The sequence below is a fragment of the Acipenser ruthenus genome, chromosome 2 (genome assembly GCF_902713425.1).
Source record: "Acipenser ruthenus chromosome 2, fAciRut3.2 maternal haplotype, whole genome shotgun sequence".
Taxonomy (NCBI): domain Eukaryota; kingdom Metazoa; phylum Chordata; class Actinopteri; order Acipenseriformes; family Acipenseridae; genus Acipenser; species Acipenser ruthenus.
In genome coordinates, this window is record NC_081190.1 from 10,242,313 (window position 1) to 10,484,264 (window position 241,952).

A 241,952-nucleotide genomic window follows, 5' to 3' on the forward strand; every position below is an offset into this window, starting at 1 on the left:
GATTCAACACATCTGACCCGCACTGCAGAGAAGTACCAGGATTCAGCACATCTGACCCACACTGCAGAGCAGTACCAGGATTCAGCAGTTTATCAACAGCATTGAATAGATTAAAATATTCTAAGCACAATTAAAGGGGCCCAGTAATAATATGTTCCAAATTGTGCTGTGGTTTTCTAATGGCCAGTCTGTGCAGTTCAGATACATTGTTTTTTTGTTAACTAATATATCAATTAAAAAATGTAATTGCTAACTGTTTTATCTGGACCTACTGCCCAGCAACTATTAATACAGATCTTTAAAAAATACAAAGAACTGGATTGTGTGAAACCACAATTATTGCTAACACAGTTTGATTGAACCATCAACAAAGGGACATTATCTGTGAAAAACATCCCTTCCATCCTACTATGCTGGAAAAGGTGCAAAATTACCTACAAATGGAATGCGCAGTACACAGTACAGTATAGCATCTATCTATGCAACATAAGCACAGATTCCATTTTACACACTTGCTGTAATACATCATTTCCCACGCTTATGCTGTACTGTCTCTTAACACATGCCACTGTGATTTGTGCTCGGCTTACCTTGACCATTCTTAGGCTTCCCTTGGCTTGACTACACTCCGTATTCCATTTTAAATGTGTATAAAGGCTGATTGCAAGTGTTGTTTTGTTGTTTTATAGGATTGTTATTGTTGGTTTGTAAAAGCTCACTCAAAGTTGTGCTTATATCCAATCCCTAACGCTGGTTTACAGTGCTGTGCATGTTTAGTAACGGTGCCCCTGCAGGGACTAGCACTGCACCTGACACTTTAGACCAGTAAGAGGATTTTGCTTGTTATCTTAGCTTTTTATCACCTCTTTTGTTTTTCAGTCTCTGCTACTGTAGTTTCAGTTTCATATCCCCAGGTGTGTGGTATAAACTGGATAATCAGCTTTGGCTCATCACTTATGCAGCTGATGCTACTTGGAGGATTTTGTTTGCAATCTCACCACTCCCAGCTGAGCCACTCATAACAAACAATGCTTTCAGCCAGTATCCTGCCTACGACACACAGCAATACCAGACAGGCATGGCTGAGTTCACCCTGTATTGAAACAGCAATACCAGAGCAGCATGGCTGAGTTCACCCTGTATTGGAACAGCAATACCAGAGCAGCATGGCTGAGTTCACCCTGTATTGAAACAGCAATACCAGAGCAGCATGGCTGAGTTCACCCTGTATTGAAACAGCAATACCAGAGCAGCATGGCTGAGTTCACCCTGTATTGAAACAGCAATACCAGAGCAGCATGGCTGACTTCAGCCTGTATTGGAACACATTGTTTGCTCCTCTGAACATTCACAGGAGTCTCTCTGCAGTCTCTTTATTGTTTCTCAGCTGCTGAGGTCCTGTTTGCTCTCAGCTGTAAAACTGGCACAAAGTATTTCATAAGAACATAAAAAGGTTCGGCCCATCTTGCTTGTTTGGTTGTTAGTAGCTTATTGATCCCAGAATCTCATCAAGCAGCTTCTTGAAGGATCCCAGGGTGTCAGCTTCAACAACATTACTGTGGAGTTGGTTCCAAACCCTCACAATTCTCTGTGTAAAAAAGTGCCTCCTATTTTCTGTTCTGAATGCCCCTTTATCTAATCTCCATTTGTGACCCCTGGTCCTTGATTCTTTTTTCGGGTTGAAAAAGTCCCTTTGGTCGACATTTCAAATGTATATAGATTCACACCCTAGACGTTAACCTACAAGCCCAGGAAACTACCCCCTGTACCACTCAGAGGCCTCCAGCAATAACAAAACAACAACCTGAAAGCTTAAAGGTATGAGTCCGACATCCAGCGTTGTTCAAATGATTTAAACATTTTATAATTTTTTTCTATTTTTGAATTATTTTAATATGTTGACTTCAATCTCTGTGGACCTTTCCAAGAAACTCATTTGTTGAGTTGAAATTCATTTTAAATACATTTCTGCTCTAGTATAAATACATTAGTTAAGGTGCGAGCGCTACTCAAATCTGTTTGATTGTTAATCACATTATTAAATGCCATTGTTGATATTACATTTTTCATACTCATTGCAGAATTAAATTAGACAAAATTGTAAATGAATCTATTCACTGCACGGCACCCAGAAAACACCAAACTTCATTAAAACCAGGTACTCATCTGCCGTGGAAAGTCCTTAATAACATTTCTGCCAGATTGTTTATGTTCCAGGAAGTCATTACAAGAGCTCCTTGTTTTTCTTTTTTTTTTCAATAAACAAATTCTCAGTCAGGACACTAAAACAGAACAAGAGGCTAATCGAGTTGAGAGGAAATTGCTAGTGGAAAACCATTTACATCTGAAAGGCAAGGAACAGAGGCGGCTCATAAATTATTCACAGGAGAGCACAGAATTTAGGGGATAAAGGCTTTTCTATCCCCTGCCAGAGAATGACTCAAAAGAGGTTTGGGGTCTCTCTCTCTCTCTCTCTCTCTCTCTCTCTCTCTCTCTCGCTGCCAGAAAAAGGCAAATGTGACAAGATGATTGTAAAGACTCCCACTGCCCTGTCTCTGTAAGAGGGCGGGGGGGGGGGGGGGGGGGGGGGGGTGTAGTTGAAAGAATAAAGAGCCGAGTGGCCCATCTCTATGTGCCATTTGTTTTGGAGTGAAGTTAAAGGCCACCTGGGGCTTTGAGACACAAAGGAGCAGCAGCGACATGATCTCCAGGCCCTTCACAGTTCAGAACCATAGACTCCATCAATCTATCGGCTAAATAGAATCAGCAGCTTACCACATTATAACACCTTGCATTTTTATTTCAGCGTAAAATGGATTTGGAAATCAGTCATGATTTGTGTTACAGTATGCGTCAGGTGTAAGCAACACTTCACCACCTCCCCTATACACCACCATCCCTAACTTCAAAAACACTCCAATTATAAAATGAACGGTCCAGTAGTATTGTTCATTACAATCATCATTGGACAATGTATGCAATCGTAAAATAATATGAAATCCTGTTGTAACACTGCTAGTTCAGCCACCACGTGGTCTGCCAGGATGGCACTAGTGTTTAATCTATAGGGAAGTGTCTCTGGCAAGGACAGGCTGGAGTGAAGTTTTCTTTCCAATGGCAGCTCTTGGGAAACATGATACAGAATATTAGTTTTAGTGAGCCGAGATTATTTTGGGTTCCTTTGTGTTTATTCCTCAATGCACATACAGTATATGGAGATTTTTTATGCCAAAAGCAAATGGGTAGTTGTATTATGCTATCCCTCCTGCTGTTTATTAAAACAACCAATTAAGCACAGAGCAGTAAAACAACATGTCCTGGTAACAATTAAATGAAATAACGTGTTTTTAAAACACTCCTCTGGGATATTAAGATGTAAATCCCCAATTTGTCTGAGAATATGCCCCAGGATTTCAATTAAGCAGATGGAGCTTTAACAAAACTGTCCTCCACTGGTACAGTATATGCTTTCCAAGAGTTTAATACATTGCATTACTGTGACACTGAAGAAATAAACCAGTCCAGGTTCACGTGGGAATAAAATAAAGCACACATCAAATTTTCCAGACAAATATGCAATATACATCCTTTGCAGTAGTAGGCAAACATTGGGAACAATCTGGCATTAATGCACATCTGATTAGAATTTTCATCCATCACTATAAAACACTGCATAGTATTAACTGTGTGAAACACCTCTACAGGGGGTCGACAAAAAAAAGGAAGCAGATTCAATAAGTTTTCTCTTGCAGTTTTTGTAGATGATGTAATACAGCATATATCAGGGATGCCAACTGCACAGCAGTCATCTGACAACTCATTTGCACAAACAAATGTGTTATGCATGGCAGGTGTTTCTAATTTTATGTCCATCCCATAAATATAATCCATTCTTGAACTAACCTAACCTTTCCTAAAAAGGAATGACATTCTTACATCCTTGTTGAGCCTCTGGGGTCTGCAGATGAGAGACATCCATACACTTCAGAGGAAGCAGCTTTTGTATGTCCACCGCTGTATAAAGAATGTGCCCCCTGGGCAACACACACTTCCTCAATCAATGCAGCAGTCAAAGGTTTGCTGAGCAAATGCAGAATTAAGACAAGTTTAGGTGTTGACCTTCATCTTGGTGATTCTGCTAACATTAAGGAATGCTCTTTGAACAGTTCTAGGAAGTCTTTTAAAAGAGATACAGAATCTTTGTTTATCAAATTAATTTCCTACTGTGAGTATTTGTTGCAGTCTATTTCATCGCTGCAGTTATTATGATCCAGAATAAAACTGCCTTGGTGGATATTTAAGATACAGTTGTACAGTAACAATCAGGGCAGCATTGATTTTTCTAAAAACATTCTTATGGCTGCCTGGGGACTGCCCAGTGTTAGGTTGTAGCCAGCAGCACACTCATGCACAATAGCCTGCATGCATCAATAAGAGAAGAATGTGCTTTGTACCTGATCCAAGGTTATCTCCAAGCAGCCTGGAGAAACCCTCTGCAGAACATCTACCACAGAAACTTTGTATCTGTTTTTAAAAAGAGTTTTGTAGAATTGTGCACTACATATGTAAGTACATAACTGTATCAGAAAAGGGTTAGGTTTAGAGTTAGGGTTAGGTGGGTTAGGGTAAGGTTTTGAGTTAGGGACAGGGTTAGGGTTATATCATGCAAAAATACGTACACATTAAGTACACTATAACTATGCATTATAACTCTGTAATTATATGTACGTACACATGTATTTACTAAGTAACTACTATGTAAAACACAGTAATTAGAGACATCATGTAAAGTGTTACCTAAAATAGTATTGTCTCTGACAGGGAACCTACATGATTTAAAAGAATAAAGTTTATATTTTGATGGCTGAATTCTCTAATGAGTATCTATAGTTTTACTGAGTCCATTTGGCGGTAGTAAAAGATCGTGCCACGGAGTCTTAGGGCTGTGATCTTTAGTTTGGAACACTGTCAACTAACAGTCTTGCTGCTTCTATTCAGGAATCCCTCAATAGACAGTTCAAACTGTGGTATTCCTAAACATATACTAATCACAGTCTTTGTGAGTCTTCATTGTTTATCTGTGTATGCTGCAGGTGACTGTCAAAACATCAGCCAATGTCCCCACACCTGCAAGGTCAAAGGGCAAATTTGTTTCTGTGTAACTTCCATTCATAAAACGACTATGCAATACAATGGATTTCAAAACATTTAATCTGATTGCAATGAATCCTAAAACACCCATCAAATGAAAGGTGTGTTCTCATCACCTCAACACAGTGAGTGTTGACAGGGATCTTTGAAACTATGGAGGCTGTGTGGTCCAGTGGTTAAAAAAATGGGCTTGTAACCAGGAGGTCCCTGGTTCAAATCCCACCTCGGCCACTGATTCATTGTGTGACCCTTAGCAAGTCACTTAACCTCCTTGTGCTCCGTCTTTTGGGTGAGACGTAATTGTAAGTGACTCTGCAGCTGATGCATAGTTCACACACCCTAGTCTCTGTAAGTCACCTTGGATAAAGGCGTCTGCTAAATAAACAAATAATAATAACTATGAAAGGGTGATTGATGCTCACAACGCTTTACAGTAGTTATTTAAAGCTTTGTATGAATTCTATGTATAAAACATTTATGGACTTAGAAACTAACAACATTTTCAGTAATACCCCATCCAGAATTTATTTACAGTAAACAGTGAAGTCAAAGCTTGATATTATAAACACAGGAATGTGTTAATGTGACACATGCCCACAGAACATTTCATATACAATTATCTAAATGTGTACAATCTACACAAAAAATTAATTAAATGAGTTTTCAATAAAGTACTTTATTGTAGAAATATACAGTCATTTGGTTTAGCAATTAAACAATCAGTGCCTGTGCCTTTATGTTTGTATGAGAATCTGAACCTTAAGAGATTTCTTAAAGTAAATGAACGCATGCTACAGACAAACCACACCTTTAAAACATGAAAGCTGCTTGCAGTTCATCTCATGACTCAATTGCTACAAATAATCAACTGCAAAAAGGCTCCTGCGTTTTTTATTTAGCTTTTAAAAATAGATTTTGTTTTTAATATGACAAGTTCCTTTAGTTCTCCTCTACCACCCAAAAAATCGGTGAGCGCACTGCTGCAGCACTAGAAGCTGATATAAATAGATGTGCACTTTGCCTGACACCAGAAAGACACAGTTCCCAAGTGCTTTTCATTTCCTTAGGAAGCAGTACACTCACAGCTTGGATAGTTATTTCAGTTAGCGCTTAACCTGGGAGCTCTCCCTGTTTTACTTCTCTGCTTGTCATTGTTCCACTTAAAGGCAGGTAGTGACTGACTTCTGAGTCATGAGTTCCTGTCTCTCTCCCTCTCTGCCCCTAAGTTTGCCAAGAAGGTCTCACAGGCACCTTTACACTTTTGCTCCTGAGTGGGCTCTTTCCCCTGTTGTGATTGGGTGACCTCTGAGCAGTCTGTAGGTGGTGGGAGGAGCCTTCCTCTAACGTAGGAGCCGTGACATCAACCGATAAAGCTTTCTTGAGAATGTTGTGTTTGGGTTGAAGCAGAGCTGCATGGGTGGCCCCCCTACCAGCAGATGTTGCCAGCAGTGCAGCTTTTTTGTTCTCAGTAGGATTTTTCGTTCTCACTTGGCCTCCTTCCCCTCCCTCAGCGCTCCCGGACTCAGACTTTTGGGAGTGCTGGCTGAAGCCTTTGCCCTTTTCTTTGCGTTCCTTCTCCAGAGAACGCAGGCTCTCCCAAGCTTGCTCATACTCAGCTTTCAACGATTCCAGCTCACGAGATGCCCTGTCCCTCTTCTCTGCACAGTCTATCAGCAGCTGTTCTAGGGAGTGGAAGAACTCCTTCCCAAACCGTGAGAGGGCCTCATCTCCTGCAAGAGGAAAAACAGACAGGACCTCGGGTTAGGGACAGTCTGCAATACACTGAGCTGAGGTTCCACAATGTGAGAGGCTTGAATGGGAAATAAGAGTAACCATGTCACAGTGCTTTCCATCTAAATACATCCAACATGCTGTATTAGAGGTGCTGAGCTGTTATTGTGTGAAAGCTGGGACCTCAGTCATTCCTTACTTTACATTACTTTCTAAATTGCTCACCCAGCAAGAGCCCTTTTGAAAAAGCAGCATCTTATTTCCATCTCCTGTTTCTGCACAATTTGTACAGCTGGGAAAAGTGAATCACATGAAGAAGGTTTAGAGACTGCAGCTAAGTTTAGATTCTAACTCTCCTGGCTCTTAGCTTTTACTCAAACCATCAGAACAAACTGCAAAGGTCACAAGAGATAACACATGGGCCAAAACCTTAATCCCCTCACCAAAAAAGGCCTAATAATATTTCCAACCCAGGAAATGGTAACATTCTTGTGTGCCAACAAGCTCCTCTGTGTGAATAAACTTAAAGTCGTAATTGCAACATACAGTTCACATTGAGATGGGAGAGCAGTGGAGATTTACGAGGAGACATTTTTGTGTTTTAAAGTTTTAAAGGAGGGAAGTGTGAAACAAAAACACATATAAATCAAAGCTGTCTTCTGACGTGGCTTAGAATGTTGGAATGTGCTTGGAATGCCGTAAATCTTCCTCATGTATGGGTTCACCTGGTTCTCATCAGAATACCTTCATCAAACATTGACTGTCTGCCTGCTCAGAGGAGGCTTCCATCTGCAAATCCTGAGGATTACCTGGCCCATGGAAGCCAAGGGGTTCATGCCAGGCTGAAGGAAGCGACAGGTGCTTGCATGTTTGGTGTGTCTTAAGTGTTGTGGAGCAGGTGTGAAATATTCACAGGGACAGATTCTGCCTGCAGATAGACAGGTTGAGAGACAGATATACTGACAGACACACTGATACAGAAAACAAGACAGATCAGCAGTGGAGTTGTTAAAAGATACTTTAGATAGACACCCCTACAGAAAGACAAAGAACAAAGGGATCTATATTCATTGAGTTTGATGTCTTTCTTTTTGGATGGATCTAGATGTTGCTAGGAGAAAAATGGAACATTATACAGTAGATAGGCAGGTATCAAGGAACTTAAATGAGATGATGTTTCTTGGAGATAAAATGTGAAGGTAGATAACTACATTATAAAGGTTGATTGCCAAGGTTAAGAAGAACAGGTCATGTTAGGTTTACCAGAGGACCAGAAACACAGCTCATTGAGGTTTTCAAAAACATCTGCAGCCCAGGTTCTGTAGACTTCATAGTCCAGTACAGATATAACACCCACTGTTAATAATATGGCAGCTTTCTTGGTCCTGATATGTAATGCCAGAGGATACCTCTAAGCCCATTGTATAAATATTTAGGATAATTTTAGTAACAGTGGAAGGTACCAGAACTGGAGACGGACAGCTTATATTAATCTACACAGCATGTGAAATAAGACTCCGCCGCAGTGAAAGCTTCTTACTCACAGGCTTGCCAGCACAGCCACAGCCCTGGTCTGGAGAGACCACACACTGAGCCGGTGGCTCGGGCCAACGCCTGGCCTCTCCATTTATACTGCCAAGAAATATATTCCATAGATTATGGTAATGTGATGTCGGTCATTGCCACTAGAAACTGGGGTTGGACGAGGAGGTTCTTTGTAGTTTCTTTCAAGTGTTCTTGCGTGTGATAAGCAAACACCCTGAAAGTAATTCCTGGCATAAACAAAGGAATTTATAAAACGTTATGGAAATGCATTTATTTAAGAACACTTTAACAGCGATATCCTGTTCACATTCATCCAGTTGTTTTATATTTTTAATGAATACTTATTGTGAAGTCCATTGGGAATTTAGCTACAGCAGAACTACAAGTCATTGAACTTGATGTCATTTTACTTTGTATGGATGTAGATGGATCTATGGATGTAGATGGATCTACTGTATATGTCACTGAATACTAAGTACCTCTCTGCACACAAAAAAAATAGTTGACATCCTTAAGTCTCTGTTTTATCTTTTTTTTTTTACATCTAAATTGGCTCGCCTCAGATTAGTAGTGGTTTCTCTGCATGCTGTGTGAGTTATCAGAGGAGTTAATGTTTTTGTCGTATTTTACAAGGTAGCCAGGACACCCAGCTACTGTGTTCTCTCCAATACTACCATAGGTTATTGAGTGCCCACACAGTACACAGAACCTATAGTTTAACATTTCATCTGAAGAAGTCTGATAGCATCCTAAACCATCCTATTGTCTCTTATTATTAAGATGAAAAGTAACACAGTATCTGTTGCTACACTTTGTGAGAAGATGAAAAGAGCTTTGATCCTGGCGAAAAAGAAACAGGGACCTGGACAAATGCATCAGACTATTGTGAGGTTTGGGATAAAAGCTGAAGAGGATGCAGAGGTTGGGATGTGTAGTGGTTTACAAGGAACGAAGACTCCAGTCTGTACAGATCAAAATTCATCCTACTATTGTACTAATGAAGACAACATGGGGCCTTCTTGCACAATGGTATTTATTTAGCAGTGCATAGATCGTTATGATAATCACAGTGCACAGTTTGATATATAAATTACAGCCAATAATGTGTGAATTAGTGATCATTAATGCATATTTTATTCATCTTTTATCTTCAATTTACTAAAAAATCAAAAATGTATGTCAGGCTTCTTTTTGTGCACCAGATGCCTGCTTGACCAGCCCCCCTTTCCAGTAGGCATCAGTGGTCATAGTGTTCAATCTACTGGTGGGGCATCATGTTAGCCAAAACCTTTTCATCTCAGAGGCTGAGATTCCCCTGGGTCGTCAAGACAGGTTTTTACTCATCATCAAGTGCTGGAGTTCAGCCAAACCTCCCCTTTTCATCTACGAGGGCTCAGATTCAAACCCCTCCAGGCCTGAAGACAGCTGCTTCCAGGGGAGACCGGCCTCGGGCATGTATCCGTTCACCAGCAATAGCGAATCATATTTGGCTCATTAATCTCTACAATATGTGTCTCTGCAAGTGAAGTATCCTGTTTAACATTCTTTAGTGTTCTGTTTTGTTATTGCATTATGCCAGTTATATCTATTACATACAAGTGAAATCAAAATGGTTTTATATCAAAAGAATAAAAGAAAGGTAAGATAAACCCTGAGTGGTTTTAGTTAGTTTGTTCATGATAAGTGTGACAGAAACAGACTGATTCTTGGTGGTAAATCTCCCTCCCGACCTGTGAGGGTGCTAAAAAAGGGAACAGAGTACCCTGGACTGGATGGCCTGACAATTCATTCTCTGGGTTAAAAGGAAGTCGGTCATCTAGAAAGGGGGCGGAGCTCCGGTCACTAAATCATCAACCCGGAAGGGAAACGATGTGGCAGCGGGGATTGGAGGAGCGGTTGCAATCGTTAACCAAGGGGTCATGAGTGATGGTACAAATAGGGGACGGAGCGACGTGATCTGTTCCTTTGTTTATGGTTAAGGAACGACCCAGAAGGACCAGTATTTGTGATCATATCATGAGTGTTTGGTTTGTTTGTCTCTAATTGTTACTTGTTATTATTAGTAGATGGCTAACACGTTCCAGAGCTGTCACCAGAGGCCAGCACTAACCCGGACATCACTGCACCTGTAGTGCTGTAGTGTTTGTATATTGTGGATGTAATAACTGTGTTTATTATTTGGGACTGCAAACCTGTTTTACAGAACAGTGCAATACACATTGCTGTGTATTGCCTGGGATTATTGTTTTAAGGTCACCAGACCTGGATTACAAAATAAATCATTTTCTGATTGGATTATCACTGTCTGTCTTTTCCTTGCGCACCGCATCACTCCTACACCTGTACCCTGCAAACCACTTTGCCACACAGGTTATATAAACCAGTTTTAACTAGTTTTAGTTAGTTTGTTCATGACAGGTTATATAAACCAGAGTGGTTTTAGTTAGTTTGTTCATGACAGGTTACGTACTACATTTTTTGGTACTGAATAATTGTCTAAACAAGGGCAGCACATTTAATGAATCCTAACAACTAAAAAGATCTTAAAGTAACTGCTCTGAAAATATCTTCACACTCGTACTACATATCCTACAAGCAGCTGTGGTCAAACTGTATGCTCTTAAAATCATTAATGACATGGTTAATAAAGGACAAATGAAGTTGTTTCATCTTTATAGAGCTGCCTGTGGGTAGTTTCATATTTGCAAACATGAACACACCTATCGCCTCCCTCTTATTTTTCCATGTGTATAGAATGCTATGTGGGCCCACTTGTGCATCTTCAAACAATATGATGTTTGAATATTGATCACATCTCTAATGCTAAACAACAGACTGAAGACTGGAGTTGTTTAAAGATGGTGCTTTACATTTGAAAATAGGAAAAATGACCTCAAAATGAGCAGAACTACACAGTATTTGATACATATGGAGAACAAAAATATGCATTAGACAAATGTACCCACATCAGTTCTATTAAAGGTGAAACAATTTTATATTTCATTTTTGGATATTACTTTTAGGAATAATTCCTAACACACCTTTGTCCTTTTGCTTGGGTCATTTTTTTTCCAATTACTCTGGGTAAAACATAATAATCAGCTACTGTAAGTTGACTTTTTCTAAAGGGAAGCACTCTATGTGAGAGCTGCATGTTGAATAAGATAAAAGCCTCCCTGTGTTGTCTTTCTTTGCTCACCTTGGTTCTGTGATGGCTTCAGAGCCTCCACTGCCTCCTGGATCTGCTCAGAGCTGTTTTTAAAGACTGTCAGAAAATCCCGCAGAGCACTTTCTGAAGCTGTTGTTTTCAGGCTGCTATAACATGAAAGCACCTCTGCAAGAAAGCGAGGAGGCCAGCGTTTTAGGAGTTGCTTCAAAAACCTGTATGAATGTATTCATTGTGTTTTTCAGAAATGGAAACAGTTTTATTGTTTTTATTTTACTGTTGCCATTTGTGATTTAAACATCACATTTCTGCATATTTTCCAGTACAAAGGGTAACAACTGTGGTGTTAACATGTTGCTTGCTTTATTATTTGACAAGATTAGCGTAATAACCTAGCGTAAAGCGTAAAGGCCAGTTTCAGACGGATTCTCCAAGGTGTGCCAAAGTCAATTGAAATTAAGTACGCGTTAGAGCCACACTTCATTAAATTTGTCTTAAATAAAATCGCATCGGAGACAAATGATGACATATGGTTATTATAAAGAAAAACTCTGTTATTTGAGAACAGTAGGTCTACACAGCGCAGTTTGCTCGTGTCAAACAAATACACAGCTAAACCAGTTTTAATCACATTTAACCATCATTTATGTCACCTTTATTGTAATAATAATAATAATAATAATAATAATAATAAATCTGAATTTAAAAGTTTTTCAATCTTTAGGGACTGTTTTTACCCATAAGAAGACCATGATCTATCCGCCGTACTACAATCTAGTCACCGGGGCTATCTCTGTTTTCAGAAGCCGTAGTGCTAAGGAAAGATCAGCGAGCAGATTCCCAAGGTAGCAGCTTGATTTTCGGTCAGTTAAGAAATAGAGCTCTGTGCTGCTGCTGGGAGTTGGGCTACGACACATTTTCTTACAGCTGCATTTCTATTAAGTTGAGGTACAAGAACACGAATCACAGCATCCCCATTTAGTTAAAAAGCCTGTCACTGACAATTACTGAAATAGTCATTGTATTGTTGTTTTATTTCTGTTTAGATTTGCCCAAATGTATAAGAGGATCAAAAAAAGTTGCTCAGATGAAACTAACAGAAGTCTGCATTCACATTAATATTTATGCAAACAAGGATTGATTTGCATGGTTTATTTATTTTAGTAATACGTATAAATTAATTAATTAATTAAAATGTAACACGTGTTTAGCTAAATCACAATACATGTAGTTCAAATTCAGTTTGTCTTAGGCCTATATTACTCAGGATTTTTTTTTTTTTTAAGACAATATTTAAATTCTTAAGAAGAAATTTAGGCCGATCATAAGAAAAATTGAAGAATTGAACTTAAGAACAATCTTAGGAAGATCTTAACTATTTTCTTACAGACTTTCTTAAGTTTTGTTTTAAGAAGACTTTCAAGAATACGACCCCTAGCTCGCTGCTCCTCCGTGGGCTCTGGCATGATTGATTAGCATTAACTGTTTAGCATGTCATTTAAATATCATTTGTGTACATTAGCATTAAGTGCAGCTTAATTCAGTTCACCGCTGGAGCTCCTTATGAAACCAAGGTGCACCAGATCCACTCGGAGCGGCAGAGGAAGGCGTGCTAGCGTCAAAAGAGCGTTGAGGCGAACTTAATTGTTTCAGGCAGCGCTCTACTAATGTACTTAATTGGGACTTAGTCAAAATGTTGTGCTTGAACTTGCTTGAGTTTGGCACGCCTCTAGAGCATCCGTCTGAAAATGACCGAACTCTACAACCCCAGGGGGAACTGCTTGTCTTGGTGGAAAAAGTGAGTAACTCTTTGTACTCTTTGAATTACATCACACTATCTGTTACTTTACAAAAATTGATCCATGTTCATTGAAATGAGAACAAGACTAATTCGTCTTCCAATAAAATAGATAAATATTACTTATTTGTCTTTATTGTATTTTCCCTTGAAAAAAATAAATGCAGACCTTGAAACACAGCTTGTTTGTGTGTGCAACAATATATCAGTGACATACATCTTTAATTAACAAAGTAAGACAGGGATTGTGCCAGTGGCTGTTTTGCAGTCGCCAATGTTTACTTTTTCGATCCAGTGAATCCAGAACAATGAATTACCAATGGCAGTGATGTATATAATATATGTTCTATATAGCTAAACTCTTGTGAAGCAGCGATCATGCTTCAGCTGACAAATCTTGTTTGTCTTCCTGACGCACGTCTCCACTGACTGACCTTGCAAAGGGGCACACAGAGTCTCTGCTACGTTCTCCTGGAAAACCTGGTAGGCTTGCCTGAACCCCTGGATAAGTGCTTCAGTGTATTGGATCTGGAGGTTGTACAGGGACCTGTGGAACTCCAACTCTGCCTGTAAAGCTTCCACCTGGTTTGCAAATAAAAGACAGCAGAGCTTACTTGTCACATGCATGTTCAGATAACCATTACGTTTCCATTTGACTAGGGCAAAAGTAAATCATTTATTTAACATCTCTACAAGTACAGGTACAAATATGCTGAATATGTTATAGAATATAAATTGAACAAAATATAATTTTTAGTGCCTAAACAGGCCTGAAGAGTTGGTTAGATACAATCTTCTTTGAGAACAGGCACTGACAGGCCAGAAAAGCTGATCAGCATAACATACATCTAAAATAGAACAGAAATAAATTGCGGACTGTTAAACGGGACTTTAGACTTAGACATGTCAAATTTGTAAATATTGTGTTTGGGCATCATGCTAGTATAGTTAAAACAACGAGTTAAATTACTGAACGTTTCCGATTCAGCCCCTAGCTGCGCCGGGTATCAGGCTGATAAGCTTTTCTGCCCTGAGGTGACGTGACAGTGCTGCTAGGCTTCGATGGTAACTTTCACTCAGTACATTCAATAGGGAAGATGAGGTCCAGTAATAATAAATGCAAATCGCTTCAAAACACAAGACAAATAATACATAATAACTAAAAGCAATAATGTGTGTGTGTGTCTGTGTGTGAGCTGCACCTTGAATCCATGTCCTCCTACACAGCATTCTAGCTCTGCAACCACTGCAGCTCCTCACAAATATAAGATGAGACAGGAATACAAATGCATCTCTCAATCCTGAAAGTCTCTCTGGGGCACTTTACTCATACCTTCTCATCCTGCATTCTTATCAGTACAAAACCTAAAAAGCATCCTGATTAACAAACAGACAATGAACCTCACTGTATGAAAGCAAAACAACACCAAAATAAACCTGACTGATGTCAGCATCACTGTGAAAAAATATAATGCTTGGGGCTTTCGTAAACAAAGATAAAAGGGAATAAGTTTCTCGATGAGGCTTTATGCAAATACTTGGAAACCGGCTTGAGTGAAATGATACATTTTGAAGGTCATTTACATAGGCTTGTTTTGAATTTTTAAGTCTTGAATCTGCAGTCCTTAAAAACACATTACTGTAATACCCCATAGCTCATAGGCTGAGAGAGTCAGAGCGACAAAAGTGTTGCTCATTAATCAAGAGCACTTATCTATGGAAGCCTCTGTTTATTATTAATGAGTACTGTCCTCTCAGAATGCTACAGCACAGCTCTTACCTGGAATGGAAGCCTTTGATAACCTCCTGGAGTAAAGCAATAGAAGAACACTCAGCCCCCTTTGTCCATCACAGATAAACTGCATGGTTTTCAGAATGGCTTTTAAAGCACCAATTATCACCTACTTGTTTCAGATATCTGTAAATGTATTTCAATCTGTATTTTATTCTAATGCAATGCATTTAGTCAACATTAGTTGGCTACCAACAGAGCAAACTTACTACAACTTCTGAGATATTTTATACAACAGTGTGTTTTGTTGGTTGTACCATCAACATTTAAATGTTCAGCTGGCACTAGAAAAGTAATAAAACACTATTGCTCTAGTCACGAAAACCGGCTACAATATGAGTCTGAATGTTGTATTTTATTTGAGGGTGAATGTTGTTTTTTATTCTACCTGCCCTATACAATTACCCAGAAAGTGAAAAGTGATTAAAAAATAAATAAATAAATACGTCGGAGAATGAAACACGGCTATGATAATACAAATGCATAATTGAATCTGCAGTGCTGTAACTCGTGCTCAGTTTATGAAAATGTAGAAATGATCGCTTTTAGTGCATTTTCTTCATGAATAGAAGAGTGCATTTTCTTCATTAATAGCACCCTGGGAGCTGGCGCATTAAAATGTGAAGCAAAGGAGAGTAAACACACACACACACGCCCTACTTGTACTAAAGTGAATTTCATCGTTTCCACTCTGATACGTTCCATACAATCTCAGCAGCAGTAGTCTATTAATATTTACCTGGATTAGCTGCCTGTTGGTGGAAAAATCCTTTTACAGTACTTTCAAGCTCCACTTACCCAGAACAAATTACCTCAAGAGAATGTGCATCAAATTCTTAAAGAACAAGCTATTTTTTGTTTCATTTTTATATCTTTCCAAAAAAATGTCTAACAATTATTTGTTTTAAATCTCAGTACAGTACATTATGAAGAATATTATAACATTGTAATTACAAAATAAGATACAAACATTTGCGTTCTGTGTTTGTAAGACTCAGTGCTTTTACCCAGACCTTCTGATTTGTCCCACCTGCTGCAATGCCTTCAGCCGGGAGTAATCTGCGGTTTTAACCAGGGCCTCAGCAGCTCTCCTCGCCCGCTGCTGAGGGGCCCCTTTGGGGAGGGCAGGCAGCACTGAAAGCACATTCTCTGTAGTCAGTTCCTGGCTCACCCGCTGCTCCACTCTCGCCTGCAAAACATCCACACAGTCACGCTGTGAGCATCCAAGAGTGCGTTTTCTTCATTAATAGAAGAGTGCGTTTTCTTCATTAATAGCACCCTGGGAGCTGGTGCATTAAAATGTGAAGCAAAGGAGAGTAAACACACACACACAGAGCACAGGTGGGAAGACATACATCACACACTGAAAGTTATAAATAATGTACCCAACTATAATGGAAGGGAGGTGCTTGACAGCTAAACTCGTTGTTTTATTTGACTGGGCTGCTGCAACACTTGAAGTTATTGTTACTGCTTATATCCCTGTATCCGTCAGGGCAGGAATTTCACAGGCAGCTGCAATGCAAGCTTCCCCGCTGAAGCTCCAATGTGTGTTGACTGTCTTGGAAGGACCACCATGTAAGTGGAGGAGAAAGCTCATTCCAGGCCTTGGCCACAACTCTATGTAGAACAACCAGCTATAATCCCACCAGACACTGGGCTACGGTTACCCAAACCTATTCTATACAGGTCATCAAAATATATCATATTTGCTTCTGACTGACGGTGCAAAATTCATCAGTATTAGCACATCAATACACACAGTTGTGTAAATGTATACTCATACTAACATTTCATGAATGTGACCCATGCTACACTATATTTTGCTCCAGTGGAATATCTGCACCACAGTGAAGGAAATAATGTTTAAAAACTAGTTGTATTTAGAGCTATGGCCAAAAGTTTTGCATGACCCTGGAGCATATCTCATTTTGTTTCATAAAGTCGAATAAAACCTGCTGAATAATGTTACGTTGGCATATTAAATTACATACCGCTTTGTAGTTTTCCATATACTTAACCAAAATTGTGACATTTCGAAATGTAACATGAAATACTGTACTACTATTATGGCTTCCAGTTGACTTTTGCGATACCATTTTGTAGTTTCTTAAATTATGTGATGTTAAATAAAATATCTAAATTATGTTCATTGAAATTTTTGAAAATGAGGCCAGACACAACATAGAATGTATGATACTATTAAGGTAATGAGTGATGTGTTTATTCACGAGATGACATTCTTAAGAGATATAAGTGTATTGTAGTTTTTCTAAAGAGGACTTTTTAGGCTGATACGAAGATTGGTTGTGGGCCAGCAAACATAAATCATAAATAAAGTCAGTTTGTAGGGGAAAGGGCTAAGCACTGGCAGAGTGCACAGTCTTCACATGTTTGGAGGAGGAGAAGAGAAAGCTTAAACAGTTCAAGAGAGTGATCAGTACCTGTGAAATATACAAGGAAGGTTAAAGGTTAAAAGCCTTTTCCCTCATTGTTTACAATTAACAGTGTAATATATTTGTTACAAGCTTGTGAATTATTAGACACAGACGCATAAACACCATCCATTGTCCTGACAAAATGAAATGCTGCACAAGCTCACTTTCCCCTTGAGGTTCCAGAGAGGGGAACATGCAATACAGTCAAACCTTTGATGCAGGATTTTCCTAATGGAACTTTCAAATAGTTCAGTGATGATTTCACTGATTTCACAGGAACCGTGAATGGAGGAGGGGGAGGGGGCGTCTCTTGTTCAATTTGCTAATCAGGTAGGGCATGGGAAAGCATGCCTGTTTTAGATGTATTTGGATTTGCACTCACAGAACTGTAGTGTATGGAACATTTTACATTACACTTTTATACTAATTCTAAAGGCAATGCGATTGTTTGAAGCTCAAAACTAGTTTCCAATGCCACCAAGGTTAAATATAAAGCACCAAACAAGAACACTGTGAAATAGTTACAAATAACACCTGCACATTTTCTTGGGAGCCCTGGGACTGATTTCACTGGACACCAGAGTCGCTGGGCATTGGGAACACACACAGTTTGAGTGGCTTGTTTCTGCAGTCTCATTACATGAGGGTGTGACATGGCCCATCTGCTTCCAACGGTTTTTACACTCGGTACAAACTCCCAGCTGGATCAACTGGAGTTCAGGACTTAATTACGGTATTGTCAGGGTTTGATCCCTCTACCTTCCAAGCAAACACGTGATATTGTGCGCCTGTTCTTTGAGAATACTTTGAGTTTTGCTCATGTGTAAGTCAAGACCAATCTGAGCTCCCCTTGCATGTGAACCTGCACACTGCACTCCATGTCCTTGCACTGCTGTCTCCCCTGGGGTGTCTTTATGGCCACCTGGATTTCGTCTCTGCTTGTTTACACATGCTCAGCCACTCTGTTTAGCTGTGTGCCAATTAGGTGCAAATTAATTGGTGGCAGCTCACGTCAGGGTTCCGTAGTTCCTTTTCTCTGGCAAGACTTTGATCCTTCTTGACAGAATAGGTGTCTATGTTGTGTCTAAACCCCTTCTTGGATGACAGCCAATTCATTAAAACAGAAAGAGTCACAGGCATGTTCTGCTCAGAAACATCAAGCTTGAAGATTTATAGCATTCTTTTTTAACTCTGTGCACTGCTGTGTATTGGGGGGGGGGGGGTGTACTGGTCTGTTTCTGTGCCAAATGTGTGAGTTGTTTGAATCAGATTTTAAATACAGATTCTTCAAACTGAGAAACCCTAGACAGTGGGGGCTTTCTCATGTTGGTAGAGAACAGACATTGATTTTCAGGCCAGTGCAGAAGGGAAAATGTACTAAAGCACCTCCCTCAAATGTGTCAAGGTTAGTAGCACAGCCATGTGTTTCAATTTCTGTAATAACAAGGCGCTTCAGATCAGAAACGAGGCTGTCCTGGGTAAATATCTGAGTATCAGAGTAAAGCTCCATTTACACCACTGCTTACGTAACAAGCAGAGACCTGGGTGCAAACTGGTGAGTGTCTCAAGCACGGTACAAAGGAGCCGTTACAGAGCTTGTAATCTCATCTCACTTGCAGGGAATTCATAACAGCAGTACATCACACAACACTGCCTGTTACACACCTTCTCATCTGAGCTTTCAGCTTTATTGTAATTAAACCCAAGGTAGATTAGAATTTTCCCTGTACAAAATAACGATTATGTTAAAGCCTATAATTCTCAACCTTACACCCTCTGAAAAAGTGACATTTCTCTGGATGTTATTAACATTAATATCATGCATCAGGCAAATGTAACAAAAGACAAGGTTGATCATTTAGCAGGCAATTCTCGCTGACAGTGATGCTTTTCTGAAAATATTTTGGGTGGAATTTTTCTTAAAAAGTTGTTTGTATGGGGGGGGGGGTTGCAGTTCTTAGGTTAGTCTTAGGTTTGAAGGGCATCTACTGTGTAATAGTGACCTCTATACTACAAACATGCATTTCTGAGATGATCTGTGAGGGTTATAATACATAAATAAGGACGGTGTAGAGAGACTGATCTCATCCCTTTCTTAATGCATGTAAATGAAAGACAAGGGTGAGGTTGTGTATCAGTGTATGCACCAGATGTAGCTGGACCCCTCCATTGTCTTCCCCCCACCCTGCCCAGCAGCTCTTTCAGAATAAAAGTGACCTGCTGGGACAGATGGAACTGAATCAGGTTCCACAATCCCAGCATCCCTCCCTGTCAATGTCATCCCAGCCTCCCTCCCTGTCAATGTCATTCCAGCCTCCCACCCTGTCAATGTCATCCCAGCCTCCCTCCCTGTCAATGTCATCCCAGCCTCCCTTCCTGTCAATGTCATCCCAGCCTCCCTCCCTGTCAATGTCATCCCAGCCTCCCTTCCTGTCAATGTCATTCCAGCCTCCCTCCCTGTCAATGTCATCCCAGCCTCCCTTCCTGTCAATGTCATCCCAGCCTCCCTCCCTGTCAATGTCATTCCAGCCTCCCACCCTGTCAATGTCATTCCAGCCTCCCTCCCTGTCAATGTCATCCCAGCCTCCCTTCCTGTCAATGTCATCCCAGCCTCCCTCCCTGTCAATGTCATCCCAGCATCCCTCCCTGTCAATGCCATCCCAGCCTCCCTGCCTATCAATGTCAATACCAGCATGAGGAATGATATAACATTGTACTTCAGGGAAGTAAACAAAGTCGAAGGAAATGCAAGCATCTGAATAGAAAATAGTAAGCTTGTTGTGCTCCAAAGTCTGAAACTGTTTTAAAAACTGACTCAATGTGGACCCCCGGGAGATGTTCTCATGTATATCAGACATCCCACATCACAATCACGATGAGCAAACTGCAGGCAATACAATCACAGTACCTATAGCGGTGGATCCACATTACTGACACATTTCACAAAGCTGTAAACTAAACTCACTGATTGGACACTGTAGAGTGGATTTACTTCAGAATGTAAATTGAACTCACTGATTGGACACTGTAAAATAGATTTACTTCAGAATGTAAATTGAACTCACTGATTGGACACTGTAGAATGGATTTACTTCAGAATGTAAATTGAACTCACTGATTGGACACTGTAGAATGGATTTACTTCCAATTGCACTCTTACACGACTATAGTAGCAGCATCAATGTATATAGCACTGTGGCAATGTGCCCCGCCCCTGTGTGCATTTGTGTGTTATGTGTTGTATGGTGTGTGTTAATGTTGGTGTATAGTCATTGGTACACGGGATATAAACGGGTCTGTGTTTCATGTGTATTTAAAAATGTATAATTGTATTTAGGCACGGGATTGCACATCACTGCACGTGCATTTAAAGTAAGTAATATGCGCGCACGAGGTTGCACATAATTAATTCAAGTGCTGGGATTCAATTGAATAATTAATTAGTAATTGAATCCCAGCACAACAGTATAAATAGCTGCACGTTTCATTCACTCGGGGTTGTGTGTTCAGGGCGAAGGAACGGGAGAGAGTGAGGAGATAAATTAATAGTGAACAATTGCTACGTGGTACGTGTTTGTTTAGTGTTCGTCCCTGTGTGTCAGTGTCTGTTCGTTTTGTTTATATATTTATTTTGGCGTAAGTGCCGTGTCCTGTTTTGTGTTTAAAACGTTTTTATTTTGCAATAAACCTTCTGAACGCTACCATTGCGTCTCAGTTTCACTCACCACTACTGTCTGTCTGTGTTTCTTCCGGGTCTGACGTGTCACCACTCAGCCAGCCTTGTGACAAGCACCTGCCATTGGAACTGTACAGAAAGTACAATAGATATATTGCACAGCAGGACCAGTGTCTTACTGTAATGTGGAAATGGAATTACAATGTTACTGAGGCTTTTACAGGACAAAGAAGATTACAGCCTAATGCTTTAGATCGCCTGTTTGATGCTTTCCTAAGACGCCTGTGAGTGCCAGTATAATTTCCAATAGCAATTTCCTGTTTACACTTCTTTACTATTTTATACTTATTGGCAACAAATAATATAAATACTATAATATAAACACTGTGCATCTCAATGCTGCTTTTATGCTTTTGCCAGCAGGATCAAATGTACAATTCTTAATAAACTCGTTCAAGAAAATGTGCTTCCATAACTATAAAAGCATATAATATAAGGTAGATAATGCATTTTTCATCAACATGTTTGTATTGGTTGTTCAAGTTCCCGTTAAAATGTTTAAAGAAGCTGCTGTCGGTATTTGTGATGGTAGTTTGTATTCTTTGACTGTTCTCACTGTTTTCCAGAGTACTCAAACCTTGCTGCTTGTCACAGATGCCCGCTATGAGAGAGGACACTGAGAAGCTGTGGCTCCCCCATCACCGCTGCCAATGCACACCTGCTCCTGGTTCAGAGCACAAGGGTTCACTCCCCATCGGGGCTATCTCAAGGCTTTGTTAAATCTGTCTCATAGATGTTTTTCTCTGTTCTATAAACATCATATCCTTACTCAAAGTCCTGCATTAAGGAGTCTATTCATTGGGTCTACTGTGCATGTTGTTTAAATCATTAAAACAGGGACCTTCCTGTTGTTTTACACCATTGATACACAAAGAGACACAATGCAAGTGACCACTGTTCAGATTCATGCCATAACCCCTTACCTATTTACTGTACTGCTTCATAAAGACAACATTCACCATCTCTTGTCTGCACCCCTGGTACCCATTTTAAGCACTGTTCCATGTTCTAAAATGTCCTCACATCTGCTACATATCAAATGTAATATACTAGAGCCTAGCATACTAGCAATATGCTACCAAGGCTAATAAATCAAAGGATTCTAGGAAAATATTTTTTTCATACTCACACATGTTTTTTTTCATTCTTAAGCTGACCTTTATCAAATCCATTTCAACAGAAAAAATAAAAATGATATACCATCAGGATGAACCCTGCATACTGTTATGATAGCAACAATTATTGGACTTGCCATGTATGGATGGTGTTACCTGTGAAAGTCAGAAGAAATCGCATTGATAAAAATCTTAATGACACACAGACAAAGGCACACAGGCACAAAACCAGAATGCCACTAAAAGGACACAAAGGGTGATAAGGGACCAAGGGAAATGGGAAACTACACGCCTGAATGAAATAGACAGAAAATTGGAAAGCCTTTTTTTTGTGAAGGTTTTTGTTTTGTTTTTTACAGACCTCCCTTTTTAGCGGCTTAGCTCTGTACCGAAGACATCCTGCTGCCATGTTGTGGTGAGCTAGAGACTGGGAAGACCCTTTCTATACTTGGCCGACTTGTGCAGCCCAAACAGTGCATCAACAATAATGAAGAAAACAGTGGACTGTTTGTATCTGCTTGCTATCCTGCAATATGTGTTCTTAGTCATCATTTATTACTGGTTCAGCATTCGTGGATACTTGGCAAGTTTAATAAAGTCACCAGCATATTGTACCTGGCGAGTATAAAAATTACCACTAGGATGCACTAGTAATCCCCATCACCACCACCACTCTAAAATAACTGAAACCAATTATTTTTTCTGGGATTTCAACACAACACAAACCTTAAGCTCAGCTGTTGTGCAGACAATAAGAGACAGTAAACTATGTAAACTATACTGTATTACCACAGTATCTGCAAATGCACCACTGCACAGTGTCATAGATAGTATTCCAGGCTCATAGTTGACTCCACTAGCATTACAACATGTATTTGTTTAATGAGTAGTATTGCTATGGTTTGATTCTTTTTGTAACATTAACCAATGCCTCATTAAAATAATTGTAGTACAGCACTTGTCTCATAATATGGCTAGCTTACCATGCATTTCATCCAAATGCAGGAGCCATGGTTAATGTCATCTGCCTATTCTGCTCACCAGAGAAATACATATAAAAGGCAAACCTGGTCTCAGTGGCACACAGCTAATAGGAAGGTTAGTGTAAATAAGTAAACAGAACAGATTGCTGAAGTATGCGCTTGTGACATGAACATACAGTGCAGAAGGACCCACAGGGGTTTATATTAATTAAAGTCTAGTGCACATTCAAATAGAACAATGCATATCAACAGAAGCCTGGAAGCATGCAGCTGGGGTGTTTCAATTTTATTGACGCAAGATGTGTGTTAATTCAGCAAAGCCCACTCAAAGGCTCAGTGCACTCCGGTGTGCCGGCAGTCTGAGCCACAGTGCTGCCTGATTGAAACTTGCTGGAGGCTTCAGCTTGTTATAGAAAGTTTTTAGATCTCAAGCATGCTACTGTAGCCTGGTCTTAACCTACATTATGTTACATGTTCCAAACACATTATTAATTTTATAGCTGGAGTAGACTTTTTATGTTTTTGTTTTACAGTCATAAACCAGAAGCATTGGGACAGACAAATACATGGAGAACGACCCATAGTGCATAAAGTACCTTACTTACTAAATATATTGCTGTCTGCTGCTGGGTGCTGTCATAGGGATGGAGTCTGTGGGTGTTGTCATAGGCATGGAGTCTGTGGGTGCTGTCATAGGCGTGGAGTCTGCAGGTGCTGTGGGTGCTGTCATAGGTGTGGAGTCTGTGGGTGCTGTCATAGGCGTGGAGTCTGTAGGTGCTGTGGGTGCTGTCATAGGCCTGGGGTCTGTGGGTGCTGTCATAGGCCTGGGGTCTGTGGGTGCTGTCATAGGCATGGAGTCTGTGGGTGCTGTCATAGACGTGGGGTCTGTGGGTGCTGTCATAGGCCTGGGGTCTGTGGGTGCTGTCATAGGGGTGGAGTCTGTGTGGGTGCTGTCATAGACGTGGAGTCTGTAGGTGCTGTGGGTGCTGTCATATGTGTGGAGTCTGTAGGTGCTGTGGGAACTGTCATAGGCCTGGGGTCTGTGGGTGCTGTCATAGGCATGGAGTCTGTGGGTGCTGTCATAGACGTGGGGTCTGTGGGTGCTGTCATAGGCGTGGAGTCTGTGGGTGCTGTAATAGGCATGGAGTCTGTAGGTGCTGTGGATGCTGTCATAGGCGTGGAGTCTGTGAGTGCTGTCATAGGCCTGGGGTCTGTGAGTGCTGTCATAGGCCTGGGGTCTGTGGGTGCTGTCATAGGCATGGAGTCTGTGAGTGCTGTCATAGGGGTGGAGTCTGTGGGTGCTGTGGGTGCTGTAGTACACTAGTGTTGAGCCCCTTAAAGAAGTGCAAACAAAGAGAGAACGATGCATCTGTAACTTTACATAGCAAAAATCACTGAGGGCTCTATTGTAATTATCTACACAGTGGTGCATCTAAATACTGCCTCCTTCATTCAGTATTTGTCATATTATTATATGTAAATATGTTATGTTAAGCGAGTTAACGATCATTCCCTGCCGCAAGACGGTTATAAGAAACCTTTTCTTGTTCCCCTTGATTGTGAAAACTGAACAATTGTTCCTTCTTTGATGACCACCCAAAAAGATTAATACACAGTTAAACAATCAAAACCACATCTAGATTCAAAACCACAATCAAACTTAACACACAACAAAAAAGTAGACAATACGAGAAAATCCAGCCTATAGAGAACACTGCTTGTACACTTGTGTCAGTATCCTAGCAACCCCTGCCGTACTCAAAATGGACAAAGGGCAGAGTTTTGCAAACAGTGATCGCATCAAGCTATATTTAAACCTCATTAAGCATGCATGCATTCTTTTTGAACAGGTCAGTCTGTTGTACACATATCAGCGTAGTTCCAGATCACAGAAGACATTAACCTGAATAATAACATCATATCAAGACATCATTTTCAAATGATCCTCTTTCAGTAATTATACAAACTTGGTTGCCATAAACACACAAAGAGTTTTGTTCCTATGCATTGAAAAGCATGGTCATGTCTCTCCCCTCCTATGTATAAGTATAGAGTCTAACTCCAGCTCCCGGTTAGTAGTACATTACACATGTATATGCACTTACAGAAAAGAAGCACAGATTGCAGAATCCGCTACCCTTACTCTTGTTTGAATTCAGATCAACACTACCTGACCATCAACTTATTTTCTTCTACTTTTTTTTTTTTTTTATCCTGATCCAGTGGTTAAAGAAAAGGGCTTGTAACCAGGAGGTCCCTGGTTCAAATCCTGGCTCACTCACTGACTCCAGTCACTTCACAGCCTTGTGCTTCGTCTTTCGGGTGAGACATTGTTGTAAGTGACGCTGCAGCTGGTGTATAGTTCACATACCCTAGTCTCTGTAAGTCACCTTGTATAAAGGTGTCTGCTAAATAAACAAATAATAATGACCATTTTGGAGATCTGGAAAGAGCAGGGGGTGAAGGTTATAGATAAATGGATTGAATACTGCTTAGCTGAGCAAAATGAAGAGCTATGGTCTGCCAGCTGACTCAGGGTTTAAAACTCTGCTAGATGAAAAGGGACACATCTAATTTGCTGATACGAGCCCCAAAGTATCCTATTTGAAGTTTTATTTATTGAAGTGAATGCATGTTCTATATAGAGGACTGCCGTAGGGAAGCCACAGCACTGATGAATGCCCTCCGGCTGCAAGGGACACAGCTGCTATTGTGTTCTATCCATTTTAATGGCAGGTACCAGGGACATCCCCAGACCGTTTCTCCTGAGGCTGGCTCTTCAAAGATTTTCATCTCAAACTATGAAATCCTATGACTAAATCAGTTTTTCATTTTCTTTTTTTTTTTTTTTTTTTTCTTAAAGTCTTGTCGATCAAAGGAAGGGAATTTAGACACAGGTGCAGTGTGTATACTGTTCTATTCAGTACAATACCATACAACTTCTGTAAATATGTATCAGAATTTTAAATTGAATTATTGACCTTAATAAAGCTTTACAAAGACTGGAGTTCTGGAAAGAAAACACCTAAAGAAAGACTATGGGAGTTCTCTGGATGAGAACTGGCTACCTTTAAACTGTGTTCAGACGAAAACCGATTTCAGACCAGTTCCCCGGAGATCAGTTCTGACAAAAGATCTACTCTCTCCATTCTTGTTATTTTAATGGCAAGAAAAAAACAAATTCAAAACAAGATATTTTCAGGTATTTGTAAAACAGAAAATAAAACTTTGCAAAATGTAAAAGAAGACAGAAAACGACAAGAACGATAATATAACTGAAAGCAAATAGTCTGATGTAATTTTTTAGTCCAGCATTTCTTTGTGATTGCCAATGAGGAATATAGGCTACTGCTTTAGTCATGTTCTGGAATATCTAAAGCAAACCCTAAAGTTATTCAAGAAATATAAGACGGGAGACTGGATCTATTCCATTCTGGAAGAAGGACAAATATACAGTAAGAGATAAATAGACCAAATGAACAACAAAGACAGACAGATGGTAATAATTCCATCAACGCTCTGCTGCTTTTCTAATTAAATAAGAAATATACTGTCCCAACCACAGCCAGCCACAGTTCAGGAAAAGGTTTGCAGGTCTGGCACTTATCAATTCGCTGACCAGACAGCAGTTAGCAGGAGAACAACTAAGTAACTAACTAACTTAACACACTGTAATGAATTGACATCTTAGTCCATTGAACTGAATGGATCAAAGATGAACATCTTACCGTTCAACTAAAGAGCTAGCTCTGTACTGGAGATGCAAGTACCAGTCTTATGCTGATGTCAGTATTATTAACTCACTGCCGCTAGGAGAGGAGTCAATACAACCTACAAAATACACAAGGGTGTCTAGTTACTGCACCCAATTGAAACACATCATCAGAGGCAACACTAAAATCTGTACTGCACAGAGGCACTGAGCTCATTGTCAACTGTATTGGAATTACTGGGTCTCAGTGTCTCAACTGTACCCAGAGCGTAGCCTGCTCAGACACGAATGCAAAGACACAAAAACACAACAACTCCCGAAAACACAAATTCCAGGACCTCTGTGTAAATAAACCTTATAAACCTGTATCAAAATATAACTAAAACATCAACCCCCAGTGTCCTTTACTCTACTAATCTACATATTCATCTGACTGGGAGAGCCACTACTTTTCTGTATGCTCCCTTACAACGATTTACAAAAACACAGCGCTCCTCAAGCCCCCAAAATGGATACAATATGCTTTATATCCATTCTTCTATACAGTAAGCTGGTTATTCCTCAGTGTAAAAATAGCATTCTAATTACTGGATTGCTTTGAAAAAAAAAATTTGGAATCGCCAATTATTTTTTCTCATTTCCTCCCCAATTTGGAAAGCCCAATTATTTTCATTTCAACCTGGCTCACCTCTGACACCCCCACCGCTGACTTGGGAGAGACGAAGAAGGACACACACATCCTTCGAAACCCTTCTCAAAAATGGCCTGCATCTGAAATTCAAGTACATTATAGTGATGCATGTAACACCGGGCACGCCCCACAGCCAATCAGGACCTCCTGATCAGTTCAGCGTCAGGCAAGCCTTCCTGTTTACCACAGCAGCAGCGCAGCTGAACCAGCGTCAGGGTCCTCCCTGTCACAAAGCATCATTACCTTTCTGAGGAATTCCAAGAGAAGCTTTTACAATTTCAGCATTCTAGTCAGAACCCCGTATTTTTCTACTTGCCAAGCAATACCACACTTCACAAAAAGAGAGAAAAACGTGTGTGAGTAATCACGAATGGAAATGAGAAGCAGCACGTAACTGTAATGCTCTGTGTGACATCAGACAGCTGCAAACTGCCACTATACGTCGTTTTTTTATATGAATAAATACATTTGATTTTTTATTTTTTCCTCAAGTTGAGGGTGTGACATTTGGACTGCATCTTAAATTCGAGGGTGTCTTGAATTGGAAGGAATCCCGTAGATTTCCAGCTACAAGCCACAGATCATTGGGTTGCATCAACATTCAAAAGTTGGCAAGCAAATCTATCCCTTTACGCCTTTTCTTGAAGAGATATTTTACACAGTTTCCTTGATGGCATTATTTTGTTTCGCCATCTCTTGCAAATGGACCAGATGATTTTTGTATAAATAAGTAAATACATGTGACTGCTTATATTAAATCAAATGGGACTCTTTATGTATGCTATGTAACTTGCCCATTTGAAAGTACAGTGACATCTATCTTGTCAACATGAATGTGGCAACCATTCGGGGAGCAATGGTGATCTTGATTCAGTTTCTGTTTTGTTTACGGAGGGCTACAGCAATGATGAATGCCCTGCACTCCTAATGAAGTTCTTGGTATGTGCACCTTCACTCAAGCGGAAAAAAGGACCTATACATGGCTTTGGAGGCCCATCAGAAATGATATCAGTGTGTTTATTCAACGCGGCTCTAAGCAATACATTCAGCAGATGGGACCTATTCCCCAGCCAGCAGCCTGGCCTTGACCTGCAGCCAACAGGCCAAAGAGCTTCCAAAGAGCTGTTCTTTATACACCAGCTATTAGCTGTGTGTGACGAGAGCCAGGGAACGCTTTCTTTACACAGCCTATTAGCTGTGTGTGACGAGAGCCAGGGAACGCTTTCTTTACACAGCATATTAGCTGTGTGTGACGAGAGCCAGGGAACACTTTCTTTACACAGCATATTAGCTGTGTGTGACGAGAGCCAGGGAACACTTTCTTTACACAGCCTATTAGCTGTGTGTGACGAGAGTCAGGGAACGCTTTCTTTACACAGCCTATTAGCTGTGTGTGACGAGAGTCAGGGAACGCTTTCTTTACACAGCCTATTAGCTGTGTGTGACGAGAGTCAGGGAACGCTTTCTTTACACAGCCTATTAGCTGTGTGTGACGAGAGTCAGGGAACGCTTTCTTTACACAGTCTATTAGCTGTGTGTGACGAGAGCCAGGGAACGCTTTCTTTACACAGTCTATTAGCTGTGTGACGAGAGCCAGGGAACGCTTTCTTTACACAGCATATTAGCTGTGTGTGACGAGAGCCAGGGAACGCTTTCTTTACACAGTCTATTAGCTGTGTGACGAGAGCCAGGGAACGCTTTCTTTACACAGTCTATTAGCTGTGTGTGACGAGAGCCAGGGAACGCTTTCTTTACACAGCCTATTAGCTGTGTGTGACGAGAGCCAGGGAACGCTTTCTTTACACAGCATATTAGCTGTGTGTGACGAGAGTCAGGGAACGCTTTCTTTACACAGCCTATTAGCCGTGTGTGACGAGAGTCAGGGAACGCTTTCTTTACACAGCCTATTAGCTGTGTGTGACGAGAGCCTGGGAACGCTTTCTTTACACAGTCTATTAGCTGTGTGTGACGAGAGCCAGGGAACGCTTTCTTTACACAGTATATTAGCTGTGTGTGACGAGAGTCAGGGAACGCTTTCTTTACACAGTCTATTAGCTGTGTGTGACGAGAGCCAGGGAACGCTTTCTTTACACAGCCTATTAGCTGTGTGTGACGAGAGTCAGGGAAAGCTTTCTTTACACAGCCTATTAGCAGTGTGTAACGAGAGTCAGGGAACGCTTTCTTTACACAGTCTATTAGCTGTGTGTGACGAGAGTCAGGGAACGCTTTCTTTACACAGCCTATTAGCTGTGTGTGACGAGAGCCAGGGAACGCTTTCTTTACACAGTCTATTAGCTGTGTGTGACGAGAGTCAGGGAGCGCTTTCTTTACACAGTATATTAGCTGTGTGTGACGAGAGTCAGGGAACGCTTTCTTTACACAGCCTATTAGCTGTGTGTGACGAGAGCCAGGGAACGCTTTCTTTACACAGCCTATTAGCTGTGTGTGACGAGAGCCAGGGAACGCTTTCTTTACACAGCATATTAGCTGTGTGTGACGAGAGCCAGGGAACACTTTCTTTACACAGCATATTAGCTGTGTGTGACGAGAGCCAGGGAACACTTTCTTTACACAGCCTATTAGCTGTGTGTGACGAGAGTCAGGGAACGCTTTCTTTACACAGCCTATTAGCTGTGTGTGACGAGAGTCAGGGAACGCTTTCTTTACACAGCCTATTAGCTGTGTGTGACGAGAGTCAGGGAACGCTTTCTTTACACAGCCTATTAGCTGTGTGTGACGAGAGTCAGGGAACGCTTTCTTTACACAGTCTATTAGCTGTGTGTGACGAGAGCCAGGGAACGCTTTCTTTACACAGTCTATTAGCTGTGTGACGAGAGCCAGGGAACGCTTTCTTTACACAGCATATTAGCTGTGTGTGACGAGAGCCAGGGAACGCTTTCTTTACACAGTCTATTAGCTGTGTGACGAGAGCCAGGGAACGCTTTCTTTACACAGTCTATTAGCTGTGTGTGACGAGAGCCAGGGAACGCTTTCTTTACACAGCCTATTAGCTGTGTGTGACGAGAGCCAGGGAACGCTTTCTTTACACAGCATATTAGCTGTGTGTGACGAGAGTCAGGGAACGCTTTCTTTACACAGCCTATTAGCTGTGTGTGACGAGAGTCAGGGAACGCTTTCTTTACACAGCCTATTAGCTGTGTGTGACGAGAGCCTGGGAACGCTTTCTTTACACAGTCTATTAGCTGTGTGTGACGAGAGCCAGGGAACGCTTTCTTTACACAGTATATTAGCTGTGTGTGACGAGAGTCAGGGAACGCTTTCTTTACACAGTCTATTAGCTGTGTGTGACGAGAGCCAGGGAACGCTTTCTTTACACAGCCTATTAGCTGTGTGTGACGAGAGTCAGGGAAAGCTTTCTTTACACAGCCTATTAGCAGTGTGTAACGAGAGTCAGGGAACGCTTTCTTTACACAGTCTATTAGCTGTGTGTGACGAGAGTCAGGGAACGCTTTCTTTACACAGCCTATTAGCTGTGTGTGACGAGAGCCAGGGAACGCTTTCTTTACACAGTCTATTAGCTGTGTGACGAGAGTCAGGGAACGCTTTCTTTACACAGTCTATTAGCTGTGTGACGAGAGTCAGGGAATGCTTTCTTTACACAGTCTATTAGCTGTGTGTGACGAGAGTCAGGGAAAGCTTTCTTTACACAGCCTATTAGCTGTGTGTGACGAGAGTCAGGGAACGCTTTCTTTACACAGCCTATTAGCTGTGTGTGACGAGAGTCAGGGAACGCTTTCTTTACACAGCCTATTAGCTGTTTGTGACGAGAGTCAGGGAAAGCTTTCTTTACACAGCCTATTAGCAGTGTGTAACGAGAGTCAGGGAACGCTTTCTTTACACAGTCTATTAGCTGTGTGTGACGAGAGTCAGGGAACGCTTTCTTTACACAGCCTATTAGCTGTGTGTGACGAGAGCCAGGGAACGCTTTCTTTACACAGTCTATTAGCTGTGTGACGAGAGTCAGGGAACGCTTTCTTTACACAGTCTATTAGCTGTGTGTGACGAGAGTCAGGGAACGCTTTCTTTACACAGCATATTAGCTGTGTGTGACGAGAGTCAGGGAACGCTTTCTTTACACAGTCTATTAGCTGTGTGACGAGAGTCAGGGAATGCTTTCTTTACACAGTCTATTAGCTGTGTGTGACGAGAGTCAGGGAACGCTTTCTTTACACAGCCTATTAGCTGTGTGTGACGAGAGTCAGGGAACGCTTTCTTTACACAGTCTATTAGCTGTGTGTGACGAGAGTCAGGGAACGCTTTCTTTACACAGTCTATTAGCTGTGTGTGACGAGAGTCAGGGAACGCTTTCTTTACACAGTCTATTAGCTGTGTGTGACGAGAGTCAGGGAACGCTTTCTTTACACAGTCTATTAGCTGTGTGTGACGAGAGTCAGGGAACGCTTTCTTTACACAGCCTATTAGCTGTGTGTGACGAGAGTCAGGGAACGCTTTCTTTACACAGCCTATTAGCTGTGTGTGACGAGAGTCAGGGAACGCTTTCTTTACACAGCCTATTAGCTGTGTGTGACGAGAGTCAGGGAACGCTTTCTTTACACAGTCTATTAGCTGTGTGTGACGAGAGTCAGGGAGCGCTTTCTTTACACAGTATATTAGCTGTGTGTGACGAGAGTCAGGGAACGCTTTCTTTACACAGCATATTAGCTGTGTGTGACGAGAGCCAGGGAACGCTTTCTTTACACAGCCTATTAGCTGTGTGTGACGAGAGTCAGGGAACGCTTTCTTTACACAGCCTATTAGCTGTGTGTGACGAGAGCCAGGGAACGCTTTCTTTACACAGTCTATTAGCTGTGTGTGACGAGAGTCAGGGAGCGCTTTCTTTACACAGTATATTAGCTGTGTGTGACGAGAGTCAGGGAACGCTTTCTTTACACAGCCTATTAGCTGTGTGTGACAAGAGCCAGGGAACGCTTTCTTTACACAGCCTATTAGCTGTGTGTGACGAGAGTCAGGGAGCGCTTTCTTTACACAGTCTATTAGCTGTGTGTGACGAGAGCCAGGGAACGCTTTCTTTACACAGTCTATTAGCTGTGTGTGACGAGAGCCAGGGAACACTTTCTTTTCATATGGAGAGCAATTCTGTTTTTCTGTTTCCATTTTCTCTCTTTTGACACATTTTATTTATTGCCTTTAAATACTTCATTGTTTCAGCAAGCTCCATTTTTTCTCATTTTTTGTCCTTTCTTTTCCCCCAGTATTAGTCCATGTTTAATGATTTCCTTCCCTTTTCTTGTCATCTTAACATTACATTTCATTTTAACAGCTATATTATTTTAACCCGCATTTTTGTGTTGTTTCTGATGTGAACATTGTTTTTTTATTTTCTTTAAAAATAACTCCCATTTCTTCATTCATTATTTAGTTTAAAGAACTGATTTAATTAATTTAATTTCAGCTCATTTAATGTCTACTGTAAAATTCCAGCTTTTATTGTGTTCTGTAATGTTGTATAGTTATATTAATATAATATGACAATGCATATACACCAGTATGCTACGATACATTATTATACATAACTATTAACACTAACTTTTTTACTTTGTCTTTTCATTATTATTATTATTATTATTTGTTTATTTAGCAGACGCCTTTATCCAAGGCAACTTACAGAGACTAGGGTGTGTGAACTATGCATCAGCTGCAGAGTCACTTACAACTACGTCTCACCCGAAAGACGGAGCACAAGGAGGTTAAGTGACTTGCTCAGGGTCACACAATGAGTCAGTGGCTGAGGTGGGATTTGAACCGGGGACCTCCTGGTTATAAGCCCGTTTCTTTAACCACTGGACCACACAGCCTCCTTTTCAATAAAAAAGGGCCATGTCATATATGTCAACTACACTCACCACACATACATATACAATATTTCTTTTTATGAAACCCCTACTGTAACTGCTTTTCCTTTAAAACACGTGTAACATTTAGTTTGTCAAACCTGTTCTGTAATCTAGTGTAGAAGCTGGATTTAGAATCTCGGTTTGTGTTAGAAACATGCATGCAAGCTTCAACTTGGACGTGTGCCAAGCAGCAATCAATTAGCGAAGTTGAATTTGAAAGAAATTCAAGGAGTGGTTTTCTCTTGGATCTGTCAGTGGTGAGTGAAGAGAACAGAAAGGCTGTGCTGAGTTCTCCTGTCACTTGCCAGGTCCAAGAGATATCACTCTTACTCTCCAAGGAGATCTCTTCACGATGGTACGGATCATTATAGATTCTGTGCCAGAGTGAAGCTTCCTGCTCTTTGCCTCTTATCCAACTAACTTGTCGCCACTATATACAAGATGATTCTAACACAACAATCGATTAAAGGATGTATTTTTCTAGTTGTTTTTTAAAGAATTCTGGGACAGATGTCTAATGTAATAAATATTCAGCAATAATGGGCTGCAACTGTGAATCCTTTGTGATTTAAAAATGCTGCTGCAACAAGCACTGTTGGGGAGTAATGCATTACATGCAACACATTACTGTAATCTGATTACATTTTTCAGTAACTTGTAACTGTTCCTTTTTCACACAGATATAGGAATGTGGTAACAGATTACATTTATGTTTTTCATTGCATTTAAAAAAGGTTTCTACAGTGATGTAGGGCGCTAGCATATGTTACATTAATGTAATCAGACCCAGTGATATGTTCAAGTTAGTGTTACTATCTCAGTTGTATTCATGCATTACAATACAAAACCTATTAGTCTGTCAGTGCAGGATCAAGCATTCACATTACTATAGAGAGAGAGAACAGCGTAGAATGGAGAAAGTAAGAGGGTGACCTAGCCTAATGCAGCAACTAACAGAGTGCAAGCGTACAGTACATACAAGTATTATTTATACACGCAAAAACTATAAATAACCACAATGATTAAATAAATAGTGTTTTCATTATTTTAAATAATTTAAATAAATCAAAACAAAGCAATGACTTCAGTCGCTTTGTTAATACTGCATGCATGAAAGCTGAGACTACTGGACCCTGACAGTAAAGAGAATTAATAGAAGCTCTACTGGAGATGTGCTACATGAATGCAGCATCTGAACACGGTACGTGAAAGAATTCACTCAAATGAAACTCGGCATTGCTCTGGATTCTTTCCATTTGGACGAACTCTAGCACCAGCCCAACACTTTTTTTTTTATGCAGTCTTCCCTGAAACACAAAATATTATAACAATAAGCTAATTAGTATGCTTAAAAATAATTATAGTATGGAGTATAGATGCAAAAGCATTACTCAGGAGCGACACAGGACAACAAGCAGAACAAGAAGCAATGAATGAAAGACAAGAGAAGCAGTGAATACCAGTTACTGTTTGTGCTTTGCTGTTGAATTGAAGGCGTGGAGATTCAACAGCACTTTTATTTCTATACACTGGTACCATAAAACACCCTGACACTGAGATTAAACCAGCCAGGTCCTACACTTCCATTTGCAACAGGAATGCATACATCTCATTCAGTATGTCTAATTCATTTCAGATTACAGAGCATTAAAAAAACAACTCTAAAGAAGTAGTGTGTGCAGAACATCATTTTGTATTTCGCTTGAGAGTGGTGATGTCTAAAGGCACTGGCAGCTCTGTGTGATTTTATATCTTGCCTCAGGGCCAGGGGGTCATAGGGTCAATATACATCCCACCACAGCATGTAGATAGGAGCCTGCCCTTCAGCGGAACAGAGGAACCACCTGCTCCATGAACTTAATACAGAATTTTTATTTCTACAAAGTCTGTATTAATTAGTTTTAATGAGTTTACCCTCGTAGTCAATGCTGTTCTCAAATCAGGTTTTATATTTACCTGCATTCCTGTGTAGACTGATGGAGACCAACACTGAAGGAGAATCGCTAAACACGGTCTCTCAATTACATGTTTTCATGCAGGTAGGTATATAAAGGATGCAAATGACACACCTTGAGGTGCTCTAATACATTTCCACACTACTGTATAAAACTGAAACCTCAATTTAAAATAATGATGTTGGTATGGAGGTAGAGTTTTTTGTACAGGGTGGCTGTAAGTCAATAGTAACCACTTTCACAACAATGAAATGTGGTGGGTGGATCTACCAAACGGTGTGGAAACAGATTCAATGACCACCGCCTTTGGTCACAAAAGGCCCTGTAGTTGACACTTATAATTCTAATGCACTGCTTCATATGGTCAGTATTTGTCTCTGTGAATGGATTTTTCTTTTTTATAACTTTAAAAACAGCAGAATGCATAAATTATTTAGACATGTGCACGCAGCACCTCTTGACAAATGGCATCTATAAAATCAATTAGGAATGTTTTTACCCACTGACTGATTTTAAATCCTCCCTGCATTATCTTCATACACAGAAATAACTGAATTGTACTGTTTACATATCGGAATCAGTTAGAAACATCCACAATCTTGTTTTCAATGTTTGATACAGGCCATTTCTCTGTCAGACTGCAGCAGGGCATTTTGAATGCTCAAGCTGGTTCAGGTTTTTAGTACTTCGGTGAACTTAATTCTCATTAATTCAGCTCTTTACCTTGAGAAGCCTCACTGCCCAATACAGTGATCCTACATTTACTGTCTGGATGCCAGTGAAGACTGCCTGACTTTTCCCTGGGCAACACAGCATTTTAAAAAGCACTGTGAACCCTTGAAGGGATGTGAGGGTCGCTTGCACATTTAGCTTACATCAGCCAGCAGCATGGACTCACCCACGGAGCGGAGGGGACTATGAGAGACAGGGTCAGCAGGTCCGGGCAGCACTCCTCCAGAGCCAGGTTGCAGCGGCTTGCATGATTTAATAGTCTAGCGTAGACGGCTGGCGCAAGGATCTTCCTGGCTTGTTCCGGAGGATCTGGTCCTGGGGCGAGGATGAAGCCCAAAGTTTGCCTCATGCCGTGCAGGTGTTTGAGCAGCTGGCTGAGCTTGGATTCCAAAGCGCTCTGATGAGACACGAGAAGAGGAGAAAACAACTGTGAGCATTGTCAAACAGAGCTGACTGCTGCTGGGTGAGAGGTCAGGGGGACCATGTTTCAGCACCTGCCGATGCCAAACATTAAACACTGACCTGTCAAATGCAAGCTTCAGTAGGCATTAGAGGATTTTAAAAATCATTAGTAGTGCAAACTGCTCCTGTGTGTTTCAGAACCCCGTGTGTAGATCTGGGTGGTGTGAAAAACAAAGTGTGCTGGAGGGCTAGCCCACAAACACCACAGCACAGTAATTTATGACTTTAGCCTTTAATATAGATCAAACACAAAGATATGCCCTAAGCAGCACTAATACCACACATGAAAGGTGTGGCAGGTTTCCTAAGCCTATTAACAGTCATTAACTTGTCACTGGAAGAGGCACTTCCAGAGCAAAGATCCACCCATTTCAGTGCCACACCTTGCTACTAACCTGCATCAGGTTCCAGACTGTAAGCAAAGAAAGTCATTTTTGAGAAGTGTTCGTTATTATTTGTATGTATTATTTCTGTTCATTATGGAGGGAACTTGGACTGCAGAACATGACAATCATGGTGCTGATTAAAATGAAGTGACAAAAAATAAAATGCAGCATGAGATTGCAAAGATGCAAATGTTGTGTGTTTATTTACTGTGATCAGTAAATAAAAAAGAGCCCTGACTATATTATAAAGGACCTGAATAGGAATAAGCATAAAAAACTAAAAGGTTGAAAAATCCTGAAGCAATACTTGGGCTTAAAAATCAGATAAAGAATTACTGAATGAAATTGTTTGTTCATGCCTGATGACACATGGAAACAACAATTTGAAGAGTAAAACTTCTAAAATATACACCCTAAATTTAAATAACACTAGCATGAAGAGAACCTTTTGTATAAGCTCTAAACTATGCAGAAAGTCTCTAAACTATGCAGAAAGTCTCCCAACACTAATGAAAGGGTGCGTGCTATAAATGGGAGATTACGGTAAACTTATTATTATTATTTATTTCTTAGCAGACGCCCTTATCCAGGGCGACTTACAATTGTTACAAGATATCACATTATACATTTTTTCACATTATTTTTACATACAATTACCCATTTATACAGTTGGGTTTTTACTGGAGCAATCTAGGTAAAGTACCTTGCTCAAGGGTACAACAGCAGTGTCCCCCACTGGGGATTGAACCCACAACCCTCTGGTCAAGAGTCCAGAGCCCTAACCACTACTCCACACTGCTGTATCTGCTGTGATCAGTAAATAAAAAAGAGCCCTCCTGCTTTACTGCTGTAAACTTATCTTCTGTCAACATGTTGCTGCCTCATTAGGTTTCTTTTTCTCATACTGATATTTCCGCTGCTTGCCTGGTTCATTTTGATGCTGATGTAGATATTGACAATGTGCTAGCTGTGACATTAAAGACTCTATTTCATCCACTTCATCTGAGGAAGGCAAACATACAAAGTGCTGTGCATACACTAAATGAGAGAGTCACAGAATATTAGCATAACGCTAATGTTAATGTTCCTGCACCTATACACACTTTTATTGTTTTAATGGCAGGCTGGGGAAAAGGGCAAAACTTGTGTATTAATTTTAAAACAAAACAAAAAGCCCCAATCGGCAGAGAGACAAATGGCAAACCTCCTCCGCTGCCCTTGTTGACTCTGAGGGGGTATTTTCAATGGAGTGCAATGGTGCTTACCATTGAGGAAGTCTTTCAGTAGTTTTACACTATTTTTCTATTTTCAAAAGAGAGTAAGTTGTAAGGTTACAGGATAGTTTTCTGTGTAAATGTAGATGTAGACGTATTTTTACTTTCAAGTACAGTACATTTAAGTAACTTTAATCTTTCAAGTAACTACACAATTATTTTCAAAACTTGTTAAATTATATATATATCTTAGGAGAATATTTTTTACAGGAACAAAAGGTCTAACATTCTCCACCCATCAGTAGTCTCTGGACAGCAGACAATCCCCATCTACAAAGGAAAATCCTACAAAGAATCAGAAAAAAGACTGCAGACGTGCTATCAATCAGCTATTTAGGTCAGAGGTTACATAGGTCTTGAGCCTCATATGCAACTCATTACTACAGACTTGTGAACAATTTGTAAATGTGGGGCTGACAAATTCAGTATTTTGGTGGGGTTTGGGGGGGTACCGAGAATGCCCCAGAAGTGCTGGAACATGCTGAACTGTGAAATCATTCCAGATGACATACTTCACTTCCATGTGCAGAGCTAACAGGCTTAAAAGTGTTAACAGCTCCTGGAGGATGAATCCCAAACCAGGTGTTAGGGAGAATGGAATCCAGTCCTCCACAAGTGTGATTATTTATTGCAGTGCCCTGCATGGAGAATCACACAGGCTGGGGAGAATCCATCTGGTTCTCTGTGGAATGTGTTGGTGCAAGGAGTGAACACTCCCCCAATTTTATGGTTTGCTAATGTTAATACAGTAAAAAAAAAAAAAAAAAAATGCAATCCATATCTCCAGTGGTTCAACCAGGATGCTAGTTACCGAATTGGTCTTCACTGTAGCAGGTAAACTTTGAATGCTCTATCGTAAAGTCAAGTTAGTCTACAAACTTTCACGACTGCATATCACCTCGATATTAGGGCAACTCCCTACAATACAAACTGAAAGCACAAATACAAAGCATATCATGACATACATCCCCCACCACAGAGGTAGATACAAAATCAGAGCACCTCCACCCAGCACAGTAATTCCCTGTCAGCAGGGGCGGTAATGAACATTTACTAATGTTAATTTACTAAAAGAAATAGAATAATCTGGCCACTATTCAAAACAGGAATACTGAATTGTTTGTTTTCCAGCCCAAGCTCATTAGAGATCTCAGCATGCATGTTGTGACACAGCTACAGCTCCGGTTCATTTTGTATGAAATAATGTATAGCATGTTGCTTTCTGAATAGCTTAGCATAGCTTGACAACTCTTATTTTGATAGACCAGTCCGGCTGTTTTTCCTCCCACCTTGGCCTCAGCAGCTGTATGTCTAAAATCCATGTTCTGGCTCAGTGTTGATTCATGTCAGTCAGCTGGTAGGTACATTACTGTCCTGTCAATCACCTGCATAGTCAAACTAACTACAGACAGGAATTTCAAAGCTGTGGGCTTGCAGAACACATGTGAAATAGTTCAGCGCCTGTCTTTCAAAATAACCATCTGATAAAGAAAAACTTAAATACAGAAATAAATAGAAATATGCTTTTATATTATCCCCTTCAGTCACTATGTGTGTAATTGTACCATGTTAAGTTTCATATCTATGTATCTATTTTATAATGCATATATTATTTTTCTTTTTTTTTGCATATATGTTTTCTTTTATTTATTTCAAAGTTTTGGCAGGGCAACTTCTCGAACGCCACAAATTTCCCATAAACTGTTTTAAAATGTCTAAAAATGAAATTAAAAAATTGTGACCAAAGGTGTTATTTTAGATTAGTACTGTAGACTTCCACAAATCCAAACACCGATGGTCTGATCTGACCTGACCAATATTCTGAACTGGCAAATCATAATAAAATGCATGTGGATAGCAGCTGTAGAATCCACACTTCAATACTATAATTATATGATAAGTATGTAACACATTTACTGCTATTTGTATTTTTGGATGAACTATACAGTAAGTATTAAAAACATAAAACAAAGACTAGACAAGTCATTTTTATTATGGTACAGATTGTAACGAACAAATCATCTAAACAGGGTCCACTCAACGGGTTCATGTTAGCGAGAGTCTACTGTATATACAGTTTCATTTTTCTCCAATGGATATTTCTGTAACACAGCAACAAAAACTACCTCTACTTGGGACATTTCTTAAATATGTGAGACTGTGTATGTAATTTTCCAGAACACCAACACCAAATAAATTAAGAAGAGCCATCACCCATAGATTACTGACAAAACGTTAAATGTAAGTGTCTTACACTTCTATCTAGAAAGTGAAAAACAGAGTGGAAGGCTGCTACTGTATGTATCAAATATAATAGAACCCTGATAAAACAGAGCTCCCGGGCCATGCTATTTCCCATGTTTGCAATGTGCTTCTCTCCAGACTGCACCGAGTTTTGAGTTTGCTTCCTATTTATGAGCAGTCCAGGGTCTATTTTAATGATCTGCACATTGGCAGATCTTAATACAGTCACTCTAGAGTGTAAAAACCTTATTTTTTGCAAAGCTCATGTCAGTGTATTTGTATTGCATGGATAAGGCCCTGGGAGAAGTTCACAGCTGGAGTGATCTAGAGTTAAGGGATGTCAGTCTTCAGATCCCTTCTAAAATCCACAAGATGTTTTGGACTGCACCACCAGATTTAGTTTGTTAAAAGCTTATTTAAACAGACGGGGGGAAGAATAGGAGTGAGAAAGGGGACTTGCTGGAAAGAAGCAAAGTATACATGCTTATAAAAGTGATTGCATTCCATTTATTTTCCTGCTCCTTTACCATAAATTAAGCCAGATTGTGACTGCTAGGCTGGGCCACAGGCTGTCTGTATACAGTGAAATACTATTTAAGCGCATTAAATTGATTTCTGACAAGAGTTTCGGTCATTTTGTCCAGACTTTAGCACAGTGCCTTCTGAAACACCTGCGACTGCAAAGGCAGCCCTTCAGCAGTTCAGTGCTGCAAAAGGCTAATCACTAACTTCAGTCATCCACAAAGCTAATAACACTCACTCTTACTTCTAGTTCAAAGAAGGCTGCTCAGCCAAAATGACAATTGCTAACCTCCCTTAGATTACAAAGAACAGATTATGTGTGCAACTTGAATTATAATAAATAAACCCCAAAAACTACTACTACTACTACTACTACTACTACTACTACTACTACTACTACTACTACTACTAATAATAATAATAATAATAATAATAATAATAATAATAATAATAATAATAATAATAATAAATGAATGCTGCTAAAAGGCTGATGATTGCTGCTGTTACAGCAGCTTGCTGTTGTTATGTCTGGCTCATTTTTTCTTTCTCTAATTACAAAAGCAGTAGGGAAAGGTCTTCAGAGTGAAGCCTTCAATGATTAATGATGAAGAAGGCAGCTCCAGCTCAGGCATCAATCACTGCAGGCTCTCCTCGTCTTCCCTTCACAGGAAGCTTCCTGCTGTCCTGAGCATCAGCCTTCCAGAAGATGGTGCAGCACCATAACAAACCCAACATCTGCTTTACCATCTGGGTAAAGGGTGAGTCTGGAAAGCTGGAAGCTCCTCAAGTACAACTGTCTGCAAACATGTCTGGAGGTGGGAGGCATCATGAGCTTAGCACTGGAAACAAACATGTGTTTTGTATCAGTGTGCTGTACACATTTATCAAATCTCCTTTTTTAATTAGAATAATTCAATTTTTTTCCCCATCAGTTTTCATGTACTGTAACCTTTGATCTTTTTCAAACCAGCAGTTCTGAAAGATAACCACCTAATGCCCACAAGAGAAAGAGATTGATGCACTCTTTTGTAACAGCACATAACACTCGGTATTAATGTAATATATAACCTATAGTATATTGGAGCAAATCCAAGCACCACTTACAATGGATGTTTGTCTCGGAATTCACTACTGAAATACAATACTCTACCTGGATCTATTTTTATTATTGTTGTCACTTGGTCAGCATGTGAGAGCATTGTAAATGTATGAGATTACTATGCACCCAGGGCACTCTGGAAAAGATACATGCTATTACAAACTTCGTTTAAGTGTTTAACAACCAAACAATATGAACACATTGTAAATAGGTTACTGTACACAAATGTGCGTTTCATCTAACTATAGTATGCAATGATTTCAAAACCTTGCAATTAACTGATTGGGAAAACACTAAAATATTAATATATTGCAGAAAAAGTGTTTTCTGCTTCAAAAGGTACAAAAAAAGAAGTGCTAAGAGTCAAAGCAAACCGGTTTTAATTGGTGACAATTTAGAATTCCTTACTCGGAACAGTGTACTCAAAATGGAAAAGGAATCAGGAAGTATCAGATTCCATGGAAACCCAGGTATTCCTCAAGTGCACCGAGTCAAAACACTCCGGTAGCAGTAAAACCGAATGGCTTTTTCTGAGGGACTTCCAAGCTAACCCTAGTAATACATACAGTCCGCATGCATGTGTGTTGTAATATAATCAGTCACATGTAATTCCATGCAGAGTGTAAAACACCTTCTCCATGTGAAGGGCTGCTTTCCTGGAAACACACTGCATCCTGATGATCCCATGTAGTGACTCAAAACATTACAGGACATTTCAAACAAAATGAACAAACACTTTGCAGCTCTAAGCTGTGCAGGTATACGTACACACACTCACTCACTGTCTGATTGCTCTTAATGTATATATAAATCAATGTAAGCAGTAGAAAATACAGGAACCACATGGCATTTTGTACAATATTTGTAGTGAACATAATTTTAACTCCAAAGTATTGTTGCTATTACTATTTGACTGTACAGTTTAAAATAAGAATAACTGTGGGACAATAGCAAAATATATTCTGGCATACTGCACACCAAACGGGTAGCTCTCTCTCTCTCTCTCTCTCTCTCTCTCTCTCTCTCGCTCTCTCGTATGTGTAATTGAAAACATCACACTGATAAGGTTAAACTATAAAGGTCTATTGAATATTTTTAATTTGCAATCTGTGCAATGTCAGAAGGAAGTAGGGAGCTACTTGCAATTCTATTGTAACAGAATCATTTCGCCCAGTGAGATATTATTATATGAATGTCTCTGTGTATATGGTGGGGTGGGGGTTGTACAGTTTTCATATGTAATCAATGAGTAACCACAGACTGTCACAGCCAGTTTGTTACGCTCCACATCCAGCAGGTCACTCCATTGACAGCATCTTGAAAGACTCCTTTATCTCTCCCTTTGCATGTTGCCCTTTTCAGCGTTTCCTCGCATTGGTAGCAATATGTCATTCTCCTGCTCGACTTCCATCAAATGTATTCCTGGGAGGCACGTGGCAGTAAGAGCTTGTGAGCAGCTGTGGAATGTTGGCAGACCCACTGTTAATCAATCGTATTGCCCTCTCGTGAATGAAAGAAATCCACTACAATGATTCTATTTAACATGGGGGATGAACTGAGTTCGGCTTAGAGAAAATGGTAATGAAAGCCACAACAATCTCTGTTGCTCACAATAAAAGTGACCTCATGCAACTACTGTGTAGGTTTGTAATTGGAATCTCCGTCACTTAAAATGGTAAACATTTTACACCCACTTCCTGCAAGATGATGTTATTGATATTAAAAACAGTTTGGTGCAGTGATGAAATATAAATATCATACAATTATATAGCCTTGTAGCAGGGCGAGTGCCCTGCACGTGTGTATTTAGTGTTGGTTATATAATTTGTATGTGGAATGGGTTTATTTTGTGTCATTTTGGGAGCTGATTTGTTTAATTGAATCATTGTTTACAGACGGACGCTCGATTGAGACTTGCTGCCTGCTAGGCTTGGTTGAGGGGAAGGGCAGCAGGTGATTAGCTGGGCTGGACCTCAATCAGCAGGTGGGCGGGTCTTGATCGAGTGTCCGTCAGGTTAAAAACATCCGCGGGAGATGGCTCAGGGCTGCTGCAAGGCCTGCCGTTTTCACGGCACCTTTGATTTATAGTTTGTGGGAGTGTGTTTTATTTTGCACTTTTTGTACAGCTTGATGTACTAGTCCTCTGTGCGTTACCATCGCTGGTAACGTCACATGACCACATTTATTTTACTTTCGTTTTGTGTTTCTTTGTTTGTAAATAAAACCTGCGCGCCTGTGCCGGCGTTTTCAACACCACCACCTCTGTCTCTCTGTATGCTTGAACAGCGGCTACCCACACGCGTGACACGAGGAAGACCCTGTCACAAGCCTATATTCAGTTCTCTCAAAAAAAGAAAACAACGATTGCTCACAGTCTGTAATTGAAGCAGACTAGGTTTACTAAAATAAGGTCTCCCCATACTGTCAGTAATGTGTCAAAACCTTATCTAAAACATTTACAGAGCAGTACAGAATTCATGCAGAGTTCCCAGTCACTTCAATTGTCTATAAAATAAGAATATGTCAGTACAGAACTTTAACAGAGAAGAGGTGTCAGTACAAGTGTTCTAAATACGTGGTTTATATAGATTTCCAGAAAGCTTTTGACAAAGTCCTGCATAAAAGATTAATTCTCAAACTGAGCACAGTAGGGATTCAAGGAAATGCATGCACATGGATTAGGGAGTGGTTAGCAAGTAGAAAACAGAAAGTACTGATTAGAGGAGAAACCTCAAAATGGAGCGAGGTAACCAGTGGAGTACTACAGGGATCAGTATTAGGTCCTCTGCTCTTCCTAACCTACATTAATGAAGACATTATGATTTCCATTACACGAGAGTAGATGTTAAAACTTCATGCTGATTTGAACTCGGCTCTCGCCAAGATAAGCACCAACTAAGACGTAGCTTTACAGTAAACTAATGTGATCCATATGCGTCTCCATCCATTTACGTTTCCTTCCATATGATGATGTAGATATCCTTCTGTCTGGTGTTAATGGCTGAAGTGTAATGCTGGCTCCAGGGATCAGCTTATTTTGCCTCCCTGGCGCATCAGCACACACAACGGCTGCGATGCTGGCTCCGGGGATCAACCAAAGTGCGGCCTCCCCAGCGCATCAGCATGACAACCGTCTGGATTGAGCTAAGTAGGGTACATCTCTGGGGTTTTCAAGTGGGCACCTTCCATCCTCAGTGTTTCGTCGACTAGCCCACGACACCTCAAGAGGGCTCGACGGTGATTCTGGCGTCCCAGCATCACCCCCCTCCGTCCCCCACTCAACTCAGCCCAGCTTACTTACCTGTCCCCAGCCAGAATCTTTCCGTCTCAACCACAGCCAGTTGCTGCTCCTCTCTGCTGCTTCAGATAAGTTCACTGTGCGACACAACTCTTGGCCACTGAATCCGAAGTCTCTGAGAAACCGGGTTGTAGAGTGTGCCACAAATCCTCGACAACCCACTTCCACTGGGTAAACCCGAACTCTCCATCCTCGCTGTTCCGCTTCTGTGGCTAGTTGAGCATACCGCAGTTTCTTCCTCTCATACGCCTCATCTACAGCGTCCTCCCATGGCACTGTTAACTCTACCAGGTGAACAAGGCGTGCTGATCCAGACCACAAGACAATATCTGGTCGAAGGTTAGTGGTGGCAATCTCAGGTGGAAAAATAAGCCGTTGACCAACATCTGCCAGCATATTCCAGTCTCTAGCAGCTTCCAGTTGTCCTGGGCGAGGATTGGTTTTAACACCTTTTCTTGGTGGTTGCTCTCCTGGGCGGAGGAATGTTGTCTTTTGTGTGTAATGTTTTGATGGAACAGGTGGCAACTTATTGGTCATGTTACGCTTGTCTTCCAATGCTAAGGCCAAACATCGCAGCACCTGGTCATGGCGCCAAGTAAACCGTCCTTGGCTAAGAGCCACCTTACATCCTGTCAAAATGTGCCTTAATGTTGCAGGTGATGAACACAAAGGACATGAGGGATCCTCTCCTACCCAGAGGTTTAGGTTCTGTGGTGATGGGAGAACATCATATGTTGACCTGATGAGGAAACTGATCCTGCTCTGTTCCATTGACCATAGGTCTTGCCAGCCAATCTTGCGTTGTTCCACACTCTCCCATCTCATCCATTCTCCCTGTTTGGCCTGGGAAATGGCCTTTATACACCTCATCCTCTCCTCCTGCTTTTGCACCTCGTTGACTACCAGCTTCCTTCTTTGAGCTGGGGCCGCCTTGTGCCATGTAGGAGGAGTTGAACTGAAACCAAGACCCCCTCTTCCATGCTGAACTTGCCCCATGATATCACCAATTCGAAGGGCAGCCTTTGCATCTTCCACAGCTTTCTTTGCCGCCCACTTTCTTCCAGTTTTCAACACAGGTGCTGCCTCCCTTACGCATTTATCGCGTGACTCTACTAATGTCATTTCCAGTCTGACCTTGGCGCACTTAAACTCCTCGGTTAGAGCAGAGACTGGTAGCTGCAGTATTCCTTTACCATAAAGTCCCACTCTGCTGAGGCAGCGTGGAACTCCCAACCATTTCCTGATGTATGAACTGATTAAAGCTTCCAGCTTCTCTACTGTTGTCAAAGAAACCTCGTACACAGTCAGTGGCCACAGCAACCTCGGCAGTAGACCAAACTGAAAGCACCAGAGTTTTAGTTTACCTGGTAGAGCGCAGCTGTCTATGCTCTTCAACCCTTCCACTGCTTGTTGTCTAACTTCTCCCACACGAACTGTGTCCTTTAGATCCCCGTCGTACCATCTCCCAAGACTCTTCACTGGCTTCTCAGACACTGTTGGTATTGCCTCACCATTAATGAAGAATGTTTTATCTACTACTTTGCCTTTAATTATAGAGATGCTCCTTGATTTAGTGGGCTTGAATTGCATTCGTGCCCATTCAATGTTATTGGTTAATTTGCCCAATAATCGATTAGTGCAGGCTACTGTTGTAGTCATGGTTGTCATGTCATCCATGTATGCTCGAATTGGTGGTAGTCGCATTCCAGAAGCCAAGCGCTCTCCTCCTACTACCCATTTTGATGCCCTAATGATTACTTCCATTGCCATGGTAAAAGCCAGTGGAGAAATGGTGCATCCTGCCATTATTCCAACCTCTAGGCATTGCCATGTAGTGCTGAAATGTCTTCATCTAGACAATGTGGGGAAGCTATAAAAAAGGCCCACAAAATGCTTGGATATATAACGAAAAGTGCTGAATTTAAATCAAGGGAAGTAATGTTAAAACTTAACAATGCATTAGTAAGACTTCATCTAGAATATTGTGTTCAGTTCTGGTCACCTTGCTACAAAACGGATATTGCTGCTCTAGAAAGAGTGCAAAGAAGAGCAACCAGAATTATCCCGGGTTTAAATGGCATGTCATATGCAGACAGGCTAAAATAATTAAATCTATTCAGTCTTGAACAAAGAAGACTACGCGGCGATCTGATTCAAGCATTCAAAATTCTAAAAGGTATTGACAATGTCAACCCAAGTGACTTTTTCGACCTGAAAAAAGAAACAAGGAGGTCACAAATGGAGATTAGATAAAGGGGCATTCAGAACAGAAAATAGGAGGCACTTTTTTACACAGAGAATTGTGGATTCAACTCCCCAGTAATGTTGTTGAAGCTGACACCCTGGGATCCTTCAAGAAGCTGCTTGATGAGATTCTGGGATCAATAAGCTACTAACAATCAAACGAGCAAGATGGCCTCCTCTTGTCTGTAAACTTTTTTATGTTCTTATGTATATAAACTATATAAAAAAATACAACTTTTCTACAGAATATATATAGACTGAACCAAATGATTTTATTTTATATACCAGAACCATTTTGCCTCTATAGTTCCAAGTACAATATAAACTTTCTATATGATTCAAATATGCCTGTTTAAAAGAATTTTGAGGGAAATGTGTACATGAATCATTTTCAAGTATAAACATAAGCATTTAAAAAAACTCCTTAATATAAAAAAGTGTCAGACAGCCATCTGAACAATGCTCTCAGTTTTCATAAACTCACTCTCATGACTTCACTTTCATTAATAGCATATGTACCAAATTCATAACATCAGCTATCTGGCATTCAGCCAGCATTACGGAACAGTGTAGAAATGTCAGCACAAAGCTCAATTGGTCTATAGAATATGTTCAATGTAATCAAGTATAAAATACAGTAACACATCATTTGTTTGTTATAAACTTTACAGAAAGCAACAACAGCTTGGTCACTGCACTGATGAGAAGTATCATTTGGATTTCTTGAAGAATTGCTGCATGATTCTTTAATACTGATCTAGTGAAAAAAAGACTTGAAAAAAACTGTACTTGCAGTGGCTTAACAGTGTCGATAAGTAAACACATTTCTTTCCACAAGATAGGGTGACCCAAACTCCAACCAACACTGACAGAGTTCATGTTTAACAGAACAGTACAATTATTTTATTGTATTTATTTTGTTGCTGTTCAAGAGATTTCTTTCTTTCCACAACACTAGAGCTGGTTGTACTCTTTAACCGGGTGTGAAACATCTGCCCAATAGCTTCTTTTCCCTGATGAGCCTAAGCAGATTTTGCCAAGCTACTGGGCCCTGGAGGAGAGATTTCAGCTTGTGACCTGTCTAGTCTTTACAACATTTGTTACAAGCATTATCTTTGTGTCTTCACTTCACCCTGAACTTAAAACAGCTTGGTCTTTTTATTTTTTAAATAGAGCAGTCTCATGACCAAACTGAAAGCATTTGCAGATGGGTCATAACAGGGAACAAGGAATCATCTGTGTAGAAGTGCATATGAATGACTGAGAAGAGGAGGCACAGTACAGCAGTGCTCCTCCACATATGGCTTTCAGTGACGAAACTAAAGCTGAGAACAGTTGTAATTCCTATGGATGACATCTGAGAGCTGCACCTAACTTTGCATTTGTTTGGCATCATCCCACAGAGCTCTGTAGAAGTAAAAGGGTTTTGGAGGAAGATCCATTGGTAAGCCTCTATCTGACCAGAAAAGTCCACAAAGGGTTAATGAAGATCAGGAGATCTCCTTTCTTCAAAACTGTCCGCAGGGTATATCTGTTTATAAATTTAGGTTTATTCATGTTGGTGCCACAATCTACTACATGTATTAGTGCTTTTCTGCATAAAAGGGTTTATATGGAATAATCAAGTAGCAGCGTCTGGTTACCGAGGAAATATTTACACGCAGCCAAGTGTAACTCCAAGTGTAATAATTCTCGAGGTCACCCGGTGATGCTGTCCCATTATTTGATTTATGTTACACTTTTAAAGTTTACAGTCCTTCTGTTTGCACACTTTCAGAATGGACAGGAGGCGGTGCTGTGGCAGCTGTGGGATACCGATACAGTGTAACTGCATGGCTATAATTACTGCACCTCTTTAACTGTCTAACTACATGGTTAAGGGTATATTTACATGGCTTGTGTTGGATTTGTGCTGGTTTTGCATAAAAGATTACAGTAATTGCATTGAATAATATAAAACTAAAAACAGTTTAGGAATGATTTCGTTAGCAAACAAGCCCTAGAAGAATTGACAAATCATGATCCCCCCCTTGTGTACACTGCAAACTAGCCAACCTCACCAAGTTCTACCCACTGCTCTGAATTCATGTTGCGTACTGTCACGTCTCAGTGAGATACCTCTGGGGACCCATTCACACTTCAAATTGAAACTGGTAGACCAGGTTCCCTGTTGTTATGTTTTTAACAGAAATAATGAGGCTCACTATTAGAATTGATTAAAAGAAAATTAAGACCAAATGAAGAGTAAATATCTGTTTTCCATTCCAAAGAACATTATTTAGAAATAGCAGTACTTAAACAAAGCCTAGTAACATAACACATTTAGAGAAACGTTTCTACAAAAAGGGCTTGTAAGAATCTTTTATATGTGTTACGGGATTGCTGAAGACTAAAAAAATGGTCTAAAATTATTACAAAGATTCTCTTTAGTACCACTACTATAATGTATATCATGAGTTTTTAAAGTTATGTATTGGGTTAAACACAAGTGAGAGACATGTGTTAAACTTGTGTGTGTGTGTGATTATGTCAATGGTTTAGTCAATGAAAAGATGTTGCATTAAGGATACAGTAAGTCACTTACAATGCACCGTTTTGTTCAGTCATTGTTAGATTTTAGCGTTAGCTTTATCCAGAACATTGTAAACGTTCAATTGCTTAGTGATCTGAAGCAATTAAAAGAAGCCATACCCCTTGAAAAACAAACAAGGACAATATTTCTCAGCTGGCTTTCACTATACTTTGAGGATCGTCCATCTTTTGACTTTTTTCCGAAGAGATAACCAGCCTGTCTTAAACTCTTTGTGAATCTTTCAGGGAATGGGTTTACTTGCATAGCATTTAAATACATTACTACAAATAAATGTGTAACTAAATATTGTGCCTACTCCTAATTTAAACATATCTATAGTATGAACTATATTGTCATTCTGCACCAGAATCGAGCACAATGTGAATCACAGACTTATGGTCAGCGAGTCACATGTTTCTCTCTCATAATATTTACATTTCTTTAAGATAACTGATTACATCTGCATAGTTAAGTTTTAGTACTGGTACCTACCCTGGAAAATTACACACTCTAATCTGAATCACATATTTAAATTCCCAGAGTTGGATACAAAAAATAGTCTGAGGTCTTTGGGGTAGATTGAATCAATTTATACCCCTCTGGGATAAATCACAGCTGGAATTTTTTAGAGCATCTTATAGTACTAGAGCATTCACCTGGATTGCATTACAGTTAGCACACTGAAACAAGACTTTCACTCTGGCTACTAGAAATATAAATATAAATGGATATGATCACCTGAGCTTAGGAACTTATTTCAGGGAATCAGAGTTATGATAATAACCTAGTGTTTCCTTTAAAGTACGAAATGTAACTATTAACGTATGGGTGAGTGTACCAAAGCCGTCATAAGGGCAACATTGTAGAACGACTGGAATGCTACAAGGCTACAAGAATGCCTACATCTCACTCACCCGCTTTGTGGAGGTGATAGCAAGCAAAAAAGCCACTTTCAGCAATAAATATTTTAGCTCAGCTGAATGCATGGGCTCAAATTGAGGCTTCATGAGTGCATTAAGCACGACGTTTAACCTCCAGCGAGGAACAATGTCCTTCATAGGCAGCCGAAGCCTCCGAGCTCCTTTCAAAAATTGCCCCACCAAGAAGTGAGCTCCTGGGGAGACCAAGTTAATTTTAACAAGGCAAGCTGAAATACACCCACCCCTCGTTATATCACCCCTCGCTATACTGAGGATTCGGATATATCGCAGTCCTGGAGTTGGCTCCCCATTTTTACTGTCTAACTGCACATGCCTTAGCTGCACTATACATACACAATTTCACTTAGAATTATTGTTTGTTTTAGTTTGTACTGCACATCACAAACTAAAATATACAGAACAATTAAAAACAAAGCATTAATATAATACTATTATCATATACACACGCATTGCACAATAACACAAAGCAAATTAAATATCTACTTGCTGAAGCGTTTTTTTAAGCAATGCACTAGCAAAAGTCACAGGGCAGTGACGTCAGCTCCCTAGCAACACGCCTCCTATGTTGGGAATGGATTCTTTCAATGCAGCGGTTTGGGCATTTGAGAAAGGAGACTAAGATTCATGAAATTAATTGGAGACTTAAGTTGATGAGAAGCAATTACCCTCCACAGTAGGAATTAAAACAGTGTGCTGCTTTTTATATGAAAAATTAGAAAAAGCGGGTTGCGTAGAGGATTTATACTGGACCCTGACGCCCCCGGTAAAACAAGGGTCTCTCGCTATATTGCGGCCATCGATATGTAGCGGATTTGTACTGGCCCCCGACACCCGCGATATATCGAGTGTGTGCTGTAGCTGCCAGATAGCCTCGTCAAACAGGTCCTACAAAAAATGCAGTCGTGGGGTCGAACCCTCGAGGCAGACACCATGTCTGAAAGACGGCCCACTTGTACCTGCACTGGGAACATTTGGACCCTGCACTGGCATTTTGTAGGGTGTCACTAAACCTATTGGACAGACCCAGATGGCTCACATGCAGCCATTCAGGTGCTAGACCCAGAGCTGCAGGCTCGATGGGCAGGCATGCATTTTCTCCAGACACAGCGGGAGCAGGGCGAGCAGTGGGAAGACATACAACAGTTGCTTCGGCCGCTGATGTGCCAAGGCATCTACCACCAGCGGGTCCCGTCCTCCTATTATGAAAAACCAGAGGAGACAGTGAGTTGATTCCTGGGAGACCAAGAGATCTACTGAACTGCTCCCAAATGAGGCTCACCACATAAGGGCATCCACTTCGGACTCTCCTTGAGAGGAGGTATGCCGCCCAGTTTGTCACCCCAGGCAGTACATGTACTGCCCGCAGTGAGAGGGAATCTCGTGTGCCCGGAGCAAAAGCTTACGGGCCACGCGATGGAGACTGGTGGTTGATGTAAGCCACCACTGTTGTGTTGTCTTTATGGAAAAGCACATGTCTCCTTCGAACCTCCTGCAAAAACGGCCAGGTAAACAGCCTGTAGTTCCAAAACATTGATGTGGAGACCCTGCCAAGGGGGACTCCACACACCTTGTGCACCCCTGCCATTCCACACAGTGTCCCAGCCCAGGCTGGACGCGTCCCTGGTAACTACCTCCCTTCTGGTGACACTGCCCACCGCTACGCCAAGCTGTAGATAAGATGGCTGTTTCCAACAAATGCATTTACAAAGTGATGAGACTGTCAATAAGCGGTCACAGTTCAATGTGGGCTGAAAAACCCTGCTGTTGAACCAGGTCTGCAGAGGGCGTATGCACAGTAGACCCAAAGGAAAGGCCTGGGAAACTGCTGCCAAAACCACTTAGTCAGTACATACACAAGACTGAGGGAAGCCTGCTTGTTAGAGGTACTAACAATTCCAGGAGGAACTTATCCTGTATTAGACATTGGCTTTTCAATTTCCAGAGAGTGTGCTTTAGCCCCAGGGAGCCCCTGTAGACAGCATTTATTACAGCAGTGATTACGGTTCCCAGTCAGTTTGAAGGGTGCAAAAATTACAAAGATGACCTAATTTATACAGCGGTGAAGACAGAAGTAATTGACTATTCATGTTGCAATTAGTACTGTCCCGATTCAACACAAAGACTCCAACAATTACAGACCCCGGTTTAACATGTCTGCTTTGATAATTACTAGACCAAATCTGTATGAAACTGGACGTGGCAATTAGGCTTACAACCAACTCCCTGATAGTGTCCTTAGTCACAGTGATCAAATCAGATTAGATTTGTTTAACAACAGCATTAGCTCTATTGAGACCCTAAAGCAGGCTGAATGTAACATTCATACACAGAGAGATGAACTCCAAAATATTCTGTCTCACATATTACAAGGATCTGGTGCATCGTCCTATTAGTATAAAGATTTGAAGTGTAAATCTCCCTCTCGACCAGAAAGGGCGCTGTGCAAGGTTGGTGGTAGGCTTCCTCCTAGATGGACCGCTTTGACGGTAGTTGGAAACCGTAAGGTGACCATATTAGGGGAAGTGTGTAGTTGCACGTACCTGAAAGGCAATCAGCTGCAGGGTGGCCCTCTAGTGGAGAAACCATGGTGACGGGTTGATTGTAGGGAGTAGTTTCTGGGTACAAAGGGGAAGCAGCTACACCAGTACTCCGCCTTGCACTGAGTAAACACAGCTGGAGTATATGTATATTTGTTATTGTCTGTCTTGTGTCTTTTGTAGAGGAGGAGTGAGAGTCGGGAGCTGCAGCCACAGAGCCAGCACAAACCCCAGAGCACGTCCCACAGCACCAAGCACTCACCACGATCCCTGGAAGGAAGGAGCACAGTTTCGTGCACGGAGGATTGTGGTTGAGGAGTGTTTTTCTTTTATCATTATCAGGACTGAAACCTGCTGTGTTTCTCCTCGATACCATAGCTGGTAGAAGGGCGGATTGTTATTGTTTGGGATTATTTTAAAATAAAACACTGACATTTTTGAGAGAATCCTGTCTGGACATTGTGTTTGTTGCATTGCAGGGATTTACGTAAGGATTTACACAACGACTGGGGGTAGGGATTTACACAACGACTGAGGGTAGGGATTTACACAACGACTGGGGGTAGGGATTTACAGAACGACTGGGGGTAGGGATTTACAGAACGACTGGGGGTAGGGATTTACAGAGCGACTGGGGGTAGGGATTTACAGAACGACTGGGAGTAGAGATATACACAACGACTGGGGGTAGAGATTTACAGAACGACTGGGGGTAGGGATTTACAGAGCGACTGGAGGTAGGGATTTACAGAACGACTGGGGGTAGGGATTTACAGAGCGACTGGGGGTAGGGATTTACAGAACGACTGGGGGTAGGGATTTACAGAACGACTGGGGGTAGAGATTTACAGAACGACTGGGGGTAGAGATTTACAGAACGACTGGGGGTAGGGATTTACAGAACGACTGGGAGTAGAGATATACACAACGACTGGGGGTAGGGATTTACAGAACGACTGGGGGTAGGGATTTACAGAACGACTGGGGGTAGGGATTTACAGAGCGACTGGGGGTAGGGATTTACAGAACGACTGGGGGTAGGGATTTACAGAACGACTGGGGGTAGGGATTTACAGAACAACTGGGGGTAGAGATTTACAGAACGACTGGGGGTAGGGATTTACAGAACGACTGGGGGTAGGGATTTACAGAACGACTGGGGGTAGGGATTTACAGAGCGACTGGGGGTAGAGATTTACAGAACGACTGGGGGTAGGGATTTACAGAACGACTGGGGGTAGGGATTTACAGAACGACTGGGGGTAGGGATTTACAGAACGACTGGGGGTAGGGATTTACAGAGCGACTGGGGGTAGGGATTTACACAACGACTGGGGGTAGGGATTTACAGAACGACTGGGGGTAGGGATTTACAGAACGACTGGGGGTAGAGATTCACAGAACGACTGGGGGTAGGGATTTACAGAACAACTGGGGGTAGGGATTTACAGAACGACTGGGGGTAGGGATTTACAGAACGACTGGGGGTAGGGATTTACAGAACGACTGGGGGTAGGGATTTACACAACGACTGGGGGTAGGGATTTACAGAATGACTGGGGGTAGTGATTTACAGAGCGACTGGGGGTAGGGATTTACACAACGACTGGGGGTAGGGATTTACAGAACGACTGGGGGTAGGGATTTACAGAACGACTGGGGGTAGTGATTTACAGAGCGACTGGGGGTAGGGATTTACAGAACGACTGGGGGTAGGGATTTACAGAGCGACTGGGGGTAGGGATTTACAGAGCGACTGGGGGTAGTGATTTACACAACGACTGGGGGTAGGGATTTACAGAACGACTGGGGGTAGGGATTTACACAACGACTGGGGGTAGGGATTTACACAACGACTGGGGGTAGGGATTTACAGAATGACTGGGGGTAGAGATTTACAGAATGACTGGGGGTAGGGATTTACAGAACGACTGGGGGTAGGGATTTACAGAGCGACTGGGGGTAGGGATTTACAGAACGACTGGGGGTAGAGATTTACAGAACGACTGGGGGTAGAGATTTACAGAACGACTGGGGGTAGGGATTTACAGAACGACTGGGGGTAGAGATTTACAGAACGACTGGGGGTAGGGATTTACACAACGACTGGGGGTAGGGATTTACACAACGACTGGGGGTAGGGATTTACAGAATGACTGGGGGTAGAGATTCACAGAACGACTGGGGGTAGTGCTTTACAGAACAACTGGGGGTAGAGATTTACAGAGCCAGCCCTGGTGTCCGCACTTGGAAGCTGGCATGGGAGAGCGTAGAAATGCAAAACTAGACTAGCCCAAATAATTGGCATAGGCAAAACTAGATTGGCCTAGAATTGATGTTGAAGCTTTGAACTAAACTAGACTCGCCCAAATTAATGGCATGGGCGAAGCAGATTCGCCCAGCATCGATTTTGAATCGTTGGGCGAAACTAGACTCTAAACTCTTATCCTGGAATTCAGTGAAAACTGTTGAAAAAATGGGTTTCGCCCAGTCATCTTTTTCAAGTTCTGGGCCAATCTAGATTCGCGGGCGAGTGTCGAAAGAAAGTGGTAACATCGGGATTCACTCAGAAGCCCTTGCTGAAACTAGATTGGCCTGGGCAAAACTAGACTAGCCAGACCACCGGGTTTCGCCCTTAACCCTTTGCAGTCCTATGTTGGACCTGATCCGACATTGCAATTTTCACTTTCCGGTCCAATGTCGGACCCTGTCCGACATCATCAAAAAGACGCAAAAAACAAGTCTCTAGTCGTTTTTTCTACGGAAAAAGCAGTGAAAACCATTCAATGGCCGAGTGAGACCGATAGGAGCCGAGAGAAGCCAAAAAAAAAATAAATGGGCGTATCTCATGAATACTGACAGACCCGACACCACATAGATAACACGGACATAAACAAACAAGATAGCTGCTTCCGCATCCAGCACTCAAATAACACCACATTTGCAGAGCTTTTTTTAGATGTTATAGTAATAAAATAATGACTTGGATCGCATTATTGAGGAGTTTGGTGATAAAACGAGTGATCAAGAGATAATTATTAAGAGGCATTTGAAAAATATAGTGAACAAGGGGTGGGGTGGGGTTGGAGATGCAGTACTGAGTGTCCTGTTGATATGCAGTGCCTTTTAAACCTGTTTTACTGTGAAAAAAATACTTCTAAACAGCGCGTCTAAAATAAACTGCGCGTGTGAAAATAAATTGGACCTGACACGCGCTGAATAAATGGTCCGCTAAGGGTTAACATATATAATAACTGGTAAGCAATTTTTTGAATGGGCTCGTCCAGTTGATATTTCCCGTATCACACGGCCGTGTAATACAGGAAACATGTGTACATTAATACTAGCAACAGAGCACTACCCCAGCGCGTGCTTTCAAACTGTAAACAGCAACAAATATCCATAATTCTCCAGTGTGTACCTGATAAAGAAAACCCCCAGAGCCCTTCACATCCAGTGAAAATCAGGTACATCCAAGAGAAACCCACATTTCCAACATCGAAACTACCTCGGCAACAGGCTCTGCATTTAACCTTCGGGTCAAACTGCATTTTCCATGAGGGAGTCACCATAAACATCTATAATTGGCCACCTGAAAAATCTCTGATCCACAGACGAAGATGTTTTGTAATACACTGTGACTCTGACTGAAGGTAAGCCACTTCTCAAAAAAGGTACACAAAAATATTAGCAAACAAACACCCTCAGAACAAACTAGTGAAAATAAAAATGACAAAATAGAATTTTACCACGTTCCCTAACCATTTTATTTCAGCCTCCTCAAAAAAAAAAAAAAGTTGCCACAGAAACCTGAGGCAAAAAAACAACAGAACTGGCACTCAGCACAGAAGAACAAAATGTCAGACAAAACACCTGATTCCCTGAAAACCAACTTGCTGTTTTAAAGTTACAAGTTTAAACTGTTCACTTTAGTTACATTGCGTTATAACTCCTAGTACAGACCATTGCAATTGCAATTTTCTCTCTACTGTCTCATATAATGCAAACCGCATTTTAAGTTTTATTGAAGTTATCAGTTGAAGTTATTATTTTAAATAAAATTCTTTATGCAGTTTGCTCTCTGTCCAATAACTCACTGACATAAACGAAGTAGAGTAAGCCCCTCACAACAAGCAAAAATTGCTTGCCAGAGATTATAAAAAAATACTGCATGGAGTAGTGAGTGATAAATGAGAATTGAATGCCCAACCTCGGGGTGGGATGCTTAGGTAAACCCCTTGGGATTCTCCCTTCGGGGTTTACATAGCATCCCACCCCTCGGTGTGCAATAAATTCTTATATCACACACGACCCCATGCATTATTCTCTATATAGCACACCTTGTAAAATCGGTACATATTTCAACTTGATTGGTCCAAACAGTAGCACTAAGAGAAATGAAAAGCATGCACACTGTAAAAGTGAAGCGCACACACACACAAAGAAATAAAACGAAATTTGTCATTCTTTGTCTCTGCTAAAATACCTGTCATCTTCCTTCAGCAATGATTGATTCCCTGCTAAAATATAGGCGCATGCTGACTGCAAAGAAAGATTGCCCAGGAGGCTCTTACATAAACTGCACTCACCACTTGCTGTAGGTTCAGGTTGCTTGTCTTCCCATAGCAGAGATCCAGCAGGGTCACTGGCTGTTTGGTCAGATTCCTCACAGACAGCAAGCAGGGCATGGAAAGGTTCTCCACATTAGTGACCTGCAGTATAAATACAGGACTGATGAATACAGGCTGTGATCTGAAGCTGAACACACCATAGACTGTCTTGGCCAAACTACCCCAAACACAATTCGGCTTGCATCAATAGAACCTCATCAATACCACAACAACAAGAAGTTTGTACTATTAAAGATCAAGACGATATAAAGCTGGCTTGTAGGTCATTATAATGAAGCTTTTACATCAGCCCTGTAGCTCAACAGGAGAGCAGGTTACTATACAGTATACAGGAGATTCCCAGTATGGGTAATGCACATTATAAGACAAGCATAATCTCTCCCAGTCTCTGAGCTGAATTACTGATTCAACTGAAGTCAAACAAAGAACGGAAGCAGATTTAAATGGTGTTTTAATTTTTTATTTTTTGACGTTTCCCAGCTATTTCAGTATATTCCAGATGGTGTTGCTTGAATAGCATATTGAGTTATTACCTGCTTTTTTCTACCACAGTCGTTACTTGACTCTAAGCTTCGTTTGAGCTTGCCTGGATAATTCAAAATGCCAGGGCCGGACTGACTTCCTTGTGACAATCTGACCTTTAAACTCTGTTGGCCCCATCTACTTAAACATCTCATAGGAGTAAGGGGAATGTAGCAATCTGAATTCCTCTACTCAAAGACAGATCAATGACTTGCTTGGACAGCTGGAGGACTGTTGCATTGTTTTACAGTATTCTGTCGACACAGGAATCTAAAGCAGCTACAGTGCAGTACAACGATGACTGGTAAATGTTTTCAAGTGCCATCATTTCTTTATCCCACTGAAACATTTCTAATTTAAATTGTGTTGATTAGAAAACAATATTCCACCTGTCCATACAAATGCACAATGGTAGTATTAAAATGTCATTTATTTTCAGATGGGGAAACAAGCAATTGACTACTGTGGATTGGGTGACTGGTTTCTTGAAGTTTACAGTTTTCTGATGAATCCACAGGTCTTTGTGTTCTCTTTCACAAATCTAGTCTTCAGTTAAAAGTGTAAAATAAATCAATTAAAATAAAAAATCACGGAATGCCATCATAAAGATTTTTTAATATGGGACAAACAACAAAATGACCAACTCTACATAGGATGGCATTTTAAATTAATTGAATAAGATTACTATGAATGCCTCTATTTACACCTTATGTTTAGGCTCTGGTTGTGAAAGTGTTAGCAAAGATTATTTTTTTAAAAGGAGCCTGGGAATGTCTAGGAGTGGTACTATATACTTGCGTTCCAATTGGTTTAGGATTAGAGATTGGGAGCGGTACTGTATACTTGCTTTTCCATTTGTTTAGGATTAGAGATTGGGAGCGGTACTGTATACTTGCGTTCCCATTGGTTTAGGATTAGAGATTGGGAGTGGTACTGTATACTTGTGTTCCCATTGGTTTAGGATTAGAGATTGGGAGCGGTACTGTATACTTGCGTTCCCATTGGTTTAGGATTAGAGATTGGGAGCAGGACTGTATACTTGCTTTTCCATTTGTTTAGGATTAGAGATTGGGAGCGGTACTGTATACTTGCGTTCCCATTGGTTTAGGATTAGAGATTGGGAGCGGTACTGTATACTTGCGTTCCCATTGGTTTAGGATTAGAGATTGGGAGCAGGACTGTATACTTGCTTTTCCATTTGTTTAGGATTAGAGATTGGGAGCGGTACTGTATACTTGCGTTCCCATTGGTTTAGGATTAGAGATTGGGAGCGGTACTGTATACTTGCGTTCCCATTGGTTTAGGATTAGAGATTGGGAGCAGGACTGTATACTTGCTTTTCCATTTGTTTAGGATTAGAGATTGGGAGCGGTACTGTATACTTGCGTTCCCATTGGTTTAGGATTAGAGATTGGGAGTGGTACTGTATACTTGCGTTCCCATTGGTTTAGGATTAGAGATTGGGAGTGGTACTGTATACTTGCGTTCCCATTGGTTTAGGATTAGAGATTGGGAGCGGTACTGTATACTTGCGTTCCCATTGGTTTATGGTTAGACTGGGAGCGGTACTGTATACTTGCGTTTCCATTGGTTTAGGATTAGAGATTGCAGGGGTTCAGACAGAGCCTTCCCAGGCTGCTCCACTGTCTCCAGGGCTCAGTAACGAGATAACAAAGCATGTTGGTTTGATTCAACAGGTGAAAATAGGGGATTGGCTTGACAAGAAACAGAAGTCATTTGTATATTTTATACCCTTGTCTGCCTCATTTTCTACTGTATTAAAGCCATAGGCTCCAGAAAATACTTTTTCCTGGCTGACAGGGAACAGGCACCACCAGCTATATGAGCCCAAGGGAGCATGCATCATTAAATACAGACACATACAGTGTGAACCCCAAACTACTAAGAATGCATTACGGTCTGTTCTACATATTCAATGCAGACATCCGCATAGCTGAACACACATTCTTTCTCAATTGTGAATTCTGTCTTGAATATGGCTTTCATCATAGTCAGTGAGATATTCTTGTGACTCACCTATCTTGCAAAACCCCAAATCTTCAGCATTTAAACTGAAAGTGCAGGCAAGCACCAGCAATTAAGTGTGGCACACCTGGAAAGCAAGCTGGCAGTGGTTTGAGTTAACGTCATACACTGGCTCTGTAAACAAAGAAGATTTCGTACTAGAGTTTACATCATTGTTTCCCATTTGTCACACTCTGAACAAAGTTTTCTGGTTTTCCTAAAAGATAATTATACGTGCTCACTCCTACAAGGGCAGAAACACCCTCAATTCTGCCAGAACAAGCCTGCTGGGAACATGGTACACAATAAAGCAGGATGCCCAAGACCTGGAACAGAGATTGTAGCTGTGAGGGTAAATGACAACCCATTGAAATAGTATTTATTTTTATTTTGTTTAGATTTATTTTACTAATCTGCTGTTGACACCATTATTAAAGAAAACTTGTTCTGCTCTTTTATTTAAGATTCTCACTCACATCAGCACATCTTCTAGAATCACTGGAAAGTAAGTAAAGCTCACAGTCAGTTTGGTGCTCTTTTATATTCACAGTAAATGCATGGTGTACACTGCACGTGGTTCTTAGAAGAACTGTACTCCTTACTTGGGATTTTACAATTTGCATTTTTTTTTTTTTTTTATGCGCTCTCAGTTGTCATTTTTTGTGCAATTTTTATTCTTAGAAATTTCAGATAAGTAGATAGCTGTTGTGGGTCCAGATGGATATTCTATACAGTACAGCCAAGCACATTATAATACAGAGTTCATTTGAAAAGGTACTGCATTTGCATACTAAGGCATTTTTGTTTTTTCACAAGAAAGGACACAGTCTACAGTGCATCATCTGTCATTAGCTTTTCTGTATACCAGAGGTGGCCAAAGTTGGCCCTTCCATTCCTGGTCTTTGTTCCAACCCTGGTGTAAATTGTTTAATTGAACCAATTAAACCTTCGTCCAGACCCTAAAGTAGTTCATGATCTCCTTATACCTGTTAAACCTGGAGCGGAATGTACCTCCAGGACCGGGATTGGACACCCCTGCTCTGTACCGAGCCTGTACTAATTAAAAACATGAAATTCAAGGTTGCACCTCACTGAGTACAGTACTGTATATCAGTTTTCCACACAGAAACGTGTTTAAATGCTTACTACAAGTCTGTTATATTGTAACAGGGCGGAGGCTTGGTGTGAATCAATGACAGTGTATACAAAAAAACAAACAAAAGCCTTTAGAAAGAGATGCCTTCAAAAATATCAGATTGTTTTCCCCCTTACAGCTCCACTGTCTCAGTCACAGAATAAATACAGCAATGATCAATGACGCTAATTTCTCAACATATGTAATCAGTTATGCAGCTGAAAGATTTTTTTTAAATGTATTTTTAAATGCAGACAGTGACTCAGGCTGGAAATGTGCCTACTTCAAGCATTAACCTTGTAGTGCCAGCCAGGACTCACTTATTTATATTACTGTAACAAATCTAGTGCCGCTGCAAGGTGAGTAATTATAAGCACCGATAAATGAAAGCCAGATACTGTATATAAACAGAGCAGTGATGACATAGGATTTACATGATTATTCTGTAACACACAAGCCTCGGGACTGGACTGTCACACAAGCATCCAAATCCTGCCGTGGTTCACATTTATAAAAACACTGTGCAGTGGTGAAAGTTGGCACGTAAAGTAGCTGATACATTTGTCTTTCTTTAGCAATATCTGTTCTGTACATAAACATGAATACTGCAATTCTAGTATTTTACCAATTTATGGACAGTATATGTATTTTATTCTGGGGGCATATCTTGGTTTCAGACCTCACATCATTGCAACAACCTACAGCTGCCCTGAAAGTGCTGGGACTCCTTTAGCAGAGCTTCTGAGTTATCACTTCACTTCAAGCAGTCACTCTCATTAGCCACTGCAAATAGATATATTGTGTGTGTGTGTGTGTGTGTGTGTGTGTGTGTGTGTGTGTGTGTGTGTGTGTGTGTGTGTGTGTGTGTGTGTGTGTGTGTGTGTGTGTGTGTGTGTGTGTGTAAAAACACCTGGATAAGATGGCTAAACAAGATCACATGTCCGTGAAGTAAGAATTGACTTAACGCACAGCTGTGACATCATAGACTGACTCACAAACTGATATATTTATATCATAATAATTAATGCTGAGATATTAACGAGAAGAAATTGAGGAAAACAAAATCAGAAAAGAACACTAGAAAAACAACTTCATGGGCAATTAATGATTTTAATGACTGCTTGAAACAAAATAAAAAAATAAAATGAAAAAAATTGTCTGGACTTTAAAACTGTTCAACTGAATAAAGTCCAAAAGCATTTTTAATCCACAGTTAGAAACGCTGAAGGAAATTAATACAGGATCTCAAGGGTCTGAGAACTGGCATAAATCACTTTCTGCTCTGAATAGTGTTTCTGTGGGTTGAATTGTCAACATAATAACTGAAACAAAGTTTAAATCATCCAACAATTTCTTAATCTCTGTCGCTAATAATTACAGAAAATCTGGCAAAGAGGCAGCCCACTACCACCCTCCGATATCAGAAACAGATTTAAACAAAATGAAAATCTCTCCCGCTCTCTCTGCCAGCACAGCCGTTGGGCTTTTAAACAAGGCCTGGTTCGATATCGCTTCTGTTGTACTCACTGTGGACAGGAAGGACTGCACAAACTGACAAACTGTCAATACAAATGAAAATGGTTTGGAGTTTGTGACCCGGTCATCTAATGAGCAAATGGAAAGTCATGCAGATATCAATGAGATCCACCGTGAAAGCACCTATGGTTAATGTTTGCCCAGCCTGGTGATCTGTTGTTCCCTGCCAACAGCTTTAAAAGAATATTTACAAAAGTGTCCTCCAGATGCCAAATCATTCTACCTTCACCCCGTTAAAACAATCCTGAATAAAGATCAATTTGGTATTCCCATGAACCTATTGCTGTTAATTACCTCGGAAACACAATGTCTTGCATTTCAGAGCAGGCTGGCCTTCATTCAGTATGTTACACGAACCACACAATCCGCAGCACTGCTGTCCACATGTTGTCTTATGCAGGTTTACAGTCCAAGGAAAGGATGTCAGTTACCGGTCATCGGTGTGAAAACAGCCTCTGAAATTATTGGTCACTGTCTCATGAACTGCAAAGCCTGGAGTAGGATCCTTTCCTTCGCAAAGATGGCTCTTCCATCCACAGCCTCACACTCAGAAGCTCCCTCCTCAACATCGGCTCCAAGTGCCAGTGCAGTGGCTGGCTGTTCCGTGAATCCTCCCTCAGATGCAGGAAATCAATCTGCCTTCAATTACAAAACGTCCTTTCATCTCGAAAATGTAAAACGTCAATGTCAGATTTTACATTCATGGCCAATAAAGTTAAAAAATAAATATCGAAATGAAACAGTTCTCAGGGACTACTTTTTCTGAGTGGAAGAATACATAATAGATTTCTTCTTTCTATCCAAAAAGAAAGTTACTCTGGATAACATTTTTAAATGTTAGACATTTTATAAGTGAATGAACCCACTCCAGGGTGAGCAGTAAGACAATTCTTACTGCACTTCCTGGGTGGTTGAAGGCACTCTGCGTCGCATCAAGCCTCACAACGCAGCCAGGGCGTGCACTAGGAATTGTCTTACTGCACATCCTGTCGGGAGTTATTTCTTACTGAAAGCACCAACATACCATTTCCTCTCATTAAATGGAACAATACGAATGTTAAACAGGCTAATGGATAGCAATGGTCAGTTATGCAGTGTTACTTTATTACAACCATTCACAAGTTATTCTCCCAAGATATTTCAGAGATTCTTTTCCAGAATCTGTTATGAATAAAAGTTTGGTATGCATGAAACTTTTCTAGGCTGTCGTTAAACAGTTTGATGAATTGAAAATACTTTAAAAATGAATGGGTTACAGCTTTCATCATCCATGCCCTCCATCTTTCAAAATACAAACTGGTCTCCTATATAGACGAACCAGACCTGTCATAAAAAACACATCCGTGCTACAGACACAACGTAAACTCAGGGCCACAATCTAACTGACCCATTTCATAGTTCAGGTTGCAAGAAACAAAACAATTGATAGATTTCCATTTTTATCTTCATGAAAAACGAAGAGAAAAAAAATATCACATGAAGTCAAAATGTCGAATTTTCATCAGCAAATGTGGCACAAAACAGCTAACACACCGCCCATCGAGGGAGTTCCTGTCCTATGAAAGCGATGAATTGTACTCAGCAGAGGGCAAAGCCTGTGCTCTTTTAAACTTGAAAAGCCAGGGAACAGTTCCTTCTCCACGCCAGGTATTGTGAGCTGCGATGGATGATGGCTTGACTGGAATGGGATTCTGTTTGTATCGCTGGCTCTCATGCCAAGTTTACCATCTGGTACGTAGCTGTGATCTGCACTGATGCACAGCTCCTCAAGAGACTCCTTTTCCTGACTCTTTTTCTCAGCAGGCGTGGGATCAGCCAGAAAACTGTCAGCTAGCTTTGGGAGGAAAAAAAGAGCTTTCTAGTTGTTGATTCCACATGGCAACCATCACCTGAGCACTTCATTTACATGAAGTAGTAAAAAAAATGTAATCCCAGCTGAAAAACAAATGGCAGCGCAGCGGACAAGTGTTCCATTTATCCAAATGGAAGCGATGTTAACAGCAAGAGTTCTGAACTGGCAAGCTGTTTAGTAATGTGTCTCTCCTAAAGTTACATTTGACTGACCCACACCACTGAATGCCTGACCAAATAATTTATTTAAAAGAATATCAAATCTTTATTATTACCATTATCAACAATGGAACCTGCCCGTCTGTTACAGAACCTGCTCCAACGGCAGGAAACGTTTATTGATTAATGTAAAGTATGTCACAGAAGGTAAGAACATCCAGTTCATGAGATAAATTCATAGTGAGATTTGTGAATACTCCATTAAAATGAATGGTCATTTCCTTTCTTTTAGGAGTGAGACAGACAAAAAGCTTCTGTTAACATTTATAAACTGCTCAAGCTCTGTACTCATGTTAAATGCCACCCACCCCATACAATTCACCATACAGAGTCACAGACACACTTCCCTGTAGGGACCCTCTTTATGAAGATTAAATATTCAATTCAGTTTCATTCCACGAGAGACTGTAAATATATTTTAAATTAATTAGAATAGACTGGTTGCCTTACAGCTGATTCAAAATTAACTATTTTGGTCAATGTGATACAGCGCCCCTGGTGGGCGTATGTAAAAATAAGTGTGTGGATACTGGTGTGTGGAGGCAAGACCAGTCACCTTTGGCGTAGGGGTGTTATTTTCATAAAGGTTGCAAGTTTAAAGTAATTGTAGCTAACGCAATAATTCCATTTTGCACTTGAATTAGCTACACTGGTCTCAAGTGAGCTGCTTTAAAGGAAACCCGTGTCATAGCACACATGTATTTTAATTTTAAAGCATGATATCCAGGACTACTTTAGGTTAAAGGAAGCTATGTTTCTATGCCGCTTTCTTGGGTTGTCTATTTACACTTGTACTCCTTGGTTCATTTCAACTCAGCAATGCCTTCTGGGTCAAAGCATGTTACTGGCTGAAAGCATGGCAGTCGAAAGAGGAAGCAGATGATTGGTTATTGACAGTAAAGAATGTGCCGAAGGGGTGGGGACAGTTTCACTCTCCAGGTGAAATGACCCAGAAAGCACAGGCCATCTACATCATAGCTTGTAAACAGAGTTTTCTTGAAACCAGTGTGGAAAAACACATCTTGCTATAACACGTGTTTCTTTCACAATGGCAGAGCAATTGTATGGAACTATTTTGTTAGCTGCAATTACTTTAAAGGTTGAAACTTTAACATATTGGTAATATTTGTAACTAATCATGAAAGCCATCATGAGATGCCCTCCATCACTTTTCATACTGCAATGCATTACACTTGTGCATTAAACTAAATATGGAAAAGAGTGTATGTGTACAGCATTTTATTGTACCGTATATTTGCAAAGACGGTCAAGAAATATTGAATATGAAACAGACTGACCTACAGTTACGGCCAAAAGTTTAGCATCACCTAGAATTTGACATAATTAAAAAAAAAATATATATCATTTAGATATTTTATTTAACATCATGTAAACAAAGAAACTACAAAATGATATTGCAAAAGTCTACCAGAAACCATAATAGTAGTACAGTACTTCATGTTAGATTTTGAAACGTCACATTTTTTATTTTTGTCAGTTTTTCGTTAAGTATACGGTAAACTACAGAGCGGTATGAATTTAATATGTTAACATTATTCAGCTTTATGAAGCAACATTAGTTAATTCTATAGGGCAGGGGTACTCAATTATTGGTTACAGCAAGGTCAAGGTCCAGAGCACATTTTCACTGCCATCCCCATATCAACAAACAAACACAGAGCTACACAAATATTTGTTTTTACGCATGTTGTTGGTTTGAGAGTTCTTCACTAGGTTTAAAGGAGTTTTGGGGGGAATCAAAACTGTGTCTCCTTTTTACTAATCTGCCTTCTTTACTGACTTGTTACTGCATGTGTTCTTTCCCTGCCATATCCACCGAATGGTATAACTACTGTATTCTTATGTGTCTGTGTTAGCAGAGCCACACATTGTGTTTCACCATTGCAAAAATAAAGCAAATTGAAACAAACAAAACTGAAGCACAAGAAGAAAAATCTCCTTGCCCCCTCCCCATCCCACAAAACACACACAAAAAAGTAGAATATAACTTGTAGGATTGTGGTTTTATTTAACAGTGAATACAATCAATCAATCAGTGATTAACAGGGGCGGATCTAGCCTTGTAGCTTGACTGGTTCACTAAATTCTTCAAGATACACAAAAGGTTCCCTGTGACCCCACCTCACCTCAACAAATGTATAACATACTTTAAGGAAATGTTTCTTTCAGTGAAGTTTGGAACACATTTGCTAGTAAATTTAAGTAACATACTAAGAGTACAACTATAATAAGCAATACTTGGGGTTATTCAAATATAAAGATATATTCTGCCAGTGTTTTTCCATTCGTTCTCTATAAGCGGAATCCAGCTCTTGATGTACAGGTGTTTTAGTTAGTGCATCACAGATACAAAATCATTGCCAGCTGTTACTGCTGCTTTGTGGAATTCAGATTTTTCTTGACGTTCTTTCAGTTCTGTAACTGCTGAACCCCAGATTTTTAAAGGACTTGTGTATAACCTGTCAAGTTTCTCTGCATTTTGTACTGTTTTTCTACAAAAATGCATGCAATATTTGCAGAAGGCTCCATCGATTTGATAGCTATTTTTCCTCATATAACATGGCTAACTGGAACACTGCTGCAGCAGGGTGATCCTGGCTTCATACCCTGATGGCTTTTTTTTTTGGGGGGGGGGGGGGGGGCAACATTCTTTCCCTGCACTACTCTCACAGAAAAAGAAATACATAAATGAATGAATACCTAAACACATGAGATTTACAGTCTGTACTTTATATATAAGCATTTCATTTCTATCATTATAAACATATTTGTCAATCTACATTGTTTAATAGTTTCACAAATTGATGGATTGTGTATGTCCAATAACTAATATCGCTTGTTCAAATCCAGTAAATTATGTTTTTCTTTGTTGTTTTGTTTTGTTTTTTTAATATAGTGTTTAAATCTAAAAAGAATATGTAAATAACAAACTAGGTTAGCAACACTAAAATCGAAAGAAATAAAATTCATTACATTTTTTGCCAGGGAAAGTTTGTCTTGAAATGCTTCTAAACAGTAAACTTCGCGTTTTTTTTTTCTTTTTTAAACATCCCAACAAGTACACGCTTGACAATGAATAAATTACATAACGATGTATTCTAATCCGCTAACACCTTAGCGATTTTATGGTGTTTTTTTGTGTAACTTTACCTGATTACTGCATCTAAATGTCAGGTTTATGTAAAAAGAAATCAGTATCACTTATATGCTAATTTACAAAAAACATAAATAATACTTTAAAAGATAGTCAGCCATTTCTGGGTTTCTTTGTAACCAATAGATCAACAGCTAGCCAATCAGAAGTGATAGGGGTGGGAGGTAAATACTTTTTAAAAATGTTTGTGTGTAGGCGCTACTAGACTTCCACAATTCAGTTTTCAGAAACTTGTGTGGCTCTCTGAAATATACCCAGAGTGTTCTCTTCTAGCAACAGAACTAACATAGGAAAAATAAATAAATAAAAACTACTTGTCCGATGGGCAAAGTAGAACGGCAAACCTTGTTGTCCCAGGCGTCGGGCGATACGAATTGCACACCCGCCTTTGCTAAGCTTTGCACACATAGCACATTTTGGTGGATCGTGGAATGATGCGATATCTGTTGTAGTCGGGGTTCTGTCTGCTGCACTACCATTGTTTACAAAGTATAGTTTGGTACACACAAGTAGTACAGTATAGTGTGCTTCCCCTGAGTCAGGAGTACCAACAGTAACACAAATACACGTTGACTCGTATGTGTTTTTAAAAAGGATTATATTGTATGTTTTACCAGTATTATTTTTTTAATCGGTTTGGAAAAGCTACTTAACAAAAACAGGCTTTGTAGCACCGGTACTTGTCATTGTTTTCTTGGTCTTTGTGAAGTGTGATTTTCTGAACTCGTATCAGGTATGAAAATTGTATCTTAATTGTGTATTTTCAAAAAAATCAGTAATGACGGTTGTTTTATTAGCCATAGAGAAGGGATATGTTGACTTTTACAAAACAGGCCACAGCAGCCAACGGACCGAGTTTCACTTCATTTGAGCTGCTAATACTGTTGACTTGTTGTACATTTTGTTTCATTCATAGGTCGCACTGAGTATCTTCTACTTACTATCACAATGACACACCTACTGTACCCTCGCACACCACACTCCCATAAGAACTATGCTGTCTGAAAAATTCACAGCATTGCCATTGTGCAAGTAAAAAGATAGATTAGCATATGACTTGGCGGTCCTTTCAAAATGTACTTGCGGTCCGGAATCGGACCGGAGTCCGTCTATTGAGTGCCCTTGCTACCGGGTGATGCAAACCCTTTCGCCATAGCTGTATATTATTTTATGTTTAGATGTACACAGAGTCATATTTAAGGAGAAAGTATGCTATGTTTATTTAGAAGGATACATTTCACAATTCTCATTTTTTTCCAGTCTTGGACAAAAATCTCTTTATGACATATTAAAAGCAGTGTATATTTACTATCCCTTTTGAGTTCTGAGGTGCTGAACTCACCATTTCAGGCCTGACATCCAGTTTGGGGTAACTGCTCACTACTTGCCCTGTATCACTAGCATTACATACACAGTTTCTGATCATCTGGAAAAACAAGGTGATAGCTACTCTGTTTCTGGAGTTCTCAATATGGCTCTGTGACAGGGTGAGGAGCCCTGCACATGAAAAGGGGCCAGGGCAAAGCCCTGCCATTAACATATGTGTTTATTTTTAGAACAGGGTACCCCTCCGACCCTGGGCAATTTATTATTTTGTATTTGTTTTGTTGTATTATTATTATTATTATTATTATTATTATTATTATTATTATTATTATTATTATTATTTTGTATTTATGTATTTTTAAATGACAGCATAGCCGTGAGCTTGTTTTGTTATTTTTATTTTGTGTTCTGGCAGAGGCGAGGTCGGCAGCTCATCCTCTGCCAATTGTAATTGAAAACCTTGTGCAGAAGATGGCCATCTCCCAAATTAATTAAGTGATTAATTGTTGCTAGTCGGGAGATGGTCACCTGCATAAAAACCTGCAGCTCTCTGCAATCTGGGTGGGCTGTTCGGAGGAGAGGACAGAACGAGAACTAGAACGAGAACGAGAGTGAGAGGAGTTTAAGAATCAAACTTAATATAGGAACAGTGAAGGCGATTGCCCAGCCTGACCTATTTGTTTTTTGTGTTTTTTATTTAAATCTTGTATTTTGCTCTGTGAGCAGTGTGTTTTTGTTAAACCTTTTATTTTTGTTATTTTTGAAAATTAACGGCGCCGCAGCGTCTTTTGCCCTGCAGTACTGAGTTTGTTTTTAACTAGGGCAGTTTTGTGTTTCAAGAAGATAGCTTTAGTACTTTGTATAGTTTTCATATGTCAGGGGTATCTCATGACTTCAAAAATAATGATTTAATATCTTAAAAAAAAATATTTCCACAAGCAAAATCAAAAGAATGTGAGACAGTGAGTTGGGTGTCCCTTTGGTGTTGAATGACCCCAGGAAGTACACACAGACATAGAGGTAAGGAGCTTGGAGAAAAAAGGTCCTCGGCAAGTTTCATCACAACTGGATAACCGGATCACTTGACACACTTAAAGTGTGACATACGTTACATCCCCAGCACAGGATAAGAATGCTTTCTGTGTGGTAAACCAGTCACCTTTCATAAGGGTGAGCATCACAGAACAGATGAAAACCAAAGTTAAATAAATACATACAAAACTGTTTAAGTCTGGTCTCAGCGTGCAGATAAAAAAGGGTTCTTTATTCTGAAGGAATGCACCAGAACGACTTTCAGTACTCATTGAGATAACATCAACATTTGAATTGTGCCTTTCTGAACAGAGACAGGTCAGCCATGTTCCTCAATCAGTAAGAGTACATTTGAACCTTTTACCTTATCACATGTTTTTGGTGTCAACTGATAAGACAGCAACCATCTAATTACAACTTTTGACAGCCTCTGAATCAGTGCTGATAGCAAAATTAGCAGTGAAAGCTCTTTGGCAGAAATGGCTGTTATTCCCCAGAGAACCCTTTTTGTGTTTCTGTGGTTAAAGTGTGAAGTAGTGATGGGTTATTTATGAGGTTAGTCAAACTAGTTCTTTCTCTCATGAAATTCTTCTCTCAAAAATGCAATATATATTGAAATTGACATGAAACTGTATTGGTATTTGAGAAACTACCCATTGCTCTTTCTTCATTATAGAATGGCCCATTTGGAGGCATCTGCTGGTAAAAAAACAGGACTGTCACCAGAGTTAAGAACCAAGTCATATGTCTCATTGTTTTCAGTGCGGCCCCTATACTCACTGCATTCTAGATGACAAGTGTGTGTATCCTGAGCCCCTGCTAGTTGAGCCCTGCACTTACTGACTGGTATGGGACTTAGTGTATACAGCAGTCTCTATGTGGTTTTGACACAGCTGTTAAAACTGTCCAGCACCAATGAATGCCACTCAGTGTGGACCATTGCTATTCAAATATAAGTGCATACACACTGTATACATAAAGGAGAAAATATAAATAAGAAATTTAATTGGGTGTGAACCTTGACGTAGGGAGACATGTGTAAAGGTAAAGGCATTTTGTGAAATTAATTAAAAAAAAACTAATGCTAATACTACTCCTAATAATAATAATAGAATGATATGTTTATATGTATTAAACAAAGCACTTATTTTACAAATCATTATAAAACTGGTTAAATGTCTTCTAACAGTTTTGATGAATACACTGTTTATATTTATAGATCAGTTGTGATCAAAAGACACAGTAGGTGTACAGCAACCTCACGGTTTAGTATAAATTCACAAGTATGAAATCCAGTTTTCATTTTGAACTAACAACTAACCAAGTCCAGCTCTCCATTCAGCAGACATGGCAGAACCCAGGCTTCTGTTCAGGTTCAAGAGCAGGTCTGTCTTTAATGACTTCCTGTTCAAAGGGCCGCTCCATGCAAGCAATTATTCCAACCAATTCCATTTCAGAGCAGGGTCTTATCAGAAGGAATCATCTCCACTTTGCCAAAACAAACCCTTGTCCATATACACACCTGACCCCCTTGATTAATCTTTCAACTTCTGCTTTCTTACAGATTGACGGCTAAGCACCCTTACATGAACACCATATGTGCTGGTAGGTTTTTTAATGCATACACAATTAGTTTTGAATGAGCAAATTTGAATTAAAGCACATGCTGCCCTTGCGGTTATTGAACAGTGTACACACATATATCACTTTTTCATATAACCATAAACCAGCTTAACAATTAAAGAGAGAACAGGGGACACAGAAGCGGGCTGCCTAATTGAGAGAGACAAGCCTTGAATTCATGACTGAACATCCATCCCCAATTTCTTAAAAAACTGCCCTGCAGGCACAAAAAGGCTGCGTGATATTTTCTGTGTTTGTGAGAAAGAGTTCATTATTAATTTGATTCTGGCTTTTCCCCCTGCAGGGTTTTATATATATATATATATATATATATATATATATATATATATATATATATATATATATATATATATATTAGACAAAATAGGTTTTTATTAGATTTTTAACAAAACAACAAAGAAGAAATTGCTGGCTGTGAATCCTTCAAGAATTCCAAATTAGCTACGTCAGGCATCATATGCAGCTAATAACACTGCCAGTCAAACAGCACATAACCACATCAAATCATTGTTTTATTGTATTTAATCTGGGGCAATATGACTTCTATTCAGTTTTGTGTTCAGCTGTTAAATTACTTTTTTTTACTTTTGACAGTAACTTTTTCTAATTTGATAGGTATGTATAAAAAGTACATTAATTTCTTATAGTTTCTGTTTTCTTTAAACATTATATATATATATATATATATATATATATATATATATATATATATATATATATATATATATATATATATATTGTAAAAGAACCGCTGCCACTTGGGTTCTTTGCCCCTTTAAAAATAGACCCAGAACACACAGACTGGAGTTTTGAAAGCGCGGTTGCGCTATTTTTTTAATTTATAAACACAATAAAGAAAACAAAAACACAAAATAAACACCTAGCTCTATTCGAGCAATAACTAAAACACAAAACAGAAACCTAACCTATACACAGGACGGCTAAGCCGTTTACCTGTAACAAAACAAAAAGTCTACAACAAAACCACACAGGTTTACACAGCAAACTTATCTTCGACTGCTCGGAAGCAGAACACCTCTTCTGCCTCCTTCTACTCAGCAGCCCCCAGCAAACTAACTGCTTCTGTTTTATACCCTGCACCTGGCTCTAATTTAACAATAATCACCAGGTGCAGGGGTAAAAGCAAAACAAACAAATGTGCATTCGCACATGTTTTCTTATGCAGGGAGGATTAACCCCCCTCCCTGCTCTGTTACTATATATATATATATATATATATATATATATATATATATATATATATATTATTATTATTATTATTTATTTCTTAGCAGACGCCCTTATCCAGGGCGACTTACAATTGTTACAAGATATCACATTATTTCACATTATACAGATATCACATTATTTTTACATACAATTACCCATTTATACAGTTGGGTTTTTACTGGAGCAATCTAGGTAAAGTACCTTGCTCAAGGGTACAACAGCAGTGTCCCCCACTGGGGATTGAACCCACAACCCTCCAGTCAAGAGTCCAGAGCCCTAACCGCTACTCCACACTGCTATATATATATAAGAAAGCATATTGTTGTAAGAATTATTTTAGTTTACAATTATTTTACTTTTAGTTAAAAATTCATGTAGTAACTCATGACTTAATTAAATTGGTATGAATCAAACGTAAAACCCTAACAAAATGGCTTAAACAATTTTCAAAATGTATTAACAACTCAGAGAAATACAGTAACAATGTTACGGGTAGCTCTCACTCATTTTGTAAAGAAGTTTTTGTTTGTATACACTGAATGAAGACTTGGAATATTAAGTTTACTATGCTGCAGACTTTGGGATCCGATGATAGGTAAACTGCATATATAAACACATTTCAATGTTGATTTAATATTAAAAAAGATATATATATATATATATATATATATACAGACGTGCTCAAATTTGTTGGTACCCTTACAGCTCATTGAAATAATGCTTCATTCCTCCTGAAAAGTGATGAAATTAAAAGCTATTCTATCATGTATACTTGCATGCCTTTGGTATGTCATAGAATAAAGCAAAGAAGCTGTGAAAAGAGATGAATTATTGCTTATTCTACAAAGATATTCTAAAATGGCCTAGACACATTTGTTGGTACCCCTTAGAAAAGATAATAAATAATTGGATTATAGTGATATTTCAAACTAATTAGTTTCTTTAATTAGTATCACACATGTCTCCAATCTTGTAATCAGTCATTCAGCTTATTTAAATGGAGAAAAGTAGTCACTGTGCTGTTTGGTATCATTGTGTGCCCCACACTGAACATGGACCAGAGAAAGCAAAGGAGAGAGTTGTCTGAGGAGATCAGAAAGAAAATAATAGACAAGCATGGTAAAGGTAAAGGCTACAAGACCATCTCCAAGCAGCTTGATGTTCCTGTGACAACAGTTGCAAATATTATTAAGAAGTTTAAGGTCCATGGAACTGTAGCCAACCTCCCTGGGCGTGGCCGCAAGAGGAAAATCGACCCCAGATTGAACAGAAGGATAGTGCGAATGGTAGAAAAAGAACCAAGGATAACTGCCAAAGAGATACAAGCTGAACTCCAAGGTGAAGGTACGTCAGTTTCTGATCGCACCATCCGTCGCTTTTTGAGCGAAAGTGGGCTCCATGGAAGAAGACCCAGGAGGACTCCACTTTTGAAAGAAAAACATAAAAAAGCCAGACTGGAATTTGCTAAAATGCATATTGACTAGCCACAATCCTTCTGGGAGAATGTCCTTTGGACAGATGAGTCAAAACTGGAGCTTTTTGGCAAGTCACATCAGCTCTATGTTCACAGACGAAAAAATGAAGATTTCAAAGAAAAGAACACCATACCTACAGTGAAACATGGAGGAGGCTCGGTTATGTTTTGGGGCTGCTTTGCTGCGCCTGGCACAGGGTGCCTTGAATCTGTGCAGGGCACAATGAAATCTCAAGACTATCAAGGCATTCTGGAGCGAAACGTACTGCCCAGTGTCAGAAAGCTCTGTCTCAGTCGCAGGTCATGGATCCTCCAACAGGATAATGACCCAAAACACACAGTTAAAAGCACCCAAGAATGGATAAGAACAAAACATTGGATTATTCTGAAGTGGCCTTCTATGAGTCCTGATCTGAATCCTATCGAACATCTATGGAAAGAGCTGAAACTTGCAGTCTGGAGAAGGCACCCATCAAACCTGAGACAGCTGGAGCAGTTTGCTCAGGAAGAGTGGGCCAAACTACCTGTTAACAGGTGCAGAAGTCTCATTGAGAGCTACAGAAAACGTTTGATTGCAGTGATTGCCTCTAAAGGTTGTGCAACAAAATATTAGGTTAGCGGTCCCATCATTTTTGTCCATGCCATTTTCATTTGTTTTCTTATTTACAATATTATGTTGAATAAAAAATCAAAAGCAAAGTCTGATTTCTATTAAATATGGAATGAACAATGGTGGATGCCAATTACTTTTGTCAGTTTCAAGTTATTTCAGAGAAAATTGTGCATTCTTCGTTTTTTGTGGAGGGGTACCAACAAATTTGAGCACGTCTGTATATATATATATATATATATATATATATATATATATATATATATATATATATATATATATATATATATATATATTACTATCCATTACACATAAAACATCTATCTCTTAGTCTTGAAAACAAATCTGTGGTCTCTTTGACTCAGTGTGTGATTTAACAAGCCATAACTATCTGATGAAACCCAGATGGAGACCCACAAGTGCAATACCATTGCTGTACGATTGCAGTGCCATTGTAGTATCATTGATGTACCACTGCAGTACCACTGCTTTACCACTGCAGTACCATTGCTGTACTATTGCAGCAAAACTCTTATGAAAATAAAATAAAGTTTCTGCATCTCCCACAAAATCAGCCTCTTTGAGGAGCTCTAGTAGACACAGCAGCTCAGTATTCTCCTTTTTTTTTAAAAAAACAACTACTCATACTATTTTGGAACTATTTCATTATTTGGCAATGTTCTTCTATCCCCTATCTAGTAGCCCCCCCACCCCCCCTTCAGAAAGTATGCATCATTCTTTAACAGTGGTTCTCAATGCTGTGGCTGTGGGCCAAGGTGTTCCTGCGAGACCAGAGCGCTGTGACATTTTATAAATCTGTATTTTAATTTCTGGAAAAAGTAAAATGTCAAGAGAGAAGAATTATCATGCACGCTCTGGGCATTATGAGAAATACCCATGAGCCCCTGTCCAAATAAACATTGAGGGCCACAGGCCTACAGTGAGGAAAAATGTATTGCCTCAGACATGGATCAGATTGAAATACAGATAAGAACATGTGTGATCATTCATTCAGTAACCCAGGTAACCTAATTTACAGTTTAATTGCTCAAAACATTGGAGGCAGATCAGATAGCTCTAAAATGGAAAATAATTAACCAGAATCATATTTTTTTAATCAATTTTAGAGATAAATAAAAGATTGAAAGACCAGTAGATCAACACTGAATTCGAGAGAAAGTTTGATAGATAGTACAAACAAAGAGCTACCTGCAATGAGAGACATATAGCCAGGCAGACTGTCAGTCCTCTGCTGTAGTTATGTGAGAAGATGTGTTTTAGTATTAGCTTTGCACGGTTTGCAAAATATATATAGCTTCAATGCATGTTGGTAGAAGTGTGAATCACTTGGCCCACTTTTAGATATCCACTTCAATCGGATGGCTGTTTGAGTTTTTAAATAGCAATAAATAAAGGCAGACCAGGTTTAATAAACCATGAAAACAAAGACCATGGGGGACATGTAACAAGATCGACCGACGCAGCGCTAAATTAGCGGAGTGTAAAGTAGCGCTCTGCCGCGGCACACGTTTGACCCCGTCCCGAATGTATTAACTGGCCCAAAATTAATGAGGCACGGTGTAAGCTGGCACATTTCACTGCAAAAATTCCACTGCGCCAGTGTTCTGAAACCCTCAAAATGGGCTATGGCAGCACAGACTGACTAGGCCAAATGTTAAAATGTTTCAGCCTTGGTTTTTGGATGATGTTCTTGATTAGCTAGCTATGATAACACATTTTAGGCAACTTACATCAGTAGAATATAATGTAAATAGAAAATGTGTTTTTTAATAAAATATCGGTTTCCTGACACTGTTGAATTTTTTGTATTGTCATTCGTGAATTTCTTTTTAATATACTGTGAGTTTTCCAGGCCCCTATATGACTGCTGCTATAATGCTCTTTCTTATCAGCTGCTTTCTGACTTTTTCTTTGAGCCCAAATAAGACCAGTTTGAAATCGGTCTTATTTGTGGAGCCTTTTAGGACCGGCGCAGCTGTTCTGCTGCTTCATAAATCTCATTTTAATATCACAGACTTCATTTACAAATGAGCCCCACCTACAATTTGAACATGCAGATAATTAAGGCTTGACATGCCTTAAAATGCATGGCTAATGAGTGGCCGAGCGCATTTTGGGGCTAACACGGCCTTAACTTACCAAAAGTGTCATGATACATACGGGGCAATCTTAAGGCCAGCGTAAACTCGGCGCTATGGACTTAATGCCATCATAAACGCTTGATACATGTCCCCCCAAATATTTTCAAAACACCTTCATAAGGTTAGTCATAATTCTCAGTCACAGTGGCCACCCAGTGGAAGGTGAATGCAAATGCAAGTCTAATCTCACTGCTTTGAAACAGTTAACCCTTAAAGTGGTTTTGGATTCACCTTCTTTAGTGCACTGTATCTGTCATGTGTCATGGTTTCTTTAGTGCACTGTATCTGTCATGTGTCATTGTTTCTTTAGTGTAGTGATGACAACATCTCATTTGATTCCACAGAAAAACAGAATACAGCTAAAGAGGATAGTGCATCCAAAAACTATAGGTGAATAATGCTGATATAAATGAAATAGTTAAATATATATTTTTAAACATTTTGTAGGGAATATAAGTATTATTAAATGTAGAGTAGGCACACACACACACACACACACACACACACACACACACACACACATAATAAGTTTAGAAAGGAATACTAAAAGTAACAGACTTTTCAACTTATGTCAAAATGTGTGTTTCTTTGATAGTATCTACTGGTATTTTACAAAGGGTACATTTACGTGTTCAAAAGTTATAGATGAAGTAATAGTAAGAATAACAATAGTAATACTGTGACAGTCTGGCTGAGTGGTGACTTCAGAACGAGGAAATGAACAACACAGACAGGACGGATGAAATGGTAAATGCGCTTGCTTGCGCCGGTTTATTGTAAATAAAAAGGTTGAACAAAACAGAAAAACAGGTCACTTTGGGCCAAAATAAATAGACAAACAAGACAGACAGTGGACGAACACTAAACAAGTACGGTGCTGGTGCTTCCAGCACTCGTATCAATTATTTATTTATTTTCTTACTTTTTTTATTCTCCTCTCCACACCCGTTCTCCACTCACGAACACGCAACACCGAGTGAGTGCTTTGTGCATCTATATATACTGTTGTGCTGGGATTCAATTACTAATTAATTATTCACTTGAATCCCAGCATGTGAATTAATTCTGTGCAACCCCGTGCTCACATATTATATATTATAAGTGCATTTGAAGTGAAGTGCAATCCCCGTGCCTAAATACAATTATACATTTTAAACACTCGTGCTCATTACCCACATTATATCCCGTGTACCAACAACAATACACCAACATTAACACACGCAACATACAACATAAAACACAAAAATACACACAGGGGCGGGGCACATTGCCACAAATACTAATAATAATAATTTCAGAGGTGGACAAAATAATCTTTCAGGCATGATTCAGCAGTAAAAGATTTTCAGAACCTGATGAAATCAACGGCACTAGATATAGGCACTCAAACCACTCTGTACTCAAATGAATGGTACTAGCATAAACACAAATGTTAATGAAATCAAATCTTTCATTGATTTAAATTGATAATGGGTGTCGTCAGCATGCCTGCAGTTGATGATTCTGGGGCCCTAAGCTCCAGGCATCCAAACGTTGCAGATGCAATGCCTTTCAAGCGTTTCAAACTTTGGTCACTGCATCTGAATCTAGCCAAGATTGCCTTTTCAAAATTCGACCCCTTCTAAACCATATTATAAATGATTTTTCTTTTTTGTGCACAGAAGTTGGTCTTTGATAGGCTCTTTCTCAGAAATGTATTATTTAAAAGCTAAATGTGCTGTGTTAGGGTTCTAAAAGCAGTTGGTAGACTTGGGGGTATACTATGCATCACAACAAGAGTCACTTGCAATAGGGCCTCGTTTGTTTTACATCTCATCCAAAGGACAGACCACAAGGAGGTTAGGTGACTTGCTGAGGGTCATACACAGTGAGTCAGTGGCTGGGATTTAACCTGGAACCTCCTGGTAACATGCCCCTTTCTTTAACCACTGGACCACCAAGCCCCCTTGGTGTGCAACAATTTCATGTGCAAAGACCACGCTTCAAAGCACCCATTTTGCCACCAGACAAATTGGCATTTCCATTTGACAAGATAACCATCTGAAAAATATTGGATATCCATACATTTAATTGCAGTACTTTTGGATTTCAGAATGCATCTACCCGAAGCACAGTGGCGTCAGCAATGTGGCTATCCACAGCCACCCAGTACACCGCACACCCATTGCAGTATGCATGGCACTTCATGGATGAGAGGGGTGGGGGCAGTGTCTCAGGGCAAGATTACTGAAGTGTACAGAGCAAAGGGGGCCCAGGCGTGACAGACCGACCTGCCTGCAGCCCGGAGAGCTTAGGCAAGGGAAGAGGCGAATTGAGTGAAATCAAAGCAGGGAGACAAGCATGCACTTTACGAAATATCCCCATTATTTTGTCATTACAGTGCATCAACAGTGAAATGGTAGGTACATTTTTTAGAATGAAGTGAAGCATTCTGTGGTGATTGGTGCGACTCTGCACTTGGAGGGGTGTTTGAAATCAGCAGAAACAATAGCTCGGCTAGCAAGGGAAATAAAGGAAATTACTGCAACTGACTGAAATTGGTCTCTGCGCACCAAACCAATCTCTATCTTTTTGCTGTTTGACTTGATTAGATTTGGAACATATATATTCAGCAACAATGCAGATTAAGAATATTATAACTGCTCCATTCACCAGTATTTCAACCTTAGCATAAATAAACAAAATCATTGTACTGAGAGACAGGCAAGAGAGTGGGAATACAGCAAAGAACAAGAACGTGTTTCAGAAACAAAAGGAATGGCACTCCTAATTAAGGAGGGTGCATATTCAACATTTAGAATGCACATTCCCCACTGAACAACGCTCAGACACTTTTTTTGAGGAGCTCCTTCCACATTAAGCTTTGTCACTATTTATTTATGTATTATTCTTTCATTCCTCCTTTCATATTTTATCAGGCACAGAAATCAAGCAAGTTCTACAGCTCATTGCATGGGTATCCTGGAGGACAGCAGCAACAGAACAGTCCAATTTAAATAGAATTACAGTAAACACTAGAACTACATCTCTAGTGGACCTCAAGCAGTAAGAAATACAACATACATTTTTTACATCTACAAGGGGGCAGGTTAATGGTTACAAACTGGTCTACAAGACTTGGAGGTCAAACACAATTCTAGTGAGAGCTCTAGTGAGGGGACTGAAAACTTTGAATAATGTTTTAAAAAGTCACCAGGATGTGATAACTAAAAGAGAAAATGCAAAACACAAAGATGAATGTACTAGCTCAGAAAACTCAAATATTTCAGCGCCACAGTGAAAGTTTATATTCACTGATGCACTTGTAATTCACAGCCGGGTCAGACAAAAGGGCACCGTCTTATACTATCTTATGCTTTTGCTTGTCAAAAAGGCTGTACAGTTGCCCTTAAAATCCTCTCAGTACTGGGAAAGGCTATCAGACTTTGTGCCATGGGTCACATGCTGTGTCACTGCCAGTGCAAATCTACTGTGTTTCCTCCAAGTTTTTTAACTGAAACTATAAGAGCAAGCTGTTCTCTTCTCTGAAGCCCGTGCACAACACCTAAAGAAATATCACTGATGAGAACAGGAGCCCCTGGAAAAGAGCATATCTCTTGCATTGATCCCATTAATTTAGCATGACAGGTATACAAGATTGTCTATGGGCAAGCACATGATAAAGCGTGTAATAACACCTTGGCTATTATTTAACTGGACTTTCTATCATAGTGGCATGTTATTAGCTGGCAGATGGAAGTGTTACATCATCCTAGTTTCCCGTGTGCACCTGGTACTGCAGAGAGTCCAGACAGATAGAGAGACAGACAACTTGAGACAAAAGAAGGCAGCGCAAAAAAACAAATATTCCAGCAGCAATGACCCTCATTACAGGGCTCAGCAAATCCACATATGTATTCACAGAAGCAATCAGCCCAGCTCTCTGAGCCTGACAGGGAACACAGCTGAGACCTGAGTGAAAGTCAGCTTTGTCATTAAGGACTCCTCTACATGAAGAAATTGAAGGTAAATTCAATGATCCAGTTTTCTCCTGAAGCATGTACAGTACCAGCGACACACCCCAGTAAGACAAAGTGCAGACAGTCTACCTTAAATCTGTGATCAGTAGTTGACAAGACCAGGACCAGTAACCCGCACCAGTTAATAAAGCGCACCCTGCAATACAGACTCAGAGAGAGGGGAACTTTCGCTTTCCTTCTGTGTGGAACAGACACCTATCCTAATAATTAATAATGAAGAAACTCCAAAAGTGTGTGCACTGAAATACAAGCATAGATCTTCTTAAAGCTGTTGCCATTCCCAAATAATGCACCCCTGTACTTTGAGCAGTCTTAAACATAGTATATAGAAGGCATTGCAGCAGGGGTACGGTGCTCAGATCCTCGCTATAGTACTGAAATGAGAAGACATGAGGCATACAGGATGTGCTGCCTCAAAAACATAATCCATTCTACTGTCTTCTGCCCTGCAGCCCACCATTTAAACCACTTACCTCTCAAACCTGAACCCACCCCCATCTACTCTGAGCATCATTTAAACCACTTACCTCTCACACCTGAACCCACCCCCATCTACTCTGAGCACGTAACTTACCTGTTGGTGTAACCAGGGACCCGTATAAACCTACAGCCAGAACATTTTACAAGAAGCAAGTTTTTAGAATGTTATTAAACAGCTTTTTGAAAGTGCGGTTGCCTTACCTTATTGTTCCGATGTAATCTCTGCCTGACATCTCGACACATTTCAATCAATTGAGTGAGTTCTGCCCGTGCCATGGGTACCTCCGGAGAGTAGTTTTCACAGCTTAGGAGCAATCTGTCCGTAAACAAAAACATGACCTTGTTAATCACAGGGGAAATGAGAACCAGGTATCCTCCAGTGGAACATTCAAATTACTTTTTTTTCTAATAGGAATAGCAAAATATGTATTTATAAAGCTGATAACAAACAAGTCATAATGTAGATTGTAGGTCTCCTGTGATGCAAACTTTGAACTGGAACCATGGAGAGTCTGACCCGGTACGCTTCTTTATGTGAAGACGCTGTCATTTGTGTCTGTTCACATTCTGTGAGCCTCATTGGTAAGACAGCAGTGGACACTAATACAATCTCATGAATTAGCCCTTCCTCTGGGGGTCTAACCAAACAAAGTCAATTGATCTCTCCATGGCAGCAGTGACCAAAGCACTCAAGCGTTCTAAGAGTCAATGGCACCAAAAGGGTATGCAACACATACAGCAGTACAGCAGCTGGCATTCGTAAAAGCTGATTGAGAAGAATATTAGAATGACAAATCATGGTTCTCTAATACACTTCAATCCGGCATGAGCATTCTACTGCGCTATCCAAGTGGAACCAGTGTTCTATTAGAAACATCTGGTTAAAATACCTTAATCGGTCAGTGAGGGTTTCCAGAGCATTCTCCACCTCCAAGTTACGAGAGGCGTGAGAACTCAGTCCCTCCGCAAGAAGCACCACCTGCAACAGCCAGGAAAGAAATACATAAAACAATTACAAATAACATCAATGGTATGTGTGTATATCTGGGACCATTTGTATCAATCCAAATATATGTTTTTTCTTTCTTATGTAATCATGAATATTAAAAAATGACTAAAATAAAAACAAAGCATTATATACAAAGAGTAAGGCTGTTAATAGTGTAAACAAAAAATATTTCAAGAGTTAAATTTTTATAATTGTTCCTAAAATGTAAACCATTGCCCAAAAAATGCATGTCAAATATAGAGGCGATTATTATACAGTGTCATGTGCAGTGTAAGGTTATTTATGTAAAGTGCTTTCCGTTTACTCTACACATGCTGTCTCATCCACATTAATATGTCATATATAATTTAAAAAAATAATTAAAAAAAAAAAACAGGTCTCTAAGGAGGGCTTCTCCTGATGGCTTATTTAATTGGTTTCCAAAATTCCCAATATATGAACATGTTTAATCAATAAGTGTAAACGCCTGTGAAGCTCAACAGAATCTGCATTGCTACTGTATCAAGAGCCCCTTTCACACTGGCATGCTCTACCCAGGTTGGAACCTACCCGGGTCGGGACCCGGTGTCATGCGGGTCGGCTACGAGATTTCACACTGCTTTAGATGAAGCGGGGTTGATCTGGGTGATAGACGCAAGTAAACAATGTGCATATGAATGCCCCGGAAGCAGCTTGTTTCAAGCTTCTCTGGATTGAACCGTCGGCCCAAATGTTGATTAGAGCAAATGTATCTTCCCCTGCTGCCATCTGACTCATGGTGTGTTTCAAGAAACAAAAATATATGGCTGCACAGAATAAACAATAAATGTTCCTTGCGGAAGTGAAACCTTCACGCAGGCGTGGCTGTTTGTTATTTTGTCTCGCTCAACCCGGGTCAAAGCGCATTGACCCACATCCTGAGGTGGGTCGCTGGGACCCGGGTTAACCCAGGTACGACCCAGGTAGGAGTGCCAGTGTGAAAGGGGCTAAGGATGTCAATGTTTAGGAGTTCAGGATGTGTTTATCTGTCTTTCAGTGCTGGTCCTGTCCATTCACGGGTATTAGAGAGTTGGAATAAGGGCTTCTGCTTTAAATGCTTTATATTCACGAAGTGTTTAACAGCAAACTGAAACACCCTGTCAAATTAATATGGTTTAGGTTGTGTCTGTGCATACCTTAAATGAAATAGTTCACTATTTTATCTTCATAGTATACAGCACTGGATGGAAAATTCCAGCCATAAAAGTACAATATGCTTGATTATTAAAATGTGGCATATATAAAATGGCTACTGTAGGGCCCTTTGGCAGCGGATTTTGCTGCACTTGGCTGGTGTTCCTGTGGCGAGTTTGAGTCAATAAGAATCTACATTAAAATCATGTAAACTAACCACATTCTGAGCAGCTTGTTCAAAGGCATGTTTCACTTGGGCAACGAGACAGCGACGAGGCAGCTTCTAATAATACCCTGGGAGCGGTCTGTCTAGCCAGCTAACACTTTTCAATTCCACAAACAGGGCTTACCAATAAACTTCTATTTCATAAAAAAAAAAAAAAAAAAAAAATGCACAAATACTGGTGTTCTTGTCAGCAGAGCGCACCCATCATCTCCATCATACCTGTCTCTCCAGCTGCATCACTTGAGCCTTCAACAGGTTCACACGCCTCTCGTCAAACGTCTCCCCCTTCCCTTCATCAAGCAGCTGCTGATACTGAGTCCTGTAAACAGCATTGCCAATGTAGACTCTTCATTACACAATCACACACAATAAAAACATAAGAACATGCACGATCAAGAGGAGGCCATCTGGACCAACAGTGCTGTTCCAGGTCCTAGTAGCTGGTTGATCTCAGAACTTAGTAAAACTGGATCTTAAAGGATCCCAATGATTCAGTAACATTGCTAGGTAACCCATTCCATACCCTCACCACTCTGTGTCCCAAGTGTCTCCACTTAATTTCCAACTGTGTCATCTCGTTCTGATTCCAATCAAGTCCCCCCTCATTCTTCTTTGTTCCAGCTAAATACATTCAGTATCCCTCACCCTATCTTCACAGCTCATCCATTGAAATCCCTCACCCTATTATTATTATTATTATTATTATTATTATTATTATTATTATTATTATTATTATTATTATTATTATTAGTTTATTTAGCAGACGCCTTTATCCAAAGCATCTTACAGAGACTAGGGTGTGTGAACTATGCATCAGCTGCAGAGTCACTTACAATTAAGTCTCACCCAAAAGACGGAGCACAAGGAGGTTAAGTGACTTGCTCAGGGTCACACAATGAGTCAGTGGCTGAGGTGGGATTTGAACCGGGGACCTCCTGGTTACCACACAGTCTCCTATCTTCACAGCTCGTCCATTGAAATCCCTCACCCTATCTTCACAGCTCATCCATTGAAATCCCTCACCCTATCTTCACAGCTCATCCATTGAAATCCCTCACCCTATCTTCACAGCTCATCCATTGAAATCCCTCACCCTATCTTCACAGCTCATCCATTGAAATCCCTCACCCTATCTTCACAGCTCATCCATTGAAATCCCTCACCCTATCTTCACAGCTCATCCATTGAAATCCCTCACCCTATCTTCACAGCTCATCCATTGAAATCCCTCACCCTATCTTCACAGCTCATCCATTGAAGCCCTGGGATTGTTTTGGTTGATTTCTAAGGCCACAATGACCAGACCAGAATTAAACAACATATTACACTTTTGACGAAGTAGCCAAACATCCTGTTTGCCTTTTTAATTGCTTCCCCACATCCTGTCTTGTTGCTGACAGCAAGGAGTCTATTACAACATGTACCATCTTTGTGCAGACCTATGAAGCGGACATGTGCACATACAGACACTTTAAAACATACCGTTTATGTTGCATAAGTCTAGTGGCAGAACCTTAAAACACACATTTGTTTTTTAAACATGGAGTGATGGTATCATCATATAATTTAATCATAGCTAACAAACTCCTTGTGTTTTCGTCACTTAAAGGATGAAAATAATCACTAATACTGTATATTAAAAAAGTATCAAGACTTCCCTAATGGCTTTGGTCCATTTAAACAGCATGATGTACATAGCGGAATGTTGTATCTAAATACAGGTATTGGATGGGTTTGCGACCATAAATTCACATTTCCTGGATGTATTCACAAACGATTCATAAATATATTGTAAACCATTTCTGTTTCGTGTTCCAATAAAGTGAAACACTTAGTTTTTTCATTCTGTGGATTGGTTTTTTTTCTCCCAAAGTATGTTAGCTATCAAAACGTCATTAGAGAGACATAAAGACTGCAAATGTAGTAAAAGAATCAGATGCTCTCTCTCTGTCTGTCTGTCTGTCTGTCTCTGTCTCTGTCTCTCTCTCTCTCTCTCTCTCTCTCTCTCTCTCTCTCTCTCTTTAATGTGATAAATTCAATACACCCTTTACACCCTTACAATAGGCAGCCCCTCATGTCGAAAGCATCAAATAATTCTACAGTCATTTGCCATGTTTTGTACCACAAATCAAGTTTTATTTTTGTCAAACTATAATAACAAGTATTGGGTCATTCAATAGAAATAACTGATTTTGAGGGCCCTATTGTGAACAATTTAATTTAAAGAAGTCTGTTTTTATGAAGTAATATCCAGAAGCTGTTATAAGGTGGGCTCCTGTAGGCTTCATTTAACAATACTAGAAAAAGTCATGAACAAACGTTCTATATCTTGTGTGTTAAAGCTTTGTGAGTAAAGGCCCACTAGCTTTGAACTAGTTACAGAGGGTTGCAAAAGTGACCACATTTTTTACTCAAGAAAAAGCCATGATTTGCTTTTAAACACCCTTTGCAAGACTGCAAAATTGTCCTTTTTATTCAGTACATTTTAATTGTGTGCAAAAAATGTTTAAAAAGTGTCAGCAAATCTTGAAAACACCACAGATGTCTTACTTTAGGTCTTCAAGTTCCTGTTTCAGCTGTACGTTCTCCTGCTGAAGTTTCTGCAAGTATAAAAAGAAAACAACAAAAGTAAAACAAGAAATCAAACTGCAAACACACACATTGGAAAACAATGTAACAGCTTTGCAAGCAATGGTAAAGTCAGCTCCATTTGTACTGTGGTTTGCATTCTCTATCCGACATCGTTAGCACTGGTCTGCATTAAAAATGAAGGCATCGGCAGCCTAAGAACACAGACCTCTGCGTCCAGGCTGTCCGCTGAGCCTAGATTCCGATTGAGAACACAGACCTCTGCGTCCAGGCTGTCCGCTGAGCCTAGATTCCGATTGAGAACACAGACCTCTGCGTCCAGGCTGTCCGCTGAGCCTAGATTCCGATTGAGAACACAGACCTCTGCGTCCAGGCTGTCCACTGAGCCTAGATTCCGACTGAGAACACAGACCTCTGCGTCCAGGCTGTCCGCTGAGCCTAGATTCCGATTGAGAACACAGACCTCTGCGTCAACATCATCATTGGTATCAGACACAGTATACACTCTGAGGTGCTGTATACACAAGGTGAGGGCCGGTGGATCGTCTGTACACGACATGGGCTGGTGGGTATTTAATTGCACAATTTGGGTACAATACTGTACTATCAGATATTCTTTAATATCTTTTCCCCTTATTTAGTTGCATGTTTTTAATTTGTTTTTGTCCCATAGCTTACATGCTTGGACATATTGTGAAACAAGTGCAAAGGCAAAAGTATATTTTCTGAGAGGAAAGGAAAAATTATAATGGTGTAAATTAAGGAGCAGTTTAATTACTGTTCTGAGTAGCTTCTTGCTAGCTTAATATTGTTAAAATTACTGTACTGTGCTTCTTTTTGAAAACACACAATAAAATCCAAATATGGCCCATCGTATGTAAACTAAACTACAGACATTTCTTAAAACGTCCTTTCATTTCTCCCAGTGCAAAAAAAATATCTTAAATCAAAGTAGAAGTTAAAATAGACTGTCAGAGTTTGGTAGAATTACAGCCGTTGCTCAATATGTAGTTTCATTATTCAGTGTCATTTAATTTAATAGCATCATTTTCAATGATACAGGTTGAGTTGATCTGGGTCATAATGACATCATGTTATGATTACTCCTCATCTGTAGTGCAAGGCTTAATTTTAATTACGGTCTGGCTGCATTTGTGCTTGAGGTCAATTGGTTGTTCCCCATCTGGCAAAATATATGGATGGTTTTAAAAAGTCCATACTACCTAATTATATCTTAATTCACCATGAAATTATTTCTGGTTCTATAGACTTTAGCCCCAGGAGTTTAATTCAGATAGAGACTTTAGACCCCTGCAATATTTCTTTCCTTGTGTGTTTAGTTAAGATTAACGACAGTTAACATTATTCTAACACGTACAGTAGCACTCTTCAACTCAAAGCAGACGAGCCTCCACCAAACTCAAGGATGTTTAAGATTGTTATTACATGAGAGTGGCTGTTGTTTACTTTATGCTAATATTGGACACAGCTTTTACCATGACTGAATGAGACAGTAGTGGTGGGGACCAACCAAGACGTAGCTTCCCTGTAATATATGAGTCTTCAGCGCTTTTCCTCGGCAAGTTAACATGGATTTCCTATTGGCCCTGTGTTAATGGCTGTAGCACCTCAGCATGGCAACCATCTGGAATGGGCAGGTTGGGCCCCCAGGAGTCATCAGGTGGGCACTAGCCCATGACACCTCCATTCCCCATTATAATCAAATGGTTACAAAACTGACTTGTATACTTGTGACAAAGTGGTGATTGATTACAGGCGCATGCAGTGCAGAGTGGATACAAAACGAACAATGATTTTCAGGTGCAAGAGTGTTTACTGATTTATTTAAAAATGTCCAGAGCCTTATGGCAAACACATGTAAATAATAATGATGGAGTGATACAGCGGCGTGTATCACTCAGTAATTGTAATCCCCAGGTTTGACCCGTAACCAAAAATCCCAGTTCTATTATATCTACACGAAACACAAAACACAAACACAGTTAACAGTGAGTGATATTAGTGCTCGTGGTGCAAGACAGTTCTCCAGTAACAAAGGGAAAGTGTTGGTGTCCGGGTTTGATGCTGGCTGAATAGTAACACATCGGGATCTTTTAGAAGCAGTCTAAAATAACAAACAAACAGTTTTTACTTAAACAAACTAAAACACTACACTCACGTTTTGGCAGCACAGGATTCTCCTTCTAGGTTTGATCTAACCATTTACAAAGGAACAGATCACTTACACTATGTCCCCTATTTATACCCTCGCTCATGACCCCTAGGTTAACGAGCGCATCCGCTCCTCCAATCCTCAGATGCCACGCCGTTTACCGTCCGGGTCACTGAGTTTGGGTACTGTAGCTCAGCCCCCTTCCTAAATGACCGACTTCCACCTACCCTAAGGAATAAATTGTCGTGCCAATTAGTTAAGGGTACTCTGTTCCTTTTACACAGCGACCTCACAGGTCGGGAGGGAGATCTAACACCAAGAATCGTTCGATCTCTGTCACAATACTTTAAAACAGCGTCACTGAAACTAAAGTGATGCAATGCTGTCGAGCAATCCCCCCCTCCCAGGTAAAGAGCCATGCACATGAGGACTGCAGAACACCAGTGTAAACTGCTGTAAACGCCATGTGAACCACCTGCCTCTGTGTGTTCACTTCTACCCGTGCCGATAGTCCTCCATACACAGATGTTTGCAGTCCATAGTGCAGCAAGAGTTCATGCCAGCAGTGCATGCACATTCAAATACTGTACTGAGTGGTTGTTTTTTCGGCATATTCTCGGATTGTTTTTTGTTTTGTTTTTTTATTCACACATCACAGGTATGCGTGCAACATCAAACAGACATGTACTTGACCTGAGCACTGAACATCTCATTATCACATAGTAAGGCATGACTTCTCATTTCCAAAAGATATAAAGTTGTTTTGTAAAAACACTGTTCCTCATGCAAAGTCCCTAATTAGTGGAACAGAGTGCCTAGTACTGTACATTCAAGTCCTTCGCCAGCTTGATCATACACAAATCCACTTCCATTTCTGTAACTGTTAATAATCTGCAAAGCTGCTTTTAATTGGTATACTACTAAATCTGAAAACTGTTATCTTTCCTAAACTAAAGGTCGTGGCAATTTAAAGTCAAAGTCATTTAGTATGCAGCTGCTGTTGTCCTGATCTTTTACAATGTAACTGAATGTTTTGGGTGCAGATGATTGTTGCTTGATATGTGACAAATTGATTAATCAGTCGTTCACATGCTCTGAATAACTGCTGAAACAAAACGTCAAGATTGAAAGCGTAATTATGAGACACATTACATATCTATATGTAATATTCTACTGGCTGATATATGCAATAACAAATAAGGTGCCTATGTATATAGTCTGCTGATGAATAACATATTCTTGTAACTTAACTTACTGTATTGGCTGTTAGTAGTAACACTTAATCTCTTAGTATTTTGTTTTTTTGTATTTTTCATGTATATTTTACTCTTACGACAGTGCTAGTGCTCTGGTTGAAACGAGTGGTGTATTGAGGGAACATGACATAAGCATTGCTGCAGGGGTTTGACTGAAATGTTTATAAGAGGAATTCTTCATTTGTGATTAATGAGCCATGGTGTGTGAATAAAATATCAACTCAATGGTGATTATGTTAAAAAGAGATATGCTGTGATACAGACCACACAGAATACAGCAAAGGTACATTGATGCATTTCTTGTAAACACAGCAGGGTGTTCTGTAACACTTGAATACTGAGACGTCATTGTACCATTTGAATGTTAGCCAACTGTTAATGTTAGCCAATTGAAGAGCATATTTGTTTATGTTCTTCAGTGAAAGCTGAAATGGATATCCTGCTGAACACAATTCGTAGAAAAAAAAATCATTTTGAAGGATTGTATTCTTAAATACTAAATTAGCTGGGCTGCAGAGCACATATTGTTCACATCACAGCATTTAATAATAACATATTGCTTGCACATCCTGTGATGACATCAGCTCAAGTAAATTCAGAAGCTCCTAGTTCCTTCACGGCTGAACTTTCTTCACAAAAAAAAAAGGAGAATGAAGGACAAAGTTGAGGATGACCTGTTTCTTACCCCTACTGAAGTCCCACCAGTACAATGAGGCTTGGCAGTGAAAACTGTCTTACTGGAACTCAAGCGTGACCAAAGATTCAGAGACACATCTGGCTTCACAAATGCATGAATTGTGGGAAAGAACTTTTAATGTGCCATCTAATCCATATGGGGAGGCTGCATTGTCAGCTCCACTTTGTGTTGCTTTAAAAAAAAATGTGGCAGAAAAGAGGGTGGAGAATGACTCAGGGAGAAACCAATGAGGAGTGTCACTGGCCACAGTGATGTCTGCTTACCCAAGTGGGGTCTAATCCTGTAATGCAACAGAGAGCTTACAGGGGTAGTATCCCAGTGTTTATCTTTATTATAACTTCATTTAAAATAAAAACACCAGGAATAACTTGTCATGTGAAGATATCAAGAGTACCCAGTTAGAGGAACAGGCATGCACAACATTGCAAAGTTACAAGGCTACTGCACAAGACAAATGAAAAACATTTTAAAGTCAGAAAAAAGGGCAATTTTAAGAAAGCATTTTTCCCATTACTATCGAAACTGAACTACAGTAGCACACAACTGTAAAAAAAGCAGGTGCATGCATGAGCTCTCATATTAACCCACTGAGTTAATATACTGTAAGGGCTCCTGCATGAACCCTCTACTGTGTATTTGCCCATTGCACTGAGAGGGAAGCGCTAACATTCAAGCATTGCACACTTTAAATCCCATGGGAATGGTACCAGACGGCACAGTTCACTCACACAGCACTATTCATCAACTTTCAGTACCAAGGGGGGCTGAGTCAGTCCTCCTTGAAGCTGCTCTTTGATGTAGACGCGGCTCTGCAAAGATCAAACAAAAGCTCTGATACAAATAAATGTATTTCTATAGGTCCAAGCACAGTTATTGTTACAAACTGCCAAATGCAAGAGTGCCACCTAGGCAGCTAAGACAGTACTGCACCTGAAAGTCTGTGGTGAGGGCTGATTAAATCCCAAAGTCGATTTGAAAGCACAAGCACATGCTGTCCCGCTAGGTGTGCAGCTGGGAATTCAATCCCCTGAGCATGTTAAACCCTGAAGTCGTGAACGCCTTTGCTTCAGAATCGTAATGCAATCCACTACTACCATCTTGGTAGGGGTTTGTGAGAATACCAATATACCGGTATATTGCGATATTCATCAGGCAATACAATAATTGGTATTTGAACAACAATACCGATATTTTTGGTTAAACTGGAAAATGTCAGCTATTATTTTGCGAGATAATCACTTCCTGCGAGAACTCATAACGCGAGCAGTGCTAACATAAAAGAAAATATGGCAGAAGCACCCAGAGATTTTGAGCTACTTAAATTCTGCAAAGCAAAGTCACATGTGTGGAATAATTTCCTAATAAAAAAATCTAAAAAGGATGGCTGTATAGCATCAAACATTGGCAGATGTTGCAAGTATGCAAGGCTGTCCCTCCTCTACGCTCCCCTGCCTCCAGAGGCCGCTCCTTCTCCACCCTCGCCCCACAGTGGTGGAATGACCTTCTGTGGCAATGTGGCCACGCCCTTGTGCGTAGTTTGTTTATATGTTATGTGTTGTGTGTAAATGTTGGTGTATTGTAGTTGGTACACGGGATATAAATGGGTGTGTGAAGCACGAGTATTTAAATTGTATATTTGTATTTAGGCACGAGGATGGCACATCACATCACATGCATTTAAAGTATTAGTATGTGAACACGGGAAAGTGCACTTTAATTAATTCACGTGCAGTTGTACCGAGATTCCAATTGAATGATTGACTAGCAATCGAGTCTCGGTACAACTGCATAAAAGCAGCATGTTTTCACTCACTCGGGGTTGGGTGTTCGGTGAGTGGAGAACGGATGGGGAGAGGAGGTAAAAAGAATAGAAGAAGAAGAAGAAGAAGAAGAAGAAGAAGAAAAGAAGTGTCTCACTCACCGTGTTTCGTTTGTCTGTTTACTGTTTAGTCAGTTTTGTTTATATATTTATTTTGGCGTAAGTGCCGTGTCCTGTGTTTTGTGTTCAAACCTTTTATTTTCTGTTCTGTTTAATTATTAAATGCTGAGCGCGATCATCAAAACCCCAAGTCTCTGTGTGTTACTTCCTGTTTCTGGTCTGACGTCACCCACTGCAGTCGTCTTTGTGACACCTTCCTACAGATGTCAGGACTGCCCAGCGCCTCCCCGCACCTCCTCAAGACTCACCTCTTCAGACAGCACCTGCAGAACTCCTCTTTTCCCTCTGGACACTTTATCGCTCTTCCTTAATGCGCTTTACTTGCACTTATCTGCTCCCTATTTTACTGCATTTAATCCTGTACTTTAGAGTACTGTACTGTAATCTGCCACAAGTTTTATTCAATCTGTAGTATTTTGCATTTAATCATATCCTGATGTAACTGACACTGTTATCTGCTCTGATATTGATTCATATTTTGTAATATACTTATAAATTACCAGAACTGAAGTCATTGTATTTTATCTTGCTCTTAATTGTATTAATACTTGTACTGTGATTCTTGAAATGTATTTTTTGTTTACAACTGTAAGTCGCCCTGGATAAGGGTGCCTGCTAAGAAATAAATAATAATAATAATAATAATAATAATAATAATAATAATAATAATAATAATAATAATAATAATAATAATAATAGGGATGATGTTATAGTAACGTCATGTGACAGTGATCCTAACAGTGACAGATCTGAATGCTGCCGCCGTTCAACTCCATGTTCGTTTTACACCAAGGGTGAATTAGTCTCTCTGTTTGTTTCACTTATTAACATCACAAAATCCAACGTAAAAACACGATGGCTTGAGAGATGCAGAAGAGCAGGTGGACAGTAAGTATTTCTGGGTCAGAGGCAATAGATTTTGATTCATGGCCAGATACTGTACTGTGTCCAGATTCAAAGAAGCGCTGCAGTGTGTAGTGCATACTTTACATTTCTGCAGTCTAACCAAGCCTTGGAATCTGTGAAGGCTGCTGGAAACTTTGGTTTCTAAACATTCCAAAAATACAGGGCAGCCCACAGGCACAAGAAAACGTAAAGGGGGTCACTTGTTTTGTTTTTTTCAGAAACGAACCAAAAGCATTCCATGCCATCTCAGCAGAGCCACAGAACCTCTACTACTGGATATTGATTTTCCTATAGCTTGTACTGTAGTACTGTATACTATTGACTATAGATCTACAATCTGCTTGCATTAGGTCACGAAGCTTTTCAAACACACTGGCCTGTTTTAATTCAATTCTGATTTAAAACATCTCTTCCAGTTTGTCTCTCGGTAGTTTCCAGCCTTTGTTAACAAATAATTGACATCAAACGTAAGACCGAATATCCCCCAATATCAAGCGTTGCTTGGATTATTTATGGATTATTACATACAGTTGGCCCTGTTTATTATGGCATATCAATATCTTGTCTTGTGTATATTCAAAAAGTCCAGTTCTTAGACCATTCATAACATTTAGTGCAAACAAATCATGACAGTGTTTATAGTGAAAAGACCCTTCACCAAGCTTGTTAATACCCATTAATAAAACACAATCTCCATAGTGGCAACTGGCTGGATAAAATGCTTCACTTAATGAGAATGTATTTTACAGTTTCCATCACACTATTTGCTTAAACATAAAACACAGGTTTAGCAACCGCTTTATAAATAGCCAAAGGAGTTAAGTGGCAATCAAGTTATATTATGTAATTGCAATAAATACATGACTGCAAAAGTTAAGCACAACAGGATACAGTAGTTATTATTTGACTCATCAGCACAAATTATCGTTGGGACATTGGTAGTATCAGTAAACCCTCTCCACTTTCGGGCACTCTAAATCAGCCTTCTAGTGACGGCACATGGCTGAAATGGTTGGAAAACTACAGTAACTGCTACTGTAGCAGCCATCATGCATTCAAGTAATTGAACATCTGGTTCAAAAAGATAAACATGGTGAAACCATGTTCAACACACAGCATTATTTGTGTGCATTATCTTCAAATTGGATTTGTACCTTGCCACATCTCCTGTTCTGTCTGATGGTATGACCAACAATGCATTGTAAATATATAAACCAAGAGCTGTTAAATGCCTTAATCGGGGCTGTGTTGATTCCCAGGGCATTAAAGTTAACAATAGAGCATTCTTAATTATCTTCGGACAATGATAATCTAGTGTTATCACCAGATCCAGATGAAGACACACTCCTCTGGATCTCTCTGCGCTATATTCAACGGAGGCTGTATTATTGTTGGATAATACATATTTAAGATAGCCCTGCCAACAAACAGGAATGCAAGCATTGTACAGTAAACAGCAGATCTAGTTTATATTCTTCTTGCATTCCTTTACCTCTAGTGTTACAGTAATATGCAATCACATTAACAAAACAAGGATAATGGAAAATGGCATGCATTAGACAATAGAATCCACATATTCCAAAACATTGTCAGCACCTGATATCCCCGGAACAATGGGCTTCAACTTTGTTTGCGTCCAGGGTCTTGCTTCAAATCAGAACAGCCCCAAAAGAACAACTCTGTTTTTCTGACCAACAATGTTGCTGGCATTTCTGGTGTTCTTTTTCATAGATACCTTGAATCATGAAGGTATTCAGTATTGCAGTGGGTAGTCAATATCCAGCCTTTGCTGAATTATATTTATGTATACAGTATGTTCTGGGTGGGGAAGTTTGTACACTGTATCAAATAGTGTAGAGCAATCTGCCTTCTTAAAGAATAGTAAGAGACAGTAGTTGGTATATCTACCTTTAACAACAATTCCACAAAAAGTGAGCTGCAAGACAGATCCTGGAAGTGAAAGCAGGACTTCAGCAGCATGAAGCTGCTGAATGTGCGTGATGGGTGGGATGGGATTTGAACGTGATGCATTTTTAAGTGTGTGTGCGTTGATTTATAGGTGTGTAAAAGGGGGTCGTGGGCATATTTATTATTATTATTATTATTATTATTTATTTATTAGCAGATGCCCTTATCCAGGGCAACTTACAATTGTTACAAGATATCACATTATTTTTACATACAATTACCCATTTATACAGTTGGGTTTTTACTGGAGCAATCTAGGTAAAGTACCTTGCTCAAGGGTACAGCAGTAGTGTCCCTCATCTGGGATTGAACCAACGACCCTCCGGTCAAGAGTCCAGAGCCCTAACCACTACTCCACACTGCTGCCCTAGAAGTGGAGAGACAGGAAGTGATGTTGCAGCGCCACACAGGCGCCCAAGATTTATTCCACAATCTTTAGGATTATATTTACAAGTTGCTGCCACTAAGATAGCCCTGCCAACAAACAGGAATGCAAGCATTGTACAGTAAACAGCAGATCTAGTTTATATTCTTCTTGCATTCCTTTACCTCTAGTTGCTGCCACTAGGGTAGCATCGATGGCATCACCTTGGATGGGGGCGAGCAGAACAAAGCATGTGACTCTCTCAACAATGGTACAGTACAGTACTGGCAGAACAGTACACACAAGTGTAAAACAAAGTAAACATGCTAAATAAAACACAGTAGAAAAAACCCAGCTAATATAATAAAGTTGCCTATAGGCATCCAAGCACTGTTCCCACTAAATAGGGAGGTCCCGCTCCAAGAACCTATGCTAACACACCCTCAAATATACTGTAATATCACTTAAATGAATTGCTATACTAATAAATAAATAGGGAGGTCCCGCGCCAGGAACCTCAAATATTGTATACAGTATGGCCACGATTATCCTACGCATAATCATAGCCATACTTTAGATCTGGTAATTTCTTGTGGTTTAGCTGTTAAGAACATCATAACCCCAGATCTTACCATTTCTGATCATCTTGCCATTCTTTTTGAGGTGAATCTGCCAGTATCTACAAAGACTGTGGACCGTACATTTAAATCCCAGGTAATTAAGTTTTCAACTGTTGTTAAGCTTTCTGATGTCTTGAGCTCATTACCACTCTGAGTCCTCATCAGTAGATGAGTTGGTTAACCCTTTGCGGCCCATTTATTCAGCGCGTCTCAGGCACTGCATATCAACAGGACACTCAGTACTTCATCTCCAGCTCCACCCCAACCCTTGTTGGCTGTATTTTTCACATACCTCTTCATAGTCGTGCATACCAATAAATCACCTCCTGATCACTCGTTTTATCACCAAACTCCTCAATAATGCGATCCAAGTCATTATTTTATTACTATAAACATCTCAAAAAGCTCTGCAAATGTCTGTGATATTCTTTGAGCACTGGATGCAGAAGCAGCTATCTTGTTTGCTTATGTCCGTGTTATCTCTGTGGTGCCGGGGCCATGTGTATTGCTCAGATCCGCCTCTTTTTTTCAGCTTCCCTTGGCTCCTATCGGTCTCACTCGGCCATTGAATGGTTTTCTCGGCTTTTTCCGGAGAAAAAACGACTAGAGACCTGTGTTTTACATCTTTTTGATGATGTCGGACAGGGTCCGACATCGGACCGGAAAGGGAAAATTGTAATATCGGACCTGGTCCGACATAGGACCGCAAAGGGTTAATACCTACAGCACGACCTTGACTGGTATCTTAGATACTGTAGCGCCAATCAAAACTCAGAGAGTGTCTTTTAAAATTAATTAATACTTCCCCTAATAGTCCTACCCTTGACATTGGCTCTTCTCACAGCTGCAATGATTCTTACATTTCTTTAAAAATAAAATACTAGACATCAGAAATGTGATTCCAGACACCTTCTATTAAGGAGGACTCCAGTACAATTTTACCAACTATGCCTACTAAGGCTACTATTGGAGCTTTTTCTTTGATTACCTTACAGAAACTGACAGAGCTAGTTCAACATATGAGAGCTACTACATGCTCTCTTGATCCTATTCTTACAAAACTATTAAAAGATGTTCTTGGTGTTATTAATACCCACATTTTAAAAATTATAAATGGTTCACTTTACTCCGGTATAGTTCCCTCAGCACTTAAGGTAGCTGTGGTAAAGCATTGCTTAAGAAATACAATTTGGACCCTAAAGCCCTGAATAACTATAGGCCAATCTCCAACCTACCATTCTTAGATAAGGTTCTAGAGAGAGTTGTTGGAAACAAACAAACAATTACAAACAGTTCTAACTCCTAATGGTATATTACAGAAGTTTCAGTCTGGACTAAAAACCAGGACAAGTTAACATATTATCCCTTTTTTGGCCACTTTACACTGGCTCCCTGTGCAGTATAGAATTGATTTTAAGATTTTGCTGTTAACTTACAAGGCCCTGAATGGATTAGCACCTAGTTATTTGCAGGAGTTACTGACCCCGTATCTTCCAAACCACACTCTGAGATCACAGGATGTGGGTCTGCTGGTTATTCCTAGGGTCAACAAAAGCAACACTGGCGGTAAGGCTTTTTCTTGTAGAGCTCCTAAATTATTAAATGCTCTGCCTTTGTTTGTCGGGGAAGCTGGGACCATTACAGTTTTCAAGTCAAGACTAAAAACGCACTTATCTTAGTGGGTTTTAATGTAACTTTAAAATTGCTGCTTTTGTATTATTATGTGTATACTGTCATTTAAATGGTCTGATTGTGGCAGTTGTATGTGTGACATGCTATACAAATGTACTGTGATTTTTTATTTTTTTCTGCTATGTACTGTACAGTGCTTTGCGATGCTTTTGTATAGAAAGCGCCATATAAATGTAATAAGTAAGTAAATAAACAAACAAACATACAGTAATATCCCCTAAATTAATCGCTAATAAATAAAACCATGACCCCGGTTCCACATATGGTGGTCTGTGGTTCCTTTGTTCCTTCTGTTCTCTGTCACAAAAACCAATTTACCTTCTGACTCATCAGTCCTGGGGGTGTGTCAGCTGCTCCCTTTTCTAACGTGGACACGCCCACCAAGGAACCCCAACCATCCAATCCTTGGCTGCAATTCCCTGTAAACAAAACCCAGCTCTTTCCTGCAGATGCAGTTATGTGTGCGAGAAGCCAGGAGCAGTATGCTGTCCCTGTTACTGTACAAAGTGTTTTGGGAGCTATTCTAACAGATGACCATGAAGATGCACTACCTTGTACTACAGTATATCTGCCTCATCACAGTATTGATTAAACTTCAAATCACTTCCGAAACGTTTTTCTTCCCTGCCATGCCTAAAATCCAATAACCCACCTTTAAATGAAACATATACATTGGCCTAACCACTAAAAGCACTGGGGTTGAAAATACAGCCTTGTGTTACAAGATTACAAGCCTTTCAGTTTGGTAACTGCCTGCGGGGATTTTTACTGTTTTCCAAGAAATACGGTGATATCATTTCTGTTAAACACCCAGGAGGGGAATCAAATTACAAGAGTTACAGCCTTTGGTAAATTGTCATTACCTGCTCCACCCTGGAAGCAGAGTTGCCCAGTTTTGGGAGAGAAGCACTGCTCTATCTCAATAATAATCACAATAACAGTCAATTCAATATTACAGCGAGGGTCTACCCTCACAACAATCATAAAAAATGTTTCAGGCACAGGGACCTCAAAAAAAAAAAAAAAAAGCTTAGCTTTGTTTAATTTTACATTTATGAAAAGTGAATATGAACCCCATTGATCCCAGTAGGAAGTCCTGCAGACATGACACTTCCAGTGCCAAAACAAGAGGCTTAATTAGTGAGCAGTTCCGGTCTGACAGTCCAGGCCATGACCTTCCGAAGGGAATAATGAGCCAAGCTACGACCCAGCACACAACAAGGGTGCTGATTGCAGCTTTAGACGTGCTAAACCGACAGATTGAGGTGACCGGACAGTGAACCGTACGCCTGGCACCGAGACGCTGAAATACCCCGCTGCAGAGTGGGCTCACTCAACTTTCTGTTTAGGGTCTTTTGTTTCCACTTGGTGGAGCTGGATGTGATTGGTCAGTTTATCCTGTTAGGTTGCTTTGTTTTAAGCAGGAGACTATTTAAAACAAGAGAATAAACAATGTGGATGCTCGCTGGCTCGCTGCCTTGCCAAACAAGTACTTGCTCTGAAAAGCTGTTGAAATAAAATATGATTATGCTTGTAAAACAATAGACATGAAAAAGTAACTACAAAAGGCACTTGGTTGAGTAGTCTGGATTCCATAGCTTAGAATGGGGCACAACCTTTCTGGTTTTGAAGTGAGCTTCAAAATCCCTTCGGGAATATAGTATTCAAGAGATAGAGATGTGTGTGGTATTAAACTGTGGAATCATTTATATTACATACTGTACACAACACGGGCAAAATCAATGTCTAGGTGCAGCAAGCCCGTTAGTGGTCATAATGAGCCACCTCAATTCCTCTACTAAACCCTGCTTGTTCCATGACAATTGAAATGGACTAAATTCAGTCACCCTTTATAACTAGCAGACCCCATTAGAAGACATACTCCACTAAATCCAGGGCATTATGTCTCTGCTTAAATATATTAAGAATGCAGCTTCCATCCCATTAGTTTGTTGTGAATGTCAATTCAAGTTAGTGCCACTATTGATACTAACCATTCTTTTTGTTTTTAAGATGTGCAGCATGTGCTAAGGCAACAGTTTGCCAATGACAGACAAGTCCCCTTCTAGAAACATATACAACAGGAAAAACAGCAAGGATCAGTCAGAGGCTGGGAGTTAAGCAGGCATTCTTTCTTTAACAAACTGTGAGTAAGTTCTGTTTCCATTTGAAGTGCTATTTCAGTCTTTCCTTGGGATAAGCAGGCGAGACTGATCAGTATGGGAGCCTGACTAACTATTGTCATAGAAGAAATGAAACAACAGTGACACCCAGTGGCAAAACATGTCATTAACTACTGATGATGTTTCTCTGTCTACTAAGGCGTGTCCTTGTTGCTCCACTTACTGATAACTGCCCCTCATATCTGCTTGACAGGTGGGTAGATACTGGGTAGCCGAGGCTCTATCAATAGGCCACATGGACTCATAATTAATAATCAATCGACTTTGGAACACTGACGTGCATATCATTTCAAAAGAAAGGAAAGGTAAAGTATAGGAAACAAAGGGCCCTATTCTTTTGAAAGCTTCACTGCTGCAGTGTCTGCTCTTGAGGGCTTACCCATGCAGCTCCCCAGATTACTCAGGCTTTCCACTGCCTTGGCTTTCATAAAGGACAGTCCTGAGCCACACTCTGCCCGAGCATGCAGGCAAACCCGTCGCTGACAGGTTGTTCTTGGACCAGGGTGCAGTGCATAAGCAGTTCCTACACCTAAAGCACTCAATACAATAACATCCTACATTTATTTAAGACATGATGGAGGTTCCTGCCTTACGTCTGTGAATGAACCTACTGTGTGCCTCGGTACTGGTGGAGGATTCAAGGATGGCTGAAAATGTACGACTCAAGACCCCCTTGGAACATGCTACACTTGACTGAGATAAGGATCTTTATGGCAGTCAGTCTATTTTTCTCCCCCATCTTCACCTATGCAGAATCATCCTTGGGTCTGTTTGAATTGTGATTTTAATGAATTACTTCCCTACCCTTATAATTGCCACAGAGAACCATGCCTGAAACAAAACACTGCAGGTGCATCTATATGAGAACACCTTTGGTCAATAAATACATCCTGGAATAGACTTACTGTACAAACAACCTACAATATTAAACAATTGTGTAGACAAGCAAGACTACAAGTATGGTAAAGAAATAAACTAAAATATGGGGTGTGCCTGAGTATGAGTACAAACAAGTATTTGTAACGAGTCTGGATATTTTTTTTCAGAGTATGAGTAATACACAATTTTTCTAATATTCGTTATTCAGCAATAACATTTTTTTAAAAAACAGTATTGAATCAGCTCCTGGCTCCAATAGGTGGCTGAAATGGTGTCAACACACTTCCAAGTTTTGTGTCGTCTGCAAATTTTACAAGCTAGCGAACTATCCCCTAGTCTTGTCGGGGGGCATGTTGCTGATGTCCTTCCTGGTTAAAACTTGCATAAAGTAGTCATTCAATACAGGTTGATCATCCTCCACTGCATTGCCCAGGTCGTCCCTACATTCCTTAGGTTTTCCTTTGCTGTTGTGGTATTGGAATTACTGTTTGTAGTTGTTTTAAATACAATACTGAAAATGGATGAATACATCAGCAAAGAGAAAATGATCATTTCAACACTGTAGAGCACTCCAGTTATGTCAAATTGCAAATTAAAGAGAGGTCAGTTTTTATATGCATGTGAACCGAGATGAAATGCAGCGATGAGTAATTTTCCCCATTTTGTTGGGATTATTTATAGGTTGTCCATAAGAATTCATGAGAATGTCTTCAATGTATTGTAGTACATCCAGGTGCCAAAGATTCAGACAAAAACTTTTCAGCTCTGTCACTGCAAGAAGCTGGCTTTGGGCGCAATGGTACGAGCAAAGGGTCCTTTGTTATGGTTGCGAAAGGACCCATAAAGGAGTACAAGTGAAAACTAACCATGAGTGTTTAGTGTTGTTATGTCTGTCTATTAACTATTGTGTTTGTCTTTGTTAGACGACTAAACTATCCACCAGCTGTCGCTACAAAGCCAGCACCAAACCCCGGGCTACACTGCACTACTGTTGTCATCGTAATTGCGTTAATTCACCACTTGCACTAGGAGCACTCACTACTGGAATTGTGATTGTATATGTGTTTAAAGTGTGTTTATTTATTATAAGTATTATTTTCAGGACTGAACCTCGTGGGTTTTGACTGGGCTTCACACATTGCTGTGTATAGCCAGTCTTATTATTCAAGCAACAATAAAGCTTCATTGAACTGTGTTGGGTCGTTATCCGACTGTACTGCATCATCACTGCACCTGCACACTGCAAACCACTTTGACACAAATAGTAAGTAATCTGGGGTTTAATGCACGTCTCCTCCAGCCTTTCACATTGTAGTTTACATTCTTTTTATTTACAGTAGTTTGTTTGATTGATTTTTAAAAGGCAACTTTGCTTGTTAAAGTAAGGCATCAAACTGCTTAAAATGATAGTTCAGAGCTATGAATGTAATGATGTGGAAAGTACTTTAAAATGTACCCCACATAAAGGAGTGTTGCTCTTCAGATTACGACCAGCTACAGTAAACTATGATAAGTACTGTAGTAAGCAATGGGCTTCATGCTGCTGGGCAACTCAGTAGGGCTACTCAACAAGGCCTAACTTCCAGAACAGATGTATTTATTTACTGTCAAGGATATTTTCATTTTCAGCACACTGTCAACCTTTCAGTGGTTTTGCTCTCTTTTTTTCCAACCTCAGTGTACTGCATGTCCATGTTTACCTGTCTCACTGGATGCTTGCTAATGCTGTAAATGATACCTCTCCCAGCCAGAAATGTTACAAGGCAAACAGAGACAGAGAGGCTTGGAACGAGGTGTATCGTGTGCAATGCAAAAGTCCTATTAGTAGCAGTAAATAAAATAATGTCAAAGGAGAAGTGTTTGCATATACAGTGGAATATTATGACCCTTCTTAACCCTTTGCGGTCCATTTATTCAGCGCCTGTCGGGTCCAATTTATTTACACACGAGCTGTTTATTTTACACGTGCTGTTTAAAAGTAATTTTATTCACAGTAAAACAGGTTTTAAAGGCACAGCATATCAACAGGACACTCAGTACTGCATCTCCACTGAATAACTGAATAATCTTTTGCAGGTTGTGCTGTACTGAAACCAGAGGTTTACAAGTTTCATGTGCTGAGTTTCCATGGCCCTCTTCATTATGAAAGGCACTCTTCAGACTAGCTGTCAGTGGTGATGGCTCACATTAAGGATTCTGGCTGGCTCTAGTGTAAATATACAGGCCAGCTGTAATATTCCCTTATTTGCATAAGTCCTGAAAATCTATATTTTAAACTGCATCCATAGCCGCAAAATGTACCTGGTACATTTCCAGGCTCGCTGCTCCAGAAACAGCCTGTCTTTTAAAATGGCTTGGTTTTGATTGATAAAAGGGAGGCTGCGTACAGATGGGGGAATGCCCTCTTCACATGGAGCAATATTGATCAGACAGCTCACTTTACTGGTTATAAAGAGCTCAATAAACTGGATCTAGCTACGTCTCAAGCAAAGGGTAACAATGTAATGCAACACTTACTGTGTTCCAAAGCACTACATTTTTTTTTATAAAACTTACATTTGTAGTTCAGATTTTTTAAGGCTGACAATAAAAGAAAGTGCGCCAAGGGAAGATGATGTGGATTTGAGATAAAACTGATAGTTTATTAAGTTTGTATGGCTGTTACATTCTTTCACTTTGTCTTTTAAAGATGGTGTGAGAAAGTAGGAGAGATGAAATAAACAGCTGCTACTCTGGGAGGGAGAGGAAAACTTAAGTATGTTTTTAGTAATCTAGATTTCATTAATATTATCAAAAGCTCTATTAGACTAATGATGTCCAGAAGACATATGCCTAACTACTGTGTATTGTGTTACTATAGATAATGTCTCGAACGTACCTGTTTTTCCCAGCTGAGTAGAGCTGGATTTATTTTTATTTTTTTTGTATGTATGTGTGTGTGCATGGAGATCCATCCATTGTACACCGGCATATTATAACTGAATCTTTAAAAATAGGCTCAGTCTCTTTTTTTCCTGTAATGTGTTTGGCTAGTTAATAAATGCAGGGGATCCCCTGAGACACAAACCCTTGCTAGACCGCAGTATGTAAAATAAATGAGCTGAGAAATGGTACCAGAATCAACAGCCATCTCTGGCTCGTCGCTTCTCAATTTATAAAACTAACATTTGTTTTTCATGCCCGTATGAAAGCTGAAACATTTTGCAAGAAGCCATAACTGTTGGACTATAAGGCCAGAACAGAGCCCTATCTGTACTGGGAGAGTCAAGTGTACACACTGTTATGGCCTTAATGTACACAAAGCTAAACCTGTTTATAAATCTAACTTCAAGGAGGAATGCACAGTATCTGCTCGGCTTGGCAACGACGCCTCTGTTCATTGACTGAAACTCAAGTGACCTCCGTTTATCGCCTTGCACAACCCACTGCAGGTTTTAAATGTATGAGCTGCCTGCCAATGAAGAAAGCTCCTGTTAAAGAGGCTCTTGAAAACAGCAGCCCTTCAACATGGGCATGAAATTGTATCCATGCCTCTACAAAAAGGGAACTTTATTTGCCTTCTTGGCAGTCCAGTCTGCCTGCCCTAATAAGCATGAACTAAGCCTCACAGGCAGCTCAATTTGTAACCGAAGCAGCTTCTCTTTTGGTGTTTATGCTTCTTCCTCTGGCTTAATTTACCTTGTCAGCAGCCTAAAACTCAAGGAACTGGAGCCTTCAAGGATTGAACAAGCCTTGGGTGGAATTCTGCATAAGCTCCTGTTAAAGAAATGGCCCTGGATATTCCAATGAATTCATTCATTTAATTTAATAATTATTCCCTTTGAAGAAACTGTCAACTAGATACAATGTGTTGTGGTTGACTATGTACTGTACTGTATGTTTTGTGTACATATTTTAAAAATAACCTTTTGGAATTGGTTTGTAATCATACACAGTGCAGACCTATTGATCTGTGTGTTTTGGGGAGGCAAGTGTCCATGTACAGTATAGATGAACTCCACAGATAAAGGAGGAGAATTGTGACTGAATGCATCATTTTCTTAGCTTGCAAATCTAAACAAATCATACATTAGGCAGAATAGCTTTCGGTTGTTTAAACAATATAAAATTGTTTCCACAGAACAATCTGTTTTAAAGATGTGTAATTATATGGTTGTTCCTTTTGAAAATGTTAGTCAAAGTGGCAACCATGATACCTCTTTGTAATAACTTACTGTACAATCTAGAAAGACAGCGAAGTTTGAAACAGACAAAAACTATACTGAGCATCAAAAGAAACGTATCACTATTATAACACATTTATTTTCGAAAAAGAATAAGGTACATAAATGATGGACATTGCCGAAAAATGTTTTTGTTTTTTCTTTTTAATCACTTGATCATTCATCCTTGACAATGACATGCTTGAGTGACTATGACTGAAGCATATGCACTTAATCACCTAATTAGTGAGTGAGACTGTTGTTTGGACACTGGATATGCAGGGATTTCAGCTGTTGAATTGCAAGCTTGAATAAAAGCAATTAAGAAAATCACAGAAAAAAAAAAACAATATGCCACATCTGTCAAGAGAGCAGCACCTTCATGCAATTGGCATGCTGGAGGCTGGACTAGGGCAGCGTACTGTGGCTCGCTGTCTTGGGTGCTCACAGACAGCAATTTCAAACCTGGCGAGATGGTATAACCAGACACAGTCTGTCAATGACCAAGAGTCACAACACCTGCCCAAGATCGACAGATCATTTTGCAGCATCTTCGTGATGTCAATTGTTAATCAGCACAATAAAAAGTCACTGCACCTGCTGTAAAATAGAGTTTGTCATTTTTCGAGCACATCTAGTGAATTTTATCCAAATATAAGTGATACATTTCTTTTGATGAAACACACTTCTGATTAGAGGTTTTCATCAGTGAAACAGACTTCTAATTAGAGGTTTTCAACAGTGAAACACACTTCTGATTAGATGTTTTCAGCAGTGAAATACACTTCTGATTAGATGTTTTCAGCAGTGAAACACACTTCTGATTAGATGTTTTCAGCAGTGAAACACACTTCTGATTAGAGGTTTTCAGCAGTGAAACACACTTCTGATTAGATGTTTTCAGCAGTGAAACACACTTCTGATTAGATGTTTTCAGCAGTGAAACACACTTCTGATTAGATGTTTTCAGCCGTGAAACACACTTCTGATTAGAGGTTTTCAACAGTGAAACACACTTCTGATTAGAGGTTTTCATTTCTGCTACATATCTTGCTTGTGCATTTTCATCCCCCTTCCTCATTAATCTGACCTAAATTATTCAAATTCCATTTCGAAAGAAAACAACAACATTGGTTAATTTAAAATGATAGAATTTGCAACTTGTATTAAAGGGTACATAAGGACCTTGTTATTTTATTGTGTTACATGTTCCCATGTGTTGCTACAACTGTTTACATAAGGTGTGTGTATTTTTTTTTTTTTTACATTTTGACCACTTTAACTTTAAATTGCATTCCCTGCCTCAAGATGGCTTCCCATGTACCCGCATGGACCTCTCAGAACTACATAGTTCTGAGAGGTCCATGCAGGTACATCTTGAGGCAGTGAATGTAATGTAAATGTTTAAAAAAAGTGGACAAAATGTAAAAAAAAAAAAAAAAAAAAAAAAGACAAAAGGCTCACACCTTACGTAAACAGTTGTACAACACATGGGAACATGCAACACAATAAAATAAAAAGGTCCTTATGTACCCTTTAAGAGTCCATGAATGAATGGAGTGCAAATACAATCATAGTTTGATAATGACAAACTTCAGTTTCTTACATCACCCACACAGTGCTGTTACAGAGGTTTCACTTTGCAGGTTGTACAATGACTGTCTGACCCAAGACATGCAGGTCACTTGGGTAGGCTGAGTAAACTAATCTTGTCAAAATTATGCCAGGATGGCTGCCAGTCAGTCAGCTTTGATCAGATACTGTAAAACAGGTAATATCTGCTGCAATTTCTTTTTGAGGATGTCTCACTCTGGACATATTTACAGCAACAAACATTTGCACATGTGAACTCTACATATACTGTACATTAACTGAATTGAGTAATTACACACATTTTGCTGCATGTATATTTTGCAGATTTTTTATAAAAGCAAAATTAGTGAATATTTATTGCGAGCAAACATTTCATGTTTTGCAGTAATTTCCAAATATTAGCACAGCTTTATATGAAGGGTCATCACTAAATAAAATCTGAAAGAAATCCATGCAGCCTTTTAAGATTTTCATGGTATGGAGCAAAACTTCAAAGATGCCTCCCAGGCAGCCTTATTACCAGATAGAAAAATGCCACTCAGTTAAATCTGCATGGATGCTTTTATACCTTCTCAGATTCAAGTCAGTAAAACAAGTCCAAGCCATACCTGCACAGGGACAGCATACCATTTCTTCTTGTGCTGTTGGTTGTGTCTTTTTAGCAATTGGCCTATTATTGGACTAATGCCGATGGGTTTGTAATTTCATACCCTATAGTAGCTAGGTATGGCCAACTGTATTCATTTTAGATGCCTGTGTAGTTACAAGTGTAATAAAACCTGGAATGACCCAAACTGTTGTGGAATAAGAGTCTTTTCCATCCTTGTAGTTATTGTCCCCAAAAAAGGGATAAAAAATCAAAGTGCAAACTGTGGCATTCACTTTACTCATCTGTCTAGTCTATAAATGTGCCATTCAGACCTACAACACGATAAGAATTAAAACGACTATTGAACAGTCTAATCAGATTAAGTGTTGCTGCTTGGGATTTGTGTATTTAGTAGTTTAACTACGTGCGTTACTGATTGTGGATTTCTACTGAGTTCCCTGTCAAACATCATATGCTGTTTAACTGTTGTTTCGATTTCCCTGTACTGTGCAGTGCCATTAAACCACTAACCGTTTAGGGTTCATCGAAATGTTATTAAACACAACATGCTCTGCATAAAAAGCGACTTTACATGTAGTCAACATGAACAATATACTGATATCATATTCATTTAAAATTGTATACTTATGCTTAACAATGAAATAATAGCGTTTTTGATCATCCAATAATAAAAAAGCTGAAGTTTTCATCTAACTAGTACTGTACATTATTACATATTCTTAACATTGCATAATCTCACTTTGAAAAAACCATGTTGCTATTCGGGTAACTTTTGCTAAAAATTGCAGTGTAAAGTCAGTGTTCGTACCTTGTGTGCACGGTAAGTATTAGCATATTTTAATTGTTGAATTTATTACACGGAATAAGTGGTACCTTTGCCGTTAGATCTGCGCTTCCACTGATATTCCTGGACGTCATGGTTAAACAGAGTTGAAGAGAATACTTTAAAATACTCTTCAGAAGACTATCCTTGACATCAGATGTAGTTACATTTGTTAGTTGTCGGTTACAGAACTCTTGCTGCTTCCTGGCAAAAGCAACGCTTCACCTAGGCAGCCAATCCTGGTAGAAACATATAAACTAATAGCCAATAATCTTTTTAATTGAAAAAAATAATAATAATACAAATATGTATCAAACTATACATTTTTATTTTCAATTTGGAACAATATTTTGACCCCCTCCCCCTTTTATAAAAGCATTTGAATCGCGAGGTTGTTTAGTGTAGACAGGACCTGACGTCGGGGAGTCCTGCTCAGCTGTGAGCGTGGTGACGCACAGGTCTTCCTGGGCCCACGTGTGTACAGTGTGTGCTATGGCCGGAGACGGGTGTTTTGGTTAGCGTTGTAAATTCTGCCAGGTTTAAGCATTGCAGTTATTTTGCTGAAGTACAGATATGGGGAAATTAAACGTGGTTGTGCTGAGGTACCTCTCGAGGGAAGATTTCCGTGTCCTCACTGCTGTGAGTACCCGTAGCACTTCCATTAATCAGCAGTAACATGCTTTAGCTTTGACTGCGTGAAGCCTGGGCCTTTTTTAGTTGTTTTACTTTTGGTACTTTTTTTGTTAGTAATTAACGGTCTTTATTACATCTTTTACCTGGATAACTATTTTAATATGTCGTTTAGAAGTTTTTCTTCAGGGCTATTTGTCATATTGTTTGTGTTTGTGTGTGTCCTTTGCTGTATTGGTTTATTGTGTCAACATGTTGTAGAATGGGCTGCAGTACAATTGAACAGTAGTACCTGATCCAGTGTTATAAAAACGAGATCTTTAGGTGTTGCCTGTAAAATTGTCAAGTAAATAACGAGATATATACTCTGTGTGTGTGTAATATATATATATACACACACACACACACACATATATTTTTGCTGTCCTAATAACTACAACACAGGTTGTAAATGGAAATCGTTCAAGGCAAAGAGTGGGTGTCATGGTGTCCGGCAGTGATGTAAACAAACTGAACGTGGTCGTCACTGTCTGGTTAACTCATTAAGTGCCATTGTCCTCATTTGAGGATAGGCTACTTAGTCATTTTTTGGAGCATGACTATATTGTTCTGATAACTTACTCTGATTTTGTTAACCGCAAAAGTTCAGTCAAAATGTAATGAATCAGATTGCATAAATACATCTTGTGTTCTGATTGTTTTATTTCTTTAAATCATTTTATTTGGTACTAAATGGGTTTAAGTTCCCTGCACAGAACTCTAGTACTATTAAGGCATGTCCCTTGTTAGCACCCCATTCTCCCCTACTGGGGGAACTCATTTAAAACCACAGAATCTAGTCTGTTCCCTGTGTTTTAGATCCTACTACTTCAGCTGGTAGCTATTCCATGCATTTCTAACTGTGTGTAAAACAGTGCTTCCTACCTTCTGTTCTAAACGTACTCATACTCAGCTTCCATGTATGCCCTCTTGTTCTTCTCTGTGTCTTGGGTTAACTTTTTATACCATTTATGATTTCAAAGACTTCAATCAAGTCCCCTCTTTCCCTTTTTTTCTAAGCTGAAGAGTTTTAGTGAAAGCAAATGTTGGAATTTGTATTCCAATGTCAGAGCACACCTGTGAAACACATTTTAATAAGGTGGTCTTTAGTAACTGAAATGACTGACCTCATATTAGGGTTAGGAGCCCCAGTATTGCCACAGTCACTCAATATGTTCAGGTCTGCTTGCTTGTTATTTGGCGATGACGAAGCTGTCTTTATAAAACCTGGTTTAACTAGAGTATTGTGTTACTGTTTTTGCAGGTTGAGATGGGAATGAAGAATCATGAAATCGTACCTACTAGTCTGATCGCCTCAATTGCAAGTCTCAAACATGGAGGATGTAATAAAATCTTGAGAGAGCTGGTCAAACATAGACTGCTGGTCTATGAGCGCTCAAAAAGTAAGAGCTTAGCCATCTCGGCATGCTTTTTCCTACTCTGCCATCGTTCAGTATCCTAGAAGATTTGTATAATTGGGCTCTTCATCACTGATGGGTTTTCTTTTTATTTTAATGACCTAAACAGCGGCTCATTGTCTCAATATCTCCACCATTTACCCATCCTGGTGTTTTCCTTCAGGTGTGACACTATTAACATCACTAAATCCGATAAAGAAATGACAGTGGAGAGAGGTCCAGGATAGGACAGGTTTACCAGTTTTGAGGCAACATTGTTCAGATTGTAAAAATAAACTTTGAGAGTCAATTAATGACCTTTATTGTTGATGGTTTGCAACCAGCATTATGACATTTCTAGTAAGGATCGTATCTGGACATGCTTTCTCTAACCCAGGTTATTTAAAGCTTGGTGAAAGGGATTTCTTAAAGCATTGTGTTCTTTGTTTTATTTTTTCTCCCTAGTGGTGCAGGGCTACCGTTTGAGTTATGGTGGGTATGATTATTTAGCCCTGAAAACCATGTCGTCCCGAGACACACTCGACTCAGTTGGGAACCAGATGGGAGTGGGCAAAGAATCAGGTATGACATGAGAATACTGCTGCTATATAAAATCATTTGAATCTGCACAGTGAGCGGCACTTTACTCAAAATACAAACACCTGCCATCTGTAGCACCCACTTGGCCTGTCCCTCATTTAAAGTGATCATAGCTAAAAAATGACAATTTCCCACGCCACACACATCTATTTATTACAGTTAGCACTCGGATATACGACACTAAGTTACATGTCAGTCGCGTTTTACCGTCCTTGTATTAAGAAACAATTCAATTCCCTATATATATATATAATGTAACAAATTAATGCACTTACCCCGTCGCACGCGATTTCCGACTTCGTCACCAGTTTTCTGATACAAAGCCCATCTCTTCAATGTTACAATTTATTCGATTAACTGTCACAGCCCATGTTTTTTTTTTTTCTTTCTTGCATGTGCAAATCATCTTTATTGTGCAGCAACTGTAATGTAAAACAGTTAATCATTAAACAGTTTTAGATACTGTGTATTTTTTTCTTTTTTTATCTGTGATCTTTAGTTGCTTTTGTGCATTTTCATTTGGAAGTGAACTGTGACCTTATGGCCTTATCGAGAACGATATTCTGCAATTTTAAATACTGACTTTGTGTACTGTTTTAATTCTGGAAACTTTTTTTTTTTTTTTTTTTTTTTTTTTTTAAATATTTTGCAAGATTGCATTGCCTGTTACGTTGTACGCAGTTCTGTGCATGGGTAACATTTTGATTTCATTTTGCTGTTGGGTGGTTAATGGGGAATTTTACATACTGCTACAATACGCACCGGATTTAAAAGTATGTACTGTATTACAGTCCATGTGTTGCCTCTTTTGACAAGTGTTGTTTTCAGAATCATATCGTTCTGAATTAAAAATACTTTTGTTGAAATATAATACTGTACCAACAAAACAATACAGTACATCTAAATGGAAGCCTACTTATTTTAAAACAGACCAGCAGTGTGGAGTAGTGGTTAGGGCTCTGGACTCTTGACCGGAGGGTTGTGGGTTCAATCCCCAGTGGGGGACACTGCTGTTGTACCCTTGAGCAAGGTACTTTACCTAGATTGCTCCAGTAAAAACCCAACTGTATAAATGGGTAATTGTATGTAAAATAATGTGATATCTGTATAATGTGAAAGAATGTATAATGTGATATCTTGTAACAATTGTAAGTCGCCCTGGATAAGGGCGTCTGCTAAGAAATAAAAAATAATAATAATAATAATAATTTCAGATATGTATTTTAGATATTGTATCTTTTTGTGTTCCCTGAAAAACAGACAAGGGTTGGAATTGGCCAAAATGAAATAATCAGATGTGTCACACGTGTTTAACCGTCACTGAAGTCAGAATTGTATAGGGTCGGACGTGTGAGTGCTGGCTGTATATAGGTGCTTGATTCATGTCCAAGGCTACACGTTACTGATGATTCAAGTGGAGCAGTCTCCAGTTATTCTGTGGGGGGCCATTCTGGAGAGCAGCCTTTGATTTCTACCACCAGCTTTCCTGCAAAGTTCCATGAGGAATAGTGTCTCAGAAAGATGCAAACACATTGCAGTCTCCGTGTCGTCCTGCATGTAGCCTGTTCATGTCACGGCAGGTGCTGGGATATTTGGCCTACCCCTGTAGATGCGTCTCCACACCTCTGCTGTTGATGGTGTGATAGAATAGTTTACAGTATTACCAGCTTGATGCTGAAGAAGTCAGCTGTCAGGATTTAAACAAATGCAGGTGTACAAATTCACAAGTAAAATTATCAAAATTGCAAGCATTTTTACTTTGCAGAGTAAAAGCACCTCATTCTACTACAGAAAATGAAAAATGCAAAAGTGCTGTTTCATTGAACACCAAGCTGAGGAATCTGTTCAGCTCAGCCAGTTTAGAGCAGGGTTATTTATTAAAAAAAGATAATAACAATAAATACATAAATAAATAAACTTCATCCTAAACTAAAAAGCTCTGCGATTTTAAAGCCCAGTCTCTTAAAGTGAATGGTGAATGCTAACCTGTATCCATTTCCTTACTCAAGAAAAAAGCAAGGAGAGACACCTTTGATTTGATATAGTTGCTCAGATTTACAATTTGCAAACTGTCTTACTAGCCGAGATGTACAGTAACCTACAGATTTACCCCACCCCCCACCTTTAGATATCTACATTGTAGCAAATGCAAAACAGGAGCAGTTTGCATTGAAGCTTCAAAGACTGGGGAGAACCTCGTTTCGGAACCTGAAGAACAAGCGCGATTACCACCAGCACCGGCGCAAGATGTCTTGGCTCTACCTTTCCCGTCTGGCAGCCATGAAGGAATTTGCATACATGAAGGTACGTGTGTCCCAGGATACTGTCTGCTTTTAAAGAGGGTTGTGCTGAGGTGACACTGAAATGTAAGTGCTTAGCTTTATTGTGCGATCACAAGCTTAGATCTTGAATTGGTATGTAGTACACCATAATATGTATGTAATACAGCCATCTGAAATTTCTTTAGAATATATAGTAGACCCTGATATTGATGTGGTATAGCCATCTGAAATTTCTTTGCATCAGATAGTTTGTATCAGGTAGAAATGACCTCACATGAAAATTGTCTATACTGTTGAATTATTCAAATTTAACTAATACATTATTTTTATATACACCACCCACTCGATAAGTCATGGGTGTCAGGGTCCAATATAAATCTGCTATAATTAAGGTCGGCACAGGTAGAAAATCCGGAATCGGGTAGCCGCCGTGCATAATACCCAGATACCTTTTTCGGGTAATGATTTAATAAAATCACATAATATTAATGTTTTAAGTGCCTGATACATATTTAAATACTATATAGTACTCATACATTTAGTCCCTTAAGATCTCTAGATTTGTGTAACCTTTTTCAGTACTGGAAACATTGAAATAATAATAAACCTCTCTGTTTAAATACAGTTATTAATGTTAAATGCACTTCATACTGCAGGATTCTGTGTGACATATATTGGCCATATTCTGCTGTTGTTGTTAACCTGGCTGTTATGTTCAGTATTAAAACTATTGCAGTAGTACAGCACCGCTGTTACGTTCTGGACGGTCGCAATAGCGACCGTAAATTGAGCCAGTTGGGTTTTGACGGCAGTCGCAAAATAATTAGGTGGATGTGCTGTTTCCTGATCACTAAATTCTGTCTTGTGAATATGTAACAATGACATCCTAGCAAAGCATTGCATGGAATTTCTTTACCAAGCAGGATAAAATGGAATTTGCAAACTCTGCCAAGAAAATATTTCATTCAAAGGAGGAAGCACACTTAGTTAATGTGCTCCACATTTATTTTATTTGTGCTTATTTTTTTAAAATCTAGGCTACTTATTTTAAGAAACTATGTGGTAGATGTACTAAGATGGGCCAGTTACAGCGCAAACATACCGCAATTTGCATTTTCGTTAAGACAATTCTCAAAGTGCACATTTTGTCATATGTACTAAGAAGAAATATGTTAATGAAGACAGCCGCAATATACTAATTTAAATATTATTTGCGTCATTTTAGCGAGATCTGTAGCAAGAGTTTCAAATAAAATATCGGCAGTTGAGTTGTGGTTTGCTGCAGACTTCTCGTGGAGCGGATATCATCTTGTATTGTACAAGCTTCTCTTTAAAATCATCCGTATCGGACTAAAGGCAAGCCCGTCCAGCTTTTGTGGTGAGGGGGTCTATCCTAATACAGTTTGATCATTAACGTTAATCTGATATTGTTGACTTGGCTAATAAAGAGGGCATGCCATTGTATTACTGACATTAGAGTGTATGTATGTAAAAGTGACACACACACCCCAGCAAGAAGAATGAAGAAGATTTTGTATTGCAGCAGTAACGAAGGACCTCATTGTTTGTTTTAGGCTTTGTATGAGCGAGGGTTTCCAGTGCCTAAACCAGTGGATTACAACAGACATGCTGTTGTGATGGAGCTGATCAATGGATACCCGCTGTGAGTATTATCTGTGGCTTCTGTCTCTCTGACACACAATGCTGTCCTATTGAAATCCATTTCTTCCCTTCCACCTTAGATTCTGATCTGGTGAGATAAACTGCAAGATGCTAAAAATACACTGCTGTCCAGGATCTTTGGGGTTGTACAGCTATAGCCAAAAGATTTGCATCACCTAGAACTTTAGCATTGAGACATAATTAGTGAAAAATATTGTCAACATAATTTAGATATTTTATTTAATCATCATGTAATCAAATAAACTACTAAATGATACTGCAACAGAGTAGCGGAAGCCATAATAGCAGTACAGTATTTCATGTTAGATTTCGAAATGTTCCTTTTTTATATGGAAGAATACAAAGCGGTATGTAATTCAATATGTTAAGTAACATTATTCAGCAGGTTTCATTTGACTTTCTGAAGCAAAATTATTTAATTCTGCAGGGTGATGCAAAACTTTTGGCCATAGCTATAGAATTAGGAAACGAATGCCTTGCATCCAGTCGTTCTTCATGTAATAATCTGTCCTAATACCGGTTGTACATAATATCTTGTAAGATGGTGCCTGTGTCAAACCGCATTACAGTAAAACTGAAGCAGGGTGGAAAGCCCCTCGTTGCTGCAGCACTGACATGGTGTGGGGTGGGGGAAGGTTAAACAGCAGGTAATTTAATCCAGAATCACACCAACATGAATAATAACTTTCAGGGTGAATTTCTATTCAGACGAAAAATCCCTGCAGTTCTTGTAGAAAGAGGGCTGTTTAGAATGTGTTTCCTGATGTTCTCATGATGTTGCAGGAGCGGCAGATACTTCAGGGAAGAGACGTATCTGTGTGTGTTTTTGTGTATATATATATATATATATATATATATATATATATATATATATATATATATATATGCACAGCTGACAGTTGAGACCACGTTAGGAATGAAATGAACCCCCCCCCCCGTTACCTGCTTGTACTGCCTGGACCTCTCAATAGCCTGGCAACATACTGAAAAGCAACTGCGGTGTGTCAGTGTGACAGGGTACTTATTATTGTACATAGTGCTTATCCTGAAGCACGGGTTAGATTCTTATAGGGAATCGGATACGGGAGGGGGGGGGGCTTTCTTCAGTTCAGTATTTGTGTTTTCATGTTTCTGTTCAGGAAAGTGGTTTCCGTTTATTTTCATTCCATTAAGGATTTCTAGTATTGGAGGGTCGCTCACATTTTAAAAACGAATTTGGGTATTGTTTTGCAAATGGAAGGGAGGGTTACTTCCAATCTTCATTCTGCAGTTCCAAGTAGCCCAGTGGCTTGCTTATTGAGCTTGCCCATGAGAGGAGCCATGAATCTACTACTGCTCATAATCTCATGAACCGTTTCAGCTTGTAACTTCATATTTTCAGTGCTGGAAACTGGAAACTCATATCACCTAAAATAGCTGCCATATTTTACTTTTGTATATATATTTTTTTCAGTTGCCAGGTACACCATGTGGAAGATCCAGGTGCTTTATACAGTGAATTGATGGACCTGATTGTGAAACTGGCGAATCACGGCTTGATTCATGGGGATTTCAACGAGTTTAACGTGATGATGGATGATGAAGACCACGCCACGATCATTGATTTTCCGCAAATGGTGTCCACTTCCCATCTGAATGCTGAATGGTAAATAATAGATGAGTTTCTGGTTGTGTGTTTTATTACTTGTGTGTTTTTTGTTTTACACGGAATGACAATCAAGCAAAAAAAGAAATACAAGAAACAAATAGATTTAAAAGAGCCATCAGTAATAAAGAATAATAACCTAGGAATCCCTTATTTCCTGGGCTACATGAGAAGCATATAAACATAGCAGCATTGTTTCTAACTGTATCCTCCCAGGTATTTCGACAGAGATGTCAAATGCATTCGAGACTTCTTCCTGAGGCGATTTGGTTATGAAAGTGAGCTGTATCCCACCTTTAAAGACATCCGGTAATTTTATGTATTTTTATTCTTTTTATTGCATGTCTTATTCAGTTGGAGTAGCTCGACTAACGGGCAGCATGTGGCTTTCGGGTGCCCTGTACCTGTAACTGCACCAGAGGCTGAGGACTCAGCTGAGTGCTGGCCTGCAAGGGAGAGTGCTCCTCTTCTAGCTCTGTAGTTAGTGCACACGCTTCTGAAGCTGATGACATGAAGATAGTCTACAGAAAACACAACAAATAATTTCAACTCGTTTGCATTCTATTTTCACTGACATTTAAAAGACTGGCAACCGTGCTACTTTTGGTACGGTGTCATTTGGTTCCGGGTTTTGGGAAATGGAGAAAATTCAAACACACACACACACACACACACACACACACACACACACACACACACACACACACACACACACACACACACCCACCCTAACTTTTATCTTAACTGGTAACTTCAGTATTCACATCCCAGTCCCTGGTATATTTATTAAGCAGACCATAAAGAATAACCGTTTTAAAGCCAGTTATAGGATGTGTATCAATGTTTCGATGCAGGAAGGAGGAGTCCCTGGATGTGCAGATTTCTGCCAGCGGCTACACCAAAGAGATGCAGCTCGACGATGAGCTCCTGCACCCAGCGGGCCCTGAGGGAGAGCACGAAGGTGTGGAGGAGTCCGACGAGGAGGAGGATAGTGAAGCTGGATCATGCCAGTCAGGGAGTGAGACTGGCATTACCGAAGACCTCAGCCCCTTACAAGGCCAGGTGGACCTGACGGAGTTCAAACAGGCCTTACTGGAGCTGGAAGGACCAACAGCAGAGGGAAGTGATCAGCCCCGTACAGAACGGGGGCCTGGGAGTGCCACAGTGACAGAGGAGAGTGACGGGCGGGAGCTTGAAGATGAGTGTCCTGATTTAGTGGACCTTTCTGCAGCCAACAAAGAATTCAGGGCTTTCAGGTATCATGCCTCAACATCACCAGTGTATACATGCTTAAATCATTTCACATGTACATGAAGTGGATGTAGGTCGTCTCTAACCATTTCCATGATAGTGATATCTCTCATTTTGAATTTGCAGCCGTGGCGAGAATGTATGTCACTATCGTACTTGTTTCTAATGCAGTTGGATTGGTTGCCTACACATGGTTAATCACTCCTGCAACCAGAGAAGGCTGACCTCCAGTAAAGTGAGTGTTAGTTTATTTGTAGACCTCATCGTTAATTGTTTTCTCCTTTTCCAATACACAGAGACGAGGAGAGCATGCTGCACATCAACGGACACAGACGGAGAACCAGCAGCATGACGTCAGTTGGCAGCATGGCAAGCTGTTCCACGATTCCGCCGGTGAGTTCAGTGTTCCGAAGGGTTAGAAAAGGAGGACATTCTGATTCGTGTTCTCGTGAGGGTGAAATACATAAACAGGCACGTAGATCTGAAACTTTAACGCGTTTGTCCTTTTTCTGGATTTATTGTTTCTAGATGCAACTGAAGTCGGGGGGGGGGGGGGGGGCGGCGATCTATAAATGAAACACTGGAGCCACAGAAGCTAGTCGTTTGTATGAAAGGAAAATGATTCCAGAATGTGAAATGTTACCGTACAATTCCAATGCAGATTCCTTTTTAAAATCAATCCCTTTGAAGGAATCGGAATTGATATTTTAGAGACACAGTCATTGTTGTGATTGTTCATCTGCTTTCACTCTGAAGCCACATTAGTTGACTAACAAGCAGTGACTACAGTTTAAGGGATGTGTTGTCACTGTGAGCAGCTCCTTTTAACATAATACTGCTTATTGCAATTGTGATCAGTGATGTGTTGGAAATGATTTAAAAGGGAATTGGAGTTGAGAATTAATTTAAAAAAGGAATTAGAATTGAAAACCAGGAATTGACCCCGACCCTCATCAACACCACATAGGCTCACATACTGGCCTATCTTGTTGCTATCCATAATATTAAAGATTGTCTTTTTTTTAGCATGCTGTTCGCAGGCAGTGAATGAGGGCCCCCTAGTGGTTGAAGCATGCAACTGATATCACTACTATCGCATTGTAAAATGTATCAGAGTAAAGCTGCTTTTTATAATGATTATTTGTAGTTTGGAGAGGGCTTTGGGGGTGGGGGGGCACTACATCATACTAGGGTCACTGGAATATATGTCCACATCGAACCATGCAGCCAAATGAAACAGCCGTGCAATAAAGTCAACAAGGTTAAATATATCTGAAACAAATTGTCGTTAGCATGTTAGGGATGGGTTTAAAGTATTCAGAACGAATCAGTGCAAGATAAAGTTGGGAAGTAGGGATATTGCCCAACTACACTGATAAAGGTTTTTTTTGTAGGTTACTGTTACTCACTGTTTATTTATTTTTTCGCAGGGAAAGGGGTAAAGTCAATGAACTGAGTCACCATTTCCAGTGTTTTTCCTGTGTGTATTGGATATGCACTGGTTTTATTTATTTTGTATTGGGGGTGGGGGTGGGGGGGGTTTATTGGTTAAAGACAAATCAGAAGCCCCAGTTATAACCTACCATTTACTTTCTTTATGTAATGCTTGCTTGTGTCATAATCCCCACCCCCACCCCCAGAAAAGCTCTCGGTCTAATGCACATTAGTAACACGATCACTGCGGTGCATTCGGATGCGTAAAAGGACAAAGCAAGACCTGCCCAGTTTAGATATTACATGAAAAGACTAATGCATTCTGCAATACAGAGCCATTAATACAGCAGAAAGTAAAGGCAAAATCAATTGCCCTGGATGCATTCCCTCATTAATCCAGAAGATGTGATCGCTTCCTGTGCACCTGAGTGGCGAGCAGTGCCTGAGAAGCACTCGCACTGCGGTTCTATTATTATCCTTTGTAGTCATTTAAAGGGGACTTGACCTACTCGTTTTTACCATTCAACCCAGTGATGGGGACTGTGTGGCCTATCCAGTCTGTCTTCTGTTCTGATGGGGACCATGTGGCCTATCCAGTCTGTCTTCTGTTCTGATGGGGACCGTGTGGCCTATCCAGTCTGTCTTCTGTTCTGATGGGGACCGTGTGGCCTATCCAGTCTGTCTTCTGTTCTGATGGGGACTGTGTGGCCTATCCAGTCTGTCTTCTGTTCTGATGGGGACCGTGTGGCCTATCCAGTCCGTCTTCTGTTCTGATGGGGACCGTGTGGCCTATCCAGTCTGTCTTCTGTTCTGATGGGGACCGTGTGGCCTATCCAGTCTGTCTTCTGTTCTGATGGGGACTGTGTGGCCTATCCAGTCTGTCTTCTGTTCTGATGGGGACCGTGTGGCCTATCCAGTCCGTCTTCTGTTCTGATGGGGACCGTGTGGCCTATCCAGTCCGTCTTCTGTTCTGATGGAGGGGAGGGGGTTCCCTCTCCGCTCTCCGCTCTCCCTCTGGTGCTGGTTGAATGTATTTGTGCTTTTAATAAAAACATAATACATGATGATAATTAATGAATAATAACATCACTTGCATTACTTCTATGAAAGGTGATGGAGGGGCATGAAAGCAGCTGCACAAATAGATATATTGTTACTCTGTGTTTAATAATGTTAACTGCTTCTCGTAGGAATTGGTGAAACAGAAGGTGAAAAGGCAGCTGACGAAGCAACAGAAGTCAGCACAAAGAAGGCGCTTGCAGAAGGGCGAGGCCAGTCTGGTCACCAAAGAGAGGCGGGACAACCTCCAGGATATTAAATCTAGTGTGGAAGCGGCTTCGTTCTGGGGCTGAAGAGCACCGTGCCCACCATGGCATTGGAACAGCGGGAGTGTCTGTACAGGATTGCATTGTGGAGCTGTTTCTATACCAGGAACTGCTTGCAGTACTGTTCAACCATATTGTACATTATCTAATGAATAAACTTTCATAATGATCTTAGTAATTGAATGTTTGGCAGACTTTGTAATTGTGATGCAGTGCTTTGGAATGGGTAGCTGTGCTTTACCATTTCCATGGTGTAGCTAGGCCACAGTCACGCTGTGTGATGCAGAAGTCTGCAAAAAAGCTTTTGTCTGGTCTGCCAGGTGGCTCTCAGAATATGATTTGGCAAAGGATTGTTGTCTGTAGAACCAGATATTCCTGAAAACCAAGCTTGAAGCAGGTGATGGTTTGCACTGCCTCCCAATGTATACACTTTAGGTCCCAATTCACTTCAATGCGAGGGAACATTTTGTGAAATAAAAAAATGAATGAATTGTACAATCCCCCCCCCCGCTCACCCAAATGCTGGTTGAATACTAATGAACATACTATATACCACTAAAGCAAAATCAGAATTCAAGCTTCTCAACAAGTCCATCAGTCAATCACAAAATATGTCATTGTATATCCAGCTACAAACTTGAGCCCAGATATAGTTGTACATATTCTGTTGTTCAAAAAAGAAAGTAAATGGCATACATACTGAACTGTGCTGCATTTGTTTTGTTCCATAGGGGTAACTTTAGACCCCCCGCACAGTCTTGTCAATCAGTACTCGGCCCTGCTTTTAGTTTTTCCAGCAGACAGGAAATACGTGTTTCTGTGGCTTGAGTGGATGTAGGAATGTCACTTTCTATTAAGCACATTCTAATCAGAGACTGTGTGTGTGTGTGACCTCATGTGCTGTGATAGTGACTGGGTGGTTCTCTTGGGGATTGCTTGGCTAGCATTCTAATCAGAGACCATGTGTGTGTGTGACCTCATGTGCTGTGATAGTGACTGGGTGGTTCTCTTGGGGATTGCTTGGTTAGCATTCTAATCAGAGACTGCGTGTGTGTGTGTGTGACCTTGTGTGCTGTGATAGTGACTGGGTGGTTTGCTTGGTTAGCATTCTAATCAGAGACCGTGTGTGTGTGTGTGACCTCGTGTGCTGTGATAGTGACTGGGTGGTTCTCTTGGGGTTTGCTTGGTTAAGACATTTTTTAGTACAGGGTACTGAGCGACTGGCTATGGGGGTGTATGATGAAACCTATCTGTCTGTTCACTTACCATTTTGCATGTGGGTCACGGAAATGTTTTTCATGATACTAATTTAATTGTGTGGCTGAGGCTGCACTGTGTGTTGGTAACAAACTTCGCTCCATCTGTACCCCATGGCAATCTATGAAAGGTTTGGTTTATTGAAAAAATATATAAAACACATCTTCAGTAGTAAAAGACTGAAAGATTTGTAGAAACACCAATACAGCTTCTACAGAACAGGCGTAACGGGATATAAAATGAAAAAGGAATTCAACATTAGCAAAATGTCAAGTATAACTGAATGTTTTTTTTGTTTTTACATTTCTGCCCACCCTGTGAATTAATGTCGTTCAGAGTCCTTCTCTTTCCCTGATTAGAAAGCGAAGCCATGCCAGTCAGGGCAGCATGGAGCTGCCTACTTGCTGACCAGTACGAGCCCAAGTGTGTTATTCAGAATATTTCTGTAGTGTGTAACATTGGCATGAATGTCAGATTATCTTATTATGTATTTATTTATTTATTTACTTATTTAAAAAGTTCAGGCCAGAATAGCCCATATGAGATTCAAGACCTCTTTTCAAGAAAGTCCTAAATGCCTTTTTTTTATTTATTTATTTCAAAAGTTAAAATAAAATCATGCGTCCCACATGCGTGAACAATTTTATGCAATAAACAAATCCTTGCGGATTACTGAACTTTCCTCTTTTTAAAAAAAAAAAGTGCTGAAGTGTTCAGCTTCAAAAGTTGAAGCAGATTACATTGTGCTTGGTGATGAATGCCATGAGCCTGAATGCCATTAATCACTTGAGTAACTCCTCACTTCAACCAATGTGTTGGAGCAGATGGATCATGTCAGACTCTACTATAAAAGGGGGCCCCTGTCCATTTTAAAAGTGCTGGAAAAGCTCAGACACCAGGTGCCAGGAACAGGACAGCCTCTCGATTTGGAGTCGTTCTGGTACAGACTGTCAGGGCTATAGGGTCTCTGCTCAACCAGGCAGGTGGGAATTGTGAAATGTGCACAGCAAACACACTTTGTTTGAATGGGCTGCCCCCCACCTGACTGGCGAAAGGTGAATGGCCAGCATGCGCTCTGTTCTCTATTATAGGAAAGATGCATGTCCCTGTTGAGAATGTAATTTACAGTTTGGGAGTCAGCTTCAGTTCCTCAGTGGACACATCCTAGAATCATCACACAATTCATCGCATTGTCAGTCTCCGCTTGAGCAGAAACAAGGGAGGGAACTGCATGAAAAGCAATCATTGCCTCTGGCACACTTTCTGTAGCAAGGTAACCAATCTCAACAATGAATTAAAATGAGAACATCTGAACAGCTATAGAATTTACAACTAATTATCAGAAATTATCATTTTCTGTGGGGCAGCATTATCACAGATGTCTGCAATAGCAATAAAAGCAGAATTGCTTCAACATCTGGGCCACTGCCGGTTCATGACTGGGGGTGTTTACATGGCAGATCTCTTTATTACGCAGCACAATATAAGAGCTGCATTACAATGACTTGATTGAGGTTAAGCATACGTTAAGCTCTGAAGTCTGTCTGCCACAATCCAGGAGTAAAAACGTTTATTAGCTTTTCATTGCGTCTCTAAGGTCCTGTACGCCACCTCCTGTTTCATGATAAAGCTATTGTAGCTAACATAAGTATAATTCCATAACTCTTAGCTGTTGTGCACTTCCATGGATTAGGTCTTCAATGTGCAGCTTTGAAAGAAAGACATTCTAGTGAACATGCATTTTTATTTTAAAAGGTGATATCTGCGAGTGCGCTTCACCGCTTTCACATCGTGGTGGTGTTTGTCACGGGCATCCTGGCATCGCACACAGTATCAGCAAGCTGGCGGCACAGATCTGAAATAAGGCACATGAACAGAACTTTCTTTAACCTAATGCACAACCAGATATGAGAGCTTATAATGAAAATACGTGGGTAGCTTGTAATGAAAAGCTGCAGGTTTGAGAAGTATGTCGTTAATGGGAATGCAGAAGAATGAATACGTGTGAAATGATGTCGTTCGCTGCAATCACTTGACGTACTTTCCATCTTTGAATCCCCAAACCCCCTTACAGAGTGCCAGATTGACACTGACATTGGCTTTCTTTATCTCCAGCGGGCTGCCAGTTGACACTCTGGTTTGGAACACGGCCTGCTGGCTCTTTATCCTGCCCCAGTCCAGTCTGGTCCAGTCCAGTCTTTCTCTCCAGCACAGGATTCCAGCTGTATCTCATGATGTCACAAGGTCATGCAGCAGGTTTGCACAGGGACCTCGCTGCCTGTGTCCCGTTTACATTACAGCTCCAGGGGTTTAAACAGAAGACACTTCCTTCAGGAAGCTCTCAGGTTATGTCAACAATGTTCTCCTCAAACTTTGTAAAAACTCCCACTATTAAAGAGCAGTGCAGAGTGACTTTATTTGGGTTGCAGTATAATAAAGGTGAAAGACTGGATAACACTTTACATTACGTGTCTCTAATTAGTGTATATTTACATAGTAGTTACGTAAATATACACTAATTAGAGACACGTAATGTTATTATTCATAGTTACAATGTATTTAATAGTAAATCGTTTTGCATGATATATGTAAGTACACTATTATATCAGAAAGGGGTTAGGTTTAGAGTTGGGGTTAGGGATAGGGTTGTAACTATTCATAATAACATTGTAATGATGTGTAAGTATACATGTCTTTACTAAGTAACTACTATGAGACACATAAAGTGTTACCCAAGACTGGACAGATGTTTTTTTTTTTTTTTCTGTGAATGGACCACCCAGACATTTAGAATTTTAGGAATTATAGTTATGCCATATCTCCCAAATGAATATGAATCATATCTAATATGACACCCTCCATTCAATGTACTTCTTTCACAGCTGCTTATAGGAGAGCTGCACAGCACAGGGGAGTGCGAGACAGGTGAGGTGTAAGGACTCATTTCATTCGCTGCACCTTGAAAACAATGACATCATGCATTCGAGGGTCCCGGCACTGAACGCACTGCATCCGTTTTGATTCCCATCAGTGAGTGTGGAAGACGGTGCTTCACTGAATGGGCATGTGGACTGAAAGAAGCTGCAGTCATGTGGTTTGTGTTTTCACTGGTGCTAGACATGGTCCATTCCTCCTCTGTCTGTTTCCATTGAAAGAAGCAGCAGTCATGTGGTTTGTGTTTTCACTGGTGCTAGACATGGTCCATTCCTCCATTTTTCTTGCAATTCCCTTATCATTCATATTATTTAGGTTGTTTAGTTTCCCAGGCTTTTCACTATGTTATGCTGCTGTAAGATTTTCATAAAGGCCTGCATTCCTGGGCCTGGGTGTAGCTGGCTGGGGTAGGTAGTCAGTGGGTGTATTTAATGGGATTGAGACTGTCGACCAGCCTCACAGCCTCACAACTAATTAGTTCAACACAGAACAAAGGTAGAGCAGCCAGAGGGCCCCTGGGGCTGGCTTCACTTTCACCTCTTATGTCTGATTGGCAGATGTAGGGGAAAAAATCAGGAGAGAGAGAGAGAGAGAGAGAGAGAGAGAGAGATTGATTCTTTGCATTTGTTCACGCCAGATCTATGAAGTTCAATAAAAGCTGTGCTCTTCTCCAGGCATGAGGACTTTGCCCTCTTGTATCAGGGGAAGGAGATGGACAGGGTCTTGGAATCTGTGAAGCAGATAGTCTTCAGAGTGCTACCCCACACAGATGCAGACAGTGTCTTCAAGGACTGTGAGTAGCAGTGATATTTATTTCTGAACATTGCAGTGCGCATGGTCTTCACAGCTGGGATGCTTTTATAGGAGACGTGATTTCAAAAGCTGTTTGTCATTCACCAAAAGTGCCAAAAGTGATGGATTTAGTATTATGCATTGTCATAAGAGCAAATAAGTAATACCAGTTTTATCAGTAAATAACAGGGTAACACTGTTTAGTGGATGTAAAATCAGCTGTTTCTGTTTGCTGTGAATGCTAACAGCTGTGTAAAGCTGGTAAAGTTAACTTTACAGTATGTTGAACAGAAATCCTTGTATTGCACTAAAATGAATGTATTATTTACATCAATGTTTCTACTGAATGTAAAGGCATGGAGTCTGTGGGTATAAAACTTGAAAACCTTTTAAATGGTTGAATATGCAAATATCAGGAGAAAGACTATAGCATTCGCAAAAATAACTAAAGTTTTGCCTTGGTCATAGTGTAAAAACATATAGTACAGTACTTAACTTTAAGACCTAGCTTTCAAACAGTATTGAAGAATATAAATATAATAGAAAGTTCAATAGAATGGGTTGCACTGGAATGAAGAAACTAAACCCTACCCTGAGCTCAGATGACCTACCTTAACCCAGACTAAAAGAATGCATTTAAACTTTTGAATTAAACACCTTTAAACCTGAATATATTTCATTGTTAATTGACTACAGTATTTTTATAGGAATGAATATCATTTTCAATAGACTAAACACATTATTTTAAATCTAGTTTTCACAGCTATGATCCAAGAGGTAGTTTTACCATTATGGTTACAGCTAATAATATCATTCCATACCATTTGCTTTATAGATCTGAAATGTGCAGATGAAAGACACACACGTTATAAACAAGCATGCGCCTTTTAAAAATCTTGTATTATTTAAAGGACAGAGCAGCAGTGCACAGATCCGGTCCCCAGGGTCCGGAGTCTTCCAGGTTGTATAGCTCTCATTAAATAATTAACTGATTAAGATGTGGAAGGAGACTAAATTGGGTAGATTAAGTAATTTAGGGTGCAGGTTGAACAAAGACCAGGAGGTCTCCGGAATTGTGCCCCCTGGGATATAGAATAAGATAATTATGATTACCACTGCAATTCATATCACCTCCACGTGCCTCAGTCTTATCCAAGTTCAGAACTGAGTCTCTGGTATCTCAGGAGCTGGGGCTTTCACAAGGAAATCATTTCTGAGGCAGCATTCAGACAAACTGAAAGTCTGTTCAATGGAACGGGCGAAGGCAATGTGGTCTCTATGAAGTGAGAGAGACGGCCAGCATGTTTGATTAGACAGTTCTTATAACTACTGGAAGCACATTCCTGTACCACAGCATTCAGTGGAGCTGGAACAGTGTTTTTGATTACACTTTACTGAAGGAGCTCCACAGCACTCAGTGTTTCTGGTTACACTTTACTGAAGGAGCTCCACAGCACTCAGTGTTTCTGGTTACACTTTACTGAAGGAGCTCCACAGCACTCAGTGTTTCTGGTTACACTTTACTGAAGGGGCTCCACAGCACTCAGTGTTTCTGGTTACACTTTACTGAAGGGGCTCCACAGCACTCAGTGTTTCTGGTTACACTTTACTGAAGGAGCTCCACAGCACTCAGAGTTTCTGGTTACACTTTACTGAAGGAGCTCCACAGCACTCAGTGTTTCTGGTTACACTTTACTGAAGGAGCTCCACAGCACTCAGTGTTTCTGATTACACTTTACTGAAGGAGCTCCACAGCACTCAGTGTTTCTGATTACACTTTACTGAAGGAGCTCCACAGCACTCAGTGTTTCTCATGACACTTTACTGAAGGAGCTCCACAGCACTCAGTGTTTCTGGTTACACTTTACTGAAGGAGCTCCACAGCACTCAGTGTTTCTGGTTACACTTTACTGAAGGAGCTCCACAGCACTCAGTGTTTCTCATGACACTTTACTGAAGGAGCTCCACAGCACTCAGTGTTTCTGGTTACACTTTACTGAAGGAGCTCCACAGCACTCAGTGTTTCTGGTTACACTTTACTGAAGGAGCTCCACAGCACTCAGTGTTTCTGGTTACACTTTACTGAAGGAGCTCTACAGCACTCAGTGTTTCTGGTTACACTTTACTGAAGGAGCTCCACAGCACTCAGTGTTTCTCATGACACTTTACTGAAGGAGCTCCACAGCACTAAGTGTTTCTGGTTACACTTTACTGAAGGAGCTCCACAGCACTCAGTGTTTCTGGTTACACTTTACTGAAGGAGCTCTACAGCACTCAGTGTTTCTGGTTACACTTTACTGAAGGAGCTCCACAGCACTCAGTGTTTCTCATGACACTTTACTGAAGGAGCTCCACAGCACTAAGTGTTTCTGGTTACACTTTACTGAAGGAGCTCCACAGCATTCAGTGTTTCTGATTACACTTTACTGAAGGAGCTCCACAGCATTCAGTGTTTCTCATGACACTTTACTGAAGGAGCTCCACAGCACTCAGTGTTTCTCATGACACTTTACTGAAGGAGCTCCACAGCACTCAGTGTTTCTGGTTACACATTACTGAAGGAGCTCCACAGCACTCAGTGTTTCTGGTTACACTTTACTGAAGGAGCTCCACAGCACTCAGTGTTTCTCATGACACTTTACTGAAGGAGCTCCACAGCACTCAGTGTTTCTGATTACACTTTACTGAAGGAGCTCCACAGCACTCAGTGTTTCTGATTACACTTTACTGAAGGAGCTCCACAGCACTCAGTGTTTCTCATGACACTTTACTGAAGGAGCTCCACAGCACTCAGTGTTTCTGATTACACTTTACTGAAGGAGCTCCACAGCACTCAGTGTTTCTCATGACACTTTACTGAAGGAGCTCCACAGCACTCAGTGTTTCTCATGACACTTTACTGAAGGAGCTCCACAGCACTCAGTGTTTCTCATGACACTTTACTGAAGGAGCTCCACAGCACTCAGTGTTTCTGATTACACTTTACTGAAGGAGCTCCACAGCACTCAGAGTTTCTCATGACACTTTACTGAAGGAGCTCCACAGCACTCAGTGTTTCTGGTTACACTTTACTGAAGGAGCTCTACAGCACTCAGTGTTTCTGATTACACTTTACTGAAGGAGCTCCACAGCACTCAGTGTTTCTCATGACACTTTACTGAAGGAGCTCCACAGCACTCAGTGTTTCTGGTTACACTTTACTGAAGGAGCTCCGCAGCACTCAGTGTTTCTGGTTACACTTTACTGAAGGAGCTCCACAGCACTCAGTGTTTCTCATGACACTTTACTGAAGGAGCTCCACAGCACTCAGTGTTTCTGGTTACACTTTACTGAAGGAGCTCCACAGCACTCAGTGTTTCTGATTACACTTTACTGAAGGAGCTCCACAGCACTCAGTGTTTCTCATGACACTTTACTGAAGGAGCTCCACAGCACTCAGTGTTTCTGGTTACACTTTACTGAAGGAGCTCCACAGCACTCAGTGTTTCTGATTACACTTTACTGAAGGAGCTCCACAGCACTCAGTGTTTCTGGTTACACTTTACTGAAGGAGCTCCACAGCACTCAGTGTTTCTCATGACACTTTACTGAAGGAGCTCCACAGCACTCAGTGTTTCTGGTTACACTTTACTGAAGGAGCTCCACAGCACTCAGTGTTTCTCATGACACTTTACTGAAGGAGCTCCACAGCACTCAGTGTTTCTGATTACACTTTACTGAAGGAGCTCCACAGCACTCAGTGTTTCTCATGACACTTTACTGAAGGAGCTCCACAGCACTCAGTGTTTCTCATGACACTTTACTGAAGGAGCTCCACAGCACTCAGTGTTTCTGGTTACACTTTACTGAAGGAGCTCCACAGCACTCAGTGTTTCTGATTACACTTTACTGAAGGAGCTCTACAGCACTCAGTGTTTCTCATGACACTTTACTGAAGGAGCTCCACAGCACTCAGTGTTTCTGGTTACACTTTACTGAAGGAGCTCCACAGCACTCAGTGTTTCTGGTTACACTTTACTGAAGGAGCTCCACAGCACTCAGTGTTTCTCATGACACTTTACTGAAGGAGCTCCACAGCACTCAGTGTTTCTGGTTACACTTTACTGAAGGAGCTCCACAGCACTCAGTGTTTCTCATGACACTTTACTGAAGGAGCTCCACAGCACTCAGTGTTTCTCATGACACTTTACTGAAGGAGCTCCACAGCACTCAGTGTTTCTGGTTACACTTTACTGAAGGAGCTCCACAGCACTCAGTGTTTCTCATGACACTTTACTGAAGGAGCTCCACAGCACTCAGTGTTTCTCATGACACTTTACTGAAGGAGCTCCACAGCACTCAGTGTTTCTCATGACACTTTACCTGAAGGAGCTCCACAGCACTCAGTGTTTCTGGTTACACTTTGCTGAAGGAGCTCCACAGCACTCAGTGTTTCTGGTTACACTTTACTGAAGGAGCTCCACAGCATTCAGTGTTTCTGGTTACACTTTGCTGAAGGAGCTCCACAGCACTCAGTGTTTCTGATTACACTTTACTGAAGGAGCTCTACAGCACTCAGTGTTTCTGGTTACACTTTACTGAAGGAGCTCCACAGCACTCAGTGTTTCTGGTTACACTTTACTGAAGGAGCTCCACAGCACTCAGTGTTTCTGGTTACACTTTACTGAAGGAGCTCCACAGCACTCAGTGTTTCTCATGACACTTTACTGAAGGAGCTCCACAGCACTCAGTGTTTCTGGTTACACTTTACTGAAGGAGCTCCACAGCACTCAGTGTTTCTGATTACACTTTACTGAAGGAGCTCCACAGCACTCAGTGTTTCTCATGACACTTTACTGAAGGAGCTCCACAGCACTCAGTGTTTCTGGTTACACTTTACTGAAGGAGCTCCACAGCACTCAGTGTTTCTGGTTACACTTTACTGAAGGAGCTCCACAGCACTCAGTGTTTCTCATGACACTTTACTGAAGGAGCTCCACAGCACTCAGTGTTTCTGGTTACACTTTACTGAAGGAGCTCCACAGCACTCAGTGTTTCTGGTTACACTTTACTGAAGGAGCTCCACAGCACTCAGTGTTTCTGATTACACTTTACTGAAGGAGCTCCACAGCACTCAGTGTTTCTGGTTACACTTTACTGAAGGAGCTCCACAGCACTCAGTGTTTCTGGTTACACTTTGCTGAAGGAGCTCCACAGCACTCAGTGTTTCTGATTACACTTTACTGAAGGAGCTCTACAGCACTCAGTGTTTCTGGTTACACTTTACTGAAGGAGCTCCACAGCACTCAGTGTTTCTCATGACACTTTACTGAAGGAGCTCCACAGCACTCAGTGTTTCTGGTTACACTTTACTGAAGGAGCTCCACAGCACTCAGTGTTTCTGGTTACACTTTACTGAAGGAGCTCCACAGCACTCAGTGTTTCTCATGACACTTTACTGAAGGAGCTCCACAGCACTCAGTGTTTCTGGTTACATTTTACCTGAAGGAGCTCTTCTTTCACACAGAAATAACCCTTATTGTGGTCCAACTGAAGTACTGTATGTTTAATAACAACACACACACACACCTGCTAAGTAACGGTTAATATACAGGAACGCTAAATGTTGGACAGTTTTGTAGTAATAAACCGTTTTTGTCTAATCTAAATGTATTTATAGTTTGTTAACCCTCTTTACAATAATTCACAGGGCGTGCCATGCAGATCTGTATTTATTATAATTCACACAGGGTGCCATGTAGATCTGTATTTATTATAATTCACACAGGGTGCCATGTAGATCTGTATTTATTATAATTCACACGGGGTGCCATGTAGTACTGTACTTATTCAATCGGTTTTCCTTTGATACAGGGCTATTTTTTTTTGTCCTGTGCTTTACCATACACAAGTGCTATGCCGCAATTTCAAAGATAGTCTGAGCATCATTATGTATGGGAGTTGTAAATGGCAGTGTCCTTCAATAGACTCCTTCCCCTTTCTGTTTGTCAGTGAATGTGGTGGGGATGCTGCATGAGTTCTGGGAGCAGAAGCAAGCGGGAGGATCGCGGTGTGGCACTGAGAGCCTGGTGGTATACGAGTCTGCGCCCTCCCCCAGCCCACCCTTCGTGTGCTACGTCACGCTGCCAGGGGGCAGCTGCTTTGGGAACTTCCAGGTGAACACATCTTTAAAGCCATTCTGGGCTCTAATCAGGGGCAAATAGTACTGCTGCCATTTGAAATCATTCAAGAAGGGGATGAGAGGACAAACCCCATATCTCTAGGGGGCTCCCAAGTGGCACATCCGGTAAAGGCACTCCGCGTGGAGTACAGGATGCATCCTATAGCCTGGAGGTCGCCAGTTCAAGTCCAGTCTATTCCACTGCCGACCGTGGACGGGAGTTCCCAGAGGGCGGCGCACAATTGGCAAAGCACCGCCCGGAGGGGCGGGCATAGGTGGGCCAGGGTGTCCTCGGCTCACCGCACACCAGCAACCCCCAAAGGCTGGCTGGGCGCCTGCGGGCTTGCCTGTAAGCTGCCCAGAGCTGCGTTGTCCTCCGACGCTGTAGCTCTGGGTTGGCTGCATGGTGGGCCTGCAGAGTGAAAAGAAGCGGTCAGCTGATGGCACACATTTCGGAGGACAGCGTGTGTTCATCTTCGCCACTCCCGAGTCAGCGCGGGAATGGTAGAAGTGAGCTCAGCCTAAATACATTTGGCCATCAATTGTAAAATCAATTGGCGACTACTAAGTTTAAAAAAAAAAAAAATACAAGAATAAAACTGGGTGTGTACTGAACATCACAACGTGGCAGAGGCATGAGTGCGCTGGCTGACTGTGTACTGAACATCACAACGTGGCAGAGGCATGAGTGTGCTGACTGTGTACTGAACATCACAACGTGGCAGAGGCATGAGTGCGCTGACTGTGTACTGAACATCACAACGTGGCAGAGGCATGAGTGTGCTGGCTGACTGTGTACTGAACATCACAACGTGGCAGAGGCATGAGTGCGATGACTGTGTACTGAACATCACAACGTGGCAGAGGCATGAGTGCACTGAATGTGTACTGAACATCACAACGTTGCAGAGGCATGAGTGCACTGACTGTGTACTGAACATCACAACGTGGCAGAGGCATGAGTGCACTGACTGTGTACTGAACATCACAACGTGGCAGAGGCATGAGTGCGCTGGCTGACTGTGTACTGAACATCACAACGTGGCAGAGGCATGAGTGCGATGACTGTGTACTGAACATCACAACGTGGCAGAGGCATGAGTGCGCTGACTGTGTACTGAACATCACAACGTGGCAGAGGCATGAGTGTGCTGGCTGACTGTGTACTGAACATCACAACGTGGCAGAGGCATGAGTGCACTGACTGTGTACTGAACATCACAACGTGGCAGAGGCATGAGTGCGCTGACTGTGTACTGAACATCACAACGTGGCAGAGGCATGAGTGTGCTGGCTGACTGTGTACTGAACATCACAACGTGGCAGAGGCATGAGTGTGCTGGCTGACTGTGTACTGAACATCACAACGTGGCAGAGGCATGAGTGCGATGACTGTGTACTGAACATCACAACGTGGCAGAGGCATGAGTGCGCTGACTGTGTACTGAACATCACAACGTGGCAGAGGCATGAGTGTGCTGGCTGACTGTGTACTGAACATCACAACGTGGCAGAGGCATGAGTGCGATGACTGTGTACTGAACATCACAACGTGGCAGAGGCATGAGTGCGCTGACTGTGTACTGAACATCACAACGTGGCAGAGGCATGAGTGCGCTGACTGTGTACTGAACATCACAACGTGGCAGAGGCATGAGTGCGATGACTGTGTACTGAACATCACAACGTGGCAGAGGCATGAGTGTGCTGACTGTGTACTGAACATCACAACGTGGCAGAGGCATGAGTGTGCTGGCTGACTGTGTACTGAACATCACAACGTGGCAGAGGCATGAGTGCGATGACTGTGTACTGAACATCACAACGTGGCAGAGGCATGAGTGCACTGTGTACTGAACATCACAACGTGGCAGAGGCATGAGTGTGCTGACTGTGTACTGAACATCACAACGTGGCAGAGGCATGAGTGTGCTGGCTGACTGTGTACTGAACATCACAACGTGGCAGAGGCATGAGTGCGATGACTGTGTACTGAACATCACAACATGGCAGAGGCATGAGTGTGCTGGCTGACTGTGTACTGAACATCACAACGTGGCAGAGGCATGAGTGCGATGACTGTGTACTGAACATCACAACGTGGCAGAGGCATGAGTGTGCTGACTGTGTACTGAACATCACAACGTGGCAGAGGCATGAGTGTGCTGGCTGACTGTGTACTGAACATCACAACGTGGCAGAGGCATGAGTGCGATGACTGTGTACTGAACATCACAACGTGGCAGAGGCATGAGTGCACTGTGTACTGAACATCACAACGTGGCAGAGGCATGAGTGTGCTGACTGTGTACTGAACATCACAACGTGGCAGAGGCATGAGTGTGCTGGCTGACTGTGTACTGAACATCACAACGTGGCAGAGGCATGAGTGCACTGACTGTGTACTGAACATCACAACGTGGCAGAGGCATGAGTGCGCTGACTGTGTACTGAACATCACAACGTGGCAGAGGCATGAGTGCACTGTGTACTGAACATCACAACATGGCAGAGGCATGAGTGCGATGACTGTGTACTGAACATCACAACGTGGCAGAGGCATGAGTGCACTGACTGTGTACTGAACATCACAACATGGCAGAGGCATGAGTGCACTGTGTACTGAACATCACAACATGGCAGAGGCATGAGTGCGATGACTGTGTACTGAACATCACAACGTGGCAGAGGCATGAGTGCACTGACTGTGTACTGAACATCACAACGTGGCAGAGGCATGAGTGCACTGTGTACTGAACATCACAACATGGCAGAGGCATGAGTGCGATGACTGTGTACTGAACATCACAACGTGGCAGAGGCATGAGTGCACTGACTGTGTACTGAACATCACAACGTGGCAGAGGCATGAGTGCACTGTGTACTGAACATCACAACATGGCAGAGGCATGAGTGCGATGACTGTGTACTGAACATCACAACGTGGCAGAGGCATGAGTGCACTGACTGTGTACTGAACATCACAACATGGCAGAGGCATGAGTGCACTGACTGTGTACTGAACATCACAACGTGGCAGAGGCATGAGTGCACTGAATGTGTACTGAACATCACAACATGGCAGAGGCATGAGTGCGATGACTGTGTACTGAACATCACAACGTGGCAGAGGCATGAGTGCGCTGGCTGACTGTGTACTGAACATCACAACGTGGCAGAGGCATGAGTGCGATGACTGTGTACTGAACATCACAACGTGGCAGAGGCATGAGTGCGATGACTGTGTTCTGAACATCACAACGTGGCAGAGGCATGAGTGCACTGTGTACTGAACATCACAACGTGGCAGAGGCATGAGTGCGCTGACTGTGTACTGAACATCACAACGTGGCAGAGGCATGAGTGCACTGTGTACTGAACATCACAACGTGGCAGAGGCATGAGTGCGCTGACTGTGTACTGAACATCACAACGTGGCAGAGGCATGAGTGCGCTGACTGTGTACTGAACATCACAACATGGCAGAGGCATGAGTGCGATGACTGTGTACTGAACATCACAACGTGGCAGAGGCATGAGTGCGATGACTGTGTACTGAACATCACAACGTGGCAGAGGCATGAGTGTGCTGGCTGACTGTGTACTGAACATCACAACGTGGCAGAGGCATGAGTGCACTGACTGTGTACTGAACATCACAACGTGGCAGAGGCATGAGTGCGCTGACTGTGTACTGAACATCACAACGTGGCAGAGGCATGAGTGCGATGACTGTGTACTGAACATCACAACGTGGCAGAGGCATGAGTGCGCTGACTGTGTACTGAACATCACAACGTGGCAGAGGCATGAGTGCGATGACTGTGTACTGAACATCACAACGTGGCAGAGGCATGAGTGTGCTGACTGTGTACTGAACATCACAACGTGGCAGAGGCATGAGTGCGCTGACTGTGTACTGAACATCACAACGTGGCAGAGGCATGAGTGTGCTGGCTGTGTACTGAACATCACAACGTGGCAGAGGCATGAGTGCACTGACTGTGTACTGAACATCACAACGTGGCAGAGGCATGAGTGCACTGTGTACTGAACATCACAACGTGGCAGAGGCATGAGTGCACTGACTGTGTACTGAACATCACAACGTGGCAGAGGCATGAGTGCACTGTGTACTGAACATCACAACATGGCAGAGGCATGAGTGCGATGACTGTGTACTGAACATCACAACGTGGCAGAGGCATGAGTGCACTGACTGTGTACTGAACATCACAACATGGCAGAGGCATGAGTGCGCTGACTGTGTACTGAACATCACAACGTGGCAGAGGCATGAGTGCACTGAATGTGTACTGAACATCACAACGTGGCAGAGGCATGAGTGCGATGACTGTGTACTGAACATCACAACATGGCAGAGGCATGAGTGCGCTGACTGTGTACTGAACATCACAACATGGCAGAGGCATGAGTGCACTGACTGTGTACTGAACATCACAACGTGGCAGAGGCATGAGTGCACTGACTGTGTACTGAACATCACAACGTGGCAGAGGCATGAGTGCACTGAATGTGTACTGAACATCACAACATGGCAGAGGCATGAGTGCGCTGACTGTGTACTGAACATCACAACGTGGCAGAGGCATGAGTGCGATGACTGTGTACTGAACATCACAACGTGGCAGAGGCATGAGTGCACTGACTGTGTACTGAACATCACAACGTGGCAGAGGCATGAGTGTGCTGACTGTGTACTGAACATCACAACGTGGCAGAGGCATGAGTGCGCTGAATGTGTACTGAACATCACAACGTGGCAGAGGCATGAGTGCACTGACTGTACTGAACATCACAACGTGGCAGAGGCATGAGTGCACTGACTGTGTACTGAACATCACAACGTGGCAGAGGCATGAGTGCGCTGACTGTGTACTGAACATCACAACGTGGCAGAGGCATGAGTGCACTGACTGTGTACTGAACATCACAACATGGCAGAGGCATGAGTGTGCTGGCTGACTGTGTACTGAACATCACAACGTGGCAGAGGCATGAGTGCACTGACTGTGTACTGAACATCACAACGTGGCAGAGGCATGAGTGTGCTGGCTGACTGTGTACTGAACATCACAACGTGGCAGAGGCATGAGTGCGATGACTGTGTACTGAACATCACAACGTGGCAGAGGCATGAGTGCGCTGACTGTGTACTGAACATCACAACATGGCAGAGGCATGAGTGCGATGACTGTGTACTGAACATCACAACGTGGCAGAGGCATGAGTGCGATGACTGTGTACTGAACATCACAACGTGGCAGAGGCATGAGTGTGCTGACTGTGTACTGAACATCACAACGTGGCAGAGGCATGAGTGTGCTGACTGTGTACTGAACATCACAACGTGGCAGAGGCATGAGTGTGCTGGCTGACTGTGTACTGAACATCACAACGTGGCAGAGGCATGAGTGCGATGACTGTGTACTGAACATCACAACGTGGCAGAGGCATGAGTGTGCTGGCTGACTGTGTACTGAACATCACAACGTGGCAGAGGCATGAGTGCGATGACTGTGTACTGAACATCACAACGTGGCAGAGGCATGAGTGCGATGACTGTGTACTGAACATCACAACGTGGCAGAGGCATGAGTGCGATGACTGTGTACTGAACATCACAACGTGGCAGAGGCATGAGTGCACTGACTGTGTACTGAACATCACAACGTGGCAGAGGCATGAGTGTGCTGGCTGACTGTGTACTGAACATCACAACATGGCAGAGGCATGAGTGCACTGACTGTGTACTGAACATCACAATGTGGCAGAGGCATGAGTGTGCTGACTGTGTACTGAACATCACAACGTGGCAGAGGCATGAGTGCACTGACTGTATACTGAACATCACAACGTGGCAGAGGCATGAGTGCACTGTGTACTGAACATCACAACGTGGCAGGTTTTCCATCATTGATTGCTAAATGATGTTGCTGCTGTTAACACAACAGCTTCAATAGTTAACCTGACACACAGCACCTAGAGGATTTTAACCAAAACTACAAAACACTCACTCAGTGGTACATTTAGAAATGCTTAAAGAGGCGTAGTCAATTTAAAGACAAACATTTCTACTAACAGTCTTTCTCTTGGAGACATTTCCCTGAAGACGTGGGGAAAAACTTTAAGTCAAAACATTTGTTGTGGAAATTACTACATTTATTTTAATATTTCCATATATATGCTTTCTCTAAACATGGTACAGATACTCACATTTAACTATTTCAAAAGTTTATGAGAATAAGCACCAAAAAAAGTATTTTCCTGTATCTTTTTACCTGCTTCCCTTTTAATCCCTGGGTTACTGCACATAATAGGAGATAATGGGATCTAATCCTATTGGCTGGCCCCCTTGGGGCTTGTGAATAAATAGGTACAATGATGCCAATTTCCATCCATGGGAATAAAAACCTTGCAGCCTGGCATCAAACTGGTGTGCTGAAACTATGCAGGAGGGTTTGCATTGAAGCTTGAAGCGGAACCTTAAGATCCAAACAATGAGACGTTTTGGGAAAAGATGAACGGGGGGGGGGGAGGTGGGGGGAAGCAATTTGCTGTGCAAACAGTCTGTGGCAACTGCTTCTGAATATCTCTGAATTCTAGTCCTTTCATCATCTGTCTGCATAGCTTCCATCAGCCTCTAAATTACAGCCACCCGGGGACTAAACTCAAAAGCAAAGCTATGGTTCAAACTGACACTGGAGCGTTGAATGCAGTACACAGTAATTAGCACAGGCTCATTTCCTGCTTGTTCCTAACACTGATGTAAGGATCATGGCACAGTAATACAAAGTGCAGGTAGAAACTGGGCACAAACTCCCTATCTTACACATCATGCCTACTTCACTACATGAGCAGCAGAACCTCATTAGAGGGCATTAGTTGACTGTACACACAAGGTCAACTACCAAGGTAATGCTCGATAATCAGGGACAGATTGCAATCAGAAACAGGAAAGCAGTGGCTTCAATGTTATGTTAAACATTTTGAATCTCTAATTTACGCTTGAATTGACCTTTTCGTTGTTTAGCTTGCCTTCCGTTTCGTTTTTTTTAAAGCTAGACTTTCTATTTAAAAGTTCTGCAGTCAGCTACCGCAATGCAGCAATGCAGCTTCCTGATTGATGAGGTTTCTAATGTACAAAGGAGACAGGCTTGTTTGGGTGAGTAGTTACAGACCTGTTGTATTGTCTTCCCCTGCACCACCTCATTTACACCACAGGGGGCAGTCTACTACTGATTCTCTCTGCATCTGTTACCCTGGGCCCATGGTCACAAGGATGTAGTTTACTGTATAAGAATTATTGAATATTAAACATAATCATTTTTAAGACATTGTAGACTTAGGCACCATTTTATACAATCAGCATGAAACTGGATGGATGTGTAAAACAAATGCAGTGACGCTGATTTGAATGAGTTTTCTCCTGTTTTTAACATTATATTACTAACAAGTAAAACTCTTAAGTTTAACAACCTTCCTGCTCCTCCCTGCAGTTAAGTTTAGTTGTATAATATTTATCTTGGTTTTATTTTCCTTTCATAAAAAAAACAAGGGCAAACTTTGCACTCGCTTCAAAAAGTACACATTAGACAGCTTAACCACACGAAAAGGGCAGAAGGCTCACGCTCCCTCAGGCTGAACTCCAGCCTCGCCTGCCTGAATAGAGAGATTTCTTTTAAAGACCAGTGGGGAGCCGGTGGACTCAGGCGGTGCAATAGCCAGGACTGAATGGGATAACGGGTCGGCTCCACTGGAGTCCGGGGTCACAGGGTTCTCTGGATTTCTGTCTCTTTTCATACAAGCCAGGGAAAAAAAATAAACAAAAAGCCCTGTTCCAGCTCTTGGAGCTTCCCCGAGAACAAGGTTTAAAGAAAAAAGACAATCTGCTGGGCTTTGGCAAATAAAGGGAGGCAAACTGTGTGAAAATAAGCGAAGCATCCACAGATGGGGTCAGTGCAGTCCTTATTCCACACAAACTATGCAAAACTGAATTCCCTTTGAGTAATGCTGATGACTTCCCCTATAGCTGTGAACAATTGCAGTGTGTGAATGGTGATGGTGTGCAGGTGGTTCTTATTAGCCTACAGTAATTATATAGACCCACCACATATCTGAACAAAGGGTTTAGTGGAGCCAGGAGGAGTCTATTGAAAACTAAAGAATTCAACATTTTTCTGTGGGGTTTTTTTTTCTGTGCACATTCCTTAAGATGCTTCAATTAATAATCCCACCTTCCTGTGTCTAGTGTAGAGACTTTTATTTATTTTATAAAGGTAAACTGAGACAGTGAAGTGCGAAGCTGCAATAATAATCTCAAGACCACTCTTTCACCTGAGTTCACCTGGACTGGTTATTTTATAAAGGTATATATATATATATATAAATATATATATATATATATATATATATATATATATATATACACACACAGCAAAAAGTTGTCATAAACCGAAAGTTGCCAATAAGCGAAAAGCCCCCGTTTTCAAGTGTATTTATATGGAACAACAATATACTGTAGTTGTACAAATATTGCAGTGAAATACATGTGTTTTAAATGTTATAGTGTTAAAAAAAATGAACATGAGAAACACAAAATACACAAATATAGAACTATTTACTTCACATGTGTGTAAAACAAAAAAAGGGAATGGGCTAGGCTTAAATAGTATTACACAACGATGTACTACAATTGTCCTTACAATGAGTAAAGCAAACATACAAAATATGTTTTGTAGTTGCAATCAATTCTAAAGAACACACTTTTAAAATAAGAAATTGTCCAACGTTGTCTGCTTTTCTACAATGTACCACCTCCCGCTGTAAATCCATCTCAATTTTGCGTGCAGCTTCGTATGCAGTTTCAAAGCCACGATTCGGCAGAAATACGCAGTTGCAAGGTCAGTGTGTTATAAAAGCTGCATGAAGTATGTGCATAAATCATGCAAGTGCGCTCTGTAGCCCTGGCAACTAGTAATAAAGTTGTCAATAAGCGACGTGCAGTTGCTAATACCAGAATTCCATTAACATTAAAGTCTATGGGACGGGATTGGTTCCGGGGAAAATGTTGTTAATAAACTAAAGTTGTTTTTATCAGGGTTGCATCTACTGTGTGTATATTGTAGCGTGCACGGGGAAGAAAGCAGCAGGGCTGGTAGGTGACGTAATCACACACAAAGACATGAGCCCGATATACGCTCCTTGCAAAGGAGCCGGCTGTTTTGTACAGCGGTATTGGCGCTATGCTTCAGTGCGAGATATCGTGCGCGCCCTCCGCCTGTGTGTGGATTGCCTCGCCCTGTGTGATGCGCCTGCCTGCGGGAACTGAGGTTTGCTACTATATATATATATATATATATATATATATATATATATATATATATATATATATATATTGTAAGGAAGCAGGTTGTGAGAGATAGCAGGGAGGGGGTTAAAACCTCCCTGCGAGAAGAATGCACCTTTTTGTTAATTGTTTTGGATTGATTGCTTATTGTTTTGTTTAATTGTTTTATTAATGATCATCCGCACCTGGGCATTATTGGGGAATTAGACCCAGGTGTGGGGTTTAAAAAGAGAGCAGGCAGTCTGCTCGGGGCTGCTGTGTGGAAGGAGGCAGAGAGGTGTGCTGTCTCCGAGTAGCCATTGAATAAACGTAAGTGCTGTGTTAAACAGGGTTTTTTTTTGAAGAGACGGGGAAACAGCTTAGCTGTCCCGTGTTAGTCAGGGAGTTCCTGTGTGTGTTAGTTAGTGCTCGTACAGAGCTAGGTGTTTGTTTTGTATTTTGTTTATTTCTTTGTTTATTAAAATAGCGCAACCGCGCAAGAAAAATCCATTTGTGTCTGTTGGGTCACTGGTTTTAAAGGGGCAACGAACCCGAGAGAGGTGAAATCATTACAATATATATATATATATATATACACACACACACACACTTGAAACATGCTTGATGATCCCTCATATTTGAAAAAAGTCACCAAAATGGGTACTTTTGATGCAGTTGAGTACAGCTCTTGTTTTGCCCACAATGGCACCAGTCACATGTGGTTTATGTATCATCATCATCATCATCAACATCATCATCAACCAGGAATGAAGGAAACACCTGCCCAGAGAATCCGGCCCATCTGAGCTGGAAATACTGTACTAGATTGTGGAAAATGCATTAATCGGACATTACTAGGGTGCCTCATTGAGTTCATGAGGGAGAAAATGCTGATATTCTAAAATGATCTTGCCATGCCTAATTAGTTACCTATAGAAGTCCTTTCTAGATGGTTTGTAAATGATTGTGTAAGCGAGTCGAGTGGGGCTGTCTTGTGTTCCAGGACTGTCTTGTGTCTTGTGTTTCAGGACTGTCTTGTCTTGTTTTCCAGGACTGTCTCTCTAAGGCAGATGGCAGGCGCGCTGCAGCACGGGTAGCGCTCATGAACTCTGTGTTTAACGAGCTGCCTTCTCGCAGGATAACACAGGAATTCATCAGCCACAGTGTCCAGGAAGCAGCCTCCACAGCCAGTGTAAGTGCAGATGAGTTTGAACTGATTAAACATGCATCCTACCTCTCCTGCTCTGCCCGCTATTTGTTTTGTAGCTCTCCAGTGTGCACTTTTAGAACAAGCATCTTGTACTACACTAAGTGAAAGAAAGCTCTTAGTTTACATGCTTACTTTTAGGTAGTCTTTTTCCTACTTGCACTTCCTAGGTAAGATCATTTTTCATGTCACTTTTATGAGTAAATGTCACTTTATGAGTAAACTACAGTAACTGCCCTGCCTCAGTTTGACCCGTTGTTTAGCTACTTGCTTATGTCTTTTTTTAGTATTGTAACACAGTTTTCTTGTAAATTGTTACAAGGGCTGTGTGGTTGATGCCAAGGATCCTTGTACAAGCATTGGGGCCTATTGCTACATGCTGCAGTCAAACCTGGGCAAAACCATGCTGGAATTTCAGGTAAAATAATGCATACTTCATCTCACACTGTATAGTCAGTGTAGTTCACTGTGTGTTTTGCTCAGTGTTACAAGTTGTAATATAATACTCATGACACTAGAGATAAAGAGCCTATTGTTTCTTACTATGACCATTAGGGGTGCACTAGTAATTTTTTCCCTTCTGAAAAATAAATTGTACTTCAATTTATGAAATATGCACATACCTCAACGATAAAAATGTATTTTTTTTTTTTTCTCCTTCCTTAAAGGAACTAATGACAGTCTTTCAGTTATTACACTGGAACGGGAGCCTAAAGATATTCAGGGAGAGAAAATGTTCCCGTCAGGTAAAATTCATTCATGTATTTATTTATTGATACATTCTGTGTGATAGCATTGTGGCAGGGTGGCCTAACATAACAAGCTTGCTGCCTTTGTGTGTAATTGGGTCGTCCTCAAAGTATTGTCCTGAACCATGTGACATCTGTTATTTATTTATTTGTTTAGTTTGCCTCATGTTTTTATTTTTATCAGATTGAAGTTTTTTTGGTTTTTTTTCACCTTTTGTGGCGTTGGTGCAAGACTGGCCCCAGTGGCATAAATTAGATTGTTCATGCAAAGAGGGGCTCTGTATCACAGCTGTTAACATCTGGTGCTGAAGAGCTCATTGGGTTGTCACCTGGCCCTGTTGATCTCTGCCTAGTCTGTGTAGGAACTGCTACACTTATACACCCATGTGAAAAAAGATCTGCTATATAGGTATACCCTGTCGGTATACCCATAGTCATTAGTGGAGTGACTGCAGCACACCATGAACATTCAAGGTGTATCCACAGTTTATCACTACAGGTACAATGGAATCTTCTATAGAACTCCTAGTGCACAGCTGGAGTACAGGCAGGAGTCCCAGGGTTACTGGTGAGGTAGTGTAGTGGTGTGACACATGCAATCCTGTAATTACAGTCCTCTCTCACTGCTGGAGTACAGGCAGTTCCAGGGTTACTGGTGAGGTAGTGTAGTGGTGTGACACATGCAATCCTGTAATTACAGTTCTCTCTCACTGCTGGAGTACAGGCAGTTCCAGAGTTACTGGTGAGGTGGTGTAGTGGTGTTACCAGCAATTGCAACAAGGTGATAAATGCAATGCAGTTGTATTGGTTGAACTTTCCCCGACAGGAATCTTCTATATCACATGCTGTGTTTGCTGTATCCAACAGGAAGTCGTTTCCTATTATTCACAGCACCGCTTGGACGAGTGCTTCCGCAGCCACATGGCACTGGACTGGATCTCGAAGGAGCAGGAGACCCCAGGGATCCTCTCCCAGGAGCTGCAGGTGGCCCTGAGGGAGCTGGAGGAAGCCAGGAGAGCAGGCAGGGAGCTACGCTTCTACAAGGAGAAGAGAGAGATCCTGAGCCTGGCTCTCAGTCAAAGGCACAGCGAAGGAGCGAGTGCACAGTAAGTGTCAGGAGCCAGCCCCAGCACAGCACACTGAAGCTCACAGCAGAGTGCTGCACTTTTGCCAAGTCAATAGTGCAGCACTGTTCTGCCTCTCCACCCCCTTGCAGTGTCTTCCGTAGAGACTAATTTGGTGAGCAAATATTGAGAGATCATTCAAAGCTATAGAGACCAAGCTTTTAATACAGAAGGTTTCTGGAAACATGTTTCTGATTTTGAATCAACACATCCCCGATATGCGACGATGGAGGAAAGCATTAATGTAGGCTTGGAGTGTTGCTTCTGTGATAATATGATGTGCTATACTGTACAGACATAGTCTGTCACACTCACACAATATCCCGATTGGCTAAACACAAAATTGTGTCTGGAAATGTGTTAAATATAAAGAACAGTGGAAACGAGGACACATCCAGCATGCAATACGTTGTTTCCTGAACATGTTTTATTGCAGTCCTCACACACATTGAATGTTGCATTGGCTGGGTCCAGAACAAATGGCCTGGAGTGAGACAATGACATTAAAATCTGTGCATTAGGGCAAGCTTTCCTTTAGCCTTGGTTCTGGGCTTTCGTAGGAGGGTTTTTCTAATGATACAAGACCTCTCTGGCAGAAATGCTGCATCGTCAAGTCATCTCCATGATGCAAGTCCTCCTCAAGATGAATGGTGGCTCTTGTAAGCTGTAATTGCAGTAGCGAGTCTAAGTCTCTGCTAATGCACCCTCCATGTCCTGTGGTGGTTATCTTAAAATCGCGTTGTTCATCCATTTGTTTCCCCGCCTTGCTAAGTTTAATTTCTCTGCAGCAAACGCTTTTCCCACAACAGCAGTGAGAAGTGGCCTGCTGAATTTATAACCCAGCTGTATTCATACTGTGCATATCGAATGCTGTCATAATACCCCGGTTTTATATGGTAGTTATAAACCACAATGAGGCTGTAATACAAATATTTTAATAATACATACTTCTAAAGTTCTAAAATCAATACAGCATGTTTTCTGAAATGTTTAGCACTCCATTGCAGATCAGACAGCCTGTCCTGATATGTCTGACCCAATTGGCAAACCCCTCTCATTAATTAAAAAAAACTACACATCAAAATGAACACATGCTTGGATTCAACAAAACATTAATGAAATCAATAATCAGTCACTTAACTCATTAACAAGTGCTCTTTTTTGCAATGCTTTATTTTGCATGGTATAAATACGTATTTAAGTGACTATTTATTAAAATACAACTGAATTTAACCATAAGACAAAATAAAGCGTTACCAAAAAAAAAAAAAAAAAAAACATACAGCAGCTGCCTTTCCAGCCTGTGATCTGTGGCTTGCTGCAGTCTAATCATGTGGGAGTCTTGTAATCTGGTGACTCACAGGAGACACGGCGATTGGAAGAGAATTCTTGGGTGTTCTAAAAGTGACTCTTTTCTCAGCAGTTTTGTCTGTCTCCTTACAGTTACATGATTGCATAACTTCCTTGTGATGCCATCAAACAGGAAATCAGATGCAATATCTCTTTTGGTTTGCTTTTTCCTTGTGCAAAGAAAAGACAAAATAAAATAAAAATGGAACAATCTGTACAACCGGCATATTAGCAACTTAAGCATGACACACTTGTAAATTCATTTTTTCTAAATAAAAGACTGTCTAACTGGCTGTGTTGTTTTTAGTACTTGTTTCCTAAACAACACATTTGCCCAGTGTTGAAGAAATACAGAATAGCAGTGTTGTCCTGAGGGTCTGTTTCTACCAGGAGTCTGTGAGGAGCCAGGGGCCACTCGCCTGCACACCATTCAGCAGAGGCTTCAGCAGGCTCTGCCGGGCAACCACGGCTACCTCGTCCCAGGCATTGCAGTTCTCACACACGTTGAATGTCGGATTGGCTGGGTCCAGAATAAATGGCCTGGAGTGAGACAAGAACATTGAAATTCAATGCCCTCTGCATATTAGAGTAAGCTTTGTCTTTAGCCATTGTCTTTTACAGAGGGGATTTAAACAGCAATGTGGTACAGGTGTGAAATAGCACAGCTAGCTTAACTAATGTGCTATTCTTGTTTAGAATCGTTTTCATTCTGAGTCCTCACTCTTCTTTCCAAGTTTAGTTGGTACACCGCAATGCAGCCACTAACTGCAACTACAGGTTACAGTTAAATACATTGTTCTACGATAGATTTCTTCTATCCACTAGGGCAGGGGTGCCAAACTCGGCTCCTGGAGGGCCGCAGTGTCTTCAGGTTTCGTTCCACCCAAGCTCTCAATTGCTTAATTGGTCTAATAATTTGATTAAACACTTCTCTCCAAGCCTCATCATGTTTCATAGGTAGTGTACATTTTTAATTCATCAACTGTAACAGACCTTGAAAAATATGAAATATGTCCAATTGAGGACTTAAGTTGGAATGAAAACAAGAAGACCCTGTGGCCCTCAAGGACTGGAGTTTGACCCCTCTGCAGTAGAGGGACAGGTTAAGGGTGACACTCTGGTGTACCAGCTATACTCAGAGAGAAGACATGATGTGATGACTGAAAAAGAAGCGGTATACAAAGTTGTTCTCAACAACGTTTAAGATAACTGTGACACATCAGACCCTTGACCAGAGAAATCACGCAAGCACAATCCCACAATCCCCCCCCCCCCCCCCCCCCCCCTCCAGCACAAGCAGAGAGGGGCCGCCTTCGCACCTGGTTTGTTCCTGCAGTGTCCTCCTGACTCCCTGGCAGTAGGGAGTGTAGAGCTTATCCCAGAGGATGCAGAGCTCCGAGCAGCGCAGCAGGAGTCTGAGGACGGCTCTCAGGCCCTGGAGCAGGATGAAGAAGATGGGCTTCCCAGCCAGCTGCCAGGCATGCAGGGTGAGCAGCTCCACAGTGTAGGAGGAGGGCAGCCGGCGGAACCTGCAGTTACACACGGGGGACAGATCAACCAACCACCGTTACGAATGTGACAAAATTCTCTTGTGCACAGATATAAAAAAAAATGTTATTCACCAAATACAAACCCGATTACATTAAGAGCTTCTTCGTATTATTATTATTATTATTATTATTATTATTATTATTATTATTATTATTACTGGTAGTTCTAGTATTTACTAAGAATAGGAATATTGTACACCAACTGTACATAACAAGTAAAGCATGTTATTATTACACACGGTATCCAGTGTGGCCCAATCTTACCTCCACAACATCAGAGCTGTGAGAACAGCAGCAGCATTCACACTTCACATCCACAACATCAGAGCTGTAAGAACAGCAGCAACATTCACACTTCACCTCCACAACATCAGAGCTGTGAGAACAGCAGCAGCATTCACACTTCACCTCCACAACATCAGAGCTGTGAGAACAGCAGCAGCATTCACACTTCGCCTCCACAACATCAGAGCTGTGATAACAGCAGCAGCATTCACACTTCACCTCCACAACATCAGAGCTGTAAGAACAACAGCAGCATTCACACCACCTCCACAACATCAGAGCTGTGAGAGCAGCAGCATTCACACCTCCTCCACAACATCAGAGCTGTGAGAACAGCAGCAGCATTTACACCACCTCCACAACATCAGAGCTGTGAGAACAGCAGTAGCATTCACAATTCATCTACAGATCCCAGCCACCGCCACCCGTCCACTCCAGCTCATCCAGAACTCTGCTGCCCGCCTGGTGTTCTCTCTGCCTCGCTTCACCCACGCTACTCCACTACTCCGCTCGCTCCACTGGCTCCCGATCACCACTCGCATCCAGTTCAAGACTCTTGTACTAACCTACAGATGCCTTGACCAGACTGCACCCAGCTACCTCCAGACCCTCATCTCTCCCTACACCCCCACTCGACCTCTCCGCTCCGCCTGCACTAGAAGTCTGCTGCACTAGGGCAGCAGTGTGGAGTAGTGGTTAGGGCTCTGGACTCTTGACCGGAGGGTTGTGGGTTCAATCCCCAGTGGGGGACACTGCTGTTGTACCCTTGAGCAAGGTACTTTACCTAGATTGCTCCAGTAAAAACCCAACTGTATAAATGGGTAATTGTATGTAAAATAATGTGATATCTGTATAATGTGAAATAATGTATAATGTGATATCTTGTAACAATTGTAAGTCGCCCTGGATAAGGGCGTCTGCTAAGAAATAAATAATAATAATAATAATAATAGAAGACTAGCTCTACCTCCGCTACGCTCCCCTGCCTCCAGAGCCCGCTCCTTCTCCACCCTTGCTCCGCAGTGGTGGAATGAATTTCCTACAGATGTCAGGACTGCCCAGTCCCTGACCACATTCCGGCGCCTCCTTAAGACTCACCTCTTCAAACAGCACCTGTAGAACTCCTCTGTTTGTATCCTGGGACACTATCACCCTTCATGTAAATGTGCTTTATTTTGCTCTTATCTGCCCCCTATTGTACTGCATTTAATCCTGTACTTCAGAATACTGTAATCTGCCAAGTGTTTAACCTGTAGTACTTTGTATTTAATCATATCCTGATGTAACTATCACTATTTAATCATACCCTGATGTAACTATCACTATTATCTGCTGTATTATTGAATTGTGGTTTGCCACACTTCTACTTTGCTTGAACAAAAGTTATTGTATTTCTTGCTCTTATTGTATGACTTGTATTGTAACACTTGAAATGTATTTGCTTACGATTGTAAGTCGCCCTGGATAAGGGCGTCTGCTAAGAAATAAATAATAATAATAATAATAATAATACAGATCATCTGCACCGTGAGGAAGCATTTCAAGGTAACATGTATTTTTTTCTAACTGTTTTGAAAAGCCTTATATTGAACTTTTCAGCTCTAATGGTATACTGTACATATTTTGAAGTGGGTGCAAAAGCAAAGGCCTGTTTTCAAAGAGAAATAATAAATATATTATTAACTGTACTGTATAAGACTAGCAACAAACTACTGAATAATTGAACTCCTGCTTTCAGCAAGTTGCTTGTTTCCGTGTTGGTTTTGTGCCTCTCAGAAAGCGCTCCTGTGCATTTGCTCTTGCTTCATTCCATTGGAAGTGGCTGGAATGGAGTGTGGCTGGGAGCTCCTTTCAGTACATTTGACTCACCTGTTTTCTTGGCTGGGTTTGGCAAAGGATGTCCTGAACCAGTGTTTAACCAAACGGATTAGATTCTTGACTCCCAGTGTAGCAGCCTTCACAAAATCCACCTGGTATTGCAGCAGGGAAAGGGAGAGCAGCTGAGCCTCGTCACTGTGCCCGCAGTTACACAGCCTCCTGAACAGCATCCCTTTGTCATCTGCAAGATCACACTGAAACATTCAGGAACAGAGTGACGCACCGACACCGCCTCTACCAGAGAGGCAATGTAACAGCCCTGAGTGTGGTAGCTATAAGCAGGATGCACAAAGGGAAAGTCTGATCAAAGTCTATACTGTATTTTTTTTACAGTTGTACTTATTTAACCCCAGGTACCTTTGGATGGCCTGGGGCCCAGGGTATCATAGCACAGCATGACATCGAAATGGTGACTGTGTGTATTGTTGAAACACTTGAACTGAAATCTCAGGGCGAATGCTGTCTTCTTTTCCATCAATATCCTGAAAGTCACAAAGAGCTCTGGTGAGTACAGCAAGAACCTCCTACACTAACCCTGCACCCTGTAAGCAGGGCTGGATTATCTCCTAATTGTGCCTGTGTGTTAATTTAGCTTTGGCTTTAAGTGTTTTTATGGCTGAACATTTCTAAAAAGCAGCCCACCTACTCTGTACAAGATTACATCTAGTCCAGTTCAATGAGAAAAATTATAATACTGCAGCAACTTCAGATGCCCAATCTACACCAACCTCCGAGTATCGGGACAGTATTGGAACATACCTAATTACTTAAACGTTTAAATCTTAAGCACATTAAACGTTTCAACAGTAATAAAACCCATATCATGAAGCAGTCTCCACCTGTTAGTCATCGCAGTATTCTTCAAGTTTTTTTCCAGAGCTGCCAGTGCTGGTGTGAGGCTCCTCCTGCAGTCCTCCAGACTCGTGAAGGAGTCACTGAACAGCACAGCGTCAACGTCAGACCAGTCCTGTGTATCTGTGCCTTTAATAAAGGACCCTCCCTGGGGAAGACAGCATGTTAACGGAGTGCTAACCAGGATCTTACCTCCTGTTATCACTGCAAATGTCCTGCAGATTTCTAATCATCATAGGAATAATGACATCTTTCCAAATCTGCAAAATGCACCAAGAGAAAACCCTTGCATTTGTCATTCAAGGTTGTTTTTTTAAAAAAAATCTATTTTGTCTGCTTGTTATTTGTTTTTGCAGCCAACACAGACCATTTTAAATGACTTGTTTCTAGCAAAAGTTTGTTACATTTTTAAAGACTGTTTCTATAGTGACTCAGTTCCAATGTTACATGTACATTTTAAAGAGATGACTCAGTAGCTAGGCTTAATGTTAAAATGTTTCAGCCTTGGTTTTTGGGTGATGTTCTGATGAACTATTAATGATAACACACTTTAGACAAGTGACATCAGTAGAATATAATGAAAATAGAAAATGTGTTTCCTGGTGAGTTGATTTTTTATAATAAAATGGCAGTTTCATGACACTCCGTGAAATTTGTTGTTTTTTTTGATTGTCATTCGTGAATTTCTTTAAAAAAAAACATGAATTTTCCGGGCCTCTACTTATCTCTGTCTGGAGAACAACACTCACACAAGCATACCTTTTTATAGCCCTGTCACATCTACTTATCTCTGTCTGGAGAACAACACTCACACAAGCACACCTTTTTATATCCCTGTCACATCTACTTATCTCTGTCTGGAGAACAACACTCACACAAGCACACCTTTTTATAGCCCTGTCACACATTTACATCAAGTCCTACGTGGTGCAAAGTTAAGCATTTGCAAGTAATGCAGCAATTAGATGCTCATTTTATTATGATTATGCACATGCGCTTCTTGTCTGCATGTGTAATCAGGAGCATCTCAGAGGTCAATGAGATGCTAATGACCTATCTGCATATTCCCCGGAGCATCTTACTGCGGAGGCGTAAAGTTGCACTTCCGAATTTGCGCATGCGCATTTATCAAGGTGCACTGGGCATTTCCCTTTCGTACATATGTTGCAATCATGTGCATGCACAAATCATATTTGCACAAGCACAACTCTTAGTACATAGGCCCCATAGTTTAATCCGGTCTTGGTGTCTAATCACTGTATGCGTTGTACTTTGAACTCACTCCAGCTGTCTCGCTGCAAGCAGACCCAGTGACCTACAGCAAAGATACCCTGATAAAGAACCAAAAGATGACCTGCCCAGTGAAAGGGGGGGGGGGGGGGGGGGGGGTAATGCTGTAAATAAAGCTAATAAGAGGTAATCTATTTAAAGCGCTGGTTAGCATATTTGTTATTAAGAAGAAAAAACTATATAAAAATTAAAATCCCTGGCCCTATACAAGAAGAAAAAAAAAGAAAAGCAGGAGTGCCTTCATCTGTCTATCAATCTATCTATTTATTGATCTTTTGATATCTATCTATAGTATATTTGTTTCAAAGCAGAATGTAGACAGCTAGTTTTTCTTGTTTTTTGGCTTTCACACAGAAAGCCGTTCCCTGTGTCACACTCACTGTAATCCACCTTGCTCCTCTCTAGTAAGTTGGACTGGGTTGCCTGATATCTCCCTGGCTAAAGCTGTGTTGCTCATGATAAACAAGCCCTTCACTAAGCGCTCTGTCCACCAGCCTCAATGCAGGCAGACGTGTGGCTCCCTCACCTTGACCACGCGGGAGACAGGCACCGGGCAGCACTGTTCAATCAGCTCCACCAGCGCCTCCACTTCTCCAGCACAGGCTGTCTTCATCAGCCCTGACTCTGGTCTGAGCCGTGTTTCTACAAACTGCCTAAGCTGCTGGGAGCTTCTCATATCCACTATGTTGTTTGGTGAAAACCCTGTGGACATTCTAGCTGTAAAGAGAAGACATTTACTGAAGGATCTGTTTTACTAGCAGGAGGTGCAGAGGAGAGTGCCACAATTGAACCGATGATTTTGTTAATAATCATGTAGGATGCATGTTGTCATGTGAGTAAGAAGTACACCCGGTATATGATTGTAAAGGATGGCTGCCTATTAGGTGGCATCTGATGTTTTACACTGTTCTTTATCGGTTCAGGATCAGTTCTGTCTGGCTTTCTGACATGCCCTGAACACACCACTGCATAAACAAATATGCCAAAAAACAGTTGATATTTGATAGGCTTTTATTTTAAAACACACAGATACAGTGCTGCCTATTCCTATACAGCAAACTCATTTACTGCAGTGGTGTAGCAGAGGCTTGTGAAAGGAAGGGGTGCTTTGGGCCGATAAAAAAAAATCCTACTGCATCGTCCAAAAACACTACAGTTTCCTATAGTATGCCTTATCACATAGTTTAGTAAAGATTAGTATTTTTTTTATAATGGGAGTGGAGGTCTAGGCAGAAATAACTGTTTGTAACCAACAGTAACCCTGAGGTCACACTGAATGGAACTCCTCACCTCCTCTACTCCTCTGTGCTCACAGCCAGAACAGCGACCAATCTGATGCATTCTTGTCTGGTAGAGGTGGCTGACAATGGAGTGACAGAGCAGCAGGCTATGGAATACACCCTCACTGTACTGGAGTCTGTGTGGAGCTCCTTTCCCATCCTTACCTCTTTTGCTGGCAGTGAAATGATGATCTTGCCTCTCATGTTGCTCTCTGCCAAAACTGGTCCCAAAAGCTCTCCGGCACATCCTGCAGGTGACTGAGGTCTCGGAAGCCAGGAAGCGGGACTCTCTCCGCAGCGGGGCAGCCCTGACCAAAGGCTTCTGGGCTCCATGTGTCTCTTCATAGTGAGCCACCTGGAGTGACAGAACAATGCTTTGGCTTTCTACAGTTAATTGTAATAGATCTCCTCCCAGGGGGCGGATGAGTTGAAAATATTGATGCCAATATAAGACTACAGAGCCTTTAGTTGAATGGTTAGATGACCCCCTATCAACCATAACCTAACATTGAGTTCAAAGACCACAAAGCAGTATTCAGTAGTATAAAAGGGACATTTCTACCATCTACTACTTTCCTGGTTAAAAGGGTTTTTTGTTGTTGTTTTTTTGTTGCTGTTAAATACTAATTTAAGCAGAAATAAAAATAGATAATGATAAAGAACACACATGATAGGATAAGAGAGGCAGGATATGAAACATTATGAAAATGAAATAAAGTGCCCCTTTAAAGGGCAATGGCACAGTAGTATAAGGAAAGCTACAATGGCATGAAAAAGTGTTGGTCCACCTTCCTGATTTGTGGTGCTGGGGAGCGGGGCATTTGTTACTCATTCTACCCCACTCGGAGCCCTCCCTACGCTCCTTGAATAAATCTATTTGCTACCAATGCAGAATGACTCAGTGAGTGGGTATTTATTCTTCGGTGTGATGGTAACTGCAAGGACTGGAACAACACTCGGTGTCACAATCCCAAAGCAATCACCAATAACGTGCCACTGGTAATGCTACAGAACTCACAAGAAACCACTAATATGCATGGAGGAGCTCCTAAATTAAACAACATTATTTATTTGAAGGTTTTTTCTTTATGTTTAATTACATTATTGCAGAAACTTCTTTTTAGGTAAAATGAATAACCCAGTCATTCTACAATATCAGCCTTATACAGTGTGTCCATTTGGTGTGGTGACTGGTTAATCCAGGCTTTAGTTAATTGGTCAGCTTGTCTCACCTGCTTGTGTTCCTGCAGCTTCTCTCTCGCAACTTCACTCCCACACCGGTCACACATCTCCTTGCCGGCGTGCCGAGCTCTGAAGTGCTGCTTTAGAGCCGTGGGGCTGGCGAAGTCACTGCCACACCGCTCACAATTATAACACTTCCAAGAGAGCATCTCCTGAGCTTGATTTAAGAAGTACTCAATTCTTTCCAAAGGGCTTTCAATTGAAAATGTTTTTATCAAAGCAGCAATCTGACAATCAGGTTCATAGTTCGTAGAGTTATTAAAATTAATCCTTAATACTGGGGTCTAGTGTTCCTTATACAACACAAAGTGAAGTATCTACACTGTTTTATTTCTCCAGTAAGTTCTTAGGTACATAGAGGTGTGTCTGTATACTGTATATACCTCTGTCTCCAAGTTACCTGTTGTATAAAAGCTGAGTTGCATTTCAGATTTATAGCAATGGGCAAACATGTCACTGATCAGCTAGTTCTTTTCACTTACAGGACTAGTGGGTGAAAGAAGAAGAAAGCTTGTCTGTAATTTCAATCCTTTTTTGTTGTTGTCGATTTTATTGCACTGTGCAACCAAATTGTTGTTTGAGAGTGTCCTGTAATTGAATATGTCTCACTTTTATTTAAAAGGAGCCACTTTATTCAAACTCTCCCTAGACCAGAAGAAAATAAAACTTGAAGTAAAACCATGGTAAACTGCAGTAAATATAAGATTAATATAAGAATTACACATCCAAGCTGTTAAATTAACCTACACAATTACCAAGGTGTATTGTATACTTTTGTGAGACTGCAAAGTCATTAAACATTAGCTCTCTAAACTACTGTATAGTGCATTTTGTTAAATACTACCACTGTATCACTAGGAACTCCAGTCTTGCATGATTAATGGTACAATTACAGTATAGTGTACTTGGAAATTTTACCACAATAAGACCTTTAGCCAGCCACAGATTTCCATTGGTTTCATTTCCCTTACTAACCTGGTTAGAGGGGTTTGTTTTGATTTTTTCTTTTGATTTTTTTTATAACTACCAAATAAGGATTTTGGCCATGCCTATAAGCATGTAATAATGTTTGTTTAGTCATCTTAGTCAGGACAGGAATTGATGCATAACGTTTAAAAACTCAATATAGTACAGTATGTATTCTATTTTTTTTTTTATATAATAAAGAGTTAAATAAGAATAATTAAACAGTATAGCTCATTTTAATGTGACGTCCTATTTTGTAATGTGACCTTTTGCTATACACTTGAGTAAACTTAAAATCAAATCATACCGTAAAAGACATTCAAAACGGTTTGTGTTGTGATAACAGAAATATATATTAACGGTTATCTACTTAACAATGAACAACAAATGCTATTACATCTTTTTTTCGTCACGAAACCGTTTAAATCTTTATATATATATATATATATATATATATATATATATATATATATATATATATATGTTGCGATTTCTGTGATAAAATCTGTAGAATGCGTTTAGTTTTATTCTCTCTAAACAGGTGCAAGCGGTCATTACACTTCTTTGGTATCAGCGGTCTGGCTCCAGTAGAGCCAAAATGGCGCCTGTTTCATTAGTGATGATAAGAAGTTTAATCCTTTTCGTGCCCCATACTGACAGCGAGCAGCTGGGATGGGAGGAGACTTAGGTCACGTGATCGATGTTCTCTTCCTATGTTTCCTGGAAGAACAAAACAAACAGGGTAGTGAGTCCGTCTGTGTGGGTAAATATTTAGTAATCAAAACACTATAAAACTGTAAGTTGTGGTAGGGTGCGCTTGTAAAAAAAATATATTCTGAAGTATGTGTATGCGAAACCGAGAGTATTTTAGTTGTCATAAATACATTTGCAAAGAATGCGTAATGTTAAAAAAAATATGTATGTTATGAGTGTGTGTTGTATGTATTTATGTTTTGTATACTCTGTTTAAACAAAGTTGTAAATCTGTAAACATTAATGTGAGTAATTAAAACAGTAGAGAAGGGTGTAATGTAGAGCATGTCAACTTGTTTTATTACCTTTATTTCACTTTGGTGGAATATATAATAATCATATAATTAATATAAAAACGTATGTATACATTATTATTTATTTATTTATTTATTTCTTAGCAGACGCCCTTATCCAGGGCGACTTACAATCATAAGCAAATACATTTCAAGTGTTACAGTACAAGTAATACAATAACAGCAAGATAAATACAATGACTTTGGTTCAAGTAAGTACAAGCGTGACAAAATACAATTCAATAGTACAGCAGATAACAGTGACAGTGATAGTTACATCAAGATACGATTAAATACAAAATACTACAGAATGTAGACCGATTGAAATATTATTATTATTATTATTATTATTATTATTATTATTATTATTACAAAGTAGCCAATTTGCAATTGGAACATAATTTTAACGTATGTAGTGTTTATTTTGTGACTTGCTATAGTAATAAATATATAATGAACAGTAAGTGACTGAATGCAAAAACGACGAAGGTACTGTATATTATATTCTGAGATTGCACTGTTGTTGTTCTAGTATGTTTTTGAATATGGTTGTTTTAAACAATAGTTTGTATTTATTATTTTATTTGATATGAATCAGCTTAAGTAAATTATGGACTGTCAGTTTTTCACTGCAATAAATAGAAAGCCCTGTACCTGAAGGAGTTCTGAATGAAGTTTTGTAAATTATAGAAAACAAATGATCAAGCTGCTACAGGCATACATCTCAAGTCACACACTATCAGAGCACAGTCCTTAAATAAAGTGAATACAACTAATACCATTGCAGGTCTTCTTCAGCTAAAGCATCTGATATGGAGCTAAACAAGAGCAGTGCTCCGAAGATATGTCCCTGTGATTGTTGATCGGGGAGAATGGACAGCAGATAACCTGTGTGAGACTGAGCCTGAATCTGTCATGAACAGTGGAAATCACTTTCCGTGCTAGACATGGCTGAAGCTGTGAGACCCAAGAAAACCAAAACCAAGCCGAGTGGAAGATCTCAGGTAAATAAATACTGGAAAGGGAGCACTGAGATTCAAACCCAGGCTGGGCTAGAGTTTCACTACGGATACCCTAAGACTGCTATGATCTCTATAACCTGATTTCTGAACCTTCAGTCAGATTGCATGCTGCACAGTACAGTGATTGCAATATGACCAAACGTTTTAAAAAAAGGGTTACGGTAGCCAGTCTTTGCTGATCATGAACTTTTAAAAGAAAACTTACAGTGGTTTCATATTTTGTTACTTTTTCAAAATCTTAATTCATTAAAGTATAAAAATAAGTACAAATTACAGTGATGAATACAATTAACTGTAATAAAACAACACCACTTTGATCTACATGTCACATTTAATACCATCTTATAATCAGTACATTTACTGTTGCTGTTTGTTTAAAACATTTTTAGGATAAAAAGAAAAAGCTAAATGGTGACTTGAAAAGTGTGGGAAACCTGACAGCGTCTTCTGACATCCAGCAACCCCTTCCTGGCCACCTGAATGAAACTGAGGGGCCTCCTCTGCTTGCTCTTGTGGACAGAGCCCAGCCCCAGCCCGATCACAAGCAGGCTGGAGATGGATTGGAATTTACGGACATCCCCCTGAGTGAGCCGGCCAGCGAGGATGCCTCTGAGCTTCCTGTAGCAGAGTTATCATTAAACACAGGCACATGGCAAGAGGAGCCTGATACTGGAGAAGAAACAGTGACTAAGAGTGGGGAAGCAGGCACTTGCTGTGCTGGGGAACATGATACAGGGCAGCAGGAACACAGAGGCACCCAGATTGGGCAGACATGCTCTGACAGTGGACAAGCAGCACTTCCTGATGTCAAGCAAACCGAACAGCGCACACCTGAAAGTGCACTTGAGACCAGCAGTGCCCCTCTTATGGTTTCCCCTATTCCTCTTCACTTTGTAGCAGCGCAGCTCTTTGCCACCGAGAGCCAGCATTCTGATAGCAATGTCATTGTGGAGTCTGGCTTTGTATCTGGAATGCTGTCAGATGTAACAGCCAGTAAATCAGAGTGCAGAGCCCCGGCTGTCCTTCCGCTGGTGGAACAGGAGTCCCCGCCCAGCCTGGTTCCTGTGGAGCTGGTGAAGCCAGAGAAGACCTATCAGCGGCTCTACCCAGAGCTGTCCTGCATCTCCCCAAGCACCCTGCCCTTCACCAGAGAGCAGCTGCGACTGTGGGAGCCGGGCTCCTGGCTGGGAAACGTGGAGCTCCATGTAAGCGAATTCGAGGGCATGGCTCACCAGGATGGGCACGAGCTGCACGAGCTGCTGATGCAATACTGGCGCTGTCGCAAGCAGCTGTGTCAAGCCCAGGCAGAGCTGCAGGCAGCCGTCTCGGACTGCAAGAGCACCCAGAACCGGCTGTGGAGCTTCAGAGATGAGCAGCTCACCCTGCAGGTCTGAGGATATTTTCTTAAGCATCCGCTCTTTTATAGCCTCCCACAGTAACAGGGAAAATAAATTAATAACACAGGGATGAAAAGAGAAAGAGATGCGTAGCAGGTTTTACACCAGTACTTGTAACCTCTACTGCTTGTCTAAATAAACTAAAACAGTAACACCTGGGGTGTCTCCAGTGGCACTGTTATTTCCATTCCTGTAAATGTGTCATTTATAAGTAGCTTATAATTAGGGCTTCTGTTTTTCGGTGCTTATTTTTAGCTATTTTCGAGTTTTATGTAAATCTCTTTTTTTCGGGGCTTTCGTTTTTGATGTACTGTATGAAATTAGTGTTTTCGGTTACTTTCCAAACTGCTTGAGTGTTTTTTTTTTTCTGTCTAAATATGTATAGTAGTAACTCGACAGTACCTGCACACTTAAGTTGTATCTTCTTAATTTTGCTTTCTTCCAAAACAAAATCCCTATGGTCACGGGCGCATTCTTCTGGGATTTTTGTGTGTAGGCGTTTTTGTATATTTTGCCACAATTCTGTTTTAAATCCTCAGTATCTTAACTGTAATACAGCTTTAGATCCCGCTAACAAGCCTCCATTCCTGATTTTAATCTCCTTTTAAGTCTCGCAAGCTTAGTCTCCAATAGAAATGTAGGAATGTGCTGTCACTCAGTAGTTGGGACGGGTTTAAAATATTCAGACTGAATCAATAGATACAAGTCAGGAAGGCGGGACATTGCCCAGCAGCACTGGGAAATGTTTTTATTATTATTTTTGTAGTAGGTTTTATTTTTTAATGGGTAAAGGGTAAAGTCAACGTGAATTTATTTACCATTTCCACAGTTTTTCCGGTGTTTATTGGCTGTCCACTGATTTCATTTTTTTTGTATCGGGTTTTACTGGTTAAAACCTAAAATCAGAAGCCCTTCTTATAATTTTAAGTCTAGCAGAAAACCACTCAAGGGAGTGGGTTATCATGTTTTTACTTCTGAACTTCGACACACAAGTTTTATGAAATTCCCTTTTTCACAATGATATGTGCTCTTCCAAATTGCCATCTATATAAGATGTTTCCAAGATACACATTTTAAGGATTATTTTATAGTGGATCTGCATTTTGCATGTTGTTTGTTTGTTTGTTTTTTAACAGTTTTTACAAAACATGTTTCATTTGACTCTGGTTACAGATTGCTGCGGTAGAATGTTTCCAGTAAGTATCTTGTGTGGTCCTCTCCCTGCAGGGTGTCTGTGCTGACCAGTCAAAAGTGTGTGGTTACCATCGCTACCAGCAGGTGGTGCTAAACGAGCCGGTGGTGGGGGAACTGCAGCGGCTGTTCGAGTCCAAGGCAGAGCTCCTCCACCAGACCCTGGCACTGCACTCCTACACCGCCCTGCTGTCCCGGCTGCAGGTAGAGTCCTACCTGTACCGACTGCTGTGCAGTATCCCCGCAGCCAGGGCACTGTCAGTGCAGGATCCCCCTAGAGGTGCGTCAGAGTCCGTTTTCATTTTCTCTCATTAGTAGGACTACAAAAATGTAAACGTTTAAACAGTAATAGTCTACTTTTTAATTGAAAATGTGTCTGACAGTTTAAACAGTAAAGAAACGTTTACACCAAGGTTTTAAACGTTTCATCTTCAAAAATGGATTTACAGTTTGTTTTTGTCATTACTGTAAAACCCGAATCAGTCCTGTTCTGTTCAAAACTCTCCTGCCCCATTGTCACAGAGACAATGTGCTAACCATCTTCAGCGTTCCAGCTCTGGTTTTTATGTTACAGTACAGTAATGTGCTACTAACCAGAGGACAGTAAAAATAATTGGTACAGGAATGGTTGCAGCAAACAAACCTTTTTTTTTTAAATAAGGTACATTTGTTAGTCATTGCCAGTGTCTGCCTGCTCCTGAGAGTGTGATTACAGTATGTGTATTGGTTTCATGGAAGAGGTAAACAGCAGTTGTCCTTGTTTCCAGCTGAGTCCCCTGATCTGGACTCCCAGCCCTCCTCTTTGCAGCCCCTGAAGGACAGTATCAGCGTCCTCTTCAGCTTCACACGCAGGCTGCTTGACGATGCACAGTTCCAAGGAGACATCCACCTGTGGCTGCAGCAACTGGTACCGTACCCTGGAATCAATCTCTTACCAGAATACCCGCTGTCCTGGTTAATCTAATATTGCAAACAGACTCATACCAGAGTACCCGCTTTCCTGGTTAATCTAATACTGCAAACAGACTCATACCAGAATACTCGCTGTCCTGGTTAATCTAATACTGCAACTACCTTTTAGCAGAATACCCCCTGTCCTGGTTAATCTAATACTGCAACTACCTCTTACCAGAATACCCTCTGTCCTGGTTAATCTAATACTGCAACTACCTCTTACCAGAATACCCCCTGTCCTGGTTAATCTAATACAGCATACAGACTGTTACCAGACTACTCCCTATTCTGTCTGATTTCTACACAGCCATCCTTTCACTCTTTTACTTGTAGATTTGTCACTGTAGATCATTCAAATAGACCCCAGGGTTTTTTTCTCTGTTAAACAACTATCTGTTATACATACAATTTTTTTTCTTGGCTGTTTCCAAAGCACAGTACACTATACTAAGGTAATTCTATCCATCCGTCTTTCTTTTTCCTTTTTTTGCTTCCATACTTTAATAAGTAAGTCAGCAGGCCATTGTAACATTGGCTGGCAAACTAACTGACACATTAGACCTTTGATATTTATGTCAGCGTCACTCAATACCATGCCATTGCTCTGTTTTAGACATTCTTATGGTGCTATTATGATGTTTTATGTGTAACGTATTGGCTGCAGATAAGCAGAATACCTGATTGTGGTTGCACCGGTGTAAGTGATTGATGAAGGATGCTTCTTGTTTTAGGTGTCAGTACTGCACGGAGTGGGTTCTGTTGGGGACCATCTGTACCTCCTCAATCACATCCTCAGGTGTCCTGCAGGTGTGGGCAAGTGGACAGTGCCTTTCCTACAGGTATAGTAGGAACGCCTACAACTGGGCTGCAGTTCACCTGGCAGATTTATATTATCTGGTTTAATTAAGATGCACATCGCATTGCCATTAGCACACCAACATTGTATTCTTGTAAATCCATGTTTGACACTATTAAATGTAATTGGCATTTGTGGCAATCCGTTCAAGTATTTGATAAGACCTTTTTTTTTTGTTTTAAATCAAGACAACCGTGCTTCTGTCAGGCTATGCTATAAGAGTTACCAGGTCTTCTTCTGACGAGGTACCATAATAGTTCCCAGAAGAGTCTGATACTTCCTTGAAACTTTAGCTCTGGTCCTCTTTTATCATGCAGTAATGAAGGTCTTTACTATCAATGGCAGATAATGATGATGTCTTTCCAGATTAAAGTCCTGGATAATCCCTCCGGAGTTTACCATTTCATGCAGGCGTTGGCCATACTCGTGTCACCAGTCAGGTAAGGGAAGTGCTCACTGCTTGTCTTTCTGTCTTTTTCAAAGAGTCCTTTAACAATAACCTTGCTCTACCAACCCTGAATAGGTTATCCAAAAGGTTGCCTGTTTCAATGTTTAGACTTCTTACATGGGAGCCTCTGAAGAATAAGGTGCTCTCTGAACAAATGTATTATTCTGTATGTTTTATGCACCCATAATATGCACTTGTCTAATTTATTGATTTTCTGTATAAATCACGCTTTATTTAATTAGTTAAACATAATGTAGTTGCCATTTTTAACTGGTGTTTACTAATGGACTATTTAGACAGTGTTATAGTATGTACTTAAAAACAACCTAATGATACATACCAGTTGTTTCCAGGGAATTTACCAGATAAGAATTAAACAGTAGAATATTCAAGGGTCCACTCAAGGATATGACCCCACGTTTTCTGCTTGTCCCCTTTAGAACTCGTGTTAGCTATCTGTGCCACATGAAGCCCAGTGAGAAGAAGAGCAACAGCACTGGAAAAGAATCTGGGAACTGGACTCTGGTGGATGAAGGAGGAGAGGAGGTGATGATGATGATTAGCAGGCTCTCTTGTTAATCTATCAGGCTTTCCTAACAAGCAAAGACATTTAGACCCTGACTTTGAAATCTATCTGTAGCCAAAGCAGCTGTGGTGGTAAAAACCAAAAAAGTACAAAACTCTTGGGATTAAAAGCTTATAATACAATGTTACAGCAGTGTTAGAGCAATAGGAAAATATTCAGCAACGATAGCACACCTACAACTGTAATGCTGCGGTATACTCTTTAGTAATCAGATCAAGCAAAGTCTATGTGACCATAAATATTACTTTTGTATATTGTTAAATATTGCTATATACCAATAGCAAAATAGAGAACCTTTCTAGCCCAGAACCTCCCCATCACAATGAACCGTTCCTTGTTAGGATGAAGACCCTGAGACTAGCTGGCTGCTGCTTTCAGAAGAGGACCTGGTTGCCCTTTTCTCTCAGTTTCCATTTGATGAGCTTTTCAAACATTTATTGGGGATAAACTTGAAAGGTAAGTGGCCTTTGGTTTTCATCAGGCCATCAGTCAGCATTAAAGATCAGAGAATCCTGATGGTGGATATAAGACTGCGGTAGCTGCAAGCCCCACCTTGCCATAGTCAATGACTGCTATTTGATCATCTCGTTTCCAGTGTCCTGCTACTGCGTCAGCACTGAATACTGACTGAAGTTACTAAAGCATATCAGGGTTTCAGTTTCATTATCCAAACAGAAGGCAGCTATTCTGTCCTTCACTGTAATAAAAGCCCCTCATCTCTCAAACTTACCCCTGTAATGTCCATTTCTGTATCACATCTGATGCAATGCTTAGCCACACCTCTAATATTATTTGTGTGTATCACATCTCATACAATGCTTTACCACCCCTCTATATTATTATTTTTTAAATCTAGCCTCACAAGACAGAATTTTTCATATGCAGTACATTGTGTTGCCGGACAAGAAAACAATAATTGTGTTTTGTACAAGAAACGGAATCTAGTTACATAAATAAAAGAGCCTCATTTAAAAAATGATTGGGCATTACAGGGTTAAATGCCTCTTCTTCCTTATACTGTATATTGACCAGGTGCTTGCCAGCCTCAGGCAACAACCAGCCAGAAGATGATGAAAATTTTTGCTTTCGCAACTTCATTGGTTGAACTTTTAGCCATCGGCCTGGAAACCTACAACAGGTCCCGATACAGGCAGTTTGTGAAGCGTATTGGACACATGATCAGGTGGGTAGGTTAGCCCTTATTGGGGTTACCAGCATCAAGGTAGACTTATTGCAAGGATTAATGATTGTGTTGTTTTGCACAAGGTGGTGCATGTCCAGTTTTTCTAGTATTTTCTTCCCAGTGTCTCACAGAATAACCCTTTCATTCAAATGCCACAGATCCAGTATTTTTTGCAGTAACCAGTTTCTGTGGACCCCACTCAAATAGGATGACACTGTGCTATGTGAGTGACCACTGGGCTCAATACATCAGCATCACGGGGGCCCCAATGCAGGAGCAGGAGTCTTTCTCCAGGGAGAAGCTGCAGGTGGAATTCGACGAGCTGTTCCTGAGAGCTGTGCTGCATGTACTGAAGGCAAAAAGGTGGGTGGAGCCCAGTTTCATGTTCATGGCAGCATGGTAAACTAAATACTTACTGTAAGAGAGCTTGTCATATTGAGGAAGATGCTACATGAAGTGTATATACATCTTCAGTTTTTTATACTTGTATGCTGAACCGTTCAACGAATTTGAGAAAATGTGGTATGCAGCGTTATTACCTACAAATCCTTGAGCTTCTCAGAAGCTCGCTCTTGGTGGCCTACTAACATGTATGTATCATGTCTGCTTTGGATTATGGGATGTAAGATCCGTACCCCTGACCTTTTCTGAACTTTTCATGGACATTTGTCATGAAGTTATTGAACATTTAGATAATGCTTATCTCCTGCGACATGTAGTGTCGCTGTTTTTTATAATGTGTTATTTACAGTGAACCCTGAACTAACTGGCATTAACCAAAAGGAGCTGAACGTTTATGGCTGCTTATTCAATTGTATTGGAAGAATAAAAAGTGTGCTGGGGTTTTCTGGCTGGTAAGAGCTGGTGACCTCTCAGATAAGGCTTTATATAAAGCTTGAATGTATGTTATGCGATTTTTAATGTTCTCTATTAACTCGGGAGGAAACACCCCATTGACTGTCTGCTCCACACTTCAAAATTATCTTATTTGCTTCAGGACATTTCACATCTGAAAAAAATTGTGAGACAAACAGTTCTAACTATTATGCCTGTGATGCCTGACTTGCGGGACAGCCTGTGTAGTTACAGTGGCAATGTATGTGACATTTCCATGCATTGTGTTTCTGTGGTTTGCTTTATTTTCTCCTTGTTCCTAGCAGGCTGGGGGTTTGGCTCTTCATGTCAGAGATGCCCTACGGAACCCTTTCCAGTGCCATGCTCTGGAAGATCTTCTACATCATGCAGTGCACCGAGAGCGAAGGCCTGGACAGGCTGAGTGCAAACCTGAGACCTGATGACTGTGTCAGGAGATTGAAAGGTGAGTGCTCACATCCCAGCTTCAATCAAAGAATTCAGATATGCATACCATGTTTGCTGGGAGAGGATGCAAAGAAGATCCTTGACCAATTACAGAACTGTTTGTATCAGTGTAGAGCAGACGTCTGCGGTTTTCCATGCTTATACATTGTATTTCCAGTGCTTTACAGTGGTTAAACATGCTTTGTGCAATCAGTTACCATGCTGTAGCATGTGCTGTACCATGCTTTGGCTCTCAGTGAGGAATGAGGTGTTGCAGAGGTCTCCAGAGGCTTGTTTGTCATTGCAGACCCGGAGCACCAGGGGAAGTTTGAGCGCTGGCTGGTGGAGATTAACAGCTCAGACGGGATCTGCCTGCTCACCACCTTCGCTCACATGGCCCAGCCCAAACGGGCCGACGGAGACCCGGAGTTTGTCAAAACCATAGTGCTGGAGATATATGAGGTACCAGGGACATAAAGAGATCTGTTTACTGTTACCTGTACAAAGACATAGACACATTCACACAGGGATTGCAATCACTTTTCTTACCTTTAATTTGCTGTATTACATAATAATGTAGGTTATTACTGGTCCTGCTTGGATAGTGCTGTAAATCTTCATGTTAATTGAGGCAATCCAAATATTTTAAATACAGCTCTATAAGTGAAATGCTGCATCCTGTTAACTTTACTGTTGGTCATGGTCCCTGCAACTTTCATTTATAGGGTTGTCTTTCAGATATCTATGTATTTCAAACTGAAGTGTGAAAAACAGGCAAAGATAATGTCTGTGCTGATATCTTTTGAAAACAAGCCCTGACAACCCATAAGCATTGTACTTTTTAACTGTAGACAAAATATTTACAGAATACTTAAAAAATGCTGCATGCAATTTTATGCAATTAAAATTACTTGCATGCAAGTAATTCTGTAAAAATACTTAAAAAATGCTGCTGCATTATTAATGAACACATAGGTTGCTGACTTTGAGACTTGCAAGTGAGGGAATCACATAGCAAAATATTAAACATGTTTAAACTTTGCGAGCCGACTGAAATCGACTGTCCGATCCTGTAGAATCTCATCGCAAAGCATAAGACACAGGGCTTTAGTGAGAAAACTAGGTGAGATTCACCTTTGTGTTTATACAATGAAAAATGTGGTGCTGATAAAATGCGAGAGGGTTTATGAACGAGCGGTGCGAGTGTCGTTATATGGAAACGCAACCTCATTCACATTTCACCTTTCAACATCGTATAGCCAGATACGCATTCGTATGTGTATATAGTAACGAGCCCCTGATCTACTCTACATAAACTGCTTTCAATGAAATACCTTCTATGTTTTTTTCTAGTTTTTCTCCATATGAAAACAAATAATGTATTCTTTAAAAATCAGCCCCATTTTCAAAGCTATTTGTCGTCTCTCGTTGCCCAGGTGTCGTACGTGAGTGTCTCCACAAGAGAGACCTTCTCCAAGGTGGGCCGGGAGCTGCTTGCAGCCATAGCGACGGCTCACCCTCGCATTATCTCTGTGCTGCTGTGGCGGCTCCAGGAGACCATTGACAGGGTGGGGATGGTGAGTATTGGGGGGGTTTCAGTAACAGGATGGGGCTCCATTAGGTGTAGTGAAGAATCGGAACAAACCAGAGATTGTCCAAAGTGATGCTATCCTGAACAGCAGCACTTCTCTTCTGTGTCAGAAAAAAAGATTCATATTTCATACCTGTTACACGTTATTAGGGTTATTGGTGAGTGTGGCATATTATTCACGGCACGCACAAATGTTTTCATGAAAAGCAGCGAGATCCATAGCTCAAGGCTGGAACATTTTTTTTGTGGATGTGGAATTGGACTAGGATTCGTTGGTTTGTTAAACAAATACTTAAAAACACACACAGGGTGATTAGAAAGTAAGTTATCACATCAACGCACCACATCATTGATGTGTTAAACTTACTTTCTAATCACCTTCTATATAACCATAATTGTTTTTTGTGTATATGTCCAATCAAATCTAGCTTTTAATTTAAAAACAAATTATTCCACACACATAGTATGGTTATAAATATGTAGAATACTTCATATCCATACACTGTTTATAAATTCTGTACAATTGCAGTAAATGTCGGGAAAGTATTGTAAAATGGCAAATTTACAGAAAGTCGAGCATCACTTTCTGTGTATCTGACTGTATGTGTTTAGCATTTAATTGTAGGTGGAATAGGCTGTATTTAGCCTGCATATTTTTTACAATAGTTGAAAATGTAATGCAAAATTCAATACATTTACCACTTGGCTAACAAATAAAGGAACACACTCTAAACTATTAACACCCATAGTGTGAATACACCTGTAAGAAACAAGCCCAGCAAGACTACCTTCGTAAGGAAGTGCTCCCTGTCGTTGTTTATAAATGGATAGTGCTGCAGCGCCTCTCTCTTCTGCCAGGTGTCCCTGTACCTGTTCAAGGAGCTGCCTGTGCACCTGTGGAGACCTGCGGCTGCTGAGATTGCAGTGATCCGGGACTGGCTGCTGAGCCACAGCCTGCCCGCCGTGGAAAACAAGCTGGCCTGCATCATCTTGGAGGGGCTGAACTGGGGCTCTTGTGGGCAGGTAGGATTTTTAACATGAGCAAACTTGCTGCCCAGTTATTATGTTTACATGCACAGGGAATGCATAGTTTTGTTATTCATTATGATTTTAAAATCAGAAAACAAATGTACAGAGTTCAGAAGAATCAATGCTACTGATTTCAGACTTTTTTGCCGACTGCATTAAGTTTTATTTTTTTATTTTTTTATATTAAATATTTGTTTTCCTTCAAACTGTGTTTCTGCTAAAGGCTCATATTCCCTAAAATACTGCAGCTGAAATATGCACTTAAAGCAGATTGTTTTGCAAATTCATACCCTCATCTATGCCATTGTGCTGGATTGTGCATGACTGTATGTTGTTTTGAATTACACTGATTTCAACCAGGGCCTCTGGAGGTGAAAGGCATACAACAGGCTAGTGAATGTACCTGCTTCTCCACTTTGCCCAGAGCAATACGTGTTCTGCTTGAGGTTTCAGGGCACACTGAGCAGTATTCCAAGTCACCCTTCCTGTTTCAAGTCTGATGGAGATAGAGTGAGCTGTATGATTCAGTGACCTGTTCAGGGAGTGAGTGCTGGATATAATATGTATATTCTTTGAGTGTTGTACTGTGTGTCCTCTAGAGCGGAGCCCTGTTCCTGGACCCCTCACTGCACACTGAAGTGGCCCTGTTGGTGGTGGAAGCCTATCAGAAATACCTCACTGACAAACCCTATGGAGGGATCATCTCGGAGAGCATCAAACAGGTCTCCTTTTAGAGTTAATTATACTGTTGGTTCTTTTTTAATGAAATACAATAAAAACCCTCCGTTACCAGACTCAAATGAAGACCAGCACACCATTAAAGGGATATTGTCTAACATCTGTTTCTGTTAACACCATCTTTTTATTATAAGTGAGAGAATCTATATATTGGATCACTTACCTGTCTATTTATCCAGCTATCTCTATCTGTCACTCTTACATCTAAGCAATATGTGAATTAATAATGATACAGTATATACTACCCAGGTAGAAGTCAGCTAGCATTGGTCATCCAGAAGTATCCAGTTTACAGGATGTGGAAGTGCATATTAGCCACCAGCCACAAGCAGGATTACTTTCCAAACAGACTTACTGTTATCTCTGTCTCCCTGCAGGTCTCCTACCTGGCTAGTGTGGTGCGTCTGGGTCAGACCCCGGAGAGCTCCTTTAACCAGTGGGCCTGGGATCTGGTGCTGCGACTGAAGCTGCACTCGAATGACCGCTGCCCCCAGGACGCCTGGTCACCCGCCCCCTCCACCATCACACCGGTGCCTGAGATCTCAGAGACACCCACACTGCACCCTGTGCTGAAGGCAGTGAAGGCTGGCATACCCATCGGTTGCTACCTTGCCATAGCCATTACGACCACTGGGCACAGGTAAGGGGGCCCAAGCTCGGGTTCTTTGCATTGTCCACCGGTGAGCTGAAAAGTGAAGATATCTCTTAAAGGTGGCTTTTTGAGTGTACAATACCTGCATTGGCATATTTGTTTCTATCAACTGCAAGAGTTTTTGTTTGTTCATTGTGTTTAATAAAGCTGGCTGTACAGTTGGGTGTATTACAATAATATAAACAGAGGTAGATCTTTATTTGTATTTATGTATTGTTTGCTTTGTACCTCCTGTGTGCTAAGTAGTGTGCTGCACTGCAAATGTTTGCTTGTCTGCTCTCTTTCTTGAGCTGTCTCTGTGTTCCTCTACAGTCTGGAGCGGCTCTGCTGTGATGGTGTGGCCCTGTTGAACGTGCTGGTTCAGTCTCGGTACCTGCGGGCTGTGGTACATGTCTTGCAAGTGGTCCTGCCCCTTGTGTACCCCTGCCAGTACTACCTGCTCAAGAACGAACAGTTAAGGGACACCTCTCCTTACCTTTGGTTTACCTTCTGGACAGTGTTGGAGAAGAATGCACAGACACTCATAGGGTTTGAAAGTCACACTATAGTGGGGTGTTTCAGAACAAACCTACATTAAGTATATTATTTAAATGATTCCAGGGGTTTGAACAGTCAAGCCCCCTGTTAAGTAAAATGTTCCTTTCCAATATCAGCCTCTGAGAAACTCTACTAAACCTACATTAAACATTGTTTAAAGCAATGGAGCCTCCCCTACCCGGGAAAAAAACAGTTGGATGAATTTACTGGGAGTAATCTTGGCATTTCATATGAAACTAAACTAGTGTAGTATGTAACAAAAATGTACTAGAATATGTTTCTTTTTTTCTCCAATGTAAATTAATTGATGCATTATTTGGTAAAATGACCTTGACTTGACATTTGAATGGCTTACAGTAATCACACAACTGAAAATCTTAAACACCGATCCTGTGAAAGTTAACATTAGACAAAGAGGTTATCCTCATGTATTAATGAACCATGTGTTGTGTAGGTTCCTGAACTCCATTCAACTGTTCCTGCAGTTGGACAGTGGGACTCCACAAGGAATGGCCCAGCAGGTCACTAACAAGGTCACCCAGCACCTCACCGGAGCCAGCTATGGAGAGAATGTCAGGCTCTTGAACAGTGTCATCCAGGTACTGTACCATGATCCATCATGCACAGGCAAGCATATCGTATCATATATGCAATTGTACATTGATACAGATTTTAAGATTTGAAAAGTGGCAGATAGTAATTTTGAATCCTTTTATACTTCCGCTCTGAACACTGCTTAAACTGCAGTGAATGTATTGGATGCATTCTCTTTCAAGAGTAACAAATGCATTTTGCCACATATCTAATTCAGAGGAAAGTACATTTTGTGGGTTGTATTAAAGGCTCTGTAATCCAGTGTATGATAGAACTGTTGCTTCTGTACTTTGCTGTTTTTAAACTGATTGCTGTTCCCCTTTTAGGCCCACGTGTCGGAGAGCAGCCAGCCTGGCCGGGTGGGTCCGGCCGCAGTCCTGGAGTTCTGGGTCCAGGTTCTGACTGGACAGAACCTCTGGTACAGGGACAGGACTGTCCTCTACCTGCTGGACCACTTGTGCAGGGCTGCCTTTCTACACCAGCAGGAGGAGAGTCTGCAGAAACTGCTCTACCAGCAGCACAAGGTAACTCGGGACCTCTGTCCATGACGGAGCATGTTTACAACTTTAAAGGGGGTGGTATTAAGATCCACTGCTGCTCAGGTCATTAGTGTTGATACTTATGGAAGCTTGGATAGGGGTTAGCCGAGATAAAAAGGATAGTCCCCGATTCTTTTTCTCCACTGGTGCACTCTTCCTGAACCAGCATGCTGACACAATAAAGGACATGGATTATCTCGGAAAAGCCCAACTGGGAGAAAACCATGCAAGCTACCAGGAACCGGACAATCTGGTGGAGAGGATGGGCTGCTGTCGTTTGTACATTTTCTTGTTTTCTTATGTTCTCATCAAACATAGCAGGTAATAATAATAAGCTTGTACAGAACCACAACATTCTGTGTAAGTTTGTCATTCCCATCAAGACTTGCAGGAACCTTTTTTTCCCCAGATGTTCTTAAATGTTCTAAACTATGCTCATGTTAAGAAAAAAATATATATATAATATATATATATATATATATATATATATATATAATTGATTTCCATTACACGAGAGTAGATGTTAAAACTTCATGCTGATTTGAACTCGGCTCTCGCCAAGATAAGCACCAACTAAGACGTAGCTTTACAGTAAACTAATGTGATCCATATGCGTCTCCATCCATTTACGTTTCCTTCCATATGATGATGTAGATATCCTTCTGTCTGGTGTTAATGGCTGAAGTGTAATGCTGGCTCCAGGGATCAGCTTATTTTGCCTCCCTGGCGCATCAGCACACACAACGGCTGCGATGCTGGCTCCGGGGATCAACCAAAGTGCGGCCTCCCCAGCGCATCAGCATGACAACCGTCTGGATTGAGCTAAGTAGGGTACATCTCTGGGGTTTTCAAGTGGGCACCTTCCATCCTCAGTGTTTCGTCGACTAGCCCACGACACCTCAAGAGGGCTCGACGGTGATTCTGGCGTCCCAGCATCACCCCCCTCCGTCCCCCACTCAACTCAGCCCAGCTTACTTACCTGTCCCCAGCCAGAATCTTTCCGTCTCAACCACAGCCAGTTGCTGCTCCTCTCTGCTGCTTCAGATAAGTTCTTCACTGTGCGACGCAACTCTTGGCCACTGAATCCGACGTCTCTGAGAAACCGGGTTGTAGAGTGTGCCACAAATCCTCGACAACCCACTTCCACTGGGTAAACCCGAACTCTCCATCCTCGCTGTTCCGCTTCAGTGGCTAGTTCAGCATACCGCAGTTTCTTCCTCTCATACGCCTCATCTACAGCATCCTCCCATGGCACTGTTAACTCTACCAGGTGAACAAGGCGTGCTGATCCAGACCACAAGACAATATCTGGTCGAAGGTTAGTGGTGGCAATCTCAGGTGGAAAAATAAGCCGTTGACCAACATCTGCCAGCATATTCCAGTCTCTAGCAGCTTCCAGTTGTCCTGGGCGAGGATTGGTTTTAACACCTTTTCTTGGTGGTTGCTCTCCTGGGCGGAGGAATGTTGTCTTTTGTGTGTAATGTTTTGATGGAACAGGTGGCAACTTATTGGTCATGTTACGCTTGTCTTCCAATGCTAAGGCCAAACATCGCAGCACCTGGTCATGGCGCCAAGTAAACCGTCCTTGGCTAAGAGCCACCTTACATCCTGTCAAAATGTGCCTTAATGTTGCAGGTGATGAACACAAAGGACATGAGGGATCCTCTCCTGCCCAGAGGTATATATATGAAATGCCCTAAACTATGCTCATGTTATTTTTTTTAGAATGCATTGGGTTACCACGGCGACAAAGGCCTGCTGTCTTCCCTTGTAGGCTGGATCGTTGCAGGAAATGTGACGCCTTCCTTCATTGAGGGTAATTCATTACCTGAGGAGGTAAGACACTTCCCCGTGGATTCCAGCCTTCCAGCAATACAGACTGCTCAGATATTTTCACCTGTTCACTTCTGCACAGTGACAGGACTGCCATGTATATGTATCTTTACTCCCTAGTTCAGTAGGAACATTGGCTATCTTCAGTAAGGCTGCAGGTTTCTGACCATGTCACTTATTGAAATTACTCAAATAGTGTGTTGTATTTTAATTTTCTGCTGTTTTGTCTCAAGGTGCTTCCACATGAGTTGAGGAGCTGCTCTACCGTTCTTTTTGCCTGCTGTAGATGTATGAAACACAGGATAGATTATCCAAAGTGTCTGTAGAAGTAGAGCTCTGCGCCTTTATGGATCTGACACTTGGTATTGAGTTTCCTGCTGTTTTGCTGGCAGTGCACTAGGTGGCGCTGGCGCTTACTGATATAGACACAAGAGCTGATCTGGACCACATTACATATGGCAGGCAGCAGGAGAAGCACCTGAACACTTATTTATCAAAATGTACAAAAACACCAACATTTGCTGTAGAAACCATTGTTTGTAAACATAATAAAAGATAAGGGAACAGTAAAATAGAAAAAAAATAAATAGGAAAAATGTAATGGAAGCCACTTACCCTTCATTGTGTTCATACTCTTTCAGTTGCAGTACCACTTGAGACCTCTTGATTAAGCAACATTGCTGCAGTAACACAAAGACTGTATTATGAGCCGTATTGTATTATAAGACCAGTGTGGGAGTGTGCTGTAGTGTCCTGGCTCCAGCCCCCTGCTGACAGCCCTTGTCTTCCTCCCTCCCTGACAGGTCTGGTTCTCCTGGGTGGTGCTGAACATGGAGTCCATCTTCGAGGAGGACTCCCAGCTGCGGCGCTGTGTGGAGCACGAGCTGCTTACCAACCCCTCTCTCCCTCCAGACCAGGCGCTTAAGGTAAGGGGGCACTGTCTACCTACATTCTGTTTCACATCTTTCTTTCCTTCTTCTGTTCTTTCTGTCTTTTTTCTTTCTTTCATTTGTTGTCTCATAGACTTTGTTCTTGGTTTTTTTTCTGCCTTCCTTATGGAAGACATTTTGAGTTTCTCTCAATTTTCTTTCAGTATTCTCTGATATCACCAGTAGCACTTTTATATTTTATATCCGAGATTGAAGCCCTCCAGGCAACAATAAGCAAATCTACATTATACTGTTGGCTCCTTCCTGACTTGTATCTCGCATTGATTCGTTCTGAATACTTTAAACCCACCCCAAATACCGAGAGGCAGAAAATTCCTACATTTTTATTGGAGGATTGTGACACACTTGCAAGATTTAAAACGAGATTACAAGAAACAAGAGATTTAAAGCTATATTACAGTTCGATAGGGTTGATTTACACACTTGTGGAATTTAAAACAGAATTGCAAATTGTGGTGAAATGTAAAGACTAAACACACAAAAAACACAGAAGAATATGCCCGTGACCATAAGGATTTAGTTGTGGAAGACAGCAAAGGAAAGAAGGTTTTACTCTTTTTATTTATATATGTGCTCTTAAACCCAGGGAAGATGTTTTAAACTCCTGTAAGTGGTTTTGTTTGTGTACTGGGCGTGCTATATGTCCAGACAACTTTTTAATAATCTAGAAAATCACACAGACACGTTTAATTTGAAGTTTTAACGAATCAGAGCAGTAGTAGTGCCCTTTCGGTTTATTAAATGCTTTAAAAATTGGATTGGTTGGTTGCGTAGACCACTGTAAATCCTAAGTAATAAGCAATCTGGGCGATCCAGTGCTTTTACAGGTTTAACAGCATTAGTGCCTCAATACAGTAATACAAATATGGTTATCATATGCTTAGCCTTCAGGCCATAAAATGCACAAAGCTAAAGCACCCACAGCTACGTCCTATAACATTCAATATATCACTCTCTTAAAACTAACACATAATTTCTATACCTTTATAACAATGCATCCAATATAAAAGAGATATAAATTCAGATATATGCTTACCTTCCAATATATGGAAGTGTAGTGTAGGATATATGAAAAATAAGAACTGTCTTCAAAAGGCAGAGAAGTCTGACTTCGATCAAGCAGCAATCATTTTTTCAGACACCCTCAGAGCATGGACCACGTCAACTTGCAAAATCAAGATCAGTGGTACAGAATGGGTCTTTCCATATAGGTTTTTCCCTCAATTGAATACATCAGGAGTCTCAATTAAATCTGATCATCAATCTGCCCTGACAGTTCTTATCTTGGAATTAATGATATATTCTAGAAGGATCCGGTCACCTCTTTTTAAAACTAATTGGAGTTATAAAAAACATTCAAAATTAATTGGATATAACTCCTTTCCAAAATATTGGTACATGATCTCATAGTTCTCATTTTCAGCCCCTCCTTTCTCTAAAAAGTCAGGTGAACCAAAGTTCACAGGAGCCTTACTACAATACAATGCAATACGATACACGTTTATATGTGTATTAAAAGAGATGCTGTTTTATATATAACTTCAACTTTTTGTGTAATTATATTAACCTTGGTCTACAATATATTTCCTCTGAGCAGCGTACCACATCACCTTTTCAGATAAGTTTATTTTCATATATAAATGTGTGTTAACAACATATTGGACAAAGACTGTAGGGGTTTATCATAAGCCTTTCAATAAAACCACTAAGTATACAGTGGTTAGTTCGTTTTTTTTCATTTAACCCTTTGTAGTCCATTTATTAAGTGCGTGTCAGGCGCGTCAGGTCCAATTTATTTTCACACGCGCAGATAATTTTAGACGCGCTGTTTAAAAGTATTTTTTTTTCCACAGTCAAACGGGTTTAAAAGGCCCTGCATATCAACAAAGCACTCACTAGGCATCTCCAACCCCGTCCCGCCCTTTCGTTCGCTATCGCTTTCACATGTGCTAAGAAATAAATAATAATAATAATAATAGTCGTACATACCGATCAATCATCTCCTGATCACTCGTTTTATCACCTCCTCAATAATGCAATCCAAGTCATTATTTTATTACTATAACATCTCAAAAAAGCCCTGCAAATGTCCGTGATAATCTCTGTGCGCTGATACACTAACAGCCAGCTTGTTTCCTTATGACCGCCCCTATGTAATGCCAGGGGCATGTATGACTAATCATGAGATACGCCTTTTTTATTTTTTTATCGGCTTGTCTCGGCTCCTGTCGCTCCCACTCGGCCATTGAATGGTTTTCTCGGCCTTTTCCGGAGAAAAAACGACTAGAAACCCGTTTTTTGTGTTTTTTTGATGATGTCAGACAGGGTCCGACAATGGACCGGATAGGAATAATTGCAATGTCGGACCAGGTCTGACAATGGACCGCAAAGGGTTAAATGTAGGCAATAATGAATATGTTAAATATAATAGCCTTATTTAACTCTACAATGCTTGAACTAAGCCTGACCTCTCTGTTTCTAAACATTCGATTGCACAAGCAGGTTTCAGACACCCTGTTTATTTGCCAAGGCTAGTGTTTTAATTAATATGAAACTCCACTGTAAGCGCTTTTCCAAATTCACCGCATGAAGTCATTTTTTGGCTCAGAAACATCATCCCAATTAAAGTCACTATCTTTCTGATAAGAACTGATACTGTAGACTACTTTTCTATTTTAACCCTTTGCGGTCCATTTATTAATCGCGCGTCAGGCACGCCAGGAATAATTAATTTTCACACGCGCAGTTAATTTTATACGCGCTGTTTAAAAGTATTTTTTTTCACAGTCAAACGGGTTTAAATGGCCCTGCATATCAACAAAGCACACACTAGGCATCTCCAGCCCCTCCCCAGCCTTTTGTTTGCTATAGCGTTCAGCTGTGTAAGAAATAAATAATAATAATAATAATAGTCGTACATACCGATCGATCATCTCCAGATCACTCGTTTTATCACCAAACTCCTCAATAATGCGATCAAAGTCATTATTTTATTACTATAACATCTGAAAAAAGCTCTGCAAATATCCATGATAGTCTCAGTGCGCTGACGCACTTAGCCAGCTTGTTTATTATGGACGCCCATTATCTGATACCTGATACCATGTATGACTATTCATGAAATACGCCTTTTTTTTTTTTTTTTTTTTTTTTTCCGACTTGTCTCGGCTCCTGTCGCTACCACTCGGCAATTGAATGGTTTTCTCGGCTTTTTCCGGAGAAAAAACGACTAAACACCCGTTTATTGCGTTGCTATAATGATGTCGGACCCAGTCCGACAAAGGACCTGTGAGGAATAATTGCAATGTCGGACCCAGTCCGACAATGGACCGCAAAGGGTTAAATGAAATGCTCGCTTTCGCTGTCAAGTTTTAAAGGCCTTGAATTCAAAACTGCTGACGACCAGCAAGTCTCGCTTCGTCTGCCAAAACCTATTTTTTCATGCCCAGCACCACTCTTACTTCAAGCAGGTAAAAGGCGAGGTCACCAATCTAATTGTTTTTCTTTAGTAAGTCTACTGTTGTACTAAAGTTATTAAATACAATTTACACTTATATTCAAGCTTAACAGTTCCTCTGTTTTTTAGTGCAGTAAAACCTTTATATAAACCTTATATAAAGTAAACATTTATATAAACTAAACATTTATATGTTTAATTGATATTTGTCTAAAAGACTTTTTATTTAGTTGGAGACAGAAGCTGAACTAATTCTTAAATTGATAAAATTAAATTAACACCATCTTATCACAAGGCAAGGCACCTGCGATGTTGACACACCAACTTTCTTTGCAACATAAGCCATGTCCTGGAGAGCTACTGTGGCTGCTGGTTTTCGTTTCAGTCAATCTCTGTTACTTAATTGAACCAATTATTGGCTTAATTAGTCAAGATTAACAGGTGTTCCAGATCTTTAGCCACTGATGATGTAAAGACACCTATAAAACCTGCTGGATAGGGGTTTTCTGGGACCAGGGTTGGAGACCCCTGCTCCAGCTCCTTCAAGAGTTCAATGTGTTGTACACAATTTACACAAGTCACAGTGTAATCACATACTCACTGCCCTGTGCTACGTGAAAAGCTCTGTCTTGCTCTGAAAAGTGATCTCTGTTCATCATTTGTAAATACTGCATCCCAGTTAAACAAAGTGATGTCCCAATTAAACAACATAAATAGCATTGGGAAGAACCATCTTCCAGAGTTGTATTCCATTTAAGCAGCAATCCCCATTATCAGTATCCCAATTTAGGCATCGCCAACTGTATATAAAAAGCAAAAGCCCCCCAAAAAAATTACATAACTCGAATAGAGCTAAAAATAAGCACAGAAAAATGAAATTAATAAAAACCGAAACAAAAGCCTTCATTATATTTTATTATATTAAAACAAGGGACTCACTGATATTGTTGCTAAGAGTGTCACTGGTCCAGGCATCCCGTTGTTTGTTCTGAGTCAAGTTCAAAGAATAGTATGAATGGCTTTAGTTGATATGTCTGATCATCTTCTAGTGACATAAATCGGTGTACATCGGCTTTATGGCAAGACAGACCCCTGAATCACCTTTCTATCTTTGACTGGAACAAAACTGATTGAGATTAGTAATTGTTTTCTGTAACTCATCCTCTTTTGTCAGAAAGCACAGACCCGGCTGAAGCTCCCCGTGGTCCCATCCCTGCAGAGGCTCATGGTCTATCGCTGGGCACACCAGGCCCTGGTGACCCCTGCAGACCACCCCCTCCTTCCCCTCGTCTGGCAGAAATTCTTCCTGCTTTACCTGCGCCAGCCTGGGCCGGAATTCGGGTAACTCCCTTTGCCTTAAATACACATCAATAGAATATGTCTGAAATAAAAGAAAAAATATTCACAGGACATACTGTAACACAAGGAACTTTTTCTGCGAATTCTATTACACTGATGAGGGCATTTGCTCAGTGCTACTATATATCTTATGATTGAGAGTTACAGATAAATGAAAGTATTTTGCTTCAGGTTTTTACCAGATGTATTATAACTCACTTTTCAATCTACTTCTTAACATCCTTTGCCGCAGTCCTTGAGTATAACTTTTTAAAATAAAGTAAAACTTATAACAGCAAGACTCCCTGATGATGATGACATTTTGAAAAGTTTGATAAACAGGTGTAACATTTAATTTTAATTTAATTTTATTTAATTTAATTTAATTTTATCTTACAAATGTAGGAAGTTTACAAATTCCTTCTGATTTTTTTTTTTTTTTTTTTTTCTGTTGCAGGTTGGAGGCCAGTGGTTGCATTGGGAGGCGCTACTTCCACAGCCCGGCTCATTCTAACCTGCTGAAAGAGATGAGGCAGCGTCTGGTGGAGGTGGCTGATTTCCATCATGCAGCCAGCAAAGCCCTAAAGGTCCCCAGAGACTGTGAGCCCGGCGAGGGGGAGGGGAGCTCCAGGAGCCCCACACCAGAGCACATGACCTCCCCAGAAGTGCACAAGGAGCTGGTCAGGTAACCGCGTGAGATCACTACAGATACTGTGTAGCATACTGCAGCATTCACATGTGCATATTACATCATAAATATGCAATGAAAATACTACACACATCGCATGGACTTTAAATACTGTGGGATGAAAGATAAAATGAAGTAACCTTTTCAATCTTCTGTAGTTTTTTTTATCTGTTTTTAATTACAAAAATAGTTTCAATACAATATTGGCCCCTTCATATTTTTGAAAGGATACAAAAGTGTAAGTAGCCGCTGGAGGTGCAAATAACGTTTTTTAAAAAAATGTAGAAAAATGTGGTGGTTGATTTTATTTTTCATAATAAAACTTCAAATGCTGATATCTTAAAAAAAAAGCATTCTGACTGCTTTTCAAGCAAGGGCATGACATTTTCCAGTAAATTCCATGCTTGAAAATGTCAGAAATATTTGCTTCAGTAGCTGCCAGAAACAATGTTTCCCAAGAGTTGCCTTGTGTATGGGCTTTACTTACAATACCATTGCTCTCAGCTAGCCAATTACATTTGTACAATTACAGTACTACACGTGCAGAATAATGTATATTCTAGCATTACAATAGCAAATAAATTCATTTTGTTTTGTTGTCAATTGAAGAGGATGAGGAGAATGTACTCATGTTTTTCCTCCTTCACTGCCTCACAGGCTGATCAATGTGTTTGCTGTTTGGCTGGGTGATGAAAATCTGCAGATGCAGGAGGTCTATCTGCCATCGTTACCAAAACAATATGACTCGCACCGATTGGCCAAAGTCATGCAGAATCAGCAGGTAGCTTCCTCAACGTTTTCAATGCTGAGTGGTCTCTGGGTTTTGTGAGACCTATGAGTTAGATTTTTGTTTTATTTTCTGATTTCCCAAATTGTTCCAACTGAAAAACGTGTGTGTGTGTGTGTGTGTGTGTGTTTTATTTTATTTATTTTTTTACTTTTTTTAGACATAGTGAAAATACTATTTTAACTAAATATGGTTTTTGGCATTATCATTCAGCAAAGATGTTCCACCTTGTGTGGGGTTCTAAGAACAGTTCTAAGATAAAACTATAAAACAAGTATTAATACACTGAAGAAGGCCCTAGTCATAAAGTTTGTCTACTTGACTTAGATTCTTATAGTTTTACCTTAAAAAACGGATTGAGCATTAATAAAAATCTACCAGTCTGTACAGGAGGTGAGTCTTAATGCAGCTGTATCACCTTGTTTTGCATATTCTGTTACAAAGAATGTGTGATCGTTTTACCTAAATAATGCCACTGCCAAAGTATCTGGAATGTATTTGTCTGGCCTTTTTCTGTTTGTGAAATTTCAGAATTCCATTCAGTAGTTCCGATCTAATGTAAAGTCTAAGTTGGTGTTGTATCTGGGGTACAAGAGAGCTGCATTACAGATATGGAACCAGAATATTTTACTTTACTGTTAGGGAGAGGTTATTGTGCAAGATGTCATTACAACATTACTCTAATTACACACGTTGATACAAGTAAATGCTGGTGGTTTCTGATTTAGGAGCTGTGGATGGAGTATATGGATATTGAACGGGTACAGCATGAGCTGAGGGAGGTTCTGAGTCTTTGGACTAAGATCAGAACTGAGCTGTCCTGCCTACACAACAGCAGTGTGACTATCTTCACTGATTTCACCAACCCTCAGGCAGGTGAGTTGTTTCAATCATGGTCAGTGGGGACATCTTTTCAAGGTTTGCGTTCCTTGAAGTAAATCACTGTAAATGGGGATGAATATTTTTCATACAGTGGTACAGAGTAAAATCCCCGTAATAACAAGCTTGTTCTCATAGAGGAAAATCTCCAGACAAAGATAGTAAGAGTTCTTATGATAGTCAAAAGCAGGGGCTTGCATGCTTACAGTAATCTTGAAAATGTGTATTACAAATAATTACCCAGGCAGGTAGTTTTAATGTAATTTTTTCTTTGCTTTTTTTAATTTTTTTTTTTAAGCACGAGATCGCATCCTGACTAACCTGCAGAAGCATGATGCCCCACAAGCCCCGGTACCCCTGGTGTCTATGAGAGCCCCTGTCCCGAATATATCCTCTTCTGCCTTGTCTGATGAAACATCTGCCACCGATCTCATCCATGATGATCTCAGTGCACTGCAGCACCATGCCAAGTAAGTGAACAAGAGCCCCAACTCTGTCTATTTCACCACTGCCATTTCCAAACAGCTTAACATCAAAGATGGCTTGTATGGCTTTCAGTTTGTCCTTGAGTAATCCAGTCGCAGCCACTAGCCAAGGGCTATTTATTTATTCACCCGTGTCTAACTTGAAACCACTATAAGTATCTTCATACTTCAACGGGTAAATCTGCTTTTTTATAATGGCAATTATCAGTAATACAGAGAAATTTACTAGATAATCTAGAAATGACCTTTATTTTATTGCTGTCCCCAGGCTCGCAGCGCTACGGGAGTCCCAGCAGGTGGCGCTAGACAGCGAGCTGTTGGACACTCTGCCTCAGCTATACAGTAATCGGGAGGAGCAGCTGTCCATGCAGTTGGAGTGCCGGGGAAGTGGGGGTAGACCATGCCAGGGGTCTGCTCTCATCAATGTCAAGGTCAGGGCTGCTTCGGCTCACACACTGGGCTTTATTCACAGAACTTTAAGGAATCTTTTTCAGAACATTTTCTTAAATTGAACAGTGTTTTGAAAGGTGAAGTTAGAATAATAAACCGTCTTTAAAACCGTTGAAAACTAGATTAATTAATGGAAACAGACTTTAAAAAGCCTTAAGCTAAACGATCCTTAAAGTTTTGTGAATTAAGCCCATTATCTTTATACCTTAGTTGATACTTAGGATATATTTGTTTATATGTTTCTAGTTAAGCAGTGGATAAATCCATCTATGCACTCACTGGCCATTTAATATTGTGCTGCCCTGCTATTTTACCTGGAGTTGGTGTGGCAAAGACTCCACAAAATGCCTTCAGGTGTCCTGTGGGGTTGTGCAGTATGCTCTGCAACTGAGTCAGTGGGTTTGAAGTTCAAGTTCTTCCCACAGAACGTCAGTTGGATTGAGATACACTGATTGTGCTGACCAAGCGATATCACCAAGTCTTTCTCATAGCTCAAATATTTGTATTTTTTTTTTTATTATTATTATCAGCCATCGTATTTTACTAACATACTTCTGTAATGAGGTACAATAAAACCACAAGAAACTCAACCTCTTTTTGGATAACACCTTAATCAGTTATGTTCTCTGCTTTAATGATGTGATTCACTCTGTTCTCAGTTTGAAGGGATGCACAAGCATGAGGCTGTACTAAACCAGATTCAGTCCCTGAAACGAGACGTTAAACAGCTGCAGACGGACGCCATGAAACCCCCTCCTCAGAGTGTGGCCGAGGCCGCTGTGCACGTGGAGAACTTCATAACGTGAGTCATTTCAGATCAACCACAGGTACCCAGTGCACATTCCTTCAGTGCTAATGACAGGGGAGCTTAGGTACACATTAAGAGCTTAGAAAAGGATGCAGGCACCAAGCCATTGTTCCGAGGGCTTTCCTTAGCTCTGAGAACCTGGCGGATGATGTGTAAATGACTGTTTGTTGATACAGGGCCCTTGTTAATGCCTACAAGCTCCAGACGACTGCTCTTTCCCAGAAGATCGGGATCGCCGCATTCTACCAGGTGGTTTCCTTCGTGTGCGATGACACTCAGCGCCACCCTCCCACAAGGCAGTTTTTCTCCTCCTGCATTGAGATCCTGGGACAGGTACGGTGCATTTATTAGTATTGCTTTTCAAATAATAGCTGGGTGGGACGAAGGTACAGATAGTGACTTTCCCCAAGGTGCTTAAGAAGCTGTTTGAACTTGGAGCCATGTCTCCCCCACTCATCCATAGAATGGTATGAAAGGCAAATGCCATGTAGAGTAGTGTGCAAATGTTTTATAACACCCCATTGCTTCTGTTGTGTTGATTTGTTGTGCATGTGAAACTGAAAATCTTGGAAAATTGTAAAAATAGCCAAATTAGTGATTGTTTAATTTAACTGATGACTTTAATTGGCCACACATGCAATTAATTAAAAATAGTAAGATAAAGGGAACACATAGCCACAAATGGTAAAATGCATGAGACTTGAAAAGTTGTTTTAAGATGCCTAATTAAAGCACACAGTGGTCTAACATTTTCACAGCACAGGACCAAAAACTAAAATTCTATACCCTGTGTTTTTCATGCATGCAGGTATATAAAGGATATAACAAATCCTTGAGGTGTTCTCAAAAATCTGCACACTACTGTAGCAACATGTATTTTTTGTAAAAGCATTGAAATATAGCAGTGAAATAACAATGTCAGAGAACACCTGCTTTTGTTTTCACGAGTGCACATTAAGACTTCTTTAGTTATTCTCTGGTTGTATTTCCTTTGCAGGTGTTTATCCGAGACACCCAGCGGGAGTGCAAGCAGATGCTGACGACCATCCTGCACAACCGGCGCCTCTGTAACCTTCTGTCCCCCTACTTCACCCCCAACGCTTCACCTCGGGAGCTGGTCCCCCTGTATGAGGAGGTGGTGCTCGCCCTGCACGGGGACAGTGGAGACGTCATCTTCATGCTGCTCACCAAGGTCTTCAGTCTTCTACACGTTGCTAGAGACTTATTCACACTGCCTTTGTATGTGGGGCATGGGTAGCAGTGTGGGTTTGACAAAGAATGGTCAGGGCCGTGAAGCTTGTAATCTTTTCAATGGTGATCACTGTACTTCTGATATACGTGTGTACTCTTCAGATCCATGTGTACTGTGTGAAGGAAAACGTTATGGAAAGTCCTTCCTTTACATTCATTATTGTTTATCTAGGCAGATCGTGCAATTGTTTTTATCCTCCAGCATGGTGTCTCTTTAGATTATGCAGTGTGCTTGAAAATCAGGTTAACTGATCATAGTAATGACATTTAGGAAGTGAGTTTGGGGAACATTGCTCATATACAGTAAACTTCATTGGAAGTTCCCTTTAGAACATATTAGTAGCAACTACGATTATAACTTTGCCAAGAGTGTAGCTCCCACATTGACAAAACATTCAAAACGTGTAACCCACAACACATTATTGTATCTGTTTTTATTTAGATTTAATGGCTTGTATGTTTATAAGTGTTTGGTAATGTATTTCTCTTGCACTCTTTATATGACTGACACGCCTGAGTGAGAAACACACTCAACACTTCTAAACACACATGTTTTTCTATGGGTTTCTTTTCCAGTTTGACTTGGTTTTCTGGCTAAGCTCCAGCCAGCCTCACTTCTCAGAGCGGAGCCGGCTGATGGAGCTGGTGCACCTCGCCCTGACCTCCTGCGGCCTGCAGCCAGACGACGAGATCCTGATGCCCTTTAACCTCTTCTGTAAACACTGGACTCAGCTGCTGTGCTACCAGTTCCCTGATCACTACAGCGACTTCCTCAGGCTTCTCATGCAGAGTAACCAATCATATCAGAATTTATATTTTTCTGAAACTTTTTTTTTTACAAATCCTGTTGTAATGTATAGTGTAGTGTAGACTTTGAAAAACTTTTAGATGTCTCTAAGCTTTTCTGTAAAATGTGCTTTATCTTCAAAATTTTGCAAGCTTACCCAGCAAAAACTAAACTGGGAGATGGAGGTTCAAATTTGAACTAATTAAAAAAAAAAAAAATTAAATATGTGCAGGCAGAGGCATTAATATACTGTAGCATTCATTTTAATGTGTCTCTTGTGTTGCAGGTTCTGCAGAGCAGCTCATCAGTCCTGACTGCTGGAGGGCATCCCTCAGAGCACTTGGGTGCACTTCCCCACCCAAAAAGAAATCCACCAAGATCCCCGGCTCTGCCCGAGAAACTACTGCAGTGTCCCTCTCTTCTCAACAGGTATGGCAGATGCACTGCTTTACAAATACACTCCCATTGCACAGAGAATGATGAGGGTATGGAATGGGTTAGCATTGTAGTTGATGTTAAGTCATTGGGATCCTTTACACCGTTTCATGAATTTAATCCCTGACGTTTATCCCTTGCTTCTGTTTGGCACGGGTTTCCAATGTAAAGAAAGCAAGGACAGTCAGCAAAAGCGACTAAGAGCATCTATGTATAGAAATTTCAGAATGGCACCACTTAGCATATCAAATAAAAGCACACATTTATCTATAATTGTTACTTAGTCAGAAAGTAACAGAATTGATGATTATTCACCCTTTGGCTACATAGCTCTCATTGTTTACAGCTTTGATTGGTAATGGCATCTGTCAATCAAATTAGGCACAGTAGATGGCAGCTAGTTCAACCATTGATAATTGCAAATAATGAGAGAGGTGTAACCAAAGATTGATTAGGAATTCACTTTCTTGCAATATAATTATTGATAAAATGCATAGGATTTTATTGACTATTCTAGGTTTTGGCATTCTGTTATATATGTTATATATCATTCAGAACAATCAAAGAATCGAATTTACATACAAAATTCCCAGAAGCAAGAGTTTACCTGACAGCAGAGAATGAGCATGCAAGTGAAAGCCTTACACAATTACCAGTACAAGTTAATTAAACAATTCAGGTTTGCCTGTTTGCTTGTTAATTTGAACAGAAAAGGCAAGATGCAGCCTATTCATTTGTCTAGTCATTCCAGATGGATTTACAGCTATAGCAGTCATATGATAATGAAATTAGAATAAAACACTGCAAAACACTATCGCTCTGTCTTCCAGATCCAAGAGACAATAGGATGGCTGTCAGATTTCTTCCTTAAACTCCATCTTTCCAAAGCTGATTTCCGAAGTTTTGGTCTTTTTTCCAAATGGGGTCCTTACATGGATGAAGTAAAGATGTTTTGGGGTTATCTATTGAAAAATGTCATCGACTTGGAGTTTGCTGGCTTGGCTAAGGAGCCAGTGGGCAGTGTCCAGATTATAAAAGGTATGGGTTCTGTGGACAGGATCTATGAAAAGATGCTTGTAATTTGTCACCTTTCCCAATTTAAGAATTATTTTAAAGGGTAATAATGGTAAAATAAAATATTTCCATCTTCACACTTTCAACAGTTAAACATCTGTTTTGTGATATGACATTTCCCTTACATTATTCCCCTGGGCAGCAGTGTAATGATTAATTGTGTCTCAATGAATCGTGATTCTTTTCTTAACATGATGCAGTTTATCATAATAGAGGGCTGTATTGTGAGGCACGACCTATAGCACTACAGAGCTACTTGAATCGACCAAGTGCCTCTTGAATGATAAATACATCTGCTTTGTATTTGGTATCTTCATATTAATTGAGTTTGGTCTTTTAACAAAATAGTGCATTGTTAATGATAACTTGATGTTGTTACACATCATTCTAAGCAAGCCCATCAGGATCAGAACATGTATCATGATACATATCGTATCGTGACTTGCATTGTCGCAATCAGTATGGGATTGAGACTTGCATATTGTGATCTGTACAGCATCGTAACTGGCATATCGCAATCCGTATCGCATCGTGACTGACATGTCGCGATCTGTTTTGTATCATGACTTGCATATCGTGATCTGTATTGCATCGTGACTGACATGTCGCGATCCGTATTGTATCATGACTTGCATATCGTGATCTGTATCGCATCGTGACTTGCATATTGAGTTCCATATCGTATTGCTGTAGTTTTATATTTTGCAGCCATGGTGGGGCATGTACAGTATGTCAGTGACATCATTTTTAGGCAACAGCAAGTACTGTATTATAACCCCACTTGAGCCTCACAGTCCCTTTCCATGCTGCACATAGTACTTTTGACTGTGATTAGGTGGACTATCTGATGAAAGTAAAGCCAGCCTGTTTTTGCTGGTATGGATGCTGAAGAAAATGTTTCTCTTTTAGTTCTGCAGGCTCTGCATTCTAAAATCGTGGGCTTTTTTAGACCATGGATACTGGTGCTGGACACAGGGGAGGCAAGGTAACTGTGCTTATGCAGTTAGTTGTTTTCAATTATTACGAGAGGAAATGCAGTCATTTGTTATACAATTGCCTTTGCCATCCCCAGCAGCCCTCGCTGTTACCCGTGGCTGGAGACCGACACATCTGCTGCAGCCAGCATGGTGACTTTGTACTCTGAGTTTATTGACATGCTGCATGAGAAGTTCAAGGGTAAGTTTGTTTTCCTGCTGTTTACACCAGGAGGTTACCCCCACGTTCCTTTCAATTATTAATCAGTGGTAGCCAGTAATAACCATGCCAGGTTAATTTAAACCCACCTTCCCATGTTGTCCGTACTGTGCTTCAAATTTACCTGCTCAAACAAGTTCTGTACATGGCTGTTCGCTCTGTGGTAGGTGGTAGGGGTACCACAGAGGCAATCAAAAATATTATAAAATGTTTTTATTTGTGTTTTTAAATCAGAAAAGTTGTCTTGACTAAAATATAAATATCAATGGGGTTTTCATGTAGCTTAAAAAAAAAAAAAAAAAAACACTTCACATACAGTATGTTTCACCCTCTCTCTGCTGTACAGAGAAGTTGCTGCCCGGGCAGAGGGGGGCACTGTGGCTGCACCTCATGCACTACTGTGAGACCTGCACCGCTCCCAAAATGCCAGAGTACATCCTGTACACCTACCACAGAGCCTACAGCCGACTGCCCTGGAGTGACCTGCACCCAGACCAGGCCCTCATGGATCAGTTTTTCAAGGTACTTTCACCCTTGTGCTCCCTTCCCACTGCTTACTGACATATAGTGTTGTCATATAGTATGCAATATCAGATCAGTTTGTAAATCTGTTTATGAATTGGCAATGGGATATATTTAGTTACTCTAGGTTATTGCAATAGCAGTCCATGTCACCAGCTATCAAAGGTCTGGGTTGCTATTTTGGCCCTCTGTAAGGGGTGGTAAAAGACACCTTGGAAGCAAGGACTGTGTATGCACTCCCAAGGAAAAGAATATGGTGGGAACATAAAAGGATGTATTGGACAGTTGTAGAGAGGGTAGTGTGTATTGAGGCTAAGATAATTACCTAATTCAAGACTAATGGGAATTTTGCCTAGTATTGCAAAGGCGTTAAAATTATATATATTGTAACAGATTACTTGTCTTAATAATAAAAGTAGTCAACGCAAGGAGCAAGCGTGTCTCATTTTTCTAGTAAAAAATGCAATTGTGATCAAACGGAAGATCTCCCTAGCTCTCTCCCCCTCTGGTGGGAGACTACCGAAATGTGGGAGCAGAGTCCTAAATGACGTGTCAATGAACCTAATGAGGTGAGCGCTTGTCTGCAGGTGGAGCGAGGCAGCCCCAAGAGCTGCTTCCTGTTCATGGGCACGCTGCTGTGTCAGGTGAACTGGGTGAGCGTGGTGAGCGACGCGCTGAGCCCACAGCCCCAGCCCCACTCGCAGGCCATGGTGGTCTACCTGCTCTACATGATGGTCTTCCTGGCCAAGGAGGACGAGCTCATCAGCAAGCCTGTGAGTGAGACACCTGCTCTGTCTTTACAGCTGGGGTTCGAAAGCAGGAAGGCGCTTTGACTTCCATGTCAAGTAGGAGTGGACCACAGTGAAAGTTTCAGTTATCGATTATCGCCTAAATCATGGTTTAACCCCCATTAATTGCAGATGTATCCCTAGTTAGTAGTTCTTCCTCTCTCTCTCTCTCACACTCTTTCTTTTTGCTTTTTAAAATAAAGCCAGATCATGCTTTTTCTGTACAATAAGTAATCACGGTACAAAATTATTGTTCCAACTTTTGATAGCAAGACTCTGCTGCGTTGTGTTTTTTTAGGTATTGCACCTTCAGTTATCAGCAGCACATGGTACATAGTGTGTGATAAATACAATATTTAAAAATAAGTTTTTTATTTTTTCCTTGCTTGCTCTTTGCAGGAATCTCCTCTTCTGAACTTGCTGGGTCAGGCCAGCTCCCTGCCATGGCACTTTGTGGACTTCCCGTCCTACCAAAACGTTCTTGGCTACGTTAACAGCCACTACCCTCCGGCCCTCATCCTGAAGAGGGACTCCTCCTCTGAGCTCACTGTCAAGCTGCTGAAGATGGCCGCAGGGATTGGGGCTGACTGTGAGGGGAGGCTGCACCAGGTATGCACAGCACTGCACTTCACCATTCACAACTTCAAAACGCTATATCACAATTCGAAGGTAAAACTAGAAGAAAACCAGAGTCGAGTAGGCAAACGTTTCAGCATGTGCCTTCCTCAGTGTAGTACGTTTGTCTACTTGATGTAGTTTCTTATAATTTTACCTATGCACTGCACCAGCTTTGTGCAGTGTTCCGCCTTTATAACGCTGTCGCTGAGAGACATAGTTACAAGACCATGCTAATTGTGTTCCGCACTGTACTGTAATCTTATTGATAACCTTTGGTATTGAAAATGAAGAGTGAAGTCATAGTTTTAGAATAATAATGCATACGGTAAATTGATTGTGCATGTTGCACGGTGCACTCTGCAGAATGCAGTATGTTTTCATGTTTCAACATGAGATCCTAACCGTTTAGCTGGCACCTCCAAGACACACAAGGCTTTGAGGGGTCTTGGAGCAAGAGCCATGCTGTGTAGGGCTGTTAAATTTAATTTAATTTCCAAAATGTTTAAACATTAGGATTAAACACATTTAAACTTTAACATAATGGGAATCCTGCTCTATAAAAACTGCAACTGACATGCATATCTTTGACAGTGACTATAAGTTTAGGAACAATTTTAAAGATTTAACACATGGAAAATGTTTAAACTATTAACATCCCTAGTTTGTTGTTTGCGTCAGCAGGACATGACTCCTAAGTGCCGGGCGTTCATCCACCTGGTGGTTCAGTTCCTAGTGTCCTTGGATCAGAGCGGGAGTATCGCCCTGGCAGAGCTGCAGAGGAAGATGGAGAGACTGCTGGAGGACATTGTGATCTTCAATCCACCAGGTTAGGAGTCTTACTAGGTCTGGCTGTCAGTATGCGGCAGTAATCTCACCTGCACTGCTGCGACTTGAATCCTTGAGAAAGCATCTCTAACCCCTAACCACTGCAAATCATCTAATACACATTTCACTGCAAACATCGGATGGTCATGCCATGTGTTGGAAGGACATTTAAAAAACAATCCTTACCCATAACTTCAAAACGCTCAATCTGAATTGTCAGTTAAAACTATAACTTTTAACATAACGGTGGTTGATGCTGTTTACACATAGCTGTCACACGGTGGGACTATCCTACCCTAACTGATTCATTTTAATTTTTTTTTAAACGACATACAGTTCTTAATCAGTACACTGATGAAAGCACTAGCTGAAAAGTTTGTCTACTGGACATAGTTTTTTTTTTTTATAGTTTTACCTTATTTATAAAACAAGTAGACCAAAATACTGCCTAATTTCCTCCCTTTGTTGCCTTGCAGAGACTGATCTGCAGCAGAGGCACATGGCGACATGCAGCCTGTTTGCAGAGGTGCTGACAGTGCTGAACAGCGCAGGTGTGTCCACGGCACTGTCCCTGCAAGAGAGCCTGCGGAGCTGGGTGGAGAGGAGAGCCCGCGCCCCCCTGGTCCTGCCCCTCCTCACCGCAGCCTGCCACAGCCTGGCCTCCGTCCGACACATGGCACATACGACGGAGGCATGCATCCTTGCCTACTTCACCGACGGTAAGAACTTGAGAGAAACTGGGAATCTGAAGGGACTTTCTGGCCCGTCGTGGCTCGCCTGTGTTAGACGCAAAGAGTGTATTGTTATCTTTAATGCTATGCCTTCATCATTATTTTGTTTTAGAAAGTGCTTATGAAGTTTCTTTTTACCCATCACCTTTTTTTCTGCATAAACACTTAAGTTCTATTTTCATTGCCTGTTTCTGTCCCCCTTCCCATTCCCAGGCGTTTCCCTTGACCAGTCCTCCGGCTGGGGCCCTATCCTGGTGTCACTGCAGGTGCCGGAGCTGACTGCGGAGGAGTTCCTGCAGGAGAGCCTGTCCCTGGGCAGCTTCCTGACGCTCTACGTGTACATCCTGCAGCGCCTTAACTTGGAGCAGACGCTGGCCTGTGAGAGGAGGAGTCTGGTGCTGCTCAGTGCCTGGACAGAGCAGGTCTTCCCCAGGTCAGAGGCACAAACACAGCCACGCTCACCAGGGTTAGGCCCAACATGCACAAAGAAACTTGATTCCAGACACACATTTCTGAAAAAAATTCAAGAAACATTTTCAGGTAACGTCCTCAGGCAACACATGATCATTCCCACAGGAGTACACAGAGGAAGGCACTAACCAAAATGTTTATTTGCTAGTCTTACAATTTTACCTTAGAATTCTGATTGAACATTTTGAAGCTGTGAATGTGTTTTGTTCTGATTTACAAATGTTTTTAAGGTAGGTTAAACTATTTGTACTACTTATTAAACTGACGTTTTCCCCTCCTCGTTTCTGCAGCAGTGCGTCTGATGAAAGCAAGCTGTTCCTGTGGTGGCACAAGTCCCTAGAGCTGGTGATGGTGCAGGTGGAGCAGGAGCACCTGGAGCCCCTTGTACAGACCCTGCTGGCCATGCAGACTCGGCTGGGACAGCTGGGGGAGGAGAGGCTGGCCTCCGGGATCCTGGGGGCTATAGGCCTGGGCAAGAAGTCTCCCCTTTCCAGCAGGTAGGCAGTGGGCACTGTACCTATGTTTACTACTCCTTATTTGCACACAGGTGGACTCCATTCAACTAATTATGTGACTTCTAAAGACAATTGGTTGCACCAGAGCTTATTTAGGTGTGTCATAGCAAAGGGGGTGAATACTTATGCAATCAACTATTTTCTGTTTTATATTTGTAATTAATTTAGAACAATTTGTAGATTTTATTTTTCACTTTGACATTATGGACTTTTTTGTGTTGATCAGTGGCAAAAACTCCTAATTAAATCCATTTTGATTCCATGTTGTAACACAATAAAATGTGGAAAAGTCCAAGGGGGGTGAATACTTTTGAGAGCCACTGTATATAGAGGCACAAAGCACTCACTCTGGGTTGGGTGTTCGGTGAGTAGAGAACGGGAGAGAGGAGGAGAGTAAATTAAATTAAATAATAACAATTGCTATTTCATGCTGGAAGCACCAGCATGGTACTTGTTTGTCTGTCTCACCGTGTTTGTTTGTTTGTTTGTCTGTCTGTTCGTTTGGCCATTGTGCCCCTTTATTTTCGGTGTTTTGTTTTATGTTTAAACCTTTTATTTGCAGTAAACCGGCTCAAGCAAGCGCATTCACCATTTCACCTCGCAGTACTGTGTGTTTCTTCTGGGTCTGATGTCACCACTCAAGCCATCCTGTCACAAATAGTCACTAGGTTTAAACAATAGTTAGGCAGTCAGCCATGTTGCCTTCCCACTGGGAGTCACATAGGGCAGACCTCAGCACGATGTTCGGGGAGGAGAATGGAAGCTGTCTCTGAATGCTTGTGTGTGTCCCAGTTTATACAGGCAGATATACAAGCTTGTGTCCTGTGCTAAAATTACCTATTATGTCTCCATTCTACTTACCATTTTTTAACAGTTATTTCCACAGAACATTAATTCCACAACACTCTTACCCCCTGTTATTCCATGTTCTGCTATGTCCCAGCATTGACCTTAAAACCGTTATGAGTTGAGCTTGTGCACCAGCATTGACCTTATTTAGCACAGTTATTTTCCAGCCACAGGTTACTGAGCATAAGTTATAGTTTGCAGTACAAAGACACTCTTAACCAGTCCAGTTGGTGTACATGGTCCCATTCATATTTTCCTTCAGGGGGACAGGTTAATGGTTACACTGGTGCACCAGATGTAATTGTAGGTTAGACATGATACTGAAAGCTGTTTTGAGGCCATGGTGCTGCAGTGGTTGTGATGATTGAAACAGACTTTAAACAAGAAGATAAGTGCATTAGTTAGAGGCTCTTTTACCTATTTATCAATAGGAATGTTTTTGTATTTGAAGTGTATAAATATGAATGTTTTTTTTGTTTTTTTTTACATAGCAGAGTGATCTGTAGCTCTGTGTAGCTGTGTATTGCTTGCACAGCAGCTGGTTTTTGTTCTGTTATACAGTCGCCCTGTGTTTGTGCTCTGCAGGTTCCGGGTGGTGGCCCGCAGCATGTCTGCCTTCCTGTTAGTCCAGGTCCCTGCAGAGAATCGGCTTCGACTCCATCCAGGCACAGACCTGCAGCTCTCACCCAAAGCACAGCAAGTACGTACTGTGTGCCCCATGACCATTGACAATATTGTGTGTCTTGGATTTAGATATTGCTGTATGGACAGCATCATACATATGAAATATGAAAACATATCAATTATTATTATTATTATGTATTTCTTAGCCGACGCCCTTATCCAGGGCGACTTACAATTGTTACAAGATATCACATTATTTTTTACATACAATTACCCATACATACAGTTGGGTTTTTACTGGAGCAATCTAGGTAAAGTACCTTGCTCAAGGGTACAGCAGCAGTGTCACCCACCGGGGATTGAACCCACAACCCTCCGGTCAAGAGTCCAGAGCCCTAACCACTACTCCACACTGCTGCCCAATTAAAAACTCTGCGACAGTAATGCAATGTGCAAGTAAGATGAAGAAGGAGATTTCCCCATATTAAAGTAGTGTGTTGGTAGGTGTGCAATATGAACCACCTGTTTCATCTCATTTTGATTAATGGTAAACCATATATGTTTGGCAAATACTGTATGTGAAACTCATCTTTTAAATGCGTTTCCCAAACAATACCCTTTCTGCATTATCTTCCTGAGTTTAAAGACCATACAAATAATGAATTTACTAAATACATCTTACTTTGATTGTGGTACTATTTGCCACAATGTAGACATTACAAGAGAAAGGCGCATTTCAATTTTGAGTTCCACCTTGTTATATGGGTGTGGGGAAAAAATACTAGCTACTCCTTGTTCTTTTCATACAAACAGTTTACATTGTACTTTGTATAATCAGTAAATGGGAAACGTTTGGGTTGGAAAGCTTATTGGGGCATGTGAAAACGAGGTGCCCTCTTCCAGTGTAATAACAGGCTTGATTTCCTTTCCTCAGGCACTAAGTGTCCTAGACTCGATGCCTTCCAGTAAGCAGTACTCCGAGTTCCAAGAGCCACTCACCCAAGCCAGACAGTTCATCAGCTACCCTGGTCACTGCCTGCAGGATGGGAACTGCCTGCTCGCACTCCTTATAAACTCCCTTTACCCAGAGGTGCACTATCTGGACATCATACGATAGGGTCTACTGCTACATTGTATAGGTGCAGCTATCACTGGGAGTCTGAAAACCTAAACGATTCCCTGAAGGTCTCGAACAGGGTGCTTTTAGCTCCTAACAACTTGGGAGGCAACAGCAAGACTTCTAGTATTGTGGCATGTTGTTGAACTATGCATAGGCACATCAAATGCCACTGGCCTTTCAACTTTGATTTACAGTAGATACAGTGTGTCTCTCAAATCTTTAAACCATCATAGGTTTGACCTGAGGGTAACAGAGAAGTCGTTTTCTGAGGATTGAATGCCAAAAAAAGAGTTTTCCTTTTGATGCAAATAGATGCTGGCGTTTTGGTACAAAAAAATAAACACATTTTTACAAAAATAATCTGCATTATAGGCTTCTCTTAGTTTTCCTGTGAGTTTACAGCATTAGGAAACAGCTGCGCTTAACAGTTTAGTCCCATGCTATGTACATTATTTTTAAACAGTACTGTGTTTATAATGATCTTTATGTCCTGAATTAACTGCTTGTGGTGCAGGGCAAGGCAGTATAGCCTTTTGAATGTTCTTTTTTGGCTCAATCCTGACCCTGGTTAACGATGATGACCACATGTCTTTCTCCCCCGAGGGTTGTGTTTGCTCGATGATGGGTTTTTGTGAAGTTGTTTTGCAGACATGCATCACGAAAACCATCATAACAATTTGCACTTTTGTAAATCACAATACAGTATTTACTGGAGTTGTATACAATAGCACCTTTCGTGGACAAGCATTGCCGGCAGTCCGTTGCTTAGATACGCAGTGGATCAAAGGGGGCACAGAGGGTAAAAGTGTAAAAAACAAAGTCAAGTAGGGCTTCTACTCTACCTACATCTTGAGTCGTTTATTTATTTTACCTTATGTATGTGTGACTGAGTGTTTGAAGATGAGGATGATATAAATACCAAATGATATAAGAGTTATGTGACACTGAAGGGATCTTCCCCAGCTTTGCTTTAGGGTTCATGTTTGTATCATGCACAGCATGCTTGTGTGTCTGTGTGTGTGTGTGCTGGTCAGCAGAACAAGTGAAAGTGTAGACTGGCTGCTATCTCTTATAAAAGTGTACCATTTTAAAAGCATAGAAAAGTGTATCAAAGTATAGTGAAAGTATGGTAAAAGTAAGCAAGTGTGACGATTGTAAAGCTCAGAGAGGTATGGTAAAGCATATTAAAAAACCGTTGATGAACTATGGTAAATGTAAAGGATAACCTTGGGGGAACCTGCTCATTTATTGTGTTAAACTATTGTGAGACACTGTCTGTGCTTAAAGAAGGGTGGGCAAGGCAATGCACAACAAATGAATACATATTTGTAATGTTTAGACTATTTAGCAGAAGTTGTCTGCACAAATCCAACAAAGTTCTAGGGGTGTGGTTCACAAGCCACTTCTACAGTAGCAGTCTACTAAACCACTTTAGTTTTTAGCAATAATCCAAAGAAAACCTGTCACTTTTACTCATGTAGACTAGCTGAGCTGGATTCTGTAAAGCTATACAGTTCCGTCTTGAAGGTACAGTTGCTCAGTGGTGTAAGTGCTTTGTGAAACGACCCAGATGCAGTATTTTCCACACCCCTGCTCTTCTAAAAGCTACACAAGAGCTTCCACATCCACAGATTTCTGTTTGTGTGCAGTATCAGAAAACCAGCTCACTATATGCAATGGGGATCTCCATTCAGGATTCTTAAACATATCCAACTGGACAGGAAGCAAAATGTGTTTAGTTTATAAACAACACACTTGTGCTTTCTTTTGAAACTGCTGCACGTCTGCGTGCATTTTGAATTGCAGACTATTCTGAGTCATTCCAACTGTGGTTCAAAATAATACAAATATTCTACAGAAAAGATATTCCTACTGCCGGTATACAGCCTGCAGGCAAAAAGGGGTATGTTGCTTTCCATGCCAGGACTCCCAGGCTAAACCGTTGCTGTTGTTACTTTTAACTGTGCGTCACCCCTCTGCTGCAGTTTCACATGTCTATGCCATAAATAGATTTAAGTGTGTGGTGCCAACAGTTTGCAATTGTAATTTACATACAGCCCGGGGGGGGGAGTTATTGCTGTCGTTTATTAAGTGGATTCCATGACACTTTTGACGCTGTAAAAGCTGTACATGTGAGCAAATAAAAAAAAAAAGACTAAAGTGTGCTGTGACTGATTTGCTTTGACTTTTATTGGGGTTTATACATTGCATTTACACTTGTCCTTTTTTTTTTACTTTGTATTTAGTTTTATAAAACATCAGGGATCTGAGAAAGACATTGAATAGGGCAAAACCATAGGAATTAATTGTATTTCAAACCACAAAAAAACCTAAACAAATCAATAAGAGAAGCATTTCGTTTGCATGGACAGCGGAGCGCAAGAATGCCTTCTCCCAGCTGTGCGAGGCCCTGACACAAGCCCCAGTGCTCGCTGCCCCATCCATGGCTGCACCCTTCATCCTAGACACGGATGCCAGCAACGTAGGGATCAGCGCGGTGCTGTCCCAAGAATGCCTGGGGGGAAGAGAGCTGTAGCATATTTCAGTCAGATCCTCAGCCATTCGGAGCGTAACTACAGAGTGACCCGCTACAGCTACTGGCGGTAATCAATTTTGGCTTAATCTAAAAGACAGCAGCCCTGCAATGCCAAGAGCTGAGCCCAGAGAAGAGTACCCTCAGCAGGCTGGTCCTGAAGCTCACCACACCCAGCCACACTAATACCAACCAGATTCAGGACAGCACTACTCCAACACACACAATCAAACTCAACCAAATTATAGCAAAAGATAAACAAAAACATAAAGCAAAAGTTAAACAAAAACACAAAGCAAATTGGAATGCTATCGGGCCCTAAAAGGACACTACATCCTGGCTGAATACCTGACCAAGGTGAAAGACAGTAAACAGAGACAGACACTAACAAAGTACAGGCTCAGTGAGCACAGCCTGGCCATCGAGACTGGCAGACATGGATGCACAAAGAGGACAGGCTGTGTGACCACTGCCAGCTCGATCAAGTCAAGACAGAGATGTACTTTTTACTGCAGTGCACAAATTATAACAAGATAAGGGAAGCTTTCTTCCCAAAAATACAACATCTCTGCACAGAATTCCCAGACCTGCCAGAAAAACTCCCCATCCTCCTCAGAGAGCAGACAAGCTGATTAGAAGAGGCAGCCCAGCCACAAGCGCCTGTCACAACCTGAGGGACAGAGCGTGAACACTGAGGCTTCAAATATTTTGTTGTATTTGAGGTTGAATATTCACTTGTAAATATGTTGTAAACTGTTGACTGATTGAGGAGGCTGTGTGGTCCAGTGGTTAAAGAAAAGGGCTTGTAACCAGGAGGTTCCCTGTTCAAATCCCACCTCAGCCACTGACTCATTGTGTGACCCTGAGCAAGTCACTTAACCTCCTTGTGCACCGTCTTTCGGGTGAGACGTAGTTGTAAGTGACTCTGCAGCTGATGCATAGTTCACACACCCTAGTCTCTGTAAGTCGCCTTGGATAAAGGCGTCTGCTAAATAAACAAATAAATAAATAAATGATTGATTGTATGTGAATTGATGTATGTAAAATGACAACTGTCATCAATGCTTTGCAATGCCCAATACTGGTCTTGCTAATAAAGCACTTTGAATTTGATTGCATTTATTGTTGTGCTGTATACGGGAAATGACTGCTACAGATATATGCCCAGGTGTGTCGTCTACAGGGTTGGCTTCCCTGTAGTGACCCCCTCTGCTTTTACTGCGTTCAAGCATACACTCTTCGGGCTGCGCTATAATAAACTGCCTGAGCATTCATTGAGCGTGTCAGCTGTCCTTCCTTTATCTGTTTGTTTCCAGGGAGTCCTTGTAAGAGCTGTGCATTACCCCTGTCTCGTTACAATATATACAAAAAATTCAAATACAAAATCGAAAAAACCGGGACGATTTAACTGTTTCTGACCGGGACAATAATTGAATGCAGAAAACGGATACAATCCCAGTTTTGCCGGGATGTCTGTCTGATAGTTACTTTGCGTCTCCTGGCGCTCTAGCATCAATGGTAGTAGCGTCACGTCGTGCTGGTTTTGTTTGTAAATAAAATGCGCGTCCGAGAGGCGTGTCAACGTAAACTTTTCTCGGTCTCTCGCAGCTGATTCCCACACGCCCCTTTCACAGTCCTTCACCGATTTGAGTCAGCTGATTTCCTGTAAAGTGAAACTAGAGGTGGGACTGTTCAGCTCTAAGCTCAGGAAAACAAAACTACACTGTTTACATCCAGATGCGAATTGCAGCAAGAGCAAAGTGTTTCAGGCTTGCTAGAAAATGAGTGAAAAGGAATTACTCCAGCGCTGTTGTAAATACATCACTGGAATTATTCAACCATCTCTTGTTTTACATTACCTGGATTTTTTTGAACCCAGTAAGTAAATGCAATCGTACTTTTTTAAAATTTAAACTCAGTTTCCTGGTGCATCGTATTCCCAACAATGGAAAAAAAACTTGTCTTGCTAGTTTAGACATTGATCATGCTTATACTAGTATATGTGTTTCTGTCATGGTATTATTAAAATAATGTGGATTATGTTTGCAGTAATACCCTACTTTGGAGTGACATATTCCTGCCCCAAACTGAAATGTTATATATATATATTTTTATTATTATTTACAACATAATGGTTGTACAGTTTCAATTATTTTTAAAATTCAATTCCCGATTCCAATTATTTTAAAATAATTAATTTGAAGCACTTGGAATGGGATTTGATTAAAATGGAATTTGAATTGGGGATTGATTTGAAAAAGGAATGGGCATTGATTAAAAGGAATGTGTATTGATTAAAAGGGAGTGTGAATTGAGAATTGATTTGAAAAAGGAATGGGCATTGATTAAAAGGAATGTGAATTGACCCCAGCCCTGGTGTGCCAATAACATGTCTAATAATAGCCAGGCCATTGCCCCTGCCTTTATCAAGAGCACACATTCACAGGTGTGTTAAAACAGAGCAGTAAGGGTATGGCAGGGCTGGGGCCCTGCACTTGTAAATGCGCTAGGAAAGCATATAGCTTGCTCCCCCTTCCCTGTGAGTTAGGCGCCTATGCCTATCACAGAGGGCAAATGAAAACCCAGCAATCCTTGTACTGTACATCATCTAGTGCCAGAGGCACACTGCTTGCAGTTTTAGCTAAAAGCTATGTTTTTAAATGAAATGAAAGAGTAATCATTTGAAGTCCTGAAAAAAAACTCCAGACACGAATCTCAGCAATCTGCCCTGAGCACATGGTACTTCAGGGACTTGTATAATTTAGCATTGTACTTAACCCACTGTTACTCTGAAGTACCCAAGACTATACACAGCTCTCTGACCCCCTCTCAACTGAGAGGCATTCAGCTATACACAACCCAGTCAGGGATGTTGCAATAACAAATCAGCATGGATCATTCGACTGTAGGGTTGTGTGTGAGTAATCCTCTGTGTTACCCCAGAGGAGGTGGAGCTGATCAAAGCGAAGGAGGAGAAGGAGGGCCCAACACATGCGTCTGCTCTCCTCTTGGATATGATCCAGAATGTGGACTCCCCTGGCTGGTTTCAGATGTTCTTGGATGGGCTGAGTATAGCAGGTATGCGCTTTTTCTCTCATCTCTTGTGAATTTTTCACAAATCGTTCCTAAATCTACCAGGTGTACAGTAGTGATTAAACCGTAGCGATGTGTCTGGTGCATCCTGTTCTGCTGTTGATCTTTTCATTTTCATGAAGGTGCTGCCCGTTGCTCATGGTGCTACCAGTCTGATACAAATATCCCTCACACCCTCAACACTTGACATGCATATCCTGTGTTACAGGTAATAGGGCCTCACCTCTCCTGATAGAGCTTCTCACCATTGCTAAGGCTAAGGTGAGGTAGTGTTACCACAGGACCATGATGAACTTACTCTAGCGATGCAGCAAGACAAATGGACTGCATCTGAGTTTAAGCCATTTCAGCTTTTACTGTGAAGTCAACTGGAGAAACCTGAGCTTAATTATAAACACTGTTTAAAAGCTGCTATATTCGGGGACTTGCTTTAAATTATGCTGCTGGGTTTTAAATTAAGTAGGATTTGTTTTTTTCCCCCTGTCCAGTATTTAGATTAACTTTATGTATTACTGATTGGTATCAAACTCTTGACCTCCCAATCAAACCCCGTTTTTAAAAACTCCCGTGTCCAGCAGCAGCTGGCACTGGTTAGATTTTGTAATCTACTGGTTTTCAACTGGTCATGCTGGTTTATAAGACTGGTTGACAAGCTTGTTATGTTAATCCCCTTCACGGCTGCTGTAAACCTGTACTGGTTTTCCATACCTGCTGGGTATCTAGTAAGACACCTGAAGCTGCTGAAGTTTTCTAGAGAGTTGTATCCATGTGTCCCATTGGAATGGACGATTTCACATTGACAGGTGGGCTCCTGTGCCTCCCTCTCATGCAGGGTACCCTACCCTCTCTAAATCGATCGATATGGAGGATTTCACAGAGCTTGACAAATCCAGGCTTTACAAACAGATGGTGAGAAAACTGAGGCCAACGCTGGAACCAGGAGCTCGTCCTATGGACATCCTCCCTCACCTCTCTGAGTGTCTCCTGCAGCCCCAGGGAGAGGAGGTGCGGCAGGTATGTGAGAATGAGCCTGCACTGCCTTCAATACCTGCTGGCTTCACTATACAGTGTCACATCTAGAGGCATGTGAGAATGAGCCTGCACTGCCTTCAATACCTGCTCACTTCACTATACAGTGTCACATCTAGAGGTATGTGAGGATGAGCCTGCACTGCCTTCAATACCTGCTCACTTCACTATACAGTGTCACATCTAGAGGTGTGTGAGAATGAGCCTGCACTGCCTTCAATACCTGCTCGCTTCACTATACAGTGTCACATCTAGAGGTATGTGAGAATGAGCCTGCACTGCCTTCAATACCTGCTCACTTCACTATACAGTGTCACATCTAGAGGTATGTGAGGATGAGCCTGCACTGCCTTCAATACCTGCTCGCTTCACTATACAGTGTCACATCTAGAGGTATGTGAGAATGAGCCTGCACTGCCTTCAATACCTGCTCACTTCACTATACAGTGTCACATCTAGAGGTATGTGAGGATGAGCCTGCACTGCCTTCAATACCTGCTCGCTTCACTATACAGTGTCACATCTAGAGGTATGTGAGAATGAGCCTGCACTGCCTTCAATACCTGCTCGCTTCACTATACAGTGTCAAATCTAGTGTCACATTTCATGAAAGTTAGTTTCATACTCTTCCAATTTACAGCACCTACATGAATCTGTATGCGGCTGATATAATGTATTTGCTATGTATTTCACTCAACAGGTAACTGAAAGCAAAGGGGATCATGCTGGAATGGGTAGACTGTTGGACTTTATCCTCAGGTCTGACAATCCCAGGTGGTATAAAACACTGCAGGATGCACTGTCTGCTGCTGGCTATAATAATCTTGCCCTGGGAGATCAGGAAGGTAACGTAAGAACAAGACTGGCAGGGTGTGAACCAAATTTTCATTTTTTTCTGCATAAGCATTTAAAAATATTTCTGCAATCTTCAAAAAACAAAAAAAACAATTGCTATTTGTTTTTGTTCAGTGAATGGTAACATGTAAGTGATGACAGGAACTTTGTGATATAGATACATAGTTTGTTTTTGTTTTTTTAATAATTTACAGCTATATATTTTTTTACAGGAAGACTAGTAGTCTAGCTTCCCTTCATGTAAATGAGTTTGAGTGGACTGACACAAGGTTTTTAAAAGCTATAGTGCAACTCCCTCACTTATAAATTCCTATTACCTTTTTATTTGTGCTGAAATTGTTCTGATAATAGGTGGAAAGTGGCCTATTAAACTGATTACACTGTAATAGCTTCACTTGTGAGCTGTAGAGATCATTATTTGTCCGTATTTGACCTAGACGCTGATATGAGTGGCACTGAAGAGATAGAGATGACCTATAGCCAGGAGGCAGAAATGGAGGACCTGCACGCCAACCTTGACACAGGTTTGTTTTTATTTTTATTTTGGGGGGTTGTACCTGTTTTTTGCAGAGCACTATTGCAGCCTTTTTGCCAGCCAGTGATTGTCCCCTTTACCCCCTCTGTTAATTGATAATGGAAAGAGATCTACAGAATAAGAGATTACAGTAACATTGAGACTTGCTGAACTTTCCTGCATTATTTAATGTTGATGCTATTATGGAACTGTGGAATGTTGATACATCTCGGCCTTCTATGGATTTGAATGAGCACACGCTGTACAATATATGGGTTGGTACAAGTTGATCCTGTTGGCTGTTAGTGTGTAGCTACTTACTCTAATTAAGCTTGTTTCAAAGTGAGACAAATACAGCTCAAGAAATAAGTAAGGAACACACAAGAGGTTTGGAACAGCAGCATTCATCTGGGCTCTCAGCATATACCCAACCAACGAATGTGCAAATAACATTGGAACCGGTTGCAGGTTACTGTGTGAAAACTCTGTCACTCCTGTCCAAACCCGTGTGATATAAACTGTGGACCAGCTGGTGAGCCACTGCCAGCACCTCTAAACCTCTTTCTATTTTCACAGATGCAGAACCAAGACAAAAAGTAATGAGATATGACAGCCAGATATCCTCCCCATTAACTGAACTGCGGGCCTATCAGGAGGAATTAGCTTTGCCAGCTCTGGAGAGTAGAAACACCATCATATGTGCCCCTACGGGTGAGGATGTGGTTGTGTGGAGGGGCGGGGGGTTGGCCCACTTAAACATCTTGTGACCTCACAAACAAAGCCCTGTACAAGTATATGATGCATGAAGATACATAAACACAGCCACTACAGGTGAGTAATTACACTTTTCTTGGCCTAGGCTCTGGGAAGACCATCATCGCCGTGGAGATCTGCTGGCAACACCTGAGCCAGGGTACTGAAGAGTCCAAGAGGAAGGTAGCTTTCCTGGCCAACACCATCCCCCTCTGTCAGCAGCAGATGGAGCTGTTCATGAAGTACTTCCAAAACAAAGAGTATGACTTTTAACACCCTTCTAATGCACGTGATATTGGCTCTGTAGACTTGTACACAGGGAGAGCAAGAAGCAGGAACACTAATGAGATGAGGCTGGAAAGGGGATTTAGCCCATTAAGCATTTTGTTCCCACATCCCTCGTTTCCAATGGAGAAAGCGGAGCAATAGAGAGACCTGTCACAGTTTTTCAATGCTTAAATCTTTAAAAAATAAATATATACAGCCTGTTGATGTTTCAAAATGATAGGTTTGAAAACAGTACATTTCAGCAGATAACCGTGTGTTAATCTCATGAGGAAAAATAAATGAAAATATTCCCTACATCAATAAGTGCTCCAGCACTGATATTGCACAAATACCTTTCGCTGTTAGCAATCAGGAATTCAGTCCTGCTTATAAATAGCTACTGTACACAATGCAGACTCATGCCTCTCGAGGGCTATTTTATTCTTATGTAACAATACAATTAACCTGAGTGACTACACAAGCTTCCCATGCTGGGAAGGATTGGTGTCTCTACAAGAGACTTAAAACACGTCCAGCTGGCTAAAGAGGGCCAATGAAAATTGAGAACAAATTGGAGACCCTCCCTGCACTGTTGTCTAAAAACTTTGATGTTCAATCACGAAAAATGCATTGTAATTCATTGATCTAGTGATCATTCTTTTTAAAACAACCAATTGCAATCCTTTTATACAAGAAAAAATAAAAAAAACATTTTGCATGAGACGCAGTGTTTGAGAGAAGTTACCTGCAAATAAACCACTGAAGTAAAAACTAAGGCAAAGTTTTGAGGAGAGGGAACGTTCCACCACAATAACTACAAGAGTTGCCTGTGTGTTTGCTTTCACAGCTTTGAAGTGATTGGCTGTTTTGGGGAGTCTGCCTCTAATCTGGTAGTGAAAGTTGCCGTGGAAGAGTATGACATCATTGTGATGACACCCATGATCCTGCAGTTGAAACTGGAGAACGGCACCATCCCCTCGCTGTCAACATTCACTTTGATCTTCTTCGACGAGTGCCACAACACGAGCAAGAAGCACTCGTACAACAGCATCATGGGCATGTACATGGACATCAGACTGGAGGGGCCCCCGAGCACTGCCCTCCCGCAGGTACTGTGATGGGGCACAGGAAACGCAAGGGGGGCATAGGGCTTACCGTAATTCATCAAGCCAGCCAGGGTATTTCATATGCATTGTTTGGAAAGTTGTTTGGTTTGTGTGATCAGCTACAGGTGGATGAACTCCTATTCAGTCCACAGCCAAGTGATGTACTGTATACAGAGAGTGTGAGCGGAGCAGAGCGGAGCGGGGAAAGCATATTTTATGCAGAGCTGAGTGGTTGCTGGAGCAGAGCACAGAGCAGACATTTCCAGCCTGCTCCTTTACAGCACTGAGAAGAACTGGACACTTTGATTTTTCTGAAATACATGTTCGGCCTTGGAGTTTGGACAAAAGAAGGTGACAAATACAGATGCAGTCACTTTACAGTATTTTCCATCATGCCTGTGAATGGTAACCATTCATTTTCCAGTTTCAAACTAGATAGGCACTTTTATGTTTGCAGACTTGAGAATTGCATTTTTTAAAAAAGCTTTTTTTTTCCTTTTATATTCAATGTGATTGGCGTTGCACTTTATAATTCATTATAGAGGGAAAAATATATATTCTCCCGATTGTGGAGCTGCATTTGTGCCATAAAAAAATGTGAGAACCGTCATGTGTGTCCATCTGTCTGCGGTTATTACCTAGCCTATATTCTTATACAGTTCTACGCTTATGCCCCAATACAGCGCTGTGAACACGGTTTAGATTTTCTGCACTCTTAAGATAGTTAATACACTGCAGGGTGGTCCGTCAGCCCCATTGAGACTCGCTCATGTGTTTGTGGGTTGCTTTGAGCTCCCTGTGAGATATTTGGATATAAACAAGCCCAGTATAAAGCTAATTTGATATGAATCAAATGCAGAGTTTGAAATAGGTGAGTACACTGTACACGACATTGTAGGAACCTATTAAAAACCTGTTCATTGCAAGGTGATATTTCCTTATTTTACTTTATTTTCAATGTATCAATCAATAATAATGAGAAAGCGTCTTTGAATTGAATTAGATAACTTCTCTGAGCACTTTATACAGGTTTTTTTCTTTGCTGATCATAGCTGGGGATTTTTAATTTTTTTTTTTACTTGGGTCAAGCTATGCGATTATAATAAGGACGATTAAATAGTATTCCTTTCTTTTCACCTGCAATTGGCAACACAGTGGGGAAAAATGGAAGAAAGAGTGGAGCGGAGGATATTATGAGCTGCGAATTTTGTCACCAGTCCGCTCATATTCTCTGACTGTATATAACCAATGTAAAATCATGTACCAGATCGTTTTCCATTTGTAATGACACTGTCGTTTCTTCAGGAATCCAACAACTGCAGTTGAAACTCGTGTAACTCAGCAGTCTGAAAAGCTGATGGAGTCAGTTGAGATCCAGCACAGAGTTCAGGAACACATCAGTGCAGGCCCCTAGTGTATCCCATCAGGCTTCAGAAATCAAAATCAGCCTTTCTGAAGTCTATGGTATAGTGTCATCACAACAGGACATTACCTGTGCATTTTATAAATATCCAATACTATTTACACAGATCAATGCCATATGCATACAATAAAAATAAATATTGTATCTTGGTGATTCACTGAATAGTACACACAGACTGTTGCTCAATGAGTATAACTTGGTTCCCTGTCTCTATGCCTTTCCCTAGATTGTGGGTCTGACAGCGTCTGTTGGGGTTGGCAAGTCGAAGAATGTTGATGGTGCCCTGGAACACATTTACCAGCTGTGTGCCAACCTTGACACCCACACCCTCTCCACTGTGACAAAACACTTGAATGAGCTCAGGAAGTTCGTCTTCGTACCCAGCAAAGGTAGAGCATGTTCTCCTGCTCGTATCCGTGGTGGTCTACTCCGGTGCAGTGGGTTCAAGTGCATTAATCCCTGCTGTGTTCTTGTGGCTCAAATACAGATGTTCTGTGACATGATTACCTGAAACACTTGCTGCATGATATAATCGCACATACCGTAAATGTTTAAACCAAAGGGCAATATTTCCATCCTGTTCACCAAGAGCTGAATGCCACACTTGTTTCATTATACAACCTGACAAAGACTCCTCGTTGAAAGCCTTGTTTAATTTTAGCACTATGTTTCTTTTATTAGTATTACTTGTCTCTCCACCCCCCCCCCCCCCCCCCAGATATAAGGTTAGTGAAGCGGCGCTCTGTGGACCCTTTCATGGATGTTGTGTTGGGACTGATGGCACATGTTGAGTCCATTGCAAAAAAAACCTACAATATCGGTAAGCGTTTTACTAAATCTAATGAAAAGTTTCTTTTTAGTTGTGGTGGCTGGTTGACAGCACTGGAGACATTGTAGTACATTTATGTATTTGCCTGCACTGCTGTCGTTCATTGAAGCCCCCTGTGCTGCCCTGTCTTGCAGAGTCCTTGTCCAAGGTGCCCATGAGCACGCGGGGCTCCCAGGCCTATGAGCAGTGGGTGGTGACGGTGCAGCGTCAGTGCAAGGTGCTGAAGCTGGTGGATCAGGATGAGGAAGAGGAGATGAAGATCTGCAGGAAGCTGGTCACCTGCTCCGAGCACCTCCGGGTATGTCTGGGGTGAGGGGAACCAGCAAAGCACATGGGAAGTCATTCCCACAAGCTGCTGCAAGCTAGACCTTTTCCCAACTGAATTCCTCAACATGGGCGCTGTCACTTTTGGAACAGTAAAATGTTTCCATGTGTATTCCTTGTATAAGGTGTAACTCTTATATAATGTGCACCCAAGAGGAAATATGATAACTTATATTAACTATTCCCCTCAATGGAAGACTAAAACATTTAATAAGCATCCAAAAATAAAACTGAAAGCATTCCTCATTTACTGTAAATGTGCAATAATTATTGTGATTTCATTAAACACACTTGCAATACTGCAGTGTGTTTTTTCAAGGGATAAAGAAATGAAGTTTGTCTCTTTTCTGTACAGAAATACAATGATTCCCTGATTATATCAGAAGATGCTCGTGCTATTGATGCCATTAATTACCTGCAGAAGTATTTTGATAACCTGGACCCAACCAGATTTGACGAGACAGATCAGAAACTTTTCAGTGTTTTTGAAGGTACTTAACCGTGTATATTAACTCTGTTTTAAACACAGCATGTTAAAAAAAAAACACAAAACGAAGATGCAATAATCAAGGTTTTAAAAACATTACAAGTCTGGGCTCCCGAGTGGCTCCTCCAGTTAAAGCACTGCTGCAGGGAGCGCAGGAGGAGTCACATAGCTTGGACGGCGAGGCAGGGCGATGGACAGTCGCTGCATCCTGATCACCAGCAGCCGAGAAAACGCAGAGAAGGAGCAGATTAATATGCTGCAGGAGAAGGTCATGTATGATGCCATCCAGACAGCACAGAACATCGAGACAGACGTGTTCCTGGCCAAGGTGCCCTGCTAATTGTGTTTCCTATGTGTTGTTCTATGTAGACTGTTATGAAAATGTTCACCCACTATGGTGTGGCCCCAGTATAATTTCTTGTACCTCACTAGCATGTATACCAATCCACACCTTCTGTCCCACCAGTATAAACTAGATTGACAACCTCACCCTGTGCCATCCCCCCAATGGGAAGGCACAGACCAGCAGAGGTGATGGATGGCTGTAGTGCCAGGTCTCTTCTGTACAGGGTTGGGGTCAATCCCTTTTGTTCTATTCCAATTCCACGTCCTTTGAAGGAATTGGACTTGGAATTGGATTTGATTCAAAGGGAATGGGAATGGATTAACGGGAATGGGTTTTAAGAAGTAATTGGATTTGATTCAAAGGGAATGGGAATGGATTTTAAAAAGGAATTGGAATTGGATTTGATTCATAGGGAATGGGAATGGATTAACAGGAATGGGTTTTAAGAAGTAATTGGAATTGATTCAAAGGGAATTGGAATTGCCCCCAGCCCTGCTTCTTTATTGACCTCTAACTGGAGAATCATTGATCGGATTCAGGTGAGGAACGTTCAGAAGCGGCAGAAGAAACAACGAGACCTGGAGAGGAGAATGGCTCCTGAGAAGAAGAAGGAAGATATCACCTTCCTCTTGCAGTGTGGAAAATGCCGTCAAAATGCCTGCAAGTCTGACGAGATCCGCGTCATACAGGTGCAGTACACACTGCTTGATGCTCCATGCACAAACACCTGAGTTTGCACATATAGCATGGTGTGTTGAGGGGGTATTCCTGCAACACTTGACGTTGCCTAACAGTAATTGAACTTTAACCCTTAGCGGTCCATTTATTCAGCACGTGCCAGGCGCGTCAGGTCCAATTTATTTTCACATGTGCAGTTTATTTTAGATGCGCTGTTTAAAAGTGTTTTTTTCACAGTAAAACAGGTTTAAAAGGCACTGCATATCAACAGGACATTCAGTACTGTCCCCGTCCCACCCCTTGTTCATTATATTTTTTACATACCTCGTAATAATAATACATACCGATAAATCATCTCTTGATCACTCATTTTATCACCAAACTCCTCAATAATGCGATCCAAGTCGTTATTTTATTACTATAACATCTAAAAAAAGCTCTGCAAATGTCTGTGATGTTCTTAGAGCGCTGGATGCGGAAGCAGCTATCTTGTTTGTTTATGTCCGTGTTATCTATGTGATGTCGGGTCAAACAGTATTCATGAGATATAGCCCTTTTTTTTTTTTTTTTGGCTTCTCTCGGCTCCTATCGGTCTCACTCGGCCATTGAATGGTTTTCTCTGCTTTTTTGGACCGGAAAGGGAAAATTGCGATGTCGGACCAGGTCCGACATAGGACCGCAAAGGGTTAATGCTTGTGTTTTAGGTGCTCATTCTGACCTTTACGCATTGATTGTGTCTGTCCTGCCATATTCTCCAGACTTGCATCCCTCACTCTTAGCCTGCATCGACTTTTCGAATTGCATTTGGTTTTAATCCAATAAACTGCGAATAAAGACCCTATTTTGTACAAAAGAGTTCATAACATCAACTACATCTTCGGGTGTACTGGGGGTTGTAATGGTTACTTCTTTATTTCCATTTTGCAGAATAATCACAGGGTTGTTATCAGCAAAGCCTTCCTGCCGCTGTGCAACATCCAGCCTCATCCCAAGCCTCAGGTCTGTGACGTCCTTGAGAAGAAATCCAAGATATTCTGTCGCACTTGTAACCGGGACTGGGGCATCCTGGCCTCGTGCATGGGCCTGGATAACCTCCCGGTGCTGAAGATATCTGGGTTTACCTTCGTAAACTTGCGCACTGGACAGAGGAAGTCAGTGGTGAAATGGCAGGATTTCCCCGGCTTGCTCAAAGATTTTGATTTTGAGTTGGATGTCCTAGATCAGGACAGTAGTGAGGGTGCCGGGCCCAGCAGGCTGTCCTGAGGGTTAATGGAAGGGTGTCTTCCTGTTTTTAAAATAAACTCTAAGCCCTGCATTTGATCTAGTTTTAATAATAGTTTTTTTCACAAATTCTTTAAACTACAGTACTAGCCTCCCACAGACATTTCCGGTTCATTTTGGGTATAGCCTAATAACTGCTGATGTTATAAAAAAAAAGTTTTAAATAAATATATAAAAATTGATGACACTCTTTAAAAGTGAATCTTATTTGAAAATGTAAGAAAGACAGAATAGAAGCAAGCAAATAACTCTCCTAGTTTGTACACTAGGAGGCAGGATTTAACAATCTATGTCATCTCAGCAGCATATGGGGTGTGCTTTCACAGCAGTCTCTTATTTCTATTTAATGAATTAGGGTCGTTGTGCACCTCTTGCCATTACTAAATTGAGAGTGTCTAAATGTGGGGATATATGGAAGCGTGCAGTATGTCTGCCCGTCTGTGAAGGTAGGGAATCTCACCCAGCTGCTAATTGACTGCTCGGAGTGGCACTCCTCGTCGATGTCTGGCATTTAACATATTGATTTTAAAACGTTTCACTTCACCGACAAGATTTATTAAATGATATGAGCAAACTACTGTACTAAACCCCCTGCTTCTGAGCCATCGCCAATGTAATTCCAAGAACTCAAACTCATGCCAGAACATCCCTCACTGTACAGTTATTAAACATTAGCCTTCAACTGCACGCTGTCTGTAATATAGATCATCATCATCATCATCATCATTGTCATCAAGTTGCAAACCAGGCACCATGATTTTAACCATGGTTTTAACTGCCTGTAACCTAAGGAAAACATTTAGAAAGCGACAAACCATTCCAATATCTTACAAGATTGTAAGTCCCTGGAAGCAGGCATGGCTGCTGCTTTGCCTGCAGTAAGTTTGACAAATGCCTTGCTGTCTTTTGCACAGGGAACTGTTAGAATGCTGATGCTGTATAAGCCAGTTAAACTGCAATATATATACTATATATAAAGTTTTAATAAACTGTTGATTAATTGTTCCTTTAATCATTATCTCATTATATCACACAAAGACTTGACATATTAACAGTTTACTTTAAGTAGGAATGAAATATACACTTGGTGTAACTTTTATAGGTTTTGTGGTCTGTTTTTAATTTTTTTTTTAATGTTTGGTACAAAAAAACAAATTTTAAAGATTTTTTATTAGTTTCTGACTTCAGTGACATTGTACTATTGGTGCTCATTGTAAATGTGTTGTATCTTTCATGAATTCATGCTAAATAGTTTTTTGAATTCTAGTTGCAATAAATAATGGATTGATTAATGACTGAGAATGGGTCATCATTGTGCACTTATGTGGCAGTTTGTCTTTGCACAACATCACTAATGAAATGAAACGAGTGGGCTATAGACATGTGCTCTTCTGCTGACTCTGCCATGATATAAAGTAGCACCTAGGGGCAGACAGGTTCAATACATGGGTATTATCTTTCAATTACTGGGACCAACTTATCTTTTTTATATATATATATATAATTTAGATTGCCAATCTGCCCCGGTTTTCATCCCCAATTTAGAAACCCCAATTATGTTCCCTCTGCAAGTCAGCAAGCTACCGGCCCATGGGGACAAAGGCAGCCTTTGAGATGTGTACTTGCGTTCACCTGGCACGTGGCCAGAAGGGGCCACTGTAGCTGGTGAGGTGGTACAATCCCTAACGACAACATGATGGCACAGCCAGGATGCAGACCTGCTCTCCTGTCCTTGTGCTGCACCTGAAATAGTGACTAGCATTCGCTTTGTCAACTCCTTTTCAGATTTATTTTCCCCGCACTAACCTGACTCCGACAATACTGGAGGAAAGTGTAGGAATTATAATCTGCAAAACCTTAATTGCTTGCTAATATTGCTATACAGATATGAGCAATTCAAGTTTTAATGGTGTCCTAATCTGCCCCAGTTTGATATTGGAAAGAGAAGAGATTTTGAGTTTTTCATGGTGCAGATGGATCCGTGGCATACAGGGCAGAGCCTGTGTAAATGTCGTGATATCCCCACCTCAACATGGGAAGGATAACTGTGGAGACACACATTCATGTTTCAAAGGTTACCCAGTATAAATATCTGCCGAAAATTGTGTCAAGAGAACTTGGATGGCTTCCCTTATCCTTGTGCATGAATGCAATGGAGCCATGTGATGGCCATGGTGTTGGCAAGGGTCCTGTGTAATAGAGGAGGACACGACTCAACATTGCAAGAGATGAGCTATGAGGTCACGTAGAGTTCCTAGAACAAGCTCTGATAATTCGTCAGGAGTAGGTGTTGTGTAGTCAGAGTACTCTCCTTTCACCTCTAGGACCTGTGTCACAGAGCATCCTGGAGATACCCAGTGCAAAACACATTCTAATAGTCTCTGTCAAAGATCATGACCCTGTATGTATAAAACCTGTCCTGTCCTTCCGATGAGACGTTAAACCGAGGTCTATTCTAAATGACACTGCAGCAGCAGTTGTGATGCGTAGTTCACCCCAAGTCTCTGTATGACTAAGTAATAATAATAATATAAAATATAGAGCACCACAGTGTGATTTATAATCAGTTATTACGTCATGTGTAGGGACCTCTCTTGCATGGAGACAGCTATTATTTATGTAACTAACTAGACCAATTCTAGTCAGTACTTATAATAAGGACAGGCCACACAATCGTCTTGCTGAACCCAAAACAAAGCTTTATTAGCAGGCAGGCAGAATAGACAGTGGAACTGACATTAACTAAGAGAGCATGTAGAGCACAGTCTACAATGCACATGGAACTGACATTAACTAAGAGAGCATGTAGAGCACAGTCTACAATGCACATGGAACTGACATTAACTAAGAGAGCATGTAGAGCACAGTCTACAATGCACATGGAACTGACAGTAACTAAGAGAGCATGTAGAGCACAGTCTACAATGCACATGGAACTGACAGTAACTAAGAGAGCATGTAGAGCACAGTCTACAATGCACATGGAACTGACAGTAACTAAGAGAGCATGTACAGGATTATTTCCCAGGAACCATAGAGAGGGATCCCCCATAGCTGGGAGTTACTTACTGTATAAGGGCAGCAGTGTGGAGTAGTGGTTATGGCTCTGGACTCTTGACCGGAGGGTCGTGGGTTCAATCCCAGGTGGGGGGACACTGCTGCTGTACCCTTGAGCAAGGTACTTTACCTAGATTGCTCCAGTAAAAACCCAACTGTATAAATGGGGAATTGTATGTAAAAATAATGTGATATCTTGTAACAATTGTAAGTTGCCCTGGATAAGGGCGTCTGCTAAGAAATAAATAATAATAATAATAATAATAATAATAATAATAATAATAATAATAATAATATAAAATCAAGGGAGGACAAATCAACACAAATTACAGGCAGTGTTCGTTTTCACTGTTCTGTTTGTCCAGATGCTGTCTTTATTGATGTGACATCCAGCAGCACAACCCGAACTAAACTCTTACATACAGGGGAAACAAACCCCGAGCTTCGTCTCGTTTAGAACATACAGAGAGAACATAAGAAAATGTACCAGCGAGAGGAGGCCGTTCGGCCCATCCAAGCTCGGCCAGTTCCTAGTGGCTGATTGAGCTCAAAATTTATCTCAAGCTTGATTTTAGTCATTCTGCCTCAATAATATGACTCAGTAATCCATTTCATCTCCTCACCACTCTGTGTGAAGAAGTGTCTCCTTCCATCTGTCCTACGTCTATCTCCACTTAATTTCCAGCTGTGTCCTCTGGCCCTGGATTCTGTAGTTTAGTAAGACATATCCTGACCTCACAAAACTCCCACTCCCCACCTAGAATGGGATCCTTCAAAAGCATGTTAATCATGTTAGTCGCCCACACACTGCATCCTCATTTGCATAATGCCTCTTGAGAAAACAAAGAATCCACTCCAAAGCCAGCATTGTGATGAATTCCATCGCCCCCCGCTGGCCTGTTCCAATATTACAATACAATACAAATACAACATCATTTTAGCAATGAAGGATACTATATGTATTTTATATAACAGAAGTTAACACAAAGATCATTGCGGTGGGTCAGTACAGTGATCTATGTATATATATATGTATATATATATATATATATATATATATATATATATATATATATATATATATATATATATATATATATATATATACTCATCAGTGCTGAACAATCAGTTTTGTCCAAGGGACTAAGATTTGTACCAACAAAAAGTATGAATTCACAACCATCAATGATATGCAACATTTTTTCTGACATCTGCGTCTACATGCCCACTTCACAGAAACTGATCCTTATACCTCATCTACTCCCCTTACTAGTTCCATGCATCCTGATATTTTCCATCAAAACAAACAAACAAAATCAACCTGGACACCCCCTTCAGGTGAATTTCAAGCACTAGATTTTTTCATCAACAAATGTGAAAGAGAAATTCAACAAATAGATTTGAACCAACCTCTGAAACAGCATAACTTATCTAAACAGGAACACATTGCACTGCAGAACATACAAAACCGAGATGACATTGTAATAAAACCTGCTGACAAAGGAGGAGCAGTAGTTGTCTGGAGTAAAGACCTCAAAACAAAAGAAGCCCAACAACAACTTTCTGACACTAATTTCTACACTAAGAACTGCAAATATTATTATTATTTTCTTAGCAGACACCCTTATCCAGGGCGACTTACAATTGTTACAAGATATCACATTATTTTTTTTTATTTACATACAATTACCCATACATACAGTTGGGTTTTTACTGGAGCAATCTAGGTAAAGTACCTTGCTCAAGGGTACAACAGCAGTGTGAACTATGCATCAGCTGCAAAGTCACTTACAATTACGTCTCACCCGAAAGACAGAGCACAAGGAGGTTAAGTGACTTATTCAAGGTCACACAATGAGTCAGTGGCTGAGATGGGATTTGAACCGGGGACCTCCTGGTTACAAGCCCTTTTCTTTAACCACTGGACCAAACAGCCTCCTATAAGTTCATGCTCGAAAATCCGCAAATGTCACTGTTTTGAAGCAGTTCTGCATGGAGGAGGGCCAAAATTCCTCCACGGCACTGAGAGACTAATCAATAACTACAGGAAGTAGTTATTTCTGCTAAAGGTGGCGTAACCAGTTATTGAGTCTAAGGGGGCAATTACTTTTTCACACGGGGGCATTGGGTGTTGCATAACTTTCTTTAATAAATAAATGAAATATGTATCACATTTTTGTGTTATTTGTTCACTCAGGGTCCCTTTTATCTAATATTAGGTTTTGGTTGAAGATCTGATAACATTCAATGTCAAAAATATGCAAAAATGCAGAAAATCAGACAGGGGGCAAATACATATATATTATATATATTAACAGGACAGGCTGTAGATTGTGAAGTGGTTAATGAGACAGTGCTTTTTAATTGAGAACTGTGAGTCCATCGGCACTGTTCCTTTGACAGCCCACAGGTTATAATTTTTTCAATCCTTTTTAGTCATACGTAACAGTGGGATGGCTTGAAATGCTTTCTCCTGAAAGGCAAGCTTAGGCTGACAGTGTTCCTTGCTGCACCAACGCACCCACTCACACACCCACACAGACACACATACTCACACACACTCACTGAATCGTTACCGTCACCAATAACAGACATGCGAGTAGGCAGAAGGGTAGTGTGGAATATTACAGGCAGCTTCCGGGCTGCCTCTGTGGTGTCTAGCCAGCTGTTTAAAGCAGTGGGAATCCCACTTGATCGTCTCAAGGATCGTCTCAGGGTCCTGCCTGAGAGAGGAGCTATCATTGTGTGAAGCTTTTCCTCTTTAAAACAAATCTCAGATATCCTCGTCAATGTTATAATAAAACACAAAAGGATTACACAAGGCCAGTGTCTAGATCATGGAAACAATAACTCTTTGGAAAAAAATGTGTGTGCAATGTTATTCCACCCTTTTGTGCAACTGTAAAGAGTTAATGAAAAGCACAAATCTATGATTCTGAGGGCAGCTCTGTAAAGTATGCTGTTATCTGGCTGCTATCAGGGAAAGAATGTTTTATTGCCTGAGAAAGTATCAATAAAACTGACCTCACCTGACTTGGTGCAAGCAGGAGTTGTGGACTTGTGATTGTGTTTGTGTTACGTGTGGGTGTTTAAGATCGGGACTATTATTTCAGGACCAACCCATGGATTACAACAGAGCAATACACAACGCTGTATTGCCTGTTCTCATTATTATTTACTGTGTTTTGTCATCAGACTTTGGAATATAAAATAAAACACCATTGCACCTGGATTATCGTTGTCTGTCTGTTTATTGATCACCGCAGCACTCCTGCACCTGCACACTGTTAACCACTTTGCCACAAGACTGTATAAAACAGCGGACACTTGGAGGTGCATTTGAGAAGGATCAGGATCCTTCATGAACGCACATCACAGCCGTGTCCGAGGCTTCTTCCAGAACCGGTAACTGACATCATTGCTTCCTTCCTGTTAATAGCTAGGGCCTAAAGATAACGATTAAGCTGTAAAAGTGTATTTTGATTATTAGGATCAATAAAGGAAACTTGTTCAATTCTGCTTAAATCCTTGTTGTGTGCACTCCTTCACACAAAGAAACACAGAAATAATGTACTTTCCTTACACAACTGTCATGCAGCTGCCAGCTTGAGGTAGATTAAATAACCACCCTTTGCATCCAGGTGTGCTCATAGGGGTTTAATTATCATGCACTGCCCAAAGCGGCTTTGCTATGACTTGCACATGTGGAAAACTTTGGTGTAAACAGGCTTTGAACTAAAAACACATTGGTGGTGATGATGATGATGCTGCAGAGAATGACCCGAGCAAGCACGAGGAAAATGGGTTTACAGTATAAAGTAAATGACATATTTGAGTGTTTTTTTTTTTTTTTTTTAATTGCCCTTGTGTTCTATCTACATAGCATGTTTTATAAACACAAATTACAAAAGTTTGCTGGAGTGTGAGACATACTGTAGGGGGGATGACAGTAATGAAGTTTGCACAAAGCCACAGGATGAAACAATGCCAGCAATGAAGCTTGCACAAAGCCGCAGGATGACACAATGCCCTCCTCGTCTTTCTGTTAAGAGGAACACTGCTTGTCCTTCAGATCACAGTTCATTCACACACCACCCTGGTGCCGCCTCTTTGAAGGGGGCTGCATGATTCACTCACACACTGCTAATCAATGCAGCACAATACACTGCTGCCTCCTCCACCTCACAGAGCCCATCAGCACATGCTTTTATTATCCACTCATATTGTTTGCTTGTGATGAGGGAATGTGATTCCAGACTATTTTGCATATACAGAAAATACTTGCCACAGGCAGCATTTGTACTGAAAAAGTGAAGCTTTATTTCATATTTTGAGATTATGACTATTGAGATTTTCTGTCTGAATCAAGATTATAAGAAACCCTTGACCTCCGACCTCATATGGCAGTTGGCCAGGTTCTCACATAAAACAAAAAGTTGATCATAGTAAAAGCATAGAAAGTTGAAAAGCATGGTGAAGCATGGGTAAGCACTGCAAAGCCCAGAAAGGTATAGTAAAGCACATACAAAACCATGGCAAACCAGGGTAAACTGAAGAGCGAACTCTATATTGGAGACATAAGAATGTGCCTTATGCTGATGTCTGTATGATTACCTCATCAGCCACTAGGAGGCTAGGAGGAGATCCATAACACTATTCAATTGAACTAAGAAACAGTAGATCTAAATACCACCATTATTTTTGATATTTTAAATATGTTTTCATTTTATAACTGTGGGAAATAACATAAAATGATTACCATGCACTGTGTTGATGTCTGATTTTCATAACCTTGAGCCCTTTTCTAATTATTTAAACAGTGGCAGTATTTAGATATGCCACAGTATTGATCAACTGACTAGACAGGGTCTATACTGGTATACTGTATACATACAGTAATAGTGCCAGGAATATTTCAGCACTGTAATGGCGCAATGCAATATTGCAGTTGCAGGCAGGAGCAGTAGGTTTATTTTCTTGCCAGTTTTATACAATTCAAATGTTTTTATTACTGTTTGAAATATGCCTCTGTCTTTTCACTTACTTCAAAAATAAGACCCACTCTATTCATGCATGCCTTAAAAAAGCCATTCCCATTTAATAATGAATTGCTCTGGTTATTAAGATGCGCCTTCATCGTGAGGTGAGTACTGAACCCACACGGACCTGAGAAGGAAGAGATGAGAGGAGTGCAGGAGAGAGTGTGTGGAAGCAAGGGCTCTTCTACCAGGAGATGAGAGGAAGCTGGGGGAGGAAGGAAGGGGGTGGCTGTATCCATGGGAGCTGTGTGCTGGATTGAAATGCATTAACTTGTAAAAAGCAAACACTGATATGCTGTAGCTGTGCACTACATCATGCAGCAGCAGCAGCGAGGGTTATGTAAGGGTTCTATTCAAATCCAGTTATAGCCACTCAAAGCTATAGTATAAAATCCAGTCCCCGACCCATAGCAACCCTTTTCACCAGCTCTCTGTTTTAAGCTCAGTTTATGTTCTAAGAACAGAATGTACTTTTTTCAAAGGAGGTATTTAACTGTGTCCCCTGTTATCCCACGCTGGAGATGCGTATCCTTGGCAACAGTGGAGATAGTGGAGGCGGCACGCTTGAGAGTTTAACATACAGTAAGTCTAGAGAACAGCTTCTCCAAACTGGGGTGAGGATAGCTAAGGACATGCAGTACATCAGCACAAGTGATTGGTTGATCAGAATGTGTGGGTGCATTGAGGCTGCCAGTCTGAGTAGCTTGTATGTTTCCGTGTGTGTGTAGTGGATGTGTGTCTTATGACTCCAGTTATTATTTAGTGGTGGGGGAGATACTGAATGTCACACTGACAAACTTTCCGACACGTGTCAGAAGGATTCAAATCAAAATGTTAGACCAGAGCAAGCGATATTCAGAACGTGCTGCTGCTGCATGCATGCCCCTCACTCAGGGCTGGATTAACCTATACGTAGGGCTTCTGATTTTCGGTTTTAACTGATAAAAACCGATAAAACACCCCCCATACAAAAAAATTTAATCGGTGGATCGCTAATAAACACCGGAAACCACCGGAAAAACACTGGAAATGGTTAATAAATCCACGTTGACTTCACCCCTTTCCCATTAAAAAATAAAACCCACTACAAATAAAAAATATATATATTTCCCAGCACAGCTGGGCAATGTCCCGCTACACATACAACTGACGCGCTCCGCTCCGCTCACACTCTCTGTCCCCAACGCAGGGCTGGATTAACCAATATGCCAATAACACCATTCGCCATAATATACATAGGGCCCCCAAAATATGGGTTAGCATAGGGCCCCCACGTCCTTTAATCTGGCCCTGCCCTCACTGAAGACCTGTGTGCCTGGAGTGGAAGGGTGCAAAGAGTTGAGTGCACAGAGGGGTCAACTGAGGAAGAATGCAGTGTTCAATATTGTAGTGCACAGAGCTGAGTGCACAGAGGGGTCAACTGAGGAAGAATGCAGCGTTCAATATTGTAGTGCACAGAGCTGAGTGCACAGAGGGGTCAACTGAGGAAGAATGCAGCGTTCAATATTGTAGTGTACAGAGCTGAGTGCACAGAGGGGTAAACTGAGGAAGAATGCAGCGTTCAATATTGTGCACAGAGCTGAGTGCACAGAGGGGTAAACTGAGGAAGAATGCAGCGTTCAATATTGTAGTGCACAGAACTGAGTGCACAGAGGGGTCAACTGAGGAAGAATGCAGCGTTCAATATTGTGCACAGAGCTGAGTGCACAGAGGGGTCAACTGAGGAAGAATGCAGCGTTCAATATTGTAGTGCACAGAGCTGAGTGCACAGAGGGGTCAACTGAGGAAGAATGCAGCGTTCAATATTGTAGTGCACAGAGCTGAGTACACAGAGGGGTCAACTGAGGAAGAATGCAGCGTTCAATATTGTAGTGCACAGAGCTGAGTGCACAGAGGGGTCAACTGAGGAAGAATGCAGCGTTCAATATTGTGCACAGAGCTGAGTGCACAGAGGGGTCAACTGAGGAAGAATGCAGCGTTCAATATTGCAGTGCACAGAGCTGAGTACACAGAGGGGTAAACTGAGGAAGAATGCAGCGTTCAATATTGTAGTGCACAGAGCTGAGTGCACAGAGGGGTCAACTGAGGAAGAATGCAGCGTTCAATATTGTAGTGCACAGAGCTGAGTGCACAGAGGGGTAAACTGAGGAAGAATGCAGCGTTCAATATTGTGCACAGAGCTGAGTGCACAGAGGGGTCAACTGAGGAAGAATGCAGCGTTCAATATTGCAGTGCACAGAGCTGAGTACACAGAGGGGTAAACTGAGGAAGAATGCAGCGTTCAATATTGTAGTGCACAGAGCTGAGTGCACAGAGGGGTCAACTGAGGAAGAATGCAGCGTTCAATATTGTAGTGCACAGAGCTGAGTGCACAGAGGGGTAAACTGAGGAAGAATGCAGCGTTCAATATTGTGCACAGAGCTGAGTGCACAGAGGGGTCAACTGAGGAAGAATGCAGCGTTCAATATTGCAGTGCACAGAGCTGAGTACACAGAGGGGTAAACTGAGGAAGAATGCAGCGTTCAATATTGTAGTGCACAGAGCTGAGTGCACAGAGGGGTAAACTGAGGAAGAATGCAGCGTTCAATATTGTGCACAGAGCTGAGTGCACAGAGGGGTAAACTGAGGAAGAATGCAGCGTTCAATATTGTAGTGCACAGAGCTGAGTGCACAGAGGGGTCAACTGAGGAAGAATGCAGCGTTCAATATTGTAGCACACATTTGAAAAGGATTGTGGGACACTACAGTTATAAGAAAGGATGATTTTAGTACTTTCATCCCAAATGGTGTGCCACATACCATAATCACCAGATTCAGATGTCAGAACCGAGGTTTGGAAGAGCCTGGGAGGAGGTCTAAACACAGCGGTTACTCAAGGAGTAATGACATGCTAAGCTAAGGGAAATGGTGCACTATCTACAAGCCAGCTCTGTTGCTCCCCACATTTCTGACCTTGTCCTTGTTTTCCTGGTGCTGCCATGACGATGCAGGCTACCCACTGCCCCTCTCTGGAGTGACATGGTGTTCAGAGCGCTTCTTCTATATATGTTGTACAGAGCTGGGTGTCAGCTGGTGCTGCGGGCCCTCGGGTAATTGCTCATATAACTTAAGAAACAGTTATGTACTGTACAAAAAACTAGTGACTAAACAGCAGTGCCACAGGGAATACCTTCCAGACAACGACAGCACTACAATCTCAACCAAACTGAAAGTGTAACAGCACCTTCAGGATCCTTTAGAACACCATGCAATTTGCACCTGTTTCTTACCTCTTTAATATACAATTGTTGGTATTTTGTATATTTCTTGTGAAAGGCTAAAACCAATATTTTAAGCATAGCACTGACCCCAAATGAGTTACCTCAACATGTTGTTGATGCTGAGTCATCCGTCCCGAACTACAGTAATTAAACACCTTGCACACGTTCAATCTGTGCTTCCTGGCTGCAAATGGTTACCTTCGGCTCCCTACTGACAATGTTATGGCAGGTGTTTCTATTTATTTTTGCGTCTGAGTCACATGTATGAATGGAGGTAAACAGAATGCTTACACTGCAGAACCCTCATGCAGTACCTCCTGTTTACCAGCAGATGACAGTGCAGCAGGGTTCCACTCCTGGGTCCTCTTGGCGTCACAAACAATCTGAGCTACCCCTGACTGCTGTCTGTGGCCTGGGGGCAGTTAAACCCCTCCTGGGACAGGCATGGCTCCTCGTTCCCTGTCTTGTATGTGACTTATTATCTCTTATAAAAGGAAAGTACAGTAAATGTGGGAACCGTGGTATTCATGGGTTAGAAAGAAAAACTGCATCAACAGTAAGAGCAATGGAAAAGAAGCCAATGTCTGGAGGGCAGCCCTGATCACGCCCCTTGTGACATCACTGAGATCCTTCTGCTTTCAAATCTACTGCTCCTCAATAAAAACCCATACTGGCTGTCTCCACCTTGATGATGATGACTAAAAATCCAATTCGACTATTCACACGGTTGTGATGACATCATCTCCTGTGGTAGCCGCCCCATCACCTGGATGACAATCTGCTCCATGTTTACCCCCTCCCCATATTGAACTATGTCATGAAGTCAATCTTAAGCATTGTGAGTGCGTTGGATGCGTGTTTAAAACATGGTGAAGCATGTGGATTTATCTTTGTAAGAGCTCAATTAGGGTCAGAAGAGGACAGTAGCCCTTGTGCGTTACATTCCCTCACTTGTTATTAAAATGGTCCCTCGTGATAGACAAAAGGTCATTGTCATCAATGTGTCAACCTTTAATTACACCATACTATACAGTCAGATCTTCTGCTTTAATTATGGCACTGGAGTGCGCACGGAGGAGGGACTGACACAGCAGCAGGGAACATTTGTACTTGTTCATTCAGTGTGCAGTGACTCATTTCATCTTTGTTCTTTGGTTTGTACTTCACGCAGTTGTAGCTCTGCATCAGTTTCTATGACGGCCTTGCTTTCCAGCCATGCCAAATTTGTCCATGCTTCCTGTCTGTCAGGAGGATCCTCGATTCCAGCTAGCTTTTCATTGGCCCCGGCTTACAACAGGAAGCCCTGACCGTGTAAGTCCTGAAGTCTGCTGCCTTCTGTAGACATAGTAAGACTAACCTCATTAACAATCATGAGAAGCTGAAATAACCCACAGATAGAAGGTGGGTGGCTTGGTTAGGATTTGGGTAACTAATAATGAATCATGTTAATAGGGTGTAGGTCAACCGAGACGTTGAACATGCTGGCAAACAATTGTACCTTCTTTCTTTTAGTATTGCTCCCCTAGTTAACCAAGCCTGCACTTGCTGACCAGTCTGCAGGCTGTATTCAGTGCTCTGGAGGGACAGGAGAGCATCCCTCGGTGAAGTCTGTGTAACAGAATGGCTCATCACGAGACAGTACAGCTCCTCTCGAAACATCACATCCCTAACATGCACAGCTGTGGACAGCATGGAAGCACCTGCCAAGAGAGTGCCTGATATCAGCCCTCTGCTATCAGCTATCATTGTGATGAACCTGGCCTGCAGCAGGGAGCGAGATGCACGTTTGATATATTTACAATATATGTGTCAGGTGTGGCATTTGTACAACGAATAAATCGGTCCAGTGAGAGACATACACACAGGGGCTAGCAGGTTAGGGCAGTATTTTAATGATCTTAACAGTGGCAGATCTTAATAACGCCACCCTAAACCACGTAAACCTGCCCTACTGCATTATATTCAGTTAAGTTAATAATGGGTTTTAATTCAATGAATGCTCTCCCATCACCCAGACCGACCCGCACTGCAGAGCTCTTGGGTACAGTAGAAGAGTCATGGCCATGACCAGAGAGAAACAGGCAGCTACAAATTAAACAAGTACAGAAGACTGTAACCTAAAAGAAGGCTAGTTCACTAAAACTGAAAAGCTGACCAAATAGTAGAAAGGATAAGGTTTAACCAGGCTACAATAATATTGTAGGAACGTTTTATAACGGGTTAATATGACACAAATACTGGATTTAGGGTAACACTGCAACCCTACAATATATTATAAACCGATGAGATTATGCATTTATGCCTTTGCTACATATTGCACACAAACACTACTACAAAGTTCACTGTTTATTTTAAAACACATAATGTACTGTGTAGCAAAGAATGTTTTTTTTTTTGCCAGCAATAATAATATATTATTAACTGAAATGCACTGCATAGGATTTTTTTTTCTAACAGCTATCGATGGAGATGGATATTGCATGGCTCAGGATGAATTGCTCTTTTGGCCACTGTGAATGAATCTTCAGCGTCCTGGTAGCTCCGTGTTCACGTAACTGCTCGTGACAGCCCTGGTGTAGGCAGCTGTGAATGAGTTGGAGTTGCTGAGATCGTCACTATAGCTTCTGGAAGCTTCCCTGTGACTCCAACCTCTGACTCACCACTAAAGGAATGCCGGCAACTTCAGCCGAACCAAACATGAGAGGGGAGAACGCAAGCCGGCAAAGCGTCAGCCAATCACCAAACAGCGACATTGTAGGGGGCGGGGTGGGCGGAGTCAAAGGTTGTGAATCCCTCCAATTAACTAGCTGCCAGGTCTAGAAAGGGTAAGGCTTATAGAATGAGTGGCAGAGATGTGAACCAATAAAATTTAGGAATAAATTGAATGCGCTTATCTGAACGAGCAATGTGCCATAGAAAACAGCGTGGCACGAAGCAGGAGGAGCTCGTTGATGCGTGAGGAGCTGGAAGACCAATGAGTCTTCTCATAGTATTGATTGACAGGGTATTCCAGCAAGTGGGCGGTGCCGAAGGAGCTGCGTTGCTCCGTGTAGGCGGAGTTTGTGGAATAGGTTGACAAGCGAAGCGGAGTGTCAGACAGCAAAGCCGATACTCGGACACGGTAAGGTACTAGGATTTTTATATAAAATGAGCCTTGCTTTATAAAATACTGTTTCTGTATAAACGGCAGCATGGTTTTACTTGGACTATACATCAACGTGGTTGAAAAAGGAGTAAAGCCTTCCATTACGTGCTTGTTAAACACGCAAAACAAGTGCTGGGTAAAACCGCGGTGAGAAACAAACTTAATATGATATGAATGTGGTGTTAATTCATTGTGGATGTGTATCATCATGGAATCGATTCGCATGTAATGTAGTTTATGGAGTTTGAGAATGTGGAAACTGATCCGTAGATGTCATTGTCGGCTGTGTGTGTAAATCATTCCACCATGTGTTTACAGTCAACACTTACATTGCTTTAGCCTCACAGTGGCGGTGGCATTTTATTTTTAGCTATGGAAAGAATGTTACAGTTTATTTAGTTAGTAATATTTTACACACCGGTATATGCATGATGCAGCTTTTATTTTTCATTAGCGAAATTAACGACAGCAATGAGCTAGGCAAATATGGGGATTCGTTTGTGGAAATAATTGTTTGTTATTTAATGATTTGCTTCAAATGTTAACTTATGTTTTGATTACCTGGAACTGCATTAGAGAGATACCATTGTAATATAATGAGCTAAGTTGGAAGAAAGCTACATTAAAATCTAGCAGCAGTGTACTCCTTTGTGTAAACGCATTACAGCTAAATACAACTTGCTTATTTGTGATTTTAACCAACACCTGGCAGCTGTACGCGGTATAGTACTTATTGTATGTTCATTAGGTAGTGCTACGTGTTCCAGCCATAGGTCGCCTACAATTACACAATTATAACAGACCTGCTGAAAAATAAACGTGTATGTGTACCTCGGCGCGCTTTCTTGCGTTGCTGTGATGATGGCTTGATGTCTTTTTAAAACTCAAAACTAAAAGGAAATATCCAATCAGAAAATACGCGTCATAGAAACTAAAACAATCAATTAAAAAATCAATTAAGTATAAATCTGTACATTTGTATTGCAGTAAATGTAAGACCTTATAAGGTTATGTTGTGTTAATTGGGAATATATCACATTCTCTTGTGTTAGACTGTGCGGATTCGTCTTTCGTTCAGGGATGTGTTCATTTATGTTATTTCATTGTAATCCTGGTTCTTCAAATTTGAAACCCCTCTGGGACACACACTGACGTCAGTCCTCAAGTATTCCCACCATGCATCTTGATTTGTTCTAGTTTGAAGCTGTTGGCTGTTGAGGGAGGCTGTTCTTTTTGCTCTAATGCTGTACATCATGTAAAGCTACCTGATTGGGGATCTCAGCGTGTCCCCGTGTGTGTCACGGGCTATTCCTTTTCCAAAGTACAGCTGTAATTATCCTCCTCCCACGCTTCCATGAGTGGAATTCATAAAACTTCATCCTGTGTATTTTTTCTCCAATGTAACATCCTCAAATCTAGGACTCCTTTCTGGGTAATAAAACCATTCGACCTGATAGTGGATCTGGATCTGGACTGAAACTTCTGTTCGAGTCCATTGCAAGTTGACTTAGTATAACAAAATCCATAGATTTAAACTCCTAGGGGTAAAGGCATATTGTTTTAACTTGCATGGGCAGAAATAAGAGAGTGGCAAAGGATTTCATCAATTAGATATGTCCTCTAATCACAGTGATGGGTGCTGTTCACACACACACACATAGCTCTCATTCAGTCTAGTCACAGTGATGGGTGCTGTTCTCACACACACACACACACACGCGCACACACACACACACAGCTCTCATTCACAGTCTAGTCACAGTGAAGGGTGCTGTTCACACACCGTACAGCACACACTGCCCATGTAGTGCAGAGTGACCCCATCCACACCACCACACACAGTTCTTCACCAGCACACGAAGGTGGCACTGGATGAAACGTTTGTCTGCTTCACTTGTTTTCCATGTCTTTTGTAGTTCTGGATGTGTGTCACACTGTTGTCCACTGGCCGCATCTTGCTAACCCCGTGCTTTTTCTTCCACTGGTTTCGGCAGCAAGCGAGGTTGTTTGTCCCAGAAGAGCACTGACCGTGAGCTCATCGCCATGGGGAAAGATTACTACAGGATGCTGGGGGTCCCATCTGGCTCCAACGAGGACGAGATCAAGAAGGCCTACAGAAAAATGGCCCTGAAATTCCACCCGGACAAAAACAAGGACCCCAACGCAGAGGACAAGTTCAAGGAGATCGCAGAGGCCTACGAGGTGCTGAGCGACCCCAAGAAGAGGAGCATCTACGATCAGTATGGAGAGGAGGGTGAGTGAGAGCCTTATAGAGGAAGGGGGGGTGAGCTAGCCATGGGCAATACAGAAGGGGTGAGCTAGCCCCTGGTAATACATATTAACCCATTAAGTGCCAAATAAAATTACTTCAAAATAAGAACACAAGCTGTATTCATGTAATGTGATACATTACATTTAGAATTAAAGTAACAGGTAGATGCCAGTTAAAAGCTACTGGCTATAGTGGAGGGGTTAACAAGGTACTGACCTTGTAATTGGATTTTAGTGGCACTAATAGTGATACTTTACCAAACCTGAAGAGTGTAAACTTTTAAACTTACTTGACACCCCTACAGTAGTTTCCACCACAATTTAAAATGTCCTTTGTCCCTTCTGAGACCCCAGGCTAATTTAGGCATTTGTCTAGGAATGGGTCCTGGAGAGGTTATGAAGATTGAGAATGCAATGTGATTTGTTAATGTGTGTTATAGGGCTTATAAAAGCTCTATTATGTAATTTATCCTTTGCTGTTTCAGTGCATTTTCTAGCAGTTAAAATGTAAACTGACAACCGTGTTACTGTATAATAATGAGTGGTTGAGCTCCAGCTGCCCGAATGGTTTGTATCATTATTGGTTGATTCTTCAGGGTGTTTTTACAGAGTTCAGATGGGAAATCGTTTCTTTCAAATGAGGTGCTAGACAGTGAGTTATTTCTTGGAGATGTGTCCTTTAATAGTGCTAGACTGGTAACCTCTTTACAGACACAGACACACACACACACACACTAGACCTTTTCATCCCCCTTCTTCAAGCTGGTCTCAAATACCAAGACAGCCTTACTGTAGGTCAGCCTGAAACATCAGATTTTAACTACCTGTGGGATACGCATTGTTCACTACTGTACACACTCTCACAAGCACAGCAGGACCAGATACATGTTTCTTCTGTGTGGTGCTGATGAGGAAGTTTCTTGTCTTGGGTCTGCAATGAGGGGCCTTTCCTCTTGCTGCAGTATAGAAGTACTGTACTCCTTTTCTTAACCAAAGACAGCACTGACACCTCAGAAATAAATACACAGATATTAATCTGACCCTTTTAATATTTGAATATTAGTGCAATGGGAAAACCTAACCCCAGTTTAGGTCCTGTATGGACTTTTTAGACTCGTTTTTAGTTGAGTCTTTTCCGGAAATGGAAATGAAACTATAATATACAAACCAATGGGTATGTTTAATTTTCGTAGCCACTCTTGTTCGATTAACAGCTGTATGGAAACAGACAAATCCAAAGAGTGAATTCCACTGAATATCTGGATGTGAAGGAAACAGGAGACCTAGGATTCCAGAAGTGACCCCTGCATTCTAGGCTCTGTCTGGTATAGAGACACATGCTGCTGTCCTCAACTCCCTGACAACACTGCATTCAGCCCTGCTAGGACACAAATATATACAGGGTGCTATAAAACAAAAGATGATTATTAATGTAGGAATATCAGTACATACAGCAGAAATACAGTAGAGAGTGGTCTCCCATAGAGCAGGGTTTGAGAGCAGCAACAGTTAATGGTGGCTGCTGTTGAGATACATCTCATAGCAACGGCTATGCAGTGTCAGTTTGTTTCATGTTGGTTTGTTATCCTGAGATGTTTGTCTCTAGCTTGAATCCTGACCTCAGCTGCCCTGTACAGCACAGTGTTTTCTTTTTAGTTTTATGGCACTATTCCTCCCTCCTCCCCCTTGAAATGGATTCTTCTCTAAGCAGAGACTGCCTGTTCTTAAGTCGGATGTGCTGTGAAACGCTGTGTGGTGTAGCCTAGCTGCTGTTCTGAACTTATTAAATTACAGGGCCAGTCCGCAGATACCATGTCTAAAATTAGAGCTGGCAGACACTGTGAGCAACTCTGAGATGAGCAGATCAGCTCTCTTGAGTTAACGCTACCGAATTAAAGACATTTCTGTGCTTTTCACTCAGTCCTTGATTCCACAGGCTCTACACTTAGCAAAGAGACTCTACTGTTCAATGCATATCCTGCGCTTGTCAGTGTGGGTAAGCAGATTGATACCCAGGGCTTTAGAAACGTTAGCGCTGATTCATTTGTTTTACTCTTTATGGGGGCAGCAGTGTGGAGTAGTGGTTAGGGCTCTGGACTCTTGACCGGAGGGTTGTGGGTTCAATCCCAGATGGGGGACACTGCTGCTGTACCCTTGAGTAAGGTACTTTACCTGGATTGCTCCAATAAAAAAAAAACCAACCGTATAAATGGGTAATTGTATTTAAAAAATAATGTAATTGTATGTAAAAATAATGTGTAAAAAATAATGTAATTGTATGTAAAAAATAATGTGATATCTTGTAACAATTGTAAGTCGCCCTGAATAATAATAATGATTATGCAGACGTAAAGATTTTACGCAGAGATACGCTAGGGGCATATGCAAGACTGGGAGCAGTAAACTGATCTGTTGAATGGAATTATCTTTCTGAGCGCATACTAGTAGTCAGTCATTGAGTGGAGTTATCATTCCTTGACAAGTATCAAAAAATATATACTCTTATCTTGCTTGTAGATCTCATCCCTCTCACGCTGCTCCTCCTTGTTTCCGCAGGTCTGAAGGCTGGGGGGGTGGGCTCATCAGGGGGTCCTGGGAGCACCTACCACTACACCTTCCACGGGGACCCCCACGCCACCTTCGCCTCCTTCTTCGGGGGCTCCAACCCCTTCGACATGTTCTTCGGGCCTGGCCGCTCGCGGGGCACCACCAACGGCTTCGACCACGTGGGGGGGGAGCAGGACATGGACCTGGACATGGACGGGGATGAGGACCCCTTCAGTGCCTTCGGACGCTTCGGCAACGGTGTGAACGGGTTCCACCATGGCGGCGGTGGGCGCAGGCACGCCGCGGAGCCCCTGCACAGGCGGGGTAAGCTGCAGGACGCCCCTGTGGTGCACGAGCTGCGCGTGTCCCTGGAGGAGATCTTCCACGGCTGCACCAAGCGCATGAAGATCACGCGGCGCAGGCTTAACCCCGACGGCAGGACCGCACGCTCCGAGGACAAGATCCTTCACATTGTCATCAAAAGGGGCTGGAAGGAGGGCACCAAGATCACCTTCCCCAAGGAGGGGGACGAGACCCCCGAGAACATCCCCGCAGACATCGCCTTCGTGCTCAAGGACAAGCCTCACCCGCACTTCAAGAGGGACGGCTCCAACATCATCTACAGCGCCACGATCTGTCTGAAAGAGGTATGCAATGCGAGTGTTCAAAGGGATGCTTTGTGTCAGCAGTATTTCCCTGGCACAGTGATCCCTTGTTGTTTCATGATTGAACAATTCCCTGATTCAGCAAATGCACAGATCATGTTGGCAATAAATTGTACTACACTGTTTAAGGGACCTTCACTAATTCACTGTTTTTAGTCATTCACTATTTGTTCATGTGTATTACGGACAGTAAAATATTTGCAGTAGCTCTGTATTTAATTCCTTACCTGTTTTATAATATCCTGTTGTGTGTGCGTGTGTGTGTGTGTGTGTGTGTGTGTGTGATCTAAATTGAGAATGATAGACAACACACTTAGGAACATGTCGATTATACTATCCCTTGAAACGCAGAATAAGTAACGTTTCTTGCCGCTCTTTAGGATAACTAGAAAATCTTGTATTGTTTTGCTGATCTCTGTTTTTTTCAGGTGAAGCCATTTTTGCCACAACACTACTGTATAAGTTCACTTCTTTCCTGTGTTACAGGAAATAGGACCCTACCTGAGCCTCATGTTCCAAGCAGGCAGGTGGAGGATCCTAGTAACTGTAACACAGGAAGTGAAACTTAGAGTATTGTTGTTGGGGGGAACTGTCTTCACTTGAATACAAGTGCAATGGAAAACAAGAAATTCAAAAAGGCAAGACAGCACAGGACTTGTGACAATGTTATGTTAATGGGAGGAAAGGATGTGTTATTGCCAAATGTTTCAATGAGGTTTCTTAGTTATAAGGACGTCTTATTAAGACATTTATCTTGGAATAGCTTGTTTTCTTTTGCTCTGAAAAGGGACTGTGTCATGTGTAATGTGATGTGTTGTTGTGCATAGTGAGACCAGCATTAGTTGGCAAGGTGTATGGAGAGCAGGACTGTACTTTCCACTAAGTTCAGCATGGCTGCAGCTCCCAATGCAGCACCTGGTACTGTACATGAGTTACATGAACTGTGCCCACTCCCCACCCCCAGCACAGGAATGTATCAGTTGTACAAAGAATTCAGCATCTATGCTGCATGTACTAAGTTGTCTTCCATCCACAGCTGCTTCTGCATGCCAGATTAAGTCTATGAGCCTTTGAACACAACACAAATACAGATGAAATGGGAGATCCCTCAAAATGAGTGTCATCTTCACCCCCCATCAGTAACAATCAGGAGATCTGTGACGAGCTCCACCTCCTCCCTGCTGCTGAGAGATGTGAGGCTGCATGATGCAGTGTTGACTCTGTTAAATGATAAATGACTGATTTAGTGTTGGAACATGCCACCTCCACCACCACCACCTCTCTCTACGCAGAAAGCGTTCTGCTTTAAAAGTACTTGTGGAGCCTACGAGATGCATCACGCCTGCAGCTCCTCATCAGCAGCAGAATCCCAGCAGTCTGTGGGAGGAACCTGTTTGCAGGGGAGTTGTAGAGTCTGTCAGTATGTGACGATTGGATTCACATGGCAGTTGATGCCCAGCTCACATTAAGTGTGGGGCAGCAGGCATAAGGCTGTTACATTACCCCCCTTGGCTCAGGTGAGGCAGAAGGCGGCAGCCCTCTTGAGTATACAGGAGCTGGATAGAATGTTAGAAACACCTGCCATAGCACTGTCACTGGGTGCAGTCAGTGCTACACTGATTTGAGGTGAAGAGTCTGCAAGGGATTTGAATTGTTCTGGAGAGACCACATGACCACTCTTCAATGATAAGTAGCTCCTTCAAGGCGTTTAGGAGTAGAAGTATGCGCAGAATCCGTTTTGAAAGAATGGCTCATAGTCGTACTAGACAGAGATGCAGCTTATAGGCACTCCTGCACAGGCCTCTTTATTAGATTCAGATTTAGGAAGAATAACACGTGTGAATCACTTGTACTGTACTATGAGGTACGACACTGATTGATAGTATTAACAGCTGCAAGCCCTTTGCACTTTAAACCTCAGCCTTCACAAGCACCTGCAGATGGGTAGAGAGATTGCAGATTCCGTCCTTGGCCTCGGCTTGATTCTAAAGCAGTGAGGCAGCTGGCTGAATCCTGGGTTAGCCTCTCGATCCCAGAGCTGTGGCACTGCAGAGCACACTGGTGTTAGCAAGCAATACAGACCCATTGAAACTGCACATGAAGCGCTGTGGAGGAGTACTTGTGCCTCTCACAGTATGGTTGTTCTAGTGAAAACATGCTTAGTGGGTTCTGAGTGCATTAACTAACTTACCACCTGGTGTGGTAGGAAGGGATGGGTGAATGGCTTCTGTGTTCTAATTTACAACTGTTCTTCTAATACATACTTCGTAATAAAATAGCTGTATTTGTGGCATATATACACATACACTAGTTTTATAACAGTTCATTTGCATGATAAATTTGTTATCATGTAGCCTATTTATGGGTAACCGACGTGGGTAATTCACCAACAGCAGAAACTCACAATAGTGTCCTGTAAAAACATAAAGGTGTTGGGCTCTTTTTCTATGCACACATTTTATTTATATATATTTTTCCGAGCTTCTTTGTTACAGTACTGGGCCATCGTTTCTGTAGCTTGGTCCACTTGAGTCCACGCAGTGACGCCGCAGGCAGGTTGATGAGGACTTTGCAGTGCGTTGAGTGATTTTAAACCCACCCTGGGTGTGGAGCTTCCAGGAATGTGGTGCCCCTCTGCTATGTGTTAGTCCCGCAGAGGTCTCTGTGCAAAAGGCTTTGCCAGCACTAGAAGAGAATTATTGTACTGGGGTGAGAACAGCAGAGGAAGTAGAATTTCAAGGTATGGGATTGATTTGATTAGATTAGATTAGATTAGATTAGAAAGCATATCCAGAAATAAAATGCTCCCATAAGCAAATGTCAGGGTTTAGGATTTCCTTCAGTGAAGCTGGGAAAAGTTTCTGGGAACCTCTGGCAGGAATTGCCAAGGCCAGTTCCAGCTTTGCAGATCCAAGTGTACCAACATGCAATCCATCCCTGCAGTGCCAAGCTTGAGTGCAAGGCTGTTTGTTTCCATACGTGTCTCTGCTTGTAACTGTCTTTACCTGGGTGATGTATTTATTGTGGTAGAGACGCATTGCGAGAGATCCAGCACCTCGGTGACGTGCATGTATGTTCAGAGGGGTTTCAGTGGGTAGAGCTTCTTTGATGACCAGGGAGGGACTGTAATCCACAGCTGCAGTACAGTAACATAACTGATGAAAAGGGCGATAATGTTTTTGTGTTTTCAATAGGAGCTGCTCACATTGCATGTATATCGCCTGTGATTCTGGGTGTAATTGGGAAGCACCAGTGAGCAATCTGCCTATTTGCTAAATGAGAGTGTTACATAATCATTTTACTGCATTGTTTTTCCAATTCTGTTTTGCTCTCAAGGGTGAGCGTAGATCTATATCTCTAAAGTTATGACTCTTGAATTCTCTTTACCTGAAGCCAAAACTGCTCATCTCCCTTTTATTAAAATAGGGTACAATGACACAAAGTGCAAATGTTTTTTAGGCAGATGTTAAAAGCTATCTGAAATCTAAAAACAAACACTGATATCATGAAGCATGTGCAGAGTGGTTAATGATGTATTTCAAGTCCAGCTAAGTAGTTTATACAAATAAACATGAATTGCACTCCTTACCGGATGGGCTTTTCATGCTGGCTTTGTTTTCTTTGGTTTGGAAATCAAGTGGAATGAAACATCCCGAGATCACTGAGTTACACTATGCAGTCCTAGACTAAGTATAAGTATCAGAATGCCCGTAAAATTCAGAGCACATGATTTATCATCAAGATTCCGAAATGCTTCCAGAATTTGAGTTAAAATAATATTGTCTTAAATTGTTTATAATAAATTAAGTTTAAAACTTGGGAAGGACTGCCCCCTGCACACATTACATCATCCAACTTTGTCCTATCAGAGAACTAGATTGGTAGCTTACCCTTCTATTGCATTTGAGTCATTCACATCCCTCCACCTCCCCCAGCTCCACTCTTGCAGCCTCCTCATTGGTACTTGTCTGGATGAGGCAGCAGACCCTCCATAACAGACACTAAAACCAAGCGTCGTTCCTGTATGTCGCATAATCCTCATCAATAATAAAATAAAACTAATTATTCAGAGTTTTGTGTTGTAGGGATTTGTCCTGATCTACTAAATCTAAATTGGTTGAGTTGACCTGGAATGAACCTGCAGTGGTTTGTTTTTCTGTGATTAAAATAAGCTCTGCCAAAGGCTCTGACTGCTTTCCGTCTATGCACTGCTTGGCTGTAGGTTATGGAGGTATATATTTAACCCTGCTTGGCTACCAGACTGTGTATTCAGCAATTTCCTATTTGGCCCGCAGTTGACACGCCATGGTTTGAAAGCTTGCCTTCCCAAGCAAGAATACACTACAAAACAGACTTCAGCAGCGAAAGGGCATCTTGATGATTTACAGACAGTATTTCAATGTACAGAGGTGCAAGAACACTGCAGAGGAGTACAGCACACATTTAGTCGCCAGGCACCTTACCTGCAAAAGTTACACATCTCAATAGGGTCACGGGTTAGAGGAAATCAAATCAAACACGTTTAAACCTTACTGGAGAATATGCCGGGGTTGCCATTGACACAACAAATTGCTCTGCCACATGGGTGGAAAACCTACCTAGAAGTGTGTTCAGGTGAAGCAGCCTGGTGGTTAGGTTGTAAATTGCAGTGAACATATTTATTAGAATATTGGCCTATCTGTATCCGAAGGGTATTTCTACTGGCAGGCTTTCAGTATGCTGCTCTTGAGGTCGGCTGGCTTTGAATAGCTACTGTAGCATACACTGCTTGGGGGGGCTGATTACCTTTGACACACTAAACCTCAGTTTAAAGGGCATCTTGGTATGGATATTCAATATCAGCCTCATCTTAACCGATGTACAGTATTCCTCTTAGACTTCAGGGTGTGAGGAATAGAAATCTGAATATTACAAAGCGAATCTGAATCACAAGAATACAGAAAGATGACTGTTTCATACCCTTACCCACACAGCAAGTCCATTGCTTACCAACCTTTAGTAACTTAAGATACCAGTGGATTCATACTCATTGCATTGAATTCATATAAAACAATGGCATATTCCCTCTGTTCTCTCTCCCCTGCTCAGTTTCCAGCCCACGTTTTCTCCTCCCTGCTCCCTGCACATACCAACTCCAGAAACCATTTTATTAGCTCAGCTGATTCCTCAGTTACCTCATCAGCTCTGGAAGATGAGAGCTCTGCTAAATTTAGGGCCCCTGTGCACTCCTGCACTCCCACGCAAGCACAGACACACAGCAAGCTGGCAGAATTGTTACCCTTTGCTAGTAAAATTTATTTTTTATTTTTTATCATTTTTGCTATTTTCACTCATTCCCCTCCCCTCCCCTCCCCCTAAGACAGATCTGTAAAAGCAACTGCTAAAGTCATCCCCTTAAAAAAGCAGGTTTCTAATGCTGCACAACTTCTTTATAGGCTTAGTAAAGGTCACAGTACATTTTGAATTGGTCTTACTTGCAGGTGGAATTCAAACTACACATATAAGGGTGTGTAGGATACAGATCACTCACAGCTCTGTTACTGGTGGGATGAATGTGTCATACACACAGATCCCATAATGAACATGAACAGGTTTTGAGATTAATCTGTGCTAGAATTACTAATGCAGCACTAGCCATAATGTTTCAAATGCTGATTTAGTTGCACAGCACCTATGTGTATAATGCTGTGCCCGGATCTTATTAAGTCGTTCCTTTGCTTTCTTTCCCAGGCTCTGTGTGGTTGCACGGTCAACATTCCCACCATCGACAACCGAGTAATTCCTCTGCCTTGTACTGACATCATCAAACCAGGGACAGTGAAGAGACTGCGAGGGGAGGGGCTGCCCTTCCCAAAGAGCCCCACGCAGCGCGGGGACTTGATAGTGGAGTTCAAAGTGCGCTTCCCTGACAGAATACCTCCGCAAAGCAGAGAAATCCTGAAACAGCACCTCCCCCTGTCCTAGAACAACTGAGGGGGGGATCTGGGTAGGGCAGGGGCTTTATTTGAATTGGATTTCTTTTCCACAGACGCTAATATTCAAAGGAAGAAGGACAACAACTGAAACCAGAGTATTCATCTTATTATTATTATCTTATGTAAATTGCATTCTTTTTGTAAATGTTTTTAGTTTTATTTATTTTTTCTTTTAATTTTGTGGGTTTTTTTGTGTTTGAAAATGATCGCTTCTGGGATTAATCTCCAGTCACAGCGCGGGAGATGTGGATTTTCTAACCCACACATTTGTACTTGTGGAACTTTTTCTAGATGATTTTTTTAAGGGATTTGCAGACGGCTGAGGATGGTGGGATCTTAATTTAGTAACAACTGAACACCTGTTTCCCTGAATGCTCCTGAAGGAATTCTGCACCGGATTGGAAACTGTGGGACTGTTCTTAAGCTTCCTTAGTGGCCTTTTTCTGTTTCGGGGAAGAAAAAAAAAAAAAATTGGGTTGTTTCGCCTGGAGCCGGGCCAGAGATAGAAAGCACAGAATGTGAAGCTGTATGGTTGGTAAAAACTTATGGGAGTTGGGTCACTTTACAGGAAAGGGTTTCTACATAAAGTGGAGTCTTGTGTCCTTTTCCAGTGTGAACATGGTGCTGAGGGAATGACTCGGCCAGGGTCCTTCTCTACTCCATTCACAGAGCAGGGTCCTGCTCTACTCCATTCACAGAGCAGGGTCCTGCTCTCCATTCACAGAGCAGGGTCCTGCTCTACTCCATTCACAGAGCAGGGTCCTGCTCTACTCCATTCACAGAGCAGTTTCGAGGGCCTTTGCTCCTAGAGCTGAGCTGCTCTGCTCAGTCCCCTTTATAATAGAGACGGAGGGCATTTCGACTGGCTTTCCAAATGAATGGATGCTGGGGGAGCATGGGTGTTAGGAAAACCATGTTATTATTTCGTGGCCCTGACGTCTATGAAATGTGGGGTGTTCTGTTTCTTTTTTCTTTTGGGAAGGAGGGTTTAGAGACGTTGTCTAGAAGAAACAGTACCTCGGTGAATATGGAGGAATCTCTGAACTCAAAATATATAATCCAAGGGACTAAAACCAAAACTAACTTATTTATTCTACTGTGTTATAGAAAAAAAAAAAAAAAAACACTTAATTTATAATATAAGCTAACCTGAAATGGAGTGTTTTTACTGACTGTAAAATATGTAAAGAAGCTTTGTTGAAAATGGTATCTAATGACAAAACCAATTTTCATTTTCTATCAAATGGAGTTTGTATAAAAATTGCAACAAAAAATATATCTATATTAAAAGGGTTTCATAAGAAGGGTTATGCAGCGGTACTAAAAGACTCACAGGTGCTTTCACAGATCATGCAATGCCTTGTCTTCTGACTTTGTGTCAGAAAGTGTGTCTTCTGATTGACTTATGTAGAGGAAGGGTTGTCCCCTGCTCTTGATCACACAGAATGTCACATTGTTGGCAGTGTCTGCTCCCATCAGAAGATGTGAGTACACCTAAGCCTGTTGTATCAAATTACATTGACAAGTTCACGAAACACAAGGCAACATTTTCAGTCAACTGCTAAAGCAGCTTATTGATTGTGACATTTTAAAGTATTTTACCAAGTTGCTCAAATTAAGGCTGTTTTGATGCTGCTGCATTTACTTTTGACAGGGGAATTAGTTTGAAAAAGTCATCGCCAGCATCTAGATGGAAACGTTTTCTGGCTAAGTTTACTTGTTTCATAGGCTTTAGGCGAAGGTATGTTTTTATTTTATTTTTTTAATTTACAGTACTCCCTCGATAATTCACATTACACCAAGTTGACAATGCATTGTGAAAGTGTACTAACTTGTACTGCATAAGTGTGGGTGTGTAAGCCTCATGGCTTTAATGCCCTCAATCCTGTTAATGGCAGGGACAGAGATGCCTTGATAAGAGTGTCATTACGATCTGTTTTCTGAAGGATGTTTGATGCCAAACTGTGCAGTAGCTTTTGTCAGAGACACATTTCAACTTTTTTTGTAAACCAATTTAGAACCAAATCATAACTAGCAACATTAAAATGATTGTGACATTTCTGTAGCTTTATTTTGTTGTCGTCGTTGTTCAAGTCTGAATGAATCATTCAAGGTTTTAGCTGTGCTGTTAAAATTTTAATAGGGTTTCTTATCCAGTAATCTGTCAGTACTTAAAACATCCAAAACGATAATCACATTTAAGAAAATGCATTTAAGATATGTATTCTACCTTGATACGTATGGATGTGATGTGCTTGCACACTACAGCACTCTGCTTACTCAGTATAAAAAAGGCTGCATATTAGGTCACCATGCTGCTTCAGACTGGAAGAACATTTGCACAATTTTAATCTGGTTTATTTATAATGTTGCCAGGGGGTAACAATGATTTTCCTACAGCATACATAAATATATAAATCAACAGTTACCAGAAGAAAAAACTTACAATGACAAAAAAGGGTTATTTGTACGGGGGGTGCACATAAATACAAATAAAATAAAATATAGTGAGCATCAAAAGAAACTTATCGCTTATATTTGAGCATCAAAAGAAAGTTATCACTTATATTTGGATAACATTCACTAGATGTGATCGAAAAATGTCTCCCAGTTCGTGGCCTGTCATTGACAGTGTGTGTCTGGTTATACCGTCTCGCCAGGTTTGAAATTGCTGGCGCTGATCACCCAAGACGGCGAGCCACAGTACTCTGCCCTAATCCAGCCTCCAACATGCCGATTGTACGAAGGTGCTGCTCTCTTGACAGACATGACATAATTGTTATTTTTCTGTGATTTTCTTTGCTTTTATTCACACTTACAATTCAAGAGCTGAAATCACTCCATATCCAGTGTCCAAACAACTGTCTCACTAATTAGGTGATTAAGTGCATATACTTCAGTCATAGTCATTCAAGCGTGTCATGGTCAAGGATAAATGATCGAGTGATTAAAAAGAAACCAAAAACATTTTGTTAATTTCCAGCATTTATATACAGTACTGTGCAAAAGTTTTAGGCAGGTGTGAAAAAATGCTGTAAAGTAAGAATGCTTTCAAAAATAGATGTTAATAGTTGTTAATAGTTTATATTTATCAATTAACAAAATGCAAAGTGAGTGAACGGAAGAAAAATCTACATCAAATCAATAGTTGGTGTGACCACCCTTTGCCTTCAAAACAGCATCAATTCTTCTAGGTACACTTGCACACAGTTTTTGAAGGAACTCGGCAGGTAGGTTGGCCCAAACATCTTGGAGAACTAACCACAGTTCTTCTGTGGATTTAGGCAGCCTCAGTTGCTTCTCTCTCTTCATGTAATCCCAGACAGACTCAATGATGTTGAGATCAGGGCTCTGTGGGGGCCATACCATCACTTCCAGGACTCCTTGTTCTTCTTTACGCTGAAGATAGTTCTTAATGACTTTCGCTGTATGTTTGGGGTCGTTGTCATGCTGCAGAATAAATTTGGGGCCAATCAGATGCCTCCCTGATGGTATTGCATGATGGATAAGTATCTGCCTGTACTTCTCAGCATTGAAGAGACCATTAATTCTGACCAAATCCCCAACTCCATTTGCAGAAATGCAGCCCCAAACTTGCAAGGAACCTCCACCTGCAGACACTCATTTGTGTACCGCTCTCCAGCCCTTCTGCTACAGCCAAATATTTCAAATTTTGACTCATCAGTCCAGAGCACCTGCTGCCATTTTTCTACACCCCAGTTCCTGTGTTTTCATGCATAGTTGAGTCGCTTGGCCTTGTTTCCACGTTGGAGGTATGGCTTTTTGGCCGCAAGTCTTCCATGAAGGCCACTTCTGACCAGACTTCTCCGGACAGTAGATGGGTGTACCAGGGTCCCACTGTTTCTGCCAATTCTGAGCTAATGGCACTGCTGGACATCTTCCGATTGCGAAGGGAACTAAGCATGATGTGTCTTTCATCTGCTGCAGTAAGTTTCCTTGGCCGACCACTGCATTTACGGTCCTCAACGTTGCCCGTTTCTTTGTGCTTCTTCAAAAGAGCTTGGACAGCACATCTGGAAACCCCTGTCTGCCTTGAAATTTCTGCCTGGGAGAGACCTTGCTGATGCAGTATAACTACCTTGTGTCTTGTTGCTGTGCTCAGTCTTGCCATGGTGTATGACTTTTGACAGTAAACTGTCTTCAGCAGCCTCACCTTGTTAGCTGAGTTTGGCTGTTCCTCACCCAGTTTTATTCCTCCTACACAGCTGTTTCTGTTTTAGTTAATGATTGTGTTTCAACCTACATATTGAATTGATGATCATTAGCACCTGTTTGGTATAATTGTTTAACCATACACCTGACTATATGCCTACAAAATCCCTGACTTTGTGCAAGTGTACCTAGAAGAATTGATGCTGTTTTGAAGGCAAAGGGTGGTCACACCAAATATGGATTGGATTTAGATTTTTCTTCTGTTCACTCACTTCGCATTTAGTTAATTGATAAATATAATCTATTAACATGTCTATTTTTGAAAGCATTCTTTACAGCATTTTTTCACACCTGCCTAAAACTTTTGCACAGTACTGTACCTTATTTTTTTTCCTAAAAAAATGTGTTATAATAGTGATACGTTTCTTTTGATGCTCGGTATACATACAACCCAACCCTACTCCTTTTTACTTTCTTTACAACATCTCTGAAGGTACAGCACCACAGAACTGGTCTACAGTATTACTACAAACATATACTGTGTCACAGTCTGCCCCACAGCACATCATGTTTTAGATAGAGTGAAATGGGAACTGCAGAGAAAGCATATTGCAGTGGGGGAGTAGCTGCTCTAGAGCTTTTAAAATAGGTGGAACAT

General features: G+C 41.1%; 8 protein-coding genes across 22 annotated transcripts; 5 read left to right on the forward strand and 3 right to left on the reverse strand.

Moving 5' to 3' along the window:
• Positions 1 to 5,320: 5,320 nt before the first annotated feature.
• LOC117963072 (uncharacterized) lies at positions 5,321 to 110,239 on the reverse strand. 2 transcript variants are annotated; one of them, XM_058988863.1, is made up of 11 exons: positions 110,003 to 110,239; positions 88,009 to 88,058; positions 85,678 to 85,777; positions 83,962 to 84,050; positions 83,273 to 83,387; positions 58,590 to 58,712; positions 36,588 to 36,818; positions 16,214 to 16,372; positions 13,826 to 13,973; positions 11,627 to 11,761; positions 5,322 to 6,881 (listed from the first exon to the last, which is right to left on the reverse strand). In XM_058988863.1, the coding sequence occupies exons 1-11, from the start codon at positions 110,045 to 110,047 to the stop codon at positions 6,373 to 6,375; spliced, it is 1,704 nt and encodes a 567-aa protein (XP_058844846.1). In that variant the 5' UTR covers positions 110,048 to 110,239; the 3' UTR covers positions 5,322 to 6,372. The 2 variants fall into 2 exon arrangements, with proteins under 2 accessions (XP_058844849.1, XP_058844846.1); XM_058988866.1 differs by lacking the exon at positions 36,588 to 36,818 and having other exon boundaries at positions 5,321 to 6,881; positions 110,003 to 110,238.
• Positions 110,240 to 110,349: 110 nt separating this feature from the next.
• Positions 110,350 to 122,416, forward strand: LOC117403569 (serine/threonine-protein kinase RIO2-like). Its single transcript, XM_034005779.3, has 10 exons — positions 110,350 to 110,591; positions 111,886 to 112,024; positions 112,484 to 112,600; positions 114,747 to 114,922; positions 116,475 to 116,563; positions 118,037 to 118,228; positions 118,445 to 118,537; positions 119,083 to 119,484; positions 119,776 to 119,872; positions 122,104 to 122,416. The coding sequence occupies exons 1-10, from the start codon at positions 110,526 to 110,528 to the stop codon at positions 122,263 to 122,265; spliced, it is 1,533 nt and encodes a 510-aa protein (XP_033861670.1). The 5' UTR covers positions 110,350 to 110,525; the 3' UTR covers positions 122,266 to 122,416.
• Positions 122,417 to 126,753: 4,337 nt separating this feature from the next.
• LOC117403819 (protein limb expression 1 homolog) lies at positions 126,754 to 147,060 on the forward strand. 2 transcript variants are annotated; one of them, XM_058988892.1, is made up of 6 exons: positions 126,754 to 127,222; positions 133,213 to 133,376; positions 143,782 to 143,922; positions 144,260 to 144,355; positions 144,606 to 144,683; positions 145,578 to 147,060. In XM_058988892.1, exons 1-6 carry the CDS (start codon positions 127,141 to 127,143, stop codon positions 145,794 to 145,796), a joined length of 780 nt encoding a protein of 259 aa, XP_058844875.1. In that variant the 5' UTR covers positions 126,754 to 127,140; the 3' UTR covers positions 145,797 to 147,060. The 2 variants fall into 2 exon arrangements, with proteins under 2 accessions (XP_058844875.1, XP_058844870.1); XM_058988887.1 differs by having other exon boundaries at positions 126,758 to 127,222; positions 145,554 to 147,060.
• Positions 147,061 to 147,239: 179 nt separating this feature from the next.
• On the reverse strand, positions 147,240 to 151,792 carry LOC131697747 (2'-5'-oligoadenylate synthase 2-like). The gene is made up of 5 exons (XM_058988898.1): positions 151,713 to 151,792; positions 151,231 to 151,355; positions 150,865 to 151,054; positions 148,480 to 148,689; positions 147,240 to 147,700 (listed from the first exon to the last, which is right to left on the reverse strand). Exons 1-5 carry the CDS (start codon positions 151,721 to 151,723, stop codon positions 147,544 to 147,546), a joined length of 693 nt encoding a protein of 230 aa, XP_058844881.1. The 5' UTR covers positions 151,724 to 151,792; the 3' UTR covers positions 147,240 to 147,543.
• Positions 151,793 to 153,511: 1,719 nt separating this feature from the next.
• LOC131704943 (zinc finger protein 20-like) lies at positions 153,512 to 155,881 on the reverse strand. Its single transcript, XM_059006550.1, has 3 exons — positions 155,528 to 155,881; positions 154,329 to 154,650; positions 153,512 to 153,732 (listed from the first exon to the last, which is right to left on the reverse strand). The coding sequence occupies exons 1-3, from the start codon at positions 155,684 to 155,686 to the stop codon at positions 153,512 to 153,514; spliced, it is 702 nt and encodes a 233-aa protein (XP_058862533.1). The 5' UTR covers positions 155,687 to 155,881.
• Positions 155,882 to 157,169: 1,288 nt separating this feature from the next.
• On the forward strand, positions 157,170 to 197,808 carry LOC131697748 (ectopic P granules protein 5 homolog). 11 transcript variants are annotated; one of them, XM_058988919.1, is made up of 46 exons: positions 157,170 to 157,266; positions 157,655 to 157,761; positions 158,337 to 158,553; positions 158,961 to 159,959; positions 161,196 to 161,439; positions 161,927 to 162,066; positions 162,845 to 162,952; positions 163,336 to 163,409; positions 163,858 to 163,963; positions 164,345 to 164,459; positions 165,036 to 165,186; positions 165,394 to 165,549; positions 166,344 to 166,504; positions 166,793 to 166,947; positions 167,922 to 168,062; positions 168,935 to 169,099; positions 169,705 to 169,827; positions 170,221 to 170,483; positions 170,808 to 170,948; positions 171,487 to 171,631; positions 171,953 to 172,150; positions 173,891 to 174,001; positions 174,802 to 174,924; positions 179,580 to 179,746; positions 180,201 to 180,428; positions 181,089 to 181,212; positions 181,947 to 182,094; positions 182,396 to 182,567; positions 182,851 to 183,013; positions 183,692 to 183,834; positions 184,017 to 184,173; positions 184,838 to 185,032; positions 185,668 to 185,881; positions 186,165 to 186,307; positions 187,144 to 187,351; positions 188,297 to 188,372; positions 188,460 to 188,563; positions 188,928 to 189,103; positions 189,691 to 189,876; positions 190,291 to 190,500; positions 191,188 to 191,335; positions 191,811 to 192,053; positions 192,279 to 192,498; positions 192,827 to 193,033; positions 194,486 to 194,600; positions 195,459 to 197,808. In XM_058988919.1, exons 3-46 carry the CDS (start codon positions 158,497 to 158,499, stop codon positions 195,639 to 195,641), a joined length of 7,806 nt encoding a protein of 2,601 aa, XP_058844902.1. In that variant the 5' UTR covers positions 157,170 to 157,266; positions 157,655 to 157,761; positions 158,337 to 158,496; the 3' UTR covers positions 195,642 to 197,808. The 11 variants fall into 11 exon arrangements, with proteins under 11 accessions (XP_058844902.1, XP_058844894.1, XP_058844886.1 ...); XM_058988911.1 differs by lacking the exon at positions 157,655 to 157,761 and having other exon boundaries at positions 157,170 to 157,299; XM_058988903.1 differs by lacking the exon at positions 157,655 to 157,761.
• A 1,954-nt stretch (positions 197,809 to 199,762) lies between these two features.
• On the forward strand, positions 199,763 to 212,454 carry LOC117403804 (antiviral innate immune response receptor RIG-I-like). The gene is made up of 15 exons (XM_059006554.1): positions 199,763 to 200,055; positions 201,121 to 201,255; positions 202,103 to 202,284; positions 203,000 to 203,144; positions 203,592 to 203,678; positions 204,245 to 204,379; positions 204,528 to 204,681; positions 205,536 to 205,797; positions 207,444 to 207,606; positions 207,936 to 208,037; positions 208,181 to 208,344; positions 208,726 to 208,863; positions 209,027 to 209,185; positions 209,743 to 209,892; positions 210,809 to 212,454. Exons 1-15 carry the CDS (start codon positions 199,959 to 199,961, stop codon positions 211,142 to 211,144), a joined length of 2,409 nt encoding a protein of 802 aa, XP_058862537.1. The 5' UTR covers positions 199,763 to 199,958; the 3' UTR covers positions 211,145 to 212,454.
• Positions 212,455 to 225,494: 13,040 nt separating this feature from the next.
• On the forward strand, positions 225,495 to 239,186 carry LOC117963092 (dnaJ homolog subfamily B member 5-like). 3 transcript variants are annotated; one of them, XM_058988975.1, is made up of 4 exons: positions 225,495 to 225,644; positions 227,658 to 227,917; positions 230,491 to 231,128; positions 236,877 to 239,186. In XM_058988975.1, exons 2-4 carry the CDS (start codon positions 227,707 to 227,709, stop codon positions 237,108 to 237,110), a joined length of 1,083 nt encoding a protein of 360 aa, XP_058844958.1. In that variant the 5' UTR covers positions 225,495 to 225,644; positions 227,658 to 227,706; the 3' UTR covers positions 237,111 to 239,186. The 3 variants fall into 3 exon arrangements, with proteins under 3 accessions (XP_058844958.1, XP_034757582.2, XP_034757578.2); XM_034901691.2 differs by having other exon boundaries at positions 225,500 to 225,639; XM_034901687.2 differs by lacking the exon at positions 225,495 to 225,644 and adding an exon at positions 225,655 to 225,810.
• Positions 239,187 to 241,952: the final 2,766 nt, after the last annotated feature.

Excerpts from the sequence above, each read along its gene's own strand:
- LOC117963072 (XM_058988863.1), bottom strand. The coding sequence starts at position 110,047 with ATGACGTCCAGGAATATCAGTGGAAGCGCAGATCTAACGGCAAAG. Across the intron at positions 84,051-85,677 it reads TGATGCAGCTGGAGAGACAG|GTGGTGCTTCTTGCGGAGGG; the intron begins GTATGATGGAGA and ends TGGCTGTTGCAG. Across the intron at positions 58,713-83,272 it reads GATTACATCGGAACAATAAG|GTCACTAATGTGGAGAACCT; the intron begins GTAAGGCAACCG and ends TTTATACTGCAG.
- LOC117403569 (XM_034005779.3), top strand. The coding sequence starts at position 110,526 with ATGGGGAAATTAAACGTGGTTGTGCTGAGGTACCTCTCGAGGGAAGAT. Across the intron at positions 112,025-112,483 it reads GGTCTATGAGCGCTCAAAAA|TGGTGCAGGGCTACCGTTTG; the intron begins GTAAGAGCTTAG and ends TTTTCTCCCTAG. Across the intron at positions 118,538-119,082 it reads CCCACCTTTAAAGACATCCG|GAAGGAGGAGTCCCTGGATG; the intron begins GTAATTTTATGT and ends GTTTCGATGCAG.
- LOC117403819 (XM_058988887.1), top strand. The coding sequence starts at position 127,141 with ATGGACAGGGTCTTGGAATCTGTGAAGCAGATAGTCTTCAGAGTGCTA. Across the intron at positions 127,223-133,212 it reads AGACAGTGTCTTCAAGGACT|TGAATGTGGTGGGGATGCTG; the intron begins GTGAGTAGCAGT and ends TCTGTTTGTCAG. Across the intron at positions 143,923-144,259 it reads AAGCAGCCTCCACAGCCAGT|GGCTGTGTGGTTGATGCCAA; the intron begins GTAAGTGCAGAT and ends AATTGTTACAAG.
- LOC131697747 (XM_058988898.1), bottom strand. Across the intron at positions 151,055-151,230 it reads GGGCCCCAGGCCATCCAAAG|ATGACAAAGGGATGCTGTTC; the intron begins GTACCTGGGGTT and ends GTGATCTTGCAG. Across the intron at positions 148,690-150,864 it reads AAACCCAGCCAAGAAAACAG|GTTCCGCCGGCTGCCCTCCT; the intron begins GTGAGTCAAATG and ends GTGTAACTGCAG.
- LOC131704943 (XM_059006550.1), bottom strand. The coding sequence starts at position 155,686 with ATGCTCTCTTGGAAGTGTTATAATTGTGAGCGGTGTGGCAGTGACTTC. Across the intron at positions 154,651-155,527 it reads AGCTGCAGGAACACAAGCAG|GTGGCTCACTATGAAGAGAC; the intron begins GTGAGACAAGCT and ends CTGTCACTCCAG. Across the intron at positions 153,733-154,328 it reads GATTGGTCGCTGTTCTGGCT|CTAGAATGTCCACAGGGTTT; the intron begins GTGAGCACAGAG and ends TTCTCTTTACAG.
- LOC131697748 (XM_058988911.1), top strand. The coding sequence starts at position 158,497 with ATGGCTGAAGCTGTGAGACCCAAGAAAACCAAAACCAAGCCGAGTGGA. Across the intron at positions 168,063-168,934 it reads CCATTGACAGGGTGGGGATG|GTGTCCCTGTACCTGTTCAA; the intron begins GTGAGTATTGGG and ends CTCTTCTGCCAG. Across the intron at positions 170,949-171,486 it reads TACCTGCTCAAGAACGAACA|GTTCCTGAACTCCATTCAAC; the intron begins GTTAAGGGACAC and ends TGTGTTGTGTAG.
- LOC117403804 (XM_059006554.1), top strand. The coding sequence starts at position 199,959 with ATGAGTGAAAAGGAATTACTCCAGCGCTGTTGTAAATACATCACTGGA. Across the intron at positions 203,679-204,244 it reads GCACGCCAACCTTGACACAG|ATGCAGAACCAAGACAAAAA; the intron begins GTTTGTTTTTAT and ends CTATTTTCACAG. Across the intron at positions 204,682-205,535 it reads AAGTACTTCCAAAACAAAGA|CTTTGAAGTGATTGGCTGTT; the intron begins GTATGACTTTTA and ends TTGCTTTCACAG.
- LOC117963092 (XM_034901687.2), top strand. The coding sequence starts at position 225,710 with ATGGTTTTACTTGGACTATACATCAACGTGGTTGAAAAAGGAGTAAAG. Across the intron at positions 225,811-227,657 it reads AAGTGCTGGGTAAAACCGCG|CAAGCGAGGTTGTTTGTCCC; the intron begins GTGAGAAACAAA and ends TGGTTTCGGCAG. Across the intron at positions 227,918-230,490 it reads CGATCAGTATGGAGAGGAGG|GTCTGAAGGCTGGGGGGGTG; the intron begins GTGAGTGAGAGC and ends TTGTTTCCGCAG.